The 288,358-nt window shown below is 38.8% G+C and overlaps 7 protein-coding genes and 1 long non-coding RNA gene across 19 annotated transcripts in view; 6 read left to right on the forward strand and 2 right to left on the reverse strand.

The window, feature by feature from the left end:
- Positions 1 to 16,899: 16,899 nt before the first annotated feature.
- Positions 16,900 to 168,572, forward strand: sema6cb (semaphorin 6Cb). 8 transcript variants are annotated; one of them, XM_077215184.1, is made up of 21 exons: positions 16,905 to 17,168; positions 35,956 to 36,048; positions 84,760 to 84,869; positions 114,656 to 114,852; positions 119,383 to 119,497; positions 120,091 to 120,148; positions 122,258 to 122,314; positions 123,566 to 123,667; positions 130,080 to 130,170; positions 130,445 to 130,567; positions 130,645 to 130,733; positions 132,353 to 132,570; positions 132,741 to 132,872; positions 134,037 to 134,192; positions 134,329 to 134,502; positions 136,585 to 136,722; positions 140,455 to 140,532; positions 147,936 to 147,994; positions 149,462 to 149,512; positions 154,813 to 154,965; positions 164,708 to 168,572. In XM_077215184.1, exons 4-21 carry the CDS (start codon positions 114,714 to 114,716, stop codon positions 165,982 to 165,984), a joined length of 3,210 nt encoding a protein of 1,069 aa, XP_077071299.1. In that variant the 5' UTR covers positions 16,905 to 17,168; positions 35,956 to 36,048; positions 84,760 to 84,869; positions 114,656 to 114,713; the 3' UTR covers positions 165,985 to 168,572. The 8 variants fall into 8 exon arrangements, with proteins under 8 accessions (XP_077071340.1, XP_077071299.1, XP_077071330.1 ...); XM_077215215.1 differs by having other exon boundaries at positions 154,813 to 154,890; XM_077215207.1 differs by lacking the exon at positions 16,905 to 17,168 and adding an exon at positions 31,304 to 31,435.
- LOC143714096 (uncharacterized) lies at positions 100,273 to 100,490 on the forward strand. Its single transcript, XR_013195405.1, has 2 exons — positions 100,273 to 100,344; positions 100,452 to 100,490. It is a non-coding gene; the product is annotated as an uncharacterized LOC143714096 (long non-coding RNA).
- A 34,911-nt stretch (positions 168,573 to 203,483) lies between the features above and the next one.
- LOC143723250 (cortexin-2) lies at positions 203,484 to 204,779 on the forward strand. The gene is made up of 2 exons (XM_077215333.1): positions 203,484 to 203,616; positions 204,340 to 204,779. Exon 2 carries the CDS (start codon positions 204,424 to 204,426, stop codon positions 204,655 to 204,657), a length of 234 nt encoding a protein of 77 aa, XP_077071448.1. The 5' UTR covers positions 203,484 to 203,616; positions 204,340 to 204,423; the 3' UTR covers positions 204,658 to 204,779.
- Positions 204,780 to 208,577: 3,798 nt separating this feature from the next.
- Positions 208,578 to 214,258, forward strand: tmem79b (transmembrane protein 79b). Of its 3 annotated transcripts, none has more exons than XM_077215146.1 (6): positions 208,578 to 208,925; positions 209,454 to 209,500; positions 210,246 to 210,860; positions 211,423 to 211,617; positions 212,801 to 213,023; positions 213,261 to 214,258. In XM_077215146.1, the coding sequence occupies exons 3-6, from the start codon at positions 210,257 to 210,259 to the stop codon at positions 213,454 to 213,456; spliced, it is 1,218 nt and encodes a 405-aa protein (XP_077071261.1). In that variant the 5' UTR covers positions 208,578 to 208,925; positions 209,454 to 209,500; positions 210,246 to 210,256; the 3' UTR covers positions 213,457 to 214,258. The 3 variants fall into 3 exon arrangements, with proteins under 3 accessions (XP_077071261.1, XP_077071251.1, XP_077071269.1); XM_077215154.1 differs by having other exon boundaries at positions 208,826 to 208,941; positions 209,475 to 209,500; XM_077215136.1 differs by lacking the exon at positions 209,454 to 209,500 and having other exon boundaries at positions 208,809 to 208,925.
- A 2,200-nt stretch (positions 214,259 to 216,458) lies between these two features.
- Positions 216,459 to 218,818, forward strand: LOC143723248 (uncharacterized). Its single transcript, XM_077215317.1, has 4 exons — positions 216,459 to 216,695; positions 217,019 to 217,177; positions 217,435 to 217,560; positions 217,669 to 218,818. Exons 1-4 carry the CDS (start codon positions 216,602 to 216,604, stop codon positions 217,716 to 217,718), a joined length of 429 nt encoding a protein of 142 aa, XP_077071432.1. The 5' UTR covers positions 216,459 to 216,601; the 3' UTR covers positions 217,719 to 218,818.
- Positions 218,819 to 218,972: 154 nt separating this feature from the next.
- On the reverse strand, positions 218,973 to 230,266 carry cct3 (chaperonin containing TCP1, subunit 3 (gamma)). The gene is made up of 14 exons (XM_077215293.1): positions 230,138 to 230,266; positions 229,487 to 229,548; positions 229,347 to 229,397; positions 229,173 to 229,235; positions 228,986 to 229,082; positions 227,874 to 227,991; positions 227,532 to 227,718; positions 222,146 to 222,295; positions 221,929 to 222,061; positions 221,752 to 221,833; positions 220,351 to 220,531; positions 219,817 to 220,062; positions 219,572 to 219,703; positions 218,973 to 219,395 (listed from the first exon to the last, which is right to left on the reverse strand). The coding sequence occupies exons 1-14, from the start codon at positions 230,163 to 230,165 to the stop codon at positions 219,297 to 219,299; spliced, it is 1,629 nt and encodes a 542-aa protein (XP_077071408.1). The 5' UTR covers positions 230,166 to 230,266; the 3' UTR covers positions 218,973 to 219,296.
- Positions 230,267 to 230,973: 707 nt separating this feature from the next.
- pdia7 (protein disulfide isomerase family A, member 7) lies at positions 230,974 to 238,241 on the reverse strand. Of its 2 annotated transcripts, XR_013197071.1 has the most exons (14): positions 238,006 to 238,220; positions 237,583 to 237,661; positions 237,317 to 237,434; positions 236,658 to 236,765; positions 236,380 to 236,509; positions 235,593 to 235,706; positions 235,328 to 235,453; positions 235,074 to 235,256; positions 234,821 to 234,929; positions 234,606 to 234,734; positions 232,915 to 232,994; positions 232,737 to 232,794; positions 232,184 to 232,665; positions 230,974 to 231,798 (listed from the first exon to the last, which is right to left on the reverse strand). XR_013197071.1 is itself a non-coding variant. In XM_077215275.1 (13 exons), exons 1-13 carry the CDS (start codon positions 238,146 to 238,148, stop codon positions 232,576 to 232,578), a joined length of 1,467 nt encoding a protein of 488 aa, XP_077071390.1. In that variant the 5' UTR covers positions 238,149 to 238,241; the 3' UTR covers positions 230,974 to 232,575. The 2 variants fall into 2 exon arrangements, 1 of the variants encoding a protein (XP_077071390.1); XM_077215275.1 differs by having other exon boundaries at positions 230,974 to 232,665; positions 238,006 to 238,241.
- Positions 238,242 to 241,225: 2,984 nt separating this feature from the next.
- Positions 241,226 to 288,358, forward strand: part of pear1 (platelet endothelial aggregation receptor 1) — a 50,963-nt gene continuing 3,830 nt past the window's right edge. Inside the window, exons 1-19 of one of the 2 annotated variants that reach the window (XM_077215257.1) lie at positions 241,226 to 241,474; positions 268,949 to 269,059; positions 274,407 to 274,508; positions 275,034 to 275,134; positions 275,235 to 275,327; positions 279,355 to 279,479; positions 279,636 to 279,757; positions 281,088 to 281,196; positions 281,288 to 281,424; positions 282,623 to 282,835; positions 283,359 to 283,533; positions 283,645 to 283,765; positions 284,419 to 284,582; positions 285,677 to 285,779; positions 286,604 to 286,750; positions 286,836 to 286,967; positions 287,403 to 287,531; positions 288,046 to 288,171; positions 288,270 to 288,358. The exon at positions 288,270 to 288,358 is cut by the window's right edge and continues 121 nt beyond it. In XM_077215257.1, the coding sequence (XP_077071372.1) occupies positions 268,953 to 269,059; positions 274,407 to 274,508; positions 275,034 to 275,134; positions 275,235 to 275,327; positions 279,355 to 279,479; positions 279,636 to 279,757; positions 281,088 to 281,196; positions 281,288 to 281,424; positions 282,623 to 282,835; positions 283,359 to 283,533; positions 283,645 to 283,765; positions 284,419 to 284,582; positions 285,677 to 285,779; positions 286,604 to 286,750; positions 286,836 to 286,967; positions 287,403 to 287,531; positions 288,046 to 288,171; positions 288,270 to 288,358 (2,295 nt within the window). In that variant the 5' untranslated portion in view covers positions 241,226 to 241,474; positions 268,949 to 268,952. The remainder of the gene's footprint in view (positions 241,475 to 268,948; positions 269,060 to 274,406; positions 274,509 to 275,033; positions 275,135 to 275,234; positions 275,328 to 279,354; positions 279,480 to 279,635; positions 279,758 to 281,087; positions 281,197 to 281,287; positions 281,425 to 282,622; positions 282,836 to 283,358; positions 283,534 to 283,644; positions 283,766 to 284,418; positions 284,583 to 285,676; positions 285,780 to 286,603; positions 286,751 to 286,835; positions 286,968 to 287,402; positions 287,532 to 288,045; positions 288,172 to 288,269) is intronic. The other variant, XM_077215265.1, reaches the window with a different exon arrangement.

The raw sequence follows: 288,358 nt of genomic DNA on the forward strand, positions 1-288,358 counted from the left end.
TTAGGTTAAAATATTAACATTGAAATGTTCAAATTGTCTTACACGCATAAATAGATTCACAGCTAGCAGCAATATGAAAATGTTTCTGTCACATGTGCATTTGATGTATTATGGTGGTCACACTTGACTTTTAATTTATTTTTATTATATTTTACTTTTTTTCTGATATGTGATTAATGTAAAAATAAAATAAAAATTTGTTGTGAGCAAGAAAAATCTCCACTCTCTGTTGCTCTACATGTGTATTTCCTTCATATTCACATTTTTATGCCATATTTTCCTGTAATTTAAGACTATCTTCTGTTATATTGTGCAGAAATGCTATTTGTGCTTTGTAGTTGCCTTGCAGTGATGGAGGAGTGTGATGGAGGAGTGTTTTATGTAGCCCCAGAGATGTCTCGGTAATGTAAGTTCAATGGCATCGACAATGATATAGAGCGGTGAAGTCAAAGGCCTTATACCGCATCCCTAAAGTCTAATCACCTAATTGGTAATTAACCACACACCAAGCTTTAAAAGATTTTGAGAGAAGTGAGATTGATCGTGGCTATCACTAGTGTTTTGACACATAAACTAATGGAGGACTCAGAACACCAACAGAGAGCAAAGAGAATTGAGGACGCTGACATTTTGCTTTTGAAGATTCGGGTTCATTCTGGGACTGCCATACTGAGCAGTTTTATTGAAACACTTCACTTTAATGGCAAAATGAGATGATGAGATGGTACAATGCTAAGAGGAAGCTTCAAACCTTTTACTAATGAATGTACTAAGTGAATTGATTAAGACAAAGTCATAAGAAATATATCATTTGGCTCATTAAATGAATAATTTTAGCTCAAAAATCTGATCAGATTAGTTTCATTTGAAGTTGAGGTGAAAAAAAAACTTTATGCACTGACTGCACAGCAAATCAATTAATCAGAAAATGTATTACATTTGCTTTATTACATTGGCAACCACAAACATCCTATAGGTTATTTTTTATGTATAATTATATATACATAATGATGAATAATTAAATATACGCAACCTTTCACAATTTTTGGGTCGGTATACAATGTTTTGAAATAAATTTCATATTATTACCAAGGCTGCATTTAGTTGAATAAAAATACTGTGAAATTGTAATAATAAAATAAAGATAGTTGTTTTCTATTTTAATACATTTAGTAAAATAAAAGCTGTTATTTTCAGAAGACATTACGGTCTTCATTGTCTCATGATCCTTTAGAAATCATTTTAATATGCTGATTTTTCTTGTTAGTTTCAATGTTGAAAACAGTTGTGTTGCTTAGTACTTTTGTAGAAAACGTGATGAACAGAAAATTCAAAAGAATAGTGTTTATTTGAAATATATTTTTTGTATCATTGTAAAGGTCTTTACTGTCACTTTTGATCAATTTGATGCATAATTGCTGAATATAATTATTAATTTATTTTATATACAAAAATTATACTGACCCCCAACTTTTGATCCGTATAGTGTTTATATGTAATAATTATGGAATATTTGTAAATGTTACGTGTATTTATTTCATATTTTCTATATTTATTTTGCACCTTTTATCATTTTGCCAGTTTATAAAAACAATAAGCAATAAGAGGCCAAAAGTTACAGTCATGCCTTTTACCAGAATAAAATCCCCACAGTGTCTCGTGGCTTATTGCTTTAATAACTTTATGCCAATGGATATGCCCACTTCAACATGATGTTAGGGGACCACCATTAGCTTTGTCCCATGCAGTTATAACTTTGAAGTCTGCACATGTTATTGAAGTCTGCTGATTACAGTTATTACTCACCCACATATATAAACTGACCAATATTTTCTTCTGATCTTGGTTGTTATTGGCACAAAGACCCGTGGTCTGGAACATTCTAAACCTTTCCAGAGCATTTCTTGTTTGAGGCCCAAAAGCCTCATCCATCTCCCTATCTTTAAGATTCCTGCAAATATTAAAAACATTAATAAACGTCTAAAGGCAGATACATAAACCCAATCATTTGATTGTGAAATGTGCACTGCATTCAGTTTGTTTATATTGTGCTGATAATTGCCCGCAGTTACAGTGTCTTTTAATCATTTATTTTAATCCTGATCAATGCAAAATGTAAAGGTCAACTAGAAGCCTGTAATCCTCTCACAGAAAACACTTTCCCACCAGTTACAGCCTCACCATTGAGGATATACAGAGGGACATTTATTCAGATGTTGTTTTGGTTTATGATGCAGGTGAACCATAATTGAGGTCAGAAAGGGAGGTTGTCACAAATATTTTCTTCTCTATCCGATAACAGGAATCATTCAGACTGATTCATGTGTTCCTTAACACACACACACGCACACAGTGGATGTTACTGCTTGCTCTGTGTGTGAGAGACACACTTATGTAAACTAACCAATGAAAGCAATCACTGCTCTGATCACCATTTCAACTAGTTAATTCATTGTCTAAACAAAGCATTTGACTACTTAAGATAACTGAATACTCAGTTAAAGATTGTGTAATTTATTTTATACATTTTTATTTTACATTTATTTTATATTAAAGTTGTAATTTTGAAATTTTTTATTAATATTTGTAATGTTTTATTTATTTTTAAAATGTATTTGTTTTATTTTGTTATTAAGGCTTTATTTTATTTATTAAATAATTTAATGGTATTTGTATCTATTGCATTTATTTATTTTTGTATGTGTTTTATTGCTATTGTATGCAGAATGATCATGAGGGTAAAGTACTTTAAAAATGAAAACTGAGCTGAGGAAGAGGAAAAGGGAGAGTGGGAGTCAGCGAATAGATGCCATTACTTATTTCTTCACAGGTAGTATAGATCAGTTTTTTTTAGCACAGTTTGAGGTTCTCTGCGGGTCCATTGTTTCCCACACCCTCTCTGGGCTATTAAATGACCTGCCTCTTGCTGCCCACAGCGGGACGTGGGATGGCAGCGCCGGTATGGAGACATTAAAGCCAGCATGGGTCCTCATAAAATATATGGATTTTTGTGATACCCACATCGACAGCATTATGCTGTTGGCTCTGCATTTTATTCAGAAAAGTGTTTTCTGTGCAGCCATTTCATTTTGAACACTGCAAAGTGGACAATGATAGAGAAGAACAAAGAAACCGCAGGTCGTCATAGCTCTTATCGGTGGAAGCCGTGTATATAGCAAAGGGTGTGTGGTAGGATTACTTTGTCACAGGGAATGAATATGCAGGGTTGAAGGGAGCATGTCTACTTCACAATCCCGCATGCATTCTCTCTCAATCTTCTCTCTCCTCTTCTTCCCAGCATTTTACCAAGGACGAATGGGAATATGTATACACACGCTGCTTCAGGTCAGGAATCCCATGTAAATTGCATCAATCAGACAGCGCCCTATTATCATGCAGATGTACGTTGTAAAGGCTCTGGTGAAGTACCGCTACAAGATAAGTATAGTTAGATAGAAGCGTACATGAAGTGCCTGCCAACCGAGAGCATTGACAACAAGCCGGGAATGTTTGGTACATTGGAATGTGATTAGGTTGAGCAGTTCGGGCCGATTGAAAGAGATTGCCCAGATTGTCTCATCAGATTGCACCCCTGTTTTCCTGCACCCGCGCTTGCTTGGGGTTGAGCGTCTCAGTTATTACTGGGACCTGGGAGCCATATTGCGAAGCTGTTTCTACAAATAGCCGCCTCTACGAAAAGCCTCACAGATGTCACTCTGCGTTTGCACCCTTCCGTCCTGCTGTGTCTGGTTTATCTGTCAGTGGAAGAACGCACCTGAGGAACAGTTAGGTGTCATCGTAGCTGTCACCTGTGGGAGCAGGGAAGCTTTCCCCGCCGTCCTGTTCTGCCTTTAATTGCTGTCACAAGAGTGAAGAAGGGAGGGCTGGCATCCCCTGACAGCCTAATTAGTCTTCTGTAGTTTGACTCTGGGCAGTAAACAGAGACAGACTCTGATGCGCAGGTCCATAGGCACACCGGTTTGACGGTGGTGGAGAAGTGGGAGAGGCTCCTGGTGTGTTCCGGATCATCAGACCTCTAACACTCTTATTAATAGCTCTATCCATCCTACTGCTTTGATTTCATTAACACCATGTCACCTCAAGGCCCCAGCCAGGCCCACAGGCACTGTCCTCACACACACACATCCTTCCTCACGCTGTCTCCATCCGCTGACCTCCCCCTGCTGTACAAATGCTCATTATGCAAGGGACTCATTACGCGATTATTAAATACATGGCTTCACATATGAGAATGCCGCTGAATATTGATTAGATTCAAGTACGATTTGTGTATAATCTGTAGGTAAACCGTGTGATAGGATTTCAATTTGCAAGGAAGACAGAAGGCTGCTTTTTTTTATAGGCACGAGCTGTGCGCAGGAGGTAGCATATGGAAGATTGTTTGATTAATCACTGAAATAACTTCAGACATCCTCTTTAACTGCATTGCTTGACTTGACAGCATGTCCAGAAGGCATTGATGAGAATTCAGTTAAATCTGCAGATTTATGTTGTTTGTATAATTTAAAGGTAAAGCACCTAGTTACTTTGATGTTAAAATACTCTCTATTCTAGTTTAATGGGTAGAGACAATGAAGTAAGCCATTCCCTGACTAGTGTAAACACTGTCACGAAGGGTGAGGAAAGTCAAAAGTCTTTAATGAATAATCCACACAGAGTAACACAGGCGATAGCAAGAAATGCAAAAACATTCATACATAGACGAGACCGGACAAGTGGGACCAGAAACAATAGAAGGTATAAAGAATGGATAAACAAAGGTAATGAAACACGCACAGCTGAAAAGAATGACTAATCAAATGAGAAACCATGGTAACTAATAACGAAAATGACAGGCAGGAAGAAAGCAAAGACAGAAAACAAACTCAAACTGAACATAACTGTAACAGTACGCCTAATAATACATACACACACACATATACATACATACATACATACATACATACATATATATGTATATATATATATTTGTAATGTTTTATTTTATTTTTTTGTCTGTTTGCTTCAACATGGTGTTCAATTGAATTATTCCTTTTTTTTTTTTACTTAACCCAGTTTTATTGCAGTCAGAATTACCTTTTATTTCTTGTAAGAATTCCCCCCAAAACTTTGTTTTGACTGTTGGCCTTCCTGTCTCATACTTCACCATCAAACAGTCCATCTGATCCAAACAGGTTTTTGTAGCATTAGCATACCCCTAATTGGACTGAACCATTTGTAGTTTTGTCTGGGGGAGGGGGAATAGCAGCTAAACAATTATTTCCTTTTCATTTCCCTTTTGTGTGTGTGTGGTTAAGGACCCATGGGTTTATAGAGTGTTATTTGTGAATATGTTTAGTGTTTCATTATTTTTTATTTTTGTGTATAATGTATGTTTGGTCCCTGCTTGTTCATTCACCCTTATAAATAGGGAGCTATAAGCTTATCAGGTCAGTCTTGGTTTAAGGCCAATGGTGAGACCCTGTTGCAAATTGGACCAAATTATTTGGTGTAGCCTTTCTTTGCAGTTTTGTTCAGTTTGTTTGTATTTCATGTGACCATGTAAATATTTTTTCATCATAATAAACCACTTTTTTTTTTACCTCTGTCTAGCTTGTTTAAAATTATTCTGTTTGCCCACTGGGCCATCTATTGCACACAGCATAAATCATACAGTGTGACAAGTAAAGTTTGAGTCTAAAGCGAATGATTCTTATTAGCTGGTTATTTTTTATGAATCGTAAGCATTCAGCGCAAATAATGAAGTCAGGTTCTTGAGCTAATAATTCTTATGAGCTGGTTCTTTTTCGTGTAGTATGTGGCGCAATCAGTGAAGTCTGATTCTTGAGTGAATGACTTAGAGCTTGTTCTTTTTAGTGAATCGAAAGCAAGCGACTGGTGAAGTTATATTCCTGAGTAAAAGACTTAAATGAGCCATTTTTCTTACCATTTACAAACATGAATATGAATCTATTGGAGCCATTTCTCAAATTAATTTAACTCACTTCCTGAACCCCAAGTCATTCATTTAATAAAACAAGAACTTAAATCAGGGTAATTAAACAACTTCATATGACTAAAGATGCGTATTATGAGTTTTGACACTGATGTTTTATAAAAAAATAATAATAAAGGAATTTATGAAATATGAATAACATTTTTTATTGAAATTAGCATTTGGCAATAGAAATGCATTTATTTTTCCAGTATATTTATTTTTTGCTCAAAATTAAAACAGTCGTTAATGGATGCGTTAAGGAACAGGAATTGTTAAATTGACAATCTGTGACTATCTGGTCTGAAAAAATCACTACTGTGTTTTTTCAATCCTTTTGGAGAAATGAGAGCATCATTGCCATCCTTAAATTGGCCTGGAAAGACTGCTCAGCCCATAGCAGCCCAGGAATATGTCAGCTGATGTCAGCGGGAGCCAGACCGCAAAAAAAACCCCAGACGGCTCAGAGAACCAGAGACAGAGTAGCACTGACCCCTTCTGCCCTCATGTCTTCCAAAAAATAAATGCTTCTTTATTACCATTCATGTGCCCCTGGGTTCCCTAGACCTGTCAGAACGAGAGTGAGAGCTGGAGATACATAAATTCAAAATACCATAATTGTTTTTAACTCACTTAAACTAGACAATATGTGTATCTTCCTAGAAACAAACAATGCCCATGTACCGAAAACTGCATTTGGATGACAAATGATTGTAGATGCAGGAAAATGCCAATGCTGTTTAGTCAAATGAAGACGATCAGCTTTGAGGAGCTCATAGAGGCTGAAATTTAATTTTGACATTGAGAGATGAGGGGAATTTAGATTTGGTCCACCAAACTGCTCTTCAGGTCAACTCATTTTCTTCAGATATAGGCGTAGCATGATGTGAACACAATACATGTGCAGAGCACGTAATTTAATTCCATACATCTTAACAGAAAGCTGAAGGTGACAAAACACACTTGTTGATAAGTTTCATTGTTTAGAATCAATTTTAACTTAGGAGAATAACACGTACATTTATAACACATGTTTCTCTGTGCTCTGACATCATGAACAAAGAGGTAACAGAGACATAATTTGGATTAAGATAATTGTTTATGATCGCTAAATAGTTTAAAGCATACTAGCTATTTACCTTACTTGACAGAATCATTGGTTCAGCAAAGTCAAAAAGGCACATCTTTGCAAGTTTTAAATCCTGCTTGGAGAGTGATTTTCCATGTGGAGCTAGCTGCAGAATAGATGTTTTATGAATTGTGGAGGGGTTGGAAGTAACAGTTCGGGAGCAGATTTGACTTGCAGATGGCACTGAGACTGTTGCACCCCATTGAATGATTGACAACTTCATACAAGTCCGTTTCTCTTCAGTGATGCTCTGCAGAGCTTTTGGAACCAATCAAGGACATACTGTATACGATTGTCAATCTAAAAAACACAATAAAAAAGTACAGTATACAGTTTTCTTTCATTTCTTTATTTTGTAAAGCAATGTTGTTATAAAGCTAACATCTTAAAAGTGCTATATGTAAGAATTTTCATATATTAGTTGCTTTTTATATTGCCAATGTCTGAACAGCTTGTAATGAAACTTTAAAAACGAGATCTTCCTCGACTTCCTGGGTTATGAAAGCCTGTCGACTTCTTTTTATGTGATGGGATTCATCCGCCGTGAAAAAGGATGTGACAGTTACACGCATTATGCTACATGCAAAGAAAAGGGATTAATTCAAAATATAGTCTCACATAGCCATACAGTATCTAGAGTAGTCTCAAATTTAATTTTAATTACCTTATCTGTCGACATGATGCCAGTGTATTACAGAGCTGATGAAAACATCCACAACGCTATGATCAGATGTTTTCTCACCACTGTCATTTTTGTTGTGTGCTTATTTTGTTATTGAGAGGAAAGTGCGCAGCCATTTTAAAACTGAATTATTCATCTAAACATCACTCTCAGCAGCGTGGATGGCGTCTGGATTTTTGCTGCAAAGCTATTTCCAACTTTTTATTTCCAAGCAAAGAACAAAAAAAAAAGAACTTAGCCAGTATATCAGGGCCTTGAATCATGTTCAGGGTGCATCTCAATCAGCTCCCTAGTTCAGTAGTCAGGACCCCGATCAGAGAGTCGGCCATTTTAAGGGCTGTGTCAATCGTAAAATCCTTCCAGTGCACTGAAATGTTCAATCCCTAAAAAGTCCCACAATGCACCGTGAAAACCCATATACTGTATGTTCCCTTAACGGAAGTATAAATCACGCGAGCCAACTCACACACACAATAGTTTTTTTTTTTTTTTAACTGTTATTTAATACTATTTCAGCATAAACATACATTGCAAGACAGGTACTAAACATAATCTGACAAACATTTATAATTAATTTACGGCTGAAATGTTGCAGGCAGGCTGTGGGTAAAAATTCTACGAATTTGTCATAATAAACTTGATATAACAATTTCAGAAAAATATCAGTTCTGCTGTTGTTTATAAATACCAGTAGTGAGCTTGTACAATGGAAAGTTGTCATCATCAGTGTAGGTGAACCAGGGTCCATACTGTCCTTACCAGTGGCAGAATTTATGTACACAATATACTGATTCATGACCTAGGGAGCTGATTTAGACGCACCCTCTGTCTCTTGCATGAGTGTGAACATGAGCAATAATTTGCTGGCTGCAGATCACATAATGGCCGCTAATAACAAGGGTTTCTGAATTCTATACAAAGCCCCTTTAATGGAACGATTGTATGAGTTTTGCTTGAACACATTTTATATAAGAATTCAAGTACCAATCAAGGACATACTTGTCTAAAATTCTAAAATAACTATTCCTGCAGAGTTTAGATGCTGTATATGAACACTCATGTCAGCTCTTTTTAATTTATTTTTGATTTGAGCTGAGCGACCTGCACCACAGGTAATGTCTCATTTTTTACCTTATAGAATTTAGCGTCAAGGTCAGACCAGCTGCCTCACACACTGCAATTTCACTGTGCCCACATTTGTAATAGGCTAAAATAAAAAAAGAACCATAATTATTGAGACACAGCAAAACTGAGCTACTGTGCTGATGAAGCATCTGCCAGCTCAATCTGAATGACACTGAAATAGAACAAGATGCAAAATGGAAAAACCTAGGTCCGTAACAGCACTGAAAAGTTTCCAAAAAGAAAAGTGAGGATGCTACCATTTTCAACTCATTGTTTGAAATGTTCTTGTCTCAGTTTCCCTTGCGTGTCTTTGCTCCCCTGAGGCCGCACGAAATGCACAAGAGATCACCGACTTAATGCTTCATGTTTAAGCTATATAATTTGTTCACTGCATATGTTTTTAGACTTTTAGACTGCTCCTTGTGTGGTTTTATATGACTATTAATATAAGATGGTCTGACTAGAGCTTAATCATGGATCTGGTCAGGAATTAACTTTATTTCTTCCTAGCAGTTGCTTTCTTGGTAAAGCATGCTCATTTAATTCCAATTTAAAAGTAAAATAAAGTCTAAAGTGCTGACAGCAATAAAACACCACATAAGAATAGAATGCTGTAGCCTTCTGCATTAACTGATTCTGACCAAATGTATTTCTGTAAAGTCGTTTTTAATGTTCTCGCCTGCTAAATAGAACAAGGAATTAAGGGGGATTGAAGAGGGTTTAGAATTTAGAGAGTAAGTTGCACTGCATTGAGATGAATGTGTTGAAGTTGACATGATACAGTAGATGTCTTGTCTAGTTGGTGGAGATTAAGGTGTGCTGTATGCTAATGTCATTTGTGGATTCCTTCGGCACACTCCTTGCTGACGGGATGTACTTCAGGTGTCTTGTTATTTAAAATGCTCCAATCATGAGGAATCGCATTCGTCTTGATCTTTTGAGATGAAAGAGTTCACTATGAAAACACACTGTAACTTTCAGAACACATGACGACTTCTTTGCCAGTGGAAAAAAAGAAATTTATTGAAAAAGGGAAAAATGGCTCATTCTGTATTTTTTTAACTTTTTATGTAAGACAGATACATTTGAACACATTGCCACCCACCTCCACCTTCCAGCGATACCTCATTATTCACAAATGCTGCCTGTCCATTGAGGGTTTAAGTAGCAGGAGGTAGTAGGATATAAACTATTATTCCAAACATCAGACAATCTGATAAGAGTTTAATGGGAAGTCTGTCAAACCTTGTACTTTTCCTGACTGTGGCACCGGCCACTCATCCCTTCTGAAGAATCCCAATTCTGAATTTTAGGAAAGACTGAGTCGTTTAATTTTAACAATAGCCGCTTTTCCACCGTCGGGTCGAATGGTTCTATGTTAAGGTTGGTTATAATGGTTCCAGTTATATTTACACCTGAGCTTGGTTCGGCACGGCATGATTACAAACCGATCTTGTCCTGTAATTCTGAACAATGCTGGTAGAATGCGTGTAGTGGTGTCGCCACTCAGGATTGGTCACTTGTCTGTTGCCTGGCTGACAGTTTTTCTGTAGCTGACATTTGAGCGAAGTAAACACAAGTTAATAATAATAATGCAAACTCTTGTATTACCAAGGCAATGACTAATGCATTTGTGTTACATTCCAAAGAACTCTGTTATCAGCCCTACAGTAGAAAATTAAACCACATCCGTAATGACACGGAATGGAACAGTTAAGCAATGAGAACAGTTCGGCTAATGTTTCTGGGTGCATCTCAATCAGCTCCCTAGTTTAGTAGTCAGGGCACTAATCAGGGAGTCAGCCATTTTATAACAACAACAACATTTATTTCTATAGCACATTTAAACACAATATAGATTGATCCAAAGTACTGTAACCCAGTCACAACAATTACAAGTTTCCGAAAGCTAAAAAATGAAAGTGCAATTTAAGAGTAGATTTAAAAATGTCCAATGAAGGAGCAGACCTCACATGATACGGGAGACCATTCCAAAGCTTGCGCCCAGCCACAGAAAAGGCCCGATCACCCTTTGATTTGTAGCGACACCGTGTCACAGTTAAGAGCAGGTGATTAGAAGATCTAAGTGCCCAAGCAGGACAGTATGGCACAAGAAGATCACTTATGTACCTTGGTGCACAGCCAGACAACGCCTTATATACAAACATAAGGATTTTAAAATCAACTCTGAATTTAATGGGAAGCCAGTGAAGGGATGCTAAAATAGGGGAGATATGGTCTCTGTTTTTAGACCCAGACAAAAGTAGTGCGGCTGCATTTTGAACAACTTGCAATCGTGATAATAAAGATTGAGGGAGACCAGAATAAAGAGAGTTGCAATAATCTAATCTAATGTTTGTAGGGCTTTAAGGGCTGTCTCAATCACAAAATCCCTACAGTACACTGGAATATTCCCTCCCTAAAAAAAACAGCCAGCATCGATTCTCACTATATGCTCCCTAACAGGAAATCTATACTTAACATTTATAATTAATATTCGGCTTAAATGTTTTAAAAAATAGAGTGGTGCCGGTATGATGTAACTTTGAGGCCAATTGGCAGTTAGCATCACACTGGTCACCTCAACAACAACAAAACCCAATTGGATTTTTCCAAACTTTATGATACTTACACGTTTTGACCATCAAGATAATTTTCACAAATGAACACAACTTTTATGAATTTTGAAGCCTAAATGCAGTTGCCAGCAGTAAAAAGCTAAAGTTAGGAGGTAAACGAACTACACCACGGCCTCTAGACTTCAACGTCACCACCACTACGCTTCCGACAACTCTTTCAGTTTTTATCTAAAAACATTTTCCCAGAAAGTTTGAGTTAGAATAGTTTATAAGAGCACAATTATAAACACGATGAGGCTGTAAAAGAGGACTAAGCTTACCTGTTCATCGTGATGACCTTTAATATCCCAGACATCCTCTGTAGTCCCATTTAGCCACTTGTTAGTAACTGCCTTTTTCACATATATCATACATTATCACTAGTGGGATAATAATACTGATGTATTTTATGTCGTTGAATAAAACGTGAAAGCGTCTTGAGCTTGTGTTCTCCACAGACTTTATTACAGACATTTAACCAAAATCCCATTCAACTCATTTCCGCATTTTGGCCAACAAAGTGATATCATACCTACACCACTCTATACAGTATATAACAGAACAATGTGTTTACAGAGCATAACAAATACTTTTAGAAAGATATAAGCCCTGCCTGTTGTTGATAATACCAGCGGTGATATTCTACAATGTTGCACGTATTGTCATGTTGCCGTAAATTGAGTATTCACTGTCCCAGTGTGTAGTGAGCCAGGGTCCTAAGTGCCCTGATTCATGTACACACTGTACTGATTCACAAGCTTGAGAGCTAGGGAGCTGATTGAGACACACCCTCTAATCATTTCAGTCTGAAACAAACAGTTTGACCAACTCTTTTAAGAAAAAACACTGTATTTTACACAGGAGGTGTCTACAAAGTCTTAAAGGGATTATTTACCCCCCAAAAATAAATTCTGTCACCATTTATTCACCCTCATGTTATTCCACACCTAAATGTCTTTAATTCTTGTGCTGATCATAAAAGAAGATAGTTTTAACCATATAATGAAAGTCTGTTGTTATGGACCACATTTAAGGCACAAAGGCACAATATTCATATTCTCAGTTGTTGTGTGTTTCCAGGAACAGAGTCTTCTGGATCACAAACCACATGATTTGCTACAGAGATGATGACAGCAACAGGATGTGTAGCCAGATTGTCTGTGTATGTTTGTGTGCTGGAGTATAAACACAGTGTGGGTAGGTCATATGATAGACCACATTGCACTTTGAGGTTTGTGTCCATGTTGTTAATGATAGTGAAGAGTGAATGTTAGAAGAAATGTTAACATGTTAAAGGTTCAGTGACATTTAATGCCTCAGATGCTATAGCTTATTTTCACTGAGAGTAGTAAATCTGGTTGATATTCATACTTATATAAATTCTATTTTTTTATGGAAATGTGATCATGGCATTTTCAATATTCTGAATAAATGTTTAATCATAAAATATTACAGTATTAAAAATGTATTTGAGCCAGACAGTAAAAATCTAAATTCAAATCAGATTCTATCACAAATTGGTATTCAAGAGCTTTTGTTTTGATGATCCATGACACCCTCTCAATCAGATCAAGTCGAGACCTAAGGATCAAAAGAAACAAAAGCAATTAAAAGGGACAAAAAAAGTCCTGCATTGACAGCTCCCTGACCAATATAGCTGGTTGAGAGGAAGAGAAATGGAAAATACGTTAAAGATTTTGTCAACATCCATTTCAGAAGAGTGAGCAGTCAAAGGATATAGTAGAGCTTTATCCAGACTGAATGAATTTGGATCGCTTTCTTTTCCAGAGAGCTCACCACAGTTACTGGGCTTTTAGCAAACATCCAACTGCCAAAGAAAATTACAGATAAATCTGTCTGTAAATATGCCAAACCAACCAAAAACCCACAGAGTCCTCGAAAAGCATGACAAAGCAAAACACAACGATAATTTCACAGTTTGCACTTAAACATTTTAAACTATTTACCATGTTGGGAATTATTAATGTTCATAGTTCAACTCTTCACATATATAACTATATATATGATTGTTGATTTTCTGTTGGGCGGCTAGGCGGGGAAGATTTAGAAGACCATATGAAAGAACAAAAGGTAAAGTGTAGAAGGCAAAATAAATGTTATAATATAATATATTATATTATAGTGCTAATTTCTTTTGCCTTCTACACTTTACCTGTTGTTCTTTCATCGTCTACTACATCTTCCCTGCCCGGCCGCCCAACAGCAAATCAACAATGACACAGAAGGATTTTAGAGCTATAATTTAACCCTAGCATTGATACTGTGCATGTTATTTTTATTTATGGCACAAAAATTGTGGTTCTAGACTATTTTTAGTCTAAGCCTGTCGTCGTCTGTTGTCTGCTGCAGCCCCCTAAAACTATAATCAACCATTTGGAAGATTGGGCCAGTTTTGCTTCAAGAACGTTTATAATTTTGAAGTGTTTTTATGTCTTATTAGTTTAAACATTCAAGTGATTTTAAACCATTCGAGCGCAAGATGCCGTGAAACTTGAAGTAACTTCATTCAGTATACGTTTTGTGATAGATTGTTTCTGTGTGTGCACACAGAAAGCCACCTCTCAGACAGCACGTGAGTACACACAAAAAGATGTCAAAATGGCCGTCTTGACAAGTGTCCACAGTCGGTTATGTCTTAAGTGAGCGAAAACAGTTACGAAAATATTGGATGTGTGTCAATATAACGGATCCTTGCATTAGGTCTTAAACTGAAAACAGCTGCATATACCTTCTGTTTCCTGTTAATAATATTAATCACACAACAAAAGAAAAAGAGAGAATCACTCACTGCGCTTAAATAACTTCTGTATATTTAATTTATGAAGAAATACTGTTTTCACAAACACTGTAAAGTGCTGTTTATTTGATTTGTGTCTTTGTTCTCTTGTATTTACTGTATTTGTGCTATTACTTGTAATTATTATTTTAGCATTGTCTTTAATATTTGAACTTTATACAAGTTAGGCTAGTATTAGTTTTATATAATGTATAAAGTTTTTGTATTGACTTGGTACCAATTTATGTAATGGTAGGGTACTTTTGACTTAGTAATAATATAGTGGTGCCAATTTACAAAGAGGCACCACTTAGGCAATGGTCTTTTGCCACACATTCTTTCTCACTGAGGGCTAAGCCCTCCTGAAGATCAAATCCTAGAACCACCCCTGATGTGGACTTTAGTGCCTGACCACTGCAGAACGCCCAGGTTTTATGGTCCATGGCTAAGCTCTGTTGGAAATCTCCTGTCAAGGGAGAACTGAGCTCTTCAAAAGTGCCCACTGAACCAGGATGATCTCCTCTCAGCTGTGGTCCAGAGAACCTCGGTGACCAAAACCACACTGTTGAATTTTTGTTCTTCAAACTATATGCTTGTGAGGGTCAGAAAGTAACCAGGGCACAGGTCAAAATTTCCCCAAATATTGAACATGTGTCTGGTTACCAACTTTCTTTAAAGGGACTTTAAGTAAATTTTTAGGTTCATAAATATGTCCCCAATGGTGTACAAATACCTCTGCCAATTATCTGATTTATCCTCGTAAACAAAGAATTTTTTATATTTATATACATGTGACGGGTAAGTCCACGGAGGCTTCCATGTAGTTCCGCCATCTTGAAAAACTATAATAGCAGAGAAGGACAAAAAGTACGCAAACGCGTTTCCACAACGCGTTTTCGTTCAGAGCCAGCCTGAACTGAAACTGAAAAACTGAAAAAGTAACTGTAAGCAGCAGAAACGGAGGAGCAGAGCAGTGAGAGGCGCTTGTCACTTTTATGTTTAATGGCGCACCATACCTATGCCGAGCCACTGGATAAGAAATCCTCTTCGCCAAAACAGACCAAAAATGATCGTAAAAGGAAACGTGACCGGAGGATACAAAAAACACGAGTGAATGTCGGGATAGCTTTTTCCTGGTCTAAAGAGCTAATGCAGGAGAAAGAATTCAAAAGAGACGCTGAAGTTGCCTGCTTTCTCCTCGACGGGTAAGTCAATGTTACAGTCTTAATTACAAGTTTTTTTTAATTGCTTGGTTGTTTACTTTATTATATAGACAGAAGAACATTTACAGTTAAAAGTTAAACAGGCTTTTTGATGAATAGCAGCTATTGAGTAAAGTAGAGAAGGCGCTAAAAAAAGTTTGTAAGTTTACTTTTGTAAGCTAGAAATTCGATACAAATATATTTTAATAGAGCATATGATTGTTCTTGTATTGTTTGCATAGCTAAGTCTACTTCAATTTTTATGTTATCTGATATTTTCTTTTATTTATCATTTATACTGTGACCTCACATTGAATGATACAGATGCATACATTCTGTATGTAGCTCTTGTAGCTGTATTAGTCGTCGTTGTATTGACTCTCATTCTCTTCCTCGTCGTCCACCTCCTCGCCTAGATCCCACTGATCCACTGCCTCTCTGTCCTCTTCCTCTACCTCTACTTCTTCCTCTCCCTACTGTTGAATCATCTGATGATGATATCTAACAATGCACATACTTCAAAAAAATATAACGAGTAAACAAGGCATAACTACTAATTACAATAGTTCATGTCTTTGACACTCATTACTTCATACTGTAACATTCGTTTGTTCGTTGTGTCAATTTGAAGTTTGTTTGAAATAACAACCTGTTCACCTGAAGGAAAACTCGACGAAGTGCTATGAGAAGACATCCTGTCATAGCTTTTTGGTACATAAAGGCTACCGTAGATGCAACACGCATTTGAAAACGCGAGGCGCTGGAGAGCACAATTCGTTTAAATGCAAAATACAATTTCACCGCTAGATGGGAGTAATTCTTAATGTCCCTAATATCGTATTTTCTGTTCAACAGGAGAAAGAAACTCATACAGGTTTGGAACAATATGAGGGTGAGTAAATGATGACAGAATTTTCATTTTTGGGTGAACTATCCCTTTTTAAAAAAAGTGTCAACTGATTTCATGGTGACTTTAAATATTTAACTTAGTGGTACACCATGTTTTAGAGGTTAGAAAAAAATCGATCATAGGCTATAGATAAAAATGTCTCTAAAATCAATTAATACATTATCTCTTAATAATTAATTTTTATTGTATGCTAAATGTGCTACACATCCACATATGGGAACAAACGGCTTCATTTTATGAGGTAACTCAAAATGCTATTATCTACTGGCCCTCAGACTCTTTGTGCCCAGATGTTTTGGACATGTAATGGACTATTAGTCATATAAGGAAGGATCTACAGTTCAGACAGTTCACGTTTTGGGCGGGCTTATTAGAAACTTTTAAAGAGAACCATCAAAACACTTCGGCGGATACTGATTGGACAAGCGACCTGTCACTCGAAAACCAGGGGTGTGGCCTGCGAGCGATCGTTCACAATGTAATAGAGTTTTAGCGCAGTCTTGCTTTTTCATAGGCGTGTGTCAACTGTGTGCCAAGGGGTGCTCCGCACTTATCAATGCGATTAATGAAGACAATGAACCAATTGAGGGAACACTAAACTAACAACCAGCTTTTCCGTTTCTTCTGTGTTTCATTACGGACGAGCTTCGCGTCTGCAAGGAATCAACCCTCTGCACGAGCACAAAGGACAATTAAAAAAGAAAGCAAAGGTAAACGAGCTGTTTTTCTCCTTTGCTGGAAGTTTTTTCTTCGTGTCTGTTTATATGATTTGAACTCTGACCGTGACAGCCAGCGAAGTTTGTGTAGGATGGAAACACACTGCGATATTTTGCACAGTTTGGGGGGAAATAAGCAGGTATCGTTTCAGGTCGGTAAATCTTGCAGTCAGTGCCTACACGAAGGCAGTCTGTATTGCTACAGACAGTGCGTTTCTGATCTAATTTACTGCTTATATTTTTTTGTTATTTTTACTCGTTTTAGGTGTTGTTCAAACGTGTATACACTACATGTAGGCACTGGTCTTGATTGCACTCCTATCTCAAAACCGCTGGGTTGTCCACCTACAATATTTCTAATGCTGTGACTATAGTTGTTGACAACGTGAAATACACATTGGTAATGTTGATGAGAAACACACAATGACATGTGTAGAATCTCCGTCATCCAGTCAAACCAGTGTTTGCACGTGAAACACTCATCGTGTCTGCGGTTACAAGCTCTGCACGAAAGCCTTCGGTTGTTTAGCACGCGTAGCACAATCAGTCGTATGGTAGAGAGAGTAGTATCCTGGTCCAGAAAGATTGACTTGCTGGTTTTTGGACTGCTGGTCGGTGGTTTTTAGAGGAGTTTGGCCTTGGGCACGGGGCTTAGAGTGCAGTAGGATGTTCATTCAGCGTGTTGCGCACCTTTACCATCAGTGTGGCGGCGAATTCATTACGCGAACATGTTTCGTTTCGATAGTGTAGGAATTACTTTGAATGATTGTTTCCTCTGAACAGTTAATAAATAAACGTCATATCAATATCCAAACCTAGTTCTGTCATTTTATTTCTTTTTTATGACAGCGTTAGCTAAACCGAAATACCAGTTGTGACATTTAGCCTACAGTTAAATGTAAACATTTCTCAATATCACAGGCTCCTGACTGTTTCATTATTTAACTATTTTTAATGTGCAAATGAATTAAATCTAAATAACAAAATGGCTTGTAGCCTTCGACAATTTTTCAGTTAAGTATAACATTTCTTCAGTAAGACAAGTAAACAAAATGAAGAGAACAAAGAAAAGCATTAGTAACAAAGAGTGCGTGACGTTTTCCACTAGCTATCTAACTGTAGTGGGCTTCATTAAAGCTAATGCTTTAAAGTTATCCAGATGAGAGCAGTGAGGTAGTGATTGTCGTTTTTCCCTTGCCAATATTTTTGATATAATGGGCTGCAGGAGGTTTAGGCTGCATAACTGCAGGACCACCTAATGCACAGATTTATTTTGACACATGCAGATTTTTTCGTCCTGTCTCTGTGTAGCCTACATTCATTTGAGACAAAGCTGACTGTGTCCAATATCTTGCCAAGAACTGCATTTTGACGGAGAAGTGCATTTGACCGCGCAGTCGAGTACGCAAGCACTCTAGCTGAGTGCACGCGCATGAGCGTTTAAAAGCAACATCTACTTGTACTTTTAACAATTATCCTTAATAATAATAGTGTGGTATTTTTTGCGTTACAGTAAGTTTAAAGGTTGACCTTGGTTAAAGTGAAACAAAAATCTTTTTATAATATAACAGTCAGATCTTGTTCGTATAGCACAGCCAGAAATTAGCTATTTAAAAAGGACAATGTTTGACCACTGTAATTGATTTTCAGGTTTTTAAAAAAAAATCTATTATGAGGGTATATTTTTATAACTAGGCTATATAAAACGCACAGTATGTCGTCCATTTATGTCCATAGATTGAGTAATTATGGCTGTCATCCATCAAATAAGTATCAAATACAAAAGCATCTGTAGTAATGCACAAGATACAACACTATGCTTTACTTGAGTACATTGCTGGTACCTTTGTTCTAGATCAGTTCACTACATCCCTGTTTTTGCTCTAGGCATCGCTTAATGTCTGTCCGTGCTTTCTTAAAACGCTTTTGTCCCTGCAAAATTCATCCGTAAGCAAGACTAAGAGTAGCTTGGAGGGTTCATCCCTCCGGGTGCAGGAGGTATATTTCTGGCATCTACCCCGAGGTTGCTTTGAATCATCTAAGTTTTATTGAATAATAAATAGCTCACTAAGCTATCATTAGAGATTTTCCTCTGGTATTTTTTTTTCTTTTTTTTTTTAAAAACGTTTGATAACTGTTATTTAATAAGTGGGTTTGGTCCATAATTGCAATAAAAGTGCTCTTAGAATATTCAACCAGTTATTCCGAAGTGGCTCAAGTAGAATTTTAATGGGTTCCTTACAGTATTATGAATACAGTCAGAGAGTGTGATGTTTTCCACTTAAATAGCTTTTCTCTCTGCTTTATTTTTTTTAGACATATTACAATTACCCTTGAATATACTGTTGACTTTAGTATTGTTTGAGGTCAATGCTCTCTTGTACTTACTTTCTCTTGCTGAGCACAAAAAAAAGAAGTTATTTTGAAGAACATTGGGGTCCAAACAACATTGCTCGCTGATTGCTCTGGCTATTTTACAGAGAATATTTCTCAATCATTTAACTGTCATTTTGAAGCAAAACAATCTTGCAGCCAATTCTGTTCGGAATAAGCAAAGGTACAGACATCTCTAGTCCTTGTTTTGGTTAAAAGCCTTTTTTAAACCCTAATGATCCTCTATAACCTGTTTGTCTAGAAGGAGATCTTTGGTGGTCAGACATATACGGGACACGGGAGACATTTTCTCTTTGAATTTACCTCTGGTTTTGTCTTAGCCCATCATGGCCTCCTCTAGGTAAGGTAATGATGCATATAGCCTGGGTGTAATTTTATTTCCAATTTCCATTGCTGTAGTTTTGCCCTAAATGATGTTATGCCAGTTGTGCACCATGGATGGCTGTGCGCTCCTAATGGCTCTTAGGGTAATGAGAGCTAAAATAGCCTTGGTGCCACAATTGGATGAAAGCCATCATCTACCGTTGTTGTTTTTTCCCCATTTCATCAGATGAGGACAATTTACTTTTGAGACTTGTTACCCTGCTTTAGTTATTCATAGAAATTTTTATGATGGATTGAAATAGAATAGAACAGATGCAATTCATTTCATTCTCTACATTTGAATGTGAACTAAACAACTGTCGCCTACCTGTTCTGGACCAGCTGTGAGACACAATGGATCACTTTCAATTAGTTACTCTAGGGAGTTCACTCCGCACTATAATGGCCCCTCATATTTCATGTTGATTGTTGTAACCCGTAGCAACAGGGTAGGCAATAGCTGGAGACGCACCTGGAGAGGAGGGTTATGAGGCAGTTGGGGTGCAGTGGAATGAGAGCTGTTGTTCCTGCCTGGCTGCCTAAGTCCAGTGAGGGGTCTCATACCCCTGGGGAGTGAATTATTACCTGTCAGACCTAGGGCCTCGGCATCATCCATTACGCAGCCCTCTTGCAGGGGCAGCCAACCCCAGCATGGCAGCGTGATCAGTTTGCCTTGGCTTTCAAACCTGGCCACCTCTCTCTGGGTGGGTACAACTTGGGGCGTTCCAGCCATAATTAACCTCTCCGGAAGTTGGGAGTCCCGGCATTATATACAAATACAGGAATGCTAAATAGCTGTACAGATTTAAGAATCCAGCTGAGAGGTCATGGCATCTCTGTCAGGCCTCCATAATCTGCTGTAATGAATGGGATCGTTATGTTAAAGTCCGTTATGAACTGGTTGGCGGTCGATGATGCTAATTCATCACACGTTCACGGTAATTCTGCTGAAATCTTCAACAGAGTCCAAGTCCCAGTCCTATTCATACTCCAGTCTGAGGCAAGCTGACAGGATATTTTGAATGGGGTGGCCAGATGGGGACAGTAAAAATCTTAGGGTGGCACAACAGAAAGTATGTAGCATGGCTTAATCTTAGGATATGCCGGAAGTTTTGGCTGATAGCTGGCTGCTTTAAAACGTTTCCATGTTCATGATGCCTTCAAATTTTAATTTTAGTCAACTTGAAATGTGAAAATAAGTGACAACTTGGATATTTGAGTTTACTAAACGTAAACTCAAATGGCAGCTCAAACACTTACTTTTTTAAGTTGATACAACACATTTTTACAGTATTCACTCTGTGTAGAGCGTGAAAAAATTTGCTCTTTGCTACTTTTACATTTGGTTTCCACTTAACAATATTTAGGAATAGAATAAGTCAAATCTTTACAGTGTGGGGGTCACATTAATAATTTACTTTTGATTACCTAAGCACATAAGGGATTAGCCTATATGAAGATTTAGATATTCGTCTGTTTCTTTAAGGTTTTTTGTTTTGTTTATGCATTCTTTGGTTTATGCAGGTAATATTATTATTGTTATTATTATTATTGTATGTTTAAACCTAGACTTTCACATTTTTGTATTTTGTATGTCTTTTGCCCTATGTTATGGCTTTATGATTTTCCCCTGCTTTTTTTTTCTTTTCCTTTTTTTTTTTAGGTTATGTGATCCTTGATTAATCATCTGTTAGTATAAAGGCTTGTTGGTTCACATTTTTAATTGTGTAAATGAAGAGCCTGCATGCTCGAGGCCATTACTTGAGAGAATCTTTGCTGGTGCTGTGTGTGATTTTGTCCCTTTTTTTCATATATTCAGTAAAAACTGACTTTAGATGTTGATAAAACATGTTTCACGACGTCCAGCTCTCCAAGAAATGTCTGAACAATCATAGCGTGCCCTAGCCTGGCAAGCCAGACCTATCAAGATGTTAGGTCTGGGAACTCACAATTGGCATACCTCAATCCGAGGGGCGGGATAAACAGTTGTCTTTCAAATTCCCTCTGTACGCAATAGGACAGCGCTACAACCAACCAGAGCAACGGACGGCTGAGGCTGAGTGAGTCCCATGCGTTTTTCCACCAGCGGAGCTAGTTGATATATTAAACTTTTGCCGTATCCGGTCGTCAAAACTCCGAACACATCTTCCTTTTTTAAGAATGACTTAAGTGACGTTCATCCAGAGTCGCGGCCAAAGCCGAATCGAAAGACCGCTGTTCGCCAGTAGCTTCTTCTTTGTTTTCAAGTAGCAGGGAAATCACGCGGAACTATGCGCGGAACCGTCACAACTCTGCCGTCATTATGTTAAGCCCACCCACCAACTCTATACACGATGTGATTGGCCTGACCAGAGTTTGGTTTTTCCAGCTCAAAAGTCTATGGAGAGTTGCTAGACCACCCTTTCTGCAAAATAATTTTTGCTGACGCTAGGGTACGTCTAGATTTCTAGGCTAAGCGTGCCCTGTTTATGGAGTCAATATGTTGTATGGAGTCAATATGTTGTATGTTGTTGATCATACAATTAAATGGGCAATTCATTGTAAGTGTTGAAACTAGCAGCCATAATACCTTTGTTTAGGAAACAAATAAAGCTTAAACAACCAGGAGTCAGTTATATAAACATTCCGCATGCACAAAATGGGAAGTGAAATGTGTGTACGCCTCTGCTATTTCAATCAGAATTTATATTTAAAAAAAAATAAGTTGGTGAAATATGTATGACTCATCTACACACCACTGATCTATATACATGACTGGATTGCTCACTGCGTTTTAAACTGCCAACAGGTCTAAAGCCAAGGAAGGAAGTGTTCGAGCTGCCATATTGGTATTCCATACTGACAGATGGCATTATTGCTTATAGCCAAAACCTTTACCTAAAATCACTTGATTTGCAGCGTATCTGTGGGACAGGTTTAGTATGTATTAATTAATTGTTACTTTGGATGTTATATGTAATGTTTATGGTATTTTTGGGCAGGATAAACGATTATATAGAAATCATTAAGATGGGTGTTTCTACTGCACACTGCCGACACGGGTAACTGACTTAACACAAAATTTATTTCTTTATGTAGGCTATGTAAATATGGAGGAAATATTAAAGTCCCCCTGTAGTCAATCATTTTATCCCTTAAAACTCAACTTTGATCTCCAAAAGTTTTTTTTCATGCCTGAAAATAGCTTGAATGTAATTCTACACCCTTGCCTCATTTAGTATAGGCGGTTCTATATATATGCAAATTAGCCCCGCCTCCACTCACACAGCTCAGAGACCCACTCGTTGTCGATCACACGTTGATGTGATTGGTTACAAGGTAGTTTGTGATGTCAGAAACATCAGCGATTTCAAACCCTGTTTTTGAGATTGTCTTCGGTTCACTGCTATTTTAAAGAGAAAATACTTAGCAATGGTGTTAACTTATGAATGTGCATATGGTTTGTCTTAAAGCATATTATAAACACCACATAGAAATATAAACAACATTAAAATCTGGATTTTCACCACAGGTGGACTTTAAGCATGAACATATAGCTGGGATTATTAGTAGAAATTGATTTGAATATACAAAAAATATTATCAGAAATTTATATTATCAGATGACTTCCTATTAATTTAATAGAATGTGAGGCTACAAATACCAATATGGTAGCGTGGTGGCTTCACTTTTCATGATGTCATGGGCAATCCGGTCATTTATATAGATCAGTGGTTCATACAATATTTTTAAATTCTAAATTTACTTCTATTCTAAAACAATACAAGAATACTGAATAATTTTAGCAATGTAATGTGACAGCACAAATGTCATTTAAAGTTTGTGTCTTCATATGGTTGATTTGGGGATCAGACGGGGTGGGGATGTATGTACTTGCAATCTTCCGCTGACTAGGATTTCTATATGAAATTTTGCACTGGTTCTAACTTCTGACGTACAGTTTTACAAATCTGAAAAGTTTTCTGCATATATAAGCCCTCTGTTTCTTCCTGCACATATTCAGTTCAATTCGATTTGGGAAGAGGAAATTCTGTTTATATTGTGGCATAAAGTGATTGATTCTTGTCTGAAAATGTGTTTTTCATATAAAACTCTTTTTAGCTAAACACCTTTGGAGGTGTTAGTTGAAGCATGAGCTTTCACTAGTAGCAGAACTAGCACTGGGCTGCGAATCCTGGGTGAGTAAGCATTGAAGCCAGTACAATAAATAAAAAGAGTGATGTAAAACTGAGAGCAAGTCACAGGCCTCAGCCCTCAGCTCACATGCCCTTGGACACACTGCCTGGCTTCCAGCAGATTTGTAAGCCATTTTTTAGAAACTTTAACCTCTTGTCAAACATCACGCGCAGAACCACACCAGCTACATGGAGATAGATAGAGAACTGGCCACTTCTGCAAAGCACGCTGAGATGGAGTGTGTCCAGACACTACACAAAGACAGAGATATGTTTGCAAATTAAAAGAGATTACACGCAGAAAAACGAAAGGCCGGTCGCTTGTTGAGTACAACAACAGATGTTTCATTCATTTCCATGTGCGTAATGTGTTGCGTGTAGGTGCTTCAAGTTAAGACTAAATGGATTTGAAAATCCTCATCACCAAATGATGACTGTTGAGGTCCAAAGCGAAAGTTTTTTGTTCCTTAGATGGCTATTTTGTCAAAATAGACATGACGCCGATCAAAAGCTGTTGTCGCTTAGACTGTGTTTACAAGAATTACGTGAATAATATTTTTAACTTATATTTTCATTTGTATTTAATAATTTATTAAAAGTATGAATGCACCAATAATAACATTTTGTGTGGTCGTGGTCGATATTATTATTATTTTTTTTTTTAAATGGTGGTTTTAAAATAAAGCACTTCAAGTTAATTTGGGCATCAAAATGTTTTAATATAAACCATACAGAATGGATCATTATGAGATTTGCTCAGTATTACATTCAATAGTGTTATTAAATTAATGTTTTTAAGTGAGGTATAGATGATGTCAAAGGTAATTAAAATATAAAATGTAATGAAAATGAGCACGCACAATAAAAAAAAAATCTATATTTATGACGGCAACTAATACATTTTACAAATATGATACCGATATGTATTGCACATTGCAATTAAAAGCAGTTATAAACCTGTCTTTAAATAGGTGAGACATTTGACCTTGTAAATATCATAAATGTTTTTCTGTCAGTTCCATGAAAACAAAAAACACCATGTAGATCACGTACTCACGCACGCATTGTAATTCATGAGGAAAGAAGTCGCTGCCTACACAAACTGTCATCTTTAAGAATGGAAGGCTAGCTGAGTAATGCGAGCTAAATGGAGACTGAGTGATAACCATGTGAAATCGCTGGTGTGTGTCATTGTTTTTATTATTTCTTTTTTCAAGCGAATCCTTTTTCCACCTGATTATGGAGTCATGATTACTCCCTTTTACCTCATTTGAATATTCAACCATATCCTCAGCCTCCAGACTCCACACAGACACCTTTTTGTACTCGTCACATTGGTATGCTAAAATTCAAAGCTGAGCTCACTTCCATGGGCAAATGTGTCCAGAACAGCTTTCCTCCTCAAACCACCATCCAAAGCCAGAACCACCCCTCCTTCTCCCACCCCAACCTGCATTGCGAACTGCAGCTCTCGGTTTTAATTACGTTTCTCCATACATTCAGGTTATTGATTGTCTCACTCCAGGGTGGTGGGCTTGGGGTTGCTCCAGATTGTGCTCTTAATCACTTTATAATGGAACAACTCTTCCTGCTGCATTGATTAGCTGCTTGTGCTGCAATTGTTGTGAGCCTTCAACTTTCTAATCTGGTTTTGAACTCTCTGGGCTCCTTTATAATATGTTTATTTCCCAGAATGCCTGGGGAAGGAAGTAACGTTAACCGTTCTTCCCACTTGTGGTGGAAGATTAAGCATTGTTCATACATGGATAATCTGATATAGGATATTATGAAGCCATTTATGTTGCTTTCATCACCCTCTAATGAATTTAGACGATGGAATCTGATTTAAAGAGCTTCTTCCAGGGATTTGCAATACTTCACATTTTTTTAAATCAACTAGTCAGTGGGTTGACTGAACTGGAAGCCCTGGATAATTAACCTGCTTTCGGGGTTACCTGATGGAAGATTGGATGGGTTTCTTAGGGGGTGTTTGCATAAGACTGGTTATTGTATTGTGCACAACAGAAGTGGAGCAGGGGTCTCGAGATGCACTTTTAAAATTGTGGGATGAATTTAAAGACTTCCATGAGGGTTTAGTTTGTACACATACTGTAAATAAAATGCGACCACTATTAAGGCATTTTGGCCTGGTTATACAGACAGTGCTTAAATTAAGCCAGGATTAGGCCCTAGTTCAATTAGGGCATTTAAGTAGTTGTGCATCTTAAGACAAAACAATGGCACTGACATATTTTAAGATTTGTCAGTGCAAGTGGTTTTTAGTTAATAGGCTACAGATCAAACATGAAACTGGGGGTTGGTTTATTGTATCATTTAATATTATTTAATTGTGCATGTTAATTTTACAAAATTTATTTAATATACTATATTATTACTATTTAGATTGCTTACTACTTATTTAATCTTTGAAAACACTACAATTTAAAAACACTTTTAAATGTAATCTTTAGCAAATCTCAAAATGGGATATCAAATTTTCAATTTATCTGTTTTTCAATGTTGTGATGCCTGAATTCATTTATAGCATTTAAACTAATTGATATTTTGTTTTACATTAAAAATATTTGGAACAAATAGTGTAAATGTATTGGTATAATTAGCATATCAGCTTCTTGGTATCAGCCAGAATTTAAATATTGCTACATCTCTGAGATAAACTAGTAAGCCTCACTAAATGTCGGTTATTGATTCTGTGTTCGCTTTAATGCTGGAACTCCAGATTGTTTTTTAAAAAGTTCACAAAGCTCCCAAAATGGAAGCAAGTAAACTCTCACAAATGGTGATACACAAACAAGCAAAACTCAGAGAGAGCAAAACTTTTAGCATTTAGCATTATTGACTTTCTCTGAGGGAGAAAAAAAAACCCTTTATATATGTGTTTTATATTACTCGCATGACGGTGACCTTTAAACGTCTGAGTGTTTCAGGTTTGTTTGTGTTTTGCTTTGCTTTAACTTTTATAGGCGGCTATAAAGAGCATCTGAAATGCGCTCATCAGAGTTAGTGCTGGATAAATGACTTGACTGCCTCACTGCATGTTTTTAAAATGAAAATTTTTATGGCTCTAAAGTGTGAAACAGAGCAGGAAATTACAGCCTGAAGATAAGGAGATTCTTCTTCTCACAGAGGCCGTGGAATCTCAAGGTACTGCAACACCACCTGTCACTCAACCTGGACTAGCAATCATCAACCCCAAAACACAGCAGAAGTTCAATTTATTTTGGGTGCGCATTGGGGCACGCAGACTAGAACCTTGTATCATATATATATATATATATACATATATATATATATATATATATATATATATATGTGAAAAATATTTTTATAATATATTAATTTATATACAAATATACAAAATTTTTGGCCACATGATATGGGCATATGCATGAATGTCTTTGCATTGTAAACCTAGTCACATAGAAGAATTTAAAACTGTCCAAATATCTTGGGTTGGAATTATAGACAATTTAAGACAAAGTGTTTGGACACTTTTTGGTTCCCAAATTTTAGTGAAGCATATATCCATTAAAAGTCACCTTGGGAGCATTGGTAATTGTAAATTTGCACAGAGTTCTGAGAAAACCATGATGCCAACACGGTTTCATAAATATCTAATACAACGAGAATTACATGCTAAATTGATTTTTAAGTGTGACAGTACATATAGTTGTTTTTGCTGGAAATTCAGTGGAGAATGGTTATTGTTGATTGAACAAACATGCTGTAATGCCTATTTTTGGATAATCTGTTGAAATTCTTCGAAAATAAAAGGGATCTCATTTCATTTGATTTATTTGGACCAAAAGATAAGATTATTCATACAAATCAAGTCTGTCATGCAAAAACGGCTTCACATTATGAAACACTTAAACAATAAATCTATTATTTTAAAAAGGATTTTTTTCAGATTCTAAAATCTGATTGTATGAGCCATTTTGAAATCTTTGTACACTAGCCCACACACACACACACACACACACACACACACACACACACACACACACACACACACACACACACACACCTGCATATCAGTTGAATTCCACATTAATGCGGCTAGTCAACCTTAAACATCTGTCCATGTCCTTCTATCATAAATATCATCCAGATATTAAAATGTATAATTTAATTCACCTCATGTCGTTTCTAACCATGAATGTTCTTTTTTCTGTGGAACACAAAAGAAGGTATTGTTAAAAAATGTCCAAACTGTTTTTTGTTTTGTTTTGTTTTTCAGTGAATGGCAATGGGGTCCAGTGTGGTTGTTTTGAACCCCATTGACATTTATTGTCATTAATCATTCTTCAAAATATCTTCTTATGTCTTCTGTAGTAGAAAAAAAGTCATACAAGTTTGAAACTGAAAAATTGTGTCATCATTTACTTCATTTTTATAATCAATAACGTAAACCAGTCCTACCAGCTAATAGCCCTGCAAATATATTACTGTAACGCAGTCTGTTTGTGTGTGATTCATCCTCGGGTGTGTTATAGTGTATACTCTGTAGTGGACACCTCTAGTGCTGTTTGCGAATCCCTCCAATTTCCAAGCCCCCTATAAATAGAAAGTTAGTATGACCTTTGTAGATACGACGAAGGCATTCTCGTGCAGTTCTGAGAAAGAGGCCGATCTGAGGTTTAAAGCTCAGTATCATCTTTGTACGTCTGAGCCAATTTCTGTGAGCGTGTGCAGATAACCTGGGTTTGGTTTGGACCCTGTCGAGTTTCAGATTAGAAACAGACGCCCCTCTCGCACAATGTTTCTGGAAACGCACTTTTAGAGACGGTTTATTTTTAGGTCTGGCTGTGGACATGAGGGCCAGAATTGAGACTTGGGGAAGGGGTATAAAATAACCCCCCTGGCCCTCAGCCAGAGCGCTCACTCCAACCACCCGCCCCCAACCGCCTCAGTTTACGCAAGTATGTCCCACCGTTAACCATGTGATGACTCAACTGTGCATGTGGGAAGGGAAATGCATGTACATCACAGTCTTTTTTGGTCTTTTATCCTTTCAAGCTATTTGTGATATAACAGGTACCAGCAAATCTCTCTCTCCCACAGACACGCACACACACATTTCTAGTGTAGTGCTTCCAGGCTGCTTCATTTGATCTCGCTTTATTGCTTTCTCACATTATCTGTGTGTTGGCCTGCAGCTCATCCCTGCGGAGCAATCTCTGATGTATGAAAAACAACTCACCATAAACACATTTCAACCACAGAGACTGATATTATCCTTAATGCATCTCTCACTACAGGCATATACCCAGATTTTCTCTCTCTCTCTCTCTCTCTCTCTCTCTCTCTCTCTCTCTCTCTCTCTCTCTCTCTCTCTCTCTCTCTCTCTCTCTCTCGTCAGCATATATAGTGATCACAATGGATATTACTTAGGGGCGTTCAAACTACATGAAATAATCAAGTCTGCCCCCATCCCATCCACCTCTCCCTCCAGACTGATCCCCTAAAAATATCTCCAGTGTATCTCATCATCATATACCAACAGTAACTGGACTTCTTCCCTAGGGTGTGTCAAATGGAATATATGAGCTTGAATATAGGATGAAAATGGGCTTACAAGCGTATTTAGTTGGCTTTTGAGGTCGTTTTTGCTTTGTGAAGCGCTTTTTAGCAGCCTCTTTTTTCCCCCCACCACGGATAATCTATATGGCTGCATGATTTGGTAAACAAATACTATTATATTTTTTGGGAAATAATGCAATTGCGATTTGAATTGTGATATAATAAACATCCACATCTCATATTATGCTTGGCTAGAGTAAGAAAAAAAAATTAAGAAAATATTAGTATCAGCATTAATATTAAATGAATATTAGCAATATAATATAGATTTTATATATTTATTGTGTTTTTTAAACACCTTCACTCAATCAACAAATGAGATATAAATAAGTGAACAATTTGTTAATGGATAATGATGTACATGAGTATTATTATTATTGAATATTGGAATTTTAATAGTAATGTATTGTCATAATTTCTTCTGTTACATTGCTGACATCTCTTCCTTTTATGTGACTCGGTGGTGTTATTTATTTGTATAACGACTTAAGTAAAGGAAATTTGTAAATGTCAGAATACGCATTATAAGCAAATTAATGCACATTAACTCGCATTAAAAGGCACATTATTAGGAAATTGGAGTTTGTGTGGAGCATTCAGCTCTGAGACTGCTTAAAATACTGTAAATGGAGCTCCTTTTTATTCTTTTATTTTAATTAATTGTGCAGTCCTAAATGGGTAGCATAATTTATATATAAGAATCTGAAAAAATAAAATATCTGTGTTGAGGTTATGACATGGGCAAGACCTTTCAGAAGGATCCTTTACCTTTTATGCCCTGTTAATTAACTGGTGGCTGTAGCATACGTGACCATTGAATGTGTCCCTCAAAAGCTCGCTGAGCAAACCATTCAGCCACAGTTAACCATAGCGCTTGCGCGTACAGCAACGCTGCTTTCAGTTCAGATTTAGATTTTTTTGGTTATTTCTCAATTAGCATGATAATAGCGTGTACTAGATCGACGGGAAGAGCTAATCTCATTCCTCTGTGACGATCGGCAGCTTATTATCACACAGAATGCTCCATCAGTTAAACTAACATGCTGAACTACTCTATAAATCTCTCATATCACACACCACCAGCAGATGGGAAAGGGACAATGGCAGATTGTACTTCACTTTAATAATATTATGTTTCTTTAGCAAAATCGTTTCCACAGTTATTATTCTGTCGTAATAGTCTCCTGGTGGGTCATATAAAAAAGAAGAGCGAGAGAAAGATAGCGACACTGCGTGTTTATTGTGATTTCAGGTTTGCAGCTGAAGGAATATGTTAATCGAAAATTTTGATCGCCTGGAATGGCTCATTTCAATTTGATTATTTATTTTTTTCCCCAGTGAAAATTAAGGTGCTGTACTTTCCTCCCAGGCTGCATCAAAACCACCCTGCAGTGTTTTAAGTGAAGATACTTTAAAAAAAGACAAAGTCTGCATATTCTTCATGAGTCCTGACGCAGCCTGACTGGGTCGAAAGGTCAAAGGTTAAGCAGGAGCAATGTGTTCTGAATGCCAAAGCCATTGATTTTTTTTTTTCCAGAGGGAAGTTGAAGGTGGAAGATGACCAGGGTCAAATCGTTTGCACTCTGAGAGGGGGAAAAAAAGATGGAGAGAGAGGGGGAAATGGTGGCCTGATGTCCTCAACTGGGCTGAAATAGAATCCCGACCTACATCTCTGCTTTTTTTTGGGAACGGAAACAACTACTGCCAACTTGTTCCTGGCGAGTGGTAAAAGATTTTAAAAGTGGTCTGAAACATTAGTGGATGGGATGGAGATAACTAATTTTGATGACATTTTGCAAGTCGGAGACCTTTGTTTGTGTTGATTGGTGTTTTTGATGCCTGTTTCGGTATTCAGCGAGGACCATTCAGTTTATCATCTGTGATCATCTCACTAAAGTTTCATAAGACAACTAGGGATGCATGATGTAAAAGTCTAAATTCAAACTGTTCATCATTATAAAGTGATTGTGTCTCCAGAAAATTGACTACAATTCATATGGATTAGTTTTACGATTTCTTTATGAAAGTTTTGAAGCGTCAAAGTGGTAGTTGCATAGACTGTCAATTGAGGAACAGAAATCTCACTGATTTCATTTAAAATCTGCATTTGTGTTCCGAAGATGAAGGAAAATCTTACTGGTTTGAAGCGACATGAAGATGAGTAAAAGAAAACACAATTTTCATTTTGGGGTGAACTAACCCTTTAAAAATGATTGATTTTAGTTTTTAGTGTTTTATTTTTAATTAACTGCACAATATTGTATCTAATCATATTGGACAGAATCTGTGCATCTTTAAAGACCAGAGACTTAAAAATGAATTAGTCTCAGCATTACATTAATCTTAGTAATGTGTGTGTGTGTTTTTTTTAATTTTTTTTAATCCTGATCTGTATGTTTTGGTGAGATGATGTCCATGCGTTATTTATCATTAGTAAGACTCCCCGGTGATGATCTCTCTCCAGAGATTGATCTGGGACGATGAGACCTTCCGCCTCAGGCTCTCTGACTAAATCAAACTTCAGCGGCTCAGCGAATCAGACGTTCCTTTCAGGAACTTTTCTCAGCTTGGACGAAACTCAGCTTGTGCACATTTCATCGCGGTTTGGATGGATTTGGTTTGTGTCTTTAAATAGATTCTAAGGAGAAGCCAAAAATGAGTGTTTTCAGTGAAAGCTAAAGCTAAACGTGTGTTTTGGAGTGTGATTTAAATAAGCAGCATTACTTGAGTACAGAGTTGGAAAAAAAAATGAAGTAAGACCAAGCCAAGCTGGAGTAATAAAATCACTCTCTACAGTTAATCTAAGCACATAGATTCTGGAATGCTGACTATGGCTCACTCAGATTTGTTTAGTCATAAACGTTTCCAGCATGTTCTTTTTTTCTCCTTCGGCTATAAATTTAGGCATGGGTTGGATTCTTTCTGAATGACCACATGCCCACTTTTAAAAGCAGATAGATAAAAGTTTCAAAGCAACTTTGGTTGTGAAATCTAGCAGGGAAAATGAGTGAAACTATAATGACAATCCATTAAGAGTCTATCTATGATATTCCTATGGTAGTGATATTTGGTAATTTGGAAATTCCGGACCATGCGATGGCCAGAGGAAGATCTCAAACTTTTTTTCCTATTTATTTTTTTAAGCAATACGCAAAACACCAGATTATTGCACGAGAACTGGCTGTCCTGTCCTTTTAGTTTTTGAACAGTGAGGCTCTTTGTAAAAAAAGCATTTGCTAAATTGCAAGTGTTTAAATATTGTGAAAGACATTTGGATAATGTAATAGTGCTATTCTTTAAATGGAGCTAGCTCCTAATGTACACTGAAGTCCTCAGTGGCACACAACTACTGTTTGTTTATACTGCATTTTACCACGTTAAAAAAACCCATTGGACTTGACTCATTATGGACTAATTGAAAGTAAGTCTCTGGCTGAGCTCCTAAAAAGCATCTCATAACCTCTAAATATATTGTTATTGATGCACTTAAGTTGTTTTTACTTGTTCTATTCAGTATGCTCCTGGCTGAAGTAATGTAAAACGTATCGGCATCATGTACACTCTGACTTTTAAGCATGAGCTTTTTAGATGAAGGTTTTGGAAAAAATACAGGATGGATGGTTTAGCTGTTAGCCCTTTCCTCCCCGACAGCCTCACAGTGAACTGTAAAGAGCGAAGGTTGACCAGCTGGCCAGGGTTCTTATCAGGGTTTGTGCTTTAAAAGCCTTTGAGGAATGTTGGCGGAGCGCCACTTGTATTCTGCACGCTGCAGACTGTGGGTTTACAAGGACTTGGAGAAACATTTTTGTGTTGAAATGCTGATCTAAGATCAGGTTTCCTATTCCTCAGCACTAGTCGAACTGTACTGATTTTGTTTTTGCATTGATCCAGACAAGGTGTACTTTGAGATGTTGGCTCTGAAGGTGTAAAGTCCATTGTGCTTGGATTTATGATGCTTTAAAAAAAACTGCTAATGAGGGCTAAATGTAAACAGGATGTTAATGAATAGTTTGCTCAAAAATGATACTGAAGATATACATGGAGGCTGTTTCCATGCAACAACAGTTATAGTGACCACCTAAGCACCAAAAAAGCACAATAAATGTTTCTTAAAGACAGTCTATATAACCTGTGAATTATATTCCAGATTTTTTGAAGTCATACAAAGATGGACCAAAATGTACTTTATTTACTAATGATCTTGATTGAGTCCGTGAGTTGAACTAGAGAGTGGAATCAATCGTACTCGTATTCGTGAACAAATTTCGTTGTTCGATTTGTTGAAAGGATCAACAGGCTCAGTGGAAAGAACTGCCGCACAAGAACGAGTTGTGAACGAATTAGATTGATCCGTTTCTTGAATCCAACTCAATGATTGGGTTGCTGACTGTGGATTGAGTTATTTAGCTCACTGGAGATGAAGATAGTTTGTGAATAATGTCCTTTGTTGAGGAACAGTGTTGGTCTGTTCCGCACAATATGACTTGGAAAATAGCACACACTTTGTATTGACTAATTTTAAAACTTTTTTTAAGCTTGAAGTTGGCATAAAAATGTAAATTCATGTTATAGATCTTATTGTAAACAATTTATCTTGTGCAAATGTTTCAATTTACCTAAATGTTTTATATATTTTTTTTTTTTGATACCTCTTAATGTTTAATCAAAATGTCATAACTGGACCTTCCGGTAAAGATATCAGAATTCTCATATGTGACGCATACGCTCTGTGTCACAATAAGAAAAGATCTGTCACTATATCTGTTTAACCGGGACTTTTACAAACATGGTCACGGTGTGAAGATGCTCCAAAAAATATCTCCTTTTTTACGTTCTACTGAAAAAGTAAACCACATGGGTTTGGAATAACATTGGAGGGAATAATGGCAGAATTTTGTGTCTGAGTCTGTGTCTGAGTCTGTGTCTGTGTCTGTGTCTGTGTCTGTGTCTGAATCTGTGTCTGAGTAAGAGTAAGAGTAAGAGTAAGAGTAAGAGTAAGAGTAAGAGTAAGAGTAAGAGTAAGAGTAAGAGTAAGAGTAAGAGTAAGAGTAAGAGTAAGAGTAAGAGTAAGAGTGAACTGTTACATTTTCCACACTGAGCTTTGGATTTCACCCAAATCCAGTCTTTTACCTTGAGTACATGCAGAGAAGATTTGTGTCCAGCACTGACCAGGTGATTGTCTTCCCTCCTCAGACTGTGAATTTAAATTGAAAAAAATATGATAAAAATGCTTGTATATAATGTTTGTATAACAGCCACTTTCACACTCTCATGCTGTTCATTATTACTTCAGTCATTTGAAAGCCGTTTAACAAATGCAGGTAGTGCTGCAGAATTTGCTGAATTACGAGACCGCTCTACATGAGCATAACTAATTCACATTGCCCTGGAGGGGATTTGCAAGTTGAGAATCATTTTGCAATATTAAACATGGCTGTTATTAGATCAATTTTTCTTTTTTGTAATTCATATTACTCTCTGGTGATACAAGATGTTGCAGTACTGCATTTCCTCTGTGTCTGCAGCCCGTCTTTATGTAAAGCAAAATGGGGTGGGAGACCGAGAATAAGGTGCAGAGAGAGTGACATAGAGAGAGCTAAAGAGAGGCAGACAGACTGACCAAGAGAATAAGGAGATGCAGCTGAGACAGGAGATTTGTTGAGACACGGGTGCTGTCAGTAAGGAGCTGGCTTTGGCTAGTATCTCATTCTCACACAGCAGATTGGAAGAGCAGATTGCGCTCTGAGATGCCCTGAGATTTGGGCAGCTTCTGATGGGGGATTTGTAGAGATTTGGTTAGAAATCTGCCCATAATGAATGTTAAGTGAAAAGCGCCTCCATCATCTTCTCAGGAAAGACATTGTTTTCTCTAAGCGCTCGTTCTGTTAGTTTTGGCTCGGTGTCTTAGTGTCACAGTCCTGGGATGACAGTCTATAGCTTCATTAACTGGTGCTGATCACACAAACAGATATTTTATGAATTAAAAGGCCTAATTTGTGTGTCTGTGGAGACAATAGATAAGAACACGTTCTTCAGTTGTAGCAGAATCTATGGTGTGATGGTATCCACAAAAGTATTATGCAGCACAACATTAAGAAGAAGAAGATTACTTAAAAAAAAAAAAAAACTCTTACAGACCCCAAACTTTTAAGCCCTAGTGTTTATTTTAATTTTTTTTATTTTAATTATGGTCATCTTAAAACTGATGTTCATCACTGATCAGTTATTGTTGTTTTTGTTCTTAGGTCGGTTGCGGAATGTCACAGCTTTCTTAAGCGATCCAGATCTTTATCCTCAAATGACTGCAGTCCTGCTGTCTGATTGGATCATCTTTTGAGGTAAGAACCTGTGGGGAAAAGATTATTGAATTGGTGAAAGTCACACTCAAACGGTTTATTTTGTTTTTTCTTTGCGTCCTGCTCTTTTGTTGAAATTTGCTTGAAGTAGAGTTGAGCCCCTCCGAAGGACAATGACTTGATTTGACAGAAAATTGAAATATCATCCAACTTCATTATTTTTGGCTGGACTATTCACCCGAGGCCATCCGCGTCTGTTGATTTTTAGAGGAATACAAATATAATTTAAAGGAAACGTCTGACAATCTGTCAGACAATCTGTTTAAATCAAGTCTCACGGCGAGCAGGCGACAAACGATAGAAAAGTATCACAGTTGGAAAGGGTAACGGGGAGGTGGGCAGATTTTCAAACGCATTGAAAAAGAGAAACAAGCAGACGACAGAATCGAGAGAGAGATCACTTAAGAGAAGACAAAACAGATGAGACGGGAGACTTGACATGAAGAGTGGGAAAAAATCTGCTGGAAACACACATGCATCACAGAGCACCTGTGCAAGGCCCTTTTACTCATGCCCCCTGTCTACACAGATATCCCTTAGAGATCAAGACACATCCCACAAGGCTGAAGAGCAGAGCTGGTGGTGACAGGCTCTGTCGGCCGGCTGCGGGGAGCAGATGGCTGGCCAGATGCAGGGTTGCGTTTGACCTTGGGCCCCGTGGAAGGCTAAACATCATAGGCGTCCTCCTGCGCTTCCACCTTTCTGCAGCTCCATGGAGCCGCTGCTCTGCTCTGACAGCTTATGGTTGTTTTATTTAGATGAGCCATATGGAGCTATTATGTGCTCGGTCGTTTAACTGCTATCACTATTCCCAATGTAGTTTATCACCCGATGTGTATTTGAACAAAGACGAGTTCAAGTCCTCCAGACTGTCCATGACCATGACCGTAGAGATACGGCATGAGATATGACTACTCACATTCAGCTTTGTGCACAGATAGAAAGGGGTGGCAGAATTATAATTCTGTTCAGCTGATGCAGACTCTATGGAAGGGATCTTTAGTAAAGCCGAGGACATACTTTTACGACTGTAAGGCCGATTATGAATGTAATTTGATACTTACCACTGATCATGCCCAAACATGCCAGCTTCCGGATAATTTTTCCCCTTTCTCTCTAAAAGTGTGTGACAAGTTAGTACTGCACGGTGAATCCCAAATAATCATGATTACTATTATGGGTGCTGCGATTAACTGTGTAAAATATTGTTTACAGAATTTTTTTCTTTTAAATTTAATTCTCACCTTGTTTTGATTGCATCTTACATGAAGAATATGATGTGCAGTTGTTATAGCGATTCTTCAATATAAAAATGTATTGTAAAATAAACTGATAAATGTTTGATTATTAAAATTCTTTACTATTTTACTTTAGATTTAATTTATTTAAACTAAAATCAATAATTTTCAATACTACAAGTCAGTTCAAGCATCACAACATTATAATGTACAGTATGATTTTTTTTAATTATTTGTAATGTTTAGATTTTCCAAACATTACATTTAAGGGTGTTATTTCATTAGTGCTTTTTAAAGATTAATTTTAAGTGAGTGTTAGATGACAGCAAAGGAAATCTTTATTATTAATAAATATCCGATATCAGCAATTCTATTTCCAATATCACCCGATAACCAATGTTGTCAATGTATTGCATCTTTAGTAACTGGGTTCACTATAGTATTTTGGCAGAAACTATGGTAAATTATTTTGAGGCTAAACAAAATAATTATTAACTAAAAAATCAAATCAGCATTAATAATCATAATTACAGAGTCAAGAGAAATAATCATCACTAATTATGCAATTCGAAATCTTGTTTTAGCCATCATATAGCTAATCTGATTTATTTAATTATGCCACTTTATTTTCTCACTAAGGTCATTGCGGTGTACCTTTCAGGAGAGCGTCTGTTTCCTAATAGCTTAATGGCTTTTAGTACACTGTTACCAAGTGCAATGTCTAGCGGTTTACTCATTTTTCTATTTAAAAACTTGTGCAGTGGTGGTCACAGATATGTGACCTGCTAATGGCTCCTAGTCTCACAGTTTCCTTCAGAAATCCTAAGCACCATTCATTTATTCGCTAACATAAAAAGTGATGCTGATAGACGTTTTTGGATCTCTGTACAGACACAGAGGCCATATTCTGCTCCTCCACTTTTTAATCTTCATTCATGTTCATCAAAGTACAGTTTACTCTCCAATCTCAGAAGATAGCTGATCAAACACTTGGTGACACAAAAGACAGAATTGAGCTTTTTTTTTTTTTTTTTTTTTCAAGTTTGAGAATGTTTGATGGCTTTCCAGCAGCCTCAAAAACAACAATTCATCTCAACCTTAAGCCTACCTAACAATTGAAATAACCTCGAATGGCGAATCTGGCTTCACGTCATTTTTGTCAACAAATACTCTTCCCCTCATAATAGGTTTATTTAACCACTGGTCAGCAGAATGGGCAGATGCCAGCAGAGGGTTTGTTCCACCATAGCTTTTTACTGATTTATAAATTCTCTCTCATGGTTTATCACTCTCATTAATGTCAGCACCTGCTGTAGTGGGGCTCTATCTGTCTGCCTGCAGGCCCTGCAGCTGTGCACTGATCTCAGGCAAACTGCCCATCAGTCCTGCCCCCTCCACCCATCCACTCCACCAATAAGCATTTGGCTGAGGTAGTTGTAAAAACCTTGCTAAAATCAGGTGCACTTGCTCTGTTGATTGTAAATGTGTATTTATCATTGTCTTTGTATGCACATTCAAGTACATTTGGCGTGAATTTCTCTACCTGAATATTTTCATGTAATCACAATAAAAATGTAGGCATACGAAGCCTGCGCAACACAATTGTCATTATGTGAAAAGTCAAAAATATAATTCATAAATCAGTCATATTATAAAAAAAAGTCAAAAATGCCAAATTTTGTCTCTGTGAAAAAATAATTGCCCCCACAGTCTTCAAAACTTAAAAAATTAAGTTTGAGTGAGTCAGAGACTCTTAGTGATGAATGTTCCCAAAAGCGGTCAACATTTCTAAAAGTGGCACCTCATCTGGAAAGCTATAAATTATCACAGACAAACTTTCGAAGAACTACATGCTTCTCTCGCATCACTGAAGGTCACGGTCCATCACTCTGCAATAAGAAAGGGAATGTACAAAAATGGACTTTATGGAATTGTAGTAAGGCAAAAAATTCTGTTCACTAAGAAGAACATCAAAGTTTGTATCATGTTTGTTATAAAGCATGTGATGATCCCAAACCTTCGTTTATTCTATTGACAGATGAGTCAATGTAACTTTTTGTAAGGTGGTTGTCTACCTTTATCAGTTGTCAAGCAAATACAGCAGTGTACATTGTAATAATCTGATCATGATGCCTACAGTGTTTTGCTGCCTGTGGTGGCCTCGGTGACTTATCATTGAAAAGTAACTTGTATTGTCCCATATACTAGATAATTCTTTAATAGATTGTCCGAGCATCTGACCGTGAGCTTAAATGTAATTTGTATGATGCAATAATCCAAAACACAGAGTCATGTTGACATCTGAAGGACTGCAAAGAAACAAAGACTCAGATCAAATTAAAGGTGATTGCCATTTGCCGTTTAAAGCTGCAGTCCGTAGTATTTCCTCTGTCGCTATCTCTGTTCGAAATCAGCAATTGCAGTTATTCGCGAAATTATCAACTTTACGTGGGTTGTGCACGGCACAGCACAGCGCGGATGAATCCAATGTTTTGATGAGTGTGCGGCTATCAGTCACCACGCTGGTGTGAATACTGTCATTCGGAATCATAGATTCTACTTTTGTGGAAGTATGACCAGCATAATAATTTTCACCGAAAAATGTCATCTGAACAAGTAAGTAACATCCATTTTTGTTCTGAATCTAACGATCTCTTATCACATCACGTCGAACCGTGCAAATTATGTTTTGTTCTCTAATCGTTAATGTTAACAACAGCATTGCGTGACTACATTTAATGCCCTTCCGATATTTATCCTTGTTTTGTTTTCGTATGGGCCCAATTGCAGTCTCTTTTTTTTTCTGCAGCCAGTCCGAAGTCCAAAGTCTTTTGCGTTTTACAAAGGGTGAAAGGGGCACCAATACTTTTTCACAGCAATGTATGTCAATAATAAAACAGCAGTAAAATAAATTCTGCATCAAAAGTATTGCTTTATAAGAAGCTAAGTGACGATTCAAATTTAGTTTTTTCGGAGTGCAGAACTAAATATGGTGTTAAAAGAATAAGCAGAGTGGCAGGAGAAGGAGGAGAAAAGAAGGGTCAAAACCAGCATCCCCCCTCCTTCTGTTATTATTCACAAATTGATTTCTTAGGACCTGGTGCTGCATTACACTTTGTTTGTGCATTGTGTGTGTTTTCTGCTGCCTTTAGTTTGTCTGTTAATCCATCAGCGCTGGCATTGGGGAGGGAAAAAGCTTACACATTCGGAGCCAGGAAGCACCTCGTGGCTCATCTGTGCCCCTTAATCCTGAGAACAGCCATGCTGCTGAGATTGCAGGCCCCTCTGTGTCTCTCCTTCTGGAAACTTCAAAGTCAGGCATTGGCGATTTGGAAGACAGGGAGGCAAAGTCTGCAGGGAGCCTTTATGCAGGTCAGCCCAAATCTTTAGCTGAGAGCCCCTGGTTCAGTGCAGGTGGATCTAAGGCCTCCGCTGAGAGAGGGAGAGGTGTTGTTAGGCAGATGGACCGGGATTAACCCCCTCTGCCGCCACCACCACCACCACAAGATCACCAGCCATCTTTGAATTATGACTTTACCTTCTCTCTTTATGTCTGTAAGCTTTTCAGTAGGCAGAACTGTGAATAACAGATCAACCCTATTTCTCTATGCCGCCATGTGTCATAAAAGACATTTAAAGTCTCTGTAATAGTCAGAAGTCTTTTCTTTATTCAATATTTTTTATTATAAGCGGAGGGTGAACCAACTGTAGGCTAAAGCTAGTTGGAAAAAGACTTAGTTAATGGAGACATGTTTTGAAAGAATGTATTGTGCTTCCTTATGGACATTTTTGTCCTTTTCAGTTTGGTGTTTTTGATCGCTTTGCCTGTGTTAATGCTAACTGCTTAAAATTTGGCACAAGTGTGTGTTTTTATTGGAATTTTACTATTTCACCGCCATTTTCTTAAAAAAATATTTTTTGCAGTAGCTACACAAAATACTCCCACTCAGCGCATTTTGGACAAAAATGTCCCAATTGAAACCCATTAAAACTGCAATTTTTAATCCCAGGGCCATTTAACTATGAAATGATGCAATCTTTGTTAAGAGGCTTTCATTCTGTTGACAAGGCTTCAAAATTTTAATTTTTACTATTTTTTTATCAGATAGTGCCATTTTTCCAGGTTTGGCCTATAAAACAAATATCGCTTTATTCCTGTTTTCTGCCTCGGCATATTATAGAGCAAATTGGATGAATTGTGCAACGATAATTGTGTGGGTGTGTTGGTATGGATGTCAGAGTGTGGTTTGTATGTGTGTAATAAAAAAAATGTTTGTGTATATGTGTTTGTGTGCTTGTAATATTTGAGAGAGAAAAACTCAATTGCAAATCTAAAATCCAATTACTGTGTGCACCCGTGGAGTTTTGCTGGCACCCAATGGGGAAAATCTGTTACTGCCCCCAAACAAACTCCTACCGAAAGCTCATTTTTTGAGATATCAACCTCAAATTTGGAACACAACTTGTTTAGATTTATGGCTTTGAATTTATATAAGTTTTAGAGTTCAACATGTTTCATAAAATATATATTTTATATAAAATAACGATAATAATGTTCATAAATAATTTTCATAAACTTAAACCTCTATACAAAATTTTTGGTTTGACTTTTTTCACTTGTTTAACTTCAGTAATAATCTGGCAAGGGTCCTCTTTAAAATGAGACTAAGCTTAAGTCTTTGCACCCAAACCTAAAATTTTTATGATAGTATTTTGACGTGGACATTTTTGTCCACTTTGTAGCTATGTGTAACTTTTTTTTTTTTGTTAATGTTAACTTCATGAATTTTGGCACAGGTGTGCATTTTTATTGTAATTTTACTATTTCACCCCCATTTCCTTTGAAAAATCTTTTTTGCACTAGGTCCACAAAATACTCCCACTCAGCGCCTTTTGGACAAAAATGTCCCCATTGAAACCCATTAAAACTGAAATTTTGAATCTCAGGGCCATTCAACTATAAAATGATGCAATCTTTGTTTAAGAGGCTTTCATTCTGTTGACAAGGCTTCAAAATTTTAATTTTTACTATTTTTTTATCAGATGGTGCCTTTTTTGGGTTTGGCCTATAAAACAAATATCGCTTTATTCCTGTTTTCTGCTTCGGCATATTATAGAGCCAATTGGATAAATTATGCAACGATATTTGTGTGGATGTGTTGGTATGGATGTCAGAGTGTGGTTAGTATGTGTGTTATAAAAAAATATGTGTGTGTGTGTGCATGTGTGTGTTTGTAATATTGAGAGAGAAAAACTCAACTGCAAATAACAAATCCAATGACTGTGCACCAGTGGAGTTTTGCTGGCACCCAATGGGGAAAATCTGTTACTGCCCCCAAACAAACTCCTACCGAAAGCTCATTTTTTGAGATATCATCCTCAAATTAGGAACACAATTTATTTAGATGTATGGCTTTTATTTTCTTGCCGTTTTAGAGTTCAACTTGATTCATAAAATATATATTTTGTATAAAATAAATTTCATAAATAATTTTCATAAACTTATACCTTTTTTTCATTTTTGTCCTCTGTGTACCTATGTGTAACTTTTTTTAATTGATGCACAAGGGTTGTATTAAGTGTATTTTTCTTATCTCACTGGCAATTTTTGTTTCTTATTTCTTGTTTGAAATGTATAAACTTCACACAATTTTGTTACATTTTTGTAGAGCAATTTTTAAGTTGACTATTTTTGTTATTATTATTGAATAGTAATAATAAGCAACTATATAATTTTATCTGATTATTATTGTAAGTTTTAAAAATACTCTACCGTTCAAAAGTTGGGCCAGCAAGATTTTTAAATGGTTTTTAAATTATCTTATGCTCACCAAGACTGCATTTACTTGACCAAGAATACAGTAAAAACAGTAGTATTGTGAAATATTACAATTTGAAATCACAAATTTCAATTGTAATGTATTTTCAAATGTAATTTATTCCTGTGATGGCAACACTGAATCAGCAGCCATTATTCTAGTCTTCAGTGTCACATTTGATGCTCTTTTTATTCTTATCAATGATACAAAAAAAAAACCTTGTGCTGCTTAATGTTTTGTGTAAACTGTTCAGGATTCTGTGAATTTTGAGTTCAACATGACCATTTCGGTTTAAATATTACTTTTGTAACACTATAAATGTATTTTGTTACTTTTGTTCAATTTAATGCATCTTTCTGAATAAAAGAAAATATATAATGAATAATATAATATCATAAATTTGATATATATATATATATCGGATCATATGTGTTTATTTTTAGAGTTGCCTAATGTTCCTGTTTTGCTCTGAGGAAATATAATTGAACAACTTATTTCTTTAAGCTGTAAGACTTGTGTAACCCAGAACTTGTTCACCTTTATTACCTGGCCAAAAAGAAAGTTGGTATTGGACCCGAGGATGCACTGTGATGCCGATGTTTGAACTCGTGTTGTTCTCAGGGACTCCACAACGGGAGCTGTGAGGATTCACAAACACAAAGGAGTGGCAAATTCATGAAAATGAAACGAACGAGGTTAATACAGCTTGTTTTATGCAGAGATCCTTGCGGATGACATTTGTTGTGTTGCACGAAATGTAAATGAAGGAAAGGCTTGCTTCAAGATGTCTCAGAGGGAGGCAGGCACTGTGTTCATAGAAAAATATCAGCAGATCTGGGATCTGTCTTCCCTAATCACAGACAGAAAAGACTACAAAGCAGAACGGATCTAGAAATATCTCTCGTATGATGTTTCACATTGTTAGAAACTTCATTAATATGGCACAAAATCTCATTCTCTCCCTGTGTCTTTTTGAATTCAAATTGTTTTTGTCCTTGGCTTAGTTTGGCGTCTAAGCTCATGGTCTTGCAGTATGTTCTGTTTTACAGGCTCCGTTATCCCAACGAGATGTGACCCTGGCTGAAAACAATGAAGAATTGTGTATCAGCCCTTTATATGCCAGATCTGTCTGTCTCTACAAAGACTGAAAGAGAAGACATCTCTTCACCAATGAGATTCTATAAAGGCAATTAGCTTAACGGCGACTGTGATGACAAGGCTTTGGCTCGCTTAGGAGATGTGAACCGCCCTACTGTGATTTACCTCAGACAGAGAGGACACCTTGGGAATTTAACTTGCCGTACTTTTTAAAAGTTTGTTGAAGTAAACAACTCTTGTGCTCATTAACTTCCCTGTCGCCCTCATTTACGCAATGGACTCTTAAATCCAGCTGAATACTCTGCTTGAGTTTCATTCTGCTCTCTAGTTTCCTATGACGTAAATCAGGATATTGTGAACAAATTCAAGCACTAGCAAGGTCCTTGATACTCAAAAGATTGAGACACTGATTACTTGATTATTAGCAAGCAGACTGTGTCACAATTACAAGGTCTGTGCATTAATTGTGGCAGGTATTTTACAACATTGCTGTATCTTTCATTGTAGCTGTAAAAATGTACCCTGCCATTATACATTTTTTTTTAGCTTTTCCTGCACTTTTAATAATGGCAATTCAGACATTAAACGTATCACAGAAACGTACTAAATTATTACAATATAACTAAAAATACAAAAAAACAAAGAACATAAACAAATAAAAATGAGATTTTTTTTTTGGTATGGGGGTATACTGTATGTTGGCACTAATATTGTTTATTATCCAATATTAGAGTTTTATTTTTTCATTTATCAATAACAATAAATATTGATTATTTAATTGTGTATGCTCATGTTTCTTATTTTTACATTAAGATTACTTTTAGCATCATCTAATGCTCACTTGGTTATCTTTAATAATAATAATTTAAAACCTAGTTTAATAATTTAAAGTAATCGTTTGCAAACCTAAAAAAAAATACTTTAAATTATTGCATTTATGCAAGCATTCTAAGCATTAATTTAACTTTTCATTTTTAATTAATTTAATTTATTATCATTTTAGTATGAACCCTTTAGTGATTATCGGCCATGACTTGAACAATTATTGGCTTAACGTTATCTGCAAGAATTTTTAAAACTTAATCTAAAACATGTATAATATTTAAAAGTTTACATAGTTGTTTACCTGTCATTCAGTTAAGGAATGAAAGAGCACAAAAAAGAAACGACTTGAATGAATTAAAAAGGACTGGCGACATTTTCTCTCAAGTAAATATCATCAATAGACCTTATTCACAGCAGCGCCATCTTTTGATTTTTAATGGGAATGAAAGGGAGGCTGTGAGGGACAGACATCCATCTCTTCAATGGGATGTACTGTTATTTAATGTGTTTGTTGTTCTGCTCATGAAACACTGGAAAAATATCTTTCCAAGAAATTTCAGTTGACAAAAAAACTCCCCACAATATGAGCTGTGGAAAATTGTAAGTAATCTCGGAGATTTATACAGCTTTTTACAGCGGATGCCATTGGAAACACAGCAAGTCTGCCCCTCACAGCCTCACTTTCATACCTGTCATGGCGCTGCTCTCTGAATAAGGTCTATGCTGATCTGATTCTGAGGCACGGACATTTCAGTGAATTAAACAACCTAACTCCCTGGCAAGTGCATTACTTAACTAGCGAGTGGATCAAGAAACAATGGATGCATGAATGTGACTTATTCGGATCTTTTCCTTCACTTCTAATTCCTTCTTTACTCACTTTCTCCTTCATTTGCTCTCAAGTCATTTGTCTCATTACTCTAATTTAACAGTGCATTTCGCCATCTTTGTGGGGGAGGCCTGGCTCCTTTAAAGGCCTGATTGGAATAAGGAAATGATGGTTGAGAAGGAACCATTTATATAAGATGTGAAGGAAGGTGGTCTCAGCTATTTTAAGTACCTACCCATGCCCACAAAGCCTGCCAATTAGCTTAAGTGGCCTCCCAGCGAGCTGGATTAGTTCCGTACCTTTTCGAGAGAGTGAGAAAAGCACTTTATTACAAAAAAAGTGGCAAAATTGGTTAAGCTTCCGTTCTCTAATTGCAGGTCTGGTTGCAAAATAACATGTTACATTACAGACGCCCACATACAGACGTGTTTTATGTTGAGGTAGAATGACTCCTTGGTTAAGCTGTGATACACGACTGCTGTTTTCTGTGATTTCTACCTGTTGTGTTTTAATGTACTTTTCTTCTGCCAAGCTGGCTGCCTCTGATACATTTTCTATGCTTTTGTTCTCTCCCATTTGTTCTCACTTTGGCCACATTGTTTCTCTTTAAGGGTGCTACATCTTAAAAATAGCCAGTGTTCATTTCAATCCCGAGTGTGTGAAATGCGTGGTAAAAGTTTTGACCAGATTCCAAAAAAAGTGGTTCCCACAGTCTTCGCGCCGCAGGCAGGACAGACTGCGTGTATCGATCAGGGTGTAAAGCGAGGTTTCACCAGAGATTAATACTGTGCTCAGCAGAGCTCATGAAGTTGTTAACGTAATGTGGAAAAACCGGTGTGATCAGCCATATTGACAGCGCAGGGCAAGGCCACTGATTAAGTAAGTGAAGTGCATTTCACGAGCTCACTTTGCTTCCCACATCAACAATTTATGTCTGAATACTCCCTCCAAAGAAAATTTTGTTTTGCCCTTGTATGAGCCGATGTTGGGGAGTAAGAACTACAAGTTCTGGCAGAGTAATGTAATAAAATCCTACATCTTTTGTGTGTGCACATCAGAGTACACAAACATTTATTCTGCTTTATGCCCAAACATGATGAAGTCTGATTTGTTTTAGTGAATCGGTTCACTCGGATAGTTTATCATGTTATTTTTAGTTGAATTACATGATTTACTGATTCATTTCAGTCTTTGTTTCATGTGCTGCATTTTAAGTCTACCCTTTGTTGCCATATACAAAAAAATTATAATATTAATTACAGTAATCTTACAAAATGGATTCATATTTAGTTAAATGCTGCTGTTGGCTTTTTATACTATAAGGCAGGGGAGGTGATTTGTTTCAGAAAAATTTTTTTGTTAAAGTCTCCTCACATCCTGTTAGCTATCACTAAGTTTAGTGGTCTAAATGTATTTATATGTGTGTATATGAAGAGTTCAGATGCAAAAGCCTCACAGTGGCTCTCAGTAATTTCAATTAAATGACAATGAAAATTACCTATTAATTGTCATTTAAGTGAAATTACTAAACTTATATATACAAGCTTGATAAAAATGATAATTCTAGAAGAAAATTTCCGATGGCACTTCATATATCGTCTGTGGAAGGTGTAGGAACATAAAATATTAGTCCAATCATTTAATTCGATCCGAATGCAATGGTACTGTCTCCTACCTACCTACCCTTTTCGCAGATATCACACGTCATCAGCGCGTTTCATGCTATCCAGGGTCAGAGACAGACCTCAGTCACCAAGCACCAGAACAGCAGCCACCTTTTACAGTTCCTCCTGAACCAAAATAAAAAGCTTATGCTGCGTTCACGCCATAATGGAAAAGATGGAAACCCGTGACGTTATACTCAGAGCAGCTCGTGACTCGAATTTATGTGTTTCAATGGCAAAACAATCAACACTGAAATGAATCTGCAGCAGTGAGGTGGTACAGGTCAGTGTTCTTTGAGTTGTTTTTTTGTTCATTTTTATTGTAATGTTATGCCCTTTGAGTCATGACGTAATTTAATACCGTCTCTTGTGACGCTTTTTTTTTGCTCTCTGCTGTGTTTTTAAGAAGTGTTTTTAAGAAGGCGTGGCTTTGGAGATGCTCTGAAGGGAGGGTGGGATCTTATGCATCCAAATTTAATCAAACATAGCTGACAAAACATCCACTGTCATATAAAGCATTGGGAATTATAATTAGTTTATGTAATTGTCTATTTAAATGCACCAGTTTATTAAAAAGATAAACTGATTTATTTGAGTCCATTTGCAGGGCTCCAGACTAACTTTTTTCACTAGGAGCGCTGTTGCCCCTGACTGAAATTTTTAGGAGCGCAAGCAGAACATTTAGGGGCACACTTTAAATCAGCGTGCAATGCAATTATTAAAATTTCCCCCAAAATAACTGTAATACTGACAAATTCTTTAATAATAGACTTAACGTACAGATATTACAGTGTGCAGTTTTATTTTAAGTTCACAGGGCTCCAGACTAACATCTGAGGGCAGCAGCACCGAGACACTGAGTTCTACAACCAATAAAGCACTAAGCTTAATTTAGGGTGTAGATGAAATTAACTTTAATTATTATCATTCATTATCTTAATATAAATTAAAAGCACGAGTAAAAAAAAAATTATATTAGGGAGTGTATTAATATAAAAATATATCCAATAAGCATCCTATTGTTTACAATGGTAATTTATTTTAATTTTAAATAAGTGTTTAAATAAGACTTTTCCTACTTAACATTTTTAGTTTTTAGGACAATCTTTGAAGGATGAACACAAATTGCGTTGGTCATCACATTAAAAATAACATTTATGATATTATAGTTTTGAAGTGCTGGAAAAAGATGTGTAGTACTTGAAAGCGTTTGACTATTTCTGTCACAATACCTTAGTAATGTTTAGAGTTACTACATTAGCATAAATCCATGGTGAATGTTGCTGATTTGTTCAGGGCGCGAGCCCCCTGAGTGCAGAATGAATGGGAGTCTATGGAGCTAGACGGCTAAATTTGTCTCTTTCACCCAATTGCCGTTGAGAAATCTCAGATTTGATTGTAGGTTTTGCACGTTCAACATGGGTTATAGGTCGAAAGTTGAGTGAACGAGTACTTATGTCCTTTCGATTCCTTACAGGTTGAGTTGTTGTTGCCCCATTAGACGCTAGCATTCTTCTAATGAACGCTAATAGGTCAGTGAAGGACTGATTACGTCCAGAGATACCTCTTGATGGCATCGTGGCATCCGAGGCGGGACCAGAATGTGTGTGTGTATTTTCGGGGTGGTCTTTTAAAACAACAAAACAAAAACTCTTCTAGAATATGTGTATTTACATGTGTCAGCTGTGTTGTCGATGCCTCGAGAGAAAAGACAGTGCAGAGCACAAAAGCACAAAAGTGACTGAAGGATTGCCGTAAAGCAGTATCTCTGGCTGCACGATAATATGACGTCATTGACATTTTAAAAGACTTTTTAAAGCAAATAAGTGACTCTAAATCTAACACCCAGCAATGAGTAATTTCTTTGCATCTCCTTTCGAATACAACATTCAAATTACTAGACAAAAATTATATCCTGAGAAAAGTGGATTTTTAGGGGTGTAGCTCCATTGACCTCCATTCATTCTGCACTCGTTCTGTGAGCGCCCTCATATGGAACCAGAGTGGAACTGCAGTTCAGAAGCCAGAAGTTTACTGAGAGTGACAATTCTCCCCATAGACAGTAAAAGAAATGGACACAGCGACCCCATTGATTTCAACGGAGAAGGCTGAAGCCCGATTATTGCGCTTCCTGCCTGATGGCTGAACGACTACGCAGGCTCAAACTGAGCATGACGACAGTCTGACAGTTGTAAATCTTCTAGCAGCTGTGCCTAGACATATCTGAATCACCTAATTCCTCCAAAACGTTGTTGAAATATTTTGTTCCGTTGCTTTTATGGACTCTCTATCTATGGGCTTCTCCCTTGACTTTATGCCCCTATGTCCCCCGATTGCATCATAGACAGTAAAAGATTGCCTGCGAGCTTCTCCTCCTGTCTATACGGTAATGTCTCTAAAGTGCGACAGATAGTCGCGTGGTTATGACACAATCGTTAGCGTATTTATACAAAAACGGCTTCTACGGGGCCATAACGTAAGATACAAAGTAACGGAGCCTTTTATACATTGTCGTGTTTCTTTAGAAATAAATAATGGACAAATGAAGTCTTTGGACGTCTCAGATGTAAAGTTATTCGCTGTCAAAGTGACGCCAAAATGAATGGGAGTCAATGGAATGCTAACAGCAGGTGAAGTTCTGCTACAATGGCGGCCCCCGTGAGTAATAAATGGTCCGTGAAATGAGTAGCACACTTTCGTTCTGCTTTCATTTTGTTTGCATTCGCTGCTCGGCAACGCTGTGGTCGTGCCAGTGCGAACTAAATAAATATTTGATCGCACCGGCAGGAAAAATGGTCACAGTCTGGAGCCCTGCTTTGCAAGGCTCTCCGCAGAATTTTTGCATTATTTTTGTAGTGATACAAATTAATAGCATAATATTTGTTAAATAATCCTACAAATTAATAATGTTTAGGTAAATGCTGCTGCTTGTAGCTTGCTTCTATATGTGTAACTGGCGCTGTTTTATAGGGGCACTGAAGGCCCGGGGATACTCTGTCTCCCATGAAGTCGTGTCCTCGCCGCTTTTAAAGTATACTCAACTGTGGATCAGCACGAATGGATGGGTTTGACACATGTACAGTACAATTGCTTTTTTATATTCTACCAGACATTAGAGGGCAACACAGAGTCGTGTCAGTTACAGGATATTCGCTGCTCAGAAGGATAGAAGTAGAAAAAAAGAGACAGGCTGTGTTCATAATCGCCACCTATACCCTCATTCACTATTCATTACTCCACTAATATACGTAGTTCAATTGAAGGAGTAAGTGAATTCACTGTGCGCCGGAAGGGATGCCGCTTATGCATAGTTTGTGCTTAATCAGTTGAAACTTGGAAAACTGGCAGCTCCAGTATTAAGGTTAAATGATTTATCTTGAACTCTGTCATGGAAAGTATGTACAAACCTTAATTTAACGATTTAATAATCAATTATATACATGCATTATATATATATACCTGTATTATATTACGCTCCTGGACCAGTGTTTGTAAAATATGATGAATGGTTGATTCAGCTGTTTTGCGCCATCTACTGGTATTCTGGTATCTTCTGACGCTGGAATTCATTAGACGCGTGACTCTCACAGTGCATAATGGGTATTCTCTAGCCGTTGAGCGTGCATCGGTTGTACATTCATTATTGCGGTGCATTATCAGACAAGAAGCAAAACAAAAGTGATGGAGAAGATGTGCTGCTTTGTTTGTTTTGTATCGCTTTCCGCACTACTCTTCAACTACTGCAAAGTACATCAAAACTGTGTAATGCCACCTAGTGGACTCTTGTGTCTCAACAGTCACCTTGCTGTTCATGCACCATCTGTGTGGACACAAAATTTGGGCTGCACAAGGACTGTGTGCGTTGACGTCCGCGGACCCTCCTGATGACGAAAATTATGTCACGTGGACAGTGCTTCGACCATTGAGGACCGCGGATGGCTGAAGTATTCTTTGGGCTTGTGTAAATAAAACTTTTCAAATGCTGTTTAATGGCATTTGATGTGTTGGTAGTAGCTTGTAGTATAGCTGACTACTTTTTTGAAAGAGTAGCTTGACTGTTTTTTTTTAGCCACTTATTAGCTTAAGCTACTCTTCAAAGCATCTTCCCCAGTACTGGTAGGGTAGGAGGACACATCCAGGAGATCAATTGTTTAATCCAGAAAGTCATTGCAGAAGAGAATTTTTATTATGAAGAACATTAGTTATGAATCTTTATTTCAAGCTGCATTCTTCATTGTCAGCACATTTGAAGGCTTAATGAATGCGTATGTGTGGTGTCTAGAAATTGTTATATAAAGCTTTTTATTGGACATGAAAGGTCACCTTGAGAAAGGGAAATCAGACATTCATTTTTTTCCCCCTCTGCCCACTGAACATATCTGACCTGCATTGGAGAGACGTGTTAGTGAGTTTTTAATCAGCATGGATATTTATTTATTACCCTCAGCCTGGAGCTAATTTACTTCATCTCACTCACTCTCCTGTTTCAGGTCATTTACATACAGCCCTCCCCCAAGGCCTGCTGGGATAGGATTACTGTACTAATTGCTTTTTGGTATGATGGAGAACAAATCAGCCTTTCTCTTCCTCTTCCTCATATTCCAAGCGACTAATGCTAAGAAGTTTGCAGGAAATTAGCTACTTGGGACCGAGACCTTGACCGAAATGTATTTCAGAAACTGCAGCCTACGTGCGAGAGCTTATGTACTTCTCGTCCATTTGTAATCATCTGCAAATCTGGTTCCTCAAGGACATGAAGCGGCACAATGGCTTCGATAGTCGACACACGTACACAAATGTACACAGGTGAATTGATTTTTTTTGTGTGATCGCTACACCAAAGTGTGATTGAGTGTCTTTTTGCAATCATGGGTCGCGTGCCCGAAGACCCGCACACGCGGATGTGATGAATGGTCACAAGATGAGGCCTGTCACTGGTAGGTAATGTCACTAAATCTCCCACCACAAAGACCACTGCATGTTCGATAATATCGACTGTGTGTGCGTGTATGTGAGCTCATCCTCTGTTTGGGATGTTGTGGGAAATCTTAGTGTTATGGTATAGGTTTATCTTTGCGTTTCTGTTGTTGGATGTAGATGTTTTTGAAGGCCAATCCAAAGAGCAAAGGTGAATGGGTTGGACTGATACAGATCGAGATGAATAGAAGGGTTGAGAAATAATAGGCTTAATAGATGAACATGAAGCACATGAAGAATGGAGAAATCTCTTTATCTGGAGGGTTTAACATTTTGCTAAAGGGTTCCTTTTCGGATCGCCTACGTGTGCCTTTGGGGCGACATCTAAAGTTGTATGCTCATTCAGATCCTTAATGGCTAAGGCCAGATGGTCAGCAGGTTACTTCGTTCTTTCATTCGTGATTTATACCTCCTGTTTGATTCAGATCTGATTCGTCGGGAGTTTCTGCCTTGGCATGGTTGTTTTTCAAACCGTTTTCCACCCACAAATATAAAATCATCTCTTTTCCCGAAACCTGCGTTTAGAGTCAGTGAAGCCTGCGGCCTCTATTACCCACAATCTCAGAGCATTTATTTCCTGTTTAGAGTTATACCAGCTCACGGCCGTTGTACTGACGGCCTTAGGACAGACATTCGAGGCTCAAGAGAGACTTTTCTCTCTCTCTGTTTCTGTCAAGTCCTGAGGTGCCTTCTGAAGCTTGATGCTTTTGACAAAAGTGTCTCAAATTGAAATGCTTAAAACTGTGGACCACCATCTGTGTTACCATGGAGACTGTTTTTTCTCTCTCTCTGGAGTTGAGAGCACCGGTTTCATGGGACTCTAATTGCCCTGTCAGACAGTGGTGCGAGAGGTTTTAATGTGGAGTTTGGCACTCAATGCCAGGAGTAGAGAACATCAGCTCCTTTGTGAGTTTATTTAGAGATTAGATGGAGAGAAATATTAAGTGAATCTGAGAAACCTGAATGTTTATCTGTAAGCTTTCGGTAAATAAAGTTGTGTTAGTGAAAGTCTCTTTACAAGTCATTGTAACTAAAAAAGCACAAGAAAATAAGTCCCATAGATCTAAATTGGCTTTTCACTTGGCAAGCCATTTTTCGTTAATTACATATAGTATAAGAGCATCCACAATTAACTAAAAGGAAAGTTTTCTTGTAAAAAATGTTTTTATAAATGCACACTAGTATACTGTTAAGAAATGTGTGGTCAATAAGAGTTTTTTGTTTTGTTTTGTTCAAAACATTAATACATTTATTCAGCAAGGACGCATTAAATTGATAAAAAAAAGTGACAGTATAAAGACGTACTCTGCTTTTGGCCTCATATCTGTTTGAGTAGATGTACAGTGCGGACTCAAGACGCTACAGAGTTGTTGATGTAAAGCATTTTTGCTGTACGGTAATGGGGGAAAAATTGCCTGCAGCGGCGATTGCACAATACTCGAGCCTGTGTGAAAGAGCAGCGGTGATCTCACCTGCCCTGAGGCTCCTGCTCTGGGCATTGAGCACATTGTGTTTCCTCCAAGGCCACGTGTGCAGCCCTGTGTCTACTGTCGATCTGCCCTTGACTCTGAGGAGCAGCCGGCAGACAGACAGAACACGGTAATCAATAACTTCAATTTAGCGTTGAGCGAACGATGTTCACACGTCCATCAGAGAGAAATGGGAGTGAATGACGGAGTGAGACTGACTTGCCATCACAGATTGACAACGTAGCATTAGGTCCATTTCACAGCATAACTGCAAGGTTAGGCCCACATTATGATTTTATGCAAACACTGTTTATGCAATGTTTTACAGATAATATAATCATTTCTGTTTTTTTTTTTATAACGGCCATATGGGGATGCATGGTATTGATGGCATATTGGTTATCAGCTAACAATACAGTTTTTTTTAAACAGTATAATAACCACACTCTAATAACACTAATATAACTAAATAACACTGTTAAATCTTTAGCAAATCTCAAAATTAATTTTTCATATTGCACATTGTAATGTTGTGATGCCTGAATACATGTTCAGCATTTAAAATAGTTAATATTCATTTTTTTTATTGTTTAATTTTTTTTGTAAAAAAAACATTTTTTAGGCTAAATACAATAGAAATGCAATAAAAAAACAACAGAAAATGGCTAATAATTATCGGCTTATCGGTACTGAGCAGAGTTTTAATACTTGTATCTATAATTGGTGCCAAAATAAGCACAGGTTTTGTGTGCTGTGCAAAACAAGACAACAAGAAACACTGTGTTATACCATGAACTTTGCATGGCACTATTTCAATGGCGTTTTAATGACCAGGTTTATAGTGTTTTAAAGGCAGTGCTTTAGGAGACTTGGCTGCTGAGTTTATGATTTTGCTAGACAGCAGTTTGACCTGTAGCGTTTTATTCTCCTCAAACACACACACTCTCTGAGGAGCTGGAAAATGCTAGAGGAGGTCATGGTTGTGTTGGATTTGTTCTGTGTGCACAGAGGAAGATCGTGAGAGAGTGTCTTCTGTTGACATTGAAGCCAATCAGAATGCCAGGTTCGATAAGTCTTCATTGCTTTCACTACTCACTCTACCTGGCATTAATATGCGTTTCATATCGGATAGTATCTAAATATTCTCTATCTTGCATTCCAATGTGTCTCCAGTGTGGTCGGGTAGAGATAAGATCACTGTTACCTGAGCAAAATGGAAAGCAAAATACTGACAGATAATTCAGAAAGCTTTCCATCTTTCCGATGTTCTCCTACTTTAGAAACATTGCCACAGTAAAGGATGCTAATAGGAATCAAAAGTGAAGAAAAGAGGGGAAAATAAGTTGTTGTTTTTTACAGTGCCTCTGTTAGAAAATAGAGCAGGAGAGAGACGTGACTGAGGATTTGGGGAGAGAAAAAAGAGATTCCTGGTGTAGTCCAGTGGAATAATTCATTGGATGTTCTTCAATAAATCAGGTGACCAGTTTGAAGCATTTCTTTTTCAGGTTATGAGAGCTGAATAAAAAGAAAAAAAGGCAAGAACTTACAACGCAATGCTTTGACAACAGCTAAAAATAGACCATAACAGAAAACTATATGAAATAACCTAGTTATTCAACTAGTCAACTAATGTTGACTTTTCAGCAAAAATACTTTAGCATTTACATATTTGTTGACTCTGGTCAGAATCCACCTTTGACCAAACCTCCTCCAATTGTGGTTTTAGTGATTCAGTGGGATCGGTGACTAGCTTTTAATATGATCAAATGCATTCTGAATGAGATTCAATGATCAAAAACAAAAAAGTGTCAAGCTCTCTCTCAGAGGGGATGAGGAGGATATTTAGAAGGTGTAAATATCAGTTAATGTCATTGTGCTTCAGGCGTCAGTAAACTGTCAGCTGTTTGGGCTACTTAGAGATAGCAGCGCATGTGTTCCCACAACCCTAGAGCGCCTTAAATTTTGGGAAAAATGTAGAGGGTAAACAAAAGCTAGCGTGTGATTGGGTGTTTTCTTTTTGTCCCTAGGGTTTTCTGAAAAATCACAGCGATGACGGGACATGCTTTACGCTAGGGCTATTTTTGGCATTATTGTTTTTAGCGGCTGGGTCCAGAGATGGAACTACCCAGGCCTATTGTAAATATGGCCCTTCAACTGGCCATTGTCACCTCCAAAAGCTCTTAAAACAATTACTTTTAATCTAAGTCCTGGCACAAGGGTTAGCCAATAGATTGAGTCAGAGTGCACTCATGGCGACTCTTTGAGGATGACATGTTCTTGTGATTTCATCCTCTCTCCAGTGTAATTTCCTCACACTTATTTCTCCAATAAAAAGTCAAAAACCCCAAGATAAAAAAAATATATATATATAAAAAAAAACATTTTCCTGAATTAGATACCAGAGCTTGCAAAAGAGTGGGGGATTATAAAATAATATATATATATATATATATATATATATATATATATATATATATATATATATATATATATATATATATATATTTTTTTTTTTGTTATATATTTTATTATTTTTATATTAAAGCATGTAAACCCAAGTGAACCTTGATGCCGTAAAAAAGGATGAGAGAAAATTAACAAACATTAACAATGTAAAGGGGCTGTCACATTGACCATTGTTCTGCAATATTTCACAATGGTAAATCTAGTAATTTAAATAGGAATCCATGTAATTTAGAATTTTGTGAAAGATTCCCGTAGGGCTGGTCCGAATTCCATTTTTTGAGCTTCGAAGCTTCGGTAGTAATGAACATCGAATATTCGAAGCTTCGGAATCTCTATAGCCTATGTCTGTCTGTCTGTTGCATTTTGATTATTTCGAGAACCGTTCATCCAAACGACTTCACAAGGGAGTGCAGTGTCGTATTTGGTGCAATATAGATAGACCGGTGAGACGCGACACCTTCAGAATTAATAAACTTTTAATAAACTACAGAACAGCGCGAGCCGGATGCGCGCGCGCCTCACGCGAGCAGAGCTTATATGCTCCGAGAATGGACACTGCACTAGTGATATAAAACACACACAGGTCTGTTAACTTAAGCAATATTTTTAATAAGGTAGTCTAATATTTTTCTCACTAAGATAAAAATAGATTTAAATAAAAAAGCGGCGCGCCTCACGCATGCAGGGCTTATATGCTTCGAGAACGGACACTGCGCTAGTGATATAACACACACACACACACACACACACACACACACACACACACACACACACACACTGGTCTTTTAATTTAAGCAATATTTTTAATAAGGTAGTCTAATATTTTTCTCACTAACAAATTACTGACAAAGTAGGGTAGATTTAAATAAAGAAGCCTAACGCGAGCAGAGCTTATGCTTCGAGAACGGACACTGCGCTAGTGATATAAAACACACACACACACACGTCTTTTAACTTAAGCAATATTTTTAATAAGGTAGTCTTATAATATTTTTCTCACTGACAAAGCAGGGTGGATTTAAATAAATAAAAACGAAATTTAAATTAATAAAAACGAAATTTAAATAAATAAAAACGAAATTTAAATATAGAAAAACGAAATTTAAATAAAGAAAAACGAAATTTAAATAAAGAAAAACGAAAAACAAACGTGACGTCCCAGTAAAATCTCAAAGTCTCCTATATTTAGCTGTAGATTAATTTAGATTGATAAGGGTAAAAAGGATAATATATTTTGTTTCTATTATTCTATGTTCCACAATGTCAAAGCAACGCAGCTTAACCCAAAATACAAGCTCATGCATGCACTTCTCCATACAAACTCCACTGTTCTGCGCTCTAGTCAGAGAATTCTCCCGTTGCAGGAACACATTTAGTAGTCCAAGAAGAATCAAATATATTTATTAAGTAGATATAACGAAGTTATATGTTAAGTATTATATTTCACCAGATTTTATAGTGTAAAACATTCAAGCGCGAATGAGAACCATTTCGAGGGGGATGCCAGGTGTGCAAAAAAAAAAAAAAAGAATATTCGAATGTCACATTTTCAAATCGAATACCAACACCCTGAACAAATATTCGAATATCCGGGACCAGCACTAGATTCCCGACATAGATTTCACATTACGTTCAGTTTGTCATTTGAATTCGCACCCTTGATCAATAGACAGCTGTTAGGTTTAAAATTGACTTATGTGGGAGTTGTGCTTCATACATCACTACACTATTGACACTATTAGCTTTTCTGCCTGCAAAATTTTGCCGAAACTTTACTAATGTGACTAGCATTTTTTCAACTACAATTATGTATGTAGTAGTTATGTACTAATCATACAGATTATGAATCTTAGGAATAACCAGAATGTTTTAAATGATTATCAGTTGCCAGTCATGTTTGAAAACGATGAATATTCATACGAGCCATTGAATATTTAAAATGCAAGGTTAAGTACTGTTACAGCCCATGGGTAGTCCAATTGAACGCGAGACTGAATTTTCTCTTATCTCCCTGTGTTTTTAACAGGCTGGATCTTTCCGTGTTGCGAAACCTGCTTTTGCTTTATATTAGTTAAGCTAGTCCAAACCCAAGCGAGGGGCTGTCAGTGCTGTTCTAGCGACTGTTTTACACCAGCCGTCTCTTCTGGAACTAAATACAAGTGATCAAAAACTCTGGCCTAGCACCACCACCCACACACTCTCCCCTCATATTCTGCCCTCATTAACACCATATAAATAACTAATGAAGGATCAATGAGGAGGGACATCACTGGAATGCTGGATGGAGCCCACTTAAATTTCGAGCTTTGTAATTCTGTCACACTCTGTTACAGACTCCCTCTGTCTCTCCGCACCTCCTTTTTTTCTTGCTTTAGTCTTAATTGAATGTCTCATAATGCAAATTGCTCATCATTTATGGATGGGCCATGATGGAGTTGACGGCCTCTTTTTCTCCCCATCCCAGATGCGGGCCCCGCTCAACAAAGCGGCGGGACCGTGAGTGAAGTATTTTCTTGCCGGCTTTCTGTTCTTACCTGTCAGGTTTGCTGGAGGGCCCGGCACCATCTCCCCTCGCTCCTCACCTTGGCATCTGTCTTCTCCGAGCCTCTGAAGTCTTTAATTGACTTTTCAACCGCATACGGAGTAATTGGGTTTTAATTACCATTTTACATTCTGTTTTGATATTTAAATCAGTCTTGTCATCTGAGAGAAAAGCAAGTCACTCTCCATTCTCTCCACCATTGCTGTGCCATATCGCCGATTACGCAGGCGCTCGAGGCATTCACTGACAAGGTCTCATAGACAAAGACCTGCTAATGGCATCCTCACTTATTCACAGTAAATACTAATTATCTCCCATCAACTACGCACTTCACCGAATCGCTCAAATAGCTGTGAAGATGTTTTGTGGAGGTGTTTCATTTTTGGCCTTTTCATCACCACATTTTACTCTGAAGAAGGCCGATAAGATGAAGGTGTGCTAAAGATCACACGCAAAGGTCTGTGGGATGTTTCAACAGATGTCTGAAGATTTTCCAAAGTACACTGTAGCTCCTCACGTAATGAAATTTCTGGGCCCCTGTTGGAATAAGTAGTCTTCTGTACGCTTTCTAGAGAAAATGCAGATTGACAAATTATAATTTCACATGATTTGTGTGGTGCGGCTTCTCAGTGGCACATTCACACAGTCAGTGTTTATGTGTGTACGAACAGTTGTGACTGCGATTGTCCTGTTCGTACAACAGCTTATAGAAATGGATGAGTAATGTTTTATATCATGCTCCTCTGAAATGGTACATGAATATAAATTTCTTCACAGCTGTATAATTTTCAGCCTGTTGCATATTTGTTTTTGTGGTGAATTTCTTTTAATGAATATTTTATAAACAAAAGTTACCAAATATTAAATATTAGCAAATAATGAAGTGCATACATAAATATGTTTATATAGTTGTTTTATATTTGATTATTTTGTAATTAAAATATGAAAAATTGCAATGGCTATAAAAATTTAGACACTTTTCAAAATTCATTGAGTCTTAGAAATTTCAGGGAATCACTTTGGTTGTCACTATTCTTCTTAACTGAACTGCGTATGAATGTAAGAGATTGCAGAAAATCCCCGTTGCTGGCAGATGTCTGAAGATTATCGTTCTCGTTCCTTACCACATAATCTCAGATAATCAGAGTTCTGTGACATAGTTTGTGAGATTTGTTGCTGTGTAACTGTGACCTTGGATGAAGTTTAATCTCAGTGTGTCTTCAGATTTTTGTTTGTTCTGCTCACCTTGAGATGTCTAAAGATGATCATCAGTTTGTAATGTCATATACCCTGGAGTTTGAAGTTTTCTCTTTCACAATCGTATGCATGCAACACTGACTGTCTGGTGCACATTATGCACACAGAACTAAAAAGCACATAGAAGAGTGCCTAAATTTGATTTACTTGAGGCACTTAATGGCAAGTATTAGATATTGATTATCAGAACTGGATATTCCACTGTTGTGTCTAAATAGACTGTATTTACTACTTTGGATGGACAAAAATCTTGTCTTGGGTATTTTTTAACTGTGTTTTCTGTACAACCGTTTACAGACTGTCATTATGTGAATGCGTTTTTGTGTGCCTGTCTATTATAGTGGTGTCATGGATTTCAGATTTACCTGCACCTTAAATGAGAACTCCAGGCAATTTTTAAGTTAATCTTGATCGTTATAGACAGTACTCTATACCTTTGTGAGTACTGTCTATAGAAAAACAATGAACCGGATTGGTGATTGCAACACGGAGCTGTTCCCGCAAATGCCCAGAGCTCCCACTCAGCTAAAACGGCAGTTATGGGGGCATATACATAAAGAGTGTCTTTGTGCCTCTTAACAGACACAAAATGTAATTAAAATGCCTGTCCAACATGAACAGGGCCCTTACATGTGAACAAGACGCGTTTAGCAACTTAGCCATTGTTTAAATTCACCTAAATAGTGTTTTAGACGACAAGCTGTAGTCTCGCGCTGAAGTCTCATGGTAACTCAGTTGTAGCCAAAGGTAAATAGCAGTGTCTAGGTGAAGAAGAAATGGTTCGCGTTTGTGTCGTTCAAGGATGACTACGTAGACACAACACAGCGCCCAAATGGAAGGATAAATAAAGTTTACTTTACCTCCCCAGTGGTTGCACACGTCTTGGAATCACTTTTTTCTTCAACCGGCCCCGCTGTGTTGTGTCTGTGTAGTCATCCTTGTCAAAGTGTTCGCTGCAAATGCGGTAATCTTTAGCGCGTAGTACTTGTAAGCCTATGGGAGTCTGCGCATCAAGTTGTAGTACAACTAGACACAACTGCAGAATCTCGAGGTCATGGAAAGGAAGACGATGAAAATAAGTTCTTTTATTTTCGCATTCTGTTGCCATAATTCGGAACGGCACAAACGCGAACCATTTCTTGAACCGGTTCATTGAAACGGAATGTCCGAAAGAACCGGTTTGTGGAAAAGAACCGGACTTCCCATCACTACTATTTACCTTTGGCTACAACTGAGTTCCCACGGGACTGCAGCGCGAGACTACAGCTAGCCGTCTAAAACACTATTTAGGTGAATTTAAACAATGGTTGTTGCTAAACGCATCTTGTTCACATGTAAGGGCCCTGTTCATGTTGGACAGACATTTTAATTGCATTTTGTGTCTGTTAAGAGGCACAAAGACACTCTTTATGTATATGCCCCCATAACTGCCGTTTTAGCTGATGGGGAGCTCTAGGCATTTGCGGTCGCAGCCCAGTGTTGCAAGCACCAATCCGGTTCGTTTTTTTTTTCTATAGACAGTACTCACAAAGGTATAACGATCAAGATTAACTTAAAAATTGCCCGGAGTTATCCTTTAACAGCATATACAAACATAATGAACTGTGAATGTCATTCAGACAATCTCTTTCTGGCTAAATGGATGATTTCTGTACAAAATAAGCAGCAAAGTAGAAAGTAGAAAAGTTTGTCTAGTGCTGGGTTAAGTCAACACTGCAAAACTGTCGTTCCAAACCCGTAAGACTTTCGTTCATCTTCCGAACACCAATGAATATATTTAATGAAATCTGAGAGATTTCTGTCCCTCCATAGATAGGTACGCAACTACCACTTTCAGACTTCAAAAAGTTTATAAAGAAATCGTAAAACTCATCCATATGAATGTGTGCTTTGATGAACGTTTACATGTGAATAAAAGCCCAAATTAAATCTGTTCCTCATACGAAGCGATCGTGTCTCTTCAGAAAATTGGATTAAATCTCTCAATTCATATGGATTCGTTTTACGATCTTCCTACGATATTGCCCCTTAATGTATTTTGAGTAACTTTTAGAATAGCTTAACTATTGTTTAAACATTAGTTTGGTAAGCCACAGTTTCAAAAGTAGCTTTTTTAACACTGGCGTACACATACACTCACACTTGGGCGCAAGTTTCTCTTTCTCTGAACTTTTTTTGTGGACTGTGAATGTCTTTTCTCAGGGCTGTGTTGTGCACAGCTGCAGGCCTTTGCTTGAGGGAGGTGAGAAATGTCTGCCGGGATATAATTGGTGTGACAGAGGCCTGCAGTCATTCTCTACTTCCATCTATCTGCTGGCTGTTAGCTTGTATTAAAGGTCCTGTGGTTCTTGTTGTAGCCTAGCACATCTGTGAGGACAAGCTGACTTTTTTACCTGTTTCCCTCCTGTGTGGCTGTTAAGACGGGAAACTTCACATAGACCGAATGCAAATTTTGGTGGGCTTTAAGTGGTTTAAAGGCTTTGCGGTCAAAAATCGAACATTCTATTAACATTGTCTCCTTTTAATTTAAAACCTTTTAAGCACAGCCTGTTTTCAAATGATTAGAAAATATCCACCATTTGTGTGAATTTGAGCTTTTGCAATCGGGCCAAGATGCCGACAGAACAGCTGTATCCGTGGTAACCACTAAAGCTAGTGCGTGTTATGTGTGTGTTCTGCGTTAATGATATTGCATTTATCTGTGTCTCTGCCCTTTTGCAAAGAACGATAACGAGCCATTTGAAAGGCCAGAGTGCTCGTACGGCCCCCACTCTCCCGCTCGTACGCCTGCTTCGTATACCATTGTCGCCTCTTTCCGCCTGCCTGTCTGCATGCTTTTTTTTAAAACCCGTTTTCGTCTACGTGCATACCTGTCTTTTACATTGTCAACGTCCTGTGTCATCTAAATAAATCTCTTTAGGTCTGGTATGTCAGTATGTAATGTGGTATAAATGTGTTTTGCTTTGTTGTTTATTATACCACAGTACAAGAAGCAGAAACTTTTATCCACAGTAGATGTGTTTGTGTGGCATAACAAATCAGGATTGATTAACTTACGGTGTACATGAGAAACCAAGAGGAATGTAAAAATAAAAATCAAGGTTATGTTTTTGTGTGTGCGTATGTTTTGAATTTGGAATAGAGAATTGTGAATTTTCACTGGGGTATCAGTTTTACAGTTTCATGGCTGATAAAAAAAAAAAAACATTTATGGCTGGTGATTTTTCTTTTGTCACTTGCCAATTGGCAGGTGTGGCAAAAAGTTAGTTTTAGGCCTTGTACACATGGTTCAAAAAACGTGGTTTCCAGTTGTTGTTATTTTAAGCAAGTTATTATGCAAGTTATTTTGTGCTTTTATTCAGCAAGGATACATTAAATTGATCACAATATATCCCAAGTGATTTCTATTCATCAAAGAATCTGAATATTAGAATGATTTCTGAAGGATCATGTGACACTGAAGACTTGAGTAATGATGCTGAAAATTCAGGTTCGCTATCACAGTTATAAATTACATTTTTAAAAGTATTAAAATAGTAAACTTGTTTTAAATTGTAATTTTGTGTGTGTGTGTATATATATATATATATATATATATATACTGTATAAATGTATATGTATATTCATAAATATACCTTAACCTCTAAACTTCTCGGTTTGTGTTGATTTTCAGATTTTGAGGGAAAAGAGATGAGGAAAAAGGCAGATATTTTCTTGTCCGCTCCTTTATTTCTTTCTTTTTTTTCTTTTTCTTTTTGGATCAAATCCATCGAGTTTCTGCTCAATTGCACAGATTGTAATCTTATTCTGGCAGAAAGACCTGCTGGAAATGAAGCCATAGATCACACGGAGGGGAGCGGACTGGTAGAGGAAGAGTAAGAGTGAGAGAGAGAGAGAGAGAGAGAGAGAGAGAGAGAGAGAGAGAAAGGGAGGGGGCTGGCAGAGACGGAGAGGTGGATGGAGAGATTGAAGAGGGTAAGAAGGAATAATTGCATGAAACCGAGCGGGGGGGGGGGAATAAATAAAAGGCTGTATCCATCACCTGGCCGAATCCACAGCGCATGTTACCCATGTTACCTTGTTCCAGGAGACGACATTTAGACAGAGAGGATGTTCTCTCTTCACTGTCTGCCCGCATTAACATTCTGATTCTGCGGTATATGCAGCATGAAGTCTCTCCTACAACCCCATTCAGTCTCACAGAGACAGCGCTGTCTTTGACTCCCTCTCTCTTTCATTCTCGCTCATTCTCTCTCCATCTCTGCGCTTTTGGCAGTGTTCAGAGAGGAAGCAGAGAGAAAAAGGGTGCGAGGAGACGGGGCTATCTCTGTTATGGAGAGCTCTTTAGTGTCTTTGTGCTCTGCATGTGTCCGGCCTTACCCTCACATGTACCCGCTTGTGTTTGGACTAGCATAAAACTGCCCGTTCAGCCCTGGCAGCCGTTGCCATGGAGACAGAGTGGCGATGAACCCAGAGAGAGGCTGCAGGTAACCGAGAAAGAAACAGAAGGAGAGACAGACTTGAAACAGAGAGGGGGGTCTCACTGGAGGTAACCGTCTGCTTTGAGCAGGACCAGTTGAGAAGAGAGGTGGCAGAAGCAAAACTTAGCTGCTTCTTTCCATCTGTAGACAATTTGATGACATCACAGTGGATATTTTAAGTGAAATAGTGCTGCATCAATCAGTGCACTTCACTGCTTCATTGAATTCAATGAAACTAAAGCTTTACCATTAAATAGGGTAAGGCTTTCATATAGTCATGAATGAATATTTTAAATATATATAATGTGTGTGTGTATGTTTGGTGAAACGTTATTTGTGCTTTATATATTGCAGCTTTGCCTAAGACTAGGCTAATAGGCATTGAACATTAGTCAGTAGAATTTCACTTAAATGTAAATGGAACACAGCATTTACTGTATCATTAATGTGTTTGTCAGATACTTTTACCCAAAGTGTCTTAAAGTGTATTCAAGTTATGTCTTTCCAGTTTGTGCGTTCCCTGGTAATCTAGCCCATGGTCTTGCCATAGCCATGCCGTGCTGAGCTAAGGTTTTTTTTTTGTTTGTTTGTTTGTTTTGTTTTTAAAGACCAGATTGTGTGAAATGGGTCTGTTAAGTGTGCAGTATTTCTCTTGTTCGCTTCTCTTTTCTCAGGGCAGTTGAGCAGCTGTGCTGTTCTATCTGCAGGTGTCTCTTCTGTGCTGTGAGGTGCTCAGGGTTAATGGACCTTTGTGTGACACACATGCAGGAAAATGATCAACTGCTGCTAATCTGGAAGCTAATGAGTAGAATCACTTGTCATTTGATTATTTAAAGTCGCCATTAGACAGTGACAGTGACATGTTTTCTGTAATAAAGATAACTTTATTCTGTGGAACAAAAAATAAGATTTTTTTTTTTTACAAAAAGATTTCTAAAGTCTTGGAACAATGTGAGTAAATGACAAATGTTTTATTTCTTGGTAAACTATCTCTTAACAAACAGGTGGGCATTTAATGTTTGTTTTTTTATTATTATTATTCAGCTGAACAATAGTCAAGGAAAATTTTGGTAGCAGAAAAAGTGGAGCTCTGACACTGTGACAGATAACTATCAGAAACTAGGACAGTTCTCAGAGGGACAGTAGGGGACATGACAGCAGGGACAGGGACACATGATTAGGACCCCTCACCTCGTAGTTTGATTTGAGCCCCACACACACTGATAGACCTCCATTCCTTGAAATGTCCTTCACTCTGAGCGGGTACTGTTACATGGTGACCTGTTTGGCGGTGGAACAAAGACTCTCCTTCCTTTTCTCTCTGTCTTGTATTCATTGTTCCAAAGATGAAAGACGTTAATTTCATTCTTTGTGCCACAAATTCCTCTTCTCAGACAAGCACATCTGCACCAGTTGCTTTTTTTAGCAACTGCTTTCAGACCGGACTCATTGATCGTCCTGATTCCACATCAGTCCTTCTGTCTCTGCATCTCCATGGATGTGTCCCCGCCGATCGTCCTCATCAGCCCAGCTTGACAGACCTCCTCAGGGGGGCCCTCGCAGGAAGCATCACCGGGCGAGTAGGAGTATTCATTAGATGCATCCATCCATTCCTCTCTTCCTCCACCTGTTCTCCCTGGGAAGCGCTAAGGTTAATTAGCACATTCGATTACATAGACGCCCTCGTTTTCCATTTCCCTCCTTCCCTCTCTCCTCCTTTAAACTCCTTCACCTTTACCAACACTCTTGAAACTTGCTCTGTGGGCCAGTTTCCCAGACCTAGACTTGTCCTAATTGCTTTAAATGTTGACCAACCATTAGCAGTTAGGCATCTTGATAAATGGAGGGTGAGGGTTTGTTGGGTAATCATGGAATTTATACCTTAAACCAAACCTCATGGCTCTATAAAGAGCTTTGAATAAGGTAGACGGCATCCAAGTCAGAGCTTCTTCTAGAAATAACCTCGCCGCTGCCATTTAGTCAAGCATTGAGCCATTAGCATGCCTGACCATGTGCAGCTATTTGTTTACTGTGATTCAGATAAAGATAACTGGTAAAACAAGCTCTCTGTGAGCTGTTTTTGTCTGAGAAACCTGCAGTACATTCTCCAAGCTGCCATAGAAACACGCTTTGACATGTTGCATGCGCTTGTTTTTCTTGAGAAAGCTCATAACACATGCTAAAGCTGTGGCACTAGGGTTTGTGTGTGTGCTTTTCTGGAATGTGACTAAATGATGAATTTAGATATTTAGATCTGTCAAGATTGTTAGCTCACCTCATGACTCGCATTCAATCACTCATCAAGGTTATTGTAACAGGTTAGCATAAAATGTGTTTGCAAACATCTCTGAGGGTGTGTTCATTTGCTGTCTGTTGCTGCACCTTTGTATGTTATAGGTGAAATGCTTTTTTATGCTATGCTTAGACCAGTAAGAATTTTTAATGCTAGCCTAGGTTGTGCTGGTTATTGCTGCAATCATGCTAGTCTAGCTGGTGGATTTTTATAGTCATGTTTTCAGACTAGCTGGTAATGGTTGTTCTTTAAGATCATTCTGGGTGGAAATGCTATTCCACATGTAAAATTTGATTATTTTGAACGTATGCAAACTTAAAACAATTCGGCTCAATTGTGATTGAGCCGTGAAAGTCATTTGTTTGGGAAACGAACTGCACTGGTTGCTCTGTATGTTTTTGATTTACTAAAATGAACCAGCTAATAAGAGCCATTCCTTCTGTTATTGAACTGCTCTACACTGAGTGTGAATGCTTTTGATCATTAAAAATAATAGGTTTTTACAATATTTGTTTGGGAATTTACCTGCACTCGTTATACTCTGTGTTTTCGATTCACTAAAATGAACTAGCTCACAAGAGTCAGTGGTTCTGTAATTAAACTACACTGGTTGCACTTTTATGTTTTTGATTCACAGAACCACTCATAAAAGTATTTCATTCAGTGAATCAGACTAAGCTGCTTTTACTGTAAATACAAGGAATGCTTTTACTGTATTTACTGTACTGTATGACCTACTTTGACCTGTTCGACATTATCTGAATGGTGTGATTTTTTTGGAGTTGGTGGGAAAAAAAAGGTTTAACAAGTGTGCTGTTCTGAAAACTTGTTTAAAAATGCTCCTCGCTAGTGTTTGATGACACAGAAACCACACCTGATGTGTCTGTGTTGACGTCTTTAGCCTATTTTCTGCTCAACGTCCCTGCAGCTTTTCAGCAACAAAAGATGCCTTACACAATGTTCCAACTTCAGTCTTCAAACATCTTTCATACAACTTCCTTCTCTTAGACGCGCACACAGATCCTTTCCATCTACACGCCAAAAGCCAACCCGCCCAGGGCAGAGCCGATTCATTATAACCTTATATGCAACCCATAATCCTCTGTTTTGTTGCCGCTGCATACAATGCGTGAGCCCCAGCGTGATGTGCGTCCACAGTTAAGCCCCTCTGGATACGATCTGTCTCGTCCCTCCTCCAAGCCAGTCTATGCGGGCCAGTAAATAACAGCAAGGTTAAACACCTCTTGCTCGCCTCCTCACTGCGATGAGCGAAAATGGAGAGAGAGTTTTCCAAGGAAGGCTGGAGATGAGCCTTGGCGTGAATAAGGATGGATGGTGAAATGAGAGATGGGAATGATAAATCGTGTGCTTTGGAAGTGCCTCTCCTTTATGTAAAAGAGGTGCTTTCAAACCTGACACAGCCATAAATCAGACATGGACTTCTCGCTCTAATTTCATTACAATGGCAGGCGGAGAAGCGCACAAACACACACTCTTTCTCTCACACTCAATATGGGTTAAGCTGTCTTGGGGTCTGTGTTTAGGCCACAGGGGGTTCTGTAATATTCACCTGATGGGTTTGTTTATCTCCTTCATATTCTTTTAACAGCAGTGCTTCATCTGTCACACCTCTTTTCCACACAGTCTGTGAAGTGCAAAATCTAGTAACGCTCTTTCTCATTTGGATTTTAAAGCAGTCATTTTAACCAGATTTTGCATGTTGTCTGAATGAAGCACTAATGATTTATTAACACTATTAAATGTTATCTTAAGCAAATCTCAAGTGGGTATCCATTTTTCACTCGGTACATAATATTATATGTTGTGATGCCTAATATTTTGATGCTTACTCGTGACATTTTAAATTATTTATTCATTTATTTTTCATTAAGGAAAAAAATAGTTTAGTGTTTAAATATCGTCCATTTATTGGTGTTCTGTAGCATGAAATTAATTATTGACTTATTTGCTAGAAGTTTAATATTGGTGCATCCATGGGAGAGTAACAAACTGAAGCCTGCCTTTACCCTCATAGTTCAGTAATTCTGCAGTACATTGTGGGTGTGAGACTAGGTGTGGCGAAGTTGGACAAACTATGGTTTCAAAACAGGTTTGGGTTGATTTTGAGACTTAAGGGGTGCGTGTTTTCTTGCGTGCAAGTTATGTTTGTCTTTCTTTTTCTCTGTAGCCTGAGTAAATGACTATCCACCTTCAGGTGGGAGATGCTCACGTACAGTTGCGCGTGTCCTCTCTGTGGGAGGCGCAGAGGGCTCCAGCTGTTTTGGCAGATAAGCTGTTGTTGACAAGCTCCTGGCTTCCCACCGTGCATCGGCGGAACAGAGCAACCACTGTCACCACACACTCTTGCAGTTATCCAATAACACACTCCCAGCGAGCCAACCTACACTATCATGGTAGACTGTCCACCTGCTCTAAAACTGTCCACACAGCATAACGTGCACGATACGACCCCATAAGCCCCGGTTACTATGGTTGCCTAATTACCTCTTGGTCCCAGCACACCGGCCTGTACGGAACGTAAACATCTATTCAGCGGAAACTCGCACACAGCTTTTCAGCATTAATGAAACGTACACACGCAATCCTGCGGCAATAATGATTCATACACAAGTATCCCCACGGCCTTGGACATAATTGTATTAATGAAGCCCGGCGTTCCCGCTGTTGTTTTCCTCGCTGATACAGTGTCTGGTGATGACTCAGACTGCCATGTTTAGCAAACGGTGAAAAGCTCTCCCAACCTGTCCGTCCATCAGGGCGTTTCACAACTGTCAGCCTTTAACTCAGTAATCACTGCCTGAATCAGCAGAGAATGTTTCTGTCAGATAGCACTGACCAAGCATCGCTGTCAGCTCAGGTAAGAGAGCTGCTGAAGCGTATCCACTGCCGAACGGGAGGCTTGGGACATGGCTGGTTTTCTTCCAGCTTATGAAACCTTCAGACTCAGTGAATTACACTTTTGATGTGTCCTTAAACCAGATTGCAGATGCTGTGGGGTCGATGCTCAGACTGCAGATGGAAAAAATTGGAAATGATAAGAGATGGTCACCCATCTGGACAGAAGAAATTGTGTTGGTGAAGGTGAAACCGAGGTAAATGCTGGTGGGTGGGTCTCTAACCACGTTCACTTGATGGCAGTGTTATTTACATTGGATAAACAATTGTTTACCAGGCTTGGTGAATCAGAAGATGTGTGCTTGACTAGGGGTGAATAATAGAGGAACTATTCTGAACTTTATAATCACTTTCATTTATGACTCATTAACAAACATTATTGCATTTTTATGTTTGTTCAATTGGTTAGGAATGTCTTGAAACTTTGATTTATATTTTCAAATGTATATATTTTAAAAAATGTGTGAATTTGAGCTGTTTAGTATTTCAAAGTGTTGCATAGCCAGAATTTGACTGCTAACCAGGGTTATTAATGTTGACTAAAACTAAAACCATACAAATTATATTACTTTAAAAATGTATTTTATTTCAACTAGTTTTCAGTCGTAAGCTTCATTAACATATAGTCAGTATCAGATTTAGAACTAGTAAACATACTTTATGCAGTTAAAAAAAAAAAAGACTGAACTGGACTAGATTGTTTGACTTGTATTTAAAGTAATCACTAACAGTTTTTTCTATTTTTACATTAGTTAAGGGTTTGGCAAACTGGTTAGAACCAGATTAGAGCTTGCCAGATTGAGAAAGTTCTTGTTCGTCTGACCCTAACCATTATATCATATAAACAGAAAAGGAAGTTGTTGTCCCTGTCAATATTAGTCCATACGCATAGCAAGCCCAGTTAACTTTCTGTAAAGTCTCGAAAACGGGCAACGATCAGTTTCTCTACATATAGTTAATAAATACATACATATATATATATATCAAATCTCTCAATTTACTAAATGTTCAGGACGTTATGTTCCAGGACTGGATTTATAAGATTAAACAAGGTTGACTGCGTCTTGTGTGTTTACGCATGCTAACTTAGCTCCATCGTGCTGCATTCATAGGCATTTGTGTGTACAAATCTTTTGGCACGAAGATGTGTTTTTCTTCAGATGCTACAGATGGAAAGAAGCAAAACTCTCGTCTCAGGCACCACTCGCTCAGACCTAGCTTCAAATGTGTGCCAATCAGTTCATATTTACACAGCCCACCTTATAAAAGAGCCGCTCACATGCCCTACTGTGACGCTTTGGATGTAATCGGACCATTTTAGATTCCTGTTTCTCTGAGTAGCAGTTGTTTTTGAAGAGGCTTATCATAACTGAGCTAATGAAGAGATTACGGCACGTATAGACCAAGATGATGATCCGAAATGGATCTTTTCTTTTGAGGGAAAATTGAAACGCATTAGTGTTGCACGAAAGGAGATGAAACTCTTACTCTTCTTCTCTCTTTTTCTCTCTGTATTGATCGGTTTTAGTGGATTTTCGGTGGCATTTGCTCATTGCTTTCTTATTTCAGAGTTTATTGGATGACAACCACCACACGTGTTTTTCAATCGAAGAAAACGGCAAAGCCGTGAGAAGCTGACCACATTCTTTTTCTTTCCAACAATCCACGTTCATACAGCTCTCTCCCCCATTTTTCGACAATGTTTCTTTGCTGCCAAGTGTTCAATTTAAAGTTGATTTGATTTAGAAAAAGAATTTGAGAAGCGGTCGAGTCCTTGTGCGCGAACTATTTGTTTTCTGGGTGAAAGGTCATTTTTTGAGGCCTGTGTGCGGCTGTAGAGATAGCTAATCCTGGAATATCCTTTATGAACAATTTTTCTTTTCTATAAGCAGCTGTTTTCAGTGAAAGATTTTCACTGTAAATCTACTCAGCTGTCGTCAAAGAGGGTGAAAAATACCTGAGCTAATCTAAAATCCGGCAGCAGGACGGTGAAATCCCTCAGAGCTCTCTGGTCAATAAGCACCACATTCTGCAGAGCAAAGCAGCTAATTCAACCCACATCTATTCTAGACCCAGTACAGCAGGATCTTTTTGTCCCTAGCCCAAAAAATGGACACATAAGCCATACTTAATGTATGACTTGGATTTAGTTCAGTGTTTTCAAAACTTCTTTGTTTTATGTATCCTCAACCATCACTGAACCAGAAATGTGTATATCGAAGTTAATAATAACTGTTATCTCAGGCAGCTAATTTCCATGTTTTTACATTTAGATCTTTGCCGTCATCTAACACCCACTAAAAGTTCATTTTTAAAAACACAACTAATTTGTCAAATTTAGCTCATTTTAAAGTGAACATCTCATTGTACATTGTAATGCTCACTCTAAGAAAAATCTGTAAAAATAATACCCAATCTGCTGTGTTAATATGAAGGAAGTGTTTGTGTTTTACCTGTATTTTGAATTGCGCATTGTGTTGTGTTTTTTGGGTTAAAAGAAATGTCTGTAAACTTAACGGATAATGTTGTGTTGTGATGCCAAAATTCACAAATCACAGCATGTAAAATGATTGATTTAGTTGATTATGCATGTACATATATTTTTCACAAAGAGATACTCTCATATCACTTTATTGATCCTGAAAATGGCATGACATTAATTTAGAAATTACACACAGACAAATCACATTGAAATGATTTGATTTATTAAAAAAATCCTCAGAAAAGAGAAGTTTCTGGGAACTGCTCTAATGAGAAGACTATGCCAAAAGAGTCGATCATTTTATATATTGTGTAAAGAAATTAGATATTGGTGTGATTTAAATGTTTAGAAAGTTATTTTTTTTGTGCCACTGTATTTTTCTGCTTTTGTTGATAGCAAGAAAGCATAAAAGCCTCAAGACCCTGAGCAAAATAGAGGATTCTAAATCTAAAGCCTTTAGTTCAGATGTTTAGAGAGTGAAAGAGACTGAAACGGGTTGTTCTTTTGTATTCTTGCAAATCCATTGAAGATTAACCTGATTTTCCACAAAAGCAGTAAAGTTTGTAGTCAGATCATTCATGTTTTGCATTTAAGTAGCACGCAGCGTTCTCCTGCGTCCTGCAGTCTTATAAAGAAAGCTCCCACTGCTATTTTTTAATATACGTTGGCTGAATTGCAGAACATTACAACTAGACATATTCGTTTCATGTTGCAAGAGTCAGTGCAACAATATGTAATCGTCTAAAGTGTGGATTTTCAGAAGTTGTGTTCAAGATTTACTCTTTCAAAGTTCCTTGACATGGGAACCAGAGCCAGGTAGCAGGACGGGGAGTGCTGACGTCCCCGTCCTTGTTGAAAGGTGGTCAACGATGGACTCCTAATCCTGGATTATCTGTGTGGTGGTTGAAGATGGCACAGATAAAATGGGAAAGCAACCATTGCTCTTTGTGTGGAATAGCTTAAACATGTTTCTCTCACACACTAAGATAAGGTTTTATGATTTTAGATTCTCTCTTAGCAGAAAGACTCCTGTTATTTTTCAGAGGCTAATACATGCAAAAACATAAAGGCATCTGGTTTCACAACAAATGCATTGGGCTTTTGTTTCTGTTTTGCAAAGCACAACAATTGAATTTATCATTTTGAAGATGAGTGAAAATCAAAATTGAAATATTTTTGTTTCTCTATTCGTCCCTCTATGAATGCAACTGCTGTGTGCATCCTCACTGATCAAATCCAGATGTGTAGTCTAGATCAGCTTTTGTCAGTCAGGCTGTGTGTGCAGTATAATATTTATATATAATATTTATTAGTATGTAAAGACGCATTATTTAAATTTACATGACCAGTTTTCATATCTGTTAAACCCTTTTTAGGAAATGATTATTAATTTATACTACAAAAGAAATCTTTTTGTTTTTCTTAAATAACATGTTGTCATATGAACAACCAACTGGACTGATGTAAGTCTCACAAACTGAAAGTATACACCACAGTAATGGACCCTGATTCATTTAGAATTGGACAACTGAAAAATTACTGACATAAATCGTCAACTCCATATTGGCTCTGAATGATTTACTGACAGAGTGAGTCTGATTCAAAAGGCAAACTGTGAGACTGTTTTGTGTGCACGATCCCCCCCCCCCCCCCAAATTAGTTTACCACAAACCCCGCCCCTCAGCTGGGTTCATTGGTTAACAGTCACCAGTAAAAAAAAAGTTATGTGATATGTTATTGCATTATACAGTAATGCTATCTATCAGGATGTGGTACCAACACTATACTGAGGTTAGGGTTTGCAATCAGCACTATGATTCACATGACAAATGAAATTGGTTTGGGGAAGTGTTTTGTGTATCATTTTGACTTATGACAAAAGTTTATAAGAGTGCCATTTGATTATAAATCAGTCATCACAACTTGTGCTATGTGTGTTTGGTATATAAAAGTTTGGCGCATACTGAAATAAGATAATATCAGACAAAACCACAATGGACAAACACAAAAAGCTTTGACGTCTTTTCCCTCAATTTTATTATTGTCACTTTTTTGTTGCATTTGCAACCATTTTAGTTACAATCGGGGGCCGAGTTTCCATAAGTGGTGTGTGTGGATTAAGGAGGTAACTTTTGTATTGTGAACATTAGAGTATGTTTTCTTTACTATTTTCCATAATTTGTCCACTTTCAAACCTGCACCGAACCATTTTGGGGTCTAAATAATACGCAACGTGGATACTCCAAAGTTTTGAGTAATAGATGCGTTTTCACTTCCAGCTACTGTACGTGAAAGTTTTTCTTCTTTCCCCCTTTTTGTACTTTCCTCCAAAGGAAGTGTTGTTGTCCAGAAGGAAATTACCGGTTGCTTGAATTAATGACTTGGGCAGGCAGTTTTTCTTGCTGACAGAAAAGCTTCACCTGAATGAGCAAAAGCCTTCTGCCTCTGTTTCCTCTCTGGCGTGTTGTTGTGTTTTTCATTCCCTATTGCTCTTCGCAGTAGAAACACTCTCTTCCTTACCGAACGTGTGACATCACTAGCATTTCCTTCAAAATATTGTACCGTACTTGAGGTGACGTCACTATAATTTTTTTTTTTTTTTTTACTTTAAATGTCAGGCAAACTTTAAATAGGCACATTTTTCCCAGCTCTCTTGAATAGTGGTGATGACATGTCATAGTTCGATTTAGTTGTCATGCTGACAGGCGCATACATCACCTCCTGCTCTGTCCATAAAACATAGTCTAGTTTAAACGTTCATCATCTCTCCATCTCTTTTTCCATCATTCACCCCTTATTTCTTTTTCACCTTGCCTCCTGTATTCTCTTTCCATTTCTTTGTTTCTGTTCACCTCAGCCCTCATTGCCAGGACAGGGGTGTTTTTGGGGCCTGAGTGATGTGGTATTTAATAAAGACATGCTGTGGGTTGCCAGATTGTCAATTTTTATGCTGCTTGTAGCTTTCAGGGTGATTAATGTCCTGAGATGCCATTAAATAGCTCTCACGCCTGGCTCTAGCGCTGTCCACTGGCCCAAGGCTGCTCTGACCGTGCCTTTTATTTCAGACGGAAATTGTTACATCTTGTGGCCACAGCCTTTAAACTATCAACTACTTTTCTTAGAGGATTGCTATATAATGCTATATATTGGTGCTTTATTGAACATGGTGCAGACTCAGCTTCTAGTAACAAATGTGGGGAACTGTGGGGAACTTTAGGGAACAGTGATTTTGTTGGGTAAATGTTAATGTTCATTGCTTTTTCTCGAAAACACGAAATGAGAGTTTAAAGGGAATGTTCACTCTAGTAGTGTTTATTTTCATTCCCTGAAATCTAATTATATTTTATTTTAAGATTTCTTGCACAAAAACGGTCGTAATTAGTTTTACATGATAATTTTCCACCTTGTCTTTGACTTTGATACTTTTAGGTAAATAAGCTGTTTTTGATACTGTTTTTGGAAATTAAGCTGTTTTTGATACTGTTTTTGGAATTTAGTGATATGCAAATCATCAGTGATATGATTTGCTAATCTCTTTGCATGTGAAATGACTAGTGTTTCATAATAGAATGGATCATATCAGTTATTGAACGATATAATTTTTTTTTTTTACATTTTAACATTTAGATCAACTTGCATCATTTATTTTCGAGTTTCGAAACTCTCTCTTTACAAATATGAATAATTACAGTAATAACACTGTTAAGTGTAATCTTTAGCAAATTTCTAAATGATTATATTACTTTAAATGTCAGGGAAACTTTAATTGGACACATTATCCCATCTTCTCTTGAATAGGTTACGACATGTCATAGATCGATTTAGTTGTCATGTTGGCAGGCCATACAACATAGACATTTTCATACTGTACATTGTAATGTGTGATGCCTAAACTAAGTTTTAGCATTTAAAACGGTTGTTTTTAGTGTTTAATTTACTATCACCATTGCTGAATACTAAGTACGCATTGGTTTGTATATGGGTCCTATTTAAATGTTTTCATGGTTTTGACATCACTACTGTGCTTGGTGAGGTTTATATAATGAATGCTATAATATATCTTTATAGTTGTGTTTCAAAAGTGATATTTTAACTTTAAAGTAAATATACACTATTAGACATCCAGTAGCTGAGGAAACATAGGGTAAAATAGGTGGTCCGAGTCACAGCTAAAAGGCCACTTGTTGAGTGAAACAGCAGGACTCCTGTGAACTCTGAGAAAAGAAAAGGACATGTCAGGGTCACTGTGAGCAAGAGGGGCAAGACAAAGATGAAAAGATGAGAATAAAGAAGTAGAGAGAGAGAGAGAGAGAGAGAGAGAGAGAGAGAGAGAGAGAGAGAGAGAGAGAGAGAGAGAGAGAGAGAGAGAGAGAGAGAGAGAGAGAGAGAGAGAGAGAGAGAGAGAGAGAGAGAGAGAGAGAGAGAGAGAGCAGGGAAAGAAACTGAGGCAGAAACAAAAACAAGGAAAGATTTTAAAACCAAGGAAAAACGTATAGATTCAAATGGAGTTTGACATTAGCATGTTGCTAAGCTAACTCTAAGAATCCTAAACATACATAAATAATGAACAAATTACTGTGTTTTTAATCAGTCACTGAACTTAATTTGTATGCGAAATGTATTATACTTTTATTCTAAGAGTCAACATTTCTCTCGCCTTGTTCACCATCTCAAATTAATTTCATCAAATGAAGGCTCATCATAACGCATTCTGGGTTACCCGTTCTGATTGGCCCTACTTCAGATGCTGCTTTATTATTTAGCTAAAGTAAGGGCTCTTAAGAGGCATATTTAAGATGCCTAGCTTTCAGAACTGCTTCAGGAGCATGTCTATGACGCTTTAAAATGCTCTCTCTTTAGGCAGCTAGGTTTTGGAACAGAGCAAAGGGAGAGATACAGTGATCCGTTTGTGTCTTTAACCCGTCTATCCGTTCCCACGGTATCAGGAGGAGGAAGAACTGACCCTGTATGAGCTATACCCCTTCATCCCTCTCTCGTTCTCTCTCTCTCTCTCTTTCTCACCCACATATGCACAAGGGATCTGTTCACAACATCAGCAACATCAGTTATTCGACTTTATATTGTTTAGATCAGCGGTTCTCAATGGTTTTGCTTCTAGATGCAAATATTGGATATCAAGCGGAAAACTCAACACCGAACCAAAATACCAGGTTTTCTGAGGAACTCTTTTATAGGGCACTGTGTGGAACCGCTTTGGGTGCCTCCACAAACCAAATTTCATTTTTTTATTATTTAATTTCATGTTGTTACTATGGCTACCATTGACTTCTATTATAATAAACAAACTGAACCAAATACAAAATAAGAATTGTTTATTACATATTTTAGATCCATTTTAATACATACACATCCATGCACTTGAAAAAAAGCTAGTAATATATTAATATCAATGAATACACAAAAAAACTGTATAATACATAAAGCAACATGAATAATCATCCATCTATATAATAGGCTATACAAGATAAGACATCTCAACAAAATGCATGGAATCACATATGTTCCATGTAATAAATCAATGTAAAAAAATAAAATTTTGCCTGATTAAAAATGTCCATCTTCACTTAAATTTAAAACATTTGTGTTTCAGTCTGCTTGTTAAGTCTGATGTCACTGTTTCCAAGTCCAAAAGCTCTATCAGATGCCAAAAACAAACAACAAACTGTGCTAATATACACTCATTGTGCTGTAATATTCCTGAAAATTATGATCCTAACCTTTATCTACCGAAATCTCAGATGGTTAGTTATTCAGCTATTTTGAATTATAAAAAGTTGAAGTCTGGGATGCCGTGAGACTGGAGACTGAAATGTACACTATGGCTTTTGAAAATCTTAAATGTGTGACTTGAATCAACAGTGTTAACTAGAAGTAGAAGTAGAGGCTAGAAGTAGAGGCTTCAACACGGAAAGAGTCTTCCTTATGTCACAACAAGCAGAAAACCTTTTCCATTAATTTGAAGACACAGTTGTACAGAATACGTTGAATTGACTTATTGTCGTAGATTGTTTTAGTAATTCAATGATTTCCATTTGTTCATTAGTTCATTAGATTAGTTAGCATCGCGACTAAAACCTTCATACCACAGGCACATACTGTGCAATAAATGAGTGGTTAACACTGTAAAAACATAGTAAATGTATAATAAATTTAGTTTATATATGTATGCGTTTGAATATATAGTGAGTAGACTCGGTATTTGTATTTCTTTTGCGAGTTTAGAAACCTTGTAACAGAGAGCCGAACAAACGACTTTCAAATCCGATGATGATCGGCTGAGCTTTGTTGCGCGCGAGCAGCTCGAGGATCACTGAAGTGATGACAGCAGAGGAATAGCAGCAGTTTCGTGACAGAATAAAACTTTTCTCCTCGTGCTTCTCCTTTTATAATATTATTATTATTATTATTTATTGTTGTTGTTGTTTATGGTTTAAATTAATCAATAAAATAGGTATATACTAAATAAATGTAAGCCTATGTAAACTTAAGTATAATGATAATAGTATAATAATAATCTTATTCTGGCCTCACAGAACCATTGGGTTGCTCCAGATGCTGGCTTTAACATAAGAGATCTTCCAGGAACCACTTAAATGTTAAAATATCTTACAATAACCCTTTTATAGAATTCGAGTTCCTCTAATTTCCCCCAAAGCACTTCGAGGTCTCATGGTATTGAAAAGGTGACTCCAGAACCTCTGAACTGAATACAAAGTGCCATAAGTTCCAACAAGAACCGCAAAGATGGTCAATGCTCCACCAGTAACCCTACTATAGGAGAAAGAGCTTTGAGGCACTTAAATACAAGTTCCTTGAGTATCCGACAGGATATTTGAGGCACCTTTAGTTTTTACAGTGTATAATAGGTAAAATCAGATACTATTTCTTCACTCCATCATATCTGATGTTTTTCTTTTTGCTTTAATTTGTTTTCCTGTCACGATTTGTTAGAAAGCTATCCTTTGATTTCAAGAACAGAGGCTTCTCAGTATCTTTAAACTACATTTTTAGAGCTCAGTTTCTTTATTTATATTCTGATAAGAACTGAGTGGATAATGAGAGACAGAAATCCTCTGGCTGAGGCTGGGGCGAGAGTTCATGTTTAATAACGCTGGGGTTGACGGAGCATGGGGTAACAGTTAACGCTTGGTTAACAATACAACAGGTACGGCGGGGCTAATGTGGCCACAAAAGAAAAATTCCAAATGTCGGGTTTTATTGGCTGAACAAACAATTGGATGTGACGTCTTGTGATTTGTGACACTTTATGTGTTTTTAAGCTTGAACTGCAAGGTTTTTACCCCTGCTGTGATATTTGGATTGGGTACTGGATGTATTTGTGTTGTACATTTTGTTTTTGTTCTTTACTCAATCTTGTGGTGTTGAGTTCAGCGTCTTTTAGGATCAACAGCTCACTTTTTTCGTGTTTGCGTGTGTGTGTGTGTGTGTGTGTGTGTGAAAATACAACATTTAAATCTCTTCACTCTTCAGAGAGTGACAAACATTCACTCTCTCACCCCATTTCTGTTTCTCTGTGATAAATTATATATGAATAATAGTCAGTGAATGTTGCCGTCAGCCAGACCAGATCAGACTTTTCTTTGCAGAAAAAAGAACAAAAACATCACAGTAAGTCAAGAGAGAGAACATGACGCTCTGAGAGAGAAATAGACAAAGAGATACAAGGAAAGAGAGGACATAATGGGAGCAAAGTTGTAGAATTGGATGAACTTTTTTGTGCCTGAACAGTATTACTTTATATTAAAGTAGGTATTAATGAATATATACAACTTTTATGCTTTCAGAAGACTTGGAATACACATGAGACATATGGACAAATTTTTATGGTGTTTATTTTTGTTGTCGTGTTTGGATATGACAAGAGGGTGAGTAAATACTGACAGACTTTGCACTTTTTGGTAGAACTATGCCTTTAAGCCTCGCTAGATGTTTGTATAATCTATTTTCAGTGCATGTGTTGGAGACTCACAGCAGACTGTGACTAATCAGTATTTCCACTCCATGGTGAACTCTAATTTGTGTAATTCACCTGGCATCAGCTCAGTCGGACACACACATCACCCCACCAAACACATGACTTTGTCATTAGCTGCTACTGCTGGCAACAGCTGTACATGATCCCTGGAAACAATAACATAATTTTGCAGGCAAATCAGTGTTAAGCTGAAATGAGATACTATGGCCATGAAATAAACGACCCACGTTCCTGAGCTCAGCTGGAAAAAATACGTACTTACTTGAGCCTAAAAACCCTACATTTAGTCAGATTACAGCTGTTGGACATGAGTTGAATGTACGGATGATCATGTTTAGTTGTATGGAGTTCCCACTAATGTATCTGAACTGCAGCGATGTACTGCATATGTTTTTGTCTGGAACAGGCATTAGTCACATCCGTCGTTGTACTAATTACTCAAGCGCATCTTGTGCAATGCACATCTAGTAGGATAATATTTTCACCGTGTCCGGCTAATGTTAGGATCGCTGTGTGAATACTCAATCAAGGGCAATGTTCTCTAAAGCTGTAGGTGGTTGCTTGCCGTAATTGAAAGTGTTTGCTGGCGAAGTGTTCTAGAAGGTCCAGTATATTACGATGCGCGGCGTGGACCCTCACCCCGTTTCATTTCCCCACTGAAAGACAGCGATTAATCTGATTAGTGATCTATCAGCTGAAAGTTCTGCCTCCCGGCTCTAATGGTCAATGCCTGGTCTGAATTATTAACACATCCATTCGTGGAGACCAGGGACAATTCATCACCAAACAGAGGAGCGAAATGAAAAAAGAGGTGGGCTGGGTTAAGTAAAGAGTAAAAAATATATATGTAAGTGGGACACATGCACTGTGGTAAAATGGGATTGTGTAGCAGTAAAGAGAAAGTGTTTGTGTGTGTGTGTGTGTGTGTGTATGTGTAGACCAGCCCACTTTTAGGAAACTAATCACATTGTAGAACATAAACAGCTAACACTCTGAGATTTATTTATTACAAACACACAATTTACTGGATTATTTTTGCATAAGCTGTTATAGGTGAAAATCTGTCACAATAAAGAGAGAGCTCTTGAGAAATGCGTACAGTAATAGACTTTGGATGGAACTGATAGAATTGGATTCTTTCAAGATGCAGAACAGCTCGGATACTGTCATGACCATTAGATCACTGACCCAGAGTTAGTCAATGAGAGGGAATGCTGGACCCAGTAAGACTGCCAGTAAATCACAGCACGCACACAAATACTGAGATTAAATGCGTAATTTAGCCAAAAGGGGATGTACTGGCATTATAGAGTTTCTACAGTGTTGTCTTTTTTTTTTAATCCTTGAGTTCATATTTCAGAACTGAAACACTCCAACCACAGTCCATATTGATTTTATTGCAGTGTAACTTCATGCTTGGAGAGTTACATTAGCTTCATTTCAAATGAACTGTGTTTGATGGATTGGCTTATTCACAGAGCCAATGACATCCACCGGGCCAAACAAGAATGAACTACCGTTGTACCCTCCACAGTGTGAGGCGTAAACACAGGATTGTGTGTGTGTGTTAGTGCGGTGCGGTTTGACCAAAAATTTATATCACGTTTTTTCAAAATTATGCCGGTTTTCCGGTTTATGACCGTTTTTTTTTTCTTCATGCATAATCAGGTGTACATTTTACTTAGGATGGTCTATTTTACTGTCATTAGTGAATATTGTAGAATAGAATAGCTAATAACGTTCTACGTTCTTATAACCAGGAAATAACGTTAATACAACGTTTATATAACAGGAGAATTTAACGTTCTAATGACATTTGAATGATGTTCTTATAACCAAGCAAGAACGTTAATACAACGTTTATTTAACGGGAGAATTGAACGTTCTTATAACGTTTTGAATAAAGTTCTTATAACCAATAAATAACGTTAATACAACGTCTAAAAACTGGACGTTTTGAATGTTCCTAGAACATTCAGAAATACCGTTTTTAGAACTTAATGGGAACGTTATGAAAACGTTCTTATAACCTAAAATTGTAAGCTGGGGAAGATTCGCGATTGCACTGGACACGTTTTAAGTGCAGGATTCTCTGAGCGAGCCCAGAGAAAATAGACCAACGTGAGCAGCATATATCTGAGAGCGCGGCACATCATATTCAGCGCACGAGCAGAGAGATTCGCACTCGCGCATTATATTAATGTACTTTCGCGCTACAATAATGCGCTCTCGACATTTGACAAGAAAATAACACAGAACCATAGTTCTGCAGCATCCATCTTCCCTGTAACGTAACACCAGAGCACTGCTGTTTACCCATAGACAGTAAAAGAAAACTGCTGTTTACCCTCGCCTCGCAGTCGCTGCTTAGAAGTGCAACATTGTAAAGGGTCCTTCTGAAACAGTGTCGCGCGGCGCAGCGTAACGTTCGTTCCGAACGTTGTGTAATTAAATACATCGGTATGGCGGTATATTAAAAATTAATATCATGACAAAAATATACACCGGTTTTCGGTATGAACCGGTATACCGCCCAGTAGTAGTGTGTGTGTGTGTGTGTGTGTGTGTGTGTGTGTGTGTGTGTGTGTGTGTGTGTGTGTGTGTGTGTGTGTGTGTGTGTTTAGAAATCCAGATCAGCTTTGGCAGAAGCTGAAAAATATCCGTAGTAATTATGAATGACTTGTAACTTCCCCATCACTTATAATTCACACCACTGATTGGTCAATACAATGTTCTAGCCGTGTTAAAACATACAATACTAGCTATGATGTTAAACGCTTGTTCGTTTAGTACTATGTATTTATGTAGCTACTATGTATGCAGTGTGTATCACTGCACCCACAGAGGTTCACTTTTAGCCTTAGCATTAGGTATGATTACATGTCAGGCAATATTTGTTCTAGACCGCCATCGGCACAGATGCTCAGCGAAGACCACGAGAACCAGACCCCAGACGTTATTTTTGACGTAGAACCAGGAAGCGCTGCACTGTTTACAGAAAAGAGATTGTTGAATAAAGTCGTTATTTTTGGGGGGTTTTGCGCACAAAAAGTATTCTCATCGCTTCATAACATTAAGGTTGAACCACTGTAGTCACATGGACTATTTTAACAATGTCTTTACTACATTTCTGGGCCTTGAAAGTTGCAATGACGTTGCTGCCTATGGCTGGTTCAGAAAAATAAATAAATCTTAATTTGTGTTCCGAAGATGAACAAAGGTCTTACGAGTTTGGAATAACATGAGGGTAAGTAATTAATGACAGAATTTTCATTTTTGGGTGAACTAACCCTTTAATGTAAAACAGATGGATCAGAAAAGTCCATCCAAAATGTAACAGATTTTCAGTGCCACATATGCACAGAAAGCTTGATATCGATGTTTATATTTTCTGGACAAGAGGTCTGTGTGTATTTTGCCATGGTTTGTTTTGTACACCCTGTCCTCTGTAGCGTAATAAAAATGGTTGAGTTCAGACACAAGTTTCAGGCTTGTGAGCAATGACTGCTCCCCCTCCCTCACCCCTCAACCCCCCGGGTGGGACATATGGGGTTGTATGGTGTGAGTGATTGAAAGAGAAGGGTGAGAGGGCTAAATGCCTGAGCCACATGCGATAACTCACTAGCGATTCACAGGGCTAACTGCGGTCAGAATGTTATAGCCTTGCACGAATGTGTTCCGGGAAATCCAGCCAGTCGCCCCCCAACATCACCGGGGGTTTTAAAAGATCCAGGAATATGGAATTCCACAGCCAGATAATTGAATCTGTGATTCGCAATCTCACGAATTTTAGACTATTTTCTATTTTAGTGCTGCACCGCTGTATAAGAACCCTCTATTAAAGTTTAATGTTCCCCTATTGAAGGAACCACATGCAGTTAATGGATGGATAGATAGATGCAAATAGAAATGCATAGAGTTGCAGTACATCTTGTGTATTAAACACAAATTGCCACCATGATTTTCCTGCCATTTTTTTTGACAGAAGCGGGTCAATGAATGGAAAGTTGCTGTTGCTTTTCTTTTTTCCGCGTACAGATGGGAGTTCAGCTCCCAAGCAGAAACATCTGGTCCTGTTTAGAGTTATGCCGTGTGTGTGTTTATGAGAGAGTGTTTTTAAAGCAAGAGCATAAGAGGGATTTTTTTCTTGAACAGTGGTGAGTTCTGAATCTTCCTCTTTCACGGGTCACTGGCCGGTTCACATTTCCTGCCAACATGAGTCACCTACAAACCAGCGGTTATTCGTCTACAAATCTCCAACACAGCCAGATCCAAATATATTTATGTCTGCTTCTTTTTTTCCCTCTGTCTCTCTCACAGGATCTAAACAGAAAATATCTTTCTTCTTTGTGGGTGTTGCAATCTACCCTCGTGGACACCAGTGAGAGCTAAAGCGTTTCCACCACTGCTCTTCTCCTGAAAGGATAACAGTGAGTCTTGAATTCGTCTCTCTCCTTTTACAGTGATTCAGGTTTCCTGCCTGTCATCATGGACACGCCAGTTCGAATTTCCTCTCTTCGTTATGGCAGACAAAATCAATTGTAGACACAGCAGTTTACAGAGACGCAGCATCAGTTCGAGATCAGCAGAACTAACAAAAGTGAATCGACCTGTCAGATCTGATGTAACCCACGCTAGCTGGTTTGCGTCCGCTGTTAAGGAAAAGTGATTGACGGGCATCTGAGATTCAGATCTGCATGGATCCAGTTTACTACATTAGCCCATTGTTTTATATAAAGTATATCGGTAGCAGCTGGTAGAGATTCTGCTGTGCTGTTTACTACAGTATAAATGGGAACATTTTTATACTCTGTTATAAAAGGTGATGCTTGCAACATCCTCAAATGAAGTCCTTTTTAGTTTTTAAAATATTGATGTCACTAGATTATTAAATAGACATTATTGGATGATTTGGATGCCTGTTTCCACCTCTGAGTAAAACAAGTACAAAAAGTAGGGGTGTAACAATTCACTCGTTTTCTCGATGCATCGATTACAAATCCTGACGATGCATATGCATCGGTCTTGAAACATGTATTTTGAATCGTGAATCGTTTATTTTGGTCAATATTCGATTTAAAATGCCAAGAATCGAATAATTTGCGATTCTTCAGTGCTTTAAAATATATAAACATTAAATGACTACATGCGCAAATTAATGGAGGCGCTGTGCGGCATCATTACACGTCGTCCCAGCTCTCCTTCACAGATCTGAATATACACAGATCTATCTATAACCGCTGCACTCTTTACCATCTTTCACTGGATTTCGCTCGCGCTCGGTCCCATATAGGTCTCATCTACATATGTTTGAGCAGTTCATGTTTGAGCTCTCCTCAGGACAGCCACTGCTGTTCACATGAGCAGATGACAGCTCAATATCGAGAAAACAAGTCTTGAGTAATTCCGCTCAAGCCATTAATGAAGCTTCCATGTCATTGCGCGGGCACTGCTATGAAACAACGCGTTCGTTGCCTGGAAACGTCGCCGTTATTTTCTTTAAGATAAGATACTATCAATACTTTTAAAGCCTTTTTAAATCTTGGCTTACATTTCTACAAATGCTAATTTATAGGCTTTGGAAATATGTTTTATTATTATTGATTCATTAAAAACTAACATGAACTAACATTAACAAAAGACAAAATGTCGTTGTTGTTTTTTTGTTGTTGTCCTCACTCTCTTACCCCCCGAAGACCGCTGTGTAATTCACACCCAGACTAAGACCCATTGGGAGAAGCATTTAAATAATCTTATGAATTCATAAAAAATATGAAGAATCTAATTAATCGAATCGCATCGAATTTTAATGTGAATCACATTGAATCAAATCTTTCTGAATTAGCAAAAAACGTTCTTGAATCGAATCGAAAACCTATGAATCGTGAATCGAATCGATTCGCTGCCTACCTAAAGATACACAGCCCTAACAAAAAGGTTTTGTAATATCTCAAAATTGTGATTTTATATTTCATAATTTTGACTTTATATCTCAAATTAGCATTTATTCATTTCACAATATGACTATATCTCACAATTTGACTTTATTTTTTGTAACTTCGACTTATTTTCGACTTATATTCAACATTATGACTTTATTTCACAATTCTGACTTTACATCGCAATGACTTTTTGTCTTACAATATTGGCTCTGTTTCTCCTTATTTGTTACTGTATCACTAATATATGCTTATAATATGATTTTATTTCATAATTGTGACTTATTGTAATTGTTAATTTACTATATCTCACAATTTGACTTAATTTTTATTTATTTAATTTTTATTATTTCTCATAATAATAGTCTCACAATTGCGAAATATTTCTAGTAATTGCAACTTTGTCTCTCACAACGGGCTATATTCTACATGTTTATTTTATAAATTAATTTTGGGATTGAATGTCTTGCACAAATACCTAAAACATGAGACTATTGGTCATACCATCCACCCTTAAGAAGAATCTATGTTGGATTTTTGGCACAAAATGAAACCACCTTTGTTTTTCTGGTCAAACAGACAGCTCAGACTAAAACTGACATGTCCTCACATTATTTGAGCAGCACCATTGTTCATTCACTCTTTCCCTCTTTCTCTTCCCTGCTGCTGCCCTCTGAGCAGAAACAACAGTGTAAGCACTCCCATTCTAGATTTCTCTCTATCCTTCCCTTTTGTCCTGGAGTCCGCATTTTCATCCAAAGGTCATTGATGGCTACAGAGAATCACTCGGATGGGTATTCAGTCAAATTGCATCATACTGTTTATCCCGGAGGTTCTCTCTGTATTGTGGAAGATCTGGTATAGAGCTGAGCCCTGCAGGTCTGGAAACGTGCCACTGTAAAGGCTCATACCAACTTTGTGAAAGGTCAGGTGAGAAAGCTTTTTTGCACTCTGATGGGGTAAACGCCAAACGAAACAGGTTCTGGGTAGTTTAGTTTAGTCAAATGCTTGTGCATTTTTTTTTTTAAATCTCTTTTCTCTTCTCTTCATCTCTGGCACCACATACAGTAAGTGGGATTTTCTGCAATGTGAGAAGTGTGGCTTCTCAGTCTTTTATTGCTGTGATCAGCAGATAGGCGATTCTCCGACTCTTTGGCCTTGTGACATTGACTCTTCGACCATCTAATACTATGACTCATTCTGCCTCATTGTTGCCTACCACAGCGGGGCTACAGTGAATAGCAAAATCTCAGCCAGTGAATAGGAAATTTCAGAGCAGTCATCTGGAACGGCATTTTAGGCTTGAATACAATGATTGGACTGTATATGTGCTGTTAAAAGTCTACAATAGCATATTCCACATATTCTCTCTTGTTCTATATGACTGAAAAACCCTGTTATAATGATTTGGCTCGGAATGATAATGCATAACTGAAATAGTTTGAGATTTAGCGTTTACTAGAGATAGTTCACCCAAAAATGAATGTTCTGTCATTATTTAATCACCCTCATGTAGTTTAAAACCTGTATGACTTTATATCTTCTTGTGTTCTGTAGAAGAAAGCTTGAAGACTTTTTTTGTCCACACAATGAAAGTCTATGGGGTCCAAAACAATATTGACTTTCTTCGGAATATTTTCTTTTGTGTTCCACGGAAGAAAGCAAGTCATACAAGCTTTAAACTACATGAAGATGAGTAAATGATGACAGAATTGTATTTCTTAGGTGAACTATCCCTTTAAGTGTGCTTTTAAAATGCCTTACATGAAGTAGGATTCGTGCAAACTCCAGGTCGGCTACACAAACCTAATCATCAGATTGGTTCCAACAGGGAAGCACTTGACTGTGCAGTAAAAGCTTGGGGTTAAATTCTCATTTGCGCCAGCAGATTGGGACTCAGGAATCACTTCCTGGTTCCTTACCACCAGCGTCTAGTTATTTTCGGTGTATTTATGTGTGTGTGTTTGTCCCCCGGGGCCTGTTTGAGTTCTGAGCTTCACTGCCCTGAGACTAACAGGCAGGAGGAAGCAGATGGCTCCAAAGAGGGGTGACCCCATAGCAGAACTCTGACTCTGACAAAATTATATCCTCTAGAGTCACACAAGTCTTGCTTCTGTAATCCTAATAGATACCCAAACAACTCTCACACACACACTGTACCTCTGTAATCCGCATGGCTGCTCCTCCTCCTGTCTTGTCACAACAACTAGTGATGGGCAACCACTGGATTATAACCAGTCACTTTGACATTTTATAATATAGACTCAATATAGACCATATTGTGCAATTCCACACTGACTTAGAGCGAAGTTATTAACTGACTAAAGTCTATAGCTAAATCAAATTCGCCATCTCTTGGGATCTTTTAGTTCGAAGTAAATGCAATATTTAATTTGGTGTCTTTGAAATGGAGGCTGCTAGGGACTGAAGTAGAGTATATTCAATATGCCATATTGTTCATCATTCAGCCGATTGAACAAAAAGAGTTTTCAATGTCTCATTGGGTGAATGATCAACATCCATTATGCAATATGACAACAACAGTATTGAACTTGCAGTAATTGCTTTCCAACACAGGCTGATTTTCATTCATGACCAATTAAATGGTCAATTCTCTAGTGTATATCTGGGATCAACAACTTTTTTTAAATGTTTAATTTGGATAAATCACATAAGAATTTTTAATTACCTTATATTATTAATGTGAGCAATAATCTACATATGTGTTGCGAGATGGAGTTCTAGCGGAGATACGTATAGAACTGAAGCATTAGATAAACTGAATTTTCCTGGTAAAAGCTGTTAGATGTGCGAGTCATAACATGTTTTCTTTAGCTGATTTATATGTCTTTGATTTGAATTGTGCATGTAACAACGTAGCTAAGTACGAATCTCATTCTGAAATTCTCTGTTCCCAAAGTACCTGTAAATGCAAAGCCAATTTTACTCTCATTCGTCAGTTGATGTTCATTTTGGCTGATGACTTCAACATAGAAGACTAAATTAAGTTACAATCACATAATATTCTTCTAACTTCATTTATGTCAGAGTTTCCCCTTCAATGTGTAAATTCTGATATGTGTGCCTGAGGTTACAAGCCTCAGACCTATACCCCTGTGATGGTTTTGTAGAAGGCCTCTAGAGCAACCTCCTGACTCACCTGAATCCTGTTGATGAATATAGACGTTCCTAGCTAACTAATATTGAGCTTGTTTCAATTTAATACGATTTTTTAACAGACCTTGCAGCGTGCTTGCAAAAACCTTAATACCTTACTGAGATATCATCGAAAGCTCTTTGCAACCTTACCGCAAGATCATTCCAGACATCTAGCACCCATAACAGTCGGCTAAAGTAATTACGTGCTGTAGCTGGTATCAGCTGGGAGGTGGAGAGTAAAAAGCTTTCTCACGGCCCATTGTTATTCAGCAACAGTGCAGCATTAAGTGGTATATTGATCTTCTGATGCGACTCATCCGTCGAGATTCCCCCACTGCTGATCCAGGATCAGGTCTGTCAGTCCTGGATGTCTCTCACATGTCTCCTTTGGGGCATTCGCAACCACCATAGAGACAGAGACAAGCCGTGTTGTGTGTCAGTGTTTGAATCCTCGTGAATCTAGCCGAAAACCAAATGTGCGTTAACTCTGCTACGATGTTTGTCAATAGATCCTGAATGGAGGATTCTATCATTACTCAAACTCTTCTGCTTTATTTCAAACATCCACAGACCTCAGTGAGTCATTAGTGTCTCCTCTGGTTCTAAATCTCACCATGAAGGACAAAGAATTCCTCTCTGGGAGAAGAGCACCACATCCGAGAGTTATACTACCTGAAGTGCATTCGATAGGACCGTCTTACTCTCCAACCCAGACAGAACCTGTCTTAGTCTCTACAGGTGGAAGGATGTCTGAAAACCTGCAGAACTTTTCTGATTGGTTGATCTCTCTTCTTTGATCTGTCAAGTTCCCTCTTATTTTTCAACACTTTACTACTTGATTTGTCTGGCTTCCTCCTCGACTTCGTCTCCATGGCATAAAAGCTTCATGACATGCATCCTGTCTCTCATATACACGCAACAAATACAACCGGTCAAAAGTTTGGGGTCGATGCAACTTGTTTTTCTCTTTCTTATGCTCCTCAAAAAAGGCTGCATTTATAATGACATTTAAAATAATTCTTTTGTATTTTAATATATTTTAAAATGTAATTTATTCCTGTGATGGCAATGCTGAATGGTTCCCACAAAAAAATTATAAGAAATAGTAAGCACCAAATCAGCATATTAGAATGATTTCTGAAGAACCATGTGACACTGAAGACTGGAGTAATGATGCTGAAAATTCAGCTTTGCCATCACAGGAATAATTTTAACATTTTAAATATAATAATAGAACACCGTTTTGAATTGCAATAATGTTTCACAATATTACTATAAAATTTGATCCAATAAATGCTTATTCGTTCAATAAATGCAGCTTTGATGATTACATTTAAAAAATCATATTGTCCCTAATCTTTTGAATGGTACTGTATTTGATGGGATCATGACAGTGTGCTCCATAACAGGAATGACCCGCATATCGGCCCACAAAGGGATCGCTAACACTCGCTCTTGTCTGATCTCGCCTCAGCTGTGGGCTTGAAAAGCTGCCAACAGCAGATAAATGCATTTAGCTGGATGTCCCTCCCCTCCTTCTCTCCTCCAAGGGATGCGATGATTTTCAACTCCTCTCGGTCTTCGCCAATGCTGTGGGAGCGAAGCGAGATGCCATTTCAGATGCCTGCAGAGGTTTAGATGGCAGCCGTGATACTGCAAATTGAGCTGTGGCAAGCAGAGGTAGGAGTGCACATAAGAAAGCTGAAATGCTTCGTGTTCAGCTAGTGAGATGTATTACATAAGGTTTATAAACCACTACAGAGGGATGTATTATTCATCTAACGTCATGCAACTAATCAATCATTTATCGTTTAAGTGTTTTTCACATCCACCATCATGTTAGTCTGCTTAAAACAGAATGATTTTGAAGCCCCTTTGTTAACACGGTGTAAAGTGTTAACAAAGGGGCTCAGAAGAGCAACAGAAGCTTGTGATTAATGTGCGTATTAGACATGGAGAAGTGCTTTTTATTCGCAAAGGGTTCTGGTCTGAGTGCGAGACATTCACACCCTCTCATCTGATAATTGTACGATAGAGACACAGTGAATCACTCTTACCTCTTGCCCTCCCCTTATCTCTCCTCTGTCTGTCTTTTTTTTTTTTTTATCGCACAACACGTGAGAGCAATCGCAATCGCATTCATCTGCACACTCGCTGTCAGGCCCCTGGCCCTCACTGACATGCTTTAGTCAGTGCATTCCCTGTCAGCACGATTCAGAAATCCAAATAAAAGCATCCATGAAGCGGTGTCCATGCGGCTAGACCGGACATCGAAACTGGCAGCCTGGCCCTTCACTCCTCTGCTACTCTCACTGCGTTTATGCCCCACGGGTCACATTATTATATTCATGGAGCCGGTGCGTGAGAGGGAGTGAGTCGAAGCGTGGACGCACACTGTTTAATGTAATGTTAAGTCTTGCAGCAGGTAACGTGTGATGCTTCCATTGACATTCTGCTTCAGTCACAGTGCTGCTTTAATAACACTCGACTCCCTCGACCTGGAACGCAGATAAAATGTGGCCCGGTGCATTTGCATTATTCACATTTCACACCAAAAGAAGAGGGTTTTTTTTCTTAAAGAATGTCAATCAGTCCTCTGTTGTGGGTTGGATATCTTATTGACCTGAACTGTTTCCACAGATAAGCAGAATAAAACATAGTGCTCTACTTTTAGACTTGGCCCTGGGGCCAAAATAATTGGCAAGAGATGACTTCATTTTATTTAGGGCATAACCAGACCCCTGGATGCCTCATGCACAGCGTTTTATTGAACTTTGGAGTTTGGTGTACTATGACTAGATTCAACTAAGCATCTAATGAAAATCTTATGATCTAATGAAACTCTAATGATTAATCTAATACTAGGCAGCTAATTTTAGGGGTTCAATTGATTGTTTATGGAAATATCATTTCATGGGCCTTCACTGAATTAAAGGAAGATGTTTTGTGTTTTTTAGTTATTGTTTTTTATTTATACTATAAATATTTTCTAGAATTGAAAGAATAAAGTTGTAGTGTATAGAGAGTAATCTCATAGTAGGAGATTAAGTCATCAAATTTTAAAGTCGTAACATTGAGTTTGTAATTTATTTTTTATTTTTTAAAATATTTTACTCTAATCTCATAATGTTATGACTTTTCTTTTCTCCCAGGACTTAAACTGCATTCTGTAAATCCTACTATGAAATTATTCTTAACACATTGTAACTTTATACTCAAAATCTTTTACTTTTTTAGTGCAGAGTTAAAGGGACATTGTGTAGGAATTTCTCCCATCTAGCGGTGAAATTGTATTTTGCATTCAAACAAATTGTGCTCTACAGCGACTCACGTTTTCAAATGCGTGTTGCATCTATGGTAGCTGTTATGTACCAAAAAGCTATGACAGGATGTCTTCTAATAGCACTTCGTCGAGTTTTCCTTCGGGTGGACAGGTTTGTTATTTCAAACAAACTGCAACTTGACACAACGAACAAACGAATGTTACAGTATGAATAATAACAGTGCAATGCAGCCTTTTAAACTTGCCGGGGCAGTGACAAGCGCCTCTCACTGCTCTGCTTCTCCGTTTCTGCTGCTTTCAGCTGCGTGACGCTGGCTCTGAACGAAAACGCGTTGTGGAAACATGTTGGCCTAGTACTTTTTGACCCTCTCTGCTATTATAGGTTTTCAGGTATTTGTACACCAGAGGTATTTGTACACCATTGAGGACATATTTATGAATAAAAATATTGATTGTAGATAATAAAATACCTAAAAAACTACACATTGTCCCTTTAAGTAAAAAAATATTTTAGTTTTTTTAATGAAAGTTTAAGTCTGTAATATTCCACATTTTTATTTACTTGCTTATTTTCTTCATTTCACCAGTATACTCTCACTCTTATAGGCAGCATTTTCCCTTCCTTAAATACAAAATATCTAGTACATATTATATATCTAGTAAATTTCAAATGTCTAAATATAAATATTTACCAAGCTGCATTATTGATAAAAGGGGGTGGGGTGTTTCCTTTTAAGATGCTGCAACATCATGCATGTTGTTCTCTATCTTACATGCAGTCCATGTAAGATGCATTTTAGCCTGACATTTTCCCCCTCACTTTATTTTATTTACATTATTTGTAGCATTCCTCGACTATATCCAGCTACATCAGGCTCTTGGGTTACAGGACTTCTTTTTTTAAATATTTTACGTTTGGTCGCATTAAAATGCCAACAAATTTTCATTGTCGATAATCACAACTACTTGTTTTGGTCCTAAATATCACTGAGAGACAATGGCAAGGAACAATAACAATGGAGAGATTTTGAAAGTCTTGAAAAAACTTCTTTGTGGTCCCTGAACTTCACTCAGTAGCGTTGAGAAAACCCTAAAGTAACACTTGCACATCTGACATTTTAATGAGAAAATATATTTGGCTTTACAGTGTGCCACAGAAGAATACATAACATACACTGCCCTCATAGCGGTCTCAACCGGCCTGTTTGGGTTTTCATCCACTGGTCCCTCGTCGGCCGAGGATGTGTTGTGGTAGACTCAGGCTTTGATCTGTTGATAGGACCGACACTCTGGAGATCTGAGTGTTTCTCAAGGTCTGACTGTGCTCCGATCCCCTTCTTCTTACTATATAATTAGCTCTGGACACTAAGGACGACATCAGTGAGACCTGCTTGAATTGTCCTCGCTGGAACAATATACAACCTCCAGCATGTGCAATATTTACTGGCTGAAATATCCATCCATCACACCTGAGAGTCTGGGAAACGTCTCGGTGTCTCATAACAGTCTGCTCTTGACTCACTAGCGGAGGATTGAGAAATATCAGCCGAGCCCTAAATAGCCTCCATTTCTAACCACAACAACCCACTAGCCCATTCTCTATTTCTTAATCACTCTATTTTTTCCCCTTCTCATCGATTTTTTGCTCATATTCTTTGGTGTCCCCGTGCCCCTCTTTCTTCTTCGTCTTTCGTAATATTTCAATTCCAGGCTTGTGTCGCAATCGCTGCGATTTCAAAGGATATTCCGGCCTCTGTTCTCATTGGAAATAAGCTCTGTGTTGCGTGTAGCGTGAGAGCCAATAGATCCGAGCTCCCTCTGGGGAGAGCCGTATCTGAGGGCCGTAAATGATGTTGGTGGTTGTGGGATACGGGCTTGTATCTGTGTCAGACTAATGTACGTGCTGAGTTTCTGTGTGTCTGCGGTAAGTTTCATGTTACTGCGATACGGTGGCAGTCTAAGCCATTATAAATCAAGATGTCTTAAAATTGCTGTTTAGATGACCTGTGTATGTGTATATTACTTCTGGTGCCACTACTAAAACCCCAGTCGTGACCAGACGCTGCCTTTATGTATTGATTCAATTTGGTTGCATATATACAGAGGGATTCTGCACTCAAGTAGATTGTGCCCTGTCTTTTTCTCTCTCTCCCTGTCTAACACAACATTTTTGTGCAAAAGATTTGAAGAATTGACTTGCTTTCGATTTACAAGTATCCATTTTGGATTGAATTCTCCACACCCCACAAAATGTTGAAATGGTATAACATGCAGAGGAATTAAAAAAGGGTAATGCATTCTAGTTAATTAACTGTTCTTCCACTGTGGTCCACAAAAGGGAATTTGTTAAATATGATCATCTCTATCTATCTGTCAATCTATCGTTCTTTCTTTCTATCTATCTGTTCTATTTTTTATCAATCTTTTGTTCGTTCGTTCATTCTAGCGATCCATCATTCCTTCTATCATTCCTTCTTTCATTTTTTTATTATATGTGCCTGTCTGCCAATCTATCTATTGTTCTATCGTTCTTTAACGTTCTATCTATTGCATTGTCATTCTATCTGTCGTTCTGGACTACAAACCATCAAAATCTTTTATAAATTGTGTCTACTAAAAATGTTATATTTATGTTTAAATCTTTTACATTCAGGAATTGAATTGGAGTTGAAAAATAAATTCATATAATTCCATAAACTCATAAACCAAAAGTATTTTCACCCAAAAAACTTTTTCAAAATTGTTTTACTAAAAACTATTAATAACTATTAAAAACTATTTTATTACAGACTTTACAGACAGACAGAGACATGGACCCGGACAGAAGAATGATTAATTTCCCAGAATGTTATTACCTGTTAAATTTCTCTGATTTGCTATCCAGTAAATTCCTCTTGTTGTCATTGTAATACAGCTTCCTTTGGAGTGTGGCCAATTCAATTCAAATCCACTTGTTACTAATGTATTGTAGTTATGGTAAAATGCATACATTTCTATGCGACTTGGTTATTATAAATATGTGAACATACTGTTAAAAAAAAATGAATTATGGTATTGGTTACTTTTTGACAAGTGTTTGGTAAATGGTTTTCCAAATCAGTTTGATTCAGAGTGCAGATTTTGCCTCCTGGTTTCAGAAGACCACCACACGTCGCTGAAAACGCACACACACACACACACACACACACACACACACACACACACACACACACACACAGACACACACACACACACAGACACGCACACATCAGTGGAGCAGAGGAGTAATGGCCTCTCACTGCCTCTTGCTCAGACTAATGAGAATCTCAAATCTGACAAGCGGAGTGCATTTATCACACACACATGCTTACTGACGCCACACAAGGGCATTAAACACACACTGTATCTGTTCCATTCAGACACACACACAAAGACATTAACATGTACTGTTCATCTGTTTGTAGCTCAGAAACCTTTAGTAGAACATCAAACCTCGATGCTTAAAGGAACAGAAAAGAGCACTATAAACTAGTGCATGACTCATCCTTCATTTTTCAACGCTTACAATAGCTTTGTGCATGAGAAACAGACCAAAAATCTGTCTTTTTTTAATTTATTTTTTACTTAATCATTTTTTTCAATCTCATTCGCACTTGTGTATATTCATCCTTCAATTATGCAAAAATAATTGTGAGGGTGAGTAACTATTTTTTTTTTGTTTTTTTTATGTAAGGTCGATCTGGTTGAAGGTTCTTTCTCTCTGTAGCTCTGCTAAAGTGTATTATGAGTCTAGATAATTAACTGATTGTAGAAGAGATGCAAAATATTATTATACACTTTAAATTGATATGGGATGCCATGGTGAGGGGGCCTTAATTAGTGTGTTTCTGAGCCACGTTTGATCTTTTAATCAGGTCTGGGATTGAGATTAATGGTTGGATATGGAGATTAGGATTACATGTGGGATTATCCCATTGGAAGACTATAAGAATCTGTGTCATCATTCAGCATGGAATAGGAATGCCATGTTAGCACATCAATAGGCCTCACACACACTCTTGACCAGGGGCCACCACATATAGTTTCCAATTAATCAGATTAAAGGCAGGGACACCAGCTGGCATCTTGTCATGAGAGAGATCAGACAGAAACAATCTAAAGCCATTAAGATTTGAGTTGAAATTAGGTTTACATTTGATCTATACTCGCATATTCAGATCACAGAACTGAAAGGCTTGAAAATGTTGAAAAATTCAAGTCTGATTGCTATATTGGTATCTGACTGATTGAATAATAATTTATTAAGGTACTTAACAAATTTATTAGATTCATTCTAGTATATAATGGGAAGGTCATGGATAACTCGTGTAAAGTCGTTGGAAAAGTGTTAAAAGTAGCTGGTTGTTTGTCATATAGCTGATACTGGAGCTTTCAGATGGTATGTTTTAGATGTTGAGTTGCTGACTGGATGTTTATTAAGGGGAAATTGACCTTGTGACCATATGGCCTGATGACCGGTTCTGCAGGGGTCCCTTACACAGCTGTGTGGTCTAAGCCTTTGAGAGGTCTCTGTAGATGCTGCTCTTGTAATATACTCTTTGGGCTAGAACTGGAATTGAGAAAATGGCAGATTGGTCTCAGTTCAGAGTGCACAGGCTTGGATTAGTGAACGCAGCATGAGGTGGAGAGCATATATTTCGAGGAGAAGATATACCCGCTTACACACAAACACAACAGCACATGTTTGAGCATGAACCGCAACATTCTCGACAGAACGTGTGTAACGCTGTTTCCGAACCAGGTATCAAGTACTACTTGTGTTCAAAGTGAATGTGAAAAGCAGTGTGTTTTATTTATGGAAATAAAACAAACGCTGCAAACAGTGGTTTCAGAAGTTGATTTACTATATGAGTGATTCGTTCATTTAGCAAAATAAGATTTTGCTCACTTTTAATAACTATTGATTTTATGATGGCATTTGAGATTTCATTAGCATATATAATTAAATTGATTATTGGATTGAATATAAACATATAGATATTTTTCACGTGTGTGTGTGTGTGAATTTTTTTTCAACAAGAGTTTCTTATATTGAACAAGTAAATAAATAAAGACTTTTATGTTCTGACAAAAAATATGTTCATTAAGGAATATAATTTAAATTTTTATTCTAAATAATTAACGTATTAAGGAATCCTGGAAAATGTATCACTGTTTAACAATGTATCACAATATAACTGTTTTACTGTAGGTGTTGAAAACATAAAATCTTATTGACCGTACATTTCAAAATATTTGTTATTTAATAAAGAACAAATATTTTGAAATACCGTCACAAAACCATGACCCTATAACTGTAATATGAACCAAACTATGAGAAAGTTAAACTGATACACCCCTGATAGATGGCTGGTTAGTATCAAACTAACTAACTTGAAAGAGATGCTATTTATCACCCGTCTTTGTGACGGAGTGTCAGTGTCTGACTGAACCACAACATCCTTAACTCAGCGCTCTCCGAGAGACTGTAAATTAAGGGCTTTGTGTGTGTTGTGTCTGTTTCCTGAGCAGAGGACAGTTTGATGAAGAGTTTAATCTTCTAAAGAAGAGAATGGAACAGTGGTTTTGTCTCTCTCTCCTTTTCTTTCTCATTCCCTAATCTTTTCCTGAAACTGCAAAATATCTTTTGTTGTAGTGTGTAAATAACATAGAATTGTGCAGTAAATATGATGATGGCACCCAGAGCTATTTGTGTGGGAGCCCAGGTGAGCTGAGTTGCTCAGCACTGAAACATAGCAACTGGGTACAGACATGTCACAGGAATCTAACCATCCTGAAATGACACGAGTCTTCTGCAGTGTGTGTGTGTGTGTGTCATGTCAGTCCTGCACAGCATGGAGTTTGATCACAGCTGTGTGTGTGTGTGTGTGTGCTCGTGTGTGTGTGTGTGTGTGTGGATGAGCATCAGTGCCCTGTAAAGAAACTCAACCTCCCAAATCCTCTTCACCAGGCACAGAGGCGCTGAGCTCGGCATGTCTTGGCTGAGCACCCGGGGGTCTTTCTGTCTCTCTCTTTCTTTCCCCCTCATGCACACATTCTTTGTGCATCCTGCTGGTGCAGACTGTGAACTATCCATACAGAGACACATGGGAATATTACACACTTAAGTAATATCTCACGACCAAGAGCGTACTAAATGTAAGAAACTGAGGCTGTGATTCAGCCGTAGGTCACCGGCAAGATAGTGAGTGTGATATTGCTTTTTTTCAAACACAATACAATACAAAAATTGACCAGTTAGTTCCTATATATTGTTTACCTCCACCTAGGAAAGTAGTTTCGAAAGAAGAAAACACATAGTTATGTAAGTTCTTTTTCATATGATTTTTCTTTCAAACACTTTCTTTCCTATATTTGCATTTTCTTTCTTTCATATGCACTTTCGTGTACACTTTTTTTCTTTTTCTTGAAATGTGAGATAAGTGGTCAATATTCCATGCAAATCTCACTGCTATAATAGTCCTTGGTCAAAGTAGCGCCATATTTAATTTTTGACGGGAATGAAAATGAGGCTGAGGGATAGAACAGTGTGTTCAATGGATTGTACTTTTGTTTAACAATAATCTAATTATTTGGCTTTTTTTATGAAAATTACTTGATCTAGGACCTTTATCAGGCCATTGTAAAGACTGTAAGTCTATCCATCACAGCCCTCATTTTCATCTGCGTTAAAGGAATAGTTATGGTTATAGTAGTTATAGAACATTATGTGATTTAATCACCCTCAAGTTGTTTCAAACCTGTATGCATTTATTTCTTCTGCTTAACACAAAAGAAGATATTTTGAAGAATGTCGGTAAACAAACAGTTGATGTACCACATTGACTTCCATAGGGAAAAAATAATATGGAAGTCAATGGTGTGATGGTTAGAACTGTTCAAAATCAACTGTTTGGTTACCCACATTCTTCAAAATATCTTATTTTGTGTTCAGCAGAAGAAATAAATTCATACTATTCCTTTAACATTCAATATGCGAATTGAATGACTAAACTGACTAAGGCCCCATCCACACTACTGCGTTTTAGTTTAGAAACGGAGAATTAAAACGAATACGATCTCCGTCCACACCAGCGTTTAAGCTGCGTATTAGAACTGATCTCCGTCCACATTAAAACGACTGAAAACGCGGATCACGTCACCATTCACCTACACTGGGCATGCGTGTGCTGTTGTAAACAGGAAAGAGATTGACTATTCCTCAGATTTCGCTGAGGTTGATAAGTGCCGATCTGGACATTCAAAAGTTTTCGCACCATTCTTCAGGAACTACAACTTAATTGATAAAATTATCCCACCATGCGCTGGTTCTTCCCGGCGTAACCCAAAACCGACGCTCCATGTATGGTCGAAACCGCCGCTGCCGGAACTGTCACAGACCGTTGGAATAATAGCTTGCCTCCGGCGCATGTAGGCACTTATAGCATTGTGAAATGCAGAATTTACTTGCACTAACGTAACTGGTAGTCCAGGCTGTTGTTGTGCGTTTTCTTCCATTGTATGACATCCAATCAGAGAGCCGAGCGTGAGCCTCTGCGTCATCGTTTCTAAAGTCCTCCGTTTTGACCCGTCTACACTAAAACGCCCTCCAGAGATTCAAAACGCAAAACGGGGTCGGCAGCGATTCTAAACTTCTCCGTTTCAGGTCTTCGTTTTTGCCGTTTTAGTGTGGACTGGAGGTGCAAACGTAGCAAAAGGTCTGCGTTTCTAAACTAAAACGTAGTAGTGTGGATGGGGCCTAAAGTCCACACAGTACTATGGGTAATTGCCAGAACGTTGTTATGTGGTTGATAAGGTGTTCAGATTGGTTATTAGTTTGTTGTTCTGGATGGCTGCTAGGTAGTTTGTAAGTGGTTGGCCAAGTCAGAATGACCCATCCTCAGTGGCTTTTTAACAATCTGGTTCTTAGCCCAAAAAAATCCCATCAACTTCCATTTTAAAAGGTCAAAACTGTTTTCTTGTTTGCCTGATGGAAATCTTATTGCATATTGCCTAGAAAAATATCACACCTTTCTTCAGCAAGCCGCATGAGTTCTAGATCATGTCGGTAGCACAAACGCCCTAATGACAGAGGAGTGAGCTTGCTGTCATCAGTGCATCTCATTCTGTTCTTTACATCATTACTTTACATTAGTACTGAATTCATAATTTGATACAGGACCAGATTATAAAAAAGTAAACTGCTCAGCATCACAGATCTCACTGTGTTTATTGGAAATCAAGTATGTTGCGTGACTGTCATGTATGCCTTGTTAGTGTCCTGATGTCTCCTTTTGAGATCAGAGCTGATCTTTTGTTCTCCCTCTTGCTGTATCTCTCACTAATTGGAATGTTTCATGCTGTGCTTGGTTAGATAGAATGAGAGAGAGAGGGAGAGGGAGAGTGTCGGGCAGCTTTTGACAGAGCCTACACTGCATTTCTTTGATAAAGACTCTTCCAGTTCCTCCTCCCAAAATCTTCACTTACCCCTGTACACAACCACCCACTTCATTCGTTCCTCTGGGAATCTACGTGTGTATGAGTGATGACTTTAGCAGGTGGTCCCTGGGCTGTTATTTTTTTCTTATCCTGAAGAAACAGAACTGATTTTAAAAAATATACCTGCACATAAAGATTTTGAGGGTAAAAACATGTTTTGCTCCCTCCTCCACCACCAGCGCATACACTTCACCCCCCAATTATAATACCCACCGGGGGACACCGGCTCCAATTTCTGTCAATACAGACAGGTAATGCCTCTAAATAACAACCTTAAATATTAATGAGAGCGGGGGAGAGAGGAGAGGGATCAAGAAAAGAGTCTATTTTACATTCATAACTTTAAAATTCAAAGAAGAAAGCGAGACAATTTTAAGGTAAAACTGCATAATTTTGGGCTTTTGTTTGAAGAGGTTGCCGTCAGGTCATCTTCGGGAAAGAAAACACGAATTGATTTTCCCTCTCTGTCTAAATGACTGATTTGCAAAAATTAATGTGTGCTGCAGCAAGCCAAGCAGTGGACGGATCGGTGGCGCTGCGCTAATGCCACTGCTGTCTGCCTGGCTTGGCGACAGCGGAGGACAGTCTCGGCGGTTCTCGTATCGATCCGCTCGGCCGCTGTCTGCCGGCTGGCACGGATCCCTCTCTGATGTCTGCTGGACATCTGGCTGGGGATGTCGTTTCAAGAGAGAGAAACGTCAGTTCGGCTGCAAGTTTGTTTGATGCTTATCAGGATGTGTTGCCACAACATGTTCATTGGAGAGTAATCGCCGCGATGTGTGTCATATGCATCACTGAGCGGTACGTGGCAAGATGTGACAAATCACGTGCCAACTTTCATGCTAATCGAGATGCACATTTAAGTTTCCTGACAGCCAGTCCTCTTGGAATTTCAGCGGGAAATGGGATGAGCAGGAATTGTCATTGGTGTCTGTATGAAGACTGATGGGGCTTCTTTCCACCATCATTCCCAGCAGAGGCAGCAGCACATACCACTGTGGCCCGCCAGGGTTGTTCCTCGCATGGACTGACCTTGTCAGGAAGGCAGTACCCTTGTGGCCGTAGCGTATCCCATTCTTCCTTAGGGATTGGCTGACTGGCATTGATAGGGAGAAGGTCGTGACCTCTCGCTGACAGACTAGACACCCACGTGATACCAGATGCCTCTAAATCTTTTAACAGTTATTCACGCTGCCATTCCAGTGAGCAACAGACAGCATTTTATACTTTCTTTTCTTTATTTTTTCTCAGTGTAGTTTAGATGGTGCATAAGTAGTTTCATGTTTGTAGATTTGCATTGTAATACCAATATAATAATATACAAATATTTGTAATTTTTTATTATAATTTTTAAGTTGTATTCCTTTTAATTACATTTTCTTTAGTTGTACTATTTTAATGTGTGCTTGTTACAGTGTAATTATAACAATAGGTACTGATTAAAGGAACTGATTAAAACTGATTAAATCCTGATCCCCCTGCAAACGAGTCGAGCACACTAACAATAACGCTAAACACTGCATTTACTAGCAGTCGTCAGCGCGTCTTTCACTAACTGGCCTCCGTTACGCACGCAATCCAAGACAGGATGTTTGTTTATCAAAGCAGAAGCGCAACAGAATAATGCTTCACGAAAAATAAAGTGCGGATGATGAACGAATGGCAAGCAAGCACAAAAAATTAACGTACAGTAGGCTACACAATAGTAATTACAAACAAGAGTTGGTTGTTAGTTGCCAACAGCACAGCAGCTCCAGACAGACAATGACACTCAAACCCAGTGTTACTAGCGTGTGGGCCCGAATCAAAGCAACATCCGCGTCTGTTTTCAGGCCTTCCCACTTAGCTCTCTCCAGAGCTGGACAGCGTTTCTAATATTAACACGGGTCCTAAAGCTCTTGCCCAGACATAACCCTTTATTTTCCAGTGGTTTCTTCTGAGGTTTTCTCTTTTGTATTGCGTCTCATCTCTATTTCTGCAGTCTTTCTTCAGTTCAAATCTCCCTCTTGCTCGTTCTCTCTCCTCCACCGGCTTACGCCCCCTAATGTTGATTGGCTACACGTTTGTTGTTGTGTCAGCCCAACTAACTTCCAAACAGCATATTTCAAAAACCACTTACCCCACCTTTAATTAGCATGTACTTACTACTGTTACTGGTTATGGTTTAGTTTAGGGTTCGTTGCTTGTAATTTTGCATCATGTACTGTTATTACTATAGTAAGTACATGTACGATGTGTAACGGGGAGACTGTAAAATAAAGTGTTACTGTTTTTAGGGGTTGCGTTGTATTTCTTTAGAGATGTTATCAATTTTTGTTTTAATTACTATTGTTGTTTTTTATGTAGATCCAGTATTGATTTCATACTGATAATTATGTACTAAATAACACTTAAGTTTACGATTTATTTGTCATGTTTTCAACAACACAGCATACTGCTGTACTTGCTGTCAATGAAATGAGCTATAAAATGTGCCATTACTGCTACTTCTAGCATCTGACATCTCTGGGACATGTACGATTCAGCAATATGACCTGGATGCACTCAGATCTTGTGTCAAATGGCCCGCACCAGAGAACAATTAGTACAAAGTTGATTGCAGAGAACTTCGGAAATATGTAAGTTTTTTTTTTTTTTTTTCATTTGAATCAACTAAAGTTTATTTTATTAAAAAATACTTTTTTTTCAGGCTTAGGATATTAATTAAATCATATCACAAGCATTAATTGAAATAAAAAAAAAACATTTCTCTCTCTATTAGTATTCATTTTTTGTTCCTATTTTGTTGCAATTTATTTTATCGTTTCAGATCAGTTTTATTGCCAACCTTTTTATTTTTTTCACAGATTTTTCAGCTTTTGTCTCCGTAATAGTTTCACTTGACTACAGTAACCTTGGCAGGCACTCAGAGAGAGAAAAGACTAGTGAGGATTCTTCCATTCCATTTTTCATCTAATCCCAATTGAGGGTCAAAGTGTTTCCTGTCTGTCAGCTGTTTGTCATTCTCTCTATCTCTCTGTGCTCTTGAGAAGACTTTTGTATTGTCTGCATATTAATATCTTTCTGGGTTACTACGGTTACCAAAGTTCCCGCTTTTATCCCATCATACACTGATTTTGTTCTGAGTAGATTACAACTTAAATATGTGGCTTGGGATGAGGGCGAGTGTCTATTTTATTTAAGATGACAATGGCCTCTGTACTCTGTACTGTCAGATGTGCCTTTCTCTCTTTCTCTCTCTCTTTCTTTCTCCGTCATGTGCTCTGTAGGGGCAGACCCTCAATAATTGCCCAACACTCCTTAAGTCCAATTCTAATTTAGCCCAGCAACAGCAGGGTGGTCACTCACTGGAAATCTAATTAGGGGCTCCTGTGTGTGCGTCCGCATATGTGTGTGTGTGTGTGTCTCCTGTGAGATGGCGAGTGAAATGACTGATAGCATGGAGGAAGCCATTTGGATCAGTGTTTAAAACACAGGCAGAATGTGTGCCAGGAATATTTGGCTTTTTAAAGCCTGCTCGAGCTATTCCTACCTGAATACTGACCTAATTGATTTCGATTCAAAAACAAAACTGTGTTGAGGTTTGTAATCTGTTTATGTGCATGTCTGCCTGCTAGGTGACCCTTGGATCATGTGACGATATCATGGGACAGGTCAGTGATAATGATTGGTTGTTTTGGCATAAACAGGCCAACGGCTGCGATCTCAAACCAACAATGTCGTCTTTGTGGTCGAAAGTCAGACACACACACCGTGATATGGTTTCCTGCTTGTTTTTCCCTCCTGAAAAACAAGAACCCATGAGCCGTTTTGTTAATTTATTTGTTTTTGTTTTTCTCGAGAGCTGTTGATCAGTTCCTGACACAAACATTTTCCAGACTAAAGACAAACCAGAGTCCACGTTTGTGTCTTTTTATATGCGATTCGCTTTCTTTTTCAGTCTTTTTTAGCTCATCATTTTACAAAAACTCATGTGCTCTTCATTCTTTTAACTCAAGGCCATGGTCATGGATGTGATTCACATCAGGGAGTGTGGGAAGCGGTTATACCTCAAATACAATGCAAGTTGACTAAATGTGTCAGTAAATGTAAATGTGAGTATATTTGTTCCAGTTCTTGTGAGGAACATTAGGATGGACTTTCGGTTTCAATCAAGCATGGATTCTGCTCCTATTCTCCTGCCCAGAGACCTGGATATGCTATATGTGCTATTCAGCAGCAATTAGCCTCAATTGCTGTGTGACAAACAGGCATTCAGTGAAGGTTTTTCATCATTGCAGGGTTGAAGGGTATAATTTACAGTGCAAGTGCAATAATGTAGACTAATCAGCTGTGTTTATCTACTGACAGGGCCTTTAAGAGCCCATCCACACCCCTTTTCCACTGAAATGATGTTGTGCCAGGTGCCTGGATGCCACATTTCCACCGACTCGACAACCAAAGGGCAATGTGACTTAGTTACTACATATTTAACCTGCCCACAAACAAATGGGCTGCAGAAAGCAAATCATTATCTTTTTTACAAGACTTGTTGCTAATTTTGAGACTCTTAAACTATTTTTTTTAGGCTATTTTAACTATTTTAAGTAATTATATAAATATGCATATACATATACACAGTCGATAGTAGAGCTGCACGATTATCACAAAAATCATAATTGCCGATTATTCCCTTGAAATTGTAATTGCGATTATTAATTACGATTATCACAATTTACATTGAGTATATATAGGCGTATTATAATACATGTTTACACAAAAATTGTTAACACACACACACAAGTACTGTCCCCTTTACTTAACATAACCATCAATTGTAAGAATGACTAATAGTAAAGACTACTAATAGATAAACATTAGGACTATGCTAAAGCAATTAAATAGCAGTCCCAAACTAGTTTTTGTAAATACAATGTTGATATGAGCCACCACAGTCATTTAATAATATAAAAAATAACACAAAGTGAAAATAAAGTGGCATTTTGGGGTTATGGAAACGACACTTACCATGGTGAATACACAATACTAACAAGAACTGTTAATGAAACAGCTCCTGGTGAATAGAATGAAAATCATACCTGCGTGCAAATCCTTTTCAGCTAACACGTGATTTATTGGTATTTTACTTTTATTGCGTGACTTACTAATTTACATTGTAACGACGTTGCTCGTAGTTTCTTTTGCACTTTGTACAGTGAAGCGATACACAGAGCGCGCCGCCGCATTTGCGCGTGCAATTGAAGAGTGCGCGCTACTAGCACAGTATAACGGCTGACGGGACAGTAAAGTCCATTTTTCTGAGGTGAAAGTCTTTTTATATTAGCGTACACTTACGTCACTGCCTGGTATGTCATATTGTGCTGGGTTTTCTGAAGTAGTCATGATTCGCCTCTCATAACATAATTATGCTCTAAACACACAAACGCAGAGTGGATTTTCTTTTGTAATCGCGGCTTTGAACGATTACGTAATCGTGGCATCCGTAATCGTAATCGTGATTAGAAATTCGATTAATTGTGCAGCCCTAGTGGATAGCATAAGTGAACACACCCATGCTTAAGTTGACTAAAAAGAGGAATAAAAATCGTCTTTTGGAAATAGCAAATTAGCTATTGATAGCATATTAGCTATGGATAGCATAAGTGAACACACCCATGCTTAAGTTGACTAAAAAGAGGAATAAAAAATCGTTTTTTGGAAATTGATCTTAATGCCTTAATTTAAAAAATGACAAAAATCCAACCTTTAAGGACACCAATTTTCTTTGTGAATGAATAATGTATCGTAAATAAATAAATGTTCTTCCTTAAAATACAGGTTGCATAAGTCATGTTAAATTCCCATAGATAAAGTTCTGTCGGCCTTTGGAATTAAAAAAGCCCCACATCATCACATTCCCTTCAACATACCCAGAGATTGGCTGGCTATATACAGGTCCTTTTCAAAAAATTAGCATATTGTGATAAAGTTCATTATTTTCCATAATGTAATGATAAAAATTGAACTTTCATATATTTTAGATTCATTGCACACCAACTGAAATATTTCAGGTCTTTTATTGTTTTAATTCTGATGATTTTGGAATACAGCTCATGAAAACCCCAAATTCCTATCTCAAAAAATTAGCATATCATGAAAAGGGTCTCTAAACGAGCTATTAACCTAATCATCTGAATCAACTAATTAACTCTAAACACCTGCAAAAGATTCCTGAGGCTTTTAAAAACTCCCAGCCTGTTTCATTACTCAAAACCGCAATCATGGGTAAGACTGCCGACCTTACTGCTGTCCAGAAGGCCATCATTGACACCCTCAAGCAAGAGGGTAAGACACAGAAAGAAATTTCTGAACAAATAGGCTGTTCCCAGAGTGCTGTATAAAGGCACCTCAGTGGGAAGTCTGTGGGAAGGAAAAAGTGTGGCAAAAAACACTGCACAACGAGAAGAGGTGACCGGACCCTGAGGAAGATTGTGGAGAAGGACCGATTCCAGACGTTGGGGGACCTGCGGAAGCAGTGGACTGAGTCGGGAGTAGAAACATCCAGAGCCACCGTGCACAGGCGTGTGCAGGAAATGGGCTACAGGTGCCGCATTCCCCAGGTCAAGCCACTTTTGAACCAGAAACAGCGGCAGAAGCGCCTGACCTGGGCTACAGAGAAGCAGCACTGGACTGTTGCTCAGTGGTCCAAAGTACTTTTTTCGGATGAAAGCAAATTTTGCATGTCATTCGGAAATCAAGGTGCCAGAGTCTGGAGGAAGACTGGGGAGAAGGAAATGCCAAAATGCCTGAAGTCCAGTGTCAAGTACCCACAGTCAGTGATGGTCTGGGGTGCCATGTCAGCTGCTGGTGTTGGTCCACTGTGTTTTATCAAGGGCAGGGTCAATGCAGCTAGCTATCAGGAGATTCTGGAGCACTTCATGCTTCCATCTGCTGAAAAGCTTTATGGAGATGAAGATTTCATTTTTCAGCACGACCTGGCACCTGCTCACAGTGCCAAAACCACTGGTAAATGGTTTACTGACCATGGTATTACTGTTCTTAATTGGCCTGCCAACTCTCCTGACCTGAACCCCATAGAGAATCTGTGGGATATTGTGAAGAGAAAGTTGAGAGACGCAAGACCCAACACTCTGGATGAGCTTAAGGCCGCTATCGAAGCATCCTGGGCCTCCATAACACCTCAGCAGTGCCACAGGCTGATTGCCTCCATGCCACGCCGCATTGAAGCAGTCATTTCTGCAAAAGGATTCCCGACCAAGTATTGAGTGCATAACTGAACATAATTATTTGAAGGTTGACTTTTTTTGTATTAAAAAAACACTTATTTTATTGGTCGGATGAAATATGCTAATTTTTTGAGATAGGAATTTTGGGTTTTCATGAGCTGTATGCCAAAATCATCAGTATTAAAACAATAAAAGACCTGAAATATTTCAGTTGGTGTGCAATGAATCTAAAATATATGAAAGTTTAATTTTTATCATTACATTATGGAAAATAATGAACTTTATCACAATATGCTAATTTTTTGAGAAGGACCTTTGTGTATATATATTTTTTTTATTATTTTTTTTATTTTTTTTGTTAATGGAGGAGACAGACATTATTTAAAAATTACTTAATTTTAGTTAAACTAACAATATTTAATATAAATAGATATTTATTAATACAAAATGATTTAATATAATAAATATTAGTTATAACATAAAAATAAATACTAGTTTATAGTTAAAATTCTGTTATTTAAATAATGGCAGATCTCGATAAGCAAATAATCATTTTGTTATGGCTGATAATACTTTTTTTTTAATAACTTAAAAACAAAACACTAAAAATGAATTAATTTAATCGTCACAACATAAAATAGTGTATAATGTAACCGTGTAATGTACCATATGAAAGTATTTATTTCAAGATAAAAAAAACTACATTTAACAGTGTTTTTAAATTATTATTTTTTTGTAAGATTGTCTTTCAGTGAGCATTATAATATTAGTTTATGGTTAAAATTATGTTTATTTAAATTTGGGCAGATAATCATTTTGTTATGGCTGATATTAAAATTGTATACTTTTTTTTCTTTCTTTTTTTTTTTAAATAGCTTCCAAATAAAATAATAAAAAAATGAATGAATTTAAGCATTACAACATTAAATAATAATGTATAGTGTAGAGTAAAATGGACTAAACAACTACATTTAACAGTTATTTAAAAAGGAAAGGAGCTGCAATTAAACATCCGATATTTGTTGTTAAATTAAAAAGTCACTAATATCGGATGATTACCAATATGTTACAGATATACTGTATTGTGCATTCTTACTGCATTAATCTGGAATCCAGATCTGCTCTTTCTTTAGTGGAAACGCTCTAAACATGTTTATTCCGTTCTTATATTGGTGGAAAAGGCTACCCAGGGGTTCCAATCGGCTCATTGAACTCACGCAGGGTTTTTGAATCTTTTCAACTCGGAATGAAGTTGTAGAATCTCTGACTCAGTTGGATCCTAGGAACTCTATAAGTGAGGGAGAGTCTGGCCTCTGCCCCTGTTCACAGCTACTTGTGGGTCCCTGACAGTGGGGTTGCTGGGTAATGGGCCGTGGAGAGCCAGAGCACTAATGTGCTTAATCGTGTTTGAAATGACAGAGGAGCCCAGGGACACCAGACTGTATTATGTTGGACCATGTATACAGAGAGAAGACTCATTCAATTTCTACTTCTGAGGGTGTGAAAGGGTCCCAGAGTGGAAGAGAATGGGAGGAGGAGTGAGAGGGAGCGAGCGAAGTGTGTCCTCTTCATGTGACTCTTGGGACAAAAGGGGGTGAATCACATTAAAAAGCACCTAACTCTTATTTGAATTAAAAATCATGTTTCTCTCTCCCTTCTTGGCTGACAAGATGTTTCCTTAAGCAGGTATTAAACCGCTGACGGAATTTAAATTCATTCGTGTTAGATTTTAATCGTAATTTTTTTATTGTGAGCCAGCAGTGATAAAAGCCAGGCTTGTTAAACAGTCATCCTGTAAATTAATATAGATCTTTAAAAAAAGAAATACGGTCGCACGCCATAAAAACCTGTCTTTCTCTTGCCATCAGGGTTTCCGCGCTGGCCTCGGCAAGTGTTTTTTTAAAGTGCTGCAAGAGAGGGAGGGATGCGCGGATCCCATGGCAAGCCAAGGAGCTGTTGGTAAATCCAAATGAATGTCGGATAATCAATCCTGGGCTCAAGAGATTTCTCCCCCTCAAACTTCAGTATGGCTTTTTTCCTCCCCGTCACCGCAACCACTCTGCCTCATTTACCAAGGACCCGCAATGGGGCCCGGCTCCCTTCCCGCATCGAGCCAACAGAGAGCCAGGGCTGACCCCGTGGAGGAAGCAGAGGATAAGCAGGGGTTTAGTCAGATATCGACAGCTGTCTGCTCATCAGTGCCTTGCGTCTCTTCGAACGCCACATGAATGCACACTGATTAGAAGAGCAAGAGAGATGCGAACAGTTTGCAAACACGCACACACATTTGTGTGTGCCACCTGCCTAGAAAAGGGGGGTCAACTACTTGGTGGACTCTGTATGGGTTTGTATGGTCATATTTTTATTTTGTTTTTACAAAATAATAAATCTATTTTGGTATGTGGTTTATGTAGGAGAGCTGTGTGATTTGGTCTCATATAAAGGGTGTGATTTAAAGGGATAGTTCACCGAAAAATTTATGTTTTGTCAAATAATGAATCGTCAATGAAATGACTGACTTTCTTCTGTGGAACATATATGGTTATGTATGCTCTACCATTCAAACATTTGGGGTCGATATAGAGCTGCACCATTAATCTGTAAAATATTGCGATCACATGGTCTGATTTAAACGGATTTGGCTTTATACTCAACTGTGTGCTACATACCAATCCTTGGAATTAATAGATTTTTTTTAAATTATACTTTAAAGCCTACCAAATTATCCTGATATTTTAATGTAGCTCAATGAGGAACTTGACTTTGTAAACCATCAAGTATCTGTTCTGATATTGAACTAGAATCTATAGAGCAGTGTCTTTGGTTGAGGATTATGGTTAGGGTGCATTATATATGTTTGCAAAGAGAATTCATATACCTTTTAGAGATTATCTACCCAACTACTGCACTCTGTGGCTGAAGATCCTTTAGCAAATGTCAGGTTGGCATACCATAAATGTCAATGTTATTGATTAGCATTTAGTATACGGTCAACCAAATAGCAGAAGTTTTACATAATGGGGTGATTGCTCCTCTGTGAATGATACTCACGATTTTGGCTTGAAACTGGCCTGAAAACATCTCGACCGACTTTGAGAATCATTGTGCCAAGTCTTGTAAATCGTTGTTGGAACCTGCTTTTGTTTTAGCCTGGCTGTGATTTGCAGAGCTTTACAGAGACAGAGAGAGTGAGCTGAGGGGAAGTAATTAAGTCCAAATCCATTTAGGTCATATAATTAATTGAGGGACACGTTCACTGGTTTCCTAGCCCTATCAGTGTTCACATCAGCCTTGAGTGCTGATTGAGATGCCATTTGGAGCATATATTAATGGCAGCAGAGAGAGCAACTTGGAGAAATGGGCTGTCTTGTCTTATCTGCTCAACGCCGCTGTGGTCTCAAACTTTGGTTCTCTAAAGAGTGCTTCGCCTTGAGTGAAAGGGACATCTTAATATTAAAAAAATATCAGGATGACACTTTGATTAATTTGACCTAATTCCTTTGAGGTTTTTTAATATCTTTGATATTTTTTTATTTTTTTATCTTAGTCGACATGAAATAAAAATGTATCATTTTTTTGTATGCATGTTATTGATCTTATTGTTAAAAGTTCACTCATGCATTGTTTTTTTGTTTTGATGCTGTAAACTTTCATTTATCAAAATGTTAAAACTCGATCTCCTAAGACAACAGACTCTCTGGTGATGTATGCAGGACTTCTCCAATCATTAACCCGCCCCTTTCTTACAATCACTGCAAGCTTGCGTTAAGATCTGCATCTGATCAACAACCGATGGATATAAGCAAGTCCACTCCCTAAATTTGTTTCAATCTGTTATACTTAGACATCACAATTCATCGCGACATTATTAAACTGGTGTGTAATTTGTCTCACACCATGCTACGGCATGAATGATACAAATCATGCAGCTTGTTTAGGTGAGGTGTGCTGGTACTTTTCTAGGCAACCTGACTCTCTTTTCAGCAGTAGTTAATCCATAATTAGGGGGGTGGGATGGATTTGGACATAATTTGTTAAGCAAAAGATATACTCTTTCCCTCTTCTTTTTCTTTTCCCTCTGCTCTTGTATTCGTCAGTTTTCACATGATCATCAATTCCTTGAAAAGCAACACAGCTTTTTCTTTTGGTTTTGCAGTCTTAAGACATCCGGATGGTATAGTTGTGCTTATCTTATCATGATGTCTTGTTTGTTTGTGTCCATATGAAAAAGACCCCATGATCCTTTCAGCTTCAGTCTGGGGAAGATGATGTCTCACATTTTGTGCTGTATTAGTTCTAGAATTGTGTGTGTGTGTGTGTGTGTGTGTGTGTGTGTGTGTGTGTGTGTGTGTGTGTGTGTGTGTGTGTGTGTGTGTGTGTGTGTGTGTGTGTGTGTGTGTGTGTGTGTGTGTGTGTGTGTGTGTGTGTGTGTGCGCGTGCGCGCGCGCGCGCGTGTCGGTGCGTGTCGGTGTGTGTGTCGGTGTGTGTCGGGTGTGCTCCATTAGGAGCTTACCGCCCTGTCCCTGTACTCAGTTCTCTAAGTATAGCTAATCCATCAGACATAATGTCCCATTATATAGCCCTGACAGGGTGTATCTGTGGGGGCATTAATACTGTGATTAATACTGATCAGGCTTCATATAAGTGCTAAAGTGAGATGTTTGTTTGAGTTGCTGATCCAAAATACGGACTGATCATTAAAATTTTAAAGGACACAAAGCTGTGTTTCTAAACTGATGGGTTACAACCCAGAAATGAGTCACAGGTCTTTTCTGATCGCAGTCAGGAGGGAAAAACAAATAATAAAATCCAACTAATCATTTAATCATGCATAATTATGATGGAAAAATAAACATACTTATCTGCTTCTAAAAGGAGGAGAAAATGTTTTATCTTTTAATGTTGAAGTCAGAGGCTGTGCATATTGGCGCATATTCATGTCACAGAAATAGATGGGTTTCAGGCCTTTAAAAGGTCAGAAAAATAATAATAATTTATCAACTCTAATTATTCAACTCTCAATTAATTAATAATTTTGCATATATTTAGACCAATGGGGTTTGTGGGCTTTTAAGTACTTTTTTTTATTTATTTTTTTTATTACGTTTACGTTTGTTATGGGTTACACTTGATTTCCAATGTAAAATCTGCATCCTAAAGCAAAACCAGTTAAGAACCACTGTACTGGAGGGCAGTCCTTTTTTCTTTTTAGCCATTGTATCATGTATAATAACCTGATGCCAAACTCAATAATGTCAGTATCTCTGTCCATAATGAATCTAATACAAACACTCAAAGCCGTCATTAATAATTCAACCTATTTTCAATAGAACTCTTTGGCAGGAGATTTTCACTTTTTCCATTGTCCTGAAAATAAGTTTTTGATCCATCCCTGTTGGCCTTGTGTAAAAGCTGACAGACTGAGACGGCATCCCAGCAGCCTTTGCGGTTAATTGAGTTAAGTCACCTGTGAAAGACTGTACAGTTCGAGTCAATGAGCCAGGTGTCCCCCAGGCTGGGGCCCTTATAATATAACCTATTGTGCTTTTTCACACTCAATCCAAGTTCTTTCTCGAGCTCTGTTTCTCCATTATTACGTTGGGCATGTTAATAAGAGCTATGCTGTCACTATCAAGCTCAGTGTGACTGTATGATGCTTGAATATTAAATTGCATTAAAGAGATAGTTAAAAGTGAAATATCAGTCATTATTTACTCACCCTGTTGACAACCCATCTGTCCAGAAAGGAAAATTACACTAGTTGCTATATATTTTCCAGGCAGTTAGTCTGCATGGCGATGCTTTCAAGCTTAAAAAAATTATGCAAAATAGCCACGACAGTATCGAGTGCACATGACTCATCGTGTGCTGCATTAGTCTTCTGAAGTTGTATGAACCAAAGCGCTATTATCAATGTTTCTCATATTGTGTTCTATAGAAGTCATATAGATTTGGGATGACATGCCAATGACTTTCACAAAGATTCAGTCACATGTACATGTTCAGTCAGGTAGAAGCATACAAAGCGATCTTTGCAGTGACCATTTTTAAAACGGCAGTTGTCGTCATCGTCCTCTTTCTTGTCTTTTCAGGTGGTGTTCGATCTACTCTGGGTCATGCTGTGTGGCTGAATTCTATGCTGTAGCTGAAATGAGGTTGGTGATTTTGGGGTCGCGGCCCCTCTTGGCCTTGACCCTCATGCTCACTCTCACCTGCCTAAAGCATCTGTGCCATGGTGCAACGCCCTTTCCTCAGGACCTGGAGCCCATCAGCACTGTTGGTAGTGAACGTAAGTATGATACAACGAAACACCAGTTAGCACTGCAGTTCCTGGGATAAAAGTGATATTATTTCACTGATCTGTTTTTAACTTCAGGCATACAAAGAGTGTACATATCTCAGTTTTTTTCATATCTTTATAATTCAATTATGCCATTTGGAATTATAAATGCTTTATCTTGCATGTTATATAGCAATAGGCCCATTAAACCGTACCCAGAGTTTAAAAGTAAACCGCCTGCCAAGCAATCAGATCTTGGCAGACGCAAAGCATTTCACACGCCAAATAAATATATCAGCTGCCATGGCTGCCAAGTCCATCCTCACTCCCTTCCCGTTCCCTGCCCTAATCTACCCCATCCCGGTTTTCCACCCCATGCAACTCCCCAGCTTCCAAACCTATTGGGTCTGAGAGACTGGCTTCACTCTGAGCTGCTGTGAAGTTGTTACTAATTGGCAAATAAAAACTCCTCTGTCTTGGCTGTGTAGCAAACAGTAGGGTGTGGAGAGGCCGACTCAATTGCAAATGAAGTGTGATAGAAGTGTTTACTGTTTTATGTTTATATTTTGTGGAAAATCCATTTTTATACAGTCTATACCATCCAGCACTATATTCTTCATAATACTTTTAGGTTTCCTTAAAAATTATTTTTTACATTTGAATAAGTTGGGAGCGTGGGTTTGTGGCAGGGTTGTGCTCCATTCAGACTTGAATTGAATATGAAATTCATATAAATTTAATTTTTAACTAGAAAAGCAACATTTGTTAATACAAGCTTTGAATATTGGCTTGAAAAAAATCTTGATTGAAAGTTTTGAGGGATGGATGGATGGAATGAAAGATGTGTGGACGGACAAATGGACAGACTGATGGATGGATAGATTAAAAATTCAATTCGGAATAAATTCTGTTCAATTCTGAATTGTACTGTTGCTTTAGCTATTAAGTCATGTGGGGTGCTACAAGTTTGAAGTTGAAATCTGGCCCGCAGTCCCATCATTTAAACTGAATTCAGCATGATGGATGAAAAAACTGAATTCAGCATGATGGATGTCACATGATTTACGGGGTGGCTCGGGGGAGGGAGGGGGTGGGGTCATGTTTGAGCAGATACAAGAGCTCTGCAGGGTCTTTTGTTCTCCTGAAATGAGTGGACCACATTTGAGAGAGCTGGATTCAAAAACATATACTGAGCCTTAGGGCCATTGGTGTACAGATAGCTGGGCTAATAGAGCTCTCCAAAAAGAACATCACACAAGTAATGAGACCCATTTATCAGCCCTTTCCACCTGTGTGTGTGGTTTTACATCCTGAGACTTTGCTTTGTGCTAGAGCCTTTACACATTGTAACCTTTAAACCCATTAGATGAATGCGACTACGTTCACACTAAGGCTAAATACGGTTCTCACTCCTCTTCTGAGTGAAAAATCCTGTTCTGTTCACATAAAATTAATTTAGGGGAGTGAAAACTACAATATGCAATCAACTCTAACAACCAGTGTTTTGTTTTGTTTATTCTTGTTAAGATGATTGTTTGAAACAACATGTTTGGACTGTAATATATGGGTTTCTTATGGAGCAGAGGGCTGGTGGGAGCAACTACAGTGCAGAGAGACCATATCAAAATATGCAAATGAGTCAAGACGGGTACCTCAATTTCTGTGATTTTCTAGCACAGTAGCTTTGAGGAGCCTACAGCAAGTGGCCTCACTGCATTAACTAGTTGCTCAGTATGCTTCTTTACACTTGACACATTTAATGTATAATTTAATAGCAATTGTCATTTTAATTTTCAGGAGTAAATTTAATTGTTGAATGTAATTGTCATTGCTCAGAAGCTAATTGTAAAACTAGTTATTGCAGTTGGCGCATACGATACCTTTGATAGTCTGTCTCTCTCCCCGATAGCCCTGCAGTCTTGGTGCAGCCCACACATTACGGTGTTGCATCTTAACAAGCTTTAACAGAAAATGGCATCTTTGTTGATTACACTGTTTATCACAGTTGATCAAATCCATGCTATATGATTAGAACCACACTGGTCTAGTTGTTTCTCATGTCATCCAGTGTGATCATCTTTGATATGTACTTAAAGGGATAGTTCACCCAAAGAATTAAATTTGCTGTTAATTTACTCACCCACAGCCAGGCCAGTAACGAAAGATTAATGAAGAACCGTAAAGAATATTTTTTTTGCTGAAACCGTGGTCTTTGGTAATTCATTTAATGCAAGTCAATGGCCACCAACACTTTGATGGCTATATCAGCCATAATTTGGAAATATTATTTGTATTTATTTTTTTATATTTATCGATATGGGCCTATAATGTTGATAGGACATTTAGTGTTATTCACTGCTATTGCGAGAATAGAAACTTTGGTTATTTGTTCATCCAAACAGAATGTGAGACTTAAGCCGGTGACACATGTAACGACTAGCTGAAACATTCTAAGACTGAACTGAAGACACTTACAGTCTGTTTCCAAGGACTGGAGCAGATTTTAAACACTGAATGTGAACCCCGACTGAACGCAGCTGTCTCTGACTCGGCGCGTTTGGGCATGATCAGTCATAAGTATCAAATTACATTCATAATCGGCCTTACAGTCCTTAAGTGTGTCCCCGGCTTTAGCAGATTGAAAATATATATTACACCTGTTAGTAAATTCCTTCAATTCACTGGATGTGTGAATGTCGCCATAAGGCTGGAATACACTACACTCTCCAGATATTTGCTCCAATTTGTAGTTGCGTGGAGTTGATGCTAGTTGTTGAAAGTCAGAAAGGCAGTTAGAGTTGACAGATTTCTCCCCAAAAAGGTGTAGTGTATGATGTATTGTATCAAACGTATTTGATATTTTGAGGTGATTTTAGAACATTCCTTTCATTTGTCATGCATCTCCTAGCAAGGAGGCGTATGTTTCTGTGGGTGTTTGTTGTGTTCAGAACAACTTGAAAGTCTGGTAGTGTGTGATCCTCGGTTGATTAGTGTAAGATGCTCAGTTTTTCTTTGTAACCGTTTATAAAGTCTGCAAGCATATAATATGCTTAGCATTTTAAAGTCTAAGTTTAGACCCTATCCTTTAAAAAAATTAGAACTTTAGTTTGGTTGAATAATCTTAAATTGCTTTGAAGAATGAAGCTGAGAATTCTAGAATATTTTTTTCTCATGCAGTGATTTTCAGTTGCAGTTTCTTTCTCACATCACTGGTTCATTGGCTCTGGCTCTATGTTGAGATGCAGACACTCTGGGTGATCTTTATTGAGGGATGATCCTGCCGAGATCAGATGATGGTGTTTACCCAGTCAGTGTCTTTGAGAAAAGAGTGAAGTTTCTGCTCCAATTTAACCCTCGCATGTTTGTTTACTGTAGCTCCTGAACATCAGAGCGAGCTTTGGTTCCTGCTGCGGCCACCTGTGGTCTGCCGAGCTCAGGAGAAACTCTTAACAATAACCAGTTTTATAATCTCTGAGTAACTGTAGTAATAGGAATCATTAAAAAGTCCAGATTTTCTTTCCACCCCAAGGTCATGTTTGCCACCCTGTTTCTATTACTTTGGTGCAGTGCACAGTTTCCAAACAGACCTGCAAATTAAAGGTCCCTGCAGGTCATTGCCGACGTCTCTGCGGGTCTGAAAATGTTGTGTAACCCACTCGGCCTCTGAAAGATGAGCATGCCAAAGTGACTTGTGACTCATCTTTGACATTGTGCCAAAAAACAATCTTTTTAAGTGTAAATGAGATTAATTAGCTAATTATATTTCTGAGTGTAAAGACACTTACACATCATAATTGCTCACATCAAAATGAGATCTGTGATATGAGTCATTATAAAAATTGAAGTTTTTGGTGTGGGAGGGCCAAAAAAAGGTCGCTGTTTGGATTTAAATAGGCAAATGCTTAAGACATTATTGCAGATTATTATGTTTCTAGCATGTTAAATGTTTGGCAACAGTTCTTCTAACCCTAATTGATGGAGTGTGTAGCTTTTCATTTCTTAAACAACCATGTGGGAAGAGACATCCTGGTCATATTCCAGGATTACAATGTCAAGATTCATCAGGCTCAAATTGGCAAAGAATGGTTGGGAAGGGAGCATGAAGAATCATTTTTACACATGAATTGGCAGACCTTTAATTAATTGAAAGTCTTTGGTGTTGTCTATACAAGATCTTGACCAAAAATTGATACACCTGGATGGATATAAATTAATCTTATATATTACACATTATTTATTGACGAATTTAGCTTCTAATGTAAATTTATATTCTTTCAAGTATGTTTTTCCTCAACTTTTTGAGGAGGGGGAGGAATGTGAATATTTATATTGTTGCTTCTGAAACGTTTGTGAAAAGACTTACTTAAAGACTATACAAGAGGAGTTAATATTGCATACAGTTAACAAGTTGCCCTTAATTTGAAAAAGTTGATGTGAAAATAAGAATAATCCTTCATGTGCTGCTCTGACACCAAGATGGTAGACCGTGACAATATCTAGTTGATTTTAACTCCGTCTTTGCTCTTCCCTATCTTGAAGACACCTACCTGTACCCCAGTTTCCAGGGGAACATGTCAGATAACGACACCGCCAGACTGGGGCTGGATTTTCAGAGGATGCTGCGGATTAACCACATGGTCTACATTGCTGCAAGGTATGTCGTGTCAGTTCAATCACATGCTCACACTGCACACAACACCACAGGTGCACACACATTTCAAAAGATGCAACATCGACTGGGAATTCCAGACCTCGTGATCCGTACACACTAGTGCTGTTTCTCCACAAGCCTGCAGCGATAAGACCCACACACTAATGATAAGGGTCGTTTGATTGGGCCAATCAGTCTCATTCAGACCTAGATTGCAGACAGATGGATGTTCGCTCGCTCTCTGACACCTCTTTCACCCCTTCCATTTCTTCCCGGTCTGTCTCTACACCACTCATGCTCTCTCACTCTCGTTTCTGCTGTCCTCTGCCCTCTTCAATTCAGCTCAAGGTGTTATTGGCACTGTATTGTTGCTTATTGAAAGAAATGGCAAAAATAATCTCAGTTGCTTAAACACTTGATGAGAATATTGGCATTTCTTTTTCTCTCTCTCTCTCTCTCTCTCTCTCTCTCTCTCTCTCTCTCTCTCTCTCTCTCTGTCTCTCTCTCTCTCTCTCTCTCTCTCTCTCTCTCTCTCTCTCTCTCTCTCTCTCTCTCTCTCTCTCTCTGTCTCTCTCTCTGTCTCTCTCTGTCTGTAGAGATCACGTTTTTGCCATTAACCTCAGCGCTTCAGCGGAGCATATCGTTCCCCAACAGGTAAGCTCACTTTTTTCTCAACTTTCTGTTTCAGTCATCTCTAATGTTTTTCTTTGTCTTAGATCAGTGATGTGAGTGTCTAAAGTAGAATATTCACTTTTATTCGTCTTTGGGGAAGGACCATTTAGAAATCCCATTTTTCAAATGAGCAATTCTCTTTATGGTGGCTTTAAAGGACGCATATTCTACACTCTTATGTCTATTTTTCCCTGAGGTCCACTTGAAATGTTAGTCAAGGTCTCTTACACAAAAAAACAGCCGCAATTTAGTTTTGCACGACAATTTTCCATCCTCAGTGTGACACTTGGAATTAAATGGGCTGTTTATGCTACTCTACATTCTGTAGGGATCTTTATGCTAATGACCTTTATTATGATTGGCTTAGCTCATTGCATGGGAAATGAGACATTTATGACATTTACTGAAAAACCTCTTTACAGGCCTTTATTATAAAGCCCCTTTCACACAGAGATTCCGGAAAATACACGGATAAAGTGACCCGGGATTTGACCCGGGTTTGTTTAATTTTGGTTCATTCACACTGCCAGTGATTTTCCGGAATCAGACAGTGCGTTCGCGCACAACCCGTAAAAATCCCGTAAAGACATGTGACATCGATGTGACATGTAATGTCTCAGCAGCGTCTATAGTTTTCTCTGGAGAAACCACGCTTGTGCTGTTTTTTTCTCTGATTCGATCATAAACTAGCGCATTACGTAACATTTCACTAGCCTGCTTTCAGCGTCATCATTACGACACTGCATTGGTTGCGGCTTTTGTTCACACAGCGCGCGTTCCAGGACTGATCCCGGCAATGTTACTAGGTCCCCAACCCGGCATCGATCCCGGCATCAATCCCGGGTCGTGTTCGCGTTCACACAGAAGGCGTTCTGGCAATTTCCCGGGATCAGCGCACTGTGTGAAAGGGGCTTAAGTGATTCACAAAACAACCTGTGCTAAAATGTGTAGCACACTGCTGTTGACTGTTGGCACTTTCAACAAATATGCTTCGTGATTTTTTTATTTTATTTCATATAACGAATACAATAATTATAACAATATTATATAACAATAATTAATAGTTTATAACAATAATTATGATATAACACAATTCAGCTAGCATAACTTGCTAGTTTTAAACACATCAAATGTCTGTATCCCCCAGTTAAAATTGGTATTTTGGTCAGGGCCAATAGACTCATTGGCAGCACTCCGACATGTTGCGTTTTAGGCGGGTCCTGGCTCGCGGACATTTGCCCATCCTATCCCATACTATTTAGCATGACCTCCTGATGGTCATGATCTACATTTCTCAAAGTTAAGCATCTTCTTTCACTTAGTTTTTTTTTTCAAATTAAAGAACTAAAATATTTTTTTATTGAAAGTATGCATATTAAGGTGTTTAAGAATCTATTTTTGTACATTCAAATTCAAGGTAAGTGGCTGATTTTCCCCCAGGAAGACCCATTTTTGCTGTTATATAGGCTGAGGAGGCAGTTTTGAGTTCTGAATGGTAGAGTTATTTAGTTAGACTTATTATTTTGCTATTTTAAATAGCAGAGGAAATCCTGTTTTTACATACGTTGTTATTACTTACAGCTGCAGTCATATCAAATGTAATAATGTTGATGAAGCAATCTGCTTATGGATTAATTGCTCACTCTTTCATTTTTCTTTCTTTGTCCTTTGGGTCTCGCTGACATTATTATCTTAACTGTTGAGAGTAAGATGTCACTGCAGCAAATAGTTATGTTAGTGAGAGTGTTGTTTTTAGCTTGTCATGGTATGTGTGTGTGGGTGTTGATTGCCTGCTGTTCCTGATGGGTGGGCAGACATGTGGCGGCCCAGTAAATCTCTGAAATACAGCCTGACCTAATGACACGAGCAAACACACACACACACACACACACACTCACTCAAATTGTTAACAACCTGAGGGATCTCTCTTTTCCTTCTTGTTGCTCAAGTCCTGCTAGTCTCTCTCTCTCTCTTTCCTCCTTTTTATGTTTATTATGTGTGATGGTTATTGAAGTTAATGAGATTTTCCCATTGCAGCTGTAGTGAATGGTGATGAGCCTGTGATTGTTTGTTTGTTTGTTTGTGTGGCAGAAACTGACATGGAAGACAAAGGATGTGGAGAAATGCACAGTCAGGGGGAAAAACAGCGTGAGTACACAACTCCTTTATTTCTCCTTCTCTGTCTCCATGTAATTGTATGATAGAAGTCAGCAACTGTTGCATTTAGTGGTTATTAGTCGGGCATAAACAGACCTTCATCTAAACGGCAGGTCTGGTCCACAGTGCAGCTTATTCTGAAAAAGAACAGGAAGAACATAGACAGGAAGAGAACATATGACTGACATGCACATTTTATTTTGTAGTTTTGTGCCGATTTGAGGCGTATTTTTCTGAAATAGATCCTACAGTTTTTTAAAATGGATCTCTATTGGATGATTTAAAATATTTAAATATTTAATAGGGCATTCTAACTTACTCTATTTTTACTTCTAGATCATCTTAGTTGTATTCTAACTAACCTAAAATTTATCTTTAAAAAAACCCCATATATTCCAAACTGTTAAGTGTAAAACTTAAAATTTTAAATTTTCACACTGTACATTATAATGTTATGATGCCTAAGTTCACTCACTTTAAACATTTTAAATGATTTATTAGATTTTAGTGTTCTATTTTCAATTTATTTGGAGAAAATATTATAGAATTTTACTATAGACCATTTATCAATTATCGTGCTCAACATGAAAATAATTATCCTTTATATACTGCTTCCCTACAAAAAAAAAAAGTGCCCTTATCACTAAAAGTTGTCAAGCCAGCCAATCAGATTAGAGTTGCCAGATTGAGAAGACACTTGCTAGTTTTGTGATCAGTACGCATCAGATGGTCAGTAAATGGTCTGAAGCTAAGACTAAGTGGTTTTCCACAGGTGGCTGTATACGTGACGATATGTAAACACACACAGGTTTTATAATATCATTGTTGGTTTTATAATATCATTGTTGGATGAAGATCGAGTTGCAGTGAGCGAGTCAGATCCCGGAGCTCAGCATAGGGATTATGGTAATTTGTGTGTGGAAGTGAAGTAAAAATTGAGTCAGTAATGATGCTCGCTGTAAGTGTGTGTGTGTGTGTGTGTGTGTGTGTGTGTGTGTGTGTGTGTGTGTGTGTGTGTGTGTGTGTGTGTGTGTGTGTGTGTGTGTGTGTGTGTGTGTGTGTGTGTGTGTGTGTGTGTGTGTGTGTGTGTGTGTGTGTGTGTGTGTGTGTGTGTGTGTGTGTGTGTGTGTGGAAGTGAAGTAAAAAGGGAGTCAGTAATGATGATCGCTGTAAGGATGAGTGTGTGTGTAATTCAGGAGTTATATATAGTTTGAGTAAAAGCCAGTGTCTTGTCTTTCACAGGATGAGTGTTACAACTACATCAAAGTGCTGGTGCCACGTAACGATGAAACACTCTTTGCTTGTGGAACCAATGCGTTCAACCCCACCTGTCGCAACTACAAGGTATGATGAGTCTATTTCTGTCACACACACAGTTATTTCCTCCTACAGATGCATATTCTGAAGCTTCCCTTCCCTTAAAAAATCTAAATTGACAGTCTACATACACACATCTACTTAAATTTGTCTGCATTAAAATTAATTTGAATATTAGGCCTGTTCAAAAATGTATGTATCCTGCTCTTTCTCAGAAATGAATTATTATCCTGTCACACCTGTTTACAACCTGATTTTTTATTTATTTTTTCTGTGAGAGGTCTGCGTTCTCCCATCAACACTGTCTGTTGGCTAAACGAAACAAATTTTGCAGTTGCAATGAGCAATGTTAACACATTTTAGTCATGATAACTGGGTTTCCATCCACTTCTTTTTGGAAAATTTGGGGGGGGAAATGCTGGATGGAAGCATCAATAAATAAAATCAGGCAAATAAAATTATTAAAATGCACATAAAAAATTGAGGTGGATAAATGTTTTACTTGGCGTAAGCGTAAACTACGATAGAAACGCATTTACTGTATAAATTCCTAGATGTGTGTCATATATGAATATATAGGTCCTTCTCAAAAAATTTGCATATTGTGATAAAGTTCATTATTTTCCATAATGTAATGATAAAAATTAAACTTTCTTATATTTTAGATTCATTGCACCCCAACTGAAATATTTTGGCATACAGCTCATAAAAACCCAAAATTCGTATCTCAAAAAATTAGCATATCATGAAAAGGGTCTCTAAACGAGCTATTAACCTAATCATCTGAATAAACTAATTAACTCTAAACACCTGCAAAAGATTCCTGAGGCTTTTAAAAACTCCCAGCCTGTTTCATTACTCAAAACCGCAATCATGGGTAAGAGTGCCGACCTGACTGCTGTCCAGAAGGCCATCATTGACACCCTCAAGCAAGAGGGTAAGACACAGAAAGAAATTTCTGAACAAATAGGCTGTTCCCAGAGTGCTGTATCAAGGCACCTCAGTGGGAAGTCTGTGGGAAGGAAAAAGTGTGGCAAAAAACGCTGCACAACGAGAAGAGGTTACCGGACCCTGAGGAAGATTGTGGAGAAGGACCGATTCCAGACCTTGGGGGACCTGCGGAAGCAGTGGACTGAGTCTGGAGTAGAAACATCCAGAGCCACCGTGCACAGGCGTGTGCAGGAAATGGGCTACAGGTGCCGCATTCCCCAGGTCAAGCCACTTTTGAACCAGAAAAGTGGCAGAAGCGCCCTACCTGGGCTACAGAGAAGCAGCACTGGACTGTTGCTCAGTGGTCCAAAGTACTTTTTTCGGATGAAAGCAATTTTTGCATGTCATTCGGAAATCAAGGTGCCAGAGTCTGGAGGAAGACTGGGGAGAAGGAAATGCCAAAATGCCTGAAGTCCAGTGTCAAGTAACCACAGTCAGTGATGGTCTGGGGTGCCATGTCAGCTGCTGGTGTTGGTCCACTGTGTTTTATCAAGGTCAGGGTCAATGCAGCTAGCTATCAGGAGATTTTGGAGCACTTCATGCTTCCATCTGCTGAAAAGCTTTATGGAGATGAAGATTTCATTTTTCAGCACGACCTGGCACCTGCTCACAGTGCCAAAACCACTGGTAAATGGTTTACTGACCATGGTATTACTGTGCTCAAGTGGCCTGCCAACTCTCCTGACCTGAACCCCATAGAGAATCTGTGGGATATTGTGAAGAGAAAGTTGAGAGACGCAAGACCCAACACTCTGGATGAGCTTAAGGCCGCTATCAAAGCATCCTGGGCCTCCATAACACCTCAGCAGTGCCACAGGCTGATTGCCTCCATGCCACGCCGCATTGAAGCAGTCATTTCTGCAAAAGGATTCCCGACCAAGTATTGAGTGCATAACTGAACATAATTATTTGTAGGTTGACTTTTTTTGTATTAAAAAACCTTTATTTTATTGGTCGGATGAATTATGCTAATTTTTTGAGATAGGAATTTTGGGTTTTCATGAGCTGTATGCCAAAATCATCCGTATTAAAACAATAAAAGACCTGAAATATTTCAGTTGGTGTGCAATGAATCTAAAATATATGAAAGTTAAATTTTTATCATTACATTATGGAAAATAATGAACTTTATCACAATATGCTAATTTTTTGAGAAGGACCTGTATATATGAATACAACATTTTAATTTCTAGTTTACGTAGTAGGCAATCATCAATGTTTCCTGAAAGCAACGTTTTTGTTCTTTTGAACACATGGGAAATTCCGTTTTATTTGCTAGTTATTTTTTGTGATTTTCCATGTATTCTTTTTTTTTCATGACACCCTGCTTAAAAGACAACTTGAAATCAAAATGATCCTTTTTACTTTCTTATTAAATGCCCCTAGTATTAATCTTTCATTAAAATTGACCAATAATATCATAGATTTTCGTAACTTTTCACAATCCTATCAAATACCATTGAACAAAAGTAAATAATTCCTACTGAAATATTTTTCGAAAATGCATTAAGTATGTTAAATGCTGGTTTTTTTTAATTGTATTTAAGAATTTCAAGGGGTTTTGGGGGGATGGGGGGGGGGGGGGTCGTGGGGTTACTACTTAAATAATATTTTATTCAGTGCCTGAAAAAACTGCAACAAATCACTAGTTTAGTGATGTGGAATCAGGCCTGTCCTGCGATTGATGGTTTCCCATCAACATTAGCAGATCTGTTCCTGAGCGGTGTGTGTGCGTGCATGCATGTTTTTGTTTGCCAGAGAGCATGTAAATCTGACTAAACGCTGGAGGAGGCCAGCAGGGAGTCAGCAAAACTCCCAGATGAGGCTTTGCTCTCAACTTTTCCATTTGAGGCTCTTTGGAGATCTTGATTTATGCACCTTGCCCTGAAGGCATCTTCCTTCCATATTCCTCTCTCTCCTCTTCCTCTCCGCTTCTCTCTCAGTCTGTCTCCATTTTCTCGTGCTCACAGTCTCATTTTTCTCCATCTCAACCAAGGAGAGGGATGTATTGTTAGAGCCCTGGAGAGGGACAATATGTCATGTCTTGCAAATCATGTCGCTCAGTTCCTTTGCCTTGTCTCCTCACGCATTCCTTCACTCTCAACTCACAGCTCCAGCTGTGGGGAACTTTCTAGAAAACTGTGCAAGGAGAGGCTAAGGAGAGATTGTTATAGTTAGATTGTTATAATATATAGTTTTGAGACTTTTGGAAAAGTTCAATTTACCATTTTCTTACTTTTACACTTTCCCATATTGTTACATGCAGATTACCTTTGCTGTCATCTGTTGCTCGTTTAATGTTTTAAAACACTTATAATTGTATTATTATTATTAAAGAAGTCTTATTATGCTTATTATGAGGTCTTATTACATTTTCAACATTCTTTAGTGTGTAATATTGTTGTTTGAGCATGAAAAACGTCTGAGAAGTCCACTCCATAAGGAGGTATTCACTTTATCAGTAAGCACTGTTTCTGAACCCCCTGAAACGCCTTGATTGTAGTCTTGAGTTTTCATCTGGGAATGTACATGTCACAGTATTCCTCATTTAAATAATTTGTGCCCAAGGCATGCACAAAAAAGGAGTGAGCATGGTGCCAATTGCTTATGGCAAGGTATGGCTGCTGCCATACCAATTGTGGCTGTCTGGCTGATTTTGTGAACCTTCCTCCAAACAGCATCACACAAGCACAAAACCAATGTTATTATCCTGCCATTTCATGCCAGATTTGAAGTTAGCTGTACATGTAGTAGCTATAGATAACGACTGAACAAATAAAATGAAAAGGAAACAAGTATCACTAGATGCCACGTCATGAAAAAGACAACAAGCGACACCTGTACAACGTAATCCGATTCAGAGGGGACTTTCAGTTCATTCTTATAACAGCTGTATAACTTTCTAATTTGCTGCATTATGAACAAAGTTAAATGTGATTCATCTTTGGATGCGCCACTCACACACAAAATGCCAACCGCATTTTGGTTGTTTTTCTCTCTGCTGTCATACTACCTTTGGATGAATTTCAATGTCATGCAAATCAGTTTGTGAAATGGTTTCAAAATATATTTGAACAAGTCACGATCTGCTCTTAAATAGATTATTTAAGGTGTGAATATATGTGCTTTGTTGTGATATTTGAGGATGGTTTCCGGACTAGCGTGTATGATACTGTCAGGAATTAATGACAATTTATGGGACTGTAGTAAAATTGAATGACATCATGAGAGTTTGCCATACCTTGTCTTTTAGTGAATTGAAGCCTTTAGGGCTGAGGCCTGGTTGAGTTGCGTTAGTATTGTGTTGAAACTCGCGGTTATGTTACGGGGTGTGACATTTACCAAACATGCTGGAAGCTGGTTGACCAAACACAACACCGACCAATCAGAGCACATTGGACTTTTCAGAAGGAGGGGTTTCATTGAGACAAAATTTGAACGGAGCATTACTGACAGACTGGGAAGAGAGGTGCTGCAACAATGTAAAATATGTGAAAAATAACTATTTTTTTTTTAACATTCAAGCATGAAAACCTATTCTAGTAGACCCCAAAAACAAAATCAAGACCTTGAAAAAGGTCATAATAGGTCCCCTTTAAATTGCCCTTATTATGGTTTTTTGAATATTTCCTTTAATGCAGTGTGTTATATAGCTGTTTGTGATTGTAAACGTTCTGCAAAGTTATAAGGTTGAAAGTGCATGATAAATAAAATTATTGTCTCCCAAAGAAAGACTCTGAACCGCCTAAATGAGTTGTGTTTTTATTCGTATCCTACTGCTTTACGGTTCTACTTCACTAGAGGATACATTTGCATAATGCTCGTCTATGTTGTACGTTGTCCGCCCGCAAACAACTTGACTGGTCCTCAAATGTCATTTTTACTGACGACTGCTTCTCAAATCTCAGAGTTTGCTTTACGCTTGCTTTAGAAAGATGGGTCAGTACCCAGTTTATTTGGACCAACTTGCTCCTCAGAATCACAACTTATGACTAATTATTTATGTATATATTTTCTGCAGTGTGTTCAAAATACGTAGTTTTGTGTTTTACATTGAGTAGGTCTCCGGCTAACCGGCCAACTCACGTTATTACTGTCTTACGTAAATACTTCTGCTAAGCAGCTGTGGGACACTATTACCTAAAACTGTGTCTATTAATGCAGATTGTCTGTTGTTCTTACTAAGTAAATTAGTAAATGATTAACTATTAGTAAATTAACTATTAGTAAAAATAAAGGATGGAGCAAGATTTGTTTTACGAACGTTTGTTACAATAGTCATTTACGTTAGCGCTCATCTAATGTATGCGCTGTTATTTATACGGTTATCACATGTGCACCGCAATAAATTGGAAATATACACATCTGTTTGTTAATGCTGATGGTGAGAATTAAAGTTGCAACATCTCATAATGTACCTCAAAATGAGTAATGTATCACTGAGAAATAGTTTACAATTTAGTGCATGTTTCAAGTCGTCTTTGCAAATCGAGGTTCGGGTTCAATTACTAGTTCTTCCAATGTTCCAAAACAAACAGACACCCTTTCCCTGGACAGAAGTGTACAGATGGTCAACCTTTGACAGAAACAATACAATGCTACTCCTCCTTTAATTCCCCTCTATTCTTCTCTATCCCTATGAGCTACATGGCAGTGTAAGTAGTGGTGAGCTTCAGCAGGTTCAGTAGGTGTTAATCCGATGGGGATGACACACAATGTGACCCTGAATACCAGAATGCCCTCAAGACCCTTTCAGCCCCATTGCTAAATGTGTTTGTGCATGTGTGTAATCCAGCCGTCTTTGTGAGGACATCTCTTGCCCTGCAGGTTGAATATCTTTGTGGATTTGTACACATGTATGTGTGCATCACCCAACACAGGCAGTTAGCACGCTGTTTTTTTTTCTTCTCTTCTGTGAACACCGCAGGTCGGAAGCTTCTGCTTTGCCTCTGACTAACAAGAGAAGCTGGCACGCTGTTCACACCTACAGTTCCCAAAGAGGAACAAAACAAAACAACCATGGAACATGCACCACCCACTGGTCCACAAACATTTATACAACACCGAATTCAAGCTCCCAAAAGTCTTTAACAGCAAAAACGGCTTTCGAAACATGCACTGAATTGTAAACGATTCACCAATGCAGCAGTAATCTTTCTCGATTCAACTGATCAGAATTTACAATATTAAACAACCATATTAAAGGGGTAGGATCATTTAATTCCCCTCGTGTCATGCCAAACATGTATGAGTTTCTCTCTGTATAACAAAAAAGATGTTTCAAAAAGTTAGTTTTTGCCCATACATTGAAAGCCACTATGGTCCAAAACAACAATGATTTGAATGGATGTTTTTCAAACTATTTTTGTGCTGTGTTTGAAGTGTTCTTCATTTGCTCAGTGTGTGTAAGAGGTCTTTTTTCTCTCTCTCTCTCTCTCTCTCTGGTCAGATGTCATCTCTGGAGCAGGACGGAGAGGAGGTGGTCGGTCAAGCCCGTTGCCCTTTCGAATCCCGCCAGTCTAACGTTGGCCTGTTTGCCGGTGAGCTGGCAGAGCACCATCCGTCTGGGGAGGAAGACACGAAATCTCCTATAATCTCACTAGTGTTCCACTGACATTTTACAAAGTGCAGGAAGTCTCAGTGAGACAGCAGTGATCACAGACGCACAGAGATTTAAAAGGGACATGGGGGAGATGAGACGCGCCTCTCATTTTCTCTTTGTGCCATATACACACTGAACTGAACTGATCTTTGCTTTGTGGGGTTTTGTGTTGTTTTGATTTATCAATACTTATTTCTCACCTCACTTCCCAGGCGGTGACTTTTATTCAGCCACAATGACGGATTTTCTAGCAAGTGATTCAGTGATTTACCGAAGTTTAGGAGAAAGCAGTCCTGTTCTGCGTACCGTAAAATACGACTCAAAATGGCTAAGAGGTGGGTCACCTGTTATGCACTGTAGGTATTTTCTCTATAATTTCTGTTCTTTTTCTAATTGTGTCTTGTTTATGTAGAACCCCATTTCCTTCATGCCATTGAGTATGGGAACTACGTCTACTTCTTTCTCAGTGAGATTGCAGTAGAGTACACCACCCTTGGCAAGGTCAGACACTTCAAGTACACTGCAAAAATATGTTTTTCTAAATCACTTTTTTTGTCTTGTTTTCCTGTTAGAGTATATGTCATTAATCAAGTTTATTAAATTCTTTTCAGACTGTTTTTTAATCATGTTTTAAGCAATTTGTGTATATATATTAGAGATGCACCGATTCATTAGCCTGGCTCCGCTCTCCTACGTACTTCCGCTCAATTTTCATTTTCCTTTAGTACTAGGTCTGGGATTGTGCGGTAGTCTTTGGTTTCCTCCGATCAATTTTTTACCGGGCCAATCAGCGAACAGAGGGAGTGGCTGAGAACGATATCGTTGATGTTGTGCGTTATTTTGAGTTGTAGTTCTGTAATGGCAACAGAGAAAGAAGCGAGCGAAGCCATTCGGTCCGTTGTGGCAACGCTGCCGGATATCAAGAAGTTAAAGCCGGAGCAAGAACAATCGTTGCTTGGTTTTGTTGGTGGCCATGATGTTGTGGCCCTCCTCCCCATGGAGTTCGGGAAAAGTTTGATTTTCCAGCTCGCTCCGTTAGTGGTGAACGAGTTGGCTAAGGCGGACGCTAGGCATACGTCACGACCAAACGTTAGCGATTGGTTATGGCAGATCCAGAGTGACTCTGGGCAGATCCAATAGTTTAGACTTCAATATAGTACCCGCCTACAAGGAAGTTAACGCTTGTCAATGGAGCGGTGCCAGACTCTATGTACAAATGAAATGTACGAGAGTCTGGTGGGACCAGGCTACCGATTCATTGGCCAGGGACCGGAATCTGGCGATTTTCCGCCTGATCGACCCGGACCGGTGACCCGCAGGTCTTTCCGATTCCGAGCCGGTCTGTTTTGTTGCCAGCGGTACAGGCAATAATGGCAGCTGCGCGTTCTTGCTCTCATCTCTCTCATGGGAAGTGAAAGGTCAAATACACACAAAGTTGTGTCAAAATGCCTGTCTTGGCTGTGTTAAACACAGTCAATTTTGGAATGTTAATTAGTTGAGAAAGATAACGCCTGTTGTGTAACAGTATATTGGATCCGTGCATAAATTATTACAGTGACAGCAGCCTAATATTCCTGCTGCTGTCTGTCATTTTAATAAAAGAACAAAAAAACATAGAAAATCACTCTCTGTTCTTGACTGAATATGTTTTATAACTTTAACCGTAATCATTATTCTGCCTTTAATTTTTACAATGAAGACTATCTAGTGTTATTTTACATTTGATTAGTTTAATTTCTGTAGTATTTCTTACCCGAATACTGTATACCCACCATTGCTCTTTTTTCTGTTGCATTTATTTGTGCTGTTGTTTGCTTTTTGTTTTTGTTATTATTTTTTTAATGAAAATAAAACTTTGCATTGAAGAAAAGTAGATTTTTGTTTGTATATGCCATCAATTATAGTTCTTAGAAAGAAAATCGTAATCGGTAAAAATCTGTATCAACAGGTCACACAAATAAATCTGAATCGGCCAAGAAAATTGCAATCGGTGCATCAAAAAAAAATATATATATATATATGTATATATATATATACTTTTTTTTTTTTATCAATCCTAGTGAAGAGGTTTTAAAGAGGTCACACACTGAAATTCTTTATGTCTCATTTACTTAAACCAGGTGGTGTTCTCTCGAGTCGCTCGCGTGTGTAAGAATGATAACGGCGGTTCTCCCAGGGTTCTAGAACGGTACTGGACTTCTTTCCTGAAAGCGCGATTGAACTGTTCAGTTCCAGGTGATTCGTTCTTCTACTTTGACGTTCTTCAGTCATTAACCAACGTCATGCAGATCAACCACAGGCCTGCGGTGCTAGGTGTCTTTACCACTCAAGCCAACAGGTACCACAGTCCCACCACAATACATTTGTATTTCCATACACACTTCAACAACTCCCTAAATTGATTTAACTCCAATCCATTTGGTCTGTTTGTGAATGCTTTGTTTGTTGCATTAAGAGTTTAAGATAAAATAGGTGGAACCAAACAGATTTTTTCTCTCTTCTCCTCAGCATCACTGGTTCTGCTGTATGTGCATTTTACATGGATGACATAGAGAAAGTGTTTAATGGGAAGTTTAAGGAGCAGCGAAACAGCGAGTCAGCCTGGACGCCAGTTCCTGATGAAGTGGTCCCCAAACCCCGGTGAGTCACGAAGGGTTATCATAATACCAGCAATCCATTTGACACCAATATCAGTCAATTTCACCTTTCTCAAAACCATTTTTAAATCGGCAAAAAGTATGCTGTTAATCATTTCTTTTATTCTGAAAATTTCAAAACTACTATGTATATTGTAAATACCTTTGTATCGGTTATAAATATATTACATTAAAAAATGAGAGTAGTCTTAAAGTAGTGCTCCATTAGGTAAATAATGCTTTAAGTTCTCGATTAACTATTCATGTAAACATTCAATAATGAAAGAATATAGACTGCAATTATAAGCAGCAGAGATTAAAAAAATAATGAATGAATGAATTAGCATTTATTTGAATTAATTATCGAGAGAGAGCAAGATATGAGAGATGCGTGTGTGAATTACCTGAATCTGATCATTATCTCTCTCTTAACAATGAAGCTGTGAGTTTAATTACTTTAAAATAAACAATGTTACCCCCTTGTTGCTGATAATATATAATGTAGTGATTCAGTAGCAAAGCTTTGATTTTTGAAGGATTCCGTGAAATTGAAGTCTGGAGTAATGATGCTGAAAATTCATCTTTGCCATCACAGGAATAAATTGCATTTTAAAAGATATTAAAATAGAAAACAATTGTTATATTTCACAGTATTGCTGTTTTAACTGCATTTTTGATCAAATAAATGTGATATCCCTTGAGTAACATGCGGCACTGCACAAAAGAATATATTAACAAAACAAATCCAACCTAAAACACCACATACACACAAGTGCCAAAGACTTCCTTTTCATCTTGCTCTGCGTGATATGCCTGAACCTGTTCTCTGGAGCTCAGAGAGCAGCTTGTTCGGCCTGATGGACTTTTAAAACAGCTTTTATTTAACAGTGGCATATGGTTGGAATGGCTCTTGTTAATTGTATGTCTGTGAGCTGTTTTCATGGGTTTCATGAGCCTTCATGGGAAAGTCTGTGCAGGTAGAAGTCAATTGTTTTTTTCTCTCTCTCTCTCTCTCTCTCGCTCTCTCTCTCTCTCTCTCTCTCTCTCTCTCTCTCTCTCTCTCTCTCTCTCTCTCTCTCTCTCTCTCTCTCTCCCTCTCTCTCCCTCTCCCTCTCCCTCTCCCTCTCCCTCTCCCTCTCCCTCTCCCTCTCCCTCTCCGTCTCTCTAGGCCGGGATCCTGTGCTGGTGATGGCCCTGCTGCTGGCTATAAGTCCTCCACAAATTTCCCTGATGAGACTCTTACATTCATTAAGTCTTATCCACTAATGGATGAGGCCGTACCGTCTGTCAACAACCGACCCTGCTTCACGCGAACTACCAGCCGGTACGAACACACAACATGTCTTTCTCCAGAGAGAAGGAAACTGTTATTAGTGCTGGAAAATAAATAAGTATTTAGTGTTAAGACATGTTTGTGATTTTTGTTTTATTGACTAATTAGCTTATGTTTCCTGATGTAGGTTCAAGCTGACCCAGATCGCGGTGGACACGGCAGCTGGCCCATATAAGAACTACACCATTCTGTTTCTGGGTTCAGAGAATGGACGAGTCCTGAAAATTCTCGCCAGCACACATCCAAACTCCACCTACAGCACGCAGGTTTTGGAGGACATAGATGTTTACAACCCCAACAAGTAAGTTACAATGCATGCACACTTAAACCTATACTCTTTTGTTACAACGTGATATTATTTTGTCTGCCCACATTGAAAGCAAAAAAACATTTGTTGTTTAATATGCAACTATGTAGAGTTTTGGACCAATAGACTTCGAGTGCAACAGTAAGGTTCCAGAAGTTAAAGTCTCATTCATTTTCTCAATAGGGAAAATTGATTTTTTTTATGATTACTTATAAACCCTCAAGGACAGACCTATGAGATTGTTAATCAACTGTATGCTCTTGCTGAAGCTACCAAGCCATATGCCAATTTTGCAATAACGTAATACATATTAGGTGTTTTTACTTTTGTCTTTTTACATATGATCAACATCTTTAAATCAATAGTTTTATATTTTTCCATTGTTTTTAATGCAGTTGTGTCATTCGGATTGTTTTTTGTGATTTCAGCTCATTCCGTCATTATTCCCTGCATTTTGAGTTTGCTTATTAGAATACACATGGCAAGTAATACACAAAAAAAATTTAGTTCAGTGAGTCAATAGTGTGTTTTTAGAGTGAATTGAGTTTAAAATGTTCAATCTTGTTGTCAGATTTTATTGATAATTTGAAATATTTTATTGAAACGGTTTCAGAGATTTCTTTATTCAAGTAGATAAGAGCTGTACCAAGATGTCTGCCAAGTAGACTGTCTTGCCTTAAAGGGATTTTAGGGATGCCCCGCGTAAGAAACCATGCAACAGATCAAATAAAATGCCACTTGTCTGAGCAAACATCTTCACTTAGAAGGTTCTTTACAAACACATCTTCACTGTTCCACTCTTCTCATGCACTTCACACTCATTGACAGGTCTCAGACAAATATAACCCCAAACTCAATGTCGACAGAGGCGTTTGATTAAGAGAGAATCTCTCCTACAGTAAATGGGGCGGATGGTACGTGTGGAGCTGTAATTGTACTCCTGGGACCTCGACCATGTTTGTGTTCCTCTTGTGTATCTGAAAACAAGCCTCAACTCCAGCTGAGACTCACAAGTTCCACAACAAAATGTGACCACATCTTCAGGCAGCATTGCTCATTTTTCCCCTGAAAACCCAACTCGCATCAAAGTTAGCCTTTGGGAAAGACACTTGACATGATGCAAAGGATTTATTTAGATTATTACAGATACTGAGGAAGATGAATTATAGTCAGCCTTTATGGTATGACCTTCTTCAATCAACTCAATGGGAGTGACTCATCTGTGTGATACAGATATTGGATTTCTTTCTATATTGGGTTTTTCTTTTTTCTTTTTTTTGTTGGGAATTGCTTTTTCCTTCCATTAGAGAGAAAGGTTTATCCTAACCTCCTTAAAACCACTTTCATTCTCCTTTTGAACATAAAGTAAGCTGTTCTTTTCCATAAAATGAAATAATATTGTGACCAGGAGAACATTTGAAGGACAAAAAAAATTATACAACTATCATTTTTACAAAGTAGTCCATATGACCGCTATAGTTATATAAAGTAGTCCATGTGACAACTATAGTTATATAAAGTAGTCCATATGACCACTATAGTTATATAAAGTTGTCCATGTGACTAAATGTGATAAAAATGACAAAACCACAACAAAATTACTAAACATTTTAATATAATGTTTATATAGATTTGATTCATTTTTTTTTATTTCAGGTTTAGTTTTAGTCATTTTAGTACATCAAATTAAACTAAATGAAAATGAGAAATGTTGGCTTGGCAACTAGCTGAAATAAAATAACATAAAACTATTAATTAATTAATTTTATTTTAACTAACATTTATTTCATTTCAAGTAATTACTTTTTAATGGTTTTAGTTTTAGTTAACTATAACAAATCGGCCTCTTACATTTCTTAATGGATTCCTTAATGGACTCCTATGTATTGGATAGTCCAGGTATTCCATGCATTCAGAAAATGTCCCCATTTCATTCTTGTAGGAATAGTCTGCTAGTATGCATTTCCAAACATACCCTTAATTAGCATTAATGTTGTATGTACATGTATAGTACTTTTGGATCCTCTTTAATAACTAGAATGACATTCCAACACAAACCACCATTTCTCTCCTCAGATGTAATGTGCGTGGTGAGGACCGTAGGATTCTGGGATTGGAATTGGACAAGGACCATCATGCCCTGTTTGTGGCATTCTCAAGTTGCGTGATCCGTGTTCCTCTCAGTCGCTGTTCTGACTACAGTAACTGCAAAAAGTGAGTGATAATGTACAAGGAAACCAGACCCACAATCATTTGCATTAAAAATGTTTTGCATGTGAAAACACTTAATACCATCTTGTACTACACCTTTAAGTAACTTGTACTGTTTTAAACAAGTACATTTATAAGGGTTATTATGGTAGAATATTTTAAGACATTTATTGAAGATGGAGCCAACATTACAAACTCTAATGACGATGCAGTGCAGTAGCTCGGTCCTCCGAGAAAAATGTAGACAGTCGTCTTCTTAAGAATCCTGTGTCAGTTCTCTTTTGATCTATTATGGATAACGTTCTCCATAAGTGCAGTGAAAGCGGTGTGTGTTTCCAAAGACATGCATTCATAAATGCATTGAAATTTAGACACAGATGCATTTTAGAGGGCAAAAGGTTTTAGCTTGCATCCCTGTCTTCGTTGATGTAGACGTGTTTCCTCCTTCACATGCTGCAGTCCTCCAGCCAGCATCACCACATGCTTTGACTACTCTCACGTAAATTAGAGCCATCTGATTGGCTGCAGACCAAGACACAGCAAACAATTCCTTTTTTTCACACAGCTGTAGTATAAGCAAGCTGATAGACTGTTTCCCCTTTTAAAAAGATCTCCAAATCCTATCGGGGAATTTCAGTCCCAATTTCTTTCCAAAAACAATCCTGATGTCTGATCCAGCCGTGTCTTAACTTTTTACCAATCTGTTAGCTCATGCCTGATTAGCCTCAGGAGAAATACTTACACGGCATTCTCTGTGGACTTGTGAGAAAATATCTTTTTTTTTCTCTATTTTTTCTCTCGCTGAATTGTTTTCACACACGCCGCATACTAGTTGCAAAAACAGCTGTGTTTGTTTAAATTCAAACAGGTTAAAAACCTGGTCACAGAGAATTGCAAAAAAATCGGGTTGGTATCAACCAGGTTTCCCTGAAAGATCTTCCATTGGTTGGTCAAGCAAATAACTCCACCCCAAAATCACACCATTGGTTGAGCCACTGTTAGGCCATGTCAGGCTGGTCGCAATGTTTTTATAGCTGTTTCCATCCAAAATTGTGAATTTAGCTTATGCATAAAATTGGATTATCACATCAAACATTTTTCGAATAAAGCACCGTTTACATTCCATGTGTTCAAGAGAACAAAAATCGTCACTTCCTAGGAAACTGACGCAAAATATCTGTAATAAAAAGGGAAGTTGTTGCGATCGGAAAGCCACTGTGGCTCTTTTATTCTACGTCATAAATGACTTTTGCCTCAGAGCGTGCGGACGAAACGCAATAAACACTGTCATGTTATCTTGCATTCGGACACCTGATGTTTGTGAACGGAATCATGCGAGTTCTGTGAGGTCAATACATCAAATCATTTTGATGACAGACTTTAGCTCAGGCATTTCAAAATAACTAAAACAAAATTTGACATGCTGGACAATGAAACTGATCAATGGACAATGCAACTGATCTACTGGTTAGTCCAGTTATCCAATCGCATCCTCTGATGCAAAGTCACAGTATTTCTGTTGCGCATCGAGTGATTTATTCAGTAAATGCGTTTCCATTTTCCTTTATGCACTTATCTCTTCTTATCGGATAAAAAATGTATCCAACTCAATTGAGCACATATGTTTTTTAAGCATTTTAGAGTTTCCATCCAGCAGTTTTTTTGTAATGTGATATCCCAAAAATCGCATAAATTCGTATACACAAATAGGTTTCTTATAGTTGTTTATGTACTTTGAAATCGTAAACTGAAAGTTTGGGTAGGACATATCAAAGGGCTTGTGAGTTTATTTTTTAAAAGCCAGTAGTTATAGTTAGCTAACTAATGCTACTTGCTAGTTGGTTGCAGGTGGTGTTATAGGGTGGGACATTGTCATTCTAGAAAACATTTGATTAGACAAAATCTGTGTTGTGCAGGATAAGTCAGCAATATTTTTTCTCAGTTCTACCTGAGGCGAAAGTCTGTGAATTTTCAACATGTATATCAATGAAATTATTTATTATCCACCTTTTTGTAATTACGGAAGTAAGCCATTTCCTATTAATGGAAAATACATGATTTGCCGATGTAAATGAAGTATTACAAAGTGCACTAAACAGTAAAAACTAAAGTATTACAAAGTGCACTAAACTGTTGTCAGCTTTCAGTAGGTCATAAGCATATGTCTGTAACCCTTATAGACGGACTAAAGCAGGGGCGGAGTGGGACCCAAAAAAGGCCTAGGGGGGTATTTTTTGGAAAAAAAATATTATTATTTTTTTTGCAAGAACCCTTGCAAAATTATTTTTAATAGATTAAGAAAGCCACCACTACTGGTCACATCTATAGTTAAATTGATTTGTTTAGATCCAGTGAAGTGTGTCCCACCACATTTTCTCAGGATCGATATTGTCCCCCACCACTTTTTGAAACATTGAGGCACGGATGTACTAATACAAATAAATAAAACATCTGCAGTTAACTAGCAGACTCACCAGAGCATTCATTTAGTTCGCTATTAAATAAGAGATCTAGCGCTAAAATGTGTTGTTGGTTTTTTTTATCAAGCTGAGCGCTCGTTGCCGCGGTGATCGGTTGTCATGGATACGGTGTTCTCTTGTGGCGCGCGGTGCGCGCAGTCTTCACTCGGACACGCGCTTCAATCTATCGCTGTTGCGAAGACTCTCTCTTCATTCCGGTGAAATCACAAAATAAAATTCACACAAACGTGTGCCTGCTTGATATAGACTGTAACCACTGATGAACATATTCAGTTTTGATGAGAGAAAAAAAGAACTATACGGGTGCGGATTAGAACCCGTAACCTCTGACACACTTGGCAAAAGATCTACCACTAGACCATTTAAGAATTGAAACTGAATTTGCGGATTGATGCATTTATTTACGGGGTTAAGCAGAGAGGCTGTACAGTTTGACCAGCGAGCAGCAGCCGCACACCAGGCCGCCGGATGGTGTTGCTAAGAACTTGCAATGTATAACTATTATCAGACCTGGCCTTGAAACACCGGGAAAAATCCCGACTCTCCCGATTGCCACTCCGCCCCTGGACTAAAGCCACCAACTCCATTTTTGCTTTAATTTCTTTTACAATTTATACTGGAATAAGAGAAAGTATTATACGATTTTAACACATCTAACATTTAACAATAGTTAATTTGTTAAAGAACAGTGACCAACCGGCATAGCATGGAGAAATTGTGAAGAGGAAAGAAATAGCAGAAAAGTGGAAATGACCTCTCCCTTTCTGACTCACATCTAGTCACCTCACACATGCTTTTTGTTCTTTCTTCCCTGTCTTTCGCTCTTTCCATCTCTCTTTCCATCTGTCTCTCTTACTGCTTGTTGGTGCAACTCGCTAGCTTTGCCATGTATCTGAATCTCAGTTGGCCTCTGGCAAACACAACACACCTGTCAATCATGCAACACAAATACACAAACACACACACACCTGACTCTACAGCAGTCAGTCACTTTTTTCCTCTCTATCTATCTCTCTCTCTCTCTCTCTCTCTCTCTCTCTTTTCTGAGTCTGACTGACTGTCTGACCAGCGGGAGGCATTAATGCTTTGTTATGGAGATGCCGTGTCTGGCTGTCCCTTCCAGCTTGTCACAAACACTTGGAGAGAGAGGGGAAAGGGAAATTGGACTGAGTCAGGAGACAGTGAGCGAGGAAAACACACAACCTTTCCAGGACATGTGGTACAAATTAACTCTGTATGTGTGTGTGTGTTTTAGGAGCTGTCTGTCCTCGCGAGACCCCTACTGCATCTGGCTGAGTGCGGGGAACTGTGCCACAGTGGCGCCGGGATTCAAGTGAGTTAAAGCTACATCACGCGACCCTTCTATTAGTCTTGCCACAGTAAACACTTTTACGGTTCATTAGAATAAAAGAGCCTACACAGCTACTGAATTCTGTACACAAGCTGTCCGTGCAATCGACAAATCTGTGTGTCTATAGCGTGCATCATTGTTAAAGGTCTCTTAGGGCTTACGTTACTCTAAACATACTTAAAACATCTGGTAAAAATCAGATGGCCATAAAATGTCTTCAAAATTTATAACCAAGTGCGGTTTCAGATTTTTTTTTCTAGACAGTCTATACAATGACCGGGATGACTTAACATTTAAAAGTAGTTTCACAGTAAATCGATTTAGCATTCTGGTTAACATTTACAACAAAATATTGATTTGATTACATTATATAAGGCATTTAGGTGTCAAACAGTTAACAATACTTTTACAGCATTCATTAATCTCAGTTAATGTTTATTTATTATTATTAAGTGTTAACATATACTAATACATTATTAACGTTTCAAGTTGTATAAATTAACATCTGTCAATGCTCACTAACATTCTAAAATTTGGAGTTAAGATTTTTTTTCTTTTTGCATTTAACTGCTGTTAACAAATTGAACCTTATTGTTAAATGTTACTCTATCATTTTAGTGATGTTTTAGTGTGAATTACTTTACCAGTTTACTATAATTTTAACAAGATGGTATGTCTAGGAGCCAGTAGCCTTGTGGGCAGCGCTTCGAGGTGTAGCACAGTTGTGCTTCAGGTGACCTGAGTTTGTGTCCCAGCTTGTGGTCCTATCCCGATTCCGTCCCCCTCTCTCTCCTACTTTGTTTCCTGTCAATTCTCTACACTGTCTGTCCTGTACCAATAAAGGCAACAAAAAAAACATTTTTAAAGACATTCTCTTAGCCATTTTAGAGTAAACCTCTGTTTGCAATGGCATCACGTTACTCTCATTTACGTCTTTTTCTCTGTTGTTATTGTAATCTGGTGCTTCAGACCAGATATATGAGCAGATATTTATCTCAGATAAACTATATGTAAAAGAAAAACACACCTGTTTATAAGACATAAAAACTGTTGTTATAGCACATTAACATTTACAAATATTTGTGCAAGTAATGTCCACAAGTCCATGCAACTTAGATGCCAGATTTTTTTTTAAAATACTGTTTTATTGAGGAGCATTAGCTTTTTATAGTTTAGGACCGTAGAGAATAGACAAGAAACTGGACAGACAGAGAGGCTGAATCGGATTTTAACCTGCTCTTTAATGACATAAGCATATATACTCACCACTGTGCAACAGCTCTGATGAATTCATGCATCTCTCTATGAATATATTACAAACATTAACAACGTTAACATTTTACATTGTCATGCCTTTGTCAGGCACTTTAATTAAAAGTGACTTACATTGCATTTGAGGTGTAATTTTTTTTAGCAGAATCAAACCAATGATTCTGGTTTGCTAGCACCGTGCTCTACCATTTGAGCTGCAGGAATACTAATTCATGTATGTTATTTAGCAGTTGCAAAGATCTCTAGCTGAAAGGTCATGTTGACATACTCACCATTTTATGAAATATCAGCTCTTGTCAGGGATGTATCTACAGTAATACTGCCTCTCTAATTGTCAAGCTGAAGTTCATTCGTCGTGTATGTTATAATGAGTGCAGATCGAGGCATTGAATTTGTTATTATTAATGTTTTGCTGAGTGGTCGCTGCGGTTGTCATCAGTTGTGGAAAGCAACAGCAGCAATATTCTTCCCAGCTCGCTTTAATGTTTCCCCGCTCCTGAGTCACATCCACTGACATACAGCTGCAATTTTGGTTTATTAAAAAAAAGTTATAACCCTGAAGTGGAAATGTTACTGAGAGATCAACATCTTATTCTTAACATACTATTGCTGATCAGTGCATTTATCTCTACACACACACACACACACACACACACACACACACACACACACACACACACACACACACACACACACACACAGGTTATTTATTAATTAATTAAGTGTTTAATTATATTTTCTGACCATAAACTTGATTATTGGCTCTTAATGTGTCCTAATGTGAGTATTGATCTCTTTAAACAGAGATGGGGAATCATTTCATCTTGAACTCATGAACATTGTTACGTACACAGCAGATTTCCAAACCGCAGCCAACAAAATGGACAGAACTTGTGAGAGTACTTATCTGTGTCCCAGAAGAGCCTTGGTTTACTCCAGCATTCAATTATATGCTTCCATAGCCAAACTTATGTCAGAGCCATACATCATCTGTTGTCAGATGCCATAAAGTCTTCTATAATCATAGAGCGCATTAGAATTATAATGAGCTCTAGAATCTTGGCTAGAATCTAGAATTTTGGGTTTTGTTTTAGAAATCAAAAGCAGCAGCACTGAAAATGTATAACTGATGTAGATGGAATAACAGCGTTTTAAAGTGTGTCAGTAATAAATCAGATCAATTACAAACCAAATGGTAGAATTGAATTACACAATATAGAAATAAAATATACACTACCACTACCATTTAAAAGTCTGTTTGGCAGTATTTGTTTTTATTGAAAGAAATTAATACTTTTATTCAGCAAGAATAAGTGACCGTAAGAACATTTATAATGTTACAAAACTTCCATTTCAAATAAATGCTGTTCTTTTAAACTGTCTATTGATTAAAAATCCTGAGAGGAAAAAATTTATATACTTATAAATATATCACTGTTTCAACAAACATATTAAGCAGCAAAACGGTTATCAGCATTGATAATAAGAAGAATTTTTTCTTAATCACCAAATCAGCATTTTAGAATGATTTCTGAAGGATCATGTGACACTGCTGAAGACTGGAGTAATTATGCTGAAAAATCACAGGAATAAATTACATTTTAAAATATATTACAATAGAAAACCGTTATTTTAAAATGTAATACTTTTTCACAATATAACGGTTTTCACTGTATTTTTGCGCAAAAAATGTATCACACCTTGGTGAGCGTAAGAGACTTATCAAAAACATAAAAATCTTACTGATCCCAACCTTTTCATTGATAGTGTAAATGGGATATTGTTCATCACTGTTTAGTTGGTAAAGAGCAATTGCTAGCACCGGGAGTCTTGTTTTCACATCCCAAATAATTGATTTGTAGTGAAGATGCATTTAGCTGTATTTTATTTTCTGATTTCACCATGTTGATTAACTTGACCTGTACTAATTGCCACTATTACCATAAAGTCCATCAATTCTGCTCTTTCGGCAATCAGACTATATGGCTGAAATCGACAGGTCCAAACTGATTGGCTGTAGTCATTTTCAGGAGTCAGTGTGAACACATCACATTAAAATAAACTAGTCATGTTAGTCACATGGTCCCTTTCCAATGGGCTTAATGCTGAGTTTAAGTCAGGCAACGTGAGACTTGAGAGAAGTAGAACAAGAAATAAGAGAAGAGAAAATGTAGCTCCAGAGCGAACTATGCATTTAAATGCTAATCAATGTAATCTAATGAAATTCTGCTAGACTGAGAGGGTGAAATGTAAGAAAAGAGGGCAATAGATGTACGATGTTAATACTTCGGCTTTCTCGTTTTTAAAATAGCTCTGCGTTTTTTTTTGGGGGGGGGGGGGGGGGGGGGTTACTGCGGGTAGAAGAATATGAAGAAAAATATGACTTTATTATCTTGTGGGATATTTTCTCTTTTTGTTCTCCTTTTCCCTATTCGCTCTCTCCCAGGGGCAATTTAATCTCCATATGATGAGAGAGCGTGTTTGTGCTAATGTGTGTGTGCAAGCGTGTTGGCCAATTCAGGTATAATGAAAAGCATGCATCACTGAGGCATATTGATGTTCAGATATTATGCACCTGCAAGATCCCAATTTACCACTTTATGCAGGAGATTTTTTTTTATCTTGTCCTTCCATTTATCCTTCAATATGAGATGAAGTCATCCCCGCTCCCTCTCTTTCCCTTTCCTTCCCTCTCGTTCTCTCTCGTTCTGTCACTCTCTCCCCTCTCAGGTTAATGGAAATAAGGACTTTAAATCATGTCAGGTAGAGAGGGCTGATTCACAGATAGATTGAATATGCAGGGCAGGGCGAGGCAGGAGAACGGCAGGGGCTGAAGTGGGGTGCCAGCATTAGAGAATAAGTTGTTTGTATGTTAGTGTGTTTTTTCTACGAAGCATTTTTAAGGGGTCATGACATTGCTTTTTTATGTTCTTTGGGGTTCACTTATAATGTTAAAAATAGTTTTTTTCACACAAAAAAAGCAAATATATATGCAGAAAAAATTATTATTTCCAGCAACTTGACCCTCTGCGTGAAATGATACGTTTTTTTTTAAGGGACGGCTCCTTTATGCTCCTTCCACTGTTATGATTGGATAACATCATTTCATAGAAAACCGTTTCAATGCCTACTTTCAATGCATTGCTATTTTGAGGCAACTGAAGTAGACTGTGCCATTGATCAACAAAAACCTGGTCTAAAGTCAATGGTGCAGTATTTATTTATTTATTTTTTGTTATTTAAAGGGTGCCTTAGTAATATGAGCCTATAGGCGGATGCACAACGCGCGTACACTCTGCTCATTACACACGCAGCAACACACAAACTACCCAAATATTAAAAATAAAAGGATTACAATGTAAAAGATTATTATTGTGCACATAAAGATATGGTGGAATCCGGCTTGTCCCGTAGATGGTCTGCTTGCACATTTAACCTCACGCACGAGCAGGTTTCCTCTCTGGAGAAGCTTTCAGTCTTTCCGCTTGCAAATTCCGCCATGTTAATAGCGAAAACTGGCTTTTAAAGGGAATGGGAAATGAGACACTATTGCACGTTACCCCCAAAACACCTTTTTGCCTTTAGTCCTTTTGGTGTGTTCAAGTGCAGCTTTTTGGCCGAGACACAGCCGACGATAGGCGACAACACAGTCAGTTCTTTAACGTCGGCTTGGTGTGTCCCGGGCTTTAAGCTATGCAACTTTCAGGATGCTCTTAATGGTACAAAACCCACTTATACAGTATGTCAAAAGTTTTATTTATCGTGTCATGAACCATTTAAAGGGGTGGTTGATTATGATTTCACTTTTCTAACTTTAGTTGGTGTGTAATGTTGCTGTTTGAGCATAAACAACATCTGCAAAGTTACAACGCTCAAAGTTCAATGCAAAGGGAGATATTTTCTTTTACAGAGATCGCTTTTTAAGAACTACAACAAATAGCTGGTAGGGACTACACAAGCTTCCTCCCGGGTTAGTGACATCACAAACCCTAACATTTACATAAACCCCTCCCCAGGGAACACGCAGTCCATGTTGAGAAGAGGAAGAGTTGTTGTAGTAGAGCACATTTGTGAGTCTGCTCAAGCTGTCGCATCCATCTTTTCACATGTTTTGCAATACAGTACGCAACACAAATACAATAGCATGCATGTCACTCTTTAGGCATCTTACAACAGCTCCCACACTAGCGATTTATAGAGTATTATAATGAAAGAATATGCTAGGCCTAATCAATAACTTGAAGATAGTTAACTCCACATCAGCTACATAAATTCATCAACTAACCATTCAGAAACGTCCTGTTGCATTCTACATGTTGTCACTTCTTGAGTCTCTCCATCATCGTCCGACTTCGGTTTGAACATAAAAGGAAGAACAGTTTCTGACATTTTAGTCTACAGGCTGCTAACACATGAGCTCTTGAAGCTCCGCCCTCTGTCCCGGGAGCAGCAGCTCATTTGCATTTAAAGGGACACACACAAAACGGCGATTTAAAGATTTTAATAATTTGCACTTATTTTATCATTTTACAGTACTAAAGTAAAAATAAGATATTTTTCTGCAGACCCCCAATACTCCCTTGGGCCTGTCTTCTTTCCACAATAGCGCAAAATTAACTGCACCAGGCAAATAGCTCTTTTTGTGAACCTGTAGTAAATCTAATTTAAATTCAAATCAAGGCATCTTTGTCCTGAAATGAATGATTATAATTATGCACTAATAATTAGGTCAGTGCATTAGCACCTGAACTTGATTGCAAGGTGCATAATGAATAAGATGCACATTCTTGCGCTCTTGAAAACAAGTGATTTTTGAGAATCCTGATTTTGGACTTTTGGATACAGAATCGCATACTTCATTAGACCACGGCCCCACCGATCGGATCTCATCTCCATGGTAACACTGAGAGGAAGCAAAAAGCGCCAGAACACGTTATGCGTCTGTGTGCGAGATGTCACTCAGGTGCTCGCCTCGGCAATGACACGCTCGGCTCTGTGATGCCAAGAGCAGTGGAACATTGCAGTCGCTCAGAGCAACGTGTCACCCTGGTTACGCTGTTAGGCTGTATGAGTCAGCAACGTCCCTCTCTGTAAACATATTCTATACAAATTTGACTTAATATGCTGTTTTACCCAAACACTCATTTGCTTAACACAAAGGTTCTTACAGTACATCTAAAAATAGTCAAAGCTGAAGGTTCTCTTATTTTTTTGGCACTCGTGTGCTTGAATAAATAAAACTTCCCGTAGCTTGTTCTGCTAATTTGACATGACCACATTAATTACATATGTGCACGTTAAATTCATTCAGTTCTTTTTTAATAACATTAGGCCTTGGTAATGATTTGAAATGACGTGTAAAAATGTTCTAAATGTATTTGTATTTTTTTACCACCATTGAAGCCTTATTTTTTTATTAAAAAATATTTTGCCATTAAAAACAATAGGATTATTGCACTATTACTTGGATATTTTTGGAAAACTGTTTACTTCGTTGTTATTTTTGCAGCATCATGTTGAAGATGAGTCAGTCTCCGTTTCTCATTAAAATTACGTCTGTCACAAAAACATGGTCATATTGTGATGATGTCCCTCTGTAATTTAATTTTAATGACTTCATGTCAGAAATATTTAATGTAAATGGGGTTCTGTAGGGGTCAAGACTTACTATAAAACTTTTGAATTGTGCATGTCACTTTATCTGCAACTTTCAGACATACAGTGTGATTTAAACTGAGTGATATGTTGCAGTTCCTATAAAATTGCTAAATTTATTCTAATTTGGCGCATAATTTAGAATTTGTGTGTACATACTACATACTAATACATTTGCATTTTTTTCTTGTCTTATGAAAACATGGCTGTCAGTCATGGAATATAGGAAGTGTACTTGCATGGCAGACACTCAATCCTATTATATCAATCATATTGTAACATGTTATTTCCCTTTACAGTTGCTCGGAGAGGCAACAACAGACTGCTGACAGCACAACTAATTAGAATAATCATTCAGGGAGAGGCTCACAAAAGAATGATTGTCACTCCCTTGTCCTCTTTCTCACTCTCTTCTTCTCTCTCTGCTCTGTCGTTCTTCCTCTCTGTCTCTGTCACAGGTCTGGATTTGAACAGTATGTGGAGAGTGGATATCCTCAGTACCCAGACAGCTGTCATGGTGAGTTTCAGACAGTCCGACCTGACTTGCTCCCAGAGATCATAACTCATTCACATTGTTATTACATCCCTACACATTCCTGCTACGACTCCACTATTGTTCTGAAGACTCACAGAGCTCTAGAACCCTTCTGAGAGAACCTTATGGAATATGTCAAGAACATGTCAAGGTCATGTTTTACATTTCAAAAAGGAAAGAGATGGTAGGCGCGTTTCCATTAAAGATTTGCGCAAAACTTTTGCGTTTTTTTTTCTTCTAAATGTCAGCAAAAAACTAATGCGAAATGGCGCCGTTTCGTAAACCGATGTTATGCGACTAAGACGTCATTTTTTCCTCTCGCAATAAATTCCAAAAATCATGGCAACGGACATTGGTAGGTTTATGTAACTTATATCTAAGCCACTGCACTGGTTATTATTAATAATCAAAGGAGACGTTTGTTATCCAATAATTAATGACAAGGAAAGACCCTTATGCTTGAGAGCAGCACTGGGTGTTTCTCCCTCTTCGAGGTCTTGATTGTGGCATTTCTTTGAGGTTTAGAATCCAATATTCCTGTAATTCTTGTGTCTTTTTATGAATTTAATAAAGAACTCTGTCTCGTATTCTGTCCAAACATACGCGTCTACGCCAGGAGACCTGTAAATGGTCCATTGAAGGTTTGGAAATATTTCTTTTTCGAATTCCCTGAAAAACCACCTCATGGGAGCGTAAAAACCTGTTTGCGATAAATGGGAGTTTTTGCGTATTTTCAATTCGCAGAATTTGAAGGGTAATGGAAACGTGGTTAATAAGAAGTCACATCTTGCAAACTCTTTGAACTGTGCAAGATTTTTTAATTTTTTTATTATTTTAAATTATTTTTGTGACAACTAAACAACTTACCCCATTCTCAAAAATTATATATTATTGAAATATTGAAATATAGTATAATTTACTTGATTTTAATTCATTTATAATGTTACAAAATATATATAATTCAAATAAATTATTTTCTTATAAGCTTTTTCTAAAACTGTTCATCAAAGAAGAATAAAAAAAAAACATTTTAAAAACATTTGACAGACACCAAACATTTGAATAATATAGTTATGTACAAACAGGGTTGTTGTTTTCTCATTACAATAATGAGAACTTGAGGATGAAATGTATATATTAGATTCATGTATCGTGTAACTTCTTGTGCTGTAATTACAAAAAATGTACATTATTGTGCTGTAATCACAACAAAAGTACATTCTTGTGCTGTAATTGCAAAAACCTTAACTGTAGTAAGAGTACGGTAGTGTCTGGCCTTGAATGGCTTATTGTATTTATGCACGAATATGGACAACAAGACAACACTGTTCAATAAATAATTAGATTTATTAATAGTAAAAATCACAAAAAAACAATTCTTCTGCCAATTATTATAATTAATTAGACTGACTGTTGGCCAATCTTCTTCTTCTTTTATCCTTTCTGTAGATGTCTTGGCCACGACTCGCAAGCAGAACCCTGCGGTGGACTCTGCGTACGGTCAGTGCTCTAACTCGATCTCAATTCAGACATTCAAATTGCTTTAGTAGATGATTACCCATTGTCCAGCCATATTCACAGTCATGTTCATATCCATTGCCCATTTTAAATCAGAAATTTTTATGGCCAGCCATTATATTCAGTAAAGTTGGGCCTTGCATTCAACAATAGGCTCACAGATTGCTTTTATTTTTTTCTACATTGTGTCACTGGTATCTTGGTGTGAATATTACATCATGTCTTTTATCCGACAGTTTGCCTTTCACGCATACGTGCATAAATCTTCAATCTGTCCCGTTCTGACCTCTGAGTAGCTCTTACAACAGCTCCCAGAGAGGCGTTAGTTTCCCAGATCAATAGAGTCCGTTAGACAAATGACCCGCAGTGAGGCTGCAGATCTGGACGGCAGACAGAAATGTCCTGCAGCGCTGTGTGCCATATCACAGAGCTCTTAGCTAGAGCTTTGGAAGAATCACTGAAAATCACGATCTGACAAATTAATTTTCTCACTCAGTGGATGTGTGACGGACGGGATGTCTGTGTGTGTGAGAGAGAAACAGAGGGTGTGTATGTTGTGATAGACAGTGTATGTTTATGAAAGAATTGAGAGAGAGAGAGAGAGAGAGAGAGAGAGAGAGAGAGAGAGAGAGAGAGAGAGAGAGCAAGAGAGCATATGTGTGTGTTTTGGAAAGAGAGAGGGAAAGTGTGTGTGCGCATGCATGTGTGCGTGTTTGTGTATGGTGTTGAAGAAAGAAATAGAAATGTGCAGTATTATATTTCAGACAATCATGAGCTAATACTAGCTGACAAGCTGGTGTGTGTGTGTGTGTGTGTGTGTGTGTGTGTGTGTGTGTGTGTGTGTGTGTGTGTGTGTGTGTGTGTGTGTGTGTGTGTGTGTGTGTGTGTGTGTGTGTGTGTGTGTGTGTGTGTGTGTGTGTGTGTGTGTGTGTGTGTGTGTTAACATCCCTGGGTGGTGGTGTCTGATTTTGCTTCTAAAGCGTGCCAGAGGATGCAGTGTGATCGAGGTCAGAGCATTCAGCTATTGTACCACATACAATACGCTCTGCGCCTCTCACACACACATATCACAGCTCCCCATCCTCTGTGGATCATGGAAAAATATCCAGTATATTTCTCAAAATCCTTGTTTTATCATCTGGATTAGTCACATGAGGTTATTAGCACAGATGAGTTTCAGTAAATAACATTTCCAAGTCACCTTATTTGTTCTGTTCTATTCTAATCTTCAGCTTATGAATAAGAGCTGAATATAGTAGTAATATACTTCTAAGATGGCCTACAGTCTGTCCATCAGCCAATGGACTACTTGCACAACTACTTCCGCGTTCTACATGTTATTACAACTCGGGAGTTTCCGGTAACATCGTTCAGCACACCTAAACATGATTCATTGTTTGAATCAATTTACAGCCATGTTCTCTTCGCTTGCACTAATTCTCTTGAACCTGCTGAAATGTTACAGTTTAGATGAGTGCTGACGCCCTATGGTGAAATAATCACGTATGTTTAACAGCCGCTGCTTTATCAGGTCACCTTGGGTCGGATTAAAACTTCATGTTCCGTTGAGTTTGGAAAACCTCTTTACACAGTAGTCATCAGAATGTCTCTTCTCCTTTCTCTGAAAAATGTCCAGAATTTTAAATATTCTTGCGAACAACCATTTTAGGTGGCGTTAAGTCAACTAGGTGACTACAACATATTGAAAATATATGTAACCAGAAATAAATTGGTTGTACTATTTCAAAACAGAAGTGTGTCACGATGCTCAGTGCAAGTAGTCCAGTAGAGAGAGGTGAAAACTCCCTGGTGACTATCTAAATGTTGTTCCTGTTTGTCATTAACAATAATTGTAAGTTTTATTTATATAGCACCCTCCATAGCTCAAGGATGCTTTACAATGTAGATGCAATAAGAAAAAGATAACAGCAATTGGGTAGACAATAATAGCAGACAAAACTACAAGCAGAGGACGAGAATATTACAAAACAGTAGATTAGAGCAAGGATAATACAAAGACAGTAAAAGGGGGAATACATAGACAAAGTAGCACACTGCAACATAGATTCAAGCAATAAAAAATACATAACACTACTTTAGAATGATAAAATCCAGAAAACGAATGGGTTTTGAATTTCAATTCCGAAATATTATTAATGCAACATAGTGCCCGGGGGAGAATTCCAGTTTGGGTTTGACAGCACTAAATAATCTACCCCCCATAGAAGAAAAGCGATAGGGATCCTAGGGATACCTAGGGACCTTGATTCGATATTTGTAGAATATTAGATAAGGAAGGAAGTACTTAATTTTTATGGTCCCTTTTGAACATTCTGTTGACTATAAGTAATGTTGCAGCTATGTGTCAACTAAATTGACACTTAAATTGAATTAATTGTTTGCCCCCCAACAAACATTCTACTGACTGTAAGTAACTTTGCAACTACATGTCAACTTATTCTAACTCTAACCCTACCAGTCTGATAATACTCGACTAAAACTCTACTGAGAGTTAAAAGACATGTAGGTGCGGCAGTGGCTCAGTGGTTCATGTAGGTTGTCTGCAAACTTGAAAGGTTGGTGGTTCGATCCCCGGTTCCACCTGACCAAGTGTCGAGGTGTCCATGAGCAAGACACCTAACCCCAGCTGCTCCCGACGAGCCGGATGGCGCCTTGCATAGCTGACACCGCCGTCGGTGTGTGAATGAGTGCGTGAATGGGTGAATGTGAGGCAATATGTAAAGCGCTTTGGTGCCCTGGTGGTCTGTTAAAGCGCTATATAAATGCAGTCCATTTACCATGTAAGTGCAACAGTAATTATAGTCAACTGAATGTGTTTAAGGGACCATCAAAATAAAGTGAAACCAAATAGATTAAGGAAGGAAGGGGAGATTACTAGAAGAAATGAAGGGGAAATAGTGAAGGAAGGAGATTAGGAATAAGATGAGAAGGAAGGAAGTGCGAGAATGGAAGTATGAAAGATTAAGAAAAAGAATGGAAAGAAATTTTAAAGGAATGGAGACATTAAGAGAAGGAAGAAAGGACAGAGACAGTTTAAAGAAGGGATAAATGAAGGACGTGAGATTAGATCAAAGATGAAATAAGGAAGGTAGAAAGCAAGGGGTGAGAAAGATCATGGAAAAGAGAAAGAGAGATGGAGGTTGGCATCATGGCATTGGACTGTAATGTCATGGATGTGTGGGATACTGAATGACGTGTCCTTGTGCTCCTCTTTGTCTGTGGTGTGAAAGAGCACACAGTGGGTGCACACATTCAATGAGCGTTCCCACTGCTTCATTCAGCCACCAGAGCTCCTCTTCCAGCCACTGGAAATGACATGGCAGTGCAGCTTCTCACCTCACGCTGAGACAAAGCCTCCCACGGCACCTTGGCATGGTAATTAGAGCTCTACCTGCATTCAAGAGGAGTTATTACATCCTCAGAACTCTCGCCGTCTTCCCACTGTGCGATAAAGCCATCCCATTGTGAAAGGTGGACGAAAATTCCAACAATGCACCACTGTTTTCCGACAGCTCTTTTCTTCGGGCACCCTTTAAACAGAATGGAAATGGAATGATAATAAAAGCATCCTGTGTGCCAGCCCCGAGCTCCCCTGATGAACACAGATGGCAAGATGACAGGCTTTATTTAGAGGTGGGCAGGCGGAGGATGGGCTCCGCGTTTGGCCCCGGTCAACCGGCTGCTGCTGATGAGTATTGTGTGCCGCAACATTAAGCATAAGTCCGGTGATGGAGCTCCTCACAGCAGCCTGAGCCCAAGGACAGCGAGTCTTTCAGAAAGAGATCTCCGCAAGGTCGCCGGTACTTAAACTCACCCGGGAATGAGGAGAGCTAAATCTCCAAATCAGACTTATGAGGATATCCTCAAAGTATGTGGTCCGCAAGTGTGTTTAGGATCAGTGCATTGTGGGAGATGGATGGAGAAGGAGAAGGGGAGGGGAAACTGTTCAAAAAGAGGCTTCGGTGAGATTAGCTCAGTTTGGATCAAATGCCTCCAAGTCCAAGTTTCGATTCTGCCAGCTCTGGGGTTTGAAATTCATGTGGTATCACAACAAAGCAAAGAAAATGTAATATTGATTTTGCTGCAAGAAAATGTGTTTTGTTTTTTTCATGTTTTACGTGATTTGTACTGTGATTTCTATAGGACCCTTCATATAAACTTTATAACTTCTGAAATCTTTTACTAAGCTATTTAAAGGGATGGTTCACGCAAAAATGAAATTTCGAGCATCATTTACTCACCCTCACGTCGTTACAAATCTGTATGGTGTTCTTTTTTCAGTGGAAGGCAAAATAAGATTTTTTTTTTTAACTTTTTTTGTCCACTCAGTGGAAGTCAATGTTAAATGTTGTTTTCAGTGTTAATGTAGTTCTATTTATAATCCATTATAGTTTTTAGTAATTTTTGAGTTAGCTTTTGTTTTTTAGTTTTTTGTTCATTTTAGTTTTATTTATTTTGTATTATGCTTTTGTCATTTTTATTAGTTTGTTTTTAATTTTTCTTTTTATCTTTAATTTTAACTTTTTTATTTCATTTTAAGTAATTTTACTTCAGATAGTTGTCAATGCAGCATTTCTAATTTTCATTAAGTTTCTTTTCTTTTCGTTTAACATTTATATTTTAATTTATTTCGGCCTTTTCAATTAACTTAAACTTTACTAAATAGTTTTAGTTTCATTATATGGACAAAAACAGTTCAGATATTTCTTTAAACTAAACCCTAAAATTAAAATGATGTCCTAATTCTGTCATTGCTCTCATGCTGTTCCAATCCTGTACGATGTTAATTCTTCTGTAGAACATGAAAACAATCGACAACAATGAAAGTCAATGGGGTCCAATGTGGTTGTTTTGGACCCCATTGACTTTCATTGTTATCAACAACAACAGCTGAAACATTCTTCCAAATATGTTTTCATGTTCTAAAGAAGTACAGGATGGGAACAACATGAGAGCAATGACAGAATTACGACATCGTTTTCATTTTAGGGACTTTCATTGCATGGACAAAAAAAAAAATTCAAGACATTTTTCAGAATATTTTTGTAAACAGAATTTTAAACAAAATTGTACAGGTTGTGATTAATGACAGAGTAAGTAACTGATGACTGATTTTTGGGTAAACAATCCCTTAATTGATATTATACAAAATGGAAATATGCTGAACTCATATATTTAAATGGATGTTTTCCTGGTTTAAAATGCATATTATGGATTCTTCTGATAAGTAACTTTGTTACCCCCTTCCAATACAACCACAGGGAAGACCTCACCCACAAGCGCCAGCACAACCAATCAGGGGCCAGCTCTGCCTAAAGTCAAGGGTGTCTCTGAGACAGGTACCCACCCCGAGGAGGGGAGGCAGGGAGGGCAGGGTTCTCCTGACTTGAAGCCAGGCAGTGTGGAGATGGAGGGTAAGGGGGTGGGGAAAGGCCCTTGGCCCATTGTCTGTCTTCTAGCTTCCCTTTATCCCAAGTTTCAACTTTTCTAGCGCTGTATTGGATTCCTCTGCATGACCCCACAGCTGCGCACAACATAAAATATACTCACAAAGAAACAAAAGTAAAAGAATCACAAAGAATCAAAGTAAAGTGCACACTCACACCGACTTGGAAATACAAACAAATTCTCTTTCCTAAAAAAAAAAACTTCGAGTCAAGCAATCTGCTAGTCCGTGCTCATCGCATTCGACCTTCCCTGTTGTTCTATCCAGACAAACAAAAGGAACGAATTGTCTGGAGTCGTCTTTGTTGTTTTAATACATATACAAGTCTGCCCTACATCTCCAAAGATACTTTGCCTGGATTCCACTCATGTATCCCTGCCTGAAGTTTGCGAGAATGCAGCAAAATTATCATAAATCCTGCGCCTGCCGTTATGATCATCCACTCAGCCTGTAATGAGAAGCACCAGCAGTCGATAAATAAAACGGCTACTACAGACCCGCGGGCAGACTCCGCCTGATAGAAATTTTCAGGCGTGCAATCTATTCAGCCGTTCGGTCAAGAGCAGTCGCACGCTTGTACAATCAAACGACCCGCAGACAGGAGAAGCGGGGTGCTTTAGTCACAACTCACCTTATATCTCCCTCTCTTCACCTCCCAACTCAACCCTCTACTTTTGTATTACCTGTTGATAAGAGGTAATTTTTTACACACAGAACCTCAGAGCCTCAGTGTGGCATTTAGTCATGCTGATTAATTTAAACTTATACAACCGTTACTTCCAGTCAAAGCTAGAGTTTCTTGTCAGTTTTTGGCATTCCAGACCAGGGTATGGGAGAGGTGTGGGAGTGATAAATTATCCTTTAAATTTAGTAATATCATATTCAATGGCATTTCTTTTTAATCTACAAAAATATTAGTTTGATGAAAAAAAAAATATTGAAACATTCTGTAGATTAATTAAAAAGTTGTTGCTTTTTAATCGGAAAGAGCATATTCACAATGTGACTTATCTTAGTTTGTTTCATTTTGTGCAGATGCAAGCTGTATTTTTACATTTATGTCATGTACATACAGATTAATCTCATTAATAGGATGTATTTGGGTGACTTAATTCCTCTAAAAGTTTTTCAGTTTACCAGTGTTCATTCGCTGTTCAATTTGGCTCAAGCGGTTCCTTCCCTGGCATTATTGAAAGGAATGAATTATTGACGGTTATTCGAGCTCTTAGTTAAATTGCCATTTGCTAATGATTCGATCTTTTCCTTTATTCAGTCGGCATCATTACGGTTTATTTTAGCAAGCAGGGTCAGAGTCTAGCTATCCATTCCATTCCTATGGACTAAGGTAGTGTTGACTTAAGCATGCGTGGTTGAATCTCTCTCCCTCTATATATATAAAAGGAAAGCGATAATGATGTCTGCCGAAACTAAATCTCTATTTGTTCTGAGGTGGCTGCTGCCAAGTCCACGCCGCTCGTTAATGTTATTTTAAACACACCTTCTCACAGGTCATTCACACACTCGAATAAGTGCTATGATGGCAGGAACTCTGGCCTCTAGATAATAAGCGTGAGTGTTAGAGGACGGACTGCCATGAGGGGGTGGGCGGATTCTGAAACTCATTAAAACACAGTCGTAGATGAACTGACAATGAACTCCGGCTGAACTCCGGGCTGAAGATGCATTCGGTCCTGAGGAGAGGCTATTAATACCGCAGCAGGAAGAGAAACAGAGAGAGAGAGACTGAGGTTTAGGGAGTCGGCGAGGGATGGAAACATGTTGAAATTGGGTGGAAGACATTGAGGCGTTCACATCGAGGAAGTGGAAAGATAATGGAAAAAGACGGAGTGCCAAATCTGCTGATTTTCAATCCAATCACACACCCAAACAAGACTCCAATAAAAAAAATCCACTCAGTAAAGTCAGGTGTGGTAACGGCTTTAATCGACTTTATAGGAGCTCTGCTCCCGAAAAGAGCAAAGTGACGTCCTTCTCATTAAAGCGTTTCACTTGTAAATGCCACAGTCAGCCTGCCGCCCATGTAGCCAGTGCCAGGTAATAATGTCGATCACCAAAGGTCATAAAAATAAATCCAGTTTTCCCCGAAAATTCTCTTTATATCAACCGAGCACATGCCCTCACACATGCAGACTTGACACACAGGCCATTAAGTAGTGCACACACACTAGTTATTTTCTAAAGAACTGTGGGCTCATACGGTGCTCGGATCCATATAATGCGCTTCCTAAAACCCTCTGCCCCCCTCTCCTTTTCCTTGCCCCCTTCCTCTCGTCCTCCGGCCCTTCTGTCTGGAGAGATGTAGTGTTCTGTTAACCTGCCTGTTATTTTTATTTTGTTGTTTTTTTTTTAAACTAATGCTTCACCTTATGTTCTAAAGCTTCCCTTATTTTCTCCCTCTGGGTTTAGTTTAGAGTCTCGTAAAGCCTGAGCTCTGACTTTAAGATTATTCCCTTCAGCTATTTTAGTTCTTCTAGAAATCTGTTGTCCTTTTATCTCAAATAGTTCATAATTTTCTTCTAAGGATTAGAGATGCTTGAACTAGACATGCAACTCAGGCTTCAGAGTGAGACTGTTTAGAGTTCGATTGCTTCCCGCATGCTTGTTGTTTGCTTCTCTAAGGTCGTAAGATCTTGAGCTGGATCAGCCACTGGCTTCCCTTGAGTTTTCAAATTTATTTCCCTATCTGCTTATGTGGTGTGTTAACAAGTATGTTTGAAACCGCTGCATGAATCTAACGTCATCTACGTTTGAAAGTGCGTCTTTGGATTGCTTAAGAGGAGTCGCTCTCTAATCAGAAACCTGCTTTTTTGGCTTTGAATGCATGATGCATCGAATTATGCATGATGTTTTTAAATGTGATATTCTGTAAAATGTGTTGACTCCTGTGATTTCTAAAGGTCTTTTCACATGATTCGCATCAACCATATCTAATGCATTAAAGTCTACACTACAGCATTATCCACAACACTGTCGCCGCTGACCTTTTAAAGCACAGCCAATGATTACAAGACAATTTGCATGAGGTATCATTACATAGACAGTATTGTCATAGAAATTTGTTATACAGCAACCTCAAAAGCCATATTTCAGATTTTGTTATTTTTTAAAATATATTTTATAATATAATCTATTTATTTAAAATATATAAAATGTATATGATATGAAATGCCTTTTTTATGTATATATACATTTTTTATAATAATAAAATAATAGCTTGGACGTTTTTTTCTAAGATCAAATGCATGTTAACTCGTTAATTTTCTATCAATACTGTATATGTTTTATTAATAATAAAATGGTTTATAATTAAACCCCTCCATGACTATATTCACTTAATTTTCACTTGGAGGTGAAAGCAGCGCATGCTCTTCTGTTGAGATCAAGCACTGATGCGAGTTATGTGAAAAGGACTTAACAGATTTTTAATTGTATTGATAAATGAGGTTAATATATTTTAAGCAGGATACTAAACATGTTAAATACTATTTCCATGTCAATTCCGGTCAAATCACATACCAAATGACTTAATTAAAGCTTCTGCAGACTCTATAAAATACTGCATTTAGGGAACAAGAGCGCTGAGCTGAAAAAGCAAATCCATTTATGCAGAATATTTTTCTCATTTCCTGCGTTCACGGGTTCAGACGCGCTCAATTATTTACTTTTGTTTGCTGTTCTCTGTGTACCTGCTCATATTGTCAATTATATTCCATCATGAGATGAAGTAATACTCATCCGTGTTTAATTTTCCAGCAGATTTTGCACTTCTGTGTGGAGATCAGATGTCCTTTTGACTGAATTAATTTGCTCTCATTTCCTGGTATTTGCTTGGGTCGAATTAGATACAAAAAGGCTTGATTTCAACAGCTCATTGCCATCTTCTGTATAAAGTGGTCTGAAAAGTTCTACAGACATTTTGGAAAAGCCTCTCACCTGAGACCCCACAGACATTCATTTCTGTTCATTTTACAGCCACTTGATACACAAATTCAATTTTAAGCTTTTTAAAATTTAAAATGTTTAATCCCCCGACCTGCACATTAGTACTACTACTAACGAATCTCTTGATTCATCAAAAGCATTACCAGTTGCTTGAGCAATGCACAGTGAATGATGGCAAATATACTTAACATCTACACTACAAATATAAAGGTTTCAAAAGTCGGTTTTGGTTCCCCAAAGTACTAGTCTTAGTGTTAAATACATTTGAATAATCTAAATAACCTTTTTTACTATAAAGAACCTTTTGTCCAGTGGAAAGGTTCCATAGATGCCAATAAAGAACCTTTATTTTGTGTAGTTTAGTTTTCTAACACATGAGATTCAACCCCCTCCTTTTAGTGAAAGCAGACACAAAACAAAGCAAGAACAGAGAGGCTCAAAACCTAGATATAGTCCCCAAGGATGAGGCTGTTTTCTTCTCACCTTTGTTCTGAGATATAGTGCGTAAACTGAACTACAATAACCCTTGAATCTCTTTGACTCCTAGTGTCCCACTATCACCAAATGAGCCTGATCTATTCAGTGATATCAAATTTATGGTGCATAAAAAGTTCCATTCCCGAGCCTTTCACAGGCAATCAGCCACACACGGTGCGCAAAAGATAAAGAGACCAAGAAGACAAGTGTTTGTGTGTAAAAGAATTATAGGCCTCTTTTAAAGGGGATATTCACCCAAAGATGAAAATTATTTAACTGTTTACTCCAAACCTGTATGACTTTGTATGGAAAAAACAGATAAAACATTCATCAAAATGTCGTCTTCGTGTTCCACAGAAGAAGAAAAAATCAAACGGGTTTGGAACAATATGAGGGTGAGGAAATGACAGAATTTTTAGATATATACTGTATCAGGGTGGCCGATGGCTTTTTATCGGCCACCCTGCTCTCTAAGATGGTGGCATCGGCCATCATAAAAAACAATATTGGTCGACCTTTATAAATTTGTCATTAAAAAGGTTTTTATGTGGCATTTTTCTCCATATTGCACAGATAAACAAGCACCTGGCTGAGATTATTTGTGTTGAACATGGAGACGTATGCAGCTGCTCTAGCAAAGGTTCCAACGATTTCAACTAATCTTTAGAAGGAGCTCAAAACAGAAGCAGTTTTAATGTCACTCTATAAATGGTGATAACCAAATCTTTACAGTATTTCTTTCATCTTAAATGAGCATTGTAAACTTTGGCAGCCCCTTGTATATACACACTTATATTATAGCAGAGCTTTGAGAGATTGCTCAAAAGTCTGCTTTCAATTAAACACACTTTTTTGCCCTTCAGCTTTCATAGATGTCTCATGCACTTCTTTCTCCCACTCCTCAACTCTTTGAGAAGGAGTTACTGGGGTTTTGACAGAGGCCTACACAATCCCTCACACAGCCGAAAGGAAGATTGCAAGACTTCAAGTTTTCACCACTGAAAAGCTGTCACTCATTTCTCTTCACCACTTCACTCTATCAACCTCTTTTCTTCTCACCCACTCTCCTTCTCCCATTCATTTTTTCCTCTCCTATCCTTTCTCAATAAATCTGTCATCCTCTTTTCTTACAGTAGTCATCTTCCTCAGTTCGCTCTTTCCCTTTTCTCTTATCTTTATGCTTGTTCGTTCTTTCAATGAGTCAATGAGGAGTTGTTGGATTTTTGGCAGAGGCCTACACAAATCCCTCACACAGCCGGGATTTCTCTTTCTCACATCTCATCTCTTCTCTTCTCTTCTCTCCTCTCCTCTCCTCTCCTCTCCTCTCCTCTCCTCTCCTCTCCTCTCCTCTCCTCTCCTCTCCTCTCCTCTCCTCTCCTCTCCTCTCCTCTCCTCTCCTCTCCTCTCCTCTCCTCTTCTCTTCTCTTCTCTTCCCTTCCCTTCCCTTCCCTTCCCCATACCTCTCTTTTACTCTCACCCGCTCCCATACTTTCAGTTCTACCATGACATTTTCCTCCTTGTTTTCATTATGTACTGTATACAATTTATTTGTGTATATACATTTTTTTTACTTATGTCTTTTCTCCTTCTCTCCTATCCTTTCTCAATTCCGCCATTTTTTTTTCCTACAATAGTTTCTCTCTATCTTCTGTCCCTCTGCTTTTTTTAATTGTCTGGCTGATTGTCTTTTGGCAAAGTAAGGTCTATCCGTATTATGCCTGTCCCTGTTCTTCACATATTTATGCTATATTTAGCCTCTGTTCTGACAACTTTAAAAGGGAGATAGAGGATAAGCCAGAAGCGTTTTTTTTTTGTTTTTTTTACACTCTGATGATCATCTTGTTTGCATACCCTTCAAAATAACTGACCCTATTACAAAGTCAGCTAGATTTATTTAAAGTCGCACTTTATCAATGTATTTGTTCATTTATTTTCAGTTTTTGTGTCAGTGAAAAACTCTACTATTCCATTGTTAGCCTAAATAAACTGCAGTGCTATAATGTGTTAGCATGTATGCAGCCTGGTATTTTATTTTGATATTGAGAAATTCATATTAAGATTTGATATCTAATTTATGCTATATATATATACACACACACTTCCAAAGGCTATATATATATCCCATATTTATACATTGCCTTTGGAAGTATTTGTCATTGTGTGTATACCACTATATTGTATAAAAAGCTATTCAGTCATGAAAAAGGACTACAAACTGTTGTGACACTAAGAGTGTGATGATGAGTCACCCATCATCACATAGCATATGTCGGCCCTCTGTGCTTCCCAGGGGCCAAAGACCTCAGTTTATAGACCAGCAGAGAGCAGAAGAATGAGTCAGAGAAAGATAAAGGTCCCTTCTATTATACATAACATCTTCCAGTATATTTGCACATAAGTCTGTTATAGCTGTTATTACAAGAGAATGAAGCAAACTCCCGGTATATTAGTCGGTTTTTTTCCGGGTTGTATGCAAACATTAAACAAGTCAGTTTTGATGACTTGGGGCGTTTTCACACCTGTAGATCATTTTCTTTGTTCTGAAACAGGGACTTAATTTGTTAATTTTCTTCTTGGTTCGGCTGGCTTTCAGAAGGCAACATTTCAAAGCATACCAAAATGTGTTTATTTAAATCACGTGAATAAAACTGTCCACTTATTGGTCAAAGTTTCCCTGTTTACGTTCCTCTGTGTCATCCACAGACATCCCAAGTCTCCCGGAAGTTCCGGGAATCTCCCGCATATTGATAGCGGCTCCCTGATGCCCGCAAATTAGTTCAAATCTCCTGGAATCTAGAGCGAGCGAGCAAGAGCGCGCATCCGAGACAGAAGAGACTGTGCTCTAACCTTGTAGCCTGCGCACGGCAGAGAGGGAGAGCGCGAGAGACAATAATATTGTATATTATATTATATTATATAATAATATAAAATGTATAATGCAGATAGATTGGGAATCAAGGCTTTGTTGGGACATTATTCTTACAATACACAGAGAAGAGCAGTTACTCCGATGAAGAGGCACTCTTTGGTTTTCAGCCACAAAAACTCACAGAATCAGACGCCGCTGCTTTTTATGTAACACATTTTCCATTATGAATTATGATACTGCTTAGTTTGTTGTTGTTGTTGTTGTTGTTGTTGTTGTTGTTGTTGTTGTTGTTGTTGTTTTTTGGTCAGATTGCTTTCTCACCTCAACGAACCACCTCAGAGTTTGTTTTCTGTCGGGCTGAGACCACCTCATTGAGGCGATCTCAAAGCAATTATTTTGGTGCAAATCCGAGAGCGATTGCTGTGTTCATTTATGCCTAAACGAACCAAAACACACCAGGTTCCGAACCAAATGCTCCAAACGAGCCAGGTGTGAAATCGGCCTTAGAAACTCCATCTTATTAAAAAAAAAATTAAGAGCTTTCAATTATTGTGAGATGTAGAGATGTGTGTGCACTGGACTACTCTTTTAGAAGTTTACTTGGCCATAACTCATTCTGGTTTGTATCTATAAACCGTTAGGGAGAAAAAAAATTAAAGTAAAGAATTGAGTTGGTGGGAAGCTTTCCTATTCCTATAGCTAGCAAAGCACAGTTGCTGCTCGACTAATGTGTTTGTATTGATGCCTGGAGGAAGATTATCCTTGTTTTTCTCACATAGAGTTATTATGCATTCATAGTTGTATTATTGCTTGCAGCAGCTAAAAAAAGCACAATAGCTTCTCTCTCCCGCTCTTTCCCTAACTCGATAGCTTGCTAACGGTGATCCACCCACTCTGTTCTGACACTATGTTGTGTTTGCCATCGCTGTTCGCTGACGTGAGCATCAGTGAGACTTCGTTGGCCTTGCCAAAAGTCTTAAGCCGCTATTGCTACACATCTTTTAAGCTATCTTTAGTTTTGTCTCTCAGCAGTCTGCAAAAAAATGTTTCCCTTAAGACATTTTCATTTAATAAGATAAAGGTGTATTCAATTTGCTTGCCATGTTGCAAAGTGTTCCAATAAGACTCAGAATAAGACTTGTGTGGCTTTTAGTTCCTGTATGTTATCTTTGATTAGCAATTCACAATTAGCAAATCTTTAGCAAATTATACACTGTGTCCAAAATCGAATACTTCCCTACTATATAGTATGCGAAAAACAGTATGCCTGAATGCATAGTATACAAAAAACAGTAGGTGAAAAGTCCCTGGATGACTTAGTACTTCCGGCGAGATTCTGAAGCCCACATTCACTGGACACTTTACTATCCCATGAGACCATGGGAGAGGATTTATAAATGGCAGTGAAGCGACGCGACTGATGCTGAAGTCATGTGACTAACAAAATGACGGATGTAATATGTACGAATTTCATTCATACTATATAGAACATAGTTGTTTACAGGTGTGAACTAAGTTCAAATTCAAATGTAGTACCTATTCAGACAGTATCTGATTTCGGATGCAGCCATAGTTCAATTTATTTATTGCATCTATCTATCTTGCTTTCACCTCTCTTCACTTTCATGGCTGTGTGTATGTCCTACCCAAATTTTCAGGTTCGATGGCTAACACATCAACACTTTAATGGAATTTGTGCTCTTTAAGTGATATCTTTGATGTTGTGTTAAAATTAATTAAGACATAACATTTTGTTCCCTAGCAGACACTTTTTTTACTAATGTAGCTTACAGCTGAGTGTAAAATATCTCTCTGTAAAATATCTCTAACAGCAGATTTTTTCCATTTACTGGCTCTTATAAATAAGGAAGTAAAAGGAGAAAAATGAGGAAAGGCTGAATGTGCAGATGGCAGTGGGAGTTAGTAATTATCTGAGCATGCACATGTTAGCAAAATCACCTTTACCCTCAGCTCATTAAGACCGTAAGGTGGTCTGTGCATTCATTTTAATTTGTAGTCACTGAAAACATCTCCATATCATTTTCGCACCACCTTAACGCCATATGCAGCTCAGTGTAGAACAGCACAATCAGCTGTGAGTCAAGCACATAGCGCTGCTGCTTTCGAGACTGTGGCTAATGAGAGAACCACTTAGCTCCCTCCAAGACCATTAGCAATTGTTCTTGAGGCTCTGGCATTATTTGATGTTGAACCAATGCGCATTTGCAGATTGATTTAGAACGGCCCGCTCAGCCAGCGCTCTGCTTTGTTTGTCAGCAGTTTCTAACATGAATAGTCTACTAAGAACTCTACACTCTCGCACACTGTTAAAAGCTAACCCAACTGGCACCTCGCTGTGTCTTTACAGTGCACTCATCTTGCTCTCTTCCCCTCTCTGCAGGAGTGCGCCGGCCCCCTGAGGTAGATAAGTCCAACCACAGTGTTCACTACACTCTGCTCATTGCGTGTGTCCTGGTGGCGTTCGTCCTGGGAGCTTTCCTCTCCGGATTCCTCGTTTCCTGTTACTGCAACCACAACGTTAACAAGACCAAGAGGCTGTCGAAAGATCCAGAAGCACCGATCCCACATGCTCTATCCCTGCGCAGCCTAGCCAAGCTAAACGGCCTGCTAGAGAGCCAAAGCAAGGATGAGAAGCTGGAGGTATCCTCACCCAAACTCTACAACTCTTTCTTTGCAAATGGAAAAGAGCAGGCGCATCGCAGGAACGCCCACCATGCTGCCATGACAGAGCTCATTCACCCACATCATCACCACTCTGCTGAGCTCTCCGGCCTTCCCACCCCTGATTCGACACCAGAGCTCCCAATCAAGAGTATGAAGGCCTTCAAGAACCAATGGGAGAAGAATCAAAACTGCAATAATGCTAAAGAATCAAAGTCCCATAACATGGGAGCATCTCGGCCAACCCCTGGGATGCAGCATCAGATTTTCCCCTTCTCCCAAGGACTGACCAATGGACAGGTACTAGGTGGCTCGGCACACATGGAGGAACGCAAAGTCCACAACGCAGAGCGTGTGGTAAGCCAGCCATATCACTGCTACCCACACAAGATTGTAGATGTTACCTCACTTGACGAACTTCTGAAACACATTCACGAAATCAACGTGGCCACAGGCAAGAGTCCCACTGTACTCACCTCTTCCATGTCAGCTCATGCCGGTCAGATGGCGTTTGCAAATCGCGTACAGCCACATATCCCAGAAACGGAGACTGCGCCATACTACAGTTCCTCCACGCTTCCTCGGGACAGTCTCACTCGCCGCATGGACGTTCCTCCGGAGATTCCTCCCCATCATCAGTCCACCCTGGAGAGAGTGTCCCGTCACCCGTCACAACGCCACTCTTTGATAACAACCCCCAAGATGCCCAGCGGGGGAGTGGTGCCTCGGCAGCACAGCTTCAACCAGCGCAGCTCCCATCAGCCCCTCCTGCTGTCTCGAATGAACTCTAACGGCAGCAGTTCAGGTTGCGATGTACGGCACCCGCTCATCCCTAACGGATACCTAACTCGCCAGCATAGCTACAGCGATCAGCAGGAAGTCCACCGTGGAGCTATTGTCCGTCGGACAGCTTCGCTCAAGCCTGACGTCCCACCCAAACCACTGTTCATCCCTGCTAGCTCGCCTGTCAACCAGGCAGGGAAGTTCAACTACTGAACAATGGAGAAAAGCCTGTGGTTTTTCGTAAAAGGCTACTCGACCTCTCAGAACTGATTGTGGTCAAGAGAAATTGAAAGACTGGACAAAAAACTTGCCTTCATGGGGAAAAGATTGGCTGCCAGTGTTGTTGACTTTACATTTGAACTATGACCTGTTTTTCTGTTTCATAAATATATTTGTACCATATTGGTATTGCTCAGCTATTGGCCATTACGAGGGGAGGAGTTACAAGAGTCCACCTAGATTTAGGCTGCCACAGTGATAAGTGTGTGGCTTTACGGTGTTACTTTGGACTGTCTAGACAGGTGTTACTCATCCTAACTCCGGACCTGAACTTTTATCCGAACAAGTGTACACATCTTGTTTGATATTCTGATATTTCTTGCTTTGGCTTAACTATTCTGTTGATGTAGAGTTGATGAACTGTACTGATCCCAATTAGAAATGTGTATATATGCATGTGTGTGTGCGTGTATGTGTGTGTGTGTGTGTGTGTGTGTATATATATATATAAATATATATGTATGTGTGTGCGTGTATGTACAAATACATACCCAGTGTATGCATCGAGATTACCGAAATGGTTTAGCCCCCTCAACAAGTTCCTTTGCCTTATTTTGAAAGCAGATGTGCTGTAAAATTTCCCACACAACCTGAAGAGATCTCTTTAAAAACCATAAGCAATAATATCCACCCCATCCTGTCAACTCCCGTGTAATGCAGCTAGACATCTCAAACTCAATAAATAAAGTTAAAATTCAGATGATTAAATGTGGCTAGAGAAACAGTTACATCAGAATACTCTGCCCTCAGTGAGATGAATCGGCCTTAGTGTTATGAAGGAGATGTATGTATATACCTAAGAGGAATGTATTCTTTGTCTATACACTGCAGATGTGTTCCAGTATTTTCCCTCCGTCTCCTCTGGTAAAAATCAGTTAATCTGTAAAAGCGAATCAAAAATGTTTAATCTTCTACAGTTCATTGAACACTGTGTCCTAACCAGGTGGGATAAAGTGATAAAAGCTATCTCTACTATGTAAATCTTGAGTCCAATCCTAACCACTTTCTGTTTTCTGTTATATATAGCCCCACCCACAGTTAAATCTAATTGGTCTATACTTCTGCTCCAGTGTTTTAAACATCAAATACTTGCTGATTGGTTCTGAATGTGTCACTCAATGCGGTTTGACACTGAAACTGGTTGCACCTCACTAGGACGCTGCGTAAGAGTTCAGAACAAAATTATTTCTTACTATTGTCCTGAGTTATTCCTGTATTATGTTGAAACAAACAATGTATCAATATTAACACTAAAACTGTTTTGTGTAAATAGATGAACAATAACTAGCCAAATTTTAATTGTGTAAATTTGTGCCTTATTTAATATGATGTGTTATGGGGGGGTGGCGGCAGAGTGGTAGAGGGGACATAAGAAAAGGGCAGAGAGGCCGTCATTTATCTTTTTATTTTTAATATTTGTATTTTTTTTAAGCTTGGTTGTCTGTATGTGTCATAACTATTGTAGATATATATTTCTAGATACTTTTGATATCCCCAAGCTGTGTGAGGCTTTTGCATTTGGATCAGCATCTACATAGTTTTCCCTCCAAAGAGGTTTCTTTCGATCTATCGTTCTATCAATTTTTCATCTACCTATCGTTCTATCAGTTGTTCTATTGTTCTGTCGTTCCATTGTTCCATCGATCTATCTGTCTGTCTGTCCGTCTCTCGCTCTATCTCTCTCTCTCTATTGTTTAACTCAACTATGTGTTTTCTTTCTTTCTTGTTTAACTCAACTATGGTTTAAGAAACCCCTGGCCTCACAGATCTGATGGGTTTGTTCTGAGATGTATGAAGTAAGATACATGAACTTTTACACTGCAGCATATTTCAGATCGTATGTTTAAGGGCGAGAGTAAGACTTCTTAGGCTTTGCACTCTGTTTGGAGAAAATGTGTGCGTGTGTGCGTCATGAGAAGACCATATGAGTTGGCTGTAGTTCAAACACATACCTCCCTTTGCTTTTTCCCAGTACTTCAGGCTGGCAGAGTAACTCAGAACAGTTCCTCTGCTCAAAGTCATCTTCATCATCTTATTCTGTGATGTGTCTGCTTTTGCATAAATTCTTGGTGCTGGTCTAAAATACAGTTTTTATCATGTACTTTTCAAATTGGCTGCCTGTAACTATGTGCTCTGTTGCCCCTCACAAAACCAAATGCAATGTCACGTTTTAATAGATGGCTACCGCATCATATGCATCCCAGGTGGAAAATGGACTGAGAATTGAATCTCTTCATTGTACTCGATGGCAAACCGAAACGATTGGAAAGAGACTGGAGTAGTTTCTTTGAATTTCTATAGATAGTACGATGGAAAGGGAACTGCGTGTGTCTGTTTTATCTGCTTCAACCATTGAGGTTTCTGTTATTGCACAGTGTAAATACAGTCCTGGAGTTTTCCAGGATTCAGTGCTCTGTTATGATTACTACTGGGCAAAGCCCCGTGGATTCTTCACCTCTGCTTTTATGGAATACTGTTGTATTTTCCTTATAACAGAAATAAATGAGAGATCATAACATGCATATTGTTTGACTGATTGTGTGACTTTATCTTTTTACACAGTTAACAAGCTTTTTTCTTTTTATTCCACATGCACACACTCCATGTGGCACTTTTCAGATGGCTTGTTAAAATTTTCTTCAAAATCCGTTTTTTATTTTTTATTTAATTTTTTTGTGGCAGCAGAAAAATAAATGAATAAAATTAAATAAATAAAAAACATGTTTGGGGTTAGTCAAGGGGAGACGGGAGTCTCATGATGTAAAACATGATTCTAGTTTTGTTTGCCAACCACAGCTGCACTACAACGATACAGTGGATGATGTTTGCCGTACAGCTCAAGTGCCAAAAATTACTTCATGACCAATTAGTTCCACTGGGCCCTTGAATTGATAGTGAATAAATATTAAGAGTGGGGCCTAGGCTCTCTCTCTAGCCAAGTTTGCAAGTTTTAGTGGAAAATTTTAAGATACACAGGCTCTGCTTCTATACATGAATATACACCAAAGTTATGCGTGCATAGGTTTCACATGTGAAAATCCTCCACTGCTAAACGATAAAAGCTTTCACAGCTTGTGTTTGTCGATTGCCTCACTTTTAAATAAAAAAATGTACTCTACTGCTTCCTCAGCATTATATTCCATGAATACATACAAGCTCCACTCCAGTGTTAATTTTGATAGCAAATCAGTTTTAGTCATAGTCTTTTGACTAAAATTTAATTTAGTTTTAGTCATATTTAGTGATCTGAATCTGAACAGTCAATTAAATATAAGATTTTAGTCTAATATAAATCGAATGGGTTTAATAAAACTGTGATGCATCAATTAAGCATTTCTCTAAAATTTCCAAACTCATATAGGGTACAACGGGGCTATAGGTGCACCGGGGTGTAAGGCGCATTTCACTTTATTCTCTTTTAAACCATTAGATGGCATAACAATTCAGCTCAGCACTTTTCTTAACAACCATGTTTAATGATGCACGTGGAAATTTGGCTGATCCTTGACTCGTTTGCGCTAATCTGATCTAATATGTAATGGGTTTTATTAATGTAGATTTATTCAGTAAATGAAAATTGATAAAATTGTCTATATTTTTAGACAAAGGTCTTGTAAATGTTTTTCAGTTTTGTTCAAGGTAATTAAAGAAACAGTTTTTCAATAACGGAAGAAAATGTAAAAGTATGGTATTTGGGGTAAAAAATGCTCACGTGGGTTGCCAGTTTGAGAATACTGTTGATTTATCCGCGTTTTAATATGCTTTTGTTCATAGAGATTTTGGATACCGAGTCTTTTTAGGTTGGGTAGAATCTGCAATCTCTGACCCAGTTTGTTTGCTGGCTGCAATACGCTGTGTTTCCTGCCAACTGGCATCCCGCCGTGACGAAATACTATTGGGTTAACTAGCAGTGGGCGAGATCACACAGACCAAAACAAAAACAGACATTCCAACACGGAATGCACATTTCAAAGCAAAATAACTGGCTGTAGAAGTGTTTTTCAGAGAAACGAGTGGCTATGTGAATTCAGCATGTTTCATAAATATCTGCAGACATATTATGGTATGTGTATGCTTTAGTAGAGTGAAAAAGTTATATGCAGCACCTTTAAGTTTTGTTTCTGTATTTTTAAAATAAACAAAAATGTATTATTTTATCTTATTAATTCTTAGTCTACTGTCACTTTAAGGCTAAATGCATGGATCCAATACACTGATACACATCTTTGCTTTATATCATTTCTGTCTCTGAAAAAGACTGATGAAAGCTCACCAGAATTGCTATTTTGACTAAGCTTCTTCAAGTCCAAAAGCAACTGCTCATGCCCATCATGCCAATGAAAGCAAGGCAGAACCTGTTGGATTTCCCACAATAAGTTGGCAATGGAGTTCCCAAAAACATTCAACATCTCACACCAGACTTTATTTATCCATGGATTTATGTTGTGTTAGTCAATTTTGCAATAAGTTATGGTTTTCTATCATACTGCTCTATGTGGTGTTCACTTCCCCTCTTTCTATCCATAAAGACTCAGATAAGTGGCTCTGATTCAGTGGACACACTAACTGCAGGTTGTCTGACAGGTGGAGCTGAACAGTCTCGGTTATTACCCACAGTTCTTAGTTCAGTACTCATCAGGTGTCATCAAGAGCGCTACTACCTGATATCACCTCCATGGGAATCATCAAATTCACACCAGAATACACTTTCTCGTCTCCTGGTTCTTCCTCCATCATTTTCTTTAGCCCTCTCTCGGTTTCACTAGCTCTGTTTCTCTGGCTGGTTGTCAGCACTAAGAGTCGCGGGCATTAGTGAAATGTATTCTGGGAGATGGAATAAATGGATTTCCCCTTTCAGGAGCAGCCGATATGTTTCTGTAGATAAAATCGCATGCATTTTGTTGTTCAATATATAGAATTTCATCATCACATGAGAACCGCTATAGTCTGCTCATTGGATCCGAAGGAGAAGGAGACCACCCAAAAAAATGTCAGGCCCCTGTGAATTTTAGCGATGACCCTTAACCTGCTCAGAATCTGCTGTTCACTCGACCCAGAAAGGTTTTTGTGAAAATGCTGTGGTGGTTTGTAGTGATATATTTGGATGCTTGAGTTTGTTTGTCAGCGCATGGTCTTTTTTTTTTGTTTTGTTTTTTAGTCTATTTCACAATAAAACAGCTGAAAGGATGTATACAGAACCGTGTATGACAATAGACACTGCTGACATTGCGACATGCAACTCTGCTGACTACATATGTTTGTGTGCGTGACGTCTCTATATGTGTGTGTGTACTCACAGGTTCATTATGTAATATGGGGCACTATATTTAGCTGTTGATGATAACATTATTTTGTGTGGAGGCTTTTCTGATATTGATTAGCCTATTGTTAGTATCAGTGTCAGAAATAAAATGTTCCAATATGTGCCAGGTGTATTTTACTGTTACGAGGGCTATTTTTCAAATCTGCTCCATATGGCTAATCTAATGTGTCCTATTTTTGTCAAATACATAAATTAATAAATCCATTAACTTAATTTCTCAATCTGAATAGTTGGACTGAGAATTTGTTAACTCTTACCCATAAAATTAACTCAACATCAACATATATTTTATGTGATATGTGCCTAGAACAAAACAAATAAGTAGAATATAATAAAAACAAAATCAGATATTGAATATAAAAAATAAAAACAGGAATTTACTACAGTTTTCTATGGCATTTTTGCTTCATTTTTGACCCTGGTTGGTATCTAAAATCAAGGGGAAAAAGTAAATTAGTAAATCCCTGTTGTGTTCAGAATCCTTCATGTCTCTTTTGTAAAGAGTTTTTATCTTCACTTCTCTTTCTCTGGATGCTTTCTTTTACTTTTGGGATTGTTTCTTGTATCTGAGATCATCTTGAAAGATTTAGCTGATAGTTATGGTTATGATATTGCTGCGGTGTTTGGCATAAATATACAGTACAACACTCCTTCATTTGCATTACTTTTATTACAAAGAGATGTATTGTTTTTATTTTCTCCTGAGAGTATGAGTTGTATCATTTGTTGATACTGTTACGAAATGCTCTGAGACAAGGTTGAGATCCAAATGCAGCTTTTAATAATGGAGCAATCCAGACACGTAATCCAATGTACAGGCAACAGGTCAAAACACAGGTTGGCAGTGCAAGCAAACAAAACACACAAGGTTGGGAACAAGGCAAACAGGTAATCCAGAGGCAGAAAGAGAGTCCAAAAATACAAAATACATGGAACCAAAGAAATGCAGCGCAAACAACATACAAAACTTCAAAAGGAATGAATGTGAAAACCAGGCTATTACAGGGTAAGTTAAACAAGATAATGAGACACAGGTGGATGCCATCAGGGATGATGAGTCCAGGCAGAGAGTTATGGGAAATGTAGTTTGTGAGGGAATAACAATAGTCAAGGGCAATCCAGATGGTGAACGTTACAGATACATAGTGTTTTCTGTATATGAAAAATGTTAAAAATAGCTCCCAACATGTACTTTATGAAATTGAACTTGCTATTTTAGTCAGTAGATATATAGTTTGCTGATATATAATAGCCTATATTCTTTCCACATGATGACAGATTATTAAACAGACTGAGTTTAATAGGAACAATAATGTTCACTCTCAATTATATTCTATATACGTGGTTATCAGTTCATATGTTATACAGAAACTACAGCAGCATTGAATCACTCAACCGATTCGTTCAAAACCTTTGATTCGTTCAGTAAAGTAACAAGTAATATTCTATATGAGTGAGTCATTGATTCATTTAATCAACTGATTCGTTAACCATAGGGGTGTTACGGTCCTCGGGGGGAAAAAACGAACATGTAAAACAGATACAGTTCCTCTAATGTGTTTCACGTGAGTGTAGCTGTCCAATCAACTGTTAGTATGTAAATCTGTTGTTCACATCACAGTTCCTGACGTGCTAGTCTCAGACATAGTCGCATGAATACTAAATTGTGTTGCTTTTAAGTTTTCTTGTGCCTAAACTGAAAAATTCACACAAATGTCCACATGCCCGTCTTAGCGAGTATACTAAACATAGTCGGAAATGTCTGAAATGAACTTAAACAGTCGAGAAAGACAATGCATGTATGTACAGTATCAGTGAATTGGATCCGTACATTATCTTAAAGTGACAGCAGCTTACTTTTCTTGATGATGTCCTTGTTTTTAATGTTAATCAAACAACAAATGGCAAAGAAATCACTCAAACAAAATCAGGCCGAAAATAAGTTCGTTCGGAGTTTGTTTTGGGAGTATGAAACAGCTTTATAAGCTGGTAAACACCTTCGTACTACCATTGGTCCGTAGTGATGACGTAATAGGTGGGTGTGCGCGGAGGCTCCGCCTTCTTTCACACACTGGAAATCTTTACCCAGTTCAGTTCTCCTGTTCAGTCCATTGAGGTCAAACATCTGCGAGTGAAAACATGACCACACTGGAGAACACATTGCAGAGGTCATGCAAACATATCCACTTTGCTATGATCAGATGCTATTAAAATTCTTCCTGTTTTTTTTTTATTTCATTGTCTGTTTATTTTGTTATTGAGAGGAAAGCGTGCAGCTATATATACATATTCATCTAAACATTGTTCTCAGCAGTGTGGGCGGCGTCGGATGTTCACTAACAGGCCTATACTGCTGCTAATGTATTTTGAACTTCATTTTCCCCTTAAGTGAAGAAGGGAAAAGAACTTCACCATGTGTACGAGGTCCTTCTCAAAAAATTTGCATATTGTGATAAAGTTCATTATTTTCCATAATGTAATGATAAAAATTAAACTTTCATATATTTTAGATTCATTGCACACCAAAATATTTCAGGTCTTTTATTGTTTTAATACTGATGATTTTGGCATACAGCTCATGAAAACCCCAAATTCCTATCTCAAAAAATTAGCATATCATGAAAAGGGTCTCTAAACGAGCTCCAAACGTAATCATCTGAATCAACTAATTAACTCTAAACACCTGCAAAAGATTCCTGAGGCTTTTAAAAACTCCCAAAAAGTGTGGCAAAAAACGCTGCACAACGAGAAGAGGTGACCGGACCCTGAGGAAGATTGTGGAGAAGGACCGATTCCAGACCTTGGGGGACCTGCGGAAGCAGTGGACTGAGTCGGGAGTAGAAACATCCAGAGCCACCGTGCACAGGCGTGTGCAGGAAATGGGCTACAGGTGCCGCATTCCCCAGGTCAAGCCACTTTTGTACCAGAAAAGTGACAGAAGCGCCCTACCTGGGCTACAGAGAAGCAGCACTGGACTGTTGCTCAGTGGTCCAAAGTACTTTTTTAGGATTAAAGAAAATGTTGCATGTCATTCGGAAATCAAGGTGCCAGAGTCTGGAGGAAGACTGGGGTCCATCAGTGATGATCTGGGGTGCCATGTCAGCTGCTGGTGTTGGCCCACTGTGTTTTATCAAGGGCAGGGTCAATGCAGCTAGCTATCAGGAGATTTTGGAGCACTTCATGCTTCCATCTGCTGAAAAGCTTTATGGAGATGAAGATTTAATTTTTCAGCACGACCTGGCACCTGCTCACAGTGCCAAAACCACTGGTAAATGGTTTACTGACCATGGTATTACTGTGCTCAATTGGCCTGCCAACTCTCCTGACCTGAACCTCATAGAGAATATGTGGGATATTGTGAAGAGAAAGTTGAGAGACGCAAGACCCAACACTCTGGATGAGCTTAAGGCCGCTATCAAAGCATCCTGGGCCTCCATAACACCTCAGCAGTGCCACAGGCTGATTGCCTCCATGCCACGCCGCATTGAAGCAGTCATTTCTGCAAAAGGATTCCCGACCAAGTATTGAGTGCATAACTGAACATAATTATTTGAAGGTTGACTTTGTTTGTATTAAAAACACTTCTTTTATTGGTCGGATGAAATATGCTACTTTTTTGAGATAGGAATTTTGGGTTTTCATGAGCTGTATGTCAAAATCATCAGTATTAAAACAATAATACTGCTTAAAATAAAACAAAGACCTGAAATATTTCAGTTGGTGTGCAATGAATCTAAAATATATGAAAGTTTAATTTTTATCATTACATTATGGAATATAATGAACTTTATCACAATATGCAAATTTTTTGAGAAGGACCTGTATATCGGGGCCTTAAGTCCTACCTGAAAAGCACTGTTTATTTTATTTGTATCTTTGCTCTATTGTATTTATTTGTGCAATTGCTTGTAGTGTGATTATTTGTTCTTATTTTCTTGATTTTTATTTGACAGTAGTCCTTTTTCTTAACATAGCACATACCAAACCATACAGAAACCATGATCCTAAAACCGTGATACAAACCAAACCATGAGCAATTTAAACCATTGCACCCCTATTCAACAACACTGATTTTAGTCAGGAGCAAAGAGTTATGAGTGAGTTATTGAATCAACCTAATAATTCAAAACATTGATTCGTTCAGGAATGACTACGGTGTGTTGCTCGGAGACGCACCACGGTTCTGCTTTGACTTTCTTTGGAACTTTTCCGTCTGCGGAGCAAAGATATTGGCATTAGGTATTAGTTCAATCTTATTTGTTGAACTATTATATAAAAGCCTTATCGCACTCATGTATGAATATTAAATCATCCTATTTATTTTGCTATCCTAATTATTTACAATTATGATTTGTTGAATTGTACTGCTCCTAGAAATGTAAAATAAACAGTCTGTGTTCAAACTTATCTTTAATGCAAAGCTGTAAGCATCTGTATCATTCCTGAATGTTTTAGCAGATTCTCCGTCTGGTTTCCCTCTCAGAGAGACTTTTACATGCTACAGCACCACAAACCACACACCATTTGGATACATTTATACAAACCATAAAATAAAAAGAACCACATGGCTCCATAATTGTACTAGGAGACAGACAGCCAGTGGACTGTGTCCTTGTTGTGTAAATGACTCTTCAGATTTGCAGTTACAATATGGTGTTCACTGCTGGCTGTTTGCCTCATTTATATTTTAATAATTCGAGTCAAAAGAGTCACCACCTCTTCAGGTTCATTCCTGATGAACATAAATTTCATATGCATGTGACAGAGTAAATAACCTCATGACTGATATCCCCCAAAGATGGAGCACTAAAGCTCTTCCTGTCTCTCCCTGACATCTCTTCCTGTTGTCATGGTAATATTGTCCCCTTATGTCCTCTGTCCATAGACTTACAGACCAAAGATGGCTGAGGAAACTCTATAACATAACCTGCAGTCATGCTCAGGGATTCCGAGTCTGTCTCTGAAAGCCATTTGGTTCTCAACCAGAACTAAGGGATTCCAGGATTGAATGACTAGAAGAGTTGTTCATAATGTAGCCAAGTAGAGCATTTTCCTGAATTCTTTACTGATCCTTGAACATTTCTATTAACAATCATAAACCAATAGAGTGATCCATTGCCTGCCCATATAACAGTACAGGTAAATGTTGATATTAAAGATTTTAAAGCTCCTAACTGTAAATCTATTTGACAGAACCAACAATACCAGAAACATATCTGAAAAGGTATGGATGAACTGTAAATATCACAGTCGTAAATCTGGCTATATCACTGTTCCATGTCCTGCTCAGAGATGTGACTATAAGAGATCCGAACACAAGCTTTATTGAATGTAATCCATAATCGTAATCCATATAACATGCATAAGATCAAAACCACAAGGTAATCAATCCAGTTCATAATAAAGGGTCCAAGGCACAGGCAGACAGGGTAATTCAGGGAGACAGGCAAGATAGTTTCCCAAAATGTAGTGTAACACTAACATGCAGCAAGACTTTGCAAAGAATGACTGAACACACGGGACTTATATAGGAGAACATAAAGAGATAATACACAGGTGGAAGCAATCAGCACACGATGAGTCCAGGCAATGAGTCATGGGAAGTTAAGAATGATAACCTTAAAAAACAATAATTATTTATAGGGTTAGTTCACCCAAAAATGAAAATGATGTCATTAATTACTCATCTTCGAAAAACAAATGAAGATCTTTTTGATGAAATCTGAGAGCTTTCTGTCCCTCCATAGACCGCTGCACAACTGAAACTTTGACGCTTCAAAAAGTTCATAAAGAGAACATAAAACTAATCCTTATGAATTGAGTCGGCTTAGTCCAAAATTTTCTGAAGAGGCAAAAAACTATCTGATGAGCAGATTTAATTTAGGCTTTAATTCACATATAAACATTCATCACCTCACACATTAGTTGTGGTAAACGGAAGCTCAAGCATGTTCGCTTGACGTGTGAGAACCAATGAGGCTCATTCATGTGACTTACGCATCACGTTTGAGCTTCCGCAAGAGGTTTGTTCTCGTGTGAAAAGCATGTTTGGTTGAGCTTCTGTTTATATTCGCTGATCAATGTCTATATGAGAATAAAACTAACCTTTTAATTACAATATAAAATGTATTCTCTAGTGAATCTTAAAATGAGCATCATATTTCATACTGTCCATTGTTTTGATGCCTGAATTCACAAATAATTTTAGTGTTTTATTTATTTCAAATTAGCAATTGTTATATTAGTTATCAGTTATTAACCATACTATGAAACTAATTATCAGCTTAATTATTTTAAGGGTTAGGATTCACACCATTCCCCATATAAAAACCATCATGTCTATGAGATGTCCTAACTAATATTGTGATCCAACACGCGTGTTGAATGGGGCAGTCCCGAGCAGTAGTACAGTAACTGTTAGGTCAGTGGAGATGTATGCACTATGTCCGGCATGTCCAGTATGCCAGACAGCCATGGCACACACACACACACACCCCACCCCCATTACAGTCCGGACTGGTTTCAACCAGTTTTCTCTGGTGCCCTGGTGCTTATACTCAGCACTTTTACAGAGACACAGTAACACACCTGCCACTGCCTGTCACACAGACACATTTAAATATACTCTCCCTGACCATCTCAGACTAAATTGGCAGCTTTCCCTGCCTACTTGCCCCAACCTGCTCACCATATACACCCTACATCTGTCCCCCAGAAGCTTGAATGATTCCCAGCCTAATTAGCCACATAAACTCAGCCCACACACGCATATATATACACATTCTTCATCTCTTTACCCACTCCTAATTAACCTACAAAGCATGACCCCCATCCCAACTAACACACACACTCCTAGCTTGCCATAGACTGGCATCCATCAAAGCACCAGACCATCTAAATAACTTCTGCAGGACACACATACATCACCAGCTGGCACAGGACATCCGTTCTGTCACAAGATACCGGTGATTTTCTGAGTTTAATAATACATAATTTTAATTATTTGGGAGAGTTGGGTAATTTGCACCACTTTTTAAACTAATATTCCTAGTTATCTTTCATTATGTTTATCAACTGAAAGCATAACATAAGGTTATAGAAATAAGACTTTAAAAGTTGTCCAGTGGCACAATTTTCCCCACATAATTGGGGGTAAGATGTGTCATGTCAAGGTGTTGAATAATTGTGAAATACGTAAATGATTTACATTGTAAATAAAAATATGACCATAAACAAGAAAAAAACTATTTATGAATGCACAATGACATATATATATATATATATATATATATATATATATATATATATATATATATATATATACATACACTCTTGCTAGCTGGTTGGACCCCCTTTTGCTGTTAGAACTGCCTTAATTTTTTGTGGCATAGATACAACAATGTTCTGGAAACATTCATCAGAGATTATGGTCCATATTGACATGACAGCATCACAACCGCTAAGATTTGTCGGCTGCACATCCATGATGCGAATCTCCCGTTCCACCACATCCCAAAGCTGCTCTAATGGATTTATATTTGGTGACTGGAGGCCATTTGAGTATAGTGATCTCATTGGCATGTTCAAGAAACCAGTTTGAGATGATTTGAGCACATCTTAACCCCACTCTTCTCAACTGTATTGATTGATTGTGAGATGTATTTAAAAAGTGCTTAGAAAGATAAATTGAATTGAAAAAAGAACAGTATTAGTTCAGATTCCAAACAAGCAGTGATAAATGGCCTCTGTGCCAAGTTGTTGTTGGTTCTCGCAGGGTCCTATCTCATACACCAGATCCGGCATTAACTCCTGATACCTGTAATCACTGTTTGCCTATCTCCTCGTTCCCATTAAAGCTCAGACTGGAGGAGGGGGATGGAAATAAAAAAGATTGATCTGATGAACAGAGAGCAGATAGATTGAATGTTCCTATCACAGGCTTTTAGAGGCGGTCTGCAGTGCGGGGGTCCCAGAGGCGGGCCCTGTTGAGGAGGCTTTGAAAAACAACCAGATGCCTGGACTCCACAGACTGAAGTAATCCAGAAGCAGCATGAGACTTTCTAGGGTGCTTTTGCTTTTGCGCCCAATTAGCTTGAAATTCTAACAGGCTAAAAATGGAACAATCTGGTTGCGTATTCTTGAATATGAATTGCGACTATCGGTGAGAGATGGGGAGCATCTGGAGAAGAGTTCTCTTCCTGCTGTGCATGTGTAATGGTGGAAGAGTGCCAAAAAACATAGCGCAGGGAAGACATAAAGCAGAGAAGATACTGCTTTGAGACTCCCTTTCCGTATATCTGGACCATGCAGGCTGGATTTCCAGTGAATGAGGAAGAAGGTCCAGACAGAGTGAGATAATGTGGTGTGTGAGGGAGCAATAGTTCACACCTCTTGTAAACATTGTTCTTGCAGTTGAAGCTGCACTTGATCCAACATAAAGAGAGTTTGGTGAACTGGCAGCCACAAACATGCACACATGTAGAAGAACTGAGACGCTTAAAGCTCCAGTAGGTATCTTTTGTAAACAAATATTTGTTAAAACTGTCATTATGTCCTGACAGTAGAATATGAGAAAGATAATCTGTGAAAAAATCAAGCTCCTCGGGCTCCTCCCTGTGGTCCTATTGCCATTTGCAGAAATACACCACTCCCGGTCAGAAACAACCAATCAGAGCCAGGAGGAATGTCTTAGCAGTGTTATTCACGCTCGTGTACGCGCTGATCACCCCTCTCTTGCACAGCGCGAGCCTGTACCGTCATCCAAATGAACAAATCTTTTTTCGTGTCATTTCGTTCATTCAACGAACGAAATGACTCAAAAAAAGATTTGTTCATCTTGAACGAGTCTTTTTCGGAGTCATTTCGTTCATTCAACGAACGAAATGACTCGACAGAAGATTTGTTCATTTTGATGAACGAGTTCGAACAGGATCACGAATGTGCATCACCGAACAGACCAAGGCGAGCATTTGTGCTTATAAAACGTAAAGTTTTTTATTTATTTTTGAAATGACCGATCGTTTCGCTAGATAAGACCCTTATTCATCGTCTGGTATCGTTTAAAGCCCTTTGAAGCTGCACTGAAACTGTCATTTGGTCCTTGAAACGTTTGTGACCTATTGAAGTCCATTATATTGAGAAAAAGCCTGGTGTTGTTTTCATCAAAAACCTTAATTTCTTTTCGACTGAAGAAAGAAAGACATGGACATCTTGGATGACACGGGGGTGAGTAAATTATCAGCAAAAGTTTTTTCAAAAGGGAACTAATCCTTTAACGTTATCTTACTAGCTATTTATAACTTATAGAAAGAGTGCAACGTTATAAAGTTACATGTATTGCAAAATACACAATTATTTGAAGACCAAGTTTGTAGTCAAAGTATGGGCAGGCCATAGTCAATGTAAAGCATATTGTTGATGTTTCGTCCCTATTAGTGAATGTTCCATAACTGTTTATAATCCGCCGTCATCGGTGGTCCTGCTTACTAGCCTGCGCGTTAACGGCAGGCTCCGCTGTGGGGGAGGAGCTGTGGAGGGAGGGCTGTAGCGTAGCAGAGAGCAAGGGGGTTGGACCTGTAAGTTGTGCTTGTTCAAATTTTCAGGCTAAGTCAACATTTTCTCAAAACTCCCTACTGCATCTTTAAAGTAACAACAGGTAGTTTTTTGCTCTCGGGCTCCCCCTACAGTTGGGAAACAGTATTGTCCTCTACTACTGTCGTAAACTGTCATCCTACATGCACGTGCATTTGTTGACAACCATGATAGCCCTGAACACTGTAGGAGGAGGTCACATGCAGGTGTTCTCGCGTGTGTGAAATGTCTTCATCCCAGGTACAGTGGCATATATTTCAGCATGTCATATGAATATAATTTCATGTGTTTTATTTTTTTTATAACGACAAATGATCGCGATGATCACTTTTACAAGCCAGCGTCATTATAGTAGCCTAGTCTATTGGTTACCGTTTTTCTGAATCTATATGATACTTCAATGCAATCACACAGAAGTATTGCACAAGAACATGAGGGTGGAAGGGTGAGGGTGCATGAGGAACATGAGGGTGGAAATTAGTCATCCGAAAAAATTGCGACAAGAATCCCGTTTGCCTCTGTATCTAGCAATAATCGGAAATTACACAATCAAGTAACTTTACACATGTAACAAATGAGAAGCTATGAACTCAATGATAATATTATTATCTTCCTCCTTTGTTTGTACATGTTGAGTAGACTACACTTTTTAGGTCAAACATTTGCTATTTGCATTTCATCGATTGCAAAGTTCCAATCAGAACGAGAATGCTAAAAGAACGAGAATGCGCTCTATGCACGAACGCTGCTGACGTATTTCCGGTAGGATCTCAGCCAGCGTCTTTACTTCCGCATAGCGCGAAGTGTATAGCGGCACAACTTTAATAAAATTAATTTTCTCAGAAACGGAGACAACGATTTTAGAAACTGATTCGCTAGTCGGATTTCGCACGATATGAGAGAATACTCACCCTCAAAGTTGTCGATGTAGGTCGAAATATATAATTTAAAGCCCTTCTCTTTCTTACTCTTATGTGTGACAGCTAACTGCCTCACAGTGTTGTTAACATCATTCACGTCAACCGCAGGAAGTTTTTGTAAACAGCGAGTGTAATTTGCCATTATCTCCACCTAAGGCAAACCCGGCTTCTGACGCAGCACCGGATGTAACTGGGCGGGCTGAGACAAAACGCGGAAGCGATCGTGCATAGAGCCTATAGCGTTTACTAGCTACCAGATTGATAATTCGCTACTCTACTATCATTACTTCATTCATGAAGATAAACGGAGGATAAAATAGCTTCCATAACATAATCAGGCAGCCAAAAAAACAAAGAGATAGTATGCACGCAATATACTTACTGGTCCAAAAGCATGACAGCCAAGTCAGCATCTGTCGGGAACCCCTCCTCCTCTTTCAGCTCACGCCAGCGAGAAAAAGCTGGCCCAATGTTGATCCTCGTTCTGCCTTTATGCGATCACTTTCTCTTTTTCTCTTTTTGCTTTCCTCCGACAAAACCTTTGCTTTCTTTTTTCTCTGTGCTGCTTCGGCCATAACTGTATAAAATTTGGCTCGCACGTCCGACTTTAAGGAAGTGGGGGTGGTGATGGAAGTGACGTATATGCCGTAAAGCAGTCGAATTATGTAGTTCTCTTTGTTCGCCGGTTACTACCAGAAACCCGAAGTTTAAAAGTACAATTAAAAACGCTACAGACCCCGTCAGGCTATGGCAGACGTGTCATTCAAACTATTGTAAGTCGATGTACCATCACAAGAGACTTGGAAATGTATTATGAAGGTTGAAAAGTTACCTGTTGTTACTTTAAAGGGATAGTTCACCCAAAAAATGAACATTCTGTCATCATTTACTGACCCTCATGATTTTACAAACCTGTAGCCTACTTGGACTAACCTGTACTTTTATTGCATGTATAAAAATAGTTCCCTCTTCAAAGCACATTCTTTTGTGTAACACGTAAGAAATAAAGTTAGGAATGCCATGAGGGTGAGTAAATTATTTTTGGGCAAACTATTCCTGTAATAAGATGAAACCCTCTTTATTTGCCCTCACCCGCCCATCTGGTTTTGCTGACTCTGCACCTGAGCTCTTTCTCAATGGCTCATGCTGACATTCAATTAGTCGCCTTAACCAGTGCACCTCCCTGCAGTTAATGACTCAGAACCACAATCTTCCACAAGTATCATTTCTTTCCTCTTTTTTTTCTTCTTTTTTTTTTAAAATTAAATCACTTGTCTCAAAACGGAGGCCAGAAAAAATGGCCTGAGGGTCATTGCAGTCAGCGCGAGAGCATGGAGATGATTTCCCCGTCTCTCCGACTGCCGCTTTCTTTCTCGCTTTCCTCTTTCAAAAGATTTTACTCTGATGAAATGAAGCTAAAATATTTCAAAGTGGCTTGCACACTTTTGTTCAGCTAGAGCCGCATTTGAGTTCTCCTCTATAAACACATCATTTATCCAACGCTTTGATGGTGAGGGGGACGTGTTTAGGACAGTTGATTGCAATGTACACGAGAATCAAGCATCAGAGAGATTTGAGCTTGAAACATTTGGAAAAGAAGCAATTATTTTGTCTTTCATCACCCTTTTGAGAGGAAATCCGTCAAAGGTCACTGCTGGCGTGTCACACATGGACGTGTGGCTGGTTGTGGCTAAAAAGACAAAGAGATATGGAGAACAAGAAGAAACAACCACAAAAATATTGTGTGCATTACAGCAATAAAAACGATAAATGTAGGTCATTAAATGCAACACATTATGGTGTTAAATGTTCCTTTCTTCTGTTTTCATTTTAGCATTCCACATTGAATGCCTCACACCTCATTAATTCAGCACTCTCAGCTGAATAATAACGATCGATAAGATCATTAATCTTTGGAATATATGATCAAATATCTGTGAGCTACCCACGCTTTTCTGCCATTTGCATTCATATTAGTATTAATGGGAATGAATCAGTCAAATTTTTCATTACTGCAATATTTCTGCTGAGGATGTACAGCAGTGTTCATAGTTTAAAACAAAAGAGCTTGAGAGAGAGAAAGCAAAGATTGAAAGCTTACTGGTTTTATTTTGTTTTAAACTGGGTGAATGAGAGGATGTTGATTCGTGCTTACTTGTTTAAGTCTTAGTAGTAGTAGTAGTAGTAGTAGTAGTAGTAGACCCCTTTCTCACCCTTAACTGAATGGTTATTTTGAGTTTGTTGTTACCATAGTCAAAACCCTAGTTAAGTGCAACCTTGGATAATTAAATAAATACAGCCTACTACAATATAGCATTGTTTTTTGTCATATAAACTATATGCTACATAAAATCTGAGTCTGTTTTAAAGGTTTGTGTTTTCATGTAGTTGTTTTCCTTTTGTCTTGCACAAAAGTAATCCAGAGATAGAGAGCGCCATCTACAGATCTACTTTTTATAAAACAATGAGGACAAAAGAACCTAAAGGTGGTTCCCTGCTGCCACCTAGCGGTCAGAAATAGGAAAGTCATGTAATGTTCTCCAGACTTCATTATAAAGCTTCTTATTTTTTGATTCGACACATTAATCTGGTTGTATCAGACCTCTGGTGAATTTAATACCAGTTTCCACACCATATGTTACCAGCATGGAGTAATCTTACAGATTGATGATTCATAAAAATTATGGTAGAAGATGATTAAAATTAATTTACTTACATTAATACTACGTTGACGTCCACAGTTTTTACTTACATTAATACTACGTTGACGTCCAAACATATAGGCTATACATTGTTTAGATATTCTCTGTGTCCCTAGGAGGAAACCAGATTTTCCGAGTTCAGGTGCAGACATGAATGGAAATTAAGTAAATCTACTAAGCCGAGTAAAATTAACAAAGTGAAAAAGTACACATAACTTGGTCTGTTAAATTATATTGAGTAATTTTTACTTACAAATCTGATGTAATTAATATAATTAAGTAAAACCATTTGATATTTTAAATACATTTTACTTGTTTTATGCAGTGCTGGTAATTATTTTAAATTAAATGTTATCTTATAATGTGACAAAATAATACAGTGTCAATGTGCAGTTTAGAGTAATTTATTAAGAAATAAGCATCTACAGAAAAGATCACTTTGGGCACACAATTCAGCTTGTTCGGTCTCTCTCTTTGTCCCTCTCAACAGGTTTACAGCAACGAAGGCACTGAATGTATTTGAGAAATATCCTGAAATTATTGTTATTTACAACGTGGTCACCATTAGGTAAAAGCAGGGATCATTTAATATATAGTATGCACGATTTAGTAAATGAATGAGGGAATTAATTATATTGTGGACGATGAGGGAACGAAAACCTGCTCACTTTTATGATGTGTTCACACCGAACGTGAATAGAGCGTCAAATACGCGTAGCCTATATCGTGTCTAGTTTAGACAGTTGAACATTCGCTCGAGTTCAAATTTTTCAACTTGCGCGGAAGACGTTCGTGGCAAACGCGTCGCCCAATTCGCGATGCTCGGCGCGAATGATGCGTCTATTCGCGTCTTTGCATTGACTTTGTATGTAATCTACTCGCGCAAATAATTAAATTCGCGTTCGGTGTGAACACACCGTTAACCGTTATGCTGCGTTAACACCGGACGCGAATAGCGCGTCAAATTCACGTCTACCGCGTCTAGTTGGACGCTTGACCACTTTGTGTTAATTCGCGTGTCAAGGGTGAAACTGACGCGCGTAAAAACAAAAGTTTGAAGCGAAATTTACGCGCGTCAGAATCGAAACCCGTTGGCGGCCATCTTTTTTATGTTGATCGAGCATTCATCGAGAGAGTCACCGCTCTGTATTTGCACTGGAGAGCAGAACGGCGGCGTAGGGGTAATCGTCGCCGTATTTGTGTCCACCAGACCCTTCGAAGGCGAACCCAGTGTGGCGAGTTTCACCATTGGCTCGCTCCAGGAGCTGCCTGGATGACGGCGGCTTTCAGCGGTACGTCCGCCTGTCCCGCTTCAGCTTGATGACCTGTTGTCCCGTATCGGAGCGAGGATCACCCTCGCCCTCATCCACCTAATCTGTCATTTATTTTTATTTTGATGATAAATCGAGCCAGCCTCCAAAAGTGATTAATCTGTCCTGTGATTTTTCTCTCTCTCACACACAACACTGTCCAGACACGAACTTATGCAGTATGTTGGTTGTCTTTACATTATAATAATACTTAATATAATCTAGATATGGAATAAATAGCATTCAATACAAAATGAATATGTCTCATATATTGAAATCAAGTTTTATGTGATAAAATATTTGCTTTGTTGTGCATTAGAACCACAGTCATATTACAAAATAATTTATTGAAGCAGCTGCAAATACTTCACCACGTGACAGCAGCAAGCAGCTAGGCTCCTGATTGGTTAACGCGGCTCGAATTTACGCAGAAGTTCAGATTTTTCAACTCGGACGGCAGACGCGAATTCGCATCAAACGCGTGAATGCACAAATAGCACTAACTAAAGCCTGTTTTATGCTTCTGCGTCGAATCGACGGCGTACCCCCACCGACCCCTCTGCGTCGCCGCGAACCCCTCCGCCGTAGCTCGACTTGCACCTCCAAAAAATTGTAACTACGCGTCGAGACGACGCAGACAACAAGGGCTGTGATTGGTCAGATGCACCACGATGCAGCTCAACCTGACGCAGAACCATAAAACGTAGGAGTGACGGCGTAGCTACGCCGTGGAGTTGACGCAGAAGCATAATGAGGCCTTTAATCATTCGCGCGTAAACGCGCTTAACGCCCGGTTCACACCGGCCGCTGAAGCGGCGCGGAACGGAGGCAGCTTCCTTTCGGCGCCTATGTTAACCTATGGTGTCGTTCACACCAGACGCGGAGCGCCGCGGTGCGGTGCAGCCGGCACGCGCCAGTTAAGCCCAATTTATACTTCTGCGTCGAACCTACGCCGGAGCCTCTACGCTATACACTACGCGTTGGTTTTCATTTATACTTCTGCGTCGTTGTCCGCGTTGACGCGCAATTACACATGCAGAGGGAGCATTTGAAACCCGAGGGAGGGGTTCTAGCAGACCAATCACAGCGCTTGCGTTCGCGTAGAATTGACGCGTGGTTACATTTTTGGAGAGGTGCACGTGACCCCTAAAATCCACTAGATCCATCTACAGCGCGGAACGTCAGCGTCGCGGATGCCGGAGCTAATCGCGGCCATTATAGTCAATCCTCTTAAGCCTGTTTTATGCTTCTGCGTCGAATCGACGGCGTACCCCCGCAGACCCCTCTGCGTCGCCGCGAACCCCTCCGCCGCAGGCGACGCAGACCACAAGGGCTGTGATTGGTCAGATGCACCGCGATGCAACTCAACCTGACGCAGAACCATAAAACGGCAACGACGCCGTAGGAGTGACGGCGTTGCTACGCCGTGGAGTTGACGCAGAAGCATAATGAGGCCTTTAAGTCCACAAGCTGCGGACGCAGCGCGTCTCAGAAGCGTCCCAGAAGCGTCTCTCCGCTCCGCAGAGAATAGGTAGCAGGTCTTTTTTCGCCGCTTGCCGCGTCAAGTAGCACAGAGTACATCGTACCGTGCAGGAAGTCAGACACAGAACGGAATAGACCCAGATAGCACAAGTCTATTTGATGTAATGTTTACATCTGGAAGACGTATTTTTAAGAGTGTTTGCTCGTCTGCAATACGTCTATAGGACGTAACTGTCAGATATCAAATAGAGGTTTAGAAGATGTCAGTTTAACATGCATTCTAAATCATTACATCTTAAAGACATCTTTTAAACGTCTATTTGACATCTGACAGGAAACGTCCTAGACATATTGCAGATGAGCAAACACTCTTAAAAATACGTCTTCCAGATGTAAACATCACATCAAATAGACTTGTGCTATCTGGGAAGGATCCGGTCGATTTTCAAAATAAAACACCCTGTGGAGACCAACGCTCCGCTGCTGAAACGCGTCTGAGACACTTCCAGTGGACTTTGACGCCGAACTAGGGACGCATCAAAAACGTGGCGCTGACGTTCCGCGCCGTAGACGGATCCAGTGGATTTTTGGGGTCAGGGTACGCCAGAGGGTACGCGCTACACACAGCCTACGGCGTAGCTACGGCGTAAGTTCGACGCAGAAGTATAAATTGGGCTTTAGGCATCTGGTCTATTTTTTTCGCGAGCCGCGAGTGATCCGCGTCAATTTCGGTTAGGAAGTTACACCAAGAAACACTCGACCATCCGGTCAATTGTCAAAATATAAGCAATTTTCAAATTAAAATACCCTATAATCAAAAGATATAGGGCAAGGGCTCTCCTCCTGTCTACTCGCACTGGGAAACAGGAAGAGGAAAATAGATGTAATAAATTTGAAGACAGGATGTATATTTCAACGGTATATATACACTACCATAACTGTCTACCATATTCTCTCTCTGGCTGCGTGTGTTTCTCGACAACGGATTAATAAAAGAAGTATACAAACTTCTTGGTTACAGAAACATGTTGTATTTATATTATGAGGTAATTTACTTACCCATGATGTAAAAAAAATAGCTCTGAATAAACAACAACTGAGCAGAAGCGCTTGTCGACCTCCGCGAAGAATACACGTCTGGTGTGAACAGGCAGGCGCCAGACCGGGCGTGATTTTCCGTTCAGCGTCCGGTGTGTACCCGGCATAACGCGCCATACGCTCAATTCGTGCCATCTACCGCGCCGCGCTCTACACCTCATTCGCGCCGCAGGAATTTTTTACACGCGTAATAGGCCTTTCACACAGGACGCGGAATGCGCTGCGCTATGAAACCCATTCATTTCAATGGCTTGCGCCGCGCTTAGACGATTTGTTGCTGCGTCGACCAAAGCGCAAGCGCAGCGGTGGTCAAAGTTCAAAATAGTTTAAATTTTGCCGCTGCGCTCTGTGACATTACCAGCGCGGCCAATAGAAACGGGACATCCAAACAAACACGGAAATCAAAATGGATGAACGGCTAGTACTGTGTGTATCGGAATTTCCTGAGCTCTATGATACAAGTTTGAGGTCGTATAGGGACATCGGCAGAAAAGCTGTGTCATGGAGACATATCTCCATTTAAGTTGGCATGTCAGGTGTGTTTTAATATATATATAATTTGTTCCTTTGTGTGGGCTTTAATGTTTGAATAAATGTTTTATTCTAAAAAAGAACTGAGCTCATGATTCGTGTGTTGATTTCGATGTTATATGTGTATAGGCAATATGAGCGGCGGACCTTTATTTTTTACGCGCTTAGAACGCCAGAGAGTCTGAGCACATAGTGCTAGCATTCTCTGTGTTTATTAGTTTACGATCTGTTTTAATAGACCTGTCTAATACAACTGTTATACATAGAACCTATGCACGTCCCCCATGACACCTAACGTTACACCTGTTCAATTTTCTCACGTGGGGGAGAGGTATAGTTTTCAAATGTGTTATTAAAAAATATTTTTAAAAATCCCAACTTATTTAGAGGATGAGTGTAAAAAGGTCTGAAGCCAAGGTCTGTAAAAACTGCTGATCGAAAGGAGGAACAACAATCAAAATAACTAACCTTATTATACTGCCATATAGAACTCCCGCTTAAAAGGTTTTTGAAAACTCCGCCTACTTTGGTCTGGCATAGCGCAGCGCAACTCTGGCAACTCTGGCTCCCTATACTATAACTACAAGGGCGCATATTCCATCGTGCTGTTGGCAGTTGTCGATGCCGACTACCTCTTCAGGGTAGTTGACGTTGGTGGATATGGCAGGACGAGTGACGTCGGATCCCTCTACAACTCTACCTTTGGTGATGGCCTCCGAGATGGCACCCTGGACCTCCCTGAATCGGCGGTCATCCCTGGGTCTGAGCATCGTGGTACAATGCCCTTTGTGTCTGTAGGAGATGAGGCATTTCCCCTCCGCCAGAACCTCATGCGCCCTTTCCCTGGCCCCCATGTCCCTGGAGAGCAGAGGGTGTACAACTACCCCCTCAGTCGTGCCAGGCTTGTAGTTGAGTGTGCTTTTGGCATTCTGTCTTCACAGTGGAGAATGTACAGAAGAGTGATGGCTGTCAGCCCTACTACTGCTGAGACGTGTGTCCGAGCCACTTGCGTTCTCCACAACTACCTGCGCTTCATGACCCTGAGGAGACGGCACAGGGCAGGCACTTACCGTAGGCCTGGTGATGGTAGTTGTCTCCGGGGAGTTTCCAGGATGTCTGCAAACAACGCCACACGGGAGGCCTTCAGAGTGAGAGCCAACTTCGCCTCTTATTTCAGCGAAGCGGGCGCTGTTCCTTGGCAGGTCCAGCCATAAACCAACCCAGCAGCTGCATAACACAACGGGTCTTTTAAGAGCCACCCACATTGTCCTTTAAAGGCATAGTTAAAAAGTAGCACAAGCATTATACATACATTGCTCTTTAAAAGCAAAGGTCCATGTTACATAAGTGTAACACATGGAAATGTAAAGCATATATATGTGATACACCTGACTTCCCCCTTCACACAGCATTTTCACCCCTTACACTGTTCGGAAAAACATAGAGCCCTTTTAGCCTGAACAACCACACTAAATAAACATTTCACAGGGATGTTACACAACTAGACACCTCCCCTTGTGACAACTCACCTGTTCTAGCTGAACCTTGTCATTAAATTCTACATTCCGTGTATAAACGTCGGCTACACATTACGAGCCTCCTGGAGCGTACTTAATAGCTCCCGCTCAAACACTGACATGGTCGTCCCTCTCTTCTTCCTCATCTGGGGCCTGAGGGACAGCGTCCCTCACAAAATAATATTTGTTATTTTGTGTGCAATGTTCTTTATAGATGACAAATATCATGGCTACGAATTAACAATAGGCCTTATGCTGCGTTCACACCGGACGCGAATTGCGCGTCAAGCCTTGTTTATACTCGACGCGTCCGCAAGAGCGCGAAGGTGCGCGCGGCAAAATGATGTCATTGCGGTGTTACAAAACCGGTGTTGTATAGAAGGATCATAAACATGCTGGTACAGACGTACCAGTTCGGCCAGATGCGGCTCGAAGTCGTTCATGTTCGGATGCGGCGCCGCGCGCGATGTTACAAAAAGTGCCGTGCACACCGCCAGGCGAAATGGCGTCTCGCGCACCCAACGCGCACGACCGCCCGGGTGTGCGAGACGCCATTTCGCCTGGCGGTGTGCACGGCACTTTTTGTAACATCACGCGCGGCGCCGCATCCGAAGATGAACGACTTCGAGCGCATCTGGCCGAACTGGTAAGTCTGTACCAGCATTTTTATGATCCTTCTATGATCCCTTTTATGATTTTTATAAGCCTCTCATTTTGTGAATAGGATCACATTTGCATTAAGGACCCAGTTTGCACTTGTCTAAAGTAACTACTTACATTTACAAAATAAGCCTACAATAGCAGAAGTAAGCCCTGCTGATGAAATTAAAGGTATAGCGGAAGATCTTTCCGAATTTTAGAGAAGACCCGCCCTCTCCAATTTTTTTAAAAATGCACATGCGCAACACTCTATTTGCTCCCGAGAGGGAACGCCTATTAATTTAAACGTGTTGAGTGACGAGGACTCAAGACATGATATGCAATGGAGAAGTAGCATGTTGCATTTGTGTAATAAATACTATGGTGAACACATTGTAATTGTCGAAAATGAACACACAAGGTTTTAGAATATTTCAGCGTGATACCATTTACCATTTGGTCATAAGGCTACTTTAGACAAGTTGAGATGTTTACCGTGTCTATGCGGTGCATGACTCGTGCCAGGGCTAGCATCACTAATCATAGCTTACATTAACTTTTACTAGCAGTGATTTTAAATGGATTTCTCCAAATAGCATGACAAACTTTACCTGTCTAGTAGAATCTTCGCGACTGCGGCATCAGTGGGATGCCCAACCTGTGCTTTTAGCGCATGCCAGCGTGTGAAATATTCACCCAAAATCACTCTGGTCTTGTTTCTAGATTCTGCGGCCTTTCTCTTCTTATTATACACTTCGTATACATTTTTTCTCTGTCGACCCTCAGCCATTTTCAAAGGAATCATCACACATAATACACCTGAAACTGTGCATGCGCAGAAAGCCACTTCATCGGGACGAGCACGTACGACGGCCTTACGTAAACATATCACCAGAATGATTGACACTTAGGTGGACCAATAGTATAGGCTACCCACCCGGAAAAAGAAAATCCTTCGCATACCTTTAAGGTTTAAACACTCTTCAATAAGGCTTCAGTTGTTTAACTAGTTCGACATTTAATCGCCATCAGCTAAACTATTCAGTCATCGAAAAAGAAACGCTGGCGCTTATTTTGGCGTTGCAGCATTTTACTGTGTATCTGGGCTCTGGTCCGATGGTAGTTTTTTCCAACCATAATCCTCTAACTTTCCTTAGCACTCTACAGACTCCTAACCAACGGTTGATGCGCTGGGCTCTTCACCTCCAGTCCTACACTTTGGACATTAGGCATATCAAGGGGCGGGATAATGTGGTGGCAGACGCATTGTCCCGGTCTCCAAGTTGTTAGGTAAGATATGCCTCCTTAAAATTTGATAAACTTTGTATCATGGGATACCTGTAGCTCAAGGGAACCCCTAGGCGTCCCTGTTTAGTTAGAGGGGGGTGTTACGGCCCTTGGCCTGTTTCTGGTCGTTCTCCTGCTCCTCCTCTCTTTCAGGCCTAATTGCTAACACCTGGGAAGATCGGTTTTAAATAGGAGCTTCTCTGCTGCATTGGGCTCTCTTTTTCTGGTCTGGTGGCTGAAGGCTTCGACGCTGCTCTGATGGCTGGTCCGGGCCCATACTTTGCTCGACACGTCAGGACTTCACAGAGATGCACCTTTAAGTTTATTTGAGTTTATGTCTTTTATTTTTACATCCAACATCTGCACCTACACACACAATACATCCCAGCACTTACGCTACACTGCTGATACTGACATTCATATCCCATGGTTGGTTACGTTGTTTACAATTGTGTTACTAACACAATAAATTTATGTTTTGCACTGTTTGCTCGTGGCATGGTCTCCTATTGGTTGTTATGGCCTTGAGTCAGTCGTAACAAATGGCCCGAGAGTTGAAGAGATTTCCACGACGCATGCGCGAGAACTGAGAAGAGGACGTTCTTCTACTACTTCTTGTTCAGTTCTCGCGCATGCGTCGTGGAAATCTCTTGAACTCTCGTCTCAAGGCCCACAAGGAAGTAATGGAATAGTCGAATAAAGTCGTTATTTATGTTTTTTTTCGCACAAAAAGTAGTCTCGTCGCTTGATACACTTATAGTTGAGCCACTGTAGGCACATGGAATATTTAAACATGTTCTTTAATGACTTTCTAGGCCATCAAGTTTCATTCCCTTAGGCAGCCTATGTAGCAGTGATCCACCTCTCACATTTAATCAAAAATATCTTCATTTGTGTTCCGAAGATGAACGAAGGTCTTACGGGGTTGGTACAGCATGGGGGTGAGTAATTAATGACTTAATTTTAATTTTTGGGTGAACTAACCCTTTAATGTAAGCTATGATTAGTGATGCTAGCCCTGGCACAAGTAATGCACCGCATAGACACGGTAAACATCTCAATTTGTCTAAAGTAGCCTTATGACCAAATGGTAAATGGTATCACGCTGAAATATTCTAAAACCTTGTGTGTTCATTTTCGATAATTACAATGTGTTCACCATAGTATTTATTACACAAATGCAACAATCTACTTCTCCATTGCATATCATGTCTTGAGTCCTCGGTCTCTCAACAAGTTTAATAGGTGCATGTGCATTTTAAAAAAAAATTGAGAGGGCGGATCTTCTCTGAAATTCGGAAAGATCCTCCGCTATACCTTTAATATTCTAAAGGTTTCATTTTTACAAAATTATTCTTAGCAAAGATACAGGATTTTTCCTGTTTTATTTACTTTGCCATAAAATAATTTTTTACAGTGTAGGTGGCGCGATTTCAACATATTTTAGACGAGAATAGACTGCGCTTTGAGATGGCCATTCTTTGACTGGAAAGTTTATGTCTATGTAAAATAAGATATGAGTTGAAGACGCAAATCTCTGTCACGGAACACACACTGGAGGCAGAAAATCCAAAAGCAGTAGTTTAATATAAAAGGGCAATCCAAACTCTTAGTCATCCAGGCAGGGGTCAAAAGTCCAATAAGGCAATCCAAAACATAAAATACAAACGAGAACCAGTACGATACAAATAACGGAAGTGTGGGGACATAATACAAGGACTCCGTGACACATACTGAAACAGACAGGGTTATATACACAGGGAATCGACAATGATAATGGGGAATTGGCTGAGTGCAATGATCAGTGATAAGAAACAGCTGAGTGCAATGATGAGACAAAGGATCGTGGGAAATGTAGTTCATAAGTGAAGGACACCGTGGGAAAGGAGGACATCTAGTGGACATCAGGGGAACACAAACCCAACACTGTGACATAACCCCCCCTCTACGGAGCGGCTACCAGACGCTCCATGACAACAACAAAAAACACAGAAAACACAACACAATACAATACAAGAGGTTCAGGAGGGAGGTGGAACGGTGGAGGATCAGGGGGAGGGAAGGTGGGCCAGGTCCATGAAGGGAGACAGGAACAAGGAGTGAGGGTTTAACCGGGGACCGGGGCAAAACAAAAAATCTATCGGGCATCCAGGGGTAAACACAAAGTCTATCGGGAGGCCAGGGCGAGACGCAAAGTCCATCGGGCGGCCAGGGCGAGACGCAAAGTCCATCGGGCGGCCAGGGCGAAGAAGACCTCTCGGGCGGCCAGGGCGGCGAAGACCCCTCGGGCGGCCAGGGCGGCGAAGACCCCTCGGGCGGCCAGGGCGGCGAAGACCCCTCGGGCGGCCAGGGCGGCGAAGACCCCTCGGGCGGCCAGGGCGGCGAAGACCCCTCGGGCGGCCAGGGCGGCGAAGACCCCTCGGGCGGCCAGGGCGGCGAAGACCCCTCGGGCGGCCAGGGCGGCGAAGACCCCTCGGGCGGCCAGGGCGGCGAAGACCCCTCGGGCGGCCAGGGCGGCGAAGACCCCTCGGGCGGCCAGGGCGGCGAAGACCCCTCGGGCGGCCAGGGCGGCGAAGACCCCTCGGGCGGCCAGGGCGGCGAAGACCCCTCGGGCGGCCAGGGCGGCGAAGACCCCTCGGGCGGCCAGGGCGGCGAAGACCCCTCGGGCGGCCAGGGCGGCGAAGACCCCTCGGGCGGCCAGGGCGGCGAAGACCCCTCGGGCGGCCAGGGCGGCGAAGACCCCTCGGGCGGCCAGGGCGGCGAAGACCCCTCGGGCGGCCAGGGCGGCGAAGACCCCTCGGGCGGCCAGGGCGGCGAAGACCCCTCGGGCGGCCAGGGCGGCGAAGACCCCTCGGGCGGCCAGGGCGGCGAAGACCCCTCGGGCGGCCAGGGCGGCGAAGACCCCTCGGGCGGCCAGGGCGGCGAAGACCCCTCGGGCGGCCAGGGCGGCGAAGACCCCTCGGGCGGCCAGGGCGGCGAAGACCCCTCGGGCGGCCAGGGCGGCGAAGACCCCTCGGGCGGCCAGGGCGGCGAAGACCCCTCGGGCGGCCAGGGCGGCGAAGACCCCTCGGGCGGCCAGGGCGGCGAAGTCCCCTCGGGCGGCCAGGGCGGCGAAGACCCCTCGGGCGGCCAGGGCGGCGAAGACCCCTCGGGCGGCCAGGGCGGCGAAGACCCCTCGGGCGGCCAGGGCGGCGAAGACCCCTCGGGCGGCCAGGGCGGAGCAGACACCGGCTCAGGAACAGCAGACACCGGCTCAGGAACAGCAGACACCGGCTCAGGAACAGCAGACACCGGCTCAGGAACAGCAGACACCGGCTCAGGAACAGCAGACACCGGCTCAGGAACAGCAGACACCGGCTCAGGAACAGCAGACACCGGCTCAGGAACAGCAGACACCGGCTCAGGAACAGCAGACACCGGCTCAGGAACAGCAGACACCGGCTCAGGAACAGCAGACACCGGCTCAGGAACAGCAGACACCGGCTCAGGAACAGCAGACACCGGCTCAGGAACAGCAGACACCGGCTCAGGAACAGCCACAAGAACTGTAATAGTCACAAAAACAGACACAAACACAGGAACAGGCACTGGCTCTGGAACAGGCACTGGCTCTGGAACAGGCACTGGCTCTGGAACAGGCACTGGCTCTGGAACAGGCACTGGCTCTGGAACAGGCACTGGCTCTGGAACAGGCACTGGCTCTGGAACAGGCACTGGCTCTGGAACAGGCACTGGCTCTGGAACAGGCACTGGCTCTGGAACAGGCACTGGCTCTGGAACAGGCACTGGCTCTGGAACAGGCACTGGCTCTGGAACAGGCACTGGCTCTGGAACAGGCACTGGCTCTGGAACAGGCACTGGCTCTGGAACAGGCACTGGCTCTGGAACAGGCACTGGCTCTGGAACAGGCACTGGCTCTGGAACAGACACTGGCTCTGGAACAGACACTGGCTCTGGAACAGACACTGGCTCTGGAACAGACACTGGCTCTGGAACAGACACTGGCTCTGGAACAGACACTGGCTCTGGAACAGACACTGGCTCTGGAACAGACACTGGCTCTGGAACAGACACTGGCTCTGGAACAGACACTGGCTCTGGAACAGACACTGGCTCTGGAACAGACACTGGCTCTGGAACAGACACTGGCTCTGGAACAGGCATTGGCTCAGCCTCCGGCTCTGGAACAGGCATTGGCTCAGCCTCCGGCTCTGGAACAGGCATTGGCTCAGCCTCCGGCTCTGGAACAGGCATTGGCTCAGCCTCCGGCTCTGGAACAGGCATTGGCTCAGCCTCCGGCTCTGGAACAGGCATTGGCTCAGCCTCCGGCTCTGGAACAGGCATTGGCTCAGCCTCCGGCTCTGGAACAGGCATTGGCTCAGCCTCCGGCTCTGGAACAGGCATTGGCTCAGCCTCCGGCTCTGGAACAGGCATTGGCTCAGCCTCCGGCTCTGGAACAGGCATTGGCTCAGCCTCCGGCTCTGGAACAGGCATAGGCTCTGGAACAGGCATTGGCTCTGCCTCCGGCTCTGGAACAGGCATAGGCTCTGGAACCGGCAATGGCTCTGCCTCCGGCTCTGGAACGGGCACTGGCTCTGCCTCCGGCTCTGGAACGGCCATTGGCTCTGCCTCCGGCTCCGGCTCCGGCTCTGGAACAGCAGACACTGGTTCCGGCTCTGGAACAGCAGACACGGGCATGTCCAGGATCCGAGCCAGACGCTCCAGATAGTCCCGGCCCAGGAAGGCGGACGGAACGTGAACAGTCTCTCGCTGGGCAGACGTGACGTGAACAGTCTCTCGCTGGGCAGACGTGACGTGAACAGTCTCTCGCTGGGCAGACGTGACGTGAACAGTCTCTCGCTGGGCAGACGTGACGTGAACAGTCTCTCGCTGGGCAGACGTGACGTGAACAGTCTCTCGCTGGGCAGACGTGACGTGAACAGTCTCTCGCTGGGCAGACGTGACGTGAACAGTCTCTCGCTGGGCAGACGTGACGTGAACAGTCTCTCGCTGGGCAGACGTGACGTGAACAGTCTCTCGCTGGGCAGACGTGACGTGAACAGTCTCTCGCTGGGCAGACGTGACGTGAACAGTCTCTCGCTGGGCAGACGTGACGTGAACAGTCTCTCGCTGGGCAGACGTGACGTGAACAGTCTCTCGCTGGGCAGACGTGACGTGAACAGTCTCTCGCTGGGCAGACGTGACGTGAACAGTCTCTCGCTGGGCAGACGTGACGTGAACAGTCTCTCGCTGGGCAGACGTGACGTGAACAGTCTCTCGCTGGGCAGACGTGACGTGAACAGTCTCTCGCTGGGCAGACGTGACGTGAACAGTCTCTCGCTGGGCAGACGTGACGTGAACAGTCTCTCGCTGGGCAGACGTGACGTGAACAGTCTCTCGCTGGGCAGACGGAACGTGAACAGTCTCTCGCTGGGCAGACGGAACGTGAACAGTCTCTCGCTGGGCAGACGGAACGTGAACAGTCTCTCGCTGGGCAGACGGAACGTGAACAGTCTCTCGCTGGGCAGACGGAACGTGAACAGTCTCTCGCTGGGCAGACGGAACGTGAACAGTCTCTCGCTGGGCAGACGGAACGTGAAGATTCTCTGACTGGGCAGACGGGACGTGAACAGTCTCTGACTGGGTAGACGGGACGTGAACAGTCTCTGACTGGGCAGACGGGACGTGAACAGGCTCTCGACCACCTCCTCCACTGCGACCTCCACGGGTCCCACGAAACTTAACTAATCGGGTCCCCTTAAAAAACTCCCTTCTCTCCCGCTCGGTGGCTGGGGAAGAGATATTGAGAAACATACCGCTGGATCTTGTGAGGACGGAGTCCTTCTGTCACGGAACACACACTGGAGGCAGAAAATCCAAAAGCAGTAGTTTAATATAAAAGGGCAATCCAAACTCTTAGTCATCCAGGCAGGGGTCAAAAGTCCAATAAGGCAATCCAAAACATAAAATACAAACGAGAACCAGTACGATACAAATAACGGAAGTGTGGGGACATAATACAAGGACTCCGTGACACATACTGAAACAGACAGGGTTATATACACAGGGAATCGACAATGATAATGGGGAATTGGCTGAGTGCAATGATCAGTGATAAGAAACAGCTGAGTGCAATGATGAGACAAAGGATCGTGGGAAATGTAGTTCATAAGTGAAGGACACCGTGGGAAAGGAGGACATCTAGTGGACATCAGGGGAACACAAACCCAACACTGTGACAATCTCAGGTAGGATTAAAGTTTATTATTACACAAAATTGATTTGTTTACAGTCGCCAGGATAAATTTCTCAATATTCTCAAATCAGGTCATTTTTTATTATTATTATTCATACAGTTCTCCTAACCAACTTTCAACTTGGCGCAGCTGTTAATTTCTCATTCATAATGCACTACAGTTTTTTTTAAATTGCTTATAAATTAAAAGTGGTACTTGAGGCCCGGTGAAACCATGTACAGTCTAATTGAGACCAAATCTGCAAAACGGCAAGCACTTCTGCTTTACACTCAGTTTGCAATTGTAAAACAAACCTTTTGCAAAACGCTAAACACTCTTATCTACATTAGACACATCATTCAGCTCTTGTGCTTCATTTTGAAAACACTACGAATTAATGTAAATTCCACAATCATTTCCCGATTACACCCGATTAGCATAGCTATGGAAGCTTGTTTCCGCCACTAAATAAATAAATAATAATAATAATTGCGACTTATTATCTCACAATTCTGACTTTTTTTCCTCAGAATTGCGAGATATAAAGTCAGAATTGTGTGAAATAAAGTCGCAATTTCGTGTTATAACGTCAGAATTGCAAGATATAAAGTCAGAATTGCGTGATATAAGTCGCAATTGCATGTTATAAAGTCAGAATTGCTAGATATAAAGTCAGAATTGCGTGATATAAAATCGCAATTGCATGTTATAAAGTCAGAATTGCGAGATATAAAGTCGCAATTGCCTGTTATAAAGTCAGAATTGCAAGATATAAAGTCAGAGTTGTGTGATATAAAGTCGCAATTGCGTGTTAAAAAAAGTCCGAATTCTTAGTTTTCTCTCTCGCAATTCTAACTTTATAACACGCAATTGCGACTTTATATCACGCAAATGCGACTTTATATCACGCAATTCTGACTTTATATCTCGCAATTTTGACTATATGACACGCAATTGCGACTTTATATCACGCAATTCTGACTATATATCTCGCAATTCTGACGTTATAACACGCAATTGCGACTTTATTTATCACAATTCTGACTTTATAACACGCAATTGCGACTTTATTTCACGCAATACTGACTTGATATCTTGCAATTCTGAGAAATAAAGTCAGAATTGCGAGATGTAAACTCTCAATTGTGAGAGAATAAGTCAGAATTGTGAGATATAAAGTCGCAATTATTATTTATTTATTTATTTAGTGGCGGAAACAAGCTTCCATAAAAAACGGACTTTTTCCCCTCAGAATAGTTTATATCTCACAATTCTGACTTTATGACACACAATTGCGACTTTATATCACGCAATTCTGACTTTATAACACGCAATTGCAACTTTATATCACGCAATTATGACTTTATAACACACAATTGCGACTTTATATCACGCAATTCTGACTTTATAACACGCAATTGCAACTTTATATCTCACAATTCTGACTTTATGACACGCAATTGCGACTATATATCACGCAATTATGACTTTATAACACGCAATTGCGACTTTATATCACGCAATTATGACTTTCTATCTCGCAATTATGAGATTATAACACACGATTGCGACTTTATTTCACGCAATTCTGACTTTATATCTCACAATTCTGAGAAATAAAGTCAAAATTGTGAGATAAAAAGTCGCAATTTTCTTTATTATTTTTCATTCTGTGGCGGAAACAAGCCTCCACACATAGCCTACAAATCGATCTCTTAGAAATCAAAACTCAATGTTTTCAGAAAGAAAAAGAAATGATTTTTTATCCTCTTGGATTTCTTTTTATAGTGTAAATACACCTAATTTGATCACAACAAATACATTTTTCAACCTTGCATTTCCATTTATTTTGGAAATACTGAAAATGCATGTCAAGTCACTTTTATTTCTATAGCGCTTTATACAATACAGATTGTTTCAAAGGAGCTTCACAAAAGTAACATATTAAAATTCTGCTTTAAAGCAGCTTTAGCAAGCCATTATTGTCATTATACATCTCAGGTCAGTTCAGTGTTGATTCAGTTCAGTTCAATAATTGTAAAGTTCATCAATTGTGCATGCGTACTGTATGTAGGCTATGGTGTATTTGTGTGAACACAATGACAAACTCCTGTACACTCCACTGCATTCTTAATATGCAAAAGACACTATAGTAGTGTTTTACATTTTTCATATCCGTGTGTATTTTGGCATGTATAGCCTATGGCTAATCATTTGATGTTTGTGTGCAGTTACTACACAAAAACTATTTTTAGAGTTGAAAATAGTTAGTGTTTGCTTTTGCAAGAGTGTGACATTTTGCATGTTGTGAGCGTGTTTAGTGATTTTGTCTGTAGAATTTTGAAAAAAATTAACCATTGTTTCAGAAATTGTGTGTAAGCAATTCTAAAACTACCGAAACACTTCATACATGTCTCAAATCAACTAATTCTTCCATAAAACTAGCAAAGGTTTTCACCCAACAAACACTTTGTCACTCATAAAGCAACAACCTTAAAAAAAACTAACAACAGGCTGCATTATACAGTTTTCTTTGTAAAAATAAATAAATATATAAATCTTTACAAATCAAGAATGACACTCACTACTGCTTTATTCACTGTAGTATGTAACATGGTCCATGTTTACAACAGTGCAAAATTATTCTTACGTTTTTTCCCCTTTTGAATGGTTGGTGATGAAATTGAAAGGCTACAGTGACAGAAAGGCTAGGTGTTCCCATCTAAATGTTTTTATAGTATTTTATTTTTTAAATTTAGAATAAATTTCAATATGATATTACTTTAGAAATGTTACAAATTTCTCATACATTTTTTTTTTCTAATTCATTTTTGTGTTGTGCTAGGTTTTGAACTTGAGTTTAACAGTTTTGAAAAGAGAGTGTAAACAAATCGGCCTGTATAGTACATAAAGTTTTGGTGGTGTTTGCGTCTAAGTGAGAAAATAATTCATGTAAATTGAAAAATGTCGTCATTGAATGCATTTTGTACCAAGGCAATGATAAATGATCCACAGTTTAGCTCACATAGACTGCTGTTGTGATCACTGTGTGAAGAGTTTTGAAAAAGTGACCTAAGTATTGAGAAATGTGTCCTAGCCATGTAAAAAAAAACTGTAAATTGCCCGTCTGAGAATAAAACAATTATATCTATAACCTATAAACTAAATATAGCATATGCTGTGTGTTTTAGATAGGTTATAGGACAGATTTTGTATGTCAAGAAAAAAAAGGGGGTCTGTGAAATTACACTGTAAAAATTTTACGGTAAAAACATGGCAGCTGTAGTTGAATTTGTCGTAAAAAAAAAATACAGCAGCAACATTTTAGGTTTTACAGATTTTATTTAAATTTACAGTTAAAAAAAAAAACATTTCATTAACTGATATAATGTTATCCAACCTTACCCAAACTACTAATAGCCCTAACAACCACCAAAAACAGGGAGTGATAAGAAAGTCACATGATGAATTCATCACAAGCAGCTTTTTTTACAATGAGTAGTTAATATATAGAAGGTGCACAGTGTCATTCACACAAATACTAAACACCATCGTGGAAACAAAAATTACACTAAAGTAATGTAATAAACTTTAATTTAACAACATTAGATGTAACATAAAACCCTAATAACTGATAAGAAAAAACTAAGAAGAAACAGTTATTTAGACGAAATAAGGTGGGGGTGGGGGGGTTCACTTCCAAAAACTCTGTATTTTACTGTAAAATTACATTAAATGAAAGTTTAGATGTATTACAGTTAACTATAGTTATTCATAATTAATAGACTTTTTAATATGCTTTACTAATATTGCCAAATTACAATTCACATATTGATCCCCCTCCCCCCATAATATTCACAGTGATCAAACTGTGTGTGTATTTATGATGTTCATCATCAGAATCATCTGTATCATTTTCATTTATAGCATTCAGATTATGGTCCTCTGATGCCTTTACAGATTGTAAATAATACATACTTATATATTTGGCAGAATCATAGTCAAAGAAATGCATATCAATTATTATCTTCATAATAATAACACCAATAACAGTATCTTCCTCGAGTGGTTTACACACTATGTGTTCCTTCTGAAGCACTGCCTATTATTTAAGATTATTTGTCTCACATGCATCCAAAACATTGTGTGTTTTTAAAATCCTGATTCACTATGATGGAGAAGCCTCCCTGCACCATTCAGGGCTGGATATTATCCAGACTTCACAGTTATTTCTCCACGGCCATCAATCACACAATAGATAAATCAGTCAGTCAACTGATCTATCAGTAATGTTTAAATAGATCCAGTTAATAGAACTCGTACCGACTGTGCTTCTACTGACAGTGCTGAAGCTATGGAGACTGAGTGTATATACACACAGACATATCAGCATATACACAGCAGCATGTCTGAAAGCACGACATTCCCCATTTAAGCTGATTGGCTGACATTCGCGAGCAGCTTGTAGTAAATACCGTATTAAAATTTGTTAATCCTGAAAAGTTAAAAGTGGCCACTATTTTTAGCCGCGGTTGTTATCACACATCAGTCGGTCTGTATTAAATCCTCCGCCTTCAAAGAAACACGTTTACACTGCGCTTTGGCTGGATCACACTTGTCTCTCCACCAGCTCAGCTTTACTGAACACACTTGGAGGGATTGCTATGGCAACTGGTTGCTATGGGTGATGTGACACCACTACATGCTCATCTTGGCGAGGGAAAGAGGGAGTTGGACCACAGAGGAGAGGAATGGAAGCGGAGAGCCGTGGATTTTATTTTGATTGCTGAACAAATCGACGAGCTTGGTTGAAAAAGTTGTGACAACCTTCTGTCTCTGGCTGGACAGCCGTGATGGAAGACATCTCTCTCCCTGCTTATTTCGGATCTCCATCACCCTCCCACTGATGAATCCTCTTCAGTAACAACAGGTGAGAAACTAAGGCTTCCATTACATCCACAGCCCTGTGTGTGTGTGTACAGACGTCACCGGTTCAACTGTCAGAGCGGTGAGAATGCAATTTAGCACATTTTAAGGATGGATCGATTGGATGTTTACATGGAAATCTGATCAATAAAATCATAAATAGAGACGTGTTAGTGTCGGGCACTTTTTTTCTGGAATCCAAACCACAGGTACCCAATGCTCATGCGCTTGGATTATGAACAACACATTGCCATATGATGCGTGCGACTGTTCAAGAGAAACCTTCACGTTTGGGGAAATTGAGCCAGGCTTTACAGGGAGTGCCAGGGTTGATCATGAGTGCTGGCATCAAAGAAGTGAACCATTAAAGGGTCAGTGACTACCACAGAAACCGAGAATGAATCAAGGGGCTTGACAAAAACACAGTCAGAAACAGATGAGAGAGAAAATTCACTCAAGGCTGAATCATTTCACTGATGTGCATTAGTAATGTGAGCTGGAGGATTTAATGCTTTTTAAACATGTACACAGTAATCTTATATAACATAGTGGTTGTATATGCCTTTAAACGGGAGGCCTGCGCTGGCTGTGAAATTGTTGTCGGGAATTCTCAAAAATGTTGTTGTCTTCAAACTGAACGAATGTGAAACATTTCATATTTAAAAATATATTTTCTTGTTGTCTTCTCAATAGAGTGATTGTTCCTAATCATCTTGTGTGTTTCCAGAATGGCTCTAAACAGGAACTTGTTGATCACGAATGTGGCGAAAATGGCCGCGTGCCCCTGACCCGTGCCGAGGAACTGGAGAGGATGGCCGAGCATCTCCACAGCAGCACGCTGTCTGCGTCTGGGGCCACCCAGCCCATCCCTTTCCTCACGCTGGAACAGAAGGCTGCCTTCGTCTTCGTCCTCCTCCTCTTCATCTTTCTGGGGCTGCTGATCGTGCGCTGCTTCCGAATCCTTCTGGATCCGTACAGTAGCATGCCGAGTTCCACATGGACAGACTATATGGAAAAAGACACGTTCGACTACCGCATTGCCTGAGCTGCTAGCCAGATTTCGGGCTAGGAGACATGCGATGATTACCTCACACACACACACACACACACCGACACACACAACCACCACCACACCTCCTCCACCTCAAAGCCGACTGTATCCCTCAAGTGTTGTTGTTCCGTGATGGTGGTTTTGTGTACTTGTGGGTCTGGATTTTCCATTTGAAAACTGCACTTAAACCCACTTGGCTCATGCGTTCTGACAGGGTTTTTTCAACTCATAGCTTCCACCACTGATGTCACATTCAGCATGGCTGAAAAGTCTTAGCGATGAATCTTTTATGTTTGAAACCAGCCGATTAGCTTTATTACAGACAAACAATACGGTTAATTATTTTCCAAAGTTTTCTAAACTATGTCCAAAGAAAGACAAATTAACAATTCTGAAATTGGAAAATGAAAAAGTAGGTTAATCCATTTCTCAATGACTCATTCCACACTTATCATAAAAGCACAGTTCATTGGTTCCAGGATGATTACATTCTCTGAGCTCTTCGGTTTGGGACTATTGAGCTTTGCGCCTTATAAATCCGTGTGTTTACAGAACAGCCAGAGAAACTGGCCCTGCTGTTATTCAGCTAAATGTCAATCAATGTACTGACCTACCAGCCTCTGTGGGCAAATTGAATGTTTGATTTGCCAGGTCCTTTCCCCGCCTCTATCTACAATGTTCTTAATAGGAGGAGTCGGATTTCCTATCTGTTGTTCTTCAGTATTTGCTGATGTTGAAATGGACTGTTCTATCAAACGTTTGTTTGCTGTTCTGCCCGGGCTATCAGCGCAGTGTTATTTTTCCTTCTCAAAGTCTGGTTCACCTGTGATTTGCTTGACTTACATGTTCAATAGAAATGAAGCTGAAATAAACAGGTGCGATATGTGTCTTGCGTGCAGAGGAGGTCAATATTGCCATTTAGGTGCAACTTAGCTATTGCTTTCGAGACAGTATTGCAGCGGTGTTATTTCTCTATGACAACGACCTGCTGTTCTCACGATGCACATTGTGTCTTAGCTGAGTGGCGTGTACAATATATTTGGGCCTTTAAAATGCAGAGAGATGCTGGTTATTTTATTCAAACTGAAAATGTGCCATGTAGTTTACAAGTGGCTTTTGCATTTTAATGTGCTTTTATATTTGTTTCCAAATAAAAAAAAAAGATATGTTTACATCTCACCTAGTGAGTGTCTTAATACATAAAACAACATTAAAATGGAAATGAAACGTGTGTATGACAGGGATGTTTATTCATACTTTTAAATTCCAATTCAGCTGCTGAATTTGAATTGAGGTGTCGTAAAAGGTTTTAAAAAACTTGAAATTCTAAGGTTTATAGACCTTACGGATTGATAGATTTTAAATGTCACCTATAGAAATTTGTTTTTAGTTTATACACTGCCTGGCCAAAAAAAGTCGCTGTATGGACTTCTTCAAAGTGCTCGACACTTGCATTGTCAATGCAAGATCTTGACCAAAAATTACATCACAACATTAACATTGCAACATTTATTTTCATCAAGAGGTGCATCAGTTTTTGGTCAAGGTCTTGTATTGACAATGCACATTTTCACACTTGCAGTGAATTTAAGGTCTGGAGTCTGGACTCAGATGTGTGAAAAATGATTCTTCAGGCTCCATCCCAACCATTCTTTTACAATTTGACAGAGGTGGATAGTAAAAAAGTATATTACTTGAGGACTGTACTTAAGTACACTTTTTAAGTATCTGTACTTTACTTGAGTATTATTTTTTCTGGAAACTTTTTACTTTAACTTCACTACATTTGAAAGACAAATATCGTACTTTTTACTCCACTACATTTCTGTCAAGGTCCTTGAGTAGAAAGTATTAACGTCAGTCAGGGGATGATTTTGGTTGGAAATGATTTTCATTTTCAATGGTGGGTTTGGTCTTCAAAATGCGAATTTTGTCATTGTTTTGGAGCACACTAGCTTATAGATAACAGTATGGCTAACATATTCATACTGAAAGCCAAAAAACTTTAAATAGGGCACTTTTTGAGAGAACAGCCATTTGGGTGCATCGAAACCATTGTGGACGTTATTGAGTGCACTTATTCAATCTCACATTCAATCCCACTTCTGGAACTGTGTTCTAGAAATAAATTTGATATTGATATTGATATGAGGGTAGGCAGGCAGGCATAAGGTACTGTAAGTATTATATACAACAGTCCAACAATAATAAAACAATGCACTGACATTTACTTTTGATGCTTAAGTAAAAATTGAACTTTTATTTGTAACTGAGTAATATTTGACCGATAGGTATCTGTACTTTCACTCAAGTAAGGAAGTTATGTACTTTGTCCACCTCTGCAATTTGAGCCTGATGAATCTTTACATTGTAATCCTAGACCATGATGTCTCGTCCTACATGGTTGTTTAAGAAAGGAAAAGCTACACACTCCATTAATTAGGGTTAGAAGAGCTGTTGCCAAACATGCTAGAAACACAATAATCACTGCACAATAATTATCCTATCATAGACTCTTAAGCATTTGCCTCATTTAAATCCAAAACAGCAACTTTTTATTTGGCCGGGCAGTGTACATTTCTTCATATTTAAAAAATGTACTTTTGTGGGTGAGGTTGAAGAACACTTCATTTTCCAGAATGTAAATCAAATTCTCAGTCAGGAATTGAAAGGGAGCCATTCTTCATTCTTCAGTTCTGAATTCTGCACAACCCTGGTGCATGAGAAGGGTTTTTGCAATTGTCGACTTATTCATGTAATTCTTCTAGACATTATTCTTAAAATGTAGTTCCAATTCAAAGGCCTGGTCAGATGGCAGGGGACAGTCCTCCCTTCACTCTGACTCTTTTTGGTCCAAAAACATTTTCTCTTGTTGAGAAAGACATCAGATGAACCTCCAGAACAGCATGCAAACAGCCTTAACCCCTTCATTAGCAATTATGCTAACAGCTGGCACACATGCTGACAGCAGCTTTCACAGGAGGGAGTGTGCAGCAAGAAAACATCTCAAAGTCATCTGTCTTCATCTTCTCATCCCACCATGTACAGATGTGCTTTCACTCAACCTCAGGATAGCAGTGATGGCTCCATTTTACAGCGTCACATCCCACAGGGGCTCTTTGAGCTCAGAACAGCATACTGTGGTGCAAAATGAATCAGGCCTATTGTAGAGGGAAAGGTAATGAGACATGTAATGTAGCGAGAGGAGTGCTACTTCATCAAGCATGTTGTGCTATTTACAGTCATGGCTTTCACTGACATTATGTTCTCGTTGTAACGGTGCAGAACTGAATCAATCTTGTGCTATATTGTTCAGCCTCATTTGTTTTTGAAGTATCATAATTTATATTTACATTTATGTTCTCGACACTTGCCAAAAGATTACCAATGTCTTTTTTGGTATTGTATAGCATTGTTGTGACATGTTCTTTAGCTTGTAGATGAAAACAAACACACTGTCTACTGCGACAAACCAGTGATGTACCAATATTATGATTGTACTATACCTAAAGAGTGACCTGTTAAATTTATTTTTAAATAAATTATTAGTCTAAAACTCTCCATGACCTTCCATATTTGATTCTCTAGAAGGCCTTTAAACGAAATACTCTTATGAATTAATGTAGTCTTACAAAAACACTAAATATATATTTTTGAAAAAAGAAAACAAACTGGCTTAAACCAGTTTAAGGTGGTTAGCCTCCCAACCTGACAGAGCTGATTAAGGCTGGTCTGTTTTGAAGGTTTTAGAGGGGTTTGGGGGCACTTTTCAGCCAGGAGACCAGCTTAAACCTGCAAAGACAAACAAGCAACCTTAGACTGGTTTAAGTAGGAAATGTATGTGGGGATTTTTTTTTTTTTTTTTTTTTTTGGTTAAAGTTTGTTAAGGGGACAGACTCTTAAAGGGGAAGTTTGTCAGTCAGTTTCTTAAAGTGTCATCGGTGTTGTTGCACTTTGAGCCTCTTTTCTTTACACATACATAAACTCATTAAGTGAAGCCCTGCTGATAAATGTGTATATACATGCATATATATATATATATATATAGAGAGAGAGAGAGAGAGAGAGAGAGAGAGAGAGAGAGAGAGAAAAGAGGCTCATAGTGCAACAACACCTATAACACTTGACTGACAAACTTCCCCTTTAAGAGTCTGTCCCTTTAACAAACTTCACCTGGACACACCTGAACTTCCACTTCGGGAGTTTCATTTCAATAGAGGAAAAACAATCCTGAAAGCAAAATATCCTGCGCTGAAATTTGGGTGAGCACATTAGAAAGTTTTGCTTCACGTGATAAATGTTCCACAAGCCTTGTCGCTCAAGCGCTTTTTAATGTTTCGACTGTTTTAACATGACGCAGGCATATGCTGCGATTTAAACTCATTTTGACCTGATTATGGAATCTTCTTCATCGTTATTAAAATAAGGCTTTTGGCTGTAGACAATACCAGCCTGAGAAAAAGTGTTATCGTTTAGAGTTGTTATGTGGTTCTTTTGAACTCCCTCTGTTTATGCGATCATGTGTCCATGTTGTTTTGAGGCCTCGCTCGCGTTCTCTGTTTTTCGTCAACGAACTAGTCGGGCTAAACACAAATAGTGACATAATTATTATGGCTAAAATGTCGCAAGGCCTAACTTCCTGCTAAATAAATATTCCACTGTCTTAATAGATTAGGGATCTCAACTTCCTTTTACGACTTTGATAGCCTATTTATAGTCTTAGAAAAACACTTTATTGGTGAGCATCTTGAGACAAAACAATGGCACTGACATATTTTATGATTTTTCAGCGCAAGTTTCTTTCAGTTAAGACAGCCCCAAAATGCATTTTATTCTGGTAAGTAGCTGAAATGGATTGTTAATTTAAATAATTTACTCACCCTAAAGCTATTCCAAACCTGTATGAATTTATTTCTTCTGCTGAACACAAAAGAAGATATTTTGAAGAATGTGGGTAACTAAACAGTTGAGGGGCCCCATTGACTTCTATAGTATGGGGAAAAAACATACTATGGATGCCAATGGGGCCCATCAGCTGTTTGGTTTCCAATATTCTTCAAAGTATCTTATTTTGCGTTGAGGAGAATAAAGAAATTCATACAGGTCTAGGTTAAACTTGTATTTATCAGGGCCACATTTCTGAAAAGCATCATGAGCTATATCGGGTACACACTTAAAGACTCGCTGATTGGTTAAGTTATTGAGCTTCTTTACTATAGTATGAATACTTTTCATAATTTATTCTTCCAGTAATTAAAGGTGCTCTAAGCGATGTCGGGTGACATCACTTCTTGTTGACGTTTAAAGTATTGTCAAACAAAACGAAGGCTAGGTAGACCCTCCCTCCTCCTCATCCGCGCACTAAGTGTGTTCAGGGGACAGGCAGCTAGCGGATAGTGAGGAGATGTTTGTTTTATGTGACAAAAAATGTTTTGGCCTAAAAAAAGTGACATCGCTTTGAGCACCTTTAATTGCATATTGTGCCTATAGAAGATGACCTTTCAGAAAATTTAAACATCTTACAAAATTACTTTTTTCAGCTTCTCCATTTCTTTTCACTTTCACTGAATTTCTGTATTCAGAGCCAGGGACAATGGACAAGGGCCCTCCTGGACCAGCAGCGGTGCCCCAAACCCCTGAATGGGTAGCAGATGTGGACAAACTAACAAAGAATTTGAAGAACAATGAGGAGGAGGAAGAGGAAATGATCAAGTCTGCAAATATGGAACCCAGTACCCTACAGTGGCCTGAGAATAAACCCGGACCACAGATTCTGCCAGTCCAGAATGGAGAGAGCGTAAGCGTGAGATCAGATTGCATCTCGCTCCGGGGTGGAGTGAGCCGGACTGAGAGCGAAAGGGAGGAGTTTGGGATGGGAGAGAAGAGGAAGACAGGTGAGGAATGGAGAGAAATGGAGAGAGAGAAAGAGAGCATTTCTGACTTTGAGCTGAGAAACAGAGTGAAAAGCACCTGTTCAGAGATAGAGGTGGAGGAGATGAACATGATGCCAGAGAACGCAGCCCGAGTCTTCAGCCCCAGCGTCACTATCCTACGCTCCACCAGCCAGCAGGAGGCTGCAGACCGCTGGAGAGATGCTGAAGAAGAGAGGTGTGCCTTCCTCGGGACACATGAGACACATGGAACACCAATGGAAGGCTATTACCACGACTGGCCAGTCGCAACCAAATCAAGCTGCTGTAAGTTAAATCATTAAATCATAAATCACCAACATGGCGCTAGCAATGGCAAGGTCATAGGTTCAATTCCCAGGAATGAATGAACTGGTAAAGTGTATATCTTGATTATTATTAATTCTTAAAAATAAAGGTTCTTTAATAGTATCGATTGTTCCGTGTGAACCATAAACATCCATGGAAACTTTGTTGCACAAAAGGTTCTTTAGATTATTAAAATGTTCTTCACACTAAGAAGAAAATGATTATTTTAAGAACTGTTCAATAAAAGGCTCTTTATGGAACCAGAAATGGTTCTTCTATTGCTGCGAAAGCCCCATTTTAGAACCTTTTAATTTACTTTGAGTGTTGAATGAAATGTAAAAAAAGGGGATAGCCAATATAATTTTTATATTTACATAATTATTATTTTTGTCCGTGAAATTCTGCCAAAAGTTTGTTAATGTGACCGTACCTTCATACAAAACAGCAGAAAGGACTATTGTGAATATTGTGATCCACACAGCTCTGACTGAACTGCAACTATACTTTTGTATGGTCTAATCTTTTTTTTCCTTCCTCCCAGGTAACTTTGGTGGATCTAATCGTGATGCTCTTAAACTGGGTTCGTCCATGTTCACTTCAGCTTTGATCTTCCCCTTGTTGGTGTGGGGCGGGTACGTCTTCCTGCCTTTTGATGCCCCTCTGCTTGACAGTGCCCCCCTAAGGCTGGTCTACACACTGCGCTGCTCTGTTTTTGCAGTCATACCTATTGTCCTTGGTAAGCAGGAGGCACCCAGACTATTGAGATGACGCGACATTAGGGTTGGGTATCGGTTGGGTTTTATCCGATACCAGTACCTACTCTGTATTTTTTAAACGGTTCCGGTGCTTAAACGGTTCTTGAAACGGTACTTAAGAAAACGAAACCGCACACACGTTGTCAAAAAATCATACCCTTTTATTTACAGGGCCAAAGTTGACACAATATTAACTTAAATCTTTAAACAATATAAATACAAGTAACATATGGTAATAATAAATAAACCAATATAAAATAAAAATTCACATTTACATAATATCAAATAAAACAATATTGTATCAAACAATGTAATAATACTGGAGATTAATAGAGATTACTACCAGGGTAATCTAATCTCGACATGGGTCCAGGTTCCCATGTTTTGTCTACTTGAACCAGTCATGTAAGTTATCTGGTCGTTGTACTAGTTACGGTAGCGCTTAGCTTGGCGAGTTTGGTATTTCGTTCCCATTGTGTCTTAGCTACGCAGCGTTGAATGAACCTATGAAAGAGAGCGTCTCTGGTTACTAGTGTAACCTATGTTCTCTGAATAGGCAACGAGACGCTGCGTTCGCTGCCAAGATCCTCGCGCTGCTGACAAGCTTCCTTTTTCGGCAGAGAAATTTGAGGAACAGATGATGCGTGCGCTAATATAATATGACTACGTAAGAGCGTCGAGGCGGCGCCCGCGCCATCAGCCAATGCATTGGCGTGATTCTGGCTTCAGACAATCGGCACACACAGAGGGCGTTCTGACGCGTAATTTTACACGTGAAATGCAGCCAAACCTTGGAGCGTTTTGTCTTCGGCATCTTCATTAATCCCCTCGCTATCAGCAGACGTTCCGGGAGTCGGCACCCTGATGCCCGCAAATTAGTTCAAATCTCCCGCAATCTAGAGCGAGCGAGCAAGAGCGCGCATGCGAGACAGAACAGACTGTGCTCCAAAGAGAGAGCGAGAGACCTTGTATGTGTGCACCACATGACACAGAGAGTCAGGCACCGAAATGCTCGTTCTTATTCGGTCTGGTTACTACCGTTTACGTCCCTATTGGCACCGCGTTTCCGTACCCAACCCTACGCGACATTGATCGATACGGTGTGTCTTTGTGTTCATTCATTCGTTCGTTTATTCAGAGCTGTTTTGAAACTGTTGTTCTTAGGTATGTTGGTACTAGGTGTGTCCCGTCTGTGGTATCGCTCCTTGAAGCCACGGTTTGAGGGGGAGAGAGAAGTTAAGCAGGTGGAAGTTCACCAGCGCTATGTGGAAGATTCCATCTCCCTCTTCCTCCTTTACTTCCTTCAACTGGCTGTCATGGCTGCTTACCTGAAACAGGATCTTCTGAAACTAATTCCTCTTCTCACCATCGTCTTTGCCTTTGGCAGGTACAGGACCGAATCTCTGATTTAGAAAAGGCCGCAAACACTTGCTTAGACATTTCTCATATCTAGTGATTGGCAATGACTAAATCACTTTTTTCACTTTTTGTCATATTTCTGTCCCCCCAATCTTAGTTTATTTATAGGTTTCAGTTAGATTTTTAATCCCAGATATTCAATGTGGATTAAAATAATTTTTATTATATTTCTAAGTGTGATTGTGTGTCTTTGTGTCTATCACAGGTTGCTGTACTGGGTCGCAGCGGCATGTGGCAGCAGTTTCAGAGGTGTCGGCTTTGGGTTCTCGTTTCTGCCCATGTTGGCTATGCTGGTTGCCAACATCTACTTCATCTTCCTCTCCGAATCCGCAGGCTCCATCTTCGCCCCAGACATCCCAGAGACACCTGTTCCTCAAACCAAACAGAGGTTCTGGGGCTAAACAAGCCACACCTCTGCTTCTGCCAAATGAAAGACTAGATCTCTTTAGGCTTAGAGCCAACTTAAATTGGACATTTGTGTCTGAGAATGTTTAATCCAACTGTGATTTCATTTTCCACTCCTGTTCTTTGCTTTCTTGAGTACTTCTATATAATGACCAGGTGGGTCAAAATAGCCAGAACTCCAATCAAAGGAGAGAGAGAGGAGGGGTGGGGCGAAGGAGGGAATGATTTTTTTTCTAGAACTAACTTATAAATAGAAATTGTGTAGTGAAACTTTAAACACTAAACTGCAAATTAAAATGAACTACCTTTATACAGCCAAACATGAACAAAGCAAATGTAGATTAAGCTTCTTCACCTATCGAAAGCTCCATGGTTGAAACTCCTCTATATTAAGATGTGAAGGTCAACAAGAAGAAAACTAAATTCTAAATATTTATTCCACAAGCATGTATTTTTTTTAAATTTGGTTAGGCATTGTTTGCTTATTCAAGTCTAAAATATTGTGTGGTGTTTGAAGTTAGTGGCCTGCCCAAACTTGTATTTTTCCACAGCCACTCCTTAATCTCTGATGTTTACTTTGTGCAAAGTGTAGACATACATTTTTAACAGATTTGTAAAAGAAAAAAAATGTATAGAAAGGTATAACTTTAGCTATGACAAAAACGAGCTTGTAATTAAATACTTGTAATTAAATCGAAGCTGCAAGGATATAAACCTGTTTAGAGCAAATGAATGTATTATGCTGGAATTAATTCCTGTTTGTTATTTTTGCATAAAAACATATTTTTAAAGAATCAATCTTGACTATCAAATCTGTGAATGACTCTTACCAATGACGCAGTTCAGTGTTTGCGACAGTGGTCGTCTCTATGGAAGTAAAATAATGCCAAATGTTTTTGAAACAAAAAGCCTGTTGAATTGTACTACTTGAAAAAATATGCATTGCATTAACCCTGCTTGTATTTTAATGCATTGTATTTTTAGGGTTTGCATTTTATGGTCTGAAATTTAGCATGGTTGAATATTTAAGCTGTGAATATTTCAATTCAAAACATTTCAAACACATTTTCATTAGTAAAATTCCAATACTCCATATTCACCTTTCATATTTCACTTCCAAAATATTCAAACTGATTAAAAATACAACCTATAATATTTAACAGGCGGTTTTCGGCCCATTTTATTTCGCTTTGCAAATTCACTTCCACAAATTCAGTGGTTCAAATTCGACAGTAAATTCAACGTTGACATCCAGGAACTGCAGCAAACGCAGTAGATTGCCGAGCATAATCTCCATCTGCTGTTAGTCGACCTCACCAGCAGGGAGATGCAAGCGCGTGTTGTTGACGAAGACCAACAGTTTGAGCAAGCCATTCATTCATAAAAACTCCTTGACAACAATTGAGTATGCATTAAGTTTTTTTGTGATGCATATCTGGGTCAGTTTATATGCAGAAAAGATGATAAAGGCACAAAAGCTGTTTTTATGTTTCATTCATTAACTTCATTGTTACTTTCCCTGTGTAGCCTTACATGTTATCAACTTTTTCTACCATGAACGGGATTATAATCGGTTTCCCTCGATTTCCATCATACTCAAGGATTCCCCTTCCATCAGGACAAAACGCTTAATGTAGCTTAATGGACTAATAGAATGATATAAAAGACCAAACTCGCACCTTATTGGGGAAGTATGCCTATTTACATGTTAATATTCCTACATACATGATTAATCTGGGAAGGGTCGTATCACTTTCATATTGTTGTCCTATATTGTTAATTTAAATGTAACTTAAGTCGCTTTGGATAAAAGCGTCTGCTAAATAACTAAATGTAAAACTGGCTTGACATTCGGACATTTAGAGACCGTCTCTAAAGTAGCATTGGTAGTCATACAGGCCTAAACGTTTCTAACTTCAAAAGCAAACTTGAATTTATTTTGAATAAATTACGCATTATGCCTGACACCTACAGGAACAGTTTACAGTTAGTGTTATGACTGCAAGTCGTTCTCTTCAAATGCTATTGAAGTTAGAAACGTGTATACCAATGTCGTATGTAACTTTAGAGACAGTCCCTAAATGTGAGAATGTCCAATGTCAAGCCAATTTATGCCAATATCACCGAGAAACGCTCAGCTTTAAACTCTGTTCATATTCTGAGTCCTTCTGCTTGCCTGCGAGTTTGGTATTTTATATCACTGTATTAGTCCATTAAGCCACGTTAAGCGTTTTATATGTCCAGTAGAGGAATCCTGACGTATTGAGGGAAACTATGCAGAGAGGCAACTAAACAACCAATAGATATGTCAAACTCAAATGTAACATTGGATCTGTATACAGCAGCATCGGGGGAATAGCATTATAATCTCGTTCACGGTAGAGATGCATGTAGGCTACACAGGAAAAGTAATCGTGAAGACACTGAATTTCACATAAAACATAATAATCACAGATACACTTTGTTGTAAATTAGTTTTTATGAATGAATGGCTTGCTCTAACTGTTGCTCTGGTCTTCGTCAACAACACACGCTTGCACCAACTTCTGGTGAGGTCGACTAACAGCAGATGGAGATTATGCTCTGTAATCTACTGCGTTTCCTGCAGTTCCTGGATGTCAATGTTGAATTTACTGTCGAATTTGAACCACTGATATTGTGGAAGCGAATTTGAAAGCGAAATAAAATGGACCGAAAACCGCCTGTTGAATATTATAGGTTGTATTTTTAATCAGTTTGAATATTTTGGAAGTGAAATATGAAAGGTGAATATGGATTATTGAAATTTTACAGTGAAAATGTGTTTGAAATGTTTTGAATTGAAATATTCACAGCTTAAATATTCAACCGTGCTAAATTTCAGCCCATAAAATGCAAGCCCTAAAAATACAAGCAGGGTTAATGCAATGCATATGTTCTTCAAGTAGTACAATTCAACAGGCTTAGTTTCAAAAACATTTGGCATTATTTTACTTCCATACGTCTGTTCAACAAGTTGTAGTACAATTTTTGTCGGAGGGCAAAAAGTATTTCCTACTACCTGTTGTCATTTGACAGCTCGAGTACATGGAAAGTTGACGGCAGACCACCAGCACTTTAATAATAGTATATTCATATCACACTGTATAAGTCTGAGTCAGAATGTCATCTCAAGGCCGAAGGAAACACAACGCTTGTCTGTTTCGGATGAGGGAGAACTGCCCGTTTAGAAAGCTGAAGAGAAACGTGTGCAGTGGTAAGACCGATGACAGAACTTGATTTATCAACTATTTATTAATTCATACAAGCAATTAAAACCCATAACATGTATAATTAATAACCTGGCGAAAAAAAATATAATTAAAAATGTGCTTTTGAAGAGAAAAGTTATTGTTTGGCATGCGAGTCATTTATCGTAACATACATCTGCTTTTACCCTCGACGATAGTTTTGACTCTTGGGTGCATTTTTGTTTTGCTTAATTACGAGTAATATTATCTGTTCATTGTGCCAGCTGCCTGTCAGAAGTTGCAAATTAAGTTATGTAATAGCACTTGTTTTATCAACCACAATCCACAGACTGCAGGAGTACGCTCGTGCCTACTGGAGGCCACTGGAGAACAGTGCCACCTCAGGCAGGACCATCCGTTTCAAACTGCGGGATCAACCGAGTCGTCGAAGTCAAAACCTTCTCTAGACCCCCACAGTCTGCTTGCCATCTGCACGAAGAGTTCTCAGGTCAGCGTGAATGTAACAACTAGTGCAGTTTATAATCTTTGAATTCAGTCAGTGCATACCTCTATATTGTCCAATTGTATTGCATTTGTTGATAAAAAATTACTAACAGCCTTTCTGTGCAATTCTTTTTAAGAATTTTAACTGGTCCCAAATGTGATTTTTAGTGGATCTTTGCCAAAAAAAAAGCACACTGTTATTGTTATACATGCATGTATTAAATTATTATAAAAGCTATTGTTCCCCCTCTATCTGAACAGCCATGGACACCGATATGGCTCCACCAACTGGTTCGAGTTACTCAGTTATATCAGACAATCTGGGACCTTCAAACATTAGCCTTATTAACCAGCAACGGCACATGTCCTCCAACAATATGATCATGGGTAAGCGAAGCAGACCGTGGCTCTGGCAGTGATGTAAAGTGATCACCATATGCCTGATACATATTTTGTAAAGGATCATTTTTGAGGCTTTTCCTTTTTCTTTGTCAGATCTAGACAGTAAAGTGGACCCAGAGACGGGAGAGCGAGCCCAGGGGTGACGTCCTCATCTCTCTCTCATGATCATAAATCTGTGGCATGCTGTCAATTTAGTGTGAATGCTGAATTGCAACCCATGACTGATAGTAAATTTGAAAGTATTTTGTCTCTAGGCAAGCACTGCAGACAGATTCAATACTTGTGGTGATAATGACAGATTAGGTCTGAGTTCCATACAGTGACATAAACACTTTACATGCCACCAGACTTGCAGAATAACTGATCTTCATGGCATTTATGGGTGCTTTTCCCTTCTGGCTGATTTGAAGTTAAGTGAATCTGAACACTTTCATTGGATTTAAGTGGTGTCTGTTTCTTTATCAGTGCATCATAACAGTAAAAACTAGAACAATATATTTTAAGGGTTATGATTTAGAATTAACAATTTATTCACCAGTTACACTTGATTTAGATGGTCCACTATAACTTTAATATAAAGCTACTATAAATAACTTTAACTATATGTCAACTAACTCAGAGTATTAGTAGACTGTTAGGTTAGGGTAAGGGTTCGTAAACTAAGTTGGTTACTTGTACAGTAGTTAGTAGCATGTCTAAAGTGGACCATCAAAATAAAGTGTAAACTTTTCAACTGTATTATTTCAATGTTGTTGTTTTTTTTTTGTACATTATTTTACAGCCAGTCGCTGACATGTTGTAAAACTGTTTGATAACAGAATAGATCCTTAAATGTTGTCAAAACAGCATGTTTCTATTAACGTCTGGTGCCTCAAAATTTGTTGACAATATATCTGCATTAAATATTTAATGCAGAAACAACTGGTAACACTTTACAATAAGGGTCTACTCTATACACTAACCAATATTTACAGCATCTATTGGAAGTATCGTCAATGTTCTTTCATGTTAGCTTTTGAATTTAATTTCTACATATATTAATGCAAATGCTAAAAAAAATAGTACATCATGAATGAACAGTATATTTAAATGAACCAACATTTAAGTAATAAACTTTGTTCATTGATAGTTCATGATACCGAATGCATGTTATTGAATTGAACTTAATTGTTGCATTTGAGAAAATGGGAACTGAACTTTGATGTAAAAAAATGAATTGTCAAATAAATCCTAAAATACTGTTGTTTTGTTTGCAAAGGTAGCAGCTTTCTTGATATTTTTTTACACAACCTACAAATCATGGAATCATGGTTGACTACCAAGGTGTTATAAATACCTTAATTTATAAACAACTTATAGGGGTTTCAGCACAAAGCAAAAAAAATCAAAACAACATGTTTAGATTTTGAAATTTATCACCGGTAGGAAATACAATGTAACAATACAGGCAAAGTGAAGCACAGAGATACTAGCACAAACATCCTAAACCAATCCAGAGTTGTTTCTTTTGCCAAAGGAAAACAAAAAAAAAAACCAAACGAGGTGAGAAGAGCTTCTGGGCTATTGACGCAACAGTGCAAATGGCTTTTATGATGAGAACATTGTGTTGGAGAATGGTGCTTTGCACACAGATAAATGCTTGTGTATATATGCTCTTCATTTGCTGCGTTACTGTCCTTTCTGTACTCTGGTTCCTTCATCCTCTTTATCACCTGTTCCCTCTACTCCTGGCCCTCCATCGGTGCTCCACCCATCTGGTTATCTCCCTTCTTCTTGTGACCAGAAACTATGTCATCAATGCGCAGTAACAGGATGGCAGTCTAAATGAAAAGAAAAAGAGAAAATGTTAACAGTCCTATAATAAAATCTTCCTCCGTGAGTTTAAATCGATGTAACTGTAGAGTTTTTAAAATCAAAGTTAAGGCTTTTTAAGACCTGCACAAATTATAATAAATTAAACAAACTATTTTTTAAATTTAATTAATAGTCTCTTTACCTCCACTGCAGTTTTGTAGGTCTGGGCTTTAACTGCCAATGGTTCGCAGATCCCCAGCTGCTCCATATCAGCAAGAGTTCCTGTCTCTCCATTGACACCCCATGAGGTGTTGCCCTCCTGAGTGTGCTTGGCCTGAAAAAGAGTCCGAAACAGAGACCACTTAAACGGCAATTGAGTGGTCAGTGACTCAGGAGAAGCTGAGAGAAAAATACAAGAATCTAAATGCGCTTTTTGAATAAACGTACCCTAAGGGAAGTGAGCACACGTATTGCTGATGCTCCACAGTTCTGGATGAGTGTGCGTGGGATGACCTCCAGGGCATGAGCCACCGCACGGTATGGCCACTGCTCCACACCAGTCAACGCTCGCGAACGCTCCATCAGCCGACGGGACACATCCATCTCCACTGCTCCACCGCCTGGCAACAGATGCGGGTCCAACAGGACGTTACGACAGACCTGCATGGCATCCTGTAAGTTTCGTTCCACTTCCTGAGAAAGCAGAAAAAGATCATCAGTCACACTGTGACAAGTCAATTAACCTGTGCAAAATCCCCTGGTACCCGAGAACTCTGGTTGAGCTGATCAAATATTCAACAAATGGCCTGCTGAAATATCTAAGCACCTCTTCCTGAGGGCTGCTCTGATTATAGAGACCTTTGTTAGACTCTTTATAACGATTAAAATGCATTCTCATTAATCTTCCTCTGAGCGTTGCACTGTCATGAATCTTTAACAATGGCCCCAGACTCTTTAGTACACTCTTCCTGCTGCTCTCACCGCTAAGATCTCCTTGCTGGCTCCTCTGAGCAGAATGGTGCAGGCTTTGGGGTCTTTACACTCTGTCACAAAGGTGAAATACTCATCGCCAATCTTCTTCACTTCAAACAGGCCAGCTCCCGTACCCACATCCTCTTCACGGAGCTCGTCCGTTCTGCTGGCAATACGCGCACCACATGCTCTGAGAGAGACAAGCAGAGGAAGAGTCACTATTTGACCAATACATTTATAACTTCTCCAGTAGTTTCTGATTACTGGTTCAGGGTTTTCAGTCATTTTAATTCCAAACCATCAGTTGTAACTATTGAAATTGCTTTTGGGTATAAAGCAAAATAAAACTAACATAAAAAACTTGAAAATCAGAAATGTTGCCATGGGAACTAATTCAAATAAGTTGAAGAACTAAAACTAAAATAAAAGCTATATAGAAAAAACTAACAAAAATGAAAAAGGCACACTAGAACAAACAAATTTAACAAATTTTAGTTTAACAAATTGAGAACTCAATATATATACTTTAAAATCTAAAAGTGAATTAATCTAAATGAAAGATTTTTACATTTAAAATTTCCAGGTTTTTCCATGACCATGGACACCTTAGAACAAAGAAAACTGTTCACTTTTTGCATGCATGTTTGGCAAAATAAACCATTTATGTACCGTATTTTCCGGACTATAAGTTGCAGGTTTTTTCATACCTTGGGTGGTCCTGCAACTTATAGTCAGGTGCGACTTATATATCAAAATTACCAAGATTTATTCGTGACAGGATCGCTGACGGCCCCAGATTATTATTTGCGAGTTTTTGATGTATTTGTGGTATGACGTGAATGCATCATTTGCCGAAATTGGGGGTGACATTACCGTCTACAGCCACGAGAGAGCGCTCTAGACTACAGCTAGTTTTACCGCTGAATAAATCTCTCTTCAGTGATGTGGAATAAGATCGCGGGAGCTTGGTGAAATTGCTTTACAGAGAACTGTTGGACTCGCTGTCTTATGTTTTTTTTATTTTATTTGATCCTATTCAGCCTCTCAGGTATGTTCTTTATGCTATTGTGTAGCTAACTGTTGATGTGTTACGTTAACAACATACCGGACACATATTCAGCCTGTTGTTCTTTGTGCTATTGTGTGTAGCTGAATAACTTAAATGCCTTCTGTTTTAATGACTTAAAGTTTGTTTAAATAACTTTTTCTTGGTCTTGGATTTTGTTAAATAAATTTCTAAATAAATGCGACTTATAGTCCAGTGCGACTTATATATGTTTTTTTCCTCGTCATGACGCATATTTGGGCTGATGCGACTTATACTCCGGAGCGACTTATAGTCCGGAAAATACGGTAATAAACTACAGAACCAAAATTAAAATATATTGACAAAAGCAAATATTTCTGCACCTTGCAATGCGGTTGTTGTCCGTCTTTCTGACACGACGGATCGCAGTGATGTTTGCTTTCACCAGATAGTGCTGAGCCAGATCTAGAGAAATGACAAAGAAACTAATTTAACCCACATGTGATCTGAACGGACCACCACGCCTTCTCATAAACACATGACTGCATGAGTGCTCATACCAGAGATGCCCTTCTCAGTGAAGATCAGGTCAGGTTTGAGACGAATGATGTCTTCACAGATCTGCTGGATGTACTCTTCCTCCATCTGCAGGATGCGGGAAAAGTCTTCCTCACGAGTAATCTCAATATCAGTCTGAGGGGGAAAGAAAGGGTCAAAGGTTAAGCTTTTACTAAAATATATTCAATAGGGGATTTATGGATTTAGACAAAACCTCACCTGACTCTCACCCTTCTTGTACTCCAGAGAACAGTCCAGCAGAACAATTCTGGGGTTCTTAATCAGTCTTCGCATACGGGGATGAGTTACATCCTTGTTTACCATTACCCCCTTCAGCACACATGAGTCCTCAATAAAGCCACCAGGCACCTATACACACACAAAAAGTGCATTTAGGTAAACAGATGCCACATAACACTTAAACAATCAGTTTAAAGTCAAGGTAAATTGGCATTTGTAAGCCATTACAAAAAATAGGCTTAATTTTATCCATTGGGAATTGGATCATCTATTGGGCTTTCTTTTTTTTTTTTGGCTAGATCTGACAATTGGTTAACATCATTGAACTTCTGCAACTTAAGTGTCATCAGAAAAGAGTTGATCAGGTGAAGAGCAAGTGATTACATTTTGATTAAAGATGACAAGTCTATCAAGTATACAATTCTGACAAGTAATATTAAGTCTTAGTCGTTGGTTAGGAACCTGGAAAGATACCAATCTTTCATTTGAAAGTCACGTGTCTAGTATCTGTAAAACCGCATTTTTCCATCTTAAAAATACAGTATATCTAAATTAGTTACGTCATGCTCTCAATGACAAATGCAGAACAATTAGTTCATGTGTTCATGACATCAAGGCTAGATTATTGAAATGCTATTATGGGTGGTTGTCCTACACGCTTAATAAACAAACTACAGCTGGTCCAAAACACAGCAGAGTTTTTACTAGAACCAGGAATTGTGACCATATTAGCCGGCTTCTGTTAAAAGTGCATTGGCTCCCTATTAAACATTGTGTACATTTTAAAATATTACTGTTTTTTACAAAGCACTAAATGGTTTAGCTCCACAGTACTTGAGCGAACTCTTAACGCATTATAGTCCTTCAGATCTATTGCAATCTCAAAATTCCGGCCAGTTGAGAATATCAAAATGGACTGCTGGCGGTAGATCCTTTTTCTATTTAGCACCTAAACTTTGAAACAGTCTTCCTAACATTGTCCGGGAAGCAGACACACTCTGTCAGTTTAAATCTAGATTAAAAACACATCTCCTCAACCTGGCATACACATGGAACACTATACATTCCTATTATTCAAATCAGTTTAATGATTATTAGGCTGCATAAATTAGGTCAGCCGGAACCGGGAACACTTCCTATAACACCTGATGTACTCGCTACATCATAAAAAGAATGGCATCTACGATAATTTTAGCCTCTCTGTTTATTCCGAGGTTAACTTTAACCACCAGACCCAGGCCGTATCCAGATCAGATAGATCTGGTAGATTTGCGCCTGGACACGACCACAACGCATTCCTGAAGTGTCAGCAGAGTGTGTGTCAACTAGACTCTCCCCTGTGAAGGCCTCATCGACATGACAGCCATCGGCACTAATCCTCAACAAACTAGTCTCCATACGAGTGTGATGACTCCGGTCTTCAAACAGATAAACTGCAGAATATAATGTTCCGATTCAATCTGACCTCTTGGACCTGTAATGCTGCCTGAATCATAATCATACACTGTTCGTTCGTTGGCTAGAGGAAAACTGGCCCCTTGACTGAGCCTGGGTTCTCCCAAGGTTTTTTTTTCTCCATTCTGTCACCTGATTTTGGTTTCTTTGCCACTGTCGCCTTTGCCACTGTCGCCATTGGCTTGCTTAGCTGGGGACATTTCATTTTATATTTAACAATATTATTATAACATTATTTTCCTGTTATCTCTGTAAAGCTGTGTAAAAAGAGCTATATAAATAAAGGTGACTTGACAAAGAATTTTTGGGTGGTATTTGTTTTTAAATGACCCTACAAGTACAATTAAACCATCTTATACTACAGGGCTGTTGAATGCTTGATTCTGATTGGTTGAGAACGTTCTAATTATTTTCAGGGAAACGCACGGCTAACGTGGTTCCAGCCAGGTCTTGACCGCATTACAGTTCCATATCACTTCGTGTAGTAAACTGTAATAACGGAAAATAGGATACAATTCATAACAAGAAAAAACATGTAGCCTATGCGCTTGATCTGCAATTTTCGATGTCTAACTTCACAATCAATGGAAACATGCAGTTTAATTTTAATAAACAAAGTATATAGCCCTATATAGTCAATAGAAAATTAAACTGAATAGGCTAGGGCTGGGTATCGTAACAATTTTCAATACCGATACCTTCACTTCGATACCGGTTCCTGAACAATACTTTTTTCGATACCAATTTTATCAATATAACATTACCTAAAAAAAAAAACGTATTTTTTCAGTTTGTTGACTTTTTTACACTCATATTTTGAGTCTGTAAAAATGCACCAATGCTAAACTTTTCTATGTTTCCTAATCATTTAACAACATGTATTCTTTACTTCAATTAGCTCATTGTTTCTGCCTTAACTTAATGCATTGTTTAACAATGAAACTGAATGAAAATTAATTGAAATGCATTACACACAGTCACCCCTGATAACAGATCACTCTAAATTGTAATTCAGACACATGCATTTTCTGTAAAGCTCCTTTGAAACGATAGGCTATGTATTGTGATAAATGCTATACAAATAAATATGAATTGAATTAAATATAGGCTACTGGGGTGCGGGATATATGCCTCGCACTCAGCACAAAAGAAGATTGCGCAAAGCACTGGCAAAAGTAGCCTAATGATTATGGATGTGTTGGGAAACGATAGCAAGGAGATATTTTAATTGTTTATTAATGAACAAGTGTTTACTAAACATGTTGGCTGCAAAGATGATTATTGCGAATTTGCGATGCTGACTCGTCATCCCTGCAGTAGTGAACGCGCGCGCGCCTATATGGATTAGGTAATCAAACTATTTATTTCTAATTGTTTCGTTTAAAAGTAGACATATTTTGAACATATATAGACCTATTTCTCATGTCTGTGAGGCAAGTATCCTATACGCTGAGTTTCGGTTCATTTGTGACGCGCTCCAGTTCTTGTAGTCGAAGGCGGATAAACTTTCTACTCTCAAGTATATTCTGTGCGCTTTTAAGTGCCTTATCAGATTTACCGTGTTACCGGTCTTGGCAGCAATTATCTTGTCGAAAATATTGCATCGTGTGCTTTGTGGCATCGAGTCGGGTACATGGGTACACTTTTGATCATTTCCACATATTTTCTGTCTATCTGGGTTGGACGCTTACACACACACACACTACAGCCACACGTGCGACGAGCCACGTCTCCGGGCAGCCGCGTAAACTAGTGTTTTTCCGCCACAGCCAATCATGCTGCATGTTTATTGTTTAACTGACGTTGACGAGATTAACCACTTAGGTACCGAAACTTGGTACCGAAAAACAAGACATGTTTCGATACTCGGTAGTATCGAGGCAATTCGGTCGGTACCTAAAAAGTACCGAACTCGGTACCCAGCCCTAGAATAGGCCTATATAAATAAATGTATAGTCCTGCTGCACGGGTTTTCGTAATTATTGCAGATAATAGGCTATAACAAATAAATAATTATTGATAGGCCTATAGCCTACTTGTTAATAGGACTTTGTTTCATTTACTACTGTCAATATTAGGAAAAAAACATGAACGAACTAATTAAAATGAATTGAATTAATTAATAAATAATAACATTGAAGCACATGCCTCTCTCTCTCTCTCTCTCTCTCTCTCTCATAACTGCATTAATAACTGCATAAAACCGGGGACACACTTATTGTAAGGCCGGTTATGAATGTAATTTGATACTTTGTTATGATTGATCATGCCCAAACGCGTGTTCAGCGCGTTCAGTCTGTGTTTAAAATCTGCTGCAGTCGATGGAAACAGAATGTTTCAGCCAGTCGTTAAGTATGTCCAGCATTAGTCAGCTATCAGTGGCTCAAACCTCCGTTACTAACTCTAAAATGACGTTTTGGAATTAGCCACGGAGGTGTGGGATTAGATGCGCAATAAATTAGTCCTACATACAATGACAATGCGTTTTAATGACAAAAACTTTACAAAAGTCTTGAAATACATCATTTGAACAATGTTTCGATGTGTGGTAACTGGTCTCACTTTATTTGCTTCTATTTAAGAACACTTGATGATTATCTAATCAAAATAATAAGGTGTATTGTAGTGATAATACAAAACAAAAAATAACTTAAACCGAACGCTTTTCTGATTTGTTTGTTTCTGTCGGCTAACTTACATGAACATATCAATGTTGAGAGAGGAATCACATCACTAGTTTTAAATATGCATATGTAGTTTTAATTTATTTCATTTTAATGAGGGTAAGTGTATAGGGAGCATATTTTGATATTTTAAATGAACTAGCAATTATCACATTTGATATAACAAGTAAAAATGATATTATATGAAATAAAATTATAATAAAATTCGAAGTTAAGACTACAGTATAATGTACTGTTTTTATTTTTAAAACGGTGTGAAAAGTAAAAATTATCATCAAATATTCATCTTTGACCTGTCAAAGTTTCCTACAAGTCTCCACAGCAAGGATGCATAGATTTATGGGCGTGGTAAGCAGAAGAAAAATGAGTCTGCACATGCGCATAACCAGTAAGTAGCACATCTCGATGGGTAGCATGAATCGTCAGAACACCTGTTGTTATATTATTAATTTACTACAAGTATGTTGCTAGTTCAGGCACACATTTATTTTCCTGTTGGTTCTTTGCAATGTTAATAAAATATATTGTACGTTAATTCTTTATGGGTCATTACTTTGTACTTTTAAAGCAAAGTATTTATATTCACACACACAAAAAGATTCAGATAATCGCTTTAGAATCGAAGGCCTCTGAATCATAATCGAATCAAATCGTGAGGTGCCTAGAGATTCCCACCCCTACTTGTGACATTAGTGTATCTTTACACCTAGTGAAGATGTCAATTTTCCTAGGCCCGAAATCTTTGGCCACTACTGTATATGCGTTTCCACAGCAGGAACCTTCCCAAGGAACTAGGAACTTTGGGGTGGTACTCGGTGTGTTTTGACTGCAGGAACCAGGGTCTAAATTAAGTTCCAGGTAAAAAGTCCCTGCTTGCAAGGTAGTTCTTTTTCAAACTTCAGGAATTTTTGGGGGTGGGACTTTGGGCACTGAACATGCTGATTGGTTGAGTTCATGCTGCATTTTGATTGGTCAACTCCACGCAGCATGTCATTTCAACCACCATTTTTTTAAAAATCCGTTACGATGCATGCAGTCCAATGTTACCAGACTAATTTGCCTAATCTTGACGGTACTTTAGACCGCAGTGGAAACGCAGAAAGCAACAGGTCTGGGGGGAAAAAAGTTCCAGAGACAAATTGTTTTTTATTTTAATTTCATGTAGGCTTTAAAATAAGAGAAGTAAACAACAGGAAAAATGGAAAATCCTCTCAGCTATGTCCTACCTTCTCGACTTTGGCATATTTCTTAATGTCGATCTCCTTGCGTCCGTTTTCCTCCAGCTCAACGGTACGGACAGCATCGAGAGCGATGTTACAGGCCAAGGTGGACCAGCGACTGAGCGCTTTGGTATTGATGGCGGAGTTTATTATCTTCAACATCATGTCACGATTATTCACATCTACTGGGGTGCTGTGAAAGAGAGGAGGTTGAAGAGAAACTATCAGACTCCAGAACATCTCATCCTACCACAGCCAATCATCCACCTTACCAATCCACTGATAAACTCGGCTGCTTAATGACTGAGAGCTCATACAGAAAATTAAACTAGTTGTGTGTGTGATTACCTGATGTCTTTGAGTATGTTCAACATGTCATCCAGAGCCTGTCTGTATGCACTGATCACCACAGTAGGATGCATCTGCTGTTCCAGAAACTGCTCAGCCACAGACAGCATCTCACCCGCTGAACACAGAATGTAAAATTAGGATTTGAGCATGTCAAATGATTTAAAAAAATTAATTTGTTTTAACAATTTTCTACATTATTTATTTATATAATAATTATATGATTGTCAATATTAAATCTTTTTAATATTACTAAATTAGAAAAGTAATTATTCAAGTAAACATTAAAACCAAAACCTAATTATTTTACATGGTTACACAGACTCTGTCTGTACTGACACACAGTTACCCCTTTTCCACCAACAAGAACCGGGTGCTGGTTCAGAGCCAGAGCCAAAGCTGGTTCAGAGTGGGTTCGACTGACGAGCTTAATAAGAACCGATTTGCCTTTCCACCGGCTAGAGAGCCACAACAGAGCCAGATCTTACGTCACTGTATACGTCTCATGTTGCCCAGCAACGCTAGTGCGGTAGCGCCAAACAGTACGCCAGGCTTGTTCGAGATGCATCGGCTTCTCGCAGATCGATCTCCGCATGACATCAAAACACTGCGATAGCGATCTAAAAGCACAAGGAGTCGTATGTTCTCCAAACACTCCCGCAGCTCCGATCGGTCCGCGCCGCTCCGATGCATCTCGAACAAGCCATCAACAATAACGGACGTTGCAATACTATGGATGCTCATGGGTTTACAAAATACATCGGAGTCCAACGCGTTTGTGCAGCTCGCCGTAACTTACATAGACGGATATTTATAATCGAGCTGCTATTAGCTCGACTAGCTGCTATTTAAAAATGGCGGTCACAAGTTTCTATTCGTCTTGTTGGTCACGGTAACCCCGCCCCCAGCCCCTGACGCAAGTGGTTCTTACTTGGCTCTGTTCTAGACCAGCAATGATTTGGTGCTACTTAAGAACCACTTTTCCTGGTTCGGAGCTGGTGCTTTGCGTGTGGAAAACCAAAGAACCGAATTGAAACTAGGCTCTGGCTCCGAACCAGCACCAGCTCTGCCTTGGTGGAAAAGGGGTATGTCAGAACACAGATGACCCTCACCCAGAATAATTACAGAGGTGGTCCCATCTCCAACCTCCTCATCTTGTGTGCGGCTTATCTCAATCATGGACTTGGCAGCAGGGTGCTGGACCTGGATCTAAATGCCACAGAGAGAACATTAAGTTAATATTTATTAAACACAAAACATAAATCTTAGTTGACAAATCAGAGTTCATGGAGTGATCACCTCTCTGAGAATGGCATTGCCATCATTGGTCATGACAATACCACCCATGGGATCCAGCAGCATCTGCACAGAGAACAAACCGTTTCCTCAAACATAGAGCAAATAGAGCAATATGAGGTCTCACATCTCACAATGCACCAACATATAAATGTGGAATGAACATCAGAAACACACCTTCATCATAGCCCTTGGTCCCAGACATGTCCTGATGACATCAGCTATGGTCTGAAAAGGGAAGATGAAGCAGCAGGTTAGCGGTTTTGTTCAATTTGACGTCAGCAAGTTGTTGCAAAAATAAAAAATTAAAGACCCACTTTAGCCGCAGTGATGTTTCCTATCTGGACCTTCCGTCCTGATTCCCTCTTGGTGTTCTGACCTGTAATGAACAGAAACAGAGCCAGTCTGCATTAACTCAGCTTCTTAATATTTTATTCAATAAGAACAAATAAAAAGCACACACTCCTCCTCTAACATCTAAAATATATTTTCGAACTCAAAAACAATACCTGACCCATGCTAACTGAAAAATATAAATAATAGTAACAGTCAAAACATAAAGTGGGTGCAGCTCTGGTCAGCTCACACTCCGCCGTTAGCCTGCTGCTAGCTTATTCATTACTTTGAAACGTCCGTTAGACAGTAAATTACTGCCGGGTAAATTTAGCAAATAACTGCGAATAACAGCGTTCGTTTTAATATCGACTGTGTAACTTGTTGTGCAATGTCTTAAATAACATTACTATTAATAAGCAAGGTTAGCTACGAGGCTAACACAATGACTAATCTGAACACTGACATGAGCTTGTCAGACACGCGAGGCCCCCGTGCCACACTAGTTAGCTTAGCATTATAGCACTGCCGCGTGAATAAAACTCTTAATCAAACTGTTACCGAGTCCAGCGACGGGTCATACTAAAGCTACAATTGCATATTTACAGAGGGAATATATAGGGGGAAGCACTTACTAAGCACTAGAACCGGTCTGCCCATCATGTTTGCGGCGTGGTTTAGATCACCGGTACCGGACAACGCACACAACGGTAAGAGGAGAGGATGCACGAGGCGTGGCTGATGATTCAGCCACACAGTGGACCAATAAGCAAACGAGACACATCTATATCCACCACTCAAAGAGAGCTCCCCAATGCTTGTAGGCGGGTCTAGACTGGAGCAGAACTGAAAAGTTCTCGAAAGAATCGAGAACAGTCAAGATGAATAATTCCTAGCTAAAAAATTAAACTTGCAAATTAAAAGAACAATTTAGGTTTTAAATAAAAATCTACATTTATTTAAATATTTATACTATTTTATGATATCTAAAATAGTTTATATTAAAAAAAATCGAAGGAGTGTATGCTATGACGTCTAATCTGACACTAAAAAAAGTCAAAGAGAAAATTCAAAAAATATTACAGTAAACACTATTAAATGGTTAACCAAGCTGGAGGTGATTTAACCACCAACTATTATAAGGTAACGTTTAAAAAAATGTACTGAAAAATAAAATGTTCAATTTGCTTTTATTTATTTTATTATTTTATTTGTTAGAAGTTATTAAAATTACTTTTAATATAGTGATAGTTTAAGTACAAGTATTACCTTTTATTGATTTACAAAAGAAAATATATTTAACAAGACAATATTTATCAATATTTATGCTATTTTTATCAATTATTTTACATTTTTAAATTGTTCATTTGTGGATCATAAAATGTAACAAAAAGCTCATCTTGTTGTGTAACCTTTAGAACAATAGGCCAACTATAAAAGATATAACAAAAATATGCTACAATACACAGAGTAAAGTGTCTGTCCATTTCTTTATTGTGTCTGCAAACCAAAACACTCCCCTTTGTGATTACATAAACAGTTCAAGAAATAAATGTCAAACTTCTAAAAGATTACTAGCCTGGCAACAGTTGTTAACATCTCATGTCCTCACATGTGTGGATAGAGGATGCGATCCAAATTGAGCCCTTCAAGTTTCATTTGATAAGACAGATATGAGGAGGTAGTACAGGCACCCCAACTCTTTTCAGACTGTTATTTCAAAGTCGTCAACTGCTTACAGAATTTCTAACATCCAATATACTTGAAACAAAGTTTTATAGTAATATCTGAATGGACTATGAAGAGATTGTGTAACTAAAGTACCAACACAGTAATATTTCAACATTTTGTAAACTAAACAAGCCAGCAGTGAATGCTCTTTACTTAAAAGCATTCAGTCAATGGAACACTTTAGGATACTACAGTAACTTGTATGTGATAAGTGACCTATAAACCGTCTCTCTTAAAATAAAGAGTCAGGAAATTAGCATATTTCATATATGCAGTGCATTTTGTTATAAAAGACAGAATAAAAGAAAAATAGGGCAACTCGGCAGCAGATTGTTAAATAACAGACGTAAATACAGCATTTTAAAGGGTTAATTTACCCAAAAATGAAAATTCTTTCATCATTTACTCTCTCTCATGTTGGTCCAAACCCGTATGACTTTCGTTCATCTTCGGAACACAAATGAAGATTTTTTAAAATAAAATCTGAGTGATTTCGGTCCCTCCATTGATAGTCCACACTACTATCACTTTGACGCTTCAAAAAGTTCATAAAGAGATCGTAAAACTAATCCATATGAATTGAGCGGTTTAGTTCAAGTTTTCTGAAGGGACATGGTCATTTTATATGATGAACAGATTTAATTTAGACTTTTGTTCACATATAAAATTGATCAGTGAGAAGCTCAATCGAATCTGCTTGACATGCAATAACAAACCTCATTGGTTCTTGCGGAAGCTCAAACGTTCTGCGTAACACAATAATGAACTTCATTGGTTCTCGAATGTCAAGCGAACATGCATGAGCTTCAGTTTACCACAACTGATATGTGTGTTGATTAATGTTTATATGTGAATTAAAGCCTAAATTATTTCTGTTCAACATATAAAGCAATCGTGTCTCTTCAGAAAATTTTTAATTAAACTTCTCAATTCATATGGATTGGTTTAACAATCGCTTTATGAACTTATTGAAGAGTCAAAGTGGTAGTTGCGTAGCTGTCAATGGAGGGAGAGAAATAAATCAGATTTAATTTAAAATATCTTTATTTATGTTCCGAAGATGAACAAAAGTCTTACGGGTTAAAAACGGCATGACGGTGAGTAAATGATGACAGAATTTTCATTTTTGGGTGAACTAACCCCTTTAACTATAATTATTGTAAATTACATTCCTTATGTGTCCAGTTGTGTATTGACTAACATTTTACAAGTGATGAATTTTATCATGTGCTTTGATGATCCCAATGGATGTGATGAATAGCTGCGTGTGACATATCTGGCTGAAGTTCAGTGTGGGTTTGTGCATTTCTCCACCTGATAAATTCAGTATCTTTATGTCGGTTTACAGTTCATCCCTTGATTCATCTAAGATGAGCGGATGTGTGGCCTCTTTCTTCAGGTAGGCGATGAAGTCACTAACCTCACGACCACCCTGCAGGACAAAACTGCTTAAGCAACATTGTCTTAATCTGTAATAATCTGTGTGTGCATGATTATATTCACCTCATATCGCCGTGGCTGGTCTTTTTGTCCAGAGGGCACAAAGTAAATGGTTGGAAATCTGCAGTTTAGACAAAATAGTTGATGAATCAAGAAAAAAAAAATGGCTGAATATCACTGAATGTCTGTTGTAATGGACTATAAAAAGATCAGAGCCATAAAGAGAGACACAAAATGTTACCCTTGGACATCATAATTTGGGGGCACATCATTAGCTGTGGCGTCCATTTTAGAAATGACAATGTTGGGGTTCCCAGAGAGCTAAGACACACACAAAATCCAAATAATGAGCATGAGGTCCACGGTGGCTTTATTTCTTGAAGTACTACAGTTCAAAGGATTGTGGTCAGTACGATTTTTTTTGTAAATAAATTAATACAGCAAGGCTGAATGCATTAAATTGAGTAGTGTTAAAGGGTTATTTCACCCAAAAATGAAAATGATGTCATTAATGACACCCTCATGTCGCTCCAAGCCCGTAAGACCTTTTTTGACTGTTTTGAAGCATCGGAAATACATTTTGGTCCAAAAATAACAAAAACTAGGACTTTATTCAGCATTGTATTGTCTTCCGGTTCTGTTGGGGATCCGCGTTCAGTGACGCTGCTGACGTAAGACGCTGCTGACGTGTGTCTAGTGCGCCCGAGCTTCGTTTACAGTCTGAGGGAGACGCACGCTGGAAACAAAACAATCTTCACAAACATGTCTAAGGATTTCCACACAGAGGAAGACTTGCATTTTTTTGCCCAGCCATATTTATTTGAACCCGAATACACGGACGCACCAGATACACGTCAACAGCGTCTTACGTCATCAGCGTCACTGCGGACTCGTAAACGCGGATCCCCAACAGAACCGGAAGACAATACAATGCTGAATAAAGTCGTAGTTTTTGTTGTTTTTGGACCAAAATGTATTTCCGATGCTTCAAAACATTCTAACTAACCCACTGATGTCACATGGACTACTTTGATAATGTCTTGATTTCCTTTCTGGACAAGGACAGTATACCGTTCATACATTTTCAATGGAGGGACAGAAAACTCTCGGACTGAATCTAAAATATCTTAAACTGTGTTCTGAAGATGAACGGAGGGCTTACGGGCTTGGAGCGACATGAGGGTGAGTCATTAATGACATCATTTTCATTTTTGGGTGAACTAACCCTTTAAGACATATTTTCTATTTATCAAAGAATCCTAAAAAAAGTTTTCCATGAAAATATTAAGCAGCACAGTTGTTTTTAACATTTATAACACGAAATGCTTCTTTGAGTATCAAATCATCATATTAGAATGATTTCTAAAGGATCATGTGACACTGAAGACTAAAGTAATGATGCATTGCTGATGATAATAATAGTTATTGTAATAATATTTCACATTACTTTTTTGATTGTATTTTTGATAATATAAATGCCACCATGGTGAGCATAAAGGCCCATTCACACCAAGAACAATAACTATAAAAATATTAATAAAGATGTAGCTAAATGTAGATGTAGCTAAAAATCTTTCTAAATATAAAAGAATAGCAGTTCACACCACAGCTATAACAATAACAGCACACAGAAACGATATCATTGGAATCACTAACAGAACAATTTTTTCCAGCTGATAAACGATAAAAACATTGACAGTCAATCAAAATCCATCTTGGTTTAAAGAGCGAGAGTATTTAAAGCGACAGACGACAAAACTGCAGTGCGCGATTAGAATAAACAGAATGATATCGTCCGCTGGTGTGGACCCAGCGGCCCTTATTAGCCATCTTTCAAAAACATAAAACAATTTTTACCAAACCAAACTTTTGAATGGTAGTGTATGCCTGATAAAAACAATTTATAATGTATATAAATTGTGTTAAAAAAACCTTTTCTCCAAGCTCCTTGTACTTGGGCTCCAGGCTCTTGCAATGGCCACACCAGGGAGCGTAAAATTCAACCAACACGTCCTTTTCTGGATCATTCACAATCTCATCAAATGTGTCAGCAACCACGACCTGTGGAACCACATATGTGATGTACACCAGAAAACATTATTATCTTAAAACATTAAAGACAAAAACACCTTTGTGGGGCCATATACCTTGACGAGGTCATCGTTGGACTCTGGAACAGGTTCAGACTTCACATATCGTTTCAATCTTTTAGCAAAGTAATCCTCCAGGAACCTCTCCAAGGACTTGCCGTCTCGCCTACAGAACCAAAGTAAGTTCTAAAACCCTTTTAAACCTTTCTAAAACTAATTTTTATTTACTAAACTAAAATTTGAGTTTTCTCAAAATCTATTGATTGTGACAACAGAAAAGCACTGTGTGGAGACTAGTTGCAAGACCCACGTGAATTCTTCCTGCATGGAGTACTTGTGTCCCGCTCTGGTCCGGATGGTGACAAGGGGAATGTCTCCTCCCTCAACCGAACCCACACCAAACTCCTCCTCAAGCTCATCCTGGAACTCCTGTCGATCAGCCACCGCAAAACTCAGACCTTGATCCGGGAACTGTGTTGCCACCTTCATTATTCTGAGATAAAAATAAAAATATATAAAAGACAAGGAATGATCCAATAAGGAATCCAATAATTGGGCGCTCACCTGTTCCTCCAGTAGTTTGTGCCTTTGATATTTCGTACATAATCCACATTGTAATACGCTGTAAGCAGGTCATTTCCTTTCAGACTGTCCCTATTTTCTGTGGTCAGATGTGGACACAGACCAAATCTAAAGCAGAGCAAGAGGAAAATAACAGAAAAAGGAACATATGGGCAACAAATCACAATAAATCAAATTGCATATGTATGTGGGGTTACAACTGTTTGACCAATTTCCCACAAAATATTCAAGCATAAAAGAAACATACACATTGTCTCTGATGAATGTACGGAGAGAGGAAATCGAAACGGATTCTGTGTATTTCACCACGTTGTCCTCAAACTTGCTGTTTAAGCGAGGGGGGCGAAACAGTAGAACACACCTGCAATGCAAGAGACGTAGAGAAGCCAATATTAGAATTCTTTTATAACAGTAGCTGCAATGCAAGTAATGGGTTGTAGATTTTCTGTCATACACTATTTTTTGATAAATTGTCGTTTTAATTTTCTCTGAATTGTATGGATATGTGCCAATCTGAAAGATTTCTAAGATGCAAAACTGAGGATGGAGAAATCCGTTTTATTGTACAAATGTTAAGCAATCTGGCTGATGGCTGTTCTTAGTGGTTTAAGGTAGAAATCTCTGAGACCTTGATGAAAAATTACATTTCACAATCTACATTTCATGATATACCAAATGTACCTAAATGTATTCTGTAAATCTTTTAATGTAAAAAATGTAAATCTTGATACCAAATATTACCATTTCCAATAATTAAAAGTAAAGGACATTATATGGCCTACTTGAATACAACCTCTTTATACCATTTTACCTTTGGGCATCTTACCTTATCTGTGCTGTCACATACGGTATGGTATTTGAGCAATTTTTTTAGACTAAATATTTTTAAGTTTTGTTAGAGATGTTTTTGGTCAGCGCAATCTCTGACAGCAAGTGGAAAAAGGGAAATTGAGGACATACTTTAACATAAAATATTGATCACATTTTGCTCAGTTTCACAAATGGATGTTTCCTTCATGCTCTGTCATACATACTCTCCATCTACCCCATATTTCAAGCCTGTTCCCACATCAGTGGAATGAGCAAATCGATAGCTGTCCCTCAGGGCACCGGAGACCTTCAGAAACTCTGCAAGCTGTGCACTATCTTCCCCAGAGAAAAAGCCTGAGATGAACAGAGACAAGGCGGCAGGATACAAAAGGAGAGAACTTCAGCTTTTTTCAGTTCCAAAAGATGAATGCAGAAGTCAAATCTGATTTGTTTTGATCTTCTGCTGCAGGAGCGATTCAACATTACAAACTCAGCTACTCACCCACCACACTGGCCTCATAGTTGTCGGCAAAATAATCCAAATCTGCCTCACTGTGCAGAGCCACAGAACTTGGGCCTGCTTGCTTCTTCATGTAGCTCACAATGCCATCTATTTCAGATCAAGATATAGGTATGCAAGCAAGTAACTAAAATAGTTACAGCCAAATAAGGGAAACACAAAATAAAACATACAATACCATTCAAAAGTTTGGGGTCAATAAGATTTTCTTCAAAGATATTAATACTTTTATTCAGCAATGATGAATTGTTCAAAAGTGACAGTAAAGGCATTTATGACTTACAACATATTTCAATTTCTAATAAATGCTATCCTTTTAAACATTCTATTAATCAAAGAATCCTTAAAAACAAGTGCATTTTGGTTTCAACAAAAATATTCCGTAGCACAACTATTTTCAACATCGATAACATTAAGAAATGTTACTTGTGCACCAAATCGTTTCTGAAGGATCATGTGACAGTGGAGTAATTAGCTGCTGAAAATTCAGCTTTGCCATCACAGGAATAAATTACATTTTACAATATATTAAAATAGAAATTGTTTATTTTAAATTGTAATAACATTTCACAAATAAATGCAGAATCTTACCAACCCCAAACTTTTTAACAGTACTGTATGCATGGACACAAGGTATCAACCTGCTGTTCTGGGTCCATCGTAAGATCCAGCATCCTCTCCGTTGCGGAAGATTTTAAGGGTGGGGTATCCATTCACTCCAAAACGTTCACAGATCTCAGAGTTCCCAGTGCAGTCAACCTGATCAAAGAACAGGAAAGAGACAAATTCACTACGGAAATATATATAAAAGCATAATCTTGCAGAATGTGTCCGCTGTGTAGCATTAAAGAAGACTGAAGGTTGAGCTCGTTAACAGGAACTGATGGGTCCATCCATCACTTCTCACCTTTGCCAGAGACAGTGTCCCTTTCAGCTTTGTGGCAGCAGCCTCATATTCTGGAGCAAGACGCTGACAATGACCACACCTGTGGTCACATCATATGAGGGATGTTAATGATACATTGTTAATTCATTTTAACTGTAAGTTTCAGGTTAAAATGGATCTTAAGGGATTCATAGTTTTTTAAATCAGAGAATTGTGAATGTGCATCATAGCTTCGTGCACCACTATAAGTCATAATTTAGATTCATGCACTAACGTTATACATTACACAACCATTGTCACTCTCTAAACAGATCCATACATTAACATTAAGAAAAACCCAGCTTAAGCTCGTGACGCTGTTAATTACAACCACACTACAACCTGGCAGCATCTAAATTGATACTTTCGTAGAATTATATATCGGGGACTGGGACATAACGTTACCAAGGTGCGAAGAACTCCACTAGCAGAGTCTCGTGCAAGGCTGCGCTCCGGTCAAAGTCAGAGTCTCCGAGCTCGAGCACATCGCTGCCCTCCGCACACCACACAGTGAAAACTAGACAGATGATAAACCATGGTAAACGCATTTTTACTGGTGTCAGTGGCCGGAAACTATGAGACGCGTGAATGATGAAATTAGCCCCGCAGCCAGCAGCAATGTAGGTATGGGTCGCCAGGAAGCCCATAAAAGCTCTGTTCTCCTGGCTGAACGCGTTTGATAAATTCAACACATTGGTACGAAATGTAACCTATAAACACACACTAATAACAAACTAGTAGCAATACTAATAGTAAACGTGTATCAGAAAGTTTGTTCATTGTATGTAAATATATAGCATAATTTATAGAAATAAATATTTACAATTAAATAGAGATTCACAGTTTAACATTTGGTGCATTTTTTTAAACATAGCAAGCAAATCCACAAATCCTTTTAGCTTAAATTGTTCCCAGCATTACTAGTAAGAATTTAATTAGAGAGCTCTAAAATGCAATTCTTATGATTAGCCCTCTCTAAGTCAGTTCTTAGTCATAGCCTACTTGCGAAACATGCACCAAAGAGTAAAAAGTAGACAGTTTTTTTAGTAATAGGTAATACTTGCGTAACATGCACCAAAGAATAAAAAGTAGACCGTTTTTTTAGTAATAGGAATTATGTGTTGTTACAATTATCCTATGGCTTACATTTCATCAGACCAGGGACAGCAGATGAAAAGTATCTGTTAAGTTGCACAACATCATTGTTAATAATAGATAAATAAATAAACCGTTTATATTTGATTTTTTTTATTATAGCCTACATACATACATTCATATAAAATATGTAAAATCACAACAAATATTAAATATTTCCAAAAATACGAAAATAAGTAACTTAGGCCTAGGCTATGTAAGTTACATAAATAGCAAGTTTAGCTATTGGTTCTGAGCAAAGCTGTCTTCTTTTCTTTCTTTCTTTTTTACAATGTATGCCTAGTGGCGGACCGTCAGAAGCAGCAAGGGAGGACGAGAGCCTCCTTAAAATATATAGAAAATGAATAATGAGGCTGAACAATTAAGTTTTGTTTTTTATCAATTTACCTATAGGCTACTTAAGTGCATAATTCAGATGCATATATAATGTAGACTAAAAGTAGGCCCATCTCTTTTTATTTCATGCCCAGTAGCCTAGTCCAGGCGAATTTTATTGACTGCACGAATAGAAGAGGATGACATAGGCTAGCTACAGTATTGTGACCTAACCTACAGAACGAATTCCCAGTTCCCTCCAACTTTAGCTCAATGCATTTAAATGACGACCAAGCTAAATGTGCCATTATCGTGATTGGGTTTTGTGTGTTTGGTTTAACTTTATAACATATAGAAATTAAAATTAATTCAAGTTCTATAACTGCTACTTGTTGGTAAGCAAAACGGTAATGATTAGAACAAATGAAATGCGTTGCCACTAAATACAAATTACGACGATATATAAAATTACGAGTCTTACTTGGCAAAAATCATGCGACCGGCTGCAGCACACAGGATTTTTTACACTAGAGGTTTAAAAAAAAAAAACCCGTCAACCAAAGGAAAAGGTATGCAATGATTTATTTTAGCACTATGGGTCACCATTAGATGTATCATATCATAAAGGCTTATTTGACAAAAGGATGCTCTTTTTGAAATTTGATTTTGACCTGGCAGTTGAGATAGATATTAAATCAGAAATAATATCATATAATATAATAATATTTAAGATATATCACATTTGCGAGAGTGATGTTATTATAAATAAGATATAATCTAATATTCAACGAGTTTTGACTGTGACATTACTTTAATGTAACAAAAGTCGATATTGGGTAATTTAGACACAGTCAATGATAAACAGTAATTTATCCCCATCTACTGGCGTAATGATGAATTCTGGAAAAATGGTCACTAAACTGGCCTATCACTGTCAAGTGATTAACTGCTGTAAAATATAGTATAATATATTTGGGATGCATTAGACCTTTTTAGAAATGTAATAAATCTTACATATGAAAAAAAACTGTACTTATTCAAAGATTTTCAACAATAGAAACAGATCACCTGGGGAATTTCAAGACCTACAATGTGCAAGTGAATTTCCTGTCTTCAGATGATACGCTGATGCCAAAACTGACTCACCCTATCTTTTGCTGAGTGTTTTAGTAAAACGGAAACTCTGTTTTCCTTCATTCTCTATTATTTCCTAAATTATAGAGTGTTATCTGTTAATACAATGCCAGATGGGGAAATACATCCCGGAGCATCACTTATCATTAAAGCCAGCAGGAAGTGATTCTCATGGACCCTTCATAAAGCCAGCAGGAAGTGATTCTCACGGACCCTTCAGTGTAGTGGCTTACCAATCATTTTTGTTAGCCTTCTTTCGGCCAGCTATTTTTGAAAAGACATTCTGAATAGTCATTTAGAAAGAGGGCTGCTTTGTTGATGTTCCAGATCCTGAATTTTCCATTTTACACCCCCATTTATACCCCTAATTGAACTTTCCAGACCATGCTAAAATAATCATGTCATGACATTGAGTCAACTATAACTATAATACACTCCCGTCAGTTTCTTCTTTTGTTTTCTTTTATTGTAAAGTTCAACATTGTTTGACCCCAAACAGAAGAAACTAGAATGGATACTAGTCACATTTCTGAAAAGTGCATGAATACTGAGTGGTAAAATATAGGGGAAATCTTTCAATGATATTTGCCAACTGCTTTTTGTTATAGGTCAAAGAAATGTACTGCATTAAGAGAATTTGAAAGAAATTTAATCATTTAGTAAAATTAGGCTATATACTCCCATAATTTTAACACATCACTGGGGTCTCTGGGATCCCAAACATAAAAACAGTGAGTAGGCTACATCTCAACAAAACATGAGGGTTAACACATTAGTGTAGCCTATAATACCGTGTATGGAATGTCATAAAAAAACGTGAAATAAATATGTAGGCTCCATCCATTTAAGACATTAATTTCTTAAGATTGCATTAATTGTATAATGTTTTGTAATGGATTTTAAAGGAAGTTCTATATCAATCGGTTAAATAGACGATAAGCTATAGCCTAAGAATCGAAAACTAAACAGTGGGAGGGCCAGAACCTACAGTAGGCGTAAGCGCGTGCCCACTCCTCCTCGCGCACTAGCGAGTCAATTGTCTTGCAGTTGTCACTGTCGCGCGCTCTCAAGCGCATAGATAGAGATATAGTGAATGGTTACGCGAACACCGGTTTAGCAATTACTTTGGGAGCAAGACTCAGCTTCAAAATTTATTTGCAGGTTTATAAATTATAGCCTACAAAAGGACGTCTTAAAGAGAGTCTTCATTGTCCTCGGAACGCAGAACCTCAGTTCCACTAATAAAGTCTAATGCCACTTCTCCAGTAAGGTAAGAAAGTTTACTACGCTACTCACAATACAACTGCAATGCAATTTAAGACATTTCATCAATTTTGTAAACCCTACTTTTATTCGTATCTTTGTCCTGAAGTTTCCATCTAATGTCCTGACCTACTTCTTGAGGTAGGCTATGCTTTTGAGGTGATTATGTGCTTTTTCTTATGGGTCACTTTTACATTTATTACAGTTCAAACAATCCATATAATTCATACAAACCAAAGTTGTATAATGAGTTTTTGTAAAATGTAAATGCACACTTCAAAACAGGATAAACGTATATTGGTAGTTTTTCTTAGCTCACACATTGTTTTTATTTGTTAAAAAAAATCTGGTTTTATTGTAATTATGGTGCAGTTAGGCTGTTGAAACAAAAATGTCCATTGACCGTTCAGAACAAATCTGAGACAGATGTCATCTGGAGCAGGTGTAGAAAGACTGATTTTGTTTATCCATCATGTGTTTTTGTCCTCAAAAATAAATAAAATATCAATGATTTGCTTAATACAATAGCATATATTTGTTAAACATTGCACACATTTTGTATTTAGAGTGTGAATTGAGCTTGATGCTTGTCATAATACAAATATCTGAACCATGGCGGTGCAATGTAAAGGACAGTAGTGGAATGACACCCTATCCACACATTTTTTTGTGTGTGTCTCTGAGTCATATCAGAGTCATAATGTTTTTTTTTTTGTTGTTGTCATTAATCCAACTGCATTGGATCCTATTTGAGTGTTGATTTCCCACCTGACATTGTGGAGTGTTAATAGCTTGCAGATACCCAATGTCACTGGTCAAAAGCACATTAACCCAAGAGATGTTGACCTTGACCTTGGTTCTACGATTCCAGGCAATTAAAATGAGTCCACTACTTGTTTCACCATCTTTTTGTTCCAGACCACAATATCCCCTATAAACGGGTCAAACTTATGAATAGAAGCACAGGGAGAATCACTAGTACCTGCCAATGGTTCCACATCTGGAGAGCATGAGACTCTAATTGATTTCCACAGGAGAAACTTTTCACCTTGACAGCAGCATACTGAGGTGCTCATAAAAAAAAACATCTGCTGTTGATATGATTTCTCTGTTGGGTCATGTGCACTGGGTTGGCACTGACACTTTAACTGAAATTCTTCGGATTAGCCTCTTGGTTCAGTATCTGCTTGTGTTATTAGGTCATTTATGTCATGAAATGAATTATAAATTTGCAGCTAATAAACTAAAATGGTTTCTGTAAAGGAATTCAAAAAAGAGAATTTAATATTTGGGTTGAAGTTTTGTAAATCTAAAAAAGGGCAAAATAAAAAAGCATGGAGAAAAGAACATACGAAGGTCAGTGGTGATGAGATGGGAGTGTTGTGTTAACGGATGAAGACGATGGGTAATATTTCCACCACATGCTTACATAAGCCTTTCTAACTCATGCTTTTTTGCAGACAGAGGCCAGAGGAGGGCTTTGGATCTGCAGGGTTCTGCTTAAAGCTGTTACCATCCCTTTATAAAGTACAATTTTAAAAATAAAGGTTCTTTATAATTGGCATCGATGGTTCCATGAAGAACCTTTAATATCCACAGAACCTTTTCATTAAACAATATTCTTTAGATATTTAAAATGTTCTTCACACTAAGAAATTGCTTCTTTTACAAACTGTTTACTGCATCACTGCAAAAACTTTCTTTTGGAACCTTTATTTTTAAGAGTGTACTTAAAGTGTTGTTATTTTTCTAATTGATAGAGCATTTTTGTTAACTCATTTTGCATTTGTCTTTGCACATCAGTGTTTATTTTCACTGCAGAACCACCACAGAGTTGTAGAGTCAGTGAGAAGATCTCTGATCTGAAAGTCTGTCGGTCTTGGAGAGGCTTGAAGCAGAGCCGCAGTGCTGGCTTCTGGTAGTCATTAGGAGAGGGGAAAGCGATGTTGTTTTGCAGGGCCCGTTTGCACGGAAGAAAAGACAAACAACCCATCTAGGGTGAAATATATAAAAACAGAGCTGTGTTTGTAAATATTATACAAGTGTATAAGTGTAGAACTCTTGAAAAATGATAATGACACAACCAGCTGTAAAGCTTGTCTTGTGTTTGTTGTGATTCAGAACAAGGTTATGATGTAAAATTATTATATAAGTCGTTCCAAAGTCATTGCTTTTCATTATATCAGTCAGAGCTAAGTCATTGTTACCTAAAAATCCACTCCTTCATATTTGGGACTGACATTTGAACCGATCAATCTACCGCTGTCCTCCTGGCGTCTCAGAGTTGTATTTTAAATCAGACGACAGGGGAAAAATAATAACCCTCCTCATCTTTTCCTTTTGCTTTAGCATTATGGAAAAGGCATATTGGCACTGTGCTGAAGTTTGTCCCATGAGATCCAATCGGAAAATTAATTATGGTAAAATATGAGGTCAGGACACACTGTCCTGAAAGAGATAGATTTGACTATATGCGTGTGTATTGTGAGAGAGAGTGTGTGTGTTGTGTCTACCGCATGGACATGGTCACTGGATGACAGACCTGTATTTTCTCTCAAGATGTTTCCTTTTGTTTGTTTCTGGTGAACTCCCTGGATTTCTGCTGAATAAGAGGAGGAGACTGAGGACTCGGATATTGTTATTTATCTTACAGACAATGAATTGTAAACACAATGTACATTAAATCATGGATCCTCAAACACAAGCACATCCGATGCAAATGGAAGAAATATTTAGATGGAAAAAAGCTTTAATTTAGTTTTGACGCAGATTTTGTTGGCAGCACAGGAAGTTACCCCTCTGTTTCCTCTTTTCTTCTCTTGTGCCCAGGACATCCTGAGTCCAGCATCTGGCAAATACCTGCCCTCTTTCTCTGTCTCTCCTTCCAACTCTCATCCTGTTATTTCTGCCTTGTTGTCAAATACATACACGAGTCACACGACCTACACATATCATGAAGCTCATAGTCTTCAGATGCGTTTAAATGCATTAAAACTTTTATTCAGCAAGGAAGCATTGAACTTATCTAAAGTGACATTAAAGACATTTAGGAATTATTATTTATGTTACTAAAGATTTCTGTTTCAAATAAATGCTGCTCTTTTGAACTTTCTATTAATCAAAGAATCCTTTTAAAAATGTGTATCACTTTTTTTCACAAAATTATTAAGTAGCACAACTGTTTTCAACATTGACAATAATTCTTTCATGAGCACCAAATCACAATGATTTCTGAAGGATCATGTGACTCTGAAGACTGGAGTAATGATGCTGAAAATTCAGCTTTGCCATCAGAGGAACAAAATAGATTTTAAAATATATTCAAATAATAATAAAAAGCAGATATTTGACTATTTAATAATTTTTCACAATATTTTTATAATGACTTATTTAATAGGCCTGCATTACTAAGCGCACCTTTAAAGTTGTCATCCCATTCAGAGTTTTGAAAATGCATTTGGCCAACATGGCAAGGGACTAATATTTGAGAAACCTCTAGATTGGGGTTAAAATATTGTCTTTATTGTGATGGGAGTGAGATGAGGAGAAGCTAGAAGCATTTCCATGGAGTCATTTTAGGAGCAGACAGAGAGTGATGCGTTTATTTTCCTCTGGTGAAAACCTTTTTACTCTCAAATGCTCAGATTCAGAAACATCTGGTTATTTTTTTCAGCTGTAAAAAAGGCGATAAAACGATGGTTTTAATAAGGAGCAGGCTTCCTCCTCACTCTGCAGAAGGGCTCTGCAGTGATGGCCAGTTGAGTAAATCAGAAAGCTTTAGGAGGAATGTACTGGCAGTGAGTGGACTTCCTCTAGGGAGATGAGTGATGGCAAATGGATGATGCAGTGATATTGCGTGGTACCAAATCCCTGAATTCCCTCATTCAAACATTATCACAGCATTATCCCTATACATTCTGTCAACAACTAAGAGAGAAACAGCAGATCTTTAAGCTGGCAAACAGAAAAATATTTTAGCATTGCTTTGCAAAGATATTTTGTTGGAAAAATTCGAGGGCTTTGGTTTCATCACACACCTGGATTCTGTCCTAATGCTTTTTGCTGCACTCCTCTTTGCACTTAGGGGAGGCTTGGCGTTGTATGTCACACTCGATTGGACCCAGGCCTGGTCCAAATTTCTGAAAATGCAATAAATGAAATTGAGAAAAAATATGAATAAATATAAATGTAAAACTAAGGACATGAATTCATTCATTACAGCATTATGATAGTGTTATCATCAGTACAACCTGCTGCAGTTTGTCCATCTGTCTGCTCAGGCATATAGCGGCCACCTCATTCTGATCCAAATGTTTGCTATTCTGTCTCATAAATAAATGGGCCTCTTAAGGTAAATTCCTGTGTGGGACAGCTTTACTATACCCAGGACATGCAGTACTGCCTAGACCCGTACAATAAAACAACACAGAGAAGGGGAAAAAGCACACATATTAAAAGTTCCTTAACCGCGCAGAATGAGCTTGAGTCCATATTAGTGTTTGCAAATAAATTTGCCAGCCAGCAGCGTGTTGATTTAGACCAGATGCAGGGGAGGTTGGAGTCTGTTATCTCACTTCACTCTAGTTCATTAACCAAACCAAGGCAAATGAAATGGTGATCCTCAAAACATAGTGAGAAGACATTTGTGGTACTGCTGTTATATGATGCCTCCTCTCTCACGGAGATGACAAAGACTGTCTGAGCAGCGAACAGCTAATTGTAATTAAATAAATGAAACAAACTGTACTTAAATAACCTACTTTTTTTGTCTGAATAGTGAAGTTGTGTGGATACTTGTTTTGTCTAAAAGACAAATTATGTTAAAACATTTGTGATCAATAAGTCAGGGCAAAATATGTTTTTGCATTTACTCATCAAAATAATTAAAGCAATTTCAACTTTTTTATAAGTTATACAAGTTTCAGTTTAACTTTTAAAGTCAGTTTAATATCATTTAAGTTGAAATTACTTTTTTAATGCTTATTAATGCTAACACTCAAGTAACTAGAAACAAAGGGGTCCGATAATGCCCTTTTACGAAGTCTTGATTTTGTTTTTCAGGTGTACTAGAATATGCTTTTATGCTTAATGGTTAAAAAAAAAAAAACCATAACCGCGAGTTTCATCTGCTCAGGAGTAAATATTAAGGATGGCATCAATTTCAAACCAATTCAAGCCTGATTGAGACTTAAAGGATTAGTTCATCTCAAAATGAAAATTTCCTAATTTACTCAACCCAATGCCATCCAAGATATCCATGTCTTTCTTTCCTCAGTGGAAGAGAAATTAAGTTTTTTGAGGAAAACATTTCTGGATTTTTCTTCGAATTATGGACTTCAATGACAACCACTGTTTTGAAGTCCAAATCAATGCAGTTTCAAAGGTCTTTGAAGTGCTTCAACGGAATGTGCACGATCGCAGCTGAGGAAGAGAGTCTTATCTAGCGAAACAATGTTTACAAAGCGACCGTGCGAAGAAGGATAGTTCAAATTGTATTGGTCGCTTTGTAAACACCGGCGCCGGCGGAAGTACCGCCCCACTGTTTATAAAGCGACCGTGCTATTGAGGATATTTCAAATTGTATTGGTCGCTTTGTAAACAGTGAGGCGGTACTTCCGCCGGCGCCGGCGACATCGAGCGTGACCTTTCAACGTGATGACATAGTTCCCGGTGTGTTGCAGATCAGCTCAAACTGCACAATTGTAGTTAAAAAGAATATATATATATCTTTATATATATTTGTTTTTTTGAAAAATGACCTATCGTTTCGCTAGATAAGACTCTCTCCCTCAGCTGCGATCGTGCACATTCCGTTGAAGCACTTCAAAGACCTTTGGAACTGCATTGATTTGGACTTCAAACAGTGGTTATCATTGAAGTCCATTATTCGAAGAAAAATCCAGAAATGTTTTCCTCAAAAAACTTAATTTCTCTTCCACTGAGGAAAGAAAGACATGAATATCTTGGATGGCATTGGGGTGAGTAAATTACTAGAAAATTTTCATTTTGAGGTGAACTAATCCTTTAAGAATGTTAACAAACAAGAGGATCATGCAGAAGATAATTTTCAGAAGATAAAGTTTCAGAGTGGTATGTTTTTTGTTAATTTTTTTTCTTATACATTTTAGATACGATGTTATTCACTATTTAATCATGATACTTGTTGTATCAAACTATGGTCATAAAAACAGTAATCGATCACAAAACCAAGGTTAATTTTCCTAAGGGGCGGTGAACAGTCTTACAAAAGCGAGAGCTTACAAATGCTGCAGTAAACACTTTCTCAACACTAATGTTGCTAGCAGGCGAACGGAGCACACAGATAGACGTTGGGGTTATAATGTTCAGGAACAGTATTTAAAATAAATTTTAACCTCTCTAAGTTTGTCAGCTAAAACAAATGAGTTTTGGAAAAGGGATGGAAAAAACAGAGTCTTTTTGACATAGCAGCAGTTCAACCAGTCCTCGTCCCCTTTTTTGCGTATTCCATGGGCGGGGACTATTTAAATGAGTAACATTGTGATTTCATAAAGCCTGGGAAAAAAACATTGTAGTCCAAACGAGTCGTTTGTTGTAGTTCTTGGAACGGGAATTTTGTTAAATAAAATCTCCCTTTGGAGTGGACTTTGAGCTTTGATACCTTGCAGATCTTTGTTATGCTCAAACAGCAACATTACACACTAGCTAAAGATGAAAAAGCATAATAGGATCCCTTTAACAAATAAGAAACTCTATTAATAACACTATATAACACTATTAGCTAATCAATAACTAAAAAAAATCATACCTCTCAGAGGACTATAAAGCCCAAAGTATAGGCTACTTTAGCCATCTGCAACCGCACACTGTCTGCATTCGTGCCCCGTCCGTGTGACGTAATCTCCGTCATCAGGAGGGTCAGCCTTATTTTTGTGACTGCGAGGACGGTGCACGTACAACATCGGATGTGCGAGTATTCATAAGTTTTTCAGTAAAGTTTTCAAATTGAAATATTAGATTTTTTTTTACAGAGTAGTTAGATGGACCATACTGCTTTTTTGTATCCACCTATATTGTAAACAAAATAATATCAGGATTTATTTTCTTCAGTTTAAATATCCAGATTTGGAAAAATATTTTTTACAGTTTATTTTACATCAATATTCATTTGTTCAAAATATGGTTCCCACAGTCATGAAAAACCTGGAAATATCGTGGAATTTTAAAGGGTTCAGGATGAAATTCAAATAAAATTATAGAGATGACTAAAATAGTGTAATCTTTAAATCTAAAATAATAATTATAACAACAATCTCTATAAAATAATTACCATGAATGAGTAATTTTTGGGAATTCTTTCTGAAGTACTAATCACATGTATTCATGTTTTCTATATTTTAAATTTCACGTTTTGATGTTTGATGTCACTTTAAAAGTCAAGATTTGAGGTCATATTTCTTATGGTATTATTATTTCACTGCACAATTCCACAGTTGTTACGTTGATGGTGCTGACAGAAGTTGTTTCAGGAAAATGTCCCTCACTGAGAGGTTGCTCAGCTGACTCCACAGCTGTGATTCTGGGTCTCCAGTCTGGAGTGATGTTCCTTTGGGTCCTATTGGGACCGCGGCACTCTTTTTCTCCTCTTTTCTCTCTCTCTCACATGTGTTCTGACAGAACGCCCAGACTCCTGAGGGCCTCACACACATACACAAGCCAGCTCTGCACTCATGGAAATCTGCAATCAATTTAGCCAGCAGAGGAGGGGGCGTCACAGTAGAGACCCCCCATTTTAGGAGAGCCGTATATATAGGCATACGTGCACGTGGAGATCGAGTATGCTCATGTGTGCTTGTGACGATTGGCTTGACTGTTTCTTTACACACATACACATTTGTTCAGTATATCCTCTCTATATATGACATACCGCATGCTTTGTTGTACTGACAGGGGAAACGCAGCTCATCTCTGTCCTGCAGTCTACTGGCCAATCATTCATAGAGATGTGATTGACATGCCTGCAGCACAGCTGGAGCTAAAATTAATTTCGATATTCTTGCTATCGGCCTAACAATCATTGTGACAGACATTTCAGAGAGCAATTAACTAAACTGGGTCACAGTCCCAAGTGCAAAAAGCAAAAGATTATGAGATTTTTAGAGTATTCAGTTTTCCTTTTATCCCTAAAAGAATGCTTGTTTATGCTGTTTGTTTTTGGAGAAACAAGGAAGATAAATCCTGTTGAAGCAATGGTCATGATGTCATGTTTGGCTATGGGACTGAAATTAATTGGGTAACCTCATCTGTCCCTTGGGAGAAACATAACTGAAAAAACATCCTTGTAATTTATCTCAAAGCCTCTACAGAACTTAAAATCTCAGACCATCCTCTGTAATCTCATTTAATATATGAGTTTCTCATGCTCTGAGTTCGTTTAGATTGAGAATTGCTCACATATCTTAATACTAAAACGTTGGAGTTCATGGTGTTTTGATGGAGAACTAACAAATAAGCCCTTCTGTATATTTTTCAGTAAATTTTGCATTGATTTTAGTTGAGGGATTATATGTGAAAGGAGAATATTTACATTTATGTATTTAGCAGACACTTTTATCCAATTCGACTTACAATAGGGTAAAATGAAAAATTACTCACAGTGTCAACAATATCCATAGTGTACAATGTCAGGTTTAAAGCTAGACTAGGAAGCAAATAAACTAAAAAATAATTATATTTTTTTAAGATTCAAATCATACTGTCTAAACCTACTCTTTGGTTTTAGGGATGAACATTTCCTCTCAAAACCAGCTTTTGAAACTAATGTCAAGTAATTATGAGCTCCTGAAGTGGCTCTGACTGGAACAGTGATTCTGCAGTTATTAACAGGTTAAATGATTCACTCATAGTGGCCAGATATAATTAGCGCATCAGTTTTGATATTTGTGGGTGGACATCTCTGACCACACTGGAGGCAGAGGGAAAGAGGAGGAGTAGTGGAAGAAGTGAGTAGGAGGAAGAGGTAAGAAACATTTCCGGTGAGATAAGGATGTAAAGTGTCATCCTGCAGTGTTAATTTAACATTCCAATGAAATTATTGTCAAATTCCTGTTCAAAAGAAGCACTCATAACAGTAGTAAATAGTCTAGATGTCATAGTTTTGAGTCATGGAGGAGGATGTTTCACTGTACACCTTTCTGTTTTTTTTTGTTTTTTTACAAGAAATCTACAGGCAATAATAACAGTTATAGTAAATTAAATGACTTTCAAATACGAAATTAACATTAAAATTAAATTTAAAACAAAAATAGTTATTTTTCTGCTTTGGTTTTTGCCTCTACATGTTCTGGGCCATATAAATTATGGCCCATGTAATTATGGTGGTGCTCGGTCATGTCTTTTTAAAGAGTGCAAGCCTCAGAAGTGCCCATCTCTACTTCTGAGGGTTTGGTTTAGCATTGCAACACTCACCATGGTTTGAGAACGCGACTGTGTGCTTTTATGTGAATATAATTTGATTTTGTGTGGTTGGGTTGTGTGCACCTACACGTGAAAAAAGCAGTATGTGCATATATATATAGATATATATAAAAACTGTATTTTTATTCAAATGTGTTTTGTTTGTTTGGCCACCACGTGTCTTATGCCCCAGTGAAGCCACAGTCATGTATTCTGTGGTTATATGGTCTACAATGTCTAGCAGGAACCAGCTGTCAAACTGTGAGGTCCCCCACAAGGCCTCAGGAACTCTCGGCTCCATGCCTTTAAATGGCAGAAAACTTAACACCACTTAAAACACTCAGGCTGATATATCACAACAGACAAAGCCAAAAATAAAGCTTCATCTGTCCATTTTTGGTTGTACTGACCGGGCTCGCCTTTTATCACAAAACACACCCTGATGAGTAACTTTTATCTGTTTATAGAGGACTGTCGTCTTTTCTGACTCTTAAAAATATACATCAGCATGAACACAGCACAACTGTTGCGATGACAGCAGGCATATCGTAGTGTCTGTGGGACTGTAGTCCAGGCCTGAGGTCATGCAGATATAGCGGGTATGACATAAGCCAGCTGGGCACTACCCTCAGGACTACAATCGGTTACCGCTCACCAATACAAACGCACAAGGTCAAGTTTGCCTGAAGAGATACATGAAGCGGATGTAGTGGTGTGGTCTCTGATGGATATCTGGAATTAGGCTCTTTGATGTGTGCCGAGCGGTCAGGTCGGTCTTTGCGATTGTAGAAGAGTGGTGTTCGACCTCAGAAAGATGGCAAGTGTTAAGAGAGAAAACGATAAAGAAGGAAGTTCCCCCACATATCCTGTTTTTCTCTTTTTAGAGAAGCTACAGACCGGCCACACAGCAGACCATGACATAAACTTCTGTTTCATAGCCAAACCCAACGAGTGCAGTACAGTGAACATTTTAGGACATCCTCAGACCTCAGACATATGAAGACAAGGCATCATGCTTCAAACTAAAAGGCTTCAGTAATGGGACAAAACGGCATCGCGTCTCAGACTGAAAAGCTTCAGGTCTCAGAAAAAAAAATGTCAGGTGTCAGGTCTCGTACAATTAGGCATCAGACGAAACAGCTTCAGACAAAAAGGCATCAGACAAAGGCATCGGACGAAACGGCATCAGACAAAACAGCCTCAGACAAAAAGGCATCAGACAAAGGCATCGGACGAAACGGTCTCAGACAAAAAGGCATCAGACTAAAAGGCATCAGCTATAAGGCATCGGGCGAAACGGACTCAGGTGGAGTTTAGAGGTTCGCATCGCCCCGCCCCATGTGCCGTCACATGTACGCGGTTCAGATCAGATACAACAACAGCTGATGGAGGCGGTAACCCATCATGATATTTTTATATAGTTGCTTTCATCAAATGTTACTGTTATGTCCGTTCAGGACAAGTTAATCTGTGTTCGTTTGGTAACGCCTTGATGCATGTCGAGTATGCAGCTGTTTTGGTCTGAAATGGCAGTTCCGTTTTTTTCTAAAAGTAAAGTGAGTTGTATGCATTAACCTCTTGTCCAGCGTCCTTTTTTATATACAACGTATAATAATTTTCTCTTCCTCCTCCACCTCCTTTCCTAGCATTTCCCGGTGAGCCCACAATACAGTGGAATCGCTGGCATCAGTCTTTTGAAACGTACCTTCAAGCTATGGGACTAGCCGACGTGAGTGCAGTTCGGAAAACAGCTTTGCTGAGGCACTGTTTAGGAGTCGAGGGACAACGTGTACTGGAGACGTTAACCGGCAACGGGACAGATACAGACTATGCAGAGACAGTTAAACTTTTAAAAGACCAGTTTGCTGCTCCACAGAGTGCTTTATTGAGACGGTTTGTGTTTAGACAACGACATCAACTCCCGGGTGAGTCTGTCCATCACTACGTCTCTAACCTGAAAGGTTTAGCCAGCCATTGCAAATTTGGCGCGTTTACGGACGAGATGGTACGAGATCAGCTGATTGAGCACACTACACAGTCTAAAATCAGGGAGATGTTACTACTCGAATCAGATGATTTGACACTAGCTAGGGCTGTTGCCATTGCATTCCAAATTGAAAGTGCAGCTGAATGTGCAGCTAAATTAACACGGACAGAATTATCATTAAGCCAAGCAGTTCGCATAAGTGCACAGTCACATGAGCAGCAACAGCAGCAGCCATCTAGCGCTGGGTTGGATGTACCAGACACAGCCCCAGACTCAGTCATGCATCTCACAAGACAACAAGGGCCGCGTCAGCGTCAAAGGCAGCTTTCCTGTGGTACCTGTGGATCAAACACACATGCCACCAGAGCCCAGAACTGTCCAGCTAATAACCAAACATGTCGTAACTGTGGGAAAAAAAATCACTTTGCAAAAATGTGCCGCTCTGCCCCCTCCAGGTCGGATGGACACACTCCCCGTGGTTCACCCACCATAATTCGCCATGTAACATCAGGGCCCATGCAGTTCAAGTCATGTACAGTGAATATAAACACAGTGTGTATTCCCCTGCTGTTCGACACAGGCGCAAGTGTCTCCCTCCTAAATGCCAGTACATACCATAAGTTCTTCCATTTCTGTCCACTGTCTACGCCCACTGCAGTCCTACATGGGTATGGCGACTCAAAAATTGACTTGTTGGGGTCCATCACAGTGACTGTTCGCTATGGCACTAGGGTCTTGCCCTCCTTTGTTTTCAATGTGGCCCGACGAGGGGCGAATTTAATGGGGCTGGATCTGTTCATGGCATTGGGATTTTCACTCATTGACACAGGAGGGGCTGCCATCATGACTGTCGCTGCCGGACCGCATCAGAAGTGGTCATCACTGTTTGAAGGGATGGGCTGTCTGTCTGCCTTCGCGCATCAACCCCTCATAGACTCCTCTGTGACTCCAGTCGTCCAGCCACTGCGCCGTATTCCACTGTCCCTGAGGGATGGAGTGTCCGTTGAGCTGCAGCGGCTGCTGGATGCCGGTATCATCGAGCCGGTTGATGCTTCACAATGGATTTCGAATTTGGTTGTGGTCAGAAAGAAAACAGGGGCTCTGCGCATCTGTGTGGACCTCCGCACAGTAAACAAAGCAGTCATCCCAGACAGATACCCGTTGCCCACGTCTGAGGAGCTCACGGCACAATTTCACGGCTCCACTGTCTTTTCAAAACTGGATCTCAGAGAGGGCTATCTCCAGGTGCCCCTCCACCCTGAAAGCAGAAACCTCACGTCCTTCGTTACACACCTCTGTGTTTTCCGCTATACGAGGATGCCCTTTGGCCTTAGCTCCGCCCCCTCCTGTTTTCAAAAGGTCATGACCTCAGTGCTGGCAGGTATACCAGGTGTGGTTATTTACCTTGATGATGTGGTGCTACATGGTGCTACTACTGCTATCCATGACAGTTGTCTGCAAAGTGTGTTCAAAGCCCTAGCCAAGCACAATTTAACCCTCAATGGCAGCAAATGTGTTTTTGCGGTCCCGGCCATTGAATAAGAAGGCTTCTGACTTTCCACTGAGGGCATCTCTCCCCTTCAGTCTAATGTGGAGGCCATCCTCTCCGTTCCCGAACCGACCTCGGCTGCCCAGCTCGCTTCATTTCTGGGCATGACGGGCTACTACATGAAGTTCATGCCCCAGTATTCAGCCATAACAGCCCCACTGCGCCAGCTGCTTCGGAGAGATGAGCCGTGGGTCTGGTATCTAGAATGCACCAAGGCAGTGCAAACTCTTAAAGCTCAACTTACCTCACCTCCGGCGTTGGCGCATTTTGACATATTTAGTCACACCCTGGTCACCTGTGACGCCTCGGCCATGGCGATAGGTGCCGTACTATCACAAGTACAGAATGGCGTGGCGAGGCCTGTGGCATTCGCCTCCCGGGCTCTGAACCAACCGAACAAAGATACTCAGTTGGGGAACGGGAGGCACTCGCTTGCATGTGGGCTTGCGAGAGATGGCACCTCTACCTTTATGGCCGCCAGTTTACGCTGAGAACAGACCACCAGGCATTGACAGCTCTGCTCTCCTCTACAGGCACCGGTCACAAGCCGCTGAGACTGCATCGTTGGTATGACCGCCTCCGCCAATACAACTACACTCTTCAGTTTACCCCAGGCCGGGATAATGTCGTTGCAGACCATCTCTCTCGGTCAGTTCCTGCCCAGGCCCCGCCCACCAGCGTCAACCACATCGAAAGTGAGATTATTTACATGCTACACACTCCGCTTGAGTCCACGGTCACTCTAGAGGAACTGAAAGCAGCCTCAGAACAGGATCCAGTCATCTCCCAGCTCTGCACCTACATTCGTCAGGGATGGCCAAGGGAACTACCAGAGGAGCTGTTGGCCTTTTCTAGGGTCAAGCAGGAGCTCTCTTGTTGGAATGAGACATGTGTGGCACGTGGGCTGGCCATGGCACACGAGGGCCACCTTGGCATAGTAAAGCTTAAACAGAGATGCGACCTGGTGTGGTGGCCAGGCATAGACAAAGACATTGAGGCCCTTGTTAAAGAATGCCCAGCATGCCTCGTGAGTGGAAAAACCGGCCGCTGACCCCCACCACCCCTGCAACCTCTGGCCTGGCCCTCAAAGCCATGGGAGCATCTGCAATTAGACATATGCGGCGAGATCCACGGTGCCCCCCACTATCAGCGGTTCTTGGTCGTAGTGTATGACTTACATTCCAAATGGCCTGAGCTGACCACTACCGGCTCTGTCACTTCCCAGGTCATTGTGGACTTTCTGGAGTCCCTTTTTTCCCGCTGGGGCCTGCCACAGACCATTACCACCGACAATGGTCCACAGTTTGTATCTTTGGAGTTAACTTCATACCTGGAGAACAGGGGGATTCGACACATCCGCACAGCCCTGTATCACCCACAGGCAAACGGCGGGGTGGAGCGCTTCCATCAATCCCTAAAAAATGGCATCAGAGCACATCAGGCTCAGGGCTGTTCCTTTAAACAAGCCATACGTCTAACATTGCTACACTACCGTGCTACCCAGCATTCAACCTCAGAGGTTTCCCCAGCCTCACTCATGCTGGGTAGGGAGTCACAGGGAGAACAAGATGGCATCATATTGGTCCAATCCACAGCAAGTGTCCCGGGGACTGGGACCAGCCACATACCTCCTAGATAATGGCATGCGCTGGCACGCCAGCTGCCTTCAGAAGGTGCCAGCACCTCCTGCAACCTCAGCACAGAACAGTGGGGACATAATGCCACCCAGAGCGGAGCAGGAGGACTCCTTACCTCAATCAGCCGCACAGCTTGAAGATACTCCCTCGTTGTCACACCCAGTACCCCCATCACCTTCGCCGCTGCCCCTGTCTTCAGCCTCCACACCACTGTTCGCCTCACCTTCAGCTGTTTGTCCTCCACGGCAGGTGCGCACGAGGGCACGCCCTGATTACCTGAAGGACTATGTTTCAACCTTTCATATTTGAACCCCCCAGAGAGGGGAAAATGTTATGTCCGTTCAGGACAAGTTAATCTGTGTTCGTTTGGTAACGCCTTGATGAATGTCGAGTATGCAGCTGTTTTGGTCTGAAATGGCAGTTCCGTTTTTTTCTAAAAGTAAAGTGAGTTGTATGCATTAACCTCTTGTCCAGCGTCCTTTTTTATATACAACAGTTACACTAAGTATGTTGTATAAAGAAGAAAACATGCATTTTGCGAGTTTAATTACACGTTTAAAAAGTTAGATGACATATTTCAACTAGCTATAGCTTGTATGTTGGCAAACTATCGATAGTTTTCACGATCGTGAAGTAGGGCTGGGCGGTATATCGAGTTTGTAAAATATATCGATATTTTTTTTCCGCACGATATGGAATGAGGCAATACCGTTTATATCGATACAGTAGTTTGATACGAGCACATCTGAAAAATAGAGGAGTAGCAATGTGAGCTCCTGCAGTGAAAGAACAGTACAATTTGTCCTAAACATGACGCAAGCTTATTAAGCGCTTCAAAATAACTGGTAAGATAGTTAACAAGTTTAAAGCAGCTTGCCCTGTCAGATGCTCGGACAGATAGCCTACTGTTAAGCCTGTTTTATGCTTCTGCGTTGAATCGACGGCGTACCCCCGCAGACCCCTCTGCGTCGCCCCGAACCCCTCCGCCGTAGATCGACGTGCATCTCCAAAAAGATTTAACTACGCGTCGAGGCGACGCAGACCACAAGGGCTGTGATTGGTCAGATGCACCGTGATGCAACTCAACCTGACGCAGAACCATAAAACGGCCACGACGCCGTAGGAGTGACGGCGTAGCTACGCCGTGGAGTTGACGCAGAAGCATAATGAGGCTGTAGGATTACAAATTTATTTAAATGTTTTAATCTAGGTTCAACAGTATTTTAACTGAGAAAGTGCACACACTGTTTTCCATTTTTGAGGCAATCGAGGTTTCGGACATTAACCTCTTGTCACATCTCAAAGGTCAGCTGGGCCTTTTGTTGATCTAATCAGGCTGATTGGATTAGCATCTCAAAGCTCTGAGTTACACTGTTACCTGATGAAATCAGGTAACCAGCTAAATCATGTACTTTCCTTTACATGTTTTGTTCAAGAGACCCCTCCTCTATGAAATTAATCCCACCCCCTTGAAATGTATATAAACTGCAATGTAAAGTTCCCTTAGATTAGACTTGGGTAAGATTTTGGATGCAGCAGACTACAGCAAATAAACAATCCTGCTTAAAAGATACAATCCCAACGTCTCCTGGTCTTCGCTTCTGAGTCTCCTACACTTAAGCAGAAAAAGTTTACAACAAGGCCTTTAGTGACTGAAAGATAAATACTGGCGGTGTTTAATGCGTTTGAGACGTGGTGCTTTCCTCAGTGCTTAACTTACATTTCACAGGTATATTCTCCATCTGTAAATGTTCAAACAAATCAAACAAATATGTCCATTTCACTGTCAGGAGAGGACGAGCTTCTGCAAATGAATCTCCGCTAAAATTCAAGCTTCCGTGAATGAGCGCCGCCGCGCGCATGCGCGCCAAACAGACGAGCACAATAGAACAGTAGCGCAATAATTCTGACTAAAATATATATTACTAAAGTATTTGTTGTTGGAGACAATAAATGTGCCATATGTGGAATTTTAAACCTACAAGTATATTTTTATGAAAGTGACCATTATAATGGGGTAATCAAATGCAGGCTAATATAATTAGCTTGTGCTTTGTTTTTATTTTCATTTTTAGTTTAGCCTTTAGTCATTTTTAAAAACAAAAGCATTATTTTTGTTTTTAGTTTGTAATGTTACAAAGTTAGAATGTAATGTGATTTTAACCACCTTTTTGCACATAATATAATATATTGCATAGCCTACATTACATTCCCTATTTGTTTCCATATCCTTCAATATCATTGTTTGGATATCATTGAGCAGGATGTGAAATAACATTTTTTTTTTTTATAAATACATTTTCTTTATCCAAATAGAAAAACGTAGAAAGTACCGAGATATATATCGTATATCGCCATTTAACCAAAAAATACCGAGATATGATTTTTTGGCCATATCGCCCAGCCCTATCGTGAAGTTAAAGCGTTATTTCGAGCTATTAGACTGAAGGCATCAGACAAATGTCTTTGTCTGATGCCTTTTTGTCTGAGGCTGTTTTGTCTGATGCCGTTTAGTCCGATGCCTTTATATCTGATGCATTTTTGTCTGAGGCTGTTTCGTCTGATGCCTAATTGTACGACACCTGACACTGTTTTTCCTGAGACCTGAAGCTTTTCAGTTTGAGACGCGATGCCGTTTTGTCCAGTGACTGAAGCCTTTTAGTCTGAGGCATGATGCCTTGTCTTCCTATGTCTGAGGTCTGAGGATGTCCTAAAATGTACACCGTAGTGCAGACACTGCCAGTCTTCCTAAACCCTAGAGCTAGATCTGAAGCAGAGTATTAACTGAACGGATGCTCATTTACTCACTCGATTCCATTTAAACCTGTTTGACTCTCTTCTGTGCAGCACAAAAGGAGGAAATTTGTGCTTTTCCAATTACAGCGGGACTTGAGCTTTCTAAAAGAACATAAAAACACCATAAAAGCATTGTACAAGTATAATTTCAGATACAAATCATTCAGATTGATTGACAAGCATTAATTTACTCATTTCATTTGAAATAGAAATGCACAAATATACCTAACTTAGAATTCTACTCTTACAAAGAGACTTGATGGTTATTTTAGGAGGCATGAGTTCTTTCTCATGCAGTTCTTTCCAGGAGTGTTTATATGGTTTCCATCACAATTACTTGTGCAACAGCATGTGAGAGCTGGGTATAGGGGTGTTTTAGCTTAAGGGTTGGCAGACAGCAGCCAACATGTCACTTCATCTGCTAAGAGTGTTTGGGTTTGAGACCCCTGTTACTCATACTGTAACGAACAGTATTACAAATCCATCTGTGCTGTGAACGGCCATTCCTCTAAAAGCTCTGTGTTTTGTCTTTCTGTTAAATGTAAAAACAGAAACGTGTTGCTGTTTGCAGAATTTTTTCTTTTTTTTCTTTTACACTATATCGTAAGCTAACAGCAATGTAAAACAGACAGTCTAACTATACGTACACACTGCCGCCGACTTGAGTGGCAAAGAAGCTCTGGCCACCCTGTCAAGGACGCTTGTCAAAAAGTACGGGGAAGCTTGTTGACGTTTTGGCCGCTCTGATGTAGCAGCATTCTACGTTCGAGAGAAGAGAAGTGTCACAACATGAAATGTAAACAGAAAAAAACAAGCAATACATTGACACTAGAAACCTTTTATAATGACAGCATTTTTATAACCGTTTTGGTCACATTTGGTCGGGGAAAAAAAAATATTATTTTTTGCATCTAGTGCAACTGGTCACATTGGTGTTACCATGAGCAAATTAATTGCATTCCCACTTAAAACGAGCGTTCGTAAATATTTCCAAATAAAAGTTGCGCTCATCCTCAAATGTGTATCACTGGATCATTATGGATCATCGCGAAGTTGTTGTGTTTGGTGCTGCTGTATTGTATTTGCGGAGAAGACGTCGGATTCTAAGATTTTGGGTTCATGACACCCTCCAGGACCGTTATTTATATGCAAACAACGTCATATCATAAATAATAGGAAACCCAGCAACAGTGATGATTAGCTTCTCCTCCATTTTCTCGGAACTAATGTTTTGGTAGGAACGAAAGTTTACATCGTATGTTTCTCCGCCATCACCCAGCGCGAAGAACGTCTATATTCCGATTGGTTGGTGCCGTTTTGCCGCTGCTTGCCGCTGAACCGCGTCATAGCTCATTACCATAAAGTTGAGCTACTTTCGACTTTCTGATTCACGCTCAAAACGCCCAAAACGCGACGCCGGTGGATTTGACGCTCTTTGCAGCTGAGAGAAGCCAGCTTCCATTGAAAATGAATGACTTCCGGTAGCTTTGGAAGCTCAAGTCGGCGGAGGTGTGAACGTACAGTAAAGCATACAGATAAAGCTTGGCAATAAATTAGTGTATGTGAAAATTTAACAGCTTCTAATAAGGCCTAAAGAGTCAGAGTTCAACATTCCAGCTATTATTATCTAATTTGGAGATTCTTCTGTTGTTCCCTTACTAGATGTTGGGGGGTATTTACTGCTAAATTGTAACTTTAAAAAAAAAAATGTAAAGGACATTGTGGTAGATTTTTCCCTAAACCGAACTACATCCTATAATATTTATACTCTAGTGCGTCTACATCGACGTCGGCATCTCACCAGTAAACACGAATACAATAGTTTTTATATAATAGGGGAATGGGCGAAAATTACATGATGAATTACATAATTTCCCTACAATTTGCTCAAAACACAGATTTATGATTGGTTCTTCCTATGCAAACCCTTCTGTTACTAGGTAGAAGCAAATTCTGTTTTTGTGATTACTTCATAATAAACAAGGTTTCAAGTTTAGACATTTAGTTATTTTTATATTCACACAACCAAATTCATGAGTTTTCACCAAAGGAGAAACATACATTTCAGATTCAAAAGCATATGAATGTTGTTCCTGCAAGAAAAACAAATGTTAGTTATGATTCATTTAAAAATCCATCACAACATCAGTAATGTAAAATAGTAAATCAAATATTCAATTTACATGTATGTACTTTGAGAATTTATAAACAGACAAATACAATAACAGAATCCCTGGCAAAGAGATACATTTGAATTACACTATGTAATTCTATTAATTATACACAGGATTATATTTAAAAAAAAATAAAGGATGTCATAATAACAATGACCTATAAATTTAAATTTAATAGTTTAACTCAACTGGCCAGTAGGTTATGGTGAATAATGAAGATATTAGAAATGTACATATAATTCAGAAATAATTATAATAGTTAATAAAAAACACTTTTCACTTTTTTTAACCTAAAAATTGCTATCTAAGTCACATTCCTACTTAAACTTATCCATTGTCACTTGAGATGCATCAGAACAGCCTCTAGCTGCCAGGTTATGTATTTTTCCAGTGTAATTATGGCTTGTATGGCTCGTAAGTGGATATTCTGGCGGTTCAGACCCAGCCCCTATATGACGCCTTCCCATAATCCCACCAAACTCCTCTGCTTCTGTGTGGCTGCAATGTTTTTATGAGGTATGTACGTAAACAAAATTGCACCAAGCTGCATAAAACCAGCCAGCAAAAATCGTGAAGCGTTTGGCATGATAATTATTTTTCTAGTAGAGACATAAACAATTATTTTACCGTATGAATCAACAATACAAAAAAGACAATGGGTTTGCCAAACCCAAGCCTTTACTGTGGAAATACACATCTCTACAGTCTTTGAGATTGCTGAAGCATTAAACATGGAAAAACGGGTGGGGTACAGTACAGTATTGCACTGACTCACTAACCTCTGGTTTATTGATGAGGGGTTCACTACCCCCCACCCCCACACTTAAAGACACACATATGTGGTGCTACACTGAACCCATCAGACCACAGCCATCTAAACACTCTGTGTTGCGGAGCCTGAGAGAGTGTTTTGAAATTCAGCCCCAGATGTTTTATATTATGGGGCTTTTATGCCACTTTAACGTAACTGAGATTTACCAGTTTAACTGGAGTTAGTGTGTCTGAGTCAGGACTAGGGTTTTGGTCAAATGATAGTCAGCTCTGCATTATTCCTTGACCTCATCTCTCTGTCTGTTTCTGGCAAGGTAAACAACAGTGTGGCAAATAACATTGAAGCGTATTGCCAGAACAGAAGCTGGTCAGCGGCAGACCATCATTATAGTCTGTTGTAATACTTTGCTCACTCACTCTCAGTCTGTTGAGATGTTCTGATGAGGTTGTTTTTGCTGAGGTTGAATGTGGATGAAACTGAGTTTGACTTTGGTTTGAGTGGTTACTATAGTCATGAGCTCTGTCTCTTTCTGGCTTTGAAGATTAATGCAATGTTTAGCTCAAACAATAATGTGAAGTCTGGTGATTAAGTAAGGTATAATTCACAGCTAACAATTTTAATGCACACATGGAGGCAAAGAACCACCTGACCCGAAGTTAGGTGTGTATTAAAGTTGATTATCCTGCCTATGGTCACTTGCCAGCATGGACAAGTTTAAGTTGATGTTTGTACCACAAAATTTGACCGGACTGATTAGAATAACAGTATTTTCTACATGTATTTTATTTTCAAGTCATTAGATTTAAGATTATGCAGTAAAATACAGTTAGGCTATTTAATGTAAAATACAGTTAGTTCACTTCAAAAACACCACCGCACTTCATGCTCAGAAATATAATACAGCTTATTGGTGGAGTAGCAGTTTTATTTTATTTTAACATGTTTATGTGCACATTAATTTAGAACAGTGATTAAGCTGACTGGAAATACGTCTCCATTAAATGATGATAAAGGGTTAGTTCACCCAAAAATGAAAGTTCTAATTACTGACAGAATTTTCATTTTTGGGCGAACTAACCCTTTCAGCTGGACAAGTAGCAACAACTGGCCTAGCCACAACGTTACAGTATTAATTACATATATCTGCAATCCAAGTTACTATTATATGGACTAGTTAGCTAACATTCAGTATATTCTAGCTATTTATCAAATAATTATCCTTATCAAGTAGAAATATGGCACTATTGTAATGAGCTACAGTATTCTAACTTTGATAGGGAAAGTTTAGAGACTGCCAAGTAATACTACTTTATACCAGTAAACGTAACCTGTAGCATGCATTATTCTTTATTAAATAACGTATTAAAATGATAAAAAAGTTTTTTGCCATGGACAATGAAGTATCATTATTATACAAAATGTAGTTGACCACTCAATGCTACAATTGACCAATCAGAATCAAGCAAAGAGGGCAGTAAAATGTTCTCTTTTGTGTGCAACCAACTATTGAGATTGAACAAAATCTAAAAATTGCAATTTCATATGAACTGCAACAACAAATTGTGTGTTTTACAGACAATTTGAAGAGCAGATGCATGACCTCACTCAGAGGTAAGCACCCTTGGCCGAAGATCTGGTTACTGTTGTGTTCCCACCACTATATTTCTTAAAACAGAAGGGCTGAATACACCGGCTTTCCAGCTGTAGTTCGCTCATTTTCCGATGTGAATGGTCATGAATTTGTGTTCAGTCCTATTTCTTCCAAGTCCTGATGTCAGCTTTGGATGCTCTCTGGAGGGGCAAAGAGGTTTATGTGTTATTTTAACAAAAATACACAAATCTCATTCTTTGTTGAAGTGGACTTCTACAACAGTTGATTTAGAAAGACATGTTGAATGTTTAAGAGCTTATTTGTCTAATTTTCCAGTCTTTCCCCAATATTCTTCATTGCAGGTTTGGCAGTTTCAGTAGGCTATGTGTTTCTTTGCTTAAATGAGCGTGTGTTCGTTGGATCCTGCCAGGATATCTGCTCTTTGCTACATTTGTCAGTGGTCTGTAGAATTGGAGGAGAACTGGAATGATTATTATGAGTTGTTATATGAAAGACTATTTATGCATGTGGGTCCATAGGGTCTAAAGCTATTATGCAACCTCTCTCTCTCTCTCTCTCTCTCTCTCTCTCTCTCTCTCTCTCTCTCTCTCACTCTCTCTCTCTCTCTCTCTCTCTCTCTCTTTCTCTCGCCTTTTTTGTTTCCCTCACTTTCTTGCTGCCTTCTTTGATTACTCATTTTTCTTTTCTTTTTCTTTTTTTTTCCCTGTGTCCCTCCGTTCCAAATAATGACTAATATTTTCTCCTCAAATTAGCATGCAGCCCCAAGCAGTTGTGGAAAGGGACAGGAAAGGAAAGAAGTAAATCTGATCAATGCCATGTGTCCTGTATATGATGCCTCTATGTGCCAGCATTAAAACCGAAAAAGTTTTAAATCCAACTTTAAATCACTTCAATCAGAGCTGAAATAGACTTACGAGAAACTGTGCAGCATGTCTGTTTTTTTTGTTCTTCTTTTTTTCCTTTTTTTTTTTTTTTTACATTTCTTTGTGTTCCAAATGTAGTTTGAAAAAAATTTGCAATGTACTGTAGTTTAAGGTTCATCTGACCTCAATCAGCCACATTTCAGGGGGCTGATTACATAAGATGCTAAATAGAACAGAGCAAAGTAGTATTTTTAACTTGACACAGTGTCTTAAAACCACAATGCACATGGTGATATGTTTAAAAAAACAACATGAGATGCAACACTACCGCCAAAACAGGGCTCCAGACAAAAAAATAAATAAATAAATGACTAGAGCCATAAGCTCCTAAAATTAAACTTAGGAGACTTTACTTTTTAGTTGAGAAATAACCGAATCCCTCGATAAAGATGGTTGTTCGTTCAGAAGTGCTTCAGTTCATTGAATGCATAGGGTTTTTATTGTTTTGTTTTTACATTTACATTTAACTTTATTCATTTAGCTGACGCTTTTATCCAAAGCGACTTACAATTGCTATATATGTCAGAGGTCGCACGCCTCTGGAGCAACTAGGGGTTAAGTGTCTTGCTCAGGGACACATAGGTGTCTCACAGTGGATTCGAACCCGGGTCTCTCACACCAAAGGCATGTGTCTTATCCACTGCACAATCACCAACCCACTAGTGTTTTTTACAACAAACACTACTATGTGCTATATTGAAGGATGTTTTATATAAACTGTTGTTGTATTTGTTCTAATTTGGTACTATAGCCTATTTGTAGCACGTAAATACACTTTGTTTTGTAAGAATATTTGTCTGTGTGGACAAAAAACAGCTAGATAGAAGATGTAGTAAACATTTTTTATATAAATTAAGTAGAAATCATAATAGGTATGCTATCCACAAATATAGCCAATCACAAATAGACTGATGTAATTCTGTCAAACCTAAAATATAGATCCAGAAAGTTCCCATTCATGTCAAATCAGATGGAGTCTATTGTGAAATCTGTATAATTCACTAACTGTGTGAGTCTTATTCAAACCATTAATTATTAATTATTATGTCAAACCATTAATTATCTATTTAATCTATCTATCTAACCCTTTAAAAAAGAACCGGTTCGACTGAGTCATTTTTCACTAGTTTTTAGTTAGTAAACACTGGCGTGAACTCACACAAAGTTTTCCCAATTGTTGTGAACACACATAAAGTTTTCCCAATTGTATAGGTTTTAAATTATTGTTGTACAGAATCAAACCATCTAATTACAATATCCAGCTGCATGAAAAGCTCATATCTGCGTGAATGATTTGTTTTCATATTCACTTAAATACTCTTCCCAAACACGAGGACAGCGTGTTTTACCCAGCCAGAGGCAGATGACTACATGTGTTTTCTTTCATTTTCCATTATGCTCTTAACTTCGCCCAGGAATAGGGTTGCCAACTTCAGAAATAAAAAATGCAGGACAATCGTGGTTCTTTACAGGAAAATAAGGGACACTCAAAATATTTGTACTGTATCACACAGTAGGCTAACTATGTCATTTCAGGTTCGTATGTGTTTTAAGGGTTTTCAGACATAAACATATTAGTTTTGCTTAACCTATTTATATACAATTTAATTCTAAAACGAATTTTAAGGTCACACAAAAAAGTCACATTAAACAAACCATATAGTTCAAAATAATAGCATTTATCTGAAATAGAAAGCTTTTGTAACATTATACACTATATTTTAAAGAAAGTAAAGAAAGTAATAGCCTACTTTTATTCAGCAAAGACGCATTAAAGGAATCAAAAGTGACAGTAAAGACATTTATAATGTTACAAATGCTTTTTTTCAGATAAATCTACTTTGAACCTTCTATTCATCAAATAATCATGACTTTAAAAAAACACATTAATAATAATCAGAAATGTTTATTAGGCAGCAAATCAGATCAGCATATTATTCCCTCAGGAAGATTTCATGTTTTCTTGCGTGGCTGGATGTTGGACTCATGACATTAATCACGTTGTTTGAATTCGCCAAAACTGATTTGCTGAAATCAAAACCCGGCTGGACAGTGAAAGGGATTTGCTGTTAGCGCGAGTCCGGATCAAACCGGGAGCGACCAGACAGCAGATTATTCTGTTCGCAAATCAAACAATGATTTGTCCCAAAAGAATAATTAGGCTAATTCTCAATTTAGAGTTGGTTATTGGTATGGTCTGATGCGAGTGAGTGTGGGCTGTGATTGGATGATGACCTGTGTCGCGATCATTCTCTAGTGTCGTGTTGCTGTTGTATCAGTCAGTGGTTAGATCAGCGTAGCAGTCTATTTAATCGAGACAAGGGAGGTCCCGTACGGGACAAATAAATTAGGCCCAAAAATACGGGATGTCCCGGCTAATTCGGGACAGTTGGCAACCCTACCCAGGAACAGCGTTGTGGGGCTTTTAAATGACAGAACATCTTTGATTTGGGCCTTCAGAGCACCCTCTCACTCATGCTACTACTCAGATGTGGAGCGTTTGACATTTGTGAGCTCCATTAGTGAGCGTGTCCCCTAAAAATATCCTGCCATACGGTACTCATTTTTAATGTGGCACCAATCCTTGGTGTCAGATGCAAACAAAATGTTGATGAAAGAAATCCCTCACTCTCTCTCCCTTCTTGTTTGCGTCGTGTATGCGTCCTCCCCATAATTTGTCCACATGAAAGCAGTCGAGTACAGGCACAGCATCTGTTCGGCTCATTAAAATCAGCTCATGGTTTAATACTGCACCTTTTAAAGATCTGCAGCCCTGCAACAGTTTAGCAAGAACGATCAAACTTATGGGTTTTAGTCTTATGGGTCATCAGGGCTCCATGCTGCCACTCAAATGGCCAATGCTAAAAAAAAAAAAAAACATTCACTACAGTAATCTACTGTTGGTAAAACTTGTTTTCCTGCAAACAGCAAAGAACATACATAACACAAGTCGCAAAGTCCAATTTGTGCACAAATTACTCTTATGAACCAGTTCTTTTGACAAAACGATTGACAAAAGATTGACAAAACACACGAAAGTTAGTGGCTTGAATCAGTCAGTGAATCGTTAAAACACAATAATGAGATCACAACTGACTTCATTACTGAATCGAGAATCATTTTTTGTTTATATCAGGAACCGTGTGGTAGTATTCTAAACATTAACATACAAATGTTTATTGGTTTATTGTTTTCTGTAATGAAGTTTAATTGTAATGTTTAAATCAAACTTATGCTTGGGAGTAAGACCTATTCGCGTTGCTTTTGAGTTCACTTTTTTTGCATCCACCTCCTAGATGGAGATGTAACACCTGCTTTCTGAGCTAAGAAGAATATTTTTATATTAACGTTGCTTGTGTCATGAGCGTATGTGGTGGATTTTGTATTGATGTAGCATTTGAACAGTCAGCATCCTTACACAAGCCAAATACCCTGCTGGAGACAAGTATGCATTTTCCAAAATATTCATCTGGTCCTGCATAAAACTGTTGTTTACTTAAAAGTAAATGTAATTAACTCAGCCTCAGGTTCAGAGTAGATTTAAACCACTTGTTTGTCACAGACGCTCTGTCGCAGTGCAATTCTCATTAAACACACTCCTAGTTTCTCAGCTCACAGGAATCCTAATGTGGCCTCAAACTCTTTTTCTAATGAGGCCCTTAAAGGAAAAAAAGAATGAAAAAACAGAAAGAATAGGGATTATATACTCCACCCCAGTAAGGGAACCTATAAAATCCTACAGCTCTTTAATAAACCTGTCATCTACCCATGTTCTGGTCTCTTTCTTTCTGTTTGTGTCTAGTTGTGTGTAGGAGTTGTGTAAGGATGAACTGCCACTTCATTTGACTTTTTCGTTTTATTTAACTTTTAATTTGTTCTCAAACCAAAATTGACAGTGCTGATTTATGATTCAATATACTTTTAAAGAGTTCCCTCCACTCATAAGGTCTATTAGACCTGGGGTTGTAGAGAAAATTGATGCCATGAACCCCCAAAAATGATGGTCCCCTCGGAAGAAACCTCTCTCCTAAAATATAAAGGCAGCTATATATTTTAATTTACATTTCATTTGTGATTAAAAATATTATCTGGGAAATATTTACTTTCTGTTAAAAAAATTATAGTAATCTCATGATAGCCAAAAATCTTTAATTTAGAACTATTTATAGTTTTGTTTATTCTTTTTTCTCTCTCTCTGAACATTTCCGCAGACCCTATTAATAGACACAATTCCAAAAAGTGTCCGGACAAGGAAAGGTTCTGCTTGTGACACTCGAGAGTTAATAGTTTTCCTATACTAGACGAAGAGATTGTATACTGAGTATACCGAAGACTGTATGTGTGTTCTGTGTATGTGTGTGTGAGAGAATTATGCTCATAAAGCTGGTGTTAGTCTCAGAAATCTTCACCATGGGAGACTTGTCTGTCCCTTTCCTACAGCTTGCCTAAAGCATCCTCATAAATAAAACCAGATGGCTTCAATATGTCTTGAAATGGAAGGAGAGCTTTGCACTGGCCTTGCAGTGTCACATCAACAGTTCTGAGGGGCAGAGTTTTAATGTTTTATAAGGCAGTTGACTGTTTTTCTCCTTACAGCAGGATGAAGACGGCGGAGATCTGTGTGGTCCTGTTTGTCTTGGTCTGTGTGTGTGAACTGTCATTGTCTTTGGACCCCCGGGATCCAAATGTCTGCAGCTTATGGGAAAGGTAAGCATCATCTCCAATATAGAGCTCAGAAAGTCAGTTCCAATACAGCCGATCTGCTCCACTGCATGCTGGCAACAAAAACTGCTGTTGTAGATCATTTTTTGCAAGTCAAACAACAACAACACTGCAAAAATCCAGTTCCCAGTCAATATATGTCCTGTTTCCTTAATTAAACTCAAACTAAATCATCTAAATAAAATTGGATAAAGTTACCCATGTAGCAAAACTGCATCAGACAATATACTTTAAGAGTTTTGAGAATGTCTTCAATACAGTAAGTGTAAGAATATTAGTGTATCTATGTCTTGTTCTATTGTATTTCTGTGACCTATTACTTTATTTAAATAGATGTCAGCACTCACCCTTTATTGGTAATAATTTCTACTACAATAATATTATTTGGAAAGATTCAGTTCCATGGTCCAAAGGTGGTTACACATTTTTGGACATCACTAGTTCAAGAAAGTAGAAAGTAAGAAAGTGGAAACTTAGCGATCGCACTAGACTTAGGCTCCACTTCCTTCCATTAATATGCATGCAAATGGCGGAAACATGGGAGGAAGTTGCGGGAAAGTCGAGTATGTGGTATTTCTTCATATTTCGAATGCATTATTATTTATAAAATACATAACAGCATGACATAATATCCTGTACATTGCGGTGCGGAAATTTTGACTGTGGCTTTATACTGATGCCTAGTGGTCTTCTGATTTCCAATGCGTCAAGCACATAAACTTCAATGTAGTCCATAAAGGCCGTTAAGGTCAGTGTCTCTTTCAATTAGAATTACAACTGCATTTTTTTAAGCTGCTCTCCAGTGTGTTCACGGACGCCTGACCTTGACGTGAACAGAAGATGAAGATTCCATGTCAAAGAAGGCACAACTACCTGTTGCGTTATCACCATGGAACAAGTGAAGTTCGAAGGTGTTTACCAGCCAGAGTAAACTTTTCCGGAAATTTCATTTGGTCAAGCTGTTTCGAACTCCTGAAATGAACTTCAACCAAACTTTGTTTTGGCCCGATTTAGTTTGAAATGACATCACAACAGTTCATTCTTTGTTTTTGCTTTAAAGCTGCAGTCAGTGGCGGTTCTAGAGGGGGGCCGGGGGGGCCCGTGCCCCTGTGACAACAAGCTTGGTCCCCCTTGTGGCCCCCCTAAATGTGGAGTGTGAAATAATTTTTACAAAACTGTTTTTTTGCTATCGTTGTTATCGTTGTATGCGTATTATTTTTTTTTATTATTCTATCTTTGTGGATTTGCTTGTTCACGTGACAATTCGCATCACATTCGCGGGAATCGCGGCAGAATAACGTCTGTCTCCTGCACGCGAGAGAGGAGAGAAGGAGAAAGCTGGTAAATATCAGTTCAGTTGCAAGTTCATTCTTTATGTGCGTATCAGGTGTGCGATGTGTATTGTCTATTATGATATTGTAATCAATGTTTTAACTGTATACGAGGCACTGTGAGCTGACATCGCATTTGTCTATCGTTCTTTCACTGCTGTGTGCGGTTCATAGGTAGGCTATGTCCCCAAATTAGTTTATGTCTTATATTTATATCATATTATGTTCTTATATTAGAGTATCAGATCAGCAAGAGTGCCGTTTTCCCGTGCACAATTGCAACTTTGATATTGATGTTATACAACAGCTAAATTAACAATAAGTGAACATTGGGAGTTACCTTTTAGACACAATATTGTCAATAATGTTTGTTTTCCCTTTATTTCGACGACTAGAATTTCAAAATGAAACCGTAGCAGAGTCTCAATGCAACAGACAGCGATGATTTATTGACTGAAATCCGCGTTTTGAAGGAATCACTTACTGCTTTCCCGAATGAATCAGCCGTTTGAGCGAATCGGTTGAATGAATGAATCCCTCAACTCACTTATTAAGACAGTGACCTTTTAAGATTAAGACCTTTTAGTTTCATATTTAAAGTACCCTTTAATTAGAACATTACAATTAGAAATCATTTCATATTTAAATATTGATTTTAAAAAAAATCTCATAGCTTTATTTATGCAATTATAAATGGAATGTAAATATATTAATGCCACTTCTGTGCCACCTCTGCACTGCAAAGATGGATTTTGATTAAATTATTTCATTTGACAGGTAACAGTGGTACTGTATAATTATTGTATAATTAAGTATTATTGTATAAATACGTATAATTACTGTATAATTTGTATGTTAGTATTTGACATAAAAGGTGATTCATAACTCTAAATAAGTTTAGAAAGAATGTCCATATATAGGTGAAAATGCCCCTGGAAATCAATTTAAGGTGGCAAATTAAATTAATAAAAAATTAATGAAAAAATTAATTTCGGTCCCTGCTGTTAACTGACCACTGCATAGAATATTAAAAAATATGAATATCTTTGTGAGTCTGCTGTCAACAACAGGCCTAAACCAGCCATGTCACCAGCACAAAAACACAATCAGTAAAATATCATCTAATTATCAACAAAACATTGAAAATATTGTGATATATTTTGTCAATATTGCACACCCCTAATGTACGGTATGAATTTTGATTTCTTCAGGTCTTAAAAAGCCTTAAATTTGACTTTAAAAAGTGTGCAGGAACCCTGTAAACGGTTAGACGTAGTTACCTAGCAAGTCAGTTATTTTCAGTAAATGAATTAATACGCTTCTTGGTCCCCATTGCTTTTGCTGTATAGTTCTCACCAAAATGAAGAGAAAGAAGGACATCATGTCAATTACAGTTACTCTGACTAATACTGAATATGTAAGGCAAATGTAAAAATATAATGGAAATGCAAATACATTGTTGAATGATTATAAACATGGTATTTTGCCTGTTAATGCCTGCAGTGCAGTGCAGAAAATGATATGACAACAATAAGGTCTAAATGTAACTGGCCCCTCTAACAGTACAACTGGCCCCAGCTTGGCCCCCCCAGTTGAAATGGTCTAGAACCGCCACTGGCTGCAGTAGGGAGTTTTGAGAAAATGTTGACTAAAGGGTGATTTATACTTCTGCGTCGGACATACGCCGGAGCCTCTACGCCGTAGACTACGCATTGGTTTTAATTTATACTTCTGCGTCGTTGTCCGCGTTGACGCACGCAGAGGGAGCATGTGAAACCCGAGGGAGCGGTTTGAGCAGACCAATCACAGCGCTTGCGTCCGCGTAGAATTGACGCGTTGTTACATTTTTGGAGAGGTGCACGTCAGGGTACGCCGAAGGGTACGCGCGCTACGCACAGCCTACGGCGTAGCTACGGCGTAAGTTCGACGCTTAAGTATAAATTGGGCTTTAGCCTGAAAATTTGAAGAAGCACAACTTACAGGTCCAACCCCCTTGCTCTCTGCTGCACTACAGCCCTCCCTCCACAGCTCCTCCCTCCACAGCTCCTCCCTCCACAGCTCCTCCCTCAACAGCTCCTCCCCCACAGCGGAGCCTGCCGTGAACGCGCAGGCTACTAAGTAGGACCACCGATGACGGCGGATTATAAACGGTTATGGAACATTCAATAATAGGGACGAAACATCAACAATATGCTTTACATTGACTATGGCCTGCCCATACTTTGACTACACACTTGGTCCTCAAATCATTATGTATTTTGCAATACATGTAACTTTATAAGGTTGCACTCTTTCTGTAAGTTATGAATAGCTACTAAGATAACGTTAAAGGATTTGTTCACTTTTAAAAAAAACTTTTGCTGATAATTTACTCACCCCCGTGTCATCCAAGATGTCCATGTCTTTCTTTCTTCAGTCGAAAAGAAATTAAGGTTTTTGATGAAAACATTCCAGGCTTTTTCTCCATATAATGGACTTCAATAGGACACAAGCGTTTCAAGGACCAAATAACAGTTTCAGTGCAGCTTCAAAGGGCTTTAAACGATACCAGACGATGAATAAGGGTCTTATCTAGCGAAACGATCGGTCATTTAAAAAATAAATAAAAAACTTTAAATTTTATAAGCACAAATGCTCCCCTTGCTCTGTTCTGTGATCCACGTTCGTTATCCTGTTCGAACTCGTTCATCCAAATTAACGAATCTTATTTCGAGTCATTTCGTTCGTTGAATGAACGAAATGACTCGAAAAAAGATTTGTTCATTTGGATGAACGAGTTCGAACAGCAGAGTCACGAACGACGGTACGCGCTCGCGCTGTGCAAGAGAGGGTTGATCAGCGCGTACACGAGCGTGATTGACACTGCTAAGACATTCCTCCTGGCTCTGATTGGTTGTTTCTGACCGGGAGCGGTGTATTTCTGCAAATGGCAATAGGACCACAGGGAGGAGCCAGAGGAGCTTGATTTTTTTCACAGATTATCTGTCTCATATTCTACTTTCAGGACATAATGACAGTTTTAACAAATATTTGTTTACAAAAGCTACCTACTGGAGCTTTAAGTATATCATTTGGAAGCTTGTTTCCGACACTGAATAAAAAAGAAAAAATTGCAACTAATTGCGACTTATCATCTCATAATTCTGACTTTGGAATTATTTTTAACATTTTTTTTATTCCTATTCCGTCAAAATATAGGGACTTTAAGGACTAAGGAACTTTTAAAAAATTTGAAATAAAATCCAATAAAAATGTCAATCATTTTAAAATGCCTACATACAGTAGGACAAGCTGTTTGGAGAATGGATGAATGGGAATTTTCTAAATAATTTTTAATTGGTAAAAACTGAACCGAACTTAAAAATGAAACATTTATGTCAGAAAGTCAACATTTTTAAGAAAGACCGGTCACACTTTAGATTACGGTCCAATTCTCACTGTTAACTTACTATTAACTACGACTATCTAACTGCATGGCCTCAATAAATTCCAAATTACTGCTTATTAACAGTTAGTAAGGTAGTTAAGTTTATGTATTAAGTAGGATTGATGGATGTGAATATGGTCATGCATTAATATTGCATTAATATGTGCTTTATAAGTACTAATAAACAGCCAATATCCTAGAAATAATAAGCTAGTAAGCAACTTGTTAATAGTGAGAACACCCTAAACTAAAGTCGTATCAAAAGATCCATTTATGGTGTTGGGACAAAATGTGAGAGCTTTTCAAGTAATCCTAACCAGAGACCTTTTTTACTCATAAATCCAAAACTGTCATTCTAAAAATGCATTATAAATTCCTGGGGATCCCATGGCTCGAAAAGAAGCTAATTCTATTCTTGGTTTTATTCCTACAAACTGAACAGCTCTATAATCCCCTTGAGCAAGACACGCTACTACAGTGACAGTTCCTGCAGTTTTTGTGTTGTACATCGAGTTGAATGATGCAAAATTACAAGTGACTGGTGAGCATGACAAAATCTTTGTTCCTTTTTTAGCTTCACCACTTCAGTGAAGGAATCATATGCTCAGCCTTTCGACCAAGTGAATGAAGAGACCTGCTCTGAACCCTGGACCGCTAACAAATGCACCCGGCACAGGTGACATACAATGACAAACACATTTGCACTCAAGCATTTACTCACAGTTACACTGGGCTGACTTAGACTAAACGCAGCATGAATTCTTTCATCCTACTGAGTTGCAGAGGTTTTCGGTCTTCAGCTTAGGTCATTGGAGGGATTGTTTGGTTTGGCAGTGGAGGCTTAAAATTGCTTCGAATCCAAGTAATTGTGATGCTGGCGTGCACGCATGCTCCCTTTATTATATTGCTGGCATGGAACTCACTCTCCCTGCCGGTCTTACGGCGGTACCCAAAGGTCTTTTTAAGTAAGAACTAAGGCGAATGGGAAGGGCACTTAATGTTTATACATTACTAAATATTGTACGTTTATGTATAAAAGGTGCCAAAATTTTATCCAAGAAAACTACTGAATAAGAGGTCTTACTTTATATTCCAACTACTGCTGATCTGTGATAATGAAATAATGAATATTGTGTGGTCTTCCATTTAGCCTGTGCATTTTCCAATGGTTATTAAACTGTTTCTCTTATTCACTCTCCAGGATCACCTATAAAACACTTTATAGGCAGGTGGTGAAAATGGACTATCGTAGGAGGTATCAGTGCTGTCGTGGCTTCTATGAGAGCAGAAATAAATGTGTCCGTGAGTATTAAATTGACGTTTTACCTTTTGAACGGTTTGTTTTTGTATTTTTCATTTCTCTGTGTGTTTATTTTTCCCTTCCTGCTCTATGTGTGTGTAGCACGTTGCACTAAGGAGTGTGTCCATGGCCGCTGTGTAGCACCTGATCGTTGCCAGTGTGAGAGCGGCTGGCGTGGAGAAGACTGTTCCAGCTGTGAGTTATGCGTCACACTTTCTCTTCTCATTTCTGACACACAAAAACAACCAAAAAGTGCAGCATTTAAAGGCATTCTCAGTGTGAAAGTGGTTTAAAAAAATAGGGAACTTTCATGCTCAATTCTAAGGCAACATTCCCTTAATGCTTTGCAACAAGCTATGTTAAAAAAAAAAATTAATCCAAGATGGTGAACAGAGGAAGAGCAATCTGGATTATAAATACATTTATAATTCATCCAATACTGAAAACTTCTCTGGTTACTCACGTAACCTTGGTTACCAAGGTTACTCGAGTAACCGGCGATGTTCTCTTTTGAATCAGTCTCTCGACATTGCGTTACCACGCTATGGGAATTGCATACAATCCCTCTGCGTTATAACTAATCATAACAAAAGAAGTATATGAGCCAAACTCAAACGAGTCGAGCCAGTTGACCATGCACATCCACTAGAGCACCAAGGGGAAAATATATCAAGACAAATAAGCGTCATCCAGATTATAGTGAAGTGTGAGTAAGCAGAGGAAGTGTGAGGAAGACGAAAAGTCGAATTTCCAAGAACAAAATAAACTTTTACTTATAATAATAATACTCAGGCTACAAACAGGCAGAAGATAAACACTGGCGAAAACAACTCGTAACATTCACAAGGACCGACAAGGACAGACTGAACAGAAGCAAACTAAATACAGGCACTGATGAACAAAAACCAGGTGACACAGATGAAGGTGATTAACAAAACACAGGTGATGATGATGGACTAATGACGGTTGGCATGGAGATAGATGCGTTGCGGGAAAACAAAGGACATGTGACTAATACTGAAGACAAACAGAAGATCAAACAGACACAAACGTGACAGCGCTACACTCCTTAATCGACATCCTCTTGCCGGTTGCAGAAGGGAACTGGTTGAGAGTGTCGTTCTCTTAAAGGCGTCCTCAATGGCAAGAAGTAGTTTGATGCTTCGATGCTTTGATGCTTGCTTGGGGAAGGAGAAGATTCTGACTTAATGACTGTGAGCTTTGAGCTATATAGTGAAAGGCTCTGCTCTTAGCTTGTGTGCTTGCGCGTCATTGGCCGGTTTATTTCAGAAGGGGGTACCCCCCATAGCATGATAACGCAATTTCAAGAGACCGACTCGAAAGGGATCGCAATGTCAAGAGACCGACTCAAAGCGACACTCTTTTTCCTTCTTTCTGTATCACACATGGTCATGCACAGGGTTAAATAAGGAGACTTTTCACTAGTGAGTGTTCTGGCTTCGTTTTTAAACGTGTTGTCATCTGTTAGTGTTGCTGTGCATATTTTTATTGGGCCCCATTTTCTCCTTTTTCTTTTTCCTCTTGTTTTTTTCCCCTCTCCTCTCTCTGCATCTGTTCTCTCCTGAACTCTACTAAATTTTCTTTAAAGATGTTCGTGCATCATCAAATGAAAATAAAATAAGTTTGCACAGCTAAATTTTGTAGTGCATCTACAGTTTTTCTCATCTGATTTGGCACATTTCTCCAAAGTAATATAATACAACTTAATACAATGAATGCAACCCTGTGTTATTTTATTTATAACGTTTATTTATTTTGAAATAGCTATTTTTATGTTTTCATTTTAGTTTAAGTCATTTTGTATACATGATCATCCTTGTATGCGTCAGTGATGCCATTGGGTGTTGTAGTATCTTATTCTGTAATACTGATTTGATTTGAAAAACTGTGGTTTCAGTGGAGTTAAATGCCGTGTAGGCTCCTGAGTAGAGTTTACATAAATGAAATGGAAACTTAAGACTCTGGTTCTAGGCAGACCTTTCTCTCTAATTTTGTCCTGCTCTTTGTTTGGTTGGACTGTGAAACCCCATTATTAGCTCACATTGGCAAGAGGAGGCTTGACACTTCCTGAATGCCTGTGTGTTGGGAGCTTTGTGGGAAATTAGAGAGGTTTGAGGTTTGAAATACACATTTCTTTCACTCTGTCATGAGAGACCAAAGTCCAAACTCTATCAAACTGCTATACAAGTCAAGTCCCCTTTATTTATATTGCGCTTTTTACAGTGCAGATTGTTTCAAAGCAGCTTTACAGAGATAACAGGAAAATAATGTTGTAATAATATTGTTAAATAAAAAATTAAATGAAACTACTAAATTATATGACTTCATGGCTGTTTAAAATTATGCAAAAGAGATAATTAATAATATACATAACAGCCTATAGTAGATAGACTAAAAGGCAAAATGCATGCTACAAGAGTGGAATATTAATAATGTTCAGCAGTTACGCATTAGAAAGAAATTCACGCTAACTATTTAAGTAGGGGCTTCTGGGAAAGTGCCCTTCAAGAGAAGACGTTTGACCCAACAACGACTTTTCCCCCGTGGACTAGAGAGGAATTTTCCCACATCTCAAAAAGTCATTTAATATCTACTGAAAACGTGCTGTTTGATAAAACTATTCTTATTTGAGTTTTCATCTTCGCACAATATAAACAGGTGACTTTATTTTATAAAGCGCTTTTTAAAGCAGCTTCTCAAAGCGCTGTACACAAAATAAGCAATACATAGATCAAGTCATAAAAGCAACATCAACAAACAAATGCTAATTTAAACATGGACAAAGAGAGGGAAATGATCTGCTTCATATTCATTGTTTATAATATTCTGTCACAAGTTTGTCATTTCAGATGATGCCGATTTACCCTGAGGGACTTTAGGGCACGGGGGCTTGGGAACAAAAAATAATTGGACTTGTAGTGTAGCTCAATTAAGTTTCATGGTCAAGGAAACTGCTTCAAGCTGAAAATCAATCAAGCTCTGCGGCTTCTTCTTGTCTTTTTAAAGTGGTATGCATTTGCTTTGAGAACTGGTTGGACGTCAGCTCAGTGTTTGAATTGAGACAGCTGGTGAGCTCCAGTTCCTAAAGCCTGAAATGTGAACGTGGGGTGTTGGAATCATTCACGTCCCCTGTTGTTAGAGTGTCAGTCAGACCCCAGGAATCTAAATCTCTGCCTTGAGATGGAAAGACAGAATAAATCTTTCTCAAACAGCTTGCAGAATATATAAAAAGTATAGTAAAAAAGTATAAAGTTTGAGATCAGTAAGAGTTTATATATTCAGCAAAGACGCATTAAATCGATCAAAAGTTAAAGACTACAAGATTTCTATTTCAAATTAATGTTCTTGAACTTTCTATTCACCAAAGAATCCTGAAAAAACTTTATCATGGTTTTCACACAAAAAGCAGCCCAACTGTTTTCAACTGTAGTGATAAATGTTTCTTGACCGTGATAATAAATATTTCTTGATTTTAGAATGATTTCTGAAGGATCACATAACACTGACTGAATTTCGGTTTAAAGCCTTTGAAACATTTAAAAATCTTACAGACCCCAACTTTTGAAAGGTAGTATATGTTTAAAAAAAAAAAAGTATATATTCAAATCAAAATGGAAAGAAACCTTTTCAATCCATTGAAATACAGAAGTATTGTTGAAGACAAATGAACTAATCCTTTCTGATTAATAATCTCTTTAAATTCAAGAGAAGATTTATTGGTACTGAGCTCTTCATCTTTGTGTGTGCGTGCGTGTGTGTGTGTGTGTGTGTGTGCATGTGCGTGCGTGTGTGTGCCTGTGATGGATTCCTCTTCTTGACCCGTAAAGGGTACGTGTCATCAGTTTAGGTTGTGTCATGACCGAAATCCAATCCCTGTGTGAGCGCTAGCCTGAGCTCTCTCTGAGGTCCGGCCAAACTCCATCTGTTAAATCTCCCATTTGAAACTCATTCCTTTTGTTGAGCTCCGTACATATTCTCCGGTCAATCACGCTATCAATTTGTTATGCTCTAAATGCCAGGGATGCTCAAGAGAATCTCGAAAGTATTTAGGAAGCCTGATTTCCTCAAATGACCAAACACAGTCAGACCACCTTAAGACGACAAGAAAACCACCTTAATCCAAGAAAACCTTTTGAACGGACTGTATAATATGTGTTTGCTGATATATCTCAGATTTAGCTGAATTTGTGCTTTTATTTAGCATGTGATGCCCAGCATTGGGGTACAGGCTGCAGGCGACTCTGTGAGTGCCAGAACGGGGGAGAGTGTAACGTTCCTACTGGAACCTGTCAGTGCCCAGCCGGATTCACTGGTGAACACTGCCAGGTATGGCCACACAAACAGCCTCTTTATTGATCTTGAGATGGTAACATGTAAATAATAAACTGGTTTTATTCAAGTCAAATATATTATTGAATACCATATTAATATGAAAATAGTAACAACTGCACGTTTTAATTAAACACATTTTCTTCCTGTCAGGACCCCTGTCCTGCAAAGTCGTTTGGTCAGGGCTGTTTGCAGCAGTGCCAGTGTGGAACAGGAGGATTCTGCAATAAAACCACTGGAGAGTGTGTGTGCAAAGATGGATTTACTGGAACTCTGTAAGTACAGGACGTACTTTAGAAAAATAATGTGCTTTCTTTCTGCTCTCTGTATATTATGGAGGGATTTCAAATGCTAAATTTAGTCACATAAGTCTATGCATAATTCTATTCAAATTATTTTTATAGTTTTTTTTTTCCAACCATTTTGCAGACTTTTTATGTGTGTTTGTGGGCACATACAGTGTCAGAGCATTGTATCATATACTGTACATTTGTATTCCTGGGGCCAGATTTATTAACAGCTTGCGCCAGCGCAAACCAGTGCAAAGATTTGCACTGAAAAGGCATGGACACGGTTATTTTTGCAGCTGACCTTATTGCATGTACATTTGTTGGAGTTTACCTTTCAGACGCAAAATTTATGGGAGGAGAGTATTTAAATGAGTCACGCAAGGTGGTTTACTAAGGTTTGGGAAAAAAAACATGCCCATGCGTCTGAAATCGCATATTCCCTTGAGTAGGTACATATTTTGAATAAATGATTACTTCATTAAAAAAGTATGTTCTATATAGTATGAGTGTGTGTAGTATGAATGTAATCTGGTGGACATACTACATTCGCCATGCTGTCATTATCATGTGACCTACCAGCGTCAGTTACCTCGCTTCACTGCCATTCATAAATCCTCTCCCGGGGGCTCATGGGATAGTAAAGTGTCCATCGTATGTACACTTCAGAATCTCACCGGAAGAAGTAGGTCATCCGGATACTTTTTGCCTACTCTTTTTAAAGTACTGTGAATTCGGACATACTTCTTTTTTTGTATACTGTTTTTCGCCTAGTATATTGTAGGGAAGTTTTTTTTCGGATGCAGCCAATGTCTTAAACCAGAAGCTAATATGCGCTGCTCTTGGTAGATTGCATTGGTCATTATGGTAATTATCTGGTTGCGTTAGTTTTCTTTAATTTACATGTCTTCAGTAAATCACAAGCAGAACTTTCCATTCTTCTCTGCGGTTTTTTTGATTTGCGCTCTCACGCTAATTTGCCCTGTTTAGTAAATCTGGCCCTTGGTCTTTACTGCAATTTCAGTTGAGTGTTTGAGTGAAAAATATAATGCCATGTATACCTGTGCTATTTTATGTATTATATTTACTTCTACAAATTGAATGATCAGCATAACAATTTGAATGAAAAGTAGAATTGAAAAACTATCATGAATTTCGTAATTATTTCTTAGTATTTCCTTGAATGGAAGCATTGTGATCGGATCTGTCACAAATTTACTTATCTGGTGGTCAGTGGCCAAGACAGTGTGCAATTCAATTCTTTCTTTCTTGTTTTACAATCCTAAAACCATTTTTGAATGGTGTCTCTGCCTCTCAGGTGCGAGGAGCCGTGTATAAGGCTGTCCCGCTGTCCTGCACGCTGCCCATGTCAGAATGGAGGCATCTGCCAGGGGAGAGGGGTGTGTTTGTGTCCACCCGGCTGGATGGTGAGAAATCTGTCTTGGTTTTTTTTTCTTTTATTCTTTGGTGGTCATGTATTTTCATCCTCTCTCCTCTGTATCTCTCTCTCTCTCTCAGGGTGCAGTGTGTACTGAGCGGTGTCCACCGGGCCGTTTTGGTTCAAACTGTGCTAAAGAATGTTTGTGCCATAATGGAGGTCACTGTGATCCAGAAAAAGGCCAATGTCAGTGTGATGCAGGCTATACTGGAGAAAGGTCTGTATAATGTACTCTCAGATTATACTAAGAAAGTTGATTATTCCAGCACAGGTGATAGCTTTTATAGCTTACATAAATTAAAAAATATATAGTTTACAGATCCCTTGAGGCTCTTGAGGCCCTTAAGTAATCAAGCCACACTGTAAAGCCACTTTTCCACTGTCGGGACAAACCGTTCTCATTGCTTAACCATTCCAATCTGTGCCGATCCAGCTCAGCCGGTACGGATATTGTTTCATTTTCCCCTGTGGGGCTGATAACGGCGCTATGGAATGTAATACAAATCTGTCAGTTGTTGCCTTGGTAAGGCAACAGTTTACAGATGATATGAGGTAAATAGAAACCGCGTTATACAGGATGATCAGATATTTCTTTTAATTTTATTAGTAACTTCCATTGACTTCACTCAAATAGCACGATTGGCCAGCTACAAAGAAACTCCTAGCCAGGCAAAAGACAAGCAACCAATCCTGAGTGGCGACATCACTACACACCACACACCTTATTTAGCCAACTGTGCTGAGAATTCTGGGCGGAGAACGGTTTGTAATCGTGCTGTGCCGAGCCGAGCTCAAGTGGAAATATAACCGGAACCGCTCCTTATCGTATTTTACACTGTTTGGCCCGATGGTGGAAAAGTGTCTTAAAGGAATAGTTCACTTAAAAATGAAAATTCTGTCATCATTTACTCACCCTCTAGTTGTTTCAAACCTATATGAATTTCTTTCTTCTGCTGAACACAAAAGATAGAAGATATTTTGAAGAATGTTGGTAACAAAACAGTTGATGTACCCCATTGACTTCCATAGTATTTTTTTTCCTACTATGGAAGTCAATGGGGTCCATCAACTGTCTGTCCTTGAGCACAGTTTCTGTAATAAGAATTTTTTTTTTCTTCGGGGCCCAGATTTGACATAAAAAATAATTTTTCAAGATAATCATACATGAATAAAAAGAATGTCAAAAATAATATTAATATAATACAAAATAAAAATATCATCAATAAAATTGTATTATCAAATAAATAATATAAATCTCTGTATTTTATCTACATTTAACAATGCAGTTGATTGTAAAAACTTATTGATTGTATTTGGCCATTCAAAATATTTAGTAATCTAGAAAAGCTCTAAAAGTCTGATATAGTAATTTGAGCATGGTTCTATGATTTGTTCACTGAGTGTCTCCTGTGAAGGTGCAACGAGGAGTGTGCAGTGGGTACGTACGGCGAGGACTGTAAGGGTGTGTGTGACTGTGCTAATGGAGCCCGCTGCTATAACATCCACGGTGGGTGTCTGTGTGAGCCGGGGTTTAAGGGCCCGCGCTGTGATCACAGGATGTGTCCTGATGGGGCCTACGGCATGCACTGCGAACACCGCTGCCTCTGCAACTCACAAAACACTCTCAGGTGTGCTTTTTGCTTCCATGTTTCTTACTGACGATCACTAGCTTTGATTTGCCAGTGTGAACACAACTACTACTAGAATACTACATCCATCTTTGTTCTCAGAGCCAAGTTTATTTTAGAATAATTAGATAATTGTATTATGTTGTATGAGCTTTTTATTTTTATATTTTCAGTTTTCATTTTGCTTTTATATTTTATTCATTTTTAAATAGTTTTATTTTTATTTCAGTTAGTAATTTTAGTACTTCAACAAACTTATTTCAGCTTGCCACCAAAGCAACACTTCTTTTTTTCTTTAAATTTTAATCTAATATTTTTATTTTATTTCAGATAGAACAAATTGAATACGTAGTTTAGTTAACAATAACAAAACGGCTGAGAACAAAGACTCACTATTTGACCAATCAGTTCTATCAATCAACGGATCATTCTATTAACAAAATGCAGTTTTGATAATAGAAAATGACTAGCTTCAGCAATTTTCCCATATCATGATGTTGTGATTGTGTCATGGATGTTACAGCTGTCACCCTCTGAAGGGGGAGTGTACCTGTCAGCCTGGGTGGGCGGGGCTGTACTGTAATGAAACCTGTGCAAATGGTTACTATGGTAACGGTTGCCTGGAGCCCTGCCTCTGTGTGAATGGAGGGGTGTGTGACACGGTGACCGGCCAGTGCCACTGTTTGCCCGGATATACGGTCAGTGGGACAGACACGGTCCCAAACAAAACTTCTGCAATAACTCTCAATACAGGTAACTAATGCCATCTCAGGTGTTTAATATTCCTATTTGTGTGTGTGTGTCGGTAGGGATCGCACTGCGAGAAGCTCTGCGAGGATGGTTTCTATGGGAAGGGCTGCTTGTCTCCTTGTATCTGTGTAAACTCTATAGCCTGCTCTCCCATCGATGGAACATGTTTCTGTAAGGAAGGTGAGTTTTGGTACACTACACATTAAAAGAAAGAATTAACTAATTCAGTTGTAAACAAAACACTTGGTCAATGAATTTAGAGCATTAGAGAGTCAGTGAATGAGTCGATAATTAATGAACAGACAAAATGAAGGGAACGATGCTGTGAAATACTGTTTTCAAATGCCCTCTTGATCTTTATATTTTTTATGGTTATATATATATATATATAATTTATGCACTTCAGAAATTAATACTTTTACTCTGCAAAAAAACATTAAGCTAATCAAAAGTGGAAAACATCTATAATTGTCACAAAAGATTTCTATTTCAAATACATTTTTTTTAACTAAATGCTTTTGAACTTTTTACTTTTTTATCAAAAAAATAAATAACTCTGTTTCCACAAAAATATTCAGCTTTGATCGTAATAGAAATGTTTCTTGAGTACCAAATCAGTGTATTAGAATGATTTCTGAAGGATCATGTGACACTGAAGCTTGGAGTAATGGCTGATGAAAATTCAGCTTAGCCATCAATTACATTTTAAAATATATTACAGTAAAAAAACGTATTTAAAATTTTGTTTTCCTTCTGTAGCCTCTCCTCTTAAGTAATATTGACTGTCTGTTGGAAGAAGTGAGAACAATGTCACTCTAACTGTGTGTGTTAAGGGTGGAGAGGACGTGACTGTTCCATCGCATGTTCAGAGGGCACATGGGGTCCCGGCTGCAACCTCACCTGCCAGTGTGCGAATGGAGCATCCTGCCACCCCGCCGATGGTTCCTGCAGGTGCACCGCAGGCTGGAGAGGAGCTAAATGTGACGAGACCTGTCCGGTAACTCAAATATCTGCTTTAGCACACAATGCACATGTATTTAATTTACAATAACCAGTTCAGAAGATGCAGGCAATTCAGCTTAAAGGGATAGTTCACCCAAAAATGAAAATTGTTTAAGTATTTACTCACCCTCATGTTGTTCCAACTCCGTAAGACCTTCGTTCATCTTCGGAACACAAATTAAGATATTTTTGATGAAATCTGAGAGCTGGATCAGTCCTCCATACTAGTCCATAGGCTTCTTGAGGGATTGAACTTGCCGGCCTCGAAAAGTTATTAAAGACATCGTTAAAATAGTCCAAGTGACTACAGTGGCTCAATCTTAAGTTTATCAAACGACGAGAACACTTTTTGTACGCAAAAAACCCCCAAAAATAACGACTTTATTTCAACTATTCATTTCCTTCTCTCTGGGCCTCTAGTCAGTTCACTAGTTTAACAGCGTATGATCTGTTGTTGTAGGTCACACGCATCACACACACATGACCAGCGTCGGCCAATAGTGAGCCTACGTGTGACGTAGCTCTACGCAATTACACTAGTTTAACTGACTAGAGGCCCACAGAGAAGGAAATGAATAGTTGAAATAAAGTCGTTATGTTTGTTTTTGCACACAAAAAGTATTCTCGTCGCTTGATAAACTTAAGATTGAGCCACTGTAGTCACTTGGACTATTTTAACTATGTCTTTAATAACTTTTCGAGGCCGGCAAGTTGCAATTCCTCAAGAAGCCTATGGACTAGTATGGAGGAGGGATTTGGAACAACATTAGGGTGAGTAAATACTGACAGAATTTTCATTTTTGGGTGAACTATCCCTTTAAGTCACACTTTTTCCTCCCATTAACTGAATTTGACATCTATGTTGTTGTCGGTTCAGCATATCTGTCTCCTAAATTAGCTGCAGTCATTTTTACACAATCAGCACAAGTTATTAACCGGATGGCAAATCCATAACACTCTTATTAATATATGTTGCATGGCCATCATTTAAATTAAAGTAGTAATTTTGTTAGAGCCAAGTAATCTCACTGGGCAGAGTCAGAGTTACTTGATCGTTCTGAGTCAGTGTTTCCATTCTGGTTTGAACAGAGCGGGATGTTTGGCCCAGGCTGTCTTCACCAATGTAACTGTCTGCATGATGAAGGATGTGAGAGTGTTACTGGCCGGTGTCTGTGTTTACCTGGTTGGACAGGTGGGACTTCATTCACATTTATAATTACGGCCTAATAAATAGTACACATAACAGTATACAGTAAGCAGTGATAAAGGTTTAAATCAATAGCAGAAAATAACAATCACAATTTATAATCCATCACTCTGGAAATGGAAGGACAAGCGCTTTGCATTATTGAGTATTGCATAATGGAGTACTGTGTGCAGTATGTGCTATTCAATATCTACGGAGCCCCGCATGACATGCAGGGAAAAATTTAATGAATTAACAATTTGTTTCCTTGACTTACTAATACATCACCACTTTTTAATTCATTCCCTTGTTTAAGTAAATTATGCTCATAGTATAATAATTTGTTTTCTTTTTTTAATTGAGTTAAAACGAGGGACGAGTTCAGTGTGGCTACGATTTAATAAAACGAGAGAACAAATTAAGTCATGTGAAGAAACTCTTCATTCTTGGCCACGATTTAACTAAAACTAGAGAATGAATACTTAATTCGTGCCCACAATAACAGTATATATTTTTGTCTGCATGTCGTGCAGGGCTTTGTATTTATTAGCAAATCTGATATGTCATTCAAGTTTGCATGCGCACATAAAATTTCCACAAATCTCTACACTAGTCAGAGATTCATAAAAATATATCTGAGACCCCAAACGTAAGTAATTAGTGACCATTTTTTATAGAAAATGGTTGAAGTATGTTATCAGTCTTGTGTATATAATCAGTTCTCAGAAAATTAGGATCAAGTGTGAAATTGATTAAACTTTTTTCCAAGCTATTAAAATAGAGCATTACACCTTAAACAGCACAAAAGAGTTCAAGTTCTTTTTCTGCAGGCCTGCGCTGTACACAGCAGTGTCCAGAGGGAACGTGGGGCCTTCAGTGCAACCTGACCTGCTCCTGCCTCAACAGCGCCACCTGTCAGGCACATACCGGGATCTGCCTGTGCAAACCCGGATTCTGGGGAGCTCAGTGTCAACACAGTAAGTACACAGTCATCCTTGAGTCTCTGAGAGCTCAGGTCACATTAGAGCTGGTTTAGAGAGTGCTCCCTTCTTTTCTCTGTAGTGTGTAGTGCTGGTCTATTCGGAGAGAGGTGCAGTCGTCAATGCCCAACATGTGTACATGCCTTGTCCTGCCATCATATTACAGGCGATTGTCTGTGTCAGCCTGGATATATCGGACAACTGTGCGATCAAGGTTAGATATACAGATGCACACTCAAAGAGATGTCATGTATAAATCGAACTTTTGTCTTTATTTGCTCAACAACCCTATGTAATTTCTAAAAAAAAAAAAAATTGACTTCAATTGTAACGCAGTCATTTTTCATACAATTACAGTTCATAGTGACCCCATATGTCAAGCTACAAAAAGGCCAAAAAACTATGACCAAAAAAGTTTTCAATGTAAGTCATTATTCACCAAAAATAAATAAAATTATATTAATAAAATAACAGTATAAAGGTTTGAAATGACATGAGGGTGAGTAAATAATTTCAGAATTTTCATTTGTGAGTGAACTATCCCTTTAAACCTGCTATATCTCCCATGGCAGCAGACTGTCTTCAATACAATCATCTTATTTAAGGCTTGAATACATCATTTTCATTTCTGTTTTTGTCTTATTTCTAGCCTGCCCAATTGGTCGGTATGGAAGCCATTGTAGCAATGTGTGCAGGTGCACCAACAATGCAACATGTCACCACCAGGATGGTTTATGCCTCTGTCCCATGGGATGGACCGGACCGGATTGCTCTTTATGTGAGTTTCTGGACTACAGACATTCTCTATGATAAACTATTTAATTTCACTGGATTTTTGATGTCCAGATCTGATGCAAAGTAACATAAGATATAAATTTTTTTCTAAAAGTTTATCAAACTTTTTCTCTGTTTTGTCTTTGAATTAAGTTGATTGTTCTTACCCCAGTGACAGTATTTTTTCTTGTTTTAAGCATAAACCTTGCTTATGTTTAAAACTGTTCTCAGAAAATAAAACGTTTTTGCACCTCAAGTAGATATATCTTGATTTAATAATGTTTAGATCTTTTTTGCTGGAAACTGCAGCATGTTACAATGATTACACTGAAGTTGAATATTAGAGGCGATTCTCCTCGAAACGACAATTTTTTGTCAGATTTCCTGGATGTGCTTTCGGAACAAATAACTAATTTTGTGATTCTCAGCGCAAAATACATTTTCATTCCTGGACCAGGCTCTATGTCTCTCACACTCTACAAGTTCATCAAACATTTGCCAAATGTTTGTCTTTGTAGTGTGTCAGACTGGGAAGTTCGGCACTAACTGTGCTCAGACCTGCTCGTGTCCCCCAAACCATTCCTGCGATCCTTACACTGGAGACTGTATATGTGTACCTGGACCAGGCGAGGACTGCAAACCAGGTGTTAAAAGCAGCCAAGAAACCATTTGTGTTTAGTAACACACATTTATTTGTTTTGGTTATGTTGACAGTCAATGGGAACGGTTGTGTGTTTTTCAGAGAAGGAGCTGAGTATGATGGTGCCTGTTTCTCCGGTGGAAAGGGACTCGTGGGGTGCGATCACAGGCATTGTGGTTCTGGTGATTCTG

Source organism: Siphateles boraxobius, unplaced genomic scaffold, assembly GCF_051911475.1.
Source record: "Siphateles boraxobius isolate OS27281-9 unplaced genomic scaffold, OSU_SipBor_1 12, whole genome shotgun sequence".
NCBI classification, from domain to species: Eukaryota; Metazoa; Chordata; class Actinopteri; order Cypriniformes; family Leuciscidae; genus Siphateles; species Siphateles boraxobius.

Excerpts from the sequence above, each read along its gene's own strand:
- sema6cb (XM_077215184.1), top strand. The coding sequence starts at position 114,714 with ATGAGGTTGGTGATTTTGGGGTCGCGGCCCCTCTTGGCCTTGACCCTC. Across the intron at positions 120,149-122,257 it reads AGCATATCGTTCCCCAACAG|AAACTGACATGGAAGACAAA; the intron begins GTAAGCTCACTT and ends TTTGTGTGGCAG. Across the intron at positions 130,171-130,444 it reads TAACGTTGGCCTGTTTGCCG|GCGGTGACTTTTATTCAGCC; the intron begins GTGAGCTGGCAG and ends CTCACTTCCCAG.
- LOC143723250 (XM_077215333.1), top strand. The coding sequence starts at position 204,424 with ATGGCCGAGCATCTCCACAGCAGCACGCTGTCTGCGTCTGGGGCCACC.
- tmem79b (XM_077215146.1), top strand. The coding sequence starts at position 210,257 with ATGGACAAGGGCCCTCCTGGACCAGCAGCGGTGCCCCAAACCCCTGAA. Across the intron at positions 211,618-212,800 it reads AGTCATACCTATTGTCCTTG|GTATGTTGGTACTAGGTGTG; the intron begins GTAAGCAGGAGG and ends TGTTGTTCTTAG. Across the intron at positions 213,024-213,260 it reads ATCGTCTTTGCCTTTGGCAG|GTTGCTGTACTGGGTCGCAG; the intron begins GTACAGGACCGA and ends TGTCTATCACAG.
- LOC143723248 (XM_077215317.1), top strand. The coding sequence starts at position 216,602 with ATGTCATCTCAAGGCCGAAGGAAACACAACGCTTGTCTGTTTCGGATG. Across the intron at positions 216,696-217,018 it reads GAAGAGAAACGTGTGCAGTG|ACTGCAGGAGTACGCTCGTG; the intron begins GTAAGACCGATG and ends CACAATCCACAG. Across the intron at positions 217,178-217,434 it reads TCTGCACGAAGAGTTCTCAG|CCATGGACACCGATATGGCT; the intron begins GTCAGCGTGAAT and ends CTATCTGAACAG.
- cct3 (XM_077215293.1), bottom strand. The coding sequence starts at position 230,165 with ATGATGGGCAGACCGGTTCTAGTGCTTA. Across the intron at positions 229,549-230,137 it reads CAGACCGGTTCTAGTGCTTA|GTCAGAACACCAAGAGGGAA; the intron begins GTAAGTGCTTCC and ends TGTTCATTACAG. Across the intron at positions 229,236-229,346 it reads GACCAAGGGCTATGATGAAG|ATGCTGCTGGATCCCATGGG; the intron begins GTGTGTTTCTGA and ends TTCTCTGTGCAG.
- pdia7 (XM_077215275.1), bottom strand. The coding sequence starts at position 238,148 with ATGCGTTTACCATGGTTTATCATCTGTCTAGTTTTCACTGTGTGGTGT. Across the intron at positions 235,707-236,379 it reads AAATATGGGGTAGATGGAGA|GTGTGTTCTACTGTTTCGCC; the intron begins GTATGTATGACA and ends CTTGCATTGCAG. Across the intron at positions 232,795-232,914 it reads CCAAATTATGATGTCCAAGG|ATTTCCAACCATTTACTTTG; the intron begins GTAACATTTTGT and ends TCTAAACTGCAG.